The sequence below is a fragment of the Brienomyrus brachyistius genome, chromosome 11, assembly GCF_023856365.1.
Source record: "Brienomyrus brachyistius isolate T26 chromosome 11, BBRACH_0.4, whole genome shotgun sequence".
Taxonomy (NCBI): Eukaryota; Metazoa; Chordata; class Actinopteri; order Osteoglossiformes; family Mormyridae; genus Brienomyrus; species Brienomyrus brachyistius.
This window is the reverse complement of record NC_064543.1, coordinates 9,175,677-9,413,288: the sequence shown is the minus strand read 5'-3', so window position 1 is coordinate 9,413,288 and position 237,612 is coordinate 9,175,677. Positions and strand designations below refer to the sequence as shown.

Sequence of the window (237,612 nt, the reverse complement as noted above, 5' to 3'; positions counted from 1 at the left end):
GCCTGGCTGTGCTTACACAAACCACACCAAACCTTACGCCCCACTCCTCTGCAGTTCGCCAGCTAGCCAATGGGAGGCAGCATCAGCACCACATCACACTACATTTCATAAGCACTGGGGGGGTTGGGGGTTGTACAGAAAATGTTACATGCATAATGACATCATAGCTCTCAGCTGCATAAACTCAAACTGCCCTTGGCCCCAAAAGTGCAGATCTGTTCCTTTTTGACATTTTGTTCAAATTGAAGAAGAAATTTGGGGGGGGGGGGGGGGGGGCAAAAACAGGTCAAAATAAAAAGGGGCACAAAATGTGCAGGAACAAGGAGGAGGAGCCCCAAGAAAAGCGAAATGAACAAAAACCATGACAGATGCATGCATTAAGCCGGGGGAGCCCCCCCCCCCAAGCAAGGGCAGATGCACAGAGGGGGGGTGGAGAGACCGACAGACACACAACACCGAGGGAAATGCTTCATGAAGGCCTTTGTCCTGGTGACCCTCAGACCAAAGGATGCACATCTTGCTTTACTGGCCGACGGAGCTAAAAGGAGTCCGCGAGGCAAACAGTGATGGTCCCAGGGTGGGGGCACCAGTCAGCGGGTGCAGTTCATCTCCTGTGCAGCATGTCACGTTTCCTCCATGTGGGGGCCAGAGCAGCATCTGGGTGCTGCTCCGCTCAAACCCCAGCAGCCACCAGGTGAGAACAACCACTCTAAAGATGAAGGACCCTCCTTGCCTGCATATAGAATGTGTGTGAGAATATATATTATATATAAAATAGGTATGTATATATGTATATCTGTACTGTATGTATACTTAAACTTTACCATAGATGTCACTTCAAAAACTTTAAATTTATTTTTACAATAACCATTTTAAAAGCAATGAGGGGCTTTAAAAGGAAAAAAAAAAAACCTAAAAATGTCAACAGTAATGGGGATGCTGAATGTTGTAATCCGAGGAGCAGTAGAGTCTGGGTATGGAGATGTTTGGTCGTTTCCATAGTTTCCTTGGTTCAGAGCTCAGTCTGGAGGCAGCAGGTCATGCAAGCGAAACCGCTCGCGTACGTGGGGCCGCACGTCCTCATTCTGCGAGACAGGAAGAGCGGATTAATGACCAGGACCGCAGGAATTTCACCCAACGAGCTCGCATCTGAAACACTTCTGAAACGACCGTCTGCCCTGACGATTAGGCTCCGAATCGATGGATTAGGAGGAGGATTCGTGACGGCTGCACTGCAGCCATGCGCCTACATAACCGAGAGTTCACACCTACCAGTTCCACCAGATTTTCCAAGAAAGGAACCAGCTTCAGAAGTTCGTTGTCGTTCTTATCCATAAACCAGCTTTCGATGGGTATCCCGTTGGAGAGCTGTTTATGGCATGGAAGCACACGGAATAACCAAGATTATTACGCTGGACAAATACTAAACATCTTAGTTTCAGCATGAGTACTACGCATGAGACGGAACATCTAACCTGATAAGCGAAGGCTTGTGGTGAATTGTCAATTATGATGGTCTTCGACAGATCTCTCCCAAGAATATTCAGATCCTTTATGTAGTTCCCTTGTACACACACACAATGTTCACGAAATAACCTGTGCCTGAAAAAACAAGCATCAAATATTAAATCTAAATCTAGAGAAGCTGATCAATAACCCAAGGCATCAACAACATAGAAGCAGACACTCCTGAAGACTTAACACGCACTCCACCACCAATCAAAGTCTTTACTGTAACCATATCCCTCTCCACAGACACGCATGCAGGCTGAGGGATATAATTACTAATTAGGACTCTACCCCAGAACCTAATCATGCAATAAAACTGCCATCACAGTGTCCTCATACAAATGTAAAGCCTACTGATCCAAGCAGGAAAAAAAAAAATCCAAAAAATGACAACCACGTGTCACGAAATAGTAACTAGACAGAAGTGGCGGAAGCACTTGAACCTACCTGACAAGCTGTTTTTTGGGATCCAGGATATTGAGCAGTTTATCTGCATAAACTTTCTTGGAGGCAGTAAAAAGGATGATCTGTGGACACAGCGCCAAATATCCCAACACACATTAGTGCCCTTAAACACTGTTCAGATACACACTGGCCGACGTGAAGAGACATAAACCAACTTAGGCAAAAGACAGGGATCCCATACCTCATAAATCTGAGACATGCGCTCAAGGAACTCTCGAAAGAACGGCCTCAATCGAACATAGACCTGCAAGAACGAAGACACGTCGACTCTGCTGCTCCTTAGCGGGGGGGCATTCACCCCAGTTAAACAGTTTTGTGTCTATTACACATGCTGTCAACTAGCTCATCGGTGCACTGAGTTAACAAGGGTGACCGCAGAAGCATGAAAAACAGACTAAAAAGAACAGAGATGCAAGGAATGAGGACGCAAAACTGATGGCAGGTAGAACTAGGTCAACCTAACAGGAACCAAGCGTTAACCAATGAGTTACTACCGTTTAATAGTGCATGATAGTCCTGCCATTCCAGGGTTGGGTGACTAATTCCTACAAGCACTTTACAAACAGTGGTAAAAGTAGGCCCTCTAGTGGGGCTTGATGTCAGCTACACCAGGAAAGTGTGTCTTACCTGATATATGACATCTTGAAAGAGAACAGGAAATGTAAGTGCTGCATCTTCAAGCTCATTCAAACTGCAATGAACCAGTGTTTCGTCCTGGCAAAGAAGACATTGCAGATATACAAGGGAACAAAGCATTATCATTAAGAGAGTATTGTTCTTCTAAAAGAACAAGAATTAGTGAGGGGGATCAAATGACGAATTCATCAAGGCTGCTCTACATCAGCATTTAGATAGAAGAGGCAATAATAAAAACACAGATTACGTCAGTTTTTACTTGGACCCAAATCACCAACCAAGGTGGTAAAGCCACATTAGACACAGGAGTTTCAATGTGAATGTAAGCAGCAGCCCACAGCCGTGACGGTGCTGGGGGGGTGGGGGGGGGACGGCAGAAGGTGAGGCTACACATGCCAGATGAGTCAAACTTTACAGTCCGGTGTCAGTCACCGAGAGACTGAGCTACTCGATACTGCAGAACAGCGTTTAAATGATTCTCTGTCGCGCGGTTTAACGCATTTCAGTACTCTGAGCACATTTGCTTGCCAGACTAGTAGCAGCTCCGTTGAGTGCACCACTTCAATTTTCTAAAAACCACTGCAACATTACTAATTAAACCAAAGCACGTTATCTGAGGGGCATAATGCAAATTTTAAACAAAAAAAAAAAACTATTACCAAAAACAGCTCATGCGGTAAGTGAGCTTGAAATTTACAAATGATAATACTTATGAGTCAAGGGTTCCACAACAGGATCAACTCCATCCTTTCAAATCCAAAGGAGAACCTTAGTAAGGGAGCCAAGAGCTCACCAGGTCCAGGACGAGGGAGAACTCCGGCGTGCTGCGGGTTTTCAGCGGGAGTGCCGGCTTGCGGGTCATCTGCTCCTCCGTCAGCGGGGGTACGTGTTTGATAAAGAAATACCTGCGGGGCCAATAAGACCACATTAGTCAGTAGGTAACACACTGACACCACAGTTAGCAGGGCTGGAAAAAACTGGGCGCGGACGCTCCCAGTAAGTGGGGATTCGGAGAGCTGTCAATCAGACTGGTTTAACGCAATCAGAACAAAGTGACCGGGGGAAGTGGGTTAAACCAGCTGGTTTGACAGGTAATTGAGGGTGCAAAATAATCCCACCCACCGTGGGTTCTGAAGCCTCATTTCTCCTATCAATATTTGTTGGTATCTCTAGGTCATGTGCTTTGGCAGGGTCGCTTGCCCCCATGATTATCAAATCAAGTGGTACAATCCGAAGGACTGTAACACAAGACACAAAAGATGCACAAAAGGTCATAGGTCAAGACTAGCTTGCCGAGCGTTTCAGCGCTTGTTTAACTTGGGGGTGCAAGGCATACTTACGGGTCAAAAACCTCCCAGTCTTCCTCGTAGGCGCCCTCTGCTGGCATGGTGGGAAGGACCGCAGAGTAGCTGGAGTCTAGAGTAGCACCTGGGGCTGAGTGTGACAGCAGAGAGGCAGTGGGGTTGGGGCGGCTCTTAAGTGGCTAAAAACATTAAAACCCGGAGTATCCGCGGGAAGGTACCTGTGAGAGGCGGCAGATCAGCATCTGTGACGATCTGCCCGTCCGCAGTGGGGGACTCGGAGCTGGGCGGCTGGCTGCTGGGGTAGAACGGGATGCAGGCTCTCTCTGTGGATGTGGCTGTGCTGGTAGGTGTCTCCTCCACCTGCTCCATGTCCAGCTGCTTCACGATCTCCTCCGCTTCCACTGCCTGACCAGGTGAATCGGAACCCGATGTTCCTATAGGTGCAGGCAATGCACACAGGGGGGTTGGGGGGGAGTAAGAGGGCAGTCAGCTGCAATAAAACGGTTACCAACACCAAAGTAACTGGTTCAAACCCCAACAGGGTCCATGGAAAACATATACAGTTTATCAGGATGACAATCTGTTAAGTAAATAAGGTAACCAAAGCAGTAACTCTGATTAGACTTCCTTAGCCATGTTTCATAAACGTTTCTCCTAGCATGCAGCCTAGACACAATACCCTAAAAACCAGCACAGCACATGCTATTTACCATTCTTGCTTGCTGGTGAGAAGTAGTTGAAAACTGGGGAGAAGATGGTCCCCAGCAGGGTGGTGCGGGGGGGGCTACCAGCCACCTCCGCCCGCGCCTCCAGCTTCCCATTGGGCTTGCCCGCGTAATGGTCCTTGGCATCTGCTTAAAAAGGGAACATTTAAATCGTTTAAACAAGACAAAGTCAAGAATTTACCTGAAGAACTGAATTATAACCTTGGCATTCAAACAGGGAGCCCAAAAGAGAACAGGAAGGATTACAGCTCATCACTGCCCGAATCCGAAAAGGCTTCATGCAGCAGACAGGGAGAATATGCAAAAAACTAGATGAGGGATTCCTGACTAAGACTCGGAACCCAGAGACAGTGACTCACCGCCGTTGAGAGGGTTCCTCCTGCGGGCTCTGCGTACGGCTTTGCTGGAAAGGCCCTGCGATTGCGGTGTGGACGTAATCAGACCGTCATCCACACTGCAGTCGATTCGGCTCCTCTTTGGAGGGTTCTCCTGCACTACCTGAAGATCAACGCAATGTTCACCTGAACATGAGGAAATGATCTGGCAGTGCCAACATCCTGTGTGGCATGTCACTGCCTGCTTATAACCCCACAGATATCAGTAAAGTAACCACCAGGAGGAGAGCTGAGAGTGCTGGTGCCTGACAGCAGACAGCGATTCCACCCAGCATGGATTCCCAAGCTTCACTTATGTCATGACTACAGCTTTGCCCTATTAACGAACACTAACACCTAACGATGTCAAAGTAGGTTTCCCCAACCCAATGACACCTCCCGCCTCCTCTTGAAGTTCAAGTTAATTTTATTTTCTATATAGCGCCAGATCCCAGCAGAAGTCATGCAAGGTTACCTTTCCTATAGAACCGGACTAACCATTGTCCTTTTATTACACACACTAAATAGCCGTATGTTATTTATCTTATTTACACAACAGCTTGTCATTTTTGTCTCTACACCAGGGCTGCCCAACTCTAGTCCTGGGGGCCCGGAGTCCTGTGTAGCTTTAGTTCTTTCCCTGTTCCACCATAAATGATTCAGCGCAAGAGCTGTGTGGTAATTAGCACATGGAGTTGAATCAGGTGTGTTAAATGAGGGGGAAACCCAAAAATGAGCAGGGCTCTGGCCCCCCAGGACCGGAGTCCCGCCCCGATGCACGTGCACAGACACGAGGATACTCTGACCAGCGGACAGAGAGCGCGCATCGGAAGATGTCGCGTCAACCACCGGAAAAGCAGACAAAAATACCTGTTTTCTGACTGCTGTCATTAAAAGAAACACATGAGCACCAGGAATCCTGTCGGCGTCCGTCCTGAGCTAATGTACCATTAGGGCCCTAAAGCGATCGATAAAATATGCATATACTAAGTGATCAACAATAAACCACACCAAGATAAATTTTCTGCTCATACTTCTGTCCATGTTCCCTTCCTCACGATACACAACGTGTTACAGTGGTGTTAAACTAAGAAAAGGTTATTTAGACACGCACAACATGCTGTCTTCATTCACAGGAGCCCTTTTGTTTTCAAAGTTATCATTCCACTGGCTCATGGAAAACTCACAGCAATGCTGGTGTGAGTCACATGGCTCCTTGTGTCAAGAGAACTGAATTTGTGTCTGCGTCTTATTCTCTGCCAGCATGTACCCACTAACAAAAAAACTTATGCCCCTCCTTGATGCTCTCCCCGCTGTCTACCAAGAACCCCATCAATTAATTTTTTCCTACAGTACACACACACACACACACACACACACACACACACACACACACACACACACACACACACACACACACACACACACACACACACACACACACACACACACACACACACACACACACACAGCCAAATAAAATCAGACCAAAGATTATTTTTCCAGACTCGCCCCAGGAACATAGCTCTTCCGAAAATATTGACTGCTGGGGCAACCTTAGCCTTTAAACAAATTCACTCCAACTTTCAGATGGTTGCATGGACTAGAGAGACAATGGCATTGATTTGATTTTCAGGCAAAAGGCAGTATTCAAAGGAAGCAGCAGGAAAGAGCAATTTGCATATCGTCTTACAGCACTCACTGAGCAAATCCACTGTCTTTTGGGAATATGGTAATAATTTAACTGGTGAGAAAACAAAAGCTCTCTCGTTATTTCAGTTAATCTGACAGCAAGCCCACAGCAATTACACATCCCTTGTACAGCGCCGTCTTCTTATAGACTGTTATCCCTTAGCAGAAGCCTTAAAGGTGTTACAGTTCTGCTGAAACAAACATCAAGGCTCTTAAAACTCTAGATTAACATCAGACAGCTAGACAGGTGTTCCATGTTTCGCCAGTAGGCAAGCCTAGAGTCACTCTGGGGGAAGGAAATCACTGAGATACCTTGACTGCAGTGCCTCTAATGAACTTCCTGATGGAGGAGAAGAGCCCTGCGTCGTCGCTCTCTCGCCGCCCCACAGCTTCCGTGCACGCTTCCACCTCTGAGTGTCTCCGCTTGGCCCGGGGGGGCTGGGACGGCTGCGGCGCATGGGTGAGGCCCACCTGCTGAGGAGGCTTGCGTATTCTCAGCCTCATAGTCTTACATGTGACACTTAAGACAAACAAGGTGGGAAAATGACGAGAGGAAAGAAAAAAAAAAATTATAAAATCAGGAAAGGAAGGGGGTACAGGATCAGATATAAAAACCAGCACGTAAACATGCACAGTAATAAAAACAGAGGGAGAACCAGTACAATTACAAAATCAACATCTTCAGACTAGGATAAGCAGACTAGCAGAAGCCCAGCAAGACCTACAGCAAAAACTATGTGGACAAGGAGGACTATCAAAGGGCACACCAAGTCACAGCAGCTAAAACAGGTGGCTGCAGTCAAAGCCATTTCCTATGCAGAGAATCTCACTGACCAGAGCACCCAGTTCCCATCACAAACCTGGTCCAGTCGTTTTCTTCCGCTTAAACACTTGGAACCTCTGAAGGAGGGTAATGATGGCAGAATGAGCGTTGCATACTGACTCTCCAATACAAGTTACGGTCCGGGCAGCAGCAGAAAGCTAAACAACCAACCCCCAGATTTATAATTAGCAGTTCACCAAAAGCACATGCAAGAACAAAAATACTGCCCATACAGAGCCAATGAATCCTGGGGAAAACATGCAGGTTCCAAATCTCTCTCTCACACACACACACACACACCACTAATGATGTTTTTCAAATCACAGAGATTTTCCTCGTGAGTTTAAAGGACGTGTGTTCCCTGCATGTCTGCACATGGGCAGCATTTGCCAGCATGCGCGACACTGTACGCACGTTATATTTCCTGGCATTGCCCGATCCATTCATCCTTCCATTTTACAGCAAACCATATTGTCATAATTTACAGCAAACTTCAGTGGTCACTACGGTTTAGCAAGAACTGGTGTTAACGATTCTGCTGACTGGGGGGACACATTCTCTTTGCTTGTCAATTTAAACATTCACTCCAGGTGTCTACTTCCAGTTTTTGGATCAACACTATTACCTAAATATCCCATATCTGTTATATTACTTAACAATTCGACATGGTATCTGGGTACACTTCTAGTTTGGTTCACTCTGCACTGCCGGGACAAATACAGTCACACCACCTGACTAGGGTCCCTAACCAGACCCATTAAATACAGCACTCAGACAAGTGCAGGTGTTATGCTGAGCATTTATTAAACAGACAGAGAACACAAAGAATCCAGAATGGGAATATCTGGCTTAATGTCCAGTACCGAGCCGGTGCAGATTAGTCATAAGCAGTCCGTAAAGAAAAATTAATAGGATTAGCTTGGGTCATATAAATGTCAGGAAATGAAGTGGTACGAATTGAGCATTTCGCAAAATATGCCATAAAGTGTGACGCTGCACCATGCGCAGCCGTGCGAGGAACAAAATCAGGGACGCAGTTGGATATTTCACAAAAAAGTTCTGTAAACTTTTTCGGGTCATGGTCAGCACTACCACCTTAACAAAAAACACCTGATAAACTTTTTAAATATTAAACTCAGGATTTAATTGTCACATTGAAAACTGCCTCTGATGCAGAACTGAGTTTTTGATGGTGCTAACAGATACGTCCTAGCGGTGGGTGGCATGATCAAACGTGTGCTTCACAGTAAGATTGTGGTGGTTTCACAGTACATCACAATTTTCTTTCTTCAAGCTCACCCGCACCACAATGAAATATGTTTTGAGGAAAAGAAAGTGATGTCAGTACTGCTTTGTGTCTGTTGGCACAACTGACAGCAGCAACACCAGCTTTTTTTGACCGATTCTATCAATAGATAAATACAGTCAAATGGAATTTGATTTTAGGTAATTTTTCAGCCCTTTATTAGTTTCATAAATATCTGAATATTTATCCGAAAAATTTCAAATATCACAATGAATACATCCAATTTCGTTCAACCCTACTCAATACACACAAATTCACAAAAACCATATTAGGCTAGATGATGAGGCCAAGTCATGGGGTTAGCCTTCGTTTTAGCTAAAGGACACAAAGCATAGTTATCCACAGCTAACCCCAGATTATTGGACAAGTCCATCAAACCTGAATGTATTTTTTCAAGATGTAGTTTCATCACGATCACGCCATAATGTGAAGTGCTTCTACACAACGTAGGCTTCCACTACGGCCCAAATTCCTCTCGCCATATTGTTAAGTAAATGAGAAAGCAAATTTTAAATTGATGCTAAAAAAAAGTAATGAAGATTAATCATGACAGCTTTTCAGACTATTTATGAAATATACGACGCCAGTGGCCTGTAGTACGAAGCGGGGTTATTGGCATATCGGGGTAACTTGTCAGATTTAAGGTACCACGAGTTAAATGGACTTCATATTCGTTCACTTACATTTTGCGCAGACTACTTTAAATCTGACAAGTTACCCCGATAAGCCAGTAACCCCGCTTCGTAGTACAGGCCCCTGATCTTCAAGAATTTTTCTAAACAGGATTACCAAGAAATGACATTAGTCTGCAGTGGGTTTGGAGGCTCCTGCTCAGAGTAGAAGCCAGTCAATGAAGAGGAACAGAGGTTGCTGAGGTTCCATTTCAGCCTCTGGAGCCGAAGCTGGAGCCAAGAAAGCAGCACTGCCAAGCCCACTGTGCATCTTACGTAACACTGGCTGAAATATGTTCAGACATGCTCAGTGCCTGTCAGATTCACTGTCTCCTTCTAGCACTCTGGAACACTAATTCAAACATCTCTGAATTCATTTTTTAAAGCAAAAACTGAAATTCTCAAGGTGCTGGAAAAAACTCAGAAAAAGTTCCCATTCCATTCATTCTGCATTTTTTGCTGCCTACTGGACACATTTTGCCATCCTGTACATTTTATCATAATCGCATACCCTAATAATCACTCAGCTTTCATAATGGTGATCAGCAATTGAAACAAGGACAGCAGTTTCCATATAAAAACCCATGGATCACCAATCCAAACAATGCAATCAGACAGATGTACTTCTCCCACTACGAAAGGCTTTACAACTAATACTTCACATTAGATCCTGTGACCCAATGAACAACATTGGCATTTATCAAGACCAAACTATAACACACACATACAAAAGCCAATAACTCTAAAACTAGATACTTGACAAAATTGCTGCAGAAGAAAAGTAGACACCCAACAAGACACAAACAATCCTTGCTAGCAGGTTTAATAAAGGTAGAACCCTAAAAAGACAACTAAAAACACAAGACAGAACACTTTAGATAATCTACTGGAGATCTTTGGAATACCACCACAAGTACCAACCCAGGCAAGGTATAGGCCTACAGACCCATCAAAATAAAACTAATGTTTCCTGGCACAGTAAACATCACAATGTTACACTGCAGGAGCAACAACTTACACAAGGCCAGACAAGAGTGCGGTAATACCAAAGATAAGCATGCGCCACATCAGGCTGCAGTGACTGCGGCTGGCAGTGGCATGCGCCACATCAGGCTGCAGTGACTGCGGCTGGCAGCGGCATGCGCCACATCAGGCTGCAGTGACTGCGGCTGGCAGCGGCTTTGTTGTTCCAGCTTCTGCATATTTTTTACCAGCAACAAAGCATGACTCATTCAATGCTCCCCACACACACACAGCCAGCATTGCCCAAAATCTAGACCTGTCTGCTTACTTCAATTAAATCATCTTAGTTGCTTTTATAATTTGTGTATTTTTCCTATTTGTACCTATGCTTTGGTTATGCATTAACCCCCTCACAAACATTACCAGTGGATCTGTCTAAACTCACAAGCAGCTGTTATAAATGCATTACTGAAAAGGAAGGAGGGTGCACTCTCACTGTAAACAGGGATACACCAAGGCAAGCGATGCAATCCCTACATCCCAAAAAAAAAAAAAACTGCTGGCACTGCAAGTAACCAGGGCAATAACTAACCCACCACTTCACAGGACTACTTCAGAAAATGTTTTGAGAAAACCAAGAGAAAACACAAAATAAAATGGCAAACTATTGTAATAATGTGGTTAGTAAGCAGACAGAAGGTTGCAGGTTCAAAAGCTGGGTACGGTTTCCATTAAGGCACCCAGCTTTGATATGCTCAAATAATCAAAACTAATGCTTGTTAAATGTACAATCAACATAAGGTGTAAGAATGCAAAGTTTGAAAAAGAACCATAAGTATACTATATTTATGACTAAAAACAAAAATTCACATTTTAATACATAGTTCACTAGAGTTATATATGTGGTTTGCTAATTTCTGATCCTTTCAAAAACTAAGTTTATAAAACTGCAAAAAAAAAAAGATTCCAAATAGGCTATGGTGATTTTTTCAAATGCTCAGTCCATAACAAAACACAATAACCAAACAATCAATAAACAAAAAGGTGTCACTGTCACCTATGTCCAGCCCAGTAACGGTGCCTTCAGTTTGAGCACAAACATCCTGCATCACATCTCTGCTGCTGCACTGCCCTTGGCGAGACCTTCGATGTTTTTCAGCATTTCCATACACATCACTTTCAGAGAATATCAGTCAGTGCTTTTTTTTGATTGATTTCATGGGGGCAGAAGTAACACTCGGCTGCTGGGTGCAGAAAGCCCAAACCGGCTCACGTGCACAGGGGCCCGAGGAGCACATACCTTCAGAACATTTAGTCAGTGCTGCACAGATCCTGTAATCTACTGTCATCCCAGTGAATAATAGGGTTGAAGTTTAGTTTACACAGATATTTGACAGAATTCAAGTTAAGCACCTGCAACTGAAAACATATAATTCAGACCAATAATTATGTTTCTTAGAGGTGTACATTGCTTGGTATTAAACTAGCCCTGCTTATTTTATATGAAAAGTGACAGGGTGCATGGAGCCCCCACTGCCACACATAGACTCTACCCTATGCTTTTGTTTAGTTTATGTAAAATCTACACCAGGGTCAGATTAATATATCAAGGGTAATAACTTCACAAACCGATCACTTGCGGCACTGAATAGGCTCAAGACTCATCTGGAAGCAGCAGTCCTCAAAGTTGCCTTGGGAATGTGGGAGGAGAGTGTGGGTCAGCGCCAGGGCCGGGTTGCGCGAGGGGGATTACCGTATAACCATGAGAGATGCTGCCTGTCAAATCTGTCACCTACACTTTTGTCCGAACGTCAGAGCAATAGCAGAGTGAAAAGCGTCTTTTGAGCGATTGGCGGATGCTTCGATTATTTAAAATTGCTTCTGTTGCACCAGCAACTAGTGAGACGAACAACGCTGTAGCAATACTGAACGGCTGTCATTCCAGCGGTTCAGTCGGTCTACGGTCGATTTAAAGGTAGGATGCACGCAGTGTTCACCCTTATTCCTAAACGAGTATCCGTGCAGTCGCGGGCACTGTCACAAAACTGTTACACTACGGCCCTTATGTTGTTTATCACCGATGTCCATCAGACTTTTCCTTTCCTAGTAACATCTAGCATTCATTCCCAGGGCGGAGTGAGCTTCAAACCACAAAAGGACTTCTCGGTGACTAACGGTATACTGCATACAGTCACCCCACCAAACAGTAGGCTGCTGGCTGGCCCGTCCATACCTAGAGCTACAGCTACCTCCGCGATTACAACTTCACTATATATTTAGATAAAGGCCAGTTATTCCCGCAACAACAGGTTTCGGGGTCTGATTGATCGCACTTAAATTGCAAAAGCTGCTTTTTCAGACAATATGTTTTGTTTACAAGACAGAACCATTAGCACCGCTAATTTTAGCAGTAAACTCAAACGAATGGATACTAAGAAAAACCCCACGCAACACACACACGAGGGTAATAAGCTTTATTGTTGATGCATGACATAAAACTACTACTAACCGCCAATCACCACTATACATGGGGAAAGCGGTGTTAATGACCCAGCTAAAAATATTCACATTCTGAAATCAAATTTAAACGTGAAGACAATAAACGTTTAAGTACTTGAGAGCAAGTAGGCTATTTAAGTTTCCGCACGGCGGGGCAGAGGCGATCAGATACGCCCCCGGATGGGATCACGGCTGCGGACAGTCAGTTCAGCGCCGCAACAAAACCGGTGACCGCGGCACGGTCAGCTCGGCTGAGGAGGGCGGCCCGCTCCGCTAGCGCGGCTTCCCGCAGAGACACCACTGCGAACCGCAAAATCCAAAACCGGGCGGACGGCAACGGGGAAATGCTCTGCGTTTCAGACTCTAGCCCGGGCGGGGGATAAGAAAACAGGCCGTGACCTTTAAAAACAACCAACCTGAATGAATTTAACGCAATTCGAACAGGCATTTCAATAAAAACGACCCAATTATCGGATAATTTACAATGACCGGTGAACCCTTTCACCACATAAAATACTGGCGCCTCACGCTCTAAACCTTGCAGTAAACCTTCAGCTTAAAATAAAAAGCCGCCAAACATGTGATAGTTAGCTAAATTCGTGTGGGAGCACATAAACCACGGTCTACTAACTGGGCAGCTAATTCTTACTAATAAACCAGCGCCACCGCGCTACATCAGCTACCTGTAAGACGAGCCAGCTAATGTAAGACAGCTGCTTACAGTAGGTTACCCAAAGCGGGACAGGCTGACCGGCCGGGGCTATTTCGTTAGCTGACTAGTCAATCACCGAGCTAAAATGTACAGAGCGCGGCCGCATTTAAACCGCCGCGAGTGACGCGCTACCAGAGGAAGCGTCCTGGTGTAGCGCCGCGAGCTCGTCGCGAGCTCGCCGGAGTAAACATTCAGCCGCTCGCATGACACCCACAATCCCTCACACCGAAAAGCCGCGGGAACTCCTGCGCTCACCCGTTCGCCAGGAGCCGCAGTGTCTTCCCTCCGAGGTGGCTTCCCTTGCACGGCCGCTGGTGGCCGCAGTGATGGTGACGAAGCGGGGCTGGGGAGCGGCCGCTGCCTTACGCTGTCTTTGGCTAGCTCCGTTCAGAGATCGTCCGTCCGTTCTGGCGTTGCTCCTTCAGACGCCATTTCCCGCCTCCTTACCAACAGTCTCAATGGCAGATCCCCGGATGAGCGGAGCGCTGGCGCATGCGCAGCTACACTCCACACCACACCCCCTCAGTTTTTTCCATAAATGAGAGGTAGGCAAACAGTAAGACGCAACTTTAAAGAATGCATTGTTATACATTCGGTGAATTTGTACGTTTAAAATTTAAAGCCAGGCGGATGGAAACCATTGCTACACATAAAAATAACCAGTTGAAAATTTTTCCACAATTCCACAAAATCTACGAAGTGAAGAACACACTAAAACAAAGCTTTAGAATAACAGTGTGTTTGTTGCTCGTAGAATTTCGTTAGGAAAAACACAAAACCCTAATTACTGTGGCCCTGGTTGCACTGTCATTATTTTAGTTATTTACCATTTAATACTTTATTCTAAGGTTGCCCAGGGCTTAAATACATAAACGTCACTCACTGAGATTTGAAAGCCCGCTGGGCTTCCCCTTCTCTTCTAACGGCCTACAGAAAGTACGGATATGCAAATACATGAAATATACAGAAGAAACACCCTTTACCACTAATAGCCAGAAGCGCGTGTTCATCTATATTTCACTTGAACGCGCCCGGACAATACAGCCACCAGGGGAAACCCATACGGGGGGGCGGATGCAGTGGTCGCCATGGCAATGTTTTATAGAAGGTAAAGGAGACAATGTCTTCGGCGCATGCTTCGGGAACAAAAAAGGCGTATTTTTTTATCTGGAACAAACTACATACTGCTGCACCGTCTTCGGAACATGCAAGATCCTTTTAACAGAACAAAAGAAAAGATAAGAATTTGCAGTTTGCTGTTGCAGCGTCTTTTCTAGTCTACCAAATGCTATTAGTAATCATTTGTAATGTGGAAGTAAAGTTTTTATAACTACAAGCTGAAACGTCATACAGTAGTTGGTTGTCGTACGTTAAAATACCTTCGTTTGAAGAACGTTTAACTATAGAGAAATAACATTTGAAAATCTTTTTGGTTTAATTCGTTGCTCCACAAGTAGGACTAACTTGATAACCTCTCTCATGCTTAAATGCCAGATTGCACCCAACTGTGCCTAATACCTGACTGCCCCCCACTTTAGGAACCATAGAAAATGTTGAGTCTTTTCTCAGACACTTCAGGTAACAAATACATACTTTGTTTCCAAAACTTCCGAACAGTAATTTTAAAACACTGGGCTGATTGCATTACACCTGTTGATTACGTTTAGAAATTTATTTCTGTTGTCTTTTTTGTTGTTGTAAATAATTCAAAACAACCAGGCTCATGAAAATCACGACTCACAGCAAACCAAATGACCTCCTTTAATAAATTAAGATTACATTGTATTCAGGGTTATATTTTTATTATGATTCATATTATGGTGACTAACAGTCAATCGCAGGTAACTTTTCATGGGGGGGGGGGGGGGTGGTATCTGGGCACTCAATGCAAAGAACCAGAGACTACAGTTAACAGAAAAACCCTCATGCATATTACTACTGCATTTTCACTGGGCATCAAAGTGTCCTATGTTAAATCAGACAATTAAGCATGTTTCATATCCAATTCACCTTCATTTTTGTATTGTTCTTAAGTCATCCTTTAAACCAGGGTACATTAAATATGCTGATATTCGCTCATTTCATTTAAAATCTGCACAAAACCTAAAATATTCTACTCCTGTGTTTTAAGCAAATTGCTTAAATAGTGAGAACGAACAAAGCCTCCCCAAGAGATCAGTTAAAAAAAATAAAAATCCTAATCTATGTACATGAACAAAGAAATAAAAACTTTGTTAACAGCTGGAGAGTTTAAACTCCAGATGTGCAAAAGTTCAGAGCCCCTACCTGTATGTTGGAGTATGCAAATGCTGCAGCGTTATGCAATTCTGGGGGCTGCTATCAAAGTTTACAAATTTCAATGCATGCAGCAACTACCTTGCTAGAGGCAATGTGCCTCACGGACCATTACATAAGTTAAAAAAAATCATAATAAAAACAAAAATCGGGCTTGGGGGGGGGGGGGGGGCACAGTAGACATGAGAAATGTCCTTGGCTCCGCTGGTTCCGGCTCCACTTTGCAAAGCCTCCTGGGTGACCAGCCGCAATCGCAGTTTTTCCAGAGCACGGGCACTCAGTAACTCAGCCTGTTTAGTCCTTACACATCGACAAGGGGTGAAGCTGCTTTAGCTGGGAACAACTGTTCGTCGGGGAATCAGGGAGGAGTACGAGTAGATACATCCCAGGGAAAATCCGTGTCCTTGCAGAGGACGAACATGACCGAGTCGGTAGGTGGAGTCCAGCGGCGGCAGGCAGCGGCAACCCGGTGCACCGGGCATACGGGGCGAGGGAAAGTCCAGTTTCCCGTGTATGGGTGGGGCCATCGCTGACTACATAAAGGACTATGAGCAGTCTGCATTAGCTGCTGGGAACACGTTTTCATTTAGACACGACTTTCATTTCACAACAGAGTAGATTCTTCAGAATGATATTTATATACTTTATCCTTACATGTGCAAATGTGTCATTCAGTGGCACATAAGGAAATACATGATGTCAAAATGTAACAGGTGTAGGATTTAAAGGCTTCCTATGCAAACAAGTGTCCAGTTCATATAGTTTCCTTAAGTCTTCCAATGTCCTGACCTGAATGCCACTTATAAAGGGTGTGTGTGTGTGTGTGTGTGTGTGTGTGTGTGGGGAGGGGGGTTGGGGGGGCTTAAAAAGAACTATTCAGTGCTCCCCCCACCCTATTAGCAGGCTGCCAGCTTGGACACCAGCGAATCACTGAACATTCTGTCCTTCTCGGTGTGTGACCCTACTGAAGTTCCCATCTCCTGACGGTCTACAGGATGTCCGCTCCTTGGTGCCGCTTCCCGTAGCCAACGATGCGGTCTCCCTGCAGGTCGCGGTCCTCGTCATCTGGGTCGAAATGCAGCTAGCGTTAAACGAGTGACTGGTGCGGTGCTTATAGCTGTCCCCACCAACACAAGCAAAGGAAACCCTAGCAACTAAACCAGCAACTAAACCAGTATGTGTCAGAGCCATTACAAACCATGTGACATTCCTCCCCATGAGATCCTGTAACAAGCACACTGGCCGAAGTGCCCTAAGTCTCCCTAAATAACATATTGATTGTGATGCATGTATTTACATTACCACACTAGTCAACAGAAACGTCCTCAGCTAAAGTGATATCTCAAAATGAGGGCAATCTGCCTTGCTCCTGAGTCCCCAGTAAGAGAATCATTTATGCTATGTTACTCGTAGTTTGTCATGATATTTATGGACTGACGCACACAGACAGACACACACATACAGACAGGATTGAGACAGTGTCTCCATGCAGTGGGGGTTGGGGGGGGGGAATTATTTATTCGTTTATTTTAAAAAGCACAGTCGGAAACAGCAGCTCACCTTGGACATCTTCCTCTCCGCCATCGCCGTCCTCTTCCTCGTTGTAAGCCAGCTCAGCCTGCTTGTCCGCCTCATACTCGCCCACGTTGCCGTCGTCCCCGTTGTAGTCCGCCACCTTGGATCCGTGCTGCGGGTCTGCTGGCGATTCGTTCTCATCGAAGAAGCGACCTGTGGGGAGGGGAGCGCCATCAGGGGGCGTGGTGGGGACACAGGAGGGGGCGGGCAGACGCTCACTGCATGGCCTGCAACCTCCATCACCGCAACCAGGATGCAGCCCAAAGGAATGCAAGAGTAGTTGCCGCTCATGATAACGTAATGAATTGGTTACATGCACTAGCGGGCAGGCACACAAACACGCCCCCACCCAGAGAAAGGGGGAGCGGCACTCACTCTGGCGATGGCGCACGGGCTCCGCCGGGGGGGACTCCCTGCCCTGCAGCTGCGGGTCCATGGGATTGGGCATTGCCTGAACAGCATTGGGGGGCAGAGCACGCCAGGCGCCTCTCAGATCGCGGCCATCGCCCTGCACGTCGTCAGGAGCTGGGAGGAGGGCAGTGGGTGAGGCTTCATTGAGACGCAACACGCACGATACTTTTGCACGGGGCACAGGTCAGCGTCTGTAACCACTGAACTGATTAGGGTGTCGTTGGGTAGGATCAAATTAATCTAACAATGTCAGAGGCCACACAGCCTGGAAGTTTCCAGCCTTATTTTCATCTCATAAAACAATAACAACTATAATAAGCGCAAAGGGAATCTCCAGGGTAATTGTAGGGTAGGAGGGTCTTCGTCTGTAGGACGCAGCCCCTGACCTCTGCCAGATGCATTACCACTCTTTTGCACTTATTGTGCCAGTTGTGTGTGTCACAAAGAGGGTGGTGCCCATCATCAATCCGCAAGCACACCCTGGGTGTAATGATTAAGATCCGCAGCGTCCGCATACACTCAGAATAAAAACATTCATAACCAAAAGACAATCCAGGTTTAGAAGTACTACCTGAATTGAAAAGCGGCATGCAGTGCGGGTCTACAAACAGGTAAAGCACTGGATTTATTAACGACAATTTGTATCGTTACCTGCAGAGTGCAGCACGGCAAGAGCTATACGCTGCAAACACAAAGCGCCTTTGTTAGGTCTGGTTACATCTAGAAGTGATTCAGCAGGAAATGCTGCCCTCGAAGAGGAAGATTCATACATAAAAGAATGTTTAACGCATCCTGCCACAGCCCTAGGCAGGTTTCAGGCACAATCAAACATTATAGGCACACAATATATTTCTCACTAATTAATTCCACTGAAGCTAATAACTGAATGGGTTTCACTCTGCTGTGCTTCTAGTAGAGTTAATCATATATATATATGCACACATAAATTATATAAATGACCTACTAGTAATAAAATTCCAAATAAGGTGCTTTACACTGGCTTCTGTTAAATCTACAAGTGCCTCTTGTTTACCCTTTTAGTAAAAAAAGCGCAAAGTCTTGACTAGAAGAAACATTTGTCTCATAGAAACAAGAGGACTGATATATAAAAATGTGCTTCAGCAACAAAGGGTTATTCTCTATTAGCAATCCATCCACTTTCCAAACCGCTTATCCTACTGGGTCGTGGGGGGTCCGGAGCCTATCCCAAAGCAATGGGCACGAGGCAGGGAACAACCCAGGATGGGGGGCCAGCCCATCGCAGGGCTCTATTAGCAATAACAGGGTTCATTTCACAAAGTGTGAGAATTGTAATTTTACCATATTTTCATTAATATACTTTTATCAAAGGTTTGTATGGTTTATTATTAGTGACCATGTCCAAGGACCCGGGTCCTGAAGCAGAACATCCCCTAAGACTGACAGCCTGGCTGTCAGTCCGCATGGAAGGCGCGCTTCCCAGTCAGACGCTGTTCACTGCTGTGTCATTTTCAGGTACAGAAGTCTGCATATTACTTTTATCCACCCTGGATGAAGGCAGACGGGGCCCCGGCTTGCTGCCGTCTGCTCGACAAAGGATGCCTAACTGCAACAGACAGAACATCCAGAGGACATCAGAGCAGGGGGGGTGCAGTCGTACCCTTGATCTGCCCGCGATGCTCCCCCAGTTCATCTGCGTGGACGGATGCCTTGTTATCCTGGTCGAACACGACCGGCTGGTCAGCCACAGCCTGCAGAGGCTGGAGGCCAACGCCTGCGTTTCCAGGGCTGTGCTGCTCCAAGCCCGCCTGGGCGTCCAGGTCCAGTGCGTTGTCACCCGGGTGGTCGTGACGGTCCTGGGATACATCCCGGGCGGCCTCGGCTCCCTCGCCCACATCAGCCCCCACCTCACTCATGGGGATCTGCTTCTGGGTGATGGCTGGCTTCTTTGGGGCTAGGGAGAAAGCCATTAGTGCAATAGGTTGTCTATGAGGGTGCAAAGACACCGTCCAGGAGGTGGTGAAGAGCAAACTGACGTCTTACCAAAATCCAAATTGTCCGCTTTTCCAACCTCACTGTCCTCGATGCCAGGCATGCCAGCGTCGCTGCCAGGCTTACCCATGTCGCCTGAGGTATAAGCAGGTAATTAGGAGCTTAAGCTAGCCAATAACTAACCATCACCACAGGTGTTTTTTTGTATTTTCAAAAGACTTATAAGTACATTGTCAGACTGATTTGTGCCACGTAATATTAAATATTGAATTTACTTTGCAGTGGTTTAAACACCACAGGTAACAAGCCTAATAAATCCTGAGAAAATGACCCTTGTCGGACACACAGTGTGAGAATCGCATCGCCCAGGGAAGCCCCGCCCTCTGCTGTGGATTGGTCAGCCGGGCGATCGTCACGGTTACCTTTCATCTCCGCCTCCTCGTGCCGGTTCCCGGTGGCCGTCCCCTCATTCTCCCGAGTTGAAAGCTTCCCTGTTTCATGATTCTCCAGCAGGTTCTGAAAAAAAGGAGAGAAGCAAACAGATATGAGGCAATGAGGATGTCCGGCTCTCAGAGCCAAGGCATCAGTCTGATTCATGCTCTGGACTCAGGTCTCTCACCGGGAGACTGAGCTAACGCCAGCCGTGTGCCAAGAACCAGACAGCTTACCGGTAGAGATGGCACTGATCCGATACCCACTATCAGTACTGGGCCAATGCTGGCAAAAAAAAATCCTGGATCGGATATTGGGGGGGGTGATTTTTTAAACAGAGATAGCTCAACCCTGAAGGATCGTGAAGATCCTCGTAGCTTCAGCATGATATACCGTGAACAGAACTGAGGGTCAAGTGATGGCTAGCTGTTCAGCGAAGCATGTGCTATGGGGCTGTCATGTCAGCTGAAACAGAGTAACTCCGTCACATTCGTGGAAATTGACATTCGCGGTTTTGCTTATTCACAAGTTGGCTGCGAACGATGAAATGGGAATATTTTTGGGGCTCGCAGAAACGTCTCTAAATCAAAAACAATATCAAAATGGGACCACATTAAATATTACGTATACTAACATTCACGTATTTGTTAGTTAAGTGCACACTATATCTTTAATGTTAAAAGTTCAACCAGCCTCACGCGTGTTAGCCGTCAAATTGTAGTGCTGCTAATTTAGCATTTACATAACGATGTAAGGGGCAGCGTGTGGCTCAGTGGGCTAAGCCTGTGTCCTTGTAATCAGAAGGTCGCAGGTTCGAACCCAGCCTCAGCACGTCTGCCGCTCCTTGAGCAAGACCCTTAACCCCCAGCTCCCTGGGCGCCACTACGGGTGGCAGCCCTTCGCGGTCAACTTACTCTACCAAGAGCAAGTTGAGGAGGCGTAAAGATAATTTCCCTACAGGGGATCAATAAAGTATCAATTATTATTATTAATTTGATACGAGTTGAGGTTAAGGGTACCCAAGTATTTTTTGCATATTGTAGCAATGGCGGCGATCTGCCAGCCCTAAGTCTAAGCCTAACCCTAAGCCTAAACCTAAACCTAAGCCTAAGCCCTGTGAATGTAAAAGGGTGCAGAAGATAAAAAGAGCAGATCTGCAGAGTGCAGTGCAAGTCAGACCAGTGCTGATTTTTCTTAAGTCTGAACACATTAAAATGGTTAGTTGGGGCAGGCCTATACAGTGGTATTGGTATGAATTTGGCAACAGACTGCACAGTTTACACTTTAAGAACCATTTCTATTCTTTTTTCTGAAAGTTGTTACCAAATGAAAAAAGCAGACGTGCGTAAACCTCGCTGGGGGTGGATTTCGTCCTGCAGTCGAGGGGCATCGGGCTTGTTTGAGCCACATGACCATTACATTTTGCTAATCTTGGCTACTCAAACAGGGCCGCTACACCACGTAAATGTAGGCGGTTTGCCATGTTAAATGGAATGCATTTACACAAATATCTCATTTAATGCTTAGGAGTTAATAAAGCGGAAAAAATATTGGTATCAATATCGGTCCAAAGTGATATTGTGTCTTCTCTAGTTACTGGTTCACCATCATGTTTGCTGAACTTTTTCAGACAACTACCACCAAAGATCAAGAGGAATTGTAGTATCTTTTTACTATAAACAACCCACAAAAGCCTGTACAAAACATCTTGATATGACACATAACTGTGGAACCACAAGGGGGCAGCACAATCCCAAACATAAAACTAAGCCCATTCTTTGCAGCCACTGCAGCTACCGGTATGGAAAAGCATTAAGTATTAAAGGTTGGATTACACCCAGTCACATGTCACATCCATTTAGAATACAGGCAGAAGCCTGTGGAGCAGGGAGCCCCCTGCTGGTTAAAACTGTGCAATCCTGACCCGTCTCAGCTTTGCCGCCTCCTCTTCCAGGATCTTTATCCTCTCCTCGTATTCCTCTTTCAGCTGGGCGATTTGGCGGCCACACTGGAAACTGTCACACACACAAAACACAGACACAAACGAGCTGTGTAATTCGGCAGTGCAGACATGGAGACACGCTGATTGTAAAACTGCAGTAGGTCACGAACTGTGTGGAAACTTGGGCTGCCACAAACAACTATTTTTCTACCAATTAATCTAACTATTTTACCAACTGGTTAAGTAATCTAAACAATTAAATTTCTTCCTGAAAATTATTGAAGTTGATTTTATTTTGACAAGAACGAACTGTATGTTATTGCACGGCTTCAGATAATGGACGCCGGCTTTTCGGAACTATATGGACATTATTTACGCCCACAATTCGATAAGCAGATTAGTAGCATGTATAAAGTGTTAATGAGAGGCGTACTGTGATGCTGAAAAGTTATACTAATCTGTGTGAATTCGTTGTATCCTTAGGCTTATTAAACTCGGTTAGCGGTGCCCCGTGCAACTCTTTTGGTGAATCAGGGCAGCGATAAGCACTGAAGCGGCGGTGAAGGAAGGGACAGCTCAGCAAGCACAACGTCTTTTAAAAGAGGGGGTACACCTGTGTGTTTGTGCTTCAGGTGTTCGTGCAAAGTGCTGGTGTCCCAGTAGAATGCCACTGAACTTCGCACAGTGTAAAACCACCTCTTGTTTTGTGATACTCTTGTAATTATGTAGTAATATTAAAGCAAAAGTTAAATTATAAGGAACTGAAGCATTTTAGAAATCAAAAATGTAATTATAAAAATTTCAAAAAAATGATGCGTCGATTTAAAATGTTGATGTCAATGCGTCCCTGACTATGCTGACGAATGGCAGCAGCCCTAGTGGACACGCCTCCTGCTGTCCCCCCCCGGGGACTGGAGCCATGGTCTGACCGCACCATCGCAGTCACACAAGGCCTGAATGTCTCTCTGACACCCCACTTCCTCGGCATTCCGGCACACCCCACTTCCCCGGCGTTCCGGCACACCCCACTTCCCCGGCGTTCCGGCACACCCCACTTCCCCGGCGTTCCGGCACACCCCACTTCCCCGGCGTTCCAGCACACCCCACTTCCCCGGCGTTCCGGCACACCCGAGTTCCCAGGACACGCCGGCTCCCCGCCGCTCACCTCTCGTACTCCAACCTCTTCTCCAGCTGTGTGCTGTTCCTTTTCGTCTCATGCAGCTGCTCCTCTTGCTTCTGGAACTCCTGCTGCAGGTCCCTCAACTGATCTGAAAACAGGGCGACACAAAAGCTTAGTTTGCTTGCCAATCATGGGAAGTCACAACTCACCCGGCTCAGACTCACGCAGCGGTGTTTGAACAACAAACAGGAGGAGCCCTGATCTCTACTATACAGTTTTGACCTTCTTTATAAAGATGACTCAGAATCCACCCCCCCGTGTCTTTTAGAGCACATCCGGTGTCATTTAAAAACTGCTTTCGCAGCTGCTCTTACCTTGCAGCCTCTGCATCTCTGTAGCCTGGACTGCACCATCATTCTGGAGCTTCATCTGAAGGACAACGGGAGAAGACCGTCATCACTCAGACCACCTCACCAAGGTACACTTCTGCTAACCATGTGAGCCTCGGAGTACTGTGATCATGTTGTTCACAAAGGCACACAGACCAAGGTCAAAGTGGAAGTGTTTAACGTCACAGTATTTACTTCCTGGAATTGTGCATCCGTATGTAGAACTGCTGTTTCTAGTTCCCTGGAGAAATAGCACATACAGTGGAACACATATGGGTACACAACTTACGGTGAACAAAGAACTCGTAATTAAAGGAGAGAGAAAACCAGAGGGAAAGAAAGATTCGCTTGACGTGGATTGGACCTGACATCCCCAAAGTGCAGCCTGGGTACCAGAGTATAGTTCAACCACGTCATTGAACAGCAGGAGAGCCGAGCCAACAGCATAACATGACATAACGCAACGTGGCATAAATACTGGGTGGAACAACATCCGTCCCAGGAACTTGTTCGGCAGGATGCCAGCGTACAAAGAAATGGCTCACAAAGCCCTCGCCACAAATTGTAAGGCTACTGGAAAGCAAAAAACAACACTTCAAACTATTCAAAGTGAGTCATTTCAACTGCTGACTTTCCCAGTCAAGGCATTTCCAACTGGCCAAACAGCAGAATTAGAGAGGCACCGAGCGACCGGCCAGGAACCGCAATCGGCCGGTTATCAGCGTGCCGGAACCTGGACTGGAGACGGCTGGTCGGTCTCATGCATTACTGATACCGATCTGGTCCATTTTACACGTGTCACGTCAGAGGGCACGCTCACATTAGCATGGAAGGTCTTCACTGTGAGTGAAGACGACACAGAGCCTGGAATTTGTAATACATGTAAAGTAAACTGTGGGTGAACCACCACGAAAACATGGTGAAACATCGGAGGTAAAACTTTAAACTGATTATTAAACATATCCTAGATAATCCTGAAAAGGAATAATCATTAAAATTGCAAAGCTAGCTAAGGTATTTCCCTATCACAGAGTAAAAATATTTGAGCAAAACTTTAACCCCCTGCGCTATAATGACTGTATAGTATGAAGGTAAGAAAAAGCTTGATCTTAATCTAGCTCACTAGCGATGTAAGAATTGTATGTGGTTAGCATGCAATGTTGGTTTTAATAATATTACCCTGCACCAATTATTTGGAAGAGTACAGTACATTTTAGTTTCATCTCGAGGTTTGTAACCTGTGGACTTTTTTAGACGATTAAAAAAAAAAAAAAAAAAAAAAAAAACACACACTGGAAAATGATGTAAGTAACTGACATTTGTTTTGTTATTTAAATCTGTTGCACCTGCTCTTGTTTGGTAAAGCAAAATATGTCAGATTAACTTGGATGTACAGCAGCTCATTTTCACTTAACTGTCAGTTGTAGCTCTTTCTAGTCACAGACACTTAAGTGAGAGAAGATTGTGCAAATTGGTGCAGTTTGGGGGAAACTAAAGTTTAACAATTTCTTTTATTATGGCAAAAAATTGCACTGAAGAAAAGTTGACTTGTTTGTATATGCAGTTAAATAAATTTCTTAGAAATAAAATTGGAATCGGCTAAAAAAAAATCGGTATCAGTCAGTTACACTTGCAACAACATCGAAAATTGGAACTGGCCGAGAAAATTACAATCGGTGCATCTCTAACCAAAATATCAGCCTAAATCCTTCAGCCAGCTAGATCTTTCCTGATGCTCAGACAGGATTCAAAAGAGCAGCAGGATCGGATATGAATTTAAATTTTTTTTTTTTAAATGAGAGAAGAATGGAGAGAAGCGTCCAGCATGTCTGTGCGCATAGACAGCGTGTGCATCTCGGCTCAGCGGGCTGGTCGCAGTGCATGCTATCCTTTGTCTTACTGCCTTTGCCCTGCTCCTCAATGCGTGGGCGCTGCACACATTCTGCAAGCAGAATACAAATGTGGACTCTTAAGAATGACGTAATGCCCAGACCATCGTTTTCATTTTGGGTTGGGGGAGTCAGCCAGGGAATAAGGCTCTACTGCAGCCGCTACTCGCCTGAACGGCACCCTGACCAGCGCGTGCAGGAATAAGCCCGGCCACTCCGCTCTCCTTTGTCCTGTTATTCTCTACCCCTCACTTTTCTCCTCTGTGTCACCACTGGTGGCCTGCAGGGGGAGCCACACCATGTGCTGGATAAATTAGCTTTTTCGGAACCTGCTTTCTGCGGGCATTCTTCATAATTAGGGTTGGCTGATGCACATTTTTTTCAGTTCTGATCCAATTCTGAACAAGAGATATTATTTTAATATAAATATATATTTATACTACACATAATATTTGTAAACCAGTAAATACACATGAAAAAATGTATGTGAAAAAGTCTTTAATTAGGATTAATTACTACAAACACATAATGTACTGTTCCACCTCGTTTGTATATCTTGTTCTACGTATTTTTGAGGCATTTAAAGTTCAATCTGAATCTTTTCCAAGAGAGGATACGCAAGTTTTTCTCCCACTGGCATCAGCATCACTTCGCTGTAATCGCAGCCCCTCGTGTATCACAAGCTGCAGCCAGTGTGCAAAGCCGCCCAGCTCGCGACTCCCAAATCATCCTTTGCTTATTCATATAGTCTCGCAAAATTGCGCGAGCTTTATTTAATTGGGTTTCCCACTAAATGCTACTTCCTCCTCTCAAAATGTACAAAATCAAAGATTGCAAGTAGCTGTGCTACTAGTTGCTCTTAAAAGTGTAAAATACTCCCAGACCGTCACCCTCTTATCTGACGTTCTTACGCTCCTCGTACTGCCAAGGGTATGCGCGTGACGTCACAGCAGGCAGAAGTCGCTGCGCTCACACCTGATCAGCGGCAACGATAGCGTTCAGCTTAAATGCTACAAAACACACATCTAAAATGGGATAGAGCTGTCGTGCGATAGATTGTACAAATGGATTTAGCACGAAATAGGAGCTGTCTTTTTACAGACTGACAAAAATCAAACGAGTAAGTATCGGACGTGGATCGGTCACATATGGCCCATACCGATCCGTCAAAAATGTCTGGATCGGCGCCAATACCGATCCGAATATCACATTGATGCGTTATTAATAATCTAGGGTGATCTATAAAAGCTAACCCTCACAGAGTAATAAAACCTACGTTTTATTAAACTGTTCCTGAAAGCCCACAGTGAACACTGACAACTACTTGTCTGCCATATGAAACGATGTATGACAGTGGTTTCTTGTGACGAGACCATGGACCAAGCATAAAATCATTACTGAACAACAAAGGTAGCAAAACCCTTGGACCGGAACGAAACGCTGTACTGCATTCCTGGTTCTCACTCTTGTTTGGACTGTTCCCCTTCACTGTCCTTACTGCGAACCCAAACAGTATAGATGTACAAAGATTAGCCGCCGTTCTGCATTTCAAAGGCCACGCCAAGTACTGGCAGACATGTACAAAGCGGACGACCTCCTGCAAGATCCAGCAAAAAAATAACCACGGTTACTGACACATCACCGCATCATGATCGCCCCCGCAGGAGCAGGTCGTACTGAAGACAGCGATACTGGCATGAGCTGCCACCATCGCCGGCAGCCCAGCAAAGGCCACCTGTAAGGCGCACCACAGAGCATCAAACCCTCTCTGCTACTGCGCGAGTCCCACATTGGTGCAGAAAGCAGCAGGGCTGTCAAACCTGACGTCGGTCTCTTTTGGGAAGCAGGATAAAGCATGTGGGTGACAGGGAAAACACGCCGAAAAGACAGGCAATTACTCTGCGCTTGAAGAAAACAGGCCCGAATGCATGGGTGTGCATTGACAGGGCTCTGCGAACACTCGAAAGCAACTCGCTCTGCAGTCAGTAAACCACAATACTTCTCATTTACCTTTTTTTTGTTTAATGAATAACACAAACGTGTCAGGCTGAGAGCTAAAGGAACAAAGAGGTCACGCCTGTAGTCAGTGCTGTGCCTCACTTACAACAAAACACACACAAGTGGCTGGCGGGCTGGAGCAGCAAATTCCCCACATTCTGGACAAACAAGACACGTTTGCAGTTAGTCCTGTTTAACCGGCCTGTGGCTGCCGGCCACTGAGGCTGAGACTTTGCCAGTGAGTTTCCCATCCAGTGCGTTTAGAAGTTAATCTAGCAAAACTTTAAGCTGTACATTATTTTAGCAGCTTTAACAGGGGTTAAAAATCAACTACAGGTTGCTGCCGCAGGATGGCTAAGAGGGGACATGATCTTTATAACGCTGCAATGAAATTCTGTTTTCTAAGATCCCTGAGACGGAAATGGTTCAACCGAGCCTAGTGTTCTAAAAAACGGGTTTTACGGACAAGCATGGATTGCACAAGCACAGCACCCACCAAACTAGTATGAACTGAAACAGTAGATATCAAAAAAGGATAAACAGGAGAACAGATTAGTTAGGAAGGGAGTGACACTTGGCACAGCTACACTGACTGGTCCCAGGTCTTTGGACTGAGAGTGTATGGTTGAGCAGACACACAGGCCACATCTGGGCCTATCAGGAGCAAGAGGACAGGGAACCAGGAGTTGCTACACTGTGGATGACAAATCAGGCTTAAAAATGCATAAAAATCACGCTTATTGGTAATTCAGAGATGAGGACAATATGCAGCTGAAAATAAGGGGTCACTAAAAATCGATGGGATGAATTCATTAATATCAGAGAGTCAAAGAGGGTAGCTGCAGGGGCACCAGCAGAATACATTTATGTAAATGCGGTGCAAACGAGAAGCGGATATACGCGGCATCCTCCAGTTCCCTGCCGCAGCCGGTAAAGCGACTCCGGTGACATTGAGCTGCTGGGGAGCCCTGGCTGCACGCGCTGCTGCCATGGAAACAGGCGAAACTTCGGGGTGCCGCCGGAGCCGCGAAACGCGCCGCTTTGCCGCATGCTTGCGGGAATAAGCCTCGACTCCAGTGGTTTTATTCAAGGGACAGTTCAATAAAAAGAAAAGAAAAAGTGTCTGGGAAGAAAAAGCAGGCTGTCTCTAAGCGTTCACGTTCACGCCAGCTAGCGCGACACTTTATGCGCTCGGGGCCACTGGCGAACTGGGCTGCTGCGAGCAGGAAAAATACAGATTGAGCAATACAATATCCCCAAATTATGTTATTTGAAAGAACTCTGACATCTGGCACATTTTTTAAATTCTGGGTCTGCGGTTTCCCCAGAGTAAAATTTCAAAAAATGACGATTAAAAGAACCCTGTACAGGCCATTAAAACAAGGGGTGGAGATGAGGATACTGATATGCAGTAATCAGCTTGGAAACAGGAACCATGGAAATTATGCTGAAAGAAACCCCACTTCCCAACAAACACCCTCCCCGTGGTTCTAACAGGTCCAACTGCCTGTAGACAGTATAATGTAACACTACCATTCAAATCCCTAACTGATTCAACAAGTAGACAACTTCGTTATACTTTTGGTGGAAATGTACTGCTTTCATGGCAGAGCCCGTGGCAAACCAGAGTGCGTGAGGTCGTTAGCTACAGCCCCAGCGCATTGTGCATGCAATAGCAGTACAAATACATCAGACGGCTCATGGTTTGTCGTTGTTCGGCTGCAGTTGGAGGCGCAGCGGGTACCTTCTCGTCGGCGCACTTCTTGACCTGCGCGTCGCGGGTCTGCAGTTTCCCCTCCAGCGCGCTCACGTCCACCTCCTTCTGATCGATCTGCTTCCGATGCGTGTCCACCTGCGCCATTAGCTCAGTGTTGCGCTTCTCCAGGCGACTGCGCGCCGCATCCGTGCGCTTCACCTGCGTCTGCACTTCGGCCAGCTCGTCCAGCAGACGGCCGTGCTTGCTGGACACAGCCCAGTAGTTGAACGACAGGATGAGGATGACCACCATCAGCGCAATCAGGATCAAAGACGGCAGCCGGCCACCTCTCCGATTCGCACCGAAACCAACCATATTTACTTAAATAATCTGTAAGACGACGGTGAAAATGACAGCTACTTGGCTCGTACCTAACACCTATTAAATGTTAGATACCGGAAATCAGACTGTAAAATCAGTTAATTACGCTGCTTATTGTGACTCGGGGCCCTGATTGTTCATCCTTTTCCATGCAAATGATAATTTCCCCGATGTCCGTTCATGCACAGCCCCATACACGACGCTTACATCGACACGGCCTACTGTAATGGTCAGCGCCACTAACCGATTTCTACGAGACGAAAGCCCCTTTGTACGCGAGCACACATTATATGAGCTTTTTGTCACTAAGAAATCCCGATTTAATCTTTTATACCCCCATGGTGCGGAACACCGTGCACGAATGTTACCGTCAGGCGGCGTAAACCAGTCCTGTCAAAGCAGCAATCCACATCTAGTAGACTAAATATAAATACAACAAAACGGTACTGTCCATTCAATAAAAACAAGAAAAAAGATGGATAAAATGCGGCAGTCTAGTCATTGTTAACGAGTGCAAAACCTGCCATGTATGACTGGTAAAAAATGTCACACCAGCCACTGCAGTATGTCAAATCCCTTAACTTTATCAGGCAGGTGCGGCAAGCAAATAGCGGAACTAAAGCTAACGCATCCCCGCCTCGCGTTTTTGTCTGTCGGTACTCCTTTGGCACCGCACTTCGTTCAGCCCTTACGGATTTGACGCCAAGTGCACTAGCTTGCAAACTGAATCGTAGCTAGCTAAGAAGACCGGGACACTGTTACCAGCGCGTAAGGCACTCGGAACGTGCATAGAGCCAGTCTGCTAAGCCTCGGTCACATTGCATTAAAAAAAAGAACACTGCAAATGACACTTCTTAATTTGCAGCTGTATCTACTGCCACTATCTCCGATTTGCCTAATTCCTTCCTGGCGTTATCTTAAACAAGAGCGACCTATAGTAGACTGCCCGTAAGGCGGGCTATGCAGATGATTGTCGATAATAATAGCCGGTAGAAACATGGGTAGTGAGAGCACAGGCTCTGTGATTGGTCATCTCTTGGGTGCTCCATTGCAAAAATCGGATTGGAACACCCAAAAGGTGGGCTGTCCGTTCTGAGGACTCCCATAGTTCGGTTGAAGCGGTTATCGCGATGCGCATGCGCAGTGAGTCAATTTCTTTTAACGCATAGACTGTCTTGCATGGCGCAAGGAATAGTGAACTAAAAGCCGATACGGTTAAATTGTTTTGGCGTGTTTAGGAAGATTCATGGATTTACATGCATTGCGAAAAATACAGTTTAACCTTCCAAAACCTGAACTCCCGGTTAGGCATTGGCCATTTATTATATTTTTGGAAAAATTAAATATGTAAACAAAAAGAATAGTGCTTTGATCAAATAATGGCAACCATTTTAAAACATAAATTATGACAAACTAACAACTAAAACATATGAGGAAATTATTGTTTTCCTTTTATTTGTACCCGAACTCATCTCATAATTTAATAATTCCCTTCGGTTCACAAACTGGATAACCGTGTTTCCAACGTCATCATAAACTTGTGCACGTTCTGTGACATATAATAGGTGTGGTAATTCTTTAAACTCTTGAATTTTAAAATTATATTAACAAAATAATACATTTAAAAAATTATATAAACATGTATTTTTATATATATTTGATGGCATGATTTTGACGATTTAAAAAAATCGTGATAGACAATTAAGTGGGGCTTTGTACACAAACGTTTGTGCACTTGATTCCTACTTGATATGATTATTTGCTATTTGGATGCTACGATGGCGTTTAGGGAAGCTGCTAAAAATGTAAGATTTAAACAAAGTTTTTTTTTACATGGACAACATAGTCACTAGGTAGCGCTATTGGATAGTTTAACAAATGAATATTCTTCATATTTAAGTATGGTAAGACACTTTATGTCCCATTGTATTTGCCAAGCAAATTTAGTGAGATACATTCTGGTTATAAATAGACGGGCCTACGACGTTTAAATCTGAATTTTGCAAACACCGTTAGTTAATCGTATAGCTCTGTAATTCACCCATTAAGCCTCATGTTTCTCATAACGATTTCTTACTAAATCCACTGCTTTTTGGCTGTATGTGTTTGAACCTGAAGTGGACTTGAAGCTTTCAGGGATTATTTTCAGTTTTATGCCTGTTTTAAAACATTGGCACAAGTCAATTAGGGGCAATAAAACAGCAAATATCTTTCTATGGACTTACCTTGTAGCAATTATATGAAGTGTTTTTAGGTCTTAGTAAAAAAATATTGTTACGAGAATTGTTGTTATTGCGTGAGCAAAAATCTAGCGAGAAATACAATTAATTTTGTTTAACGGATCACCACATTTATTTTCCAGAAAAAGCACTGACTAGATCCCAAGGATGTAGATTTGGGTATGGACAGCGTGGACACGGCGAACCATGTGTGTTTACGGGGGAGGGGGGTTCAGGACATTTGGTCCCTTCCACGAGTTAAAATCAGAATCCTGCCAGGTACGGGAGGAGGAGTCCTGAATGAGTCTCTCCGTACATTAGTTCAGCGATTTTCAACCTTTGGGTCGCGACCCAAATTTGAGACGCGGCAAGCTCTGAAAATGTCGCTAAGCAGAGCTGGAAATGTAAGCATTTTAAAGCCAGCAAGCTCATATGCTGATCCATGATCAAATTTCCCAGCCCCAATCAGAATTAACCGATATAAACGGGTCTCGGGTCTGCAAATGCTTAGGGCACAATTAGTGAACACTCACCCAATCCAAGAAGCCATCCCAAATATGGTTAATTTAAAATTCACTGGCACATCCAATCAGATTTGTGCAATAGACATGGATTGGCATAGATTACAGAGTGCACTGTGTGCTTAATCACAGCGTTAATTTAAACCTATGCTTCATACACGGTCGCGACTTAGCTGGCACGGTAAAAAAATTGGGTCACGTGCAAAAAGTTTAGTTATCATCCTATTTATGATCATAGACTTAAAGATGCACTGTGTTCGTGTCATGGTATGCTGTGTTACCACTAAAACAATATAAAATAAACTGAAAAATGTGATCAAAAAGTTAGGCCTATTTTTATTTGATATGGGTACGGTACATATCTCGTAGTTAAACGACAGGCATACTTGACTTTTTTTGAAGCATGACATGTAAATGAAACCGAAAATACATAAAAATGGCTTTTACCTACAAGTAATATTCTGGCTTATTAATTTTTAATGTCCCCATGAAAATGCATTAAAATATCAAGCTATTCACAGACTGTTCATACATATGTCTTACCTCTATCAGTCTCCACACGAGAGATGAGTCTGGTCAAAGCTACAATAAAGCTGGAAAACACACTACAAGAAGTGTGATTTGTGCATAAGGAGGCGCTACTGAGCTCTCCCTCTAAACTCTGGTTCATACCAATGCCGTAACCAAACCGACGCCCTTTGCTGCATTCATTTGTAAGCTAGATTCTGAAAGAACGACCACAATGTATTTCATGGACTCCCTCCCCTTTCTAAGTTTTATTCCTCCAGTTACCCAAAACCTCAACATGTTCACAAGCTCAAGTATTTTCTGCAGTCACCCTGCCGTTTACTGCAATTAAGTTGCGTTCCTTCATTTTTGGTGTGATTTGTCTCAAAATTTGATCAGTTCCTATACAACGTGTTTCCAAAGTTTGAAAAAGATTCATCAAATACCTTTTGAGTTATCGTGCCAACGAGCACGCGTCTGTAGCGGCGGTGAACTGATCCCGAAACCATATTAACTCCCAGCCTGGGAATGTAATTATAACAGTATATGCTTGCAATTATAGTACAGCTTTAAAAAAATCATGTGCCTAAATTACTTCAAATGGTTACATAACATTATAATATCTCAATGAGCCCCTCTCCCAAATTAACGTGAACTAATTAATTTAAATGCTGTGTTCTCATTCGTTTTCATTAAGATCAGACTGGCTTAGCTTGTATTTTTATAAATCTCCAGTAATGCTCCTGTTAACCAGTATCTGGGTGTTACTTTACTTTTGCATTGTGTCTTGTGCAAAAGCTAAACAGAAACATAAAGCACATTAATTAATGATGAATAGAGATGGAGGGTAAATAAAGCCACCTAGAATAGAGAAAAAGTTTGTATTTTATTGTAACACTGATATGAATTGTAACACATTGAGGTAAGTTAAATAATCCATCTTCTTCTGTCCGCCATTGTAATCAGAGGTCAAGGGGTAACATTCCCAAGGCTCCTGAGAGCCACAGTCGTCCAAGTGTGCAATTCACAGTTGTGTTGAATTTTTTATTTTTGTTTTGTTTTTAAAAACAGTGTTCTTGCTCTCTTGGCTTTGTTGGTTATTCACATTGATCAACAGTTAATTTACATAATAGGAACATGGGGAAGGTCACTGAGGGAGTACCTCTGGCAGCCACAAGGAGGCAGCATTTGCCTTGTGCTGGGCTCCCTTGCCAGAAGTGGCTGGTTTGCTCCTGGCCTCACCTACAACATGCAGCCAGGGGCCATTAGAGGCTTGTCTTCCGGCTGCTCGGCGGTGGTCAGAGGATGGTCTCTCGGCACATGCTGACAGGGCTGTGCGGATGGTCAGATGGGGGTGTCCCTGCAGCCCCAGCAGCAGGGGGGGTACGGGAAGGACGCAGGGAGACAGTGGAGGAGCTCAGCGCTCCGCAGCTCTGTAGATGCAAGTCCTGAAGGGCGTGCTTCCTGGGGGGGCTTCTCCCTTGATCCTGGGATTGCATCATCATCTGGGGAGGGAAACATGGACAGGGTGGTGTCCATAGATATGGCAGGGGGGTGTCTGTACATTTGATATTTTGTGTACCGAGGGATGCAAAACAAGGCTCAGACTGTGACGACTTTAAGAAACCTGACAGTGTTACAATGCAAATGTATCCAGACAAATTTCATTAAGTCACCAGCACATAGCGAGTTCCATCAATCCATTTTTTGTATCCGCTTGTCTTATTGGGGTCACAAGGGTCCGAAGTCTATGGGTACAAGGCAAGGAACAGCCCAGGATGGGGCGCCAATCCATCGCAGGGCACACTCACACACCATTCACTGACACATGCACTCCTACGGGAAACCTCAGCATGTTTTTGGACTGTGGGGGGAAACCAGAGCACCCGGAGGAAACCAGAAGCATCGATCCAGGGTGAATGGGTGAATGCTCGAACCCGGGTCCCAGAGGGGTGAGGCAACAGTGCTAACTGCCGTGCCGCTGTGCCGCACATAGAGAGTCAAATATCAAAATGAAACCATTAAGTCAATCAAAGTAAAAAAAATAATAGTCATCTGCTTAAAATATACTGGACATTTAAATATGTCCATCCATCCATCCTCCAACCCGCTTATCCTTAAATTAGCCTCAGTGTCTTTGGACTGTGGGGGGAAACTGGAGTACCCAGAGGAAACCCCACGACGACATGGGGAGAACATGTAAACTCCACACACATGTGACCCAGGCGGAGACTCAAACCTGGGTCCCAGAGGTGTGAGGCATGAGTGCTAACCACTGCACCACCATGCCGCCCCTCACCCTAACCACTGCACCACCATGCCGCCCCTCACCCTAACCACTGCACCACCATGCCGCCCCTCACCCTAACCACTGCACCACCCCTCATTTAAATGTCTTAACCAAAAGTAAGATGAATCTTATCTGCAAATACCAAAGGCTGTTATTTTCCATCCAACACCAAGCTATGCTAACTGACAGCGATTTAGCTTATTAGACGATCCTTGGGTAGGTGCTTGGTGACAGAGTGCATTTGTGTGTCACGTGACGGATCTCCACCCAGTCACCCATGCGTTCTATTGCTCCGGTTCAGCAGCTTAGTACAACAGAAGCAATGCCGCCATAATCACAGGACCCTGTATTTCTAAGCACCCATTTGCCCTCCCATGCGCTGAGCTCGCTTACCTGATCGATGACGTTGGCACTAAATATGGCCTCTTCCATGTGTCTCTCGTCGGACTTGATGACGAACTTGATGCTGTTGACCACCTGCTGCACTTCGGGGGGCAGATTGCAGCTGGAGTGCTCGAGGAACTTGGCCACCAGGATTTTTGTGTCCTTGTAGGCCTTGAGGTCAGCTAAGGAGTGGGGCCGCTCGCCGGACGTGCTACGGGGCAGTCGCGGCTTGAGCCGCACCTCCCTGCCGTCGTCTTTACTTGTCCCGCTAGCAAAGCTGTTTCGTTTCTCTGGTCTTCTAGTGGTCTTCAGCACAGGGTCGTGTTTAGAGAGTGCATCTGAAAATAAAACACACCGCTGTTTTCTAACCCATTCTTCGTCTGGCTCCTTTAACACCGTCAGGCATTTTGGGTTGTTAAATTGCTTTTGGTTATTTAACAAATAAGGCAGAAAGCTGCTGCAGGACATTAAATCACCACCCCAAACAATGAACTTAATCAAGCAATTGATATAATTTAATAAATACCCTATAACATTTATATTATATAAATACCACCCATCCATCCATTTTCCAAACTGCTTATCCTACTGGGTTGTGGGAGGTCTGGAGCCTATCCCGGAAGCAATGGGAGCAACCCAGGATGGGGGGCCAGCCCATTGCAGGGCACACTCACACACCATTCACTCACACATGCACACCTACGGGCAACTCCAATTAGCCTCAGAATGTTTTTGGACTGTGGGGGGAAACCGGAGGACCTGGAGGAAACCCCACGATGACATGGGGAGAACATGCAAACACATGTGACCCAGGCGGAGACTCGAACCCGGGTCCCAGAGGTGTGAGGCAACAGTGCTAACCACTGCACCACCATGCCGCCCCCTATTATATAAATACTTTTAAGACATTTTTTTTAATTGAGCAGGTGGAAGATGCATGCAAATTAATATATAAAAATTCTGAAACAGAAAAAAAAAAAAATTTGGGCTGTGGAGGAAAAAATAGCAGAAAATTCCAGAGATCTACTTTTTACAGAAGCTGAAAACGGAATAACAATCGGATTCGATTTTATTCAATGTTTCAATATTCAATTGAAATTACTGCAATGAGGACGATAAAGAGATTTTAGGTATATTAATATGTCTAGTGTTAAACTAGTGTTAAACATGGAAAAATCCCTTCGCAGCACTCTAGATCTTGTGGCTCCACTTAGGAGTATAAAGCATAGCAATAACAAACCTGCCCCCTGGTACTCTGATAATACACGTGAACTCAAACAGGCATCACGCAAGCTAGAGCGAAAATGGCGCTCAACTAAACTGGAAGTTTTCAAATCTTCCTGGAAAGAGAGCCTCTCTAAATACAGACAAGCACTAGTAACTGCTCGGTCTGTGTATCTCTCCAGATTAATAGACATGAACAAAACCAATCCTAAATTCCTATTTGAATCCGTGGCTAGGATAACACAGAATTCCTCATTAAACTTGCAAATCCCATAAGCTCTTAAGAGTGATGACTTTCTTACATTTTTTAATGGTAAGATAACTACAATTAGACAGACTATACAGTGCACACCTTTACCTACTTACGGCTGCCTGCCTCCTGCTAGTCTTATGCCTACCAATAATGAGACCTTTGAATCATTCATTCCTATTACACACTCAGAACTTTTGAGCTTAATTTTCTCCTGTAAATCCTCTACTAGCCTTGTAGACCCAATTCCTACAAAATTCTTCAAGGAAATTGCACCACAGATTGGCACTACCGTGTTAAATGTGTTAAACTCTTCTCTTAGGCTTGGATATGTTCCAAAACCTTTTAAAATGGCTGTTATCAGACCCGTCCTAAAGAAACCAAATCTTGAACCCAGTGTTTTAGGAAACTATAGACCTATCTCAAATCTTCCTTTCATTTCAAAGATCATGGAAAAGGTTGTAGTTCGTCAGCTGTCCTCTTTCCTACAAAAAACTAATGCCAATGAATTATATCAGTCTGGCTTTAGACCAAACCATAGCACAGAAACTGCTCTAGTCAAAGTAATGAATGATTTACTTGTGGCTTCTGACCGTGGCTATGTATCTCTGTTGGTATTGCTAGATTTAACTGCAGCGTTCGATACTGTGGACCATAATATCCTCTTGGACCGGTTAGAAGGTGTAGTTGGCATTACAGGGACAGCACTTTCTTGGTTCCGCTCATATTTGTCTGATCGCTATCAGTATGTCCATGTGAACAATGAATCATCCAAGGCCACTAAAGTTGAATATGGTGTCCCACAGGGATCAGTCCTGGGCCCGCTACTGTTTACCCTGTACATGCTACCTCTTGGTAACATTATTAGAAATCATGGTATTGGGTTTCATTGTTATGCAGATGATACACAGTTGTACATATCTGTTAACCCTGATGATATATCACTGCTATCTCGGTTAGAAGACTGTCTATTAGATATCCAGTGCTGGATGGCAAAAAATTTCCTTATGTTAAACACAGAAAAAACAGAAGTTCTGGTAATTGGTCCCAAGGCTGCTAGAAATAAGTTCCACCACCTCAACGTTGGTAACCTTCCTACACAACCTAACATGGTAGTTAGAAATCTTGGCGTTCTTGTCGATTCAGATCTATGCTTTGATGCTCACATAAGAAGTATTACTAGAACTGCATTTTATCATCTACGGAACATAGCCAAGCTTCGTAAGATGCTCTCACTTAATGATGCAGAAAAACTAATACATGCCTTCGTAAGTTCCAGACTGGATTACTGTAATGCCCTCCTATCGGGTTGCCCGTCTGGATCCTTGCATAAACTTCAGATGGTACAGAATGCTGCAGCCAGAGTTCTAACAAACACTAAAAAATTTGATCATATTACACCGGTCTTATCCTCTCTTCATTGGCTGCCAGTTAAGTCTCGAATTGACTATAAAATACTGCTATTAACTTATAAAGCACTAAATGGCCTTGCACCAGAATACCTTAGTGAACTGCTGACCACATACAACCCTCCACGCTTGCTTCGCTCTCAAGCCATGGGATATCTGTTAGTGCCTAGGGTAGAAAGAGCTACGGCAGGCTGCAGAGCTTTCTCCTACAAAGCTCCTCAGCTGTGGAATGGTCTTCCACCGGATGTGCGGGTTTCAGGTTCACTCTCAATATTCAAGTCCAGACTAAAAACACACCTGTTTAGTTTAGCGTATAGGGACACTAGTTCTAGCCCTAGCTAACTCTTCACTCCCAGTCAGACCTGTAGTGTGAGGTGTAGAGCTGGGTGGGGATCGGTGCCATTGGCTTTGGATGAACTGGATTGTCAGTGCTGTCACTCTAGCTTTGCAATCTCTTGTGGAACTGGAGTGCTGACATTTCAGGGACTCCCCATGCCGGCATTCCCACTTGCCTCTCCCTCCTACTGATGCTGCCATAGCCATATCTGCCGGAGCTTGCAGATTGCACTTCATATTGTACTCACCTAGCTTTTAGCACTGCCAATAGCCTCCTCTACTATGCCTAATTGTACATTTTATTTCCCCTACTCCTCCTGGGGGGTGATGCCTGGAGACCTCAATCTATCAAGATATCCAGCACACCCGACCACCACCAGTGACGTCCCTGCATCCAGCTCGCCGTTCTGATCTTCCATGTATGACCCGCTGCCTTACCTCTGGTTGCCTGGCAATTGGAAGAAGACTCGGCTTCGGCATTGGCTTATCTTCCTTGCTCTCCTCTCTCTATTTGACTATCCCTGCCGGCCCCTGGAGGATGGGCTTCCCCTTTGAGTCTGGTCCCTCTCAAGGTTTCTTCCTTCTAGGGAGTTTTTCCTTGCCACTGTCGCCTATGGCTTACTCACTGGGGGCTTTGGGTGAGGATACTGTAAAGCGCTTTGAGACAATGTAATGTTGTGATAATGCGCTATATAAAAATAAATTTGTTGTTGTTGTTGTTGTAGTGTCTGGTAGTGCCCTATTCTTGCCTTTCTGTCAGCTGGCACATGTATCGAAGAAGCTTCAGTTCAGTTCCCTCATTACTGCTAAGAGGTGCCAGCCCCAGTAGGGCAGTGAGTCAGACCGTTTTGGGTCTGATGTCACCAGCAGGAGAGCTACATAGTCCAAACGCCGACCACAGGGACGCATCACACTCCCCCAGAGAGCCGGCGTTTCACTCGGCAAGGTACCCAACCCACACCGCAGTAACGCGGAGGTACGTGTGTAGAATCTCAGAATTTTCATGCACCACCCTTGGCCCCTTGCGTGTGAGCATGTGAATGCGTATGCAGACTGCAGTGTGTGAAGGTCACTGGCTTCAAATGTGGCCAGGGAGACAGAGGCCAGTGAGGCTGAGCTCTGCATTTTCACCTGCATGAAAGTTAATTTTGTTACGGCTGGGTGCCTGCCTGATACCTGGAGCAGGTGAGGTCTGTGCAGACTCTCCAGCAGGTGGAGCCACAGAGGATGCACAGCTGTTTGCTGCAAGGAGAAAATGATGGTGTGAATGAAAGGGATCCCCAATCTCAGTTCTGTGAAAGCGAACTGGACTACTGTACTGTGACACAGGGGAAGCCAACAGGGCTACTGTACTGCGAGACAGTGAAAGGTAACACGGCCACGGTACTATAAGACATGGTGAAAGCTGACACAGTCACGGTACTAAAAGACACGGTGAAAGCTGACACAGTCACGGTACTATAAGAAAGCTGACATAGTCACGGTACTATAAGACACGATGAAAGCTGACACAGTCACGGTACTATAAGACACGGTGAAAGCTGACACTGTCATGGTACTATAAGACACGGTGAAAGCTGACACAGTCACGGTACTATAAGACACGGTGAAAGCTGACACAGTCACGGTACTATAAGACATGGTGAAAGCTGACACAGTCACGGTACTAAAAGACACGGTGAAAGCTGACACAGTCACGGTACTATAAGAAAGCTGACATAGTCACGGTACTATAAGACACGATGAAAGCTGACACAGTCACGGTACTATAAGACACGGTGAAAGCTGACACTGTCACGGTACTATAAGACACGGTGAAAGCTGACACAGTCACGGTACTATAAGACACAATGAAAGCTGACGCAGTCACGGTACTATAAGACACGGTGAAAGCTGACACAGTCACGGTACTATAAGACACGGTGAAAGCTGACACAGTCACGGTACTAAAAGACACGGTGAAAGCTGACACAGTCACGGTACTATAAGACACAATGAAAGCTGACACAGTCACGGTACTATAAGACACGGTGAAAGCTGACACAGTCACGGTACTAAAAGATACAATGAAAGCTGACACAGTCACGGTACTATAAGAAAGCTGACACAGTCACGGTACTAAAAGACACAATGAAAGCTGACACAGTCACGGTACTATAAGAAAGCTGACACAGTCACGGTACTATAAGAAACGGTGAAAGCTGACACAGTCACGGTACTATAAGACACGGTGAAAGCTGACACAGTCACGGTACTATGAGACACAGTGAAAGCTGACGCAGTCACGGTACTATAAGAAACGGTGAAAGGTGACACAGTCACGGTACTATAAGACACGGTGAAAGCTGGATGGATATTACAGATATTACTGTATTCAGGACAAGCTGATAGATAAACAGGCACAAGGGAGACTCACGTACTTCTAGAGATGGACGAACAGGATATGGGGTCACTGGTAGAACGCACAATTCGGGCCAGTTGATACCTCCTGCCGGACCGTGCAGAACGGGTTTTCTCAGGGGGTGAGAAGCAGCTGGTTGTGGAACCCGAGGGGGGCTGTGATGCTGAGGAGAATGAGGAAGAGGATGAGGGGGACCACACGCTGAAGCACAGCCTGTGTCCACGCGGCCGGGGCGGTGGGGAGGGAGAGGGGCAGGCAGGCGGGACAGAGGCTGGGGCTGCACTTGACTGGACTGTGGAAGCAGAGGAGGAGGCAGGAGGAGGACGAAGAGGAGGTGGACGGGCTAGCATCCTATTGGCTTTCTCTCTGGAATGCATAGGCGTGGCCCTGGCTGGCTCCTCCCACCCCAGTGTGCTGATGTTGTCCAATGAGCAGTCGGGGGAGCGCTCCTGGGTGTGGGCGCCCTCACTGTGGGGCTGGTGCTTCAGCGAGCTGGGTACGCTGTTCTCTAGGCTGGTGATGCTGCCGTCCATCGGACCAGCATTGGGTGCGTCGCAGGGAGAGAGGTCCGAGGGGGAGCGCAGGGAGCCCTGCACTTCCAGGGAACAAAGGTCTTCGGAGGAACAGCTGTGGTCAGGCAGCTCGGCTAACTCTGACACCATCAGGGAGGCGCTGTCCACTGAGGCTGCGGGGGGGGACACACCAGAGTCCACATAAACACAGATGCATTTCTGTTGAGCCCCAGGGAGTTATGGCCACTGAAAGGTATGCGGTGGGCCGCTGGCAAACCTCCGCCACCAAGAGGCCGAACGGCACAGGGAATGCTCACCCTGCAGATTCACACTTTTTGAAATGCCTGTTTTCTTTAACGGATTAAATTCCTGCAGTGTTCTGCATTGCCATTGTTAAATAGAAGTACATAATGATCAGAGTGGGAACAACAGGAAACTCAAGTAATTAATAAAGTTGTCTTTTCGAGCAGGACAAACAGGCAGTAACTGTCTCTGAATGTGCTGCTGTTGCTCAGAGAGTTTCGTGACGGCGGACAGGCATACAGAGCACATCAGATTATACACTATGGCAACCTGTCCTGTTGGCCCCCTCACCCTGTGTGCTGAAGCCAGCTGTAGTGTTTCTCTCACAAAGGCTGGACTCGGTGGCCTGCTGCTCCATGCTGGTGGTGACCTGCAGGGGGCGACATACACTCACATATGCTTACTTGAATCGGGTAGAAAGTACAGTCTATTCAATGGAGCGCCCTAGTAGTCGCGCATTAGCCAGAGGACATACATGTGCAGGGGGCTGGAGGATGGGGGCACAGATCTGACAGGCCTCCCCAGCACCACAACTCCTGCTCAGCTGCTGGTTTCCAAATCTCCAGCGCAGCTTTCCCCAGCTCTGGCTGCATGCACACGCGCAGACCTGTCCCAGTCGCCGTAACCTGACCATCTACGTTTTTCCCTTTATCCTTCATGGCCCTTCTCTGAGCTGCCTATTACAGTTTTACAAGTGCGCCTCAGGAAGAGCGGCATGAAAACGATTCCCAGGATAACACGCAAGGACACTCACGGAGAACTGTGGCAGCATCCTGCAGCAGAAGCAGGATCTGGTAACGGACCAGCTGTTGGACTGTCAGACCCCCCCGTTGTCCCCATGGATTGAGTGTCCCCCCTCCTGTCCAGCATCCTCATTCTCAGTAGATCTGGGCCTCCCCCTCCCAGCAAGGCTATTAACCTCAGTTTACCACGGTGTTTAGCAGAACTCGTCCACCCCGTAAGGCAGCAGGAAATGCAATGAAAGTGATTAGTTTTCACTGATGACACACCACAGTGCACAGTGCACAGTGCACAGTGCACAGTGCACACCAACGAAAGGGGGCAGTGCTTGGGGGGGTGGTACCTTGCTCAGGGTACCTCAGTGATACTTTGCTGGTTGGTGATTCGAACCTGCAACAGAGCAAATTCCTGCAGATCTTACAAGATCACATTACGCGATTTACCCCTTTGCCTCTGTGCAAAGTCAGATTTCAAGTGATGTTATTTCTCTGAAGATGACAGATCTTACTCAATGTCATCCAGCCTGAAATTCCTGCTTAAATGCCTTTGCATTTAAGTTGGTCCAGAAAAGATAAACATACTTTTCCAGAGGTTTACACAGACAGACGCACTTTGTAGAATCTGTAGGTCATTAATAAACACATGCAAACAGAGAAGGATATATTTCACGTGAAAGTATAGCACAAATAATAATAATGACAATAAAGATTCTTCCAGTACTTTATAGAAAATGCTTTGGCTGCAGTATTGATTCATTATTTATCAGAGGCAATTTTCACAGAAGGCAGATTTCCAGAAGGTGGGAGGCTTTTTAAGCTCTGGCCAGGTTGGGGGCCGTGCGGTTTTCCTTCCTTTATGGAGAGCGAGCCAGATATGAAGCAGGGATTCATCTTGCCGACTCCCTGGCAGCCTCTGCCCATAGCCTGGGTCTCCTCATTCACAGAGATGCTCCACATATTGGGCAGCGGAGTCTGCGCAGCCGGCAGCAGCCCATTGAGCTGCGGGTCTTCTAGCTTCCTGGAAATGTGCCATTTCAATTTGTCCAAACTTTGCACCTCCTGAGGACCTGGATGCAAAAGCAATATTTCACCCCTCAAAATTGCCCCCTCGTCTCTACCCTGAGATCTGTCTGGCCTCATCTTTAATGGGTCACTAATACCCCACACACCGCTGCCTTCACGATGCGACCTCACACATGGCTCCACAGGCGACTGCTTTCTGGTGCACGTGGTGAGTGGCTTCCTGAATTTCGGACCGTCGCACTGGGGGCATCGAGCTTCAGGGGAGACAGGAAGGACACGTGATGGGTGGAGTTTGAGGAAAGGCAGGGCAAGGGGGCCCACCTGACTGGCTGGCGTCTGGCCCACCACGGCCTCGTAGGGCGGAGGCAGCTCCGAGGGGTACAGTGTCCCAGGGCTGTTGATGGGCATGCCGTAGATGGCGGTGAACGGAGAGTGGGGAAAGTCCAGGTGAAACCCTCTGACAGACGGAGAGATGGATGGATAAAGGAGAAGAAGCAGCAGAGTTAAAGGGAAGCACAAGAGAAATGACATGACACACTCTTCTCTGGTGTGACTGTGTGCTCAGGTCGGCTAAGAGCCAATCCATCCAAGTACATGCCAGTTCTGCCCAGGAAAATACCAAGTGCGACTCTAGCTCAATGCTCAAGTAGGGCATTGTGTAAGCAACACAAAGGTTGTGGGTTCAAGTCCCATATAGCACACGTGGATTGTAACCTCTCCCTCTACTGTAAGTGGCTTTGGACAAAAGCATCAAGTAGATTCGCCTAAATGTATGTTTTTCGATTGTGAAAGAAGAACACACCAGGGACAGGACTGGAACCTTTGGTCCTGGGGGTGTGAGGCTATATTGATCCTGACTGAGCCCTCAAACTGCTATATGTAACCAATAAATAACCAAAACAGGTACTGAGAGTGTCGTTACATGTAAAGCTCCTCCCCATAAGTCATGGGTTGACATTCTGTTCATATCTTCATTTCACGCATGTTTCCGTCGATTAGAGACAAGGCTGCTGAAATGGCTGCTCCTTCCTTTATGGCCTCCCTGACAAGCCAGCAGGGCCTGTCACTACAGCTAAATCAACATGCTTTTACGATAGAGAATATAACTGGTTTATTGCAGGAGGATCGATAGGCTTGGCAGCAAAGTTCATCTCCTATGGAGTTTCACAGGAAATGAGATAACTTTCCATTTTAATCATATTTATGTATGCATACACAGAAGCTCAGAGATTACAGGCTAAGTAATACATGACAGGGTAATGAATTTGTGCGCCATGAAATCCCGCAGCAAAAGGCGTGACATCATCACTGGTGGCGAATGACCATTGAAGTGTGGCTCTGTGGGTGGAGTCAGGCACTGCCATACCTCTGGGTCTCCATCACCGGGGTGCAGGTATACTCTGGGGGGTAGTAGGGGGGTGGGGGAATTGGAGGGATGAACTCGTCGAAGTCCAGGGTCTGGTGCAGGATGGTGCCGTGGGGGGTCATGCAGTCTGCATTCATGGAACGTGATCGGCGTGGCATGAACTGAAACAGAACAGGCCGGGTTTTCAGAATTGTCTCAGGAAACAGGTGCCAAATTTCCTTTACAGTACTCAGAAGTGCAATAGCATCGTTAAAAAAATGAGATCCATAAACCAGTTTAATAGACATGAGCCCTGACACTTACCTTGGGTCATATTCAAAATGAAGAGATGGCCATTGAACATACAAGGTTTTCTGCGGTCACGGTCACACTAAAAGCCAAAACCGTGAACACGCAAGCGTTTCTGCGGTCATGGTCACGCTAAAAGCCAAGACCGTGAACACACGAGGATTTCTGAGGTCACGCTAAAAGCCAAGACCGTGAACACACGAGGATTTCTGAGGTCACGCTAAAAGCCAAGACCGTGAACACACGAGGATTTCTGAGGTCATGGTCACACTAAAAGCCAAAACCATGAACACAAACAGATTTTTGAGGTCACAGCGACATTAAAACCCTAGACCGTGAACATGCAAGTGCTTCTGAGGTCACGGTCACATTAAAACACAACATCTGGGAACAGAGATAAGCGCAGAATGCACCAACGCTAAACAAAAGCCAAAGCGAAGACGTTGAACGGAAAAGCCCCGGGGTATCTCCACGCGCATCTCCAAAACTGATTAGCCTCTAAAGAAGCACGGTGAGGAGCCACACTCCAGCGCCCGCCTGTCTTTATGTGGAATCAGTTTCGACGGGGATTTAGTCTTTCACCTTAAAACGACCTCACTGCTAAACAGCCACGGTTAATCTGAGCTGCCCTCCAATTTAAAACCACGTCACACCTTGCATTTTCCTTCAGGACTTGGGCTTCACCTCCAGTCTGAGCAATTTACAAGCTTTCCTATATGCAGGGACCTAAGATCCAGAGGGGATGCAGGGGCATGTGATCCCAAAAATTTAATTTGACTTAAATCAACCCCAATAAAAAGACCTTCAAGTATAAATTATTAAGCTGTGCCCCTCTCCCCCCCCCCAACTGATAAACTCACTCCTACTTGCCCGTATGACTGAAACTCAGGCTGAATCAAGATTTAATGTTTAAAAACAGGTACACTTTTTGACTATGAAAAGGTTGTAACCAGGGTTTAAATATAGATGGAGCCCAGAGGAGCTCCACTTCCTTATGTGTAAATCACACCCTGCCGGGGTGCGGCTCTGCTTCCTTATGTCCAAATCGCACCTTGCTGGGGTGCAGCTCCGCTTCCTTATGTCCAAATCGCACCTTGCTGGGGTGCAGCTTCGCCACCTTATGTCCAAATCGCACCTTGCTGGGGTGCAGCTTCGCCACCTTATGTCCAAATCGCACCTTGCTGGGGTGCGGCTTCGCCACCTTATGTCCAAATCGCACCTTGCTGGGGTGCAGCTTCGCCACCTTATATCCAAATCGCACCCTGCTGGGGTGCGGCTCCGCTTCCTTATGTCCAAATCACACCTTGCTGGGGTGCAGCTTCGCCACCTTATGTCCAAATCGCACCTTGCTGGGGTGCGGCTTCGCCACCTTATGTCCAAATCGCACCTTGCTGGGGTGCAGCTTCGCCACCTTATGTCCAAATCGCACCCTGCTGGGGTGCGGCTCCGCTTCCTTATGTCCAAATCGCACCCTGCTGGGGTGCGGCTCCGCTTCCTTATGTCCAAATCGCACCCTGCTGGGGTGCGGCTCCGCTTCCTTATGTCCAAATCGCACCCTGCTGGGGTGCGGCTCCGCTTCCTTATGTCCAAATCACACCTTGCTGGGGTGCGGCTTCGCTTCCTTATGTCCAAATCGCACCTTGCTGGGGTGCAGCTTCGCCACCTTATGTCCAAATCGCACCTTGCTGGGGTGCAGCTTCGCCACCTTATGTCCAAATCGCACCTTGCTGGGCTAAGGCTCCGCTTCCTTATGTCCAAATCGCACCCTGCTGGGGTGCAGCTTCGCCACCTTATGTCCAAATCGCACCTTGCTGGGGTGCGGCTCCGCTTCCTTATGTCCAAATCGCACCCTGCTGGGGTGCAGCTTCGCCACCTTATGTCCAAATCGCACCTTGCTGGGGTGCGGCTCCGCTTCCTTATGTCCAAATCGCACCCTGCTGGGGTGCAGCTTCGCCACCTTATGTCCAAATCGCACCTTGCTGGGGTGCAGCTTCGCCACCTTATGTCCAAATCGCACCTTGCTGGGCTAAGGCTCCGCTTCCTATTGTCCAAATCGCACCCTGCTGGGGTGCAGCTTCGCCACCTTATGTCCAAATCGCACCTTGCTGGGCTAAGGCTCCGCTTCCTTTTGTCCAAATCGCACCTTGCTGGGGTGCAGCTTCGCCACCTTATGTCCAAATCGCACCTTGCTGGGGTGCAGCTTCGCCACCTTATGTCCAAATCGCACCCTGCTGGGGTGCAGCTTCGCCACCTTATGTCCAAATCGCACCTTGCTGGGGTGCAGCTTCGCCACCTTATGTCCAAATCGCACCTTGCCGGGCTAAGGCTCCGCTTCCATATGTCCAAATCGCACCTTGCCGGGCTGCAGCTCTGCTTCCATATGTCCAAATTGCACCTTGCTGGGGTGCAGCTTCGCCACCTTATGTCCAAATCGCACCTTGCTGGGGTGCGGCTCCGCTTCCTTATGTCCAAATCGCACCTTGCTGGGGTGCAGCTCCGCTTCCTTATGTCCAAATCGCACCTTGCTGGGCTAAGGCTCCACTTCCTTATGTCCAAATCGCACCTTGCTGGGGTGCGGCTCCACTTCCTTATGTCCAAATCGCACCTTGCTGGGCTAAGGCTCCGCTTCCTTATGTCCAAATCGCACCTTGCTGGGGTGCAGCTCCACTTCTTTATGTCCAAATCGCACCTTGCTGGGGTGCAGCTTCGCCACCTTATGTCCAAATCGCACCTTGCTGGGCTAAGGCTCCGCTTCCTTATGTCCAAATCGCACCCTGCTGGGGTGCAGCTTCGCCACCTTATGTCCAAATCGCACCTTGCTGGGGTGCGGCTCCGCTTCCTTATGTCCAAATCGCACCCTGCTGGGGTGCAGCTTCGCCACCTTATGTCCAAATCGCACCTTGCTGGGGTGCGGCTCCGCTTCCTTATGTCCAAATCGCACCCTGCTGGGGTGCAGCTTCGCCACCTTATGTCCAAATCGCACCTTGCTGGGGTGCAGCTTCGCCACCTTATGTCCAAATCGCACCTTGCTGGGCTAAGGCTCCGCTTCCTTTTGTCCAAATCGCACCCTGCTGGGGTGCAGCTTCGCCACCTTATGTCCAAATCGCACCTTGCTGGGCTAAGGCTCCGCTTCCTTTTGTCCAAATCGCACCTTGCTGGGGTGCAGCTTCGCCACCTTATGTCCAAATCGCACCTTGCTGGGGTGCAGCTTCGCCACCTTATGTCCAAATCGCACCCTGCTGGGGTGCAGCTTCGCCACCTTATGTCCAAATCGCACCTTGCTGGGGTGCAGCTTCGCCACCTTATGTCCAAATCGCACCTTGCCGGGCTAAGGCTCCGCTTCCATATGTCCAAATCGCACCTTGCCGGGCTGCAGCTCTGCTTCCATATGTCCAAATTGCACCTTGCTGGGGTGCAGCTTCGCCACCTTATGTCCAAATCGCACCTTGCTGGGGTGCGGCTCCGCTTCCATATGTCCAAATCGCACCTTGCCGGGCTGCAGCTCTGCTTCCATATGTCCAAATTGCACCTTGCTGGGGTGCAGCTTCGCCACCTTATGTCCAAATCGCACCTTGCTGGGGTGCGGCTCCGCTTCCTTATGTCCAAATCGCACCTTGCTGGGGTGCAGCTCCGCTTCCTTATGTCCAAATCGCACCTTGCTGGGCTAAGGCTCCACTTCCTTATGTCCAAATCGCACCTTGCTGGGGTGCGGCTCCACTTCCTTATGTCCAAATCGCACCTTGCTGGGCTAAGGCTCCGCTTCCTTATGTCCAAATCGCACCTTGCTGGGGTGCAGCTCCACTTCTTTATGTCCAAATCGCACCTTGCCGGGGTGCAGCTCCGCTTCTTTATGTTCAAATCACACCCTGCCGGGGTGCAGCTCCGCTTCCTTATGTCCAAATCGCACCTTGCTGGGGTGCAGCTCCGCTTCCTTATGTCCAAATAGCACCTTGCTGGGCTAAGGCTCCGCTTCCTTATGTCCAAATCGCACCTTGCCGGGGTGCAGCTCCGCTTCTTTATGTCCAAATCACACCCTGCCGGGGTGCAGCTCCGCTTCTTTATGTCCAAATCACACCCTGCCGGGGTGCAGCTCCGCTTCCTTATGTCCAAATCGCACCTTGCTGGGGTGCGGCTCCACTTCCTTATGTCCAAATCGCACCTTGCTGGGGTGCAGCTCCGCTTCCTTATGTCCAAATAGCACCTTGCTGGGGTGCAGCTCCGCTTCCTTATGTCCAAATCGCACCTTGCTGGGGTGCAGCTCCACTTCCTTATGTCCAAATCGCACCTTGCTGGGCTAAGGCTCCGCTTCCTTATGTCCAAATCGCACCTTGCCGGGGTGCAGCTCCGCTTCCTTATGTCGAAATCGCACCTTGCTGGGGTGCAGCTCCGCTTCCTTATGTCCAAATAGCACCTTGCTGGGCTAAGGCTCCGCTTCCTTATGTCCAAATCGCACCTTGCCGGGGTGCAGCTCCGCTTCTTTATGTCCAAATCACACCCTGCCGGGGTGCAGCTCCGCTTCTTTATGTCCAAATCACACCCTGCCGGGGTGCAGCTCCGCTTCCTTATGTCCAAATCGCACCTTGCTGGGGTGCGGCTCCACTTCCTTATGTCCAAATCGCACCTTGCTGGGGTGCAGCTCCGCTTCCTTATGTCCAAATAGCACCTTGCTGGGGTGCAGCTCCGCTTCTTTATGTCCAAATAGCACCTTGCTGGGGTGCAGCTCCGCTTCCTTATGTCCAAATAGCACCTTGCTGGGGTGCAGCTCCGCTTCTTTCTGTCCAAATAGCACCTTGCTGGGGTGCGGCTCCGCTTCCTTATGTCCAAATCGCACCTTGCTGGGGTGCGGCTCCACTTCCTTATGTCCAAATCGCACCTTGCCGGGGTGCGGCTCCGCTTCCTTATGTCCAAATAGCACCTTGCTGGGGTGCAGCTCCGCTTCTTTATGTCCAAATCACACCCTGCCGGGGTGCGGCTCCACTTCCTTATGTCCAAATCGCACCTTGCTGGGGTGCGGCTCCGCTTCCTTATGTCCAAATCGCACCTTGCCGGGGTGCGGCTCCGCTTCCTTATGTCCAAATAGCACCTTGCTGGGGTGCAGCTCCGCTTCCTTATGTCCAAATCACACCCTGCTGGGGTGCGGCTCCACTTCCTTATGTCCAAATCGCACCTTGCTGGGGTGCAGCTCCGCTTCCTTATGTCCAAATAGCACCCTGCCGGGGTGCAGCTCTACTTCCTTATGTCCAAATCGCACCTTGCTGGGGTGCAGCTCCGCTTCCTTATGTCCAAATCGCACCCTGCCGGGGTGCGGCTCCACTTCCTTATGTCCAAATCGCACCTTGCTGGGCTAAGGCTCCGCTTCCTTATGTCCAAATCGCACCTTGCCGGGGTGCAGCTCCGCTTCTTTATGTCCAAATCACACCCTGCCGGGGTGCAGCTCCGCTTCCTTATGTCCAAATAGCACCTTGCTGGGGTGCAGCTCCGCTTCCTTATGTCCAAATAGCACCCTGCTGGGGTGCGGCTCCACTTCCTTATGTCCAAATAGCACCTTGCTGGGGTGCAGCTCCGCTTCCTTATGTCCAAATAGCACCTTGCTGGGCTAAGGCTCCACTTCCTTATGTCCAAATCGCACCTTGCTGGGGTGCGGCTCCACTTCCTTATGTCCAAATCGCACCTTGCTGGGGTGCAGCTCCGCTTCCTTATGTCCAAATAGCACCCTGCAGGGGTGCAGCTCCGCTTCAATATGTCCAAATCACACCTTGCTGGGGTGCAGCTCCGCTTCCTTATGTCCAAATCGCACTTTGCCGGGGTGCAGCTCCGCTTCAATATGTCCAAATCACACCTTGCTGGGGTGCAGCTCCGCTTCCTTATGTCCAAATCGCACCCTGCCGGGCTGCGGCTCTGCTTCCTTATGTCCAAATCGCACCTTACTAAAGTGTAGCTCTGCCTTCCTGAACGTTTTGTTAATGTCTCAAAATTTGTAAAAGATTTAAAGTAAATGGTTGAATAAAAGGTCAATTTTGAGTTGTAAATCATGTTTAACGTCAGCTACTATATAATATTAGTTTTCTTTAGTAGCTCTGACAAGTCATCCCTTTTTCAAGTACATGAGATAATTTCAGTTTTTGTATTTTGACTTACTGCTGCCAAAATTTTACATACTAGCTAGACTCTGCAAGACACAATCTGTGAATAACTTGATATTTTAATGCATTTTCCCAGTTATACTACAAATGAATAGGGAAGATTATTACTTGTAGCCATAAGCCAATTTGATGCGTTTTTAAGTTTCATTTGCATGTAATATAGCGGAAACACAACATGCCGACACATGAACACACTGCATCTCTAACACAAGTACATATGATAACTATTAAAGTAATGTAAGTAATACTCCCCAAACCACACACTCTGTAGCTGACATGGCTCTCCCTCCTCTCTGATTCTGATTTAACCCCCGGTTGTAACACACTACTTAACAACATAATTTAATCAAAACCTTGTTCCATCAATAGGGAAAATCGTAAAAAAAATAAATAAATAATAAGATCTTCTTTGTCCAATAATGCAGAAAAGAAAAGTCCAGGTATAAATGTAAATAAAATTGCACCTTTGACCCTTTGAACCTGCGCTAAATGCGACGTGGAGCCTCCTGCGGAACTGGCATGCAGCCCCTCATCCGCAGCCAGCCTAATAATACTGGGCCACACAGTCACTGACATCCAAGGCATGGGCCGGCGAGCTCATTAAACGCCGGAGAGCTGCTTTCGGTGTCCTTGGGAATCTGTTACGGGTTTCAGTCGGCAAAGAATCCTCCAAAGATATCAGAGAGGCTGCCTCTGAATGGATGCTGGACAGAGGTTAACCTGTGTGATGTCACGAGTGCCGGGAGGGGCGACAGCCTTCCGTTCCCGGGCAGTGTCTCTCCGAAGGACGCGGAGCGTGAATTGTCACACTGCAGTGCTGATTTCCCCGGTGGCCGTGAAGCATTCCGGTATTTTTTTTTTTTTCCGGAAGGGACACAGAGACCATTTCGTCCCCGGTGAGGTGGAAGAGGTCATTTAAAGGATGGCACTGCACGACAAATCACCACGGCAACCCAACATGGAGGCCACATCGTGCATTCCGCCGGCTGCTGCCACCCTCACCCTTCGTGTTCCTTTGTTTTTTCCCCTTTATTTTCCTTCCTGAATGTTTGCTCCAGGTTAGTGGTTTTTGCAAATCTGAAACAAGCAGGCTGTTGGTGAAGCCGCTCGTTCCTGCCAGGGGCCCCCAGGCTGGTGTGTGCGGTCCTGTGATACACCCTCTGCCAAGCCAACAGCCATCTTATACATTATAGAACAATGTTTGGAGCGATGGCTCGTTGGCAGGGTGTAGCTACCTGCAGACATCTGGCCAGTCAGTAGGAGGTGCTAATGACTGTCTTAGATAAACAACACCGTGAGACACTACTCAAGGCTTCACCGGGGTCCAGGAGAAGCAGCTCTACTTTGCTCTCCTCCGCTGTCATGTCTGGAGAGATGAGTTCTATTACGCCACCATGCACACCTTACATCCTTTGTCTGGGGTAACTGGTGCCCTATGAACAACAGTGACGGATATTTATCCAAAAGCCCTGCAAACTGGCCGGGACGCCTCTGAGGCCCACCTGAGGAAGGTGACTGGTTGGGAGATCAACCACAGTCATGCTACTCACCATCTGCAGCACGTCAGTAGACACCATCTGCATGCAGCACATGGCGGTGGCCAGAGCGCAGACGATGGTGGAGATGACGTTCAGGGCACACACGCTGAAGAGCAGCTCCTGCAGCAGGATGCGGGAAAGGAAAACGGTCAGCACTGGGATGGGGGGGGGCCTGAAAGGGGGGGGGGGGATTGCTTCTCCAGAGCAACTGAATGGAATTTTATTCAAGAGGGACAGAGGAATTTTTCCAGAGGTTGAAAGCAATCTGAGAGAGGAATAAATTAAATAGGTAAGGGAAAGAGGGATGAAGAAAGAGAAAGTGAAAGGGAGAGCAGGGATGGAAGGAAGGCAGTTCTGCGGACGGCCGGACCCCCCCGCACAGAGGCCGCTCCGACCCCCGCCTTGCTGGGACTCTACATGAGGCACATTTTCTTTCACAGGTCGCTCTGCTCTCATTTGTGAAATAAAACGCAAAACAACTATAAAAGTGGCACGTGGGAACATTTAGCGCAGCATTTCCAGCAATAAAAAGCAATAAAAGGTAAGAACAGCTCTCTAGAGCCAGTCAGCTACAGCCCATAATAACCCCCCCCTCCCAGAGTGCCCCCCCCCACACACCAGAAAGAGCTCCTGTGTGCTTTCAATTAGGAATTCTTCCCTTTTTGTTTGCATTTCTGGTGTGTATTTTATGCATATTGGACGTGCTCATGTGACTGTCAGCAGGCGGGGGGGGATCACTGTCATATTCCGGAACGATCTGCCCAGAACCAGGACAGATACGGCGCTCTAAGGGTGACCCTTATTTAAATGACCGGATCAGACCCCAAGCCTGTAACTTTGGCCATTAAAAGAACAAATTAAAAAATAATGAATGAATAAATAATCCGTTGGCTGTTAAACTATATTTTTTCATGGCATAATAAAAATTGTTGTCTGCTGTAGGATCATTTCATTCACTATTTAGGTTATGGGTCAAAATTTATCTTACTGGCAAAGACATTAGATAATTACCTTAGATTAACCAATGTCATCCTTAAACATGATTGATGTGGCTAGTGGGGGAAGCTACTAGCAGACTTCATGAACTCCTGTGAGAACACATGTCTCCTAATACTGATACTGGCTGTGAAATGAATTTGCAGTAACCTTCTTCATGACAAACCTCAAACTGCAATTAAAAATAAATGCTCGAAACAGATCGCATTATGACCTTTTACCTGAAATGGACGACAATGTGGCTAAACAGAATTTAATATCTACATTAAATGTAGATAGAACATGCATTTAAAAATCATATTGTGACTATATGTGAAAATGATATTTTATTAAAAAAGATTTAAAATTCCCCACAAATGGGAAGGGCTGGTGTAATTGGTATTTCTGTGGGATGTCGCGTTTCCCAGGCCGAATACCTGCACACAAGAGGCTCCTCAATCACGACACCAAAACTGGGAAAAATTGTGAACCCCAAGCACTTTGGGGCAGTGACACTGCCTTTTGTTGCACTTATACATACAGAAGAGAAAAATCTCACCCGGGACAGATTTAGCATGGAAATATAAACTTATTTCGTTAACGACTTCACCATCAATGCCGATAAACACGATGGAACCGCCCAGGTGCTGCATTGCTCAGGTTACTGCTGACCCCCTTTGTCCATTTCCTTAGCTTTATTCATTAGCAGTGGGTAGCGATAACCAGAACTCACATTCTGTTCTGAGTGTTAGTTTATTTCATTGGTTCTACCCAAAACCCCCAGGATACAGCCAGTTCCTTCATCGGTACAGAGTGCAGACTGTTCTGAATACCAAACAACCCACATGCCAGTAAGGCCAAAAACCATGGGATACTCAGTACATAGCTAGACTTTTTATCCATCCATATCAACTTGCTATCACATCTCTATTATATTATTTAACTAAATAAAAAAATAATAATTTTATACTGACATTAAGCATATCTCCTATATGCATCTGACATTCACCTCTTTCCATTATTTACCGAAACCTGCTAAATCAGGCTTGTAGCTTCTAATACTGGGATGGAATTTGGGTATTTTCCCATAATGCAAATGAGTAAAACCTGCATACAACTATTTATGAATATGTGCTTTGCCAGTATGGTCCACATGAGCCAAACCAATAACTGCACACCTACATAATTAATAATGAACCGCCGTGCAGCGCAGTCTCACGTACAACAAAAACAGTCTAAACTGCAAACCTTCCCTTTACCTTTTCTTAATCTTTGGTGTGATTCTACAACGGGGAGCCCATTTAATGCCGGTACATCTGTCAAGCACATGTGCGTAGATCCATTACCACTGTGTGACTGACATTTACATATTGACCCAATAAATCACGCCAAGGTTATTCCTGCAATAATACCCTCGAAATGGAAGGGCATGGATACCCAGAGGCATAGGAGCCAGGGGGTGGCATGCACCCCCCCAATATTTAATTTATTTTCATTCGTCCACCCCACAATTAATAGACCTTTACATTTAAATGATTAAGTTTGGTCCTCCCCAATATCAAACTCTCTCTTACACTCTTGGGTATCCCAACAATTACCTCGTCATGGCCAGTCAAAGACAGTTTTGGGACTCACAGAGCACACTGTATAATAACTGGCACCTCCTTCAGTTTTCAAAAAAGCTGAATTAGAAATGTGTATCTTTCCATTCCAGTTCGGTTCAGTCGCAGTATCACTCATGACGGGTTAGAGTCACGCTCTGTAGGTGTCCTCTCAGAGGCTCTCTACGATCCTGAAGCTGCCACGTACCGTTGACCTAGCTCTCCAGACGCTCTGCGTAGATAAAGTTCAGCTAGAGGCAGGCCAAGCGAAAGCGACGCAGGAAGGCAGAAGCCGCACCTGTGCATGTGACGTCCGCAGGGCTGCACGCTCATGCCCTCCAACACACAAGCTGTGAGCGCAAAGCCGCTTATGCTAAGTTAGCTCTTGCAAATGTGCTTTTCAGTTTAGCTTTTCTGTATATAATTCTTTTTAACAGTATGACTACATTGGCGGGCTGCTAGCAGAATATGGACATGCCTCTTATAATCTACTTTTCAATTCAAACCTGTGGTTACAAATGCATTTACTTCCCAAGGTTCTGAGTGCATTACTGCTGGGTACTGCTACAGGTTCCTAGGTGGTTATAGAGGGGAACCTTCCTCAACCCATTAGAGAGTTCCATCTGGAAGACACAACTATAAATGATTTCCAGTGAATGTTCTGGTTTTAAGCCTTCAAACACCAGGAAATAAATCAGCTGATTAAACAAACGCAATCGGTATGAACAGCCTTTATTTACGATGAACATTATTTGGACCAAAACAGAGAGGCACCGTCTCCATTGCTGCGTGACAGAGACTAGAGTCTGACAACAGAGCTGCTTCCCGAGGCCCCTAACATGACGCAGCACAGCGAGGAAGGTGGCGTGTGCTGAGGCAGCGTGTCCAAAAGGGAGCGCTGCCAGGTCAGCCGGATAACCCCCCCCTCCCGCCCCCCACTCACTCAAGCCAGCTTCTTGGATTATGTCCATCTCCAGAACCTGCAGAATCAGGTGCCCCCCACCCCTATCAGCTCCTTTTAATCAGTGGCCAGGCTTACCAGAGACTCATAACTCAGTTCTCCATGAAGGGAGCAAACAGCCTTTTTACACAAGTTTATGCCTTAATGCTCCAACTCTCAATGACTCCTTCACTTCTGACTTAGCCTGGAAGCTGCCCCATTTCCCTGAGGACATCCTCGGCTCACAGGGAGAACCTGAATTAAGCGCCTGAGGGATGACGTGTAGTGAGAGAACAAGCAGCCAGCCGGTGCCGGTGGATGCTGGTTCCTGAAGGGCCTGGTCTTTACAGTAGCTGCACTGTACAGTGACACAAAGCCCAGCTGTTTCTCAAAGAGGTAACAAAGGAGTGCAGGCTCCATAGATCCTCACTATATAGTCAAAGACACATAAGCACAAAGCATGGATGAATACGCTGTTGTACACGAACAGATATGCACACAGGGGCACTTGTTGCTCCCCACATCTGCACAGGAACAAGACGGAAACACACAAAGGCGGCAGAAACACACAAAGGCGGCAGAAACACACAAAGGCGGACACACACCAGCAGAAACACAGACTGAATGAACCATTGCATACTGGCAGATACGTTTCCTTAGAAACGCCTCTCCCTCTACACACCCACAGATGACGTCGTCACACACACCCACACGGGACACACCTTGAGACGCAGGCGGATGGTGTTGCAGTCCCTCAGGGGGTTGAGCTTCAGCGTCTCGCCCAGGTTGTTGCAGCCGGAGCTCTGGTGCTGCATCTCGCAACACTCACACACTCCGTCACTGTCGAACTTGATCTGAGGTAGAGGGGAGAGCACAGGGCTGTGAGAAGCACAAGTATGCAAAGGCACAGAGAGCACAGGGCTGTGAAAAGCACAAGTATGCAAAGGCACAGAGAACACAGGCCAGGGTGAACACAGGACAGGGAGAACCACAAGTATGCAAAGGCACAGAGAGCACAGGACAGGGAGAACACAGGACAGGGAGAACCACAAGTATGCAAAGGCACAGAGAGCACAGGACAGGGAGAACACAGGACAGGGAGAACCACAAGTATGCAAAGGCACAGAGAGCACAGGACAGGGAGAACACAGGACAGGGAGAACCACAAGTATGCAAAGGCACAGAGAGCACAGGGCTGTGAGAAGCACAAGTATGCAAAAGCACAGAGAATACAGGCCAGGGAGAACACAGGACAGGGAGAACCACAAGTATGCAAAGGCACAGAGAGCACAGGACAGGGAGAACACAGGACAGGGAGAACCACAAGTATGCAAAGGCACAGAGAGCACAGGGCTGTGAGAAGCACAAGTATGCAAAGGCACAGAGAACACAGGCCAGGGAGAACACAGGACAGGGAGAACACAGGACAGGGAGAACACAGGACAGGGAGAACCACAAGTATGAACAGAAAGGTACAGTAGTGTGAATATGGAAGGAAAAGAACATATATTGAATAATTAAGACAATTCAGTTTGTATCCATTTTAGATGATTTCATTTCATTTCACATGAATGTAATGAAATTACGTTATTTGACATATTAACTATAAAAATTTGTACCAGAGCTCAGCACAAGTTACAAAACCAGTAACTGCTGATCCAGTGTAAACTGCCATTCGAAGGGGATTTATTACAAGACACGTGTGGCTTTTGTCGCTAAGCACAATGAATGCAGCTATGCTCTTACAGTCAGCTTATTTACGCATTGAATCGGTCTGCAGGAATAGCCCATAGCAAACAAAGCTGGTTCAGGTGTCTCTCTCGCACACAGCAAAACGCAGAAAAGAGTCTGACCCTTTTACCTGTAGAATAATCCACAGACATATAAATATCTATAATACAGAACAAGACTAACATAGAAATAAAATTACATCTAAGCACAGTAGATTTACAGACATCGCTTGCAGGGGGTTTCCCTGGCAGGGATGGGGTTCCATCCATCCATTTTCCCAAACCACTTGTCCTATACAAGGTTGCAGGGATCTGGAGACTAAGGGTGCAAGGTGGAGGAGACTGGAAGTACCAGAAAAAAAGGCCACGACAAAATGGGGAGACCATGCAAATGCCTTCCGCTTGAACCCTGACCCCATAAGTAAGCACTGCACCACTGTGCCACCCAGTGTGATCCTGAACACGGTAAGCAGTTAGAAGATACATGAATCAATGATTTCTGGTCCCACTCACAGAGCTGTATGCTCTCGTGTCTCATGGAGGACACTGCGGTCTCTCCTGTCAGAGTCGGCCTGGGACAGAAGGCGAGCTGTATGCTCTCGTGTCTCATGGAGGACACTGCGGTCTCTCCTGTCAGAGTGGGCCTGGGACAGAAGGCGAGCTGTATGCTCTCGTGTCTCATGGAGGACACTGCGGTCTCTACTGTCAGAGTCGGCCTGGGACAGAAGGCGAGCTGCATGCTCTCGTGTCTCATGGAGGACACTGCGGTCTCTCCTGTCAGAGTCGGCCTGGGACAGAAGGCGAGCTGTATGCTCTCGTGTCTCATGGAGGACACTGCGGTCTCTCCTGTCAGAGTCGGCCTGGGACAGAAGGCGAGCTGTATGCTCTCGTGTCTCATGGAGGACACTATGGTCTCTCCTGTCAGAGTCGGCCTGGGACAGAAGGCGAGCTGTATGCTCTCATGTTTCATGGAGGATACTGCGGTCTCTCCTGTCAGAGTCGGCCTGGGACAGAAGGCGAGCTGTATGCTCTCGTGTCTCATGGAGGACACTATGGTCTCTCCTGTCAGAGTCGGCCTGGGACAGAAGGCGAGCTGTATGCTCTCGTCTCATGTGACAGATCAGAAAAGTGCATGGGGGCATCACCTAACCTAGACTGAACAAAAGCAGGACAGGCACCTTACAAGCAGGGTTTAATTACATCAGGGAAATTACTGCATTAATATTTCAGTCATGGTGGGTATGGTCTCCAAGGAGATGCATAGCAGAGTAACAGATAATGATGGTTAATTGTATATGTTAATATTTCAGTCATACTCTGTATAGGGGATAAAAAACAAATATTTCTACCCTCCTCCTAGCCGGCCTATCGTGACAGGCTCCAAATCAGCTCTGCTGAAGACAAAGAGGCCCCCTCCCCCATTACTGTGTCTGCAGGAGTCTTCTGGGAAAAAAGCCTCTCACTCAGTGTCTGGGATTTTCAGGCCCTGCAGGTATTCCGCAGAATCGCGGTCACCTCGGCACTGGACGGCCCTTTAGGGTTACCACGGCAACAGATAATTATCTATTTAGCCAATTAGCTGACGCCTTTTCATCCAAAGTGACTTACATAATTCAGTTCTCACCGCTAATCCATTTGCACGCTCCCTAAATGGTACAGTTCAGGTTGAATACCTTGCTCGATGGGACGACAGCAGAGTCCTCTGTGACTCACGCCTCCGACCACTTGGATCAGATCCTTATCCTGTGAGCCTCCCATTTGGTGTAGGTAGGATCCCAACAGGCAGTCAGCTTACCTCAGCGGCAAGGGCTCTTCCGAGCAGCTTGTGTGGAAATTTGCAGATTAAGTCTATCTGGGTTTGCTTTGCCAAAAGTGTTGCAGCACCACCATCCTGCTAAATACTGTTGGCCGTTGTCTTTGGGGTGCTTTGGGGAAACTGGTCCTGCCCTTGGCTCAGAACTCCAAGCTCCAGTGTGACTGGAGATGCGCAGGCCCACAGATGTTATGGTGTCCCAGGCTCTCCATGATCCTCATTACATGCCATATAGCCCCTGCCCCCATGTGCAGAGGCTCCCTTCGGGGGATTCCATGCCTGAGGCCCCAGCAAGGCTTTCTGGGTTCAAACACAACCTCTCTGTGCTCTCAAACCAAATGCCAGGATAAAGAGGAGATGAGCGACGATCGGGACGGGAAAAAGTGTCAGGGAGAGCAAATGTGTAGGACACAGCATCCGGAGGGTGTGTGCCATGAGCCGTGGGAAAACAGGGGTCACAGAGGAATGCAGGACATCAGATTACAGATGTCAGAGAGCCCAGGCAATGCGGCGCGTATCCATCTGAATCGATTCACAGACCTCTGATTCCTCGACAGGCATTGCTGCTCTGCTGGCATACGCTGTCAGGAGATAAAGCAATCGCAGGCAATCATATAAATGACGGGGGGAAACAAATGCGAACCGTGAGGGGCATTGCAGAGCCTGAGAGGAGCAGAGCAGACGGGTCAGGTGGAGGAGCAGAGCAGGTGGAGCAGCCTGAGCAAGTAGAACAGGTGGAGGAGCAGGGCAGGTGGAGCAGGCTGAGCAGGTGGAGTAGGAGAAGCAGACGGAGGAGCAGGGCAGGTGGAGCAGCCTGAGCAACTAGAACAGGCGGAGGAGCAGAGCAGGTGGAGCAGCCTGAGCAACTAGAACAGGTGGAGGAGCGGGGCAGGTGGAGCAGGCTGAGCAGGTGGAGTAGGAGAAGCAGACGGAGGAGCAGGGCAGGCAGCGCAGGTAGAGCAGACTGAGCAGGTGGAGTAGATGTAGTCCACACTCAACTATTCAGGGGGCATTTTGCATGTCTATTATACAGAATACAGCTCTGTTACCACGACAATGGAGAGCTGAGTTTGATCCCCCTCCCTGTGTTGCCAGCCGCCCCCGCCCCCCCCCCCCCGGCTTTCAGCATACCCTCCCCGGACAGCGACATGGCTGCCAGCCGCGTGCTAATAGATCGCGTGCTACCAGCTGGGGGGGGGGGCAGATCCCACAAAACAAAAACAAATGAAAGAATGACTGTCCGAAATAAAGGGCTATAAATGCCATGTGTTTCCCACCCATGTGCCCCCCTTCAAAGTCACGAGGATAGGCGGCCCCCTAAGGCTCCTGTCTGCCTTCCTTAAATAGTGCAGCGGGCGGCCAGGTGCTCTGTTTCGGCGAGGGAGGGATAGCAAAGTGACCATGATAACGAGAATGATAACGGCAATAACGAGGCTTCCCGGTGGCCGAGGGGTTAAGGGTCCGGGCTGTGGGAGGCCGGGATTTCACTATTTATACATCCGGTAGAGGGCGGGTGGCAGGTAACACAGCTATTAAGGACAGACTCATAACTGGTTTGGGTCCACGGAGCAGCTGCTGCCATGGCAGCCAGGAACAAGGTGCTATACATGATTATCGAGCTGTAAAAAGAGGCAAAAAAACTGCGGTCCCTTAGGAAAGGGTGTCAGCCAAGCAGCCGGATGTAACTGACAGTAAACGATTCAGCTCATACCAGCGGGGCACACGCCTCGTACCAAACACCATCTGCCCTCCCCCACGGACATCGATCGCCCGACCGCTCGTGCAGCTGAGGGCAATTTAGTGACGCCAATTCGCTTAATGGCATGTCTATTGACTGCGGGAAGAAAGCCGAGTTCCCAGAGGGAACACACACGGGGGGGGGGGGGGGGGGGGGGGGATTCAAACCCACAACCCTGAGGTGAAACAGGGCAGCTACTCACACAGACATCGGCTTTTCCCTGAGGAGGGAAGCTCTGGCTTAGCGGTGTGTAATCAGGGCATAAGTAAAAGAAACCCTCAACAGGAGAGGAGGTCCTCATCCACAGCAACATGGCGGTGGAATAAGGAGCAGAGCGCCCCCTGGTGTCTCACCAACTGACAGGCCTCCAGAGAGTTGACCAGCTGGGCGTTCTGACAGGACAGGATGGATCCAGCCAGGTTGAGCATGACGCAGACGGCGGACAGCAGCATGAAGAAGGTGATCTGCAGGGAGAGAGGACACCCAGGGTGAGGTCAAGGGGTCAGACAGCAAGGAGCTGAATGTGTGTGGCAGTCAGAGAAGGATAAAGGGTGTCCCAGCAGCGCCCCCCGCCCAGCCCCTCAAGCCTTGCGTTTTCTCTAACCAATCAGCAAATCCAGTTTATTTCTTTTAGTTCCCATGACCTGATACGCTTCACATTCATGTAGCATGAAAAAAACACAAACAGAGCCACATGACCGTCCTCGGCCAATGGCGTGGCGTCCTTCCTGACACTCCCTCCCTTTTTCCGGTCCAGCCGCCTCATACGCCGGATGACAGATGGGCAGGTGGAGGAACAATCTTCCCCCGCACAGCCCCCACCACCTCCCATTACTGCCGCTTCCCTGGGGATGCGAACCCTGGGCAACACAATAAATCTCGCTCCAGTGTCCCTGCTCTCCCCCCGCCCACCAGCCACCACCCCCCCCCGGTGAAAAATGCTCCCTTTTATTTCACAGTTGATGACGCGGGGGACATCGATCACACTCGCAAGCAATGCGGGCGACGTTTCACTCCATCCGGACCGCGGCCGGCCAAACCCCCCGCAAAGTCTTCCTTACACAGCAAGACAGCGTAGGCAGGAACATTAACCCACACCCCGACACCGTGGCATCCGCAGGCAGCTGGGGGGGATAAGATGAGGACGGGGGGCAGGGATTTGGCGACAGATGCAGAGATCAGATAAGTCTGAGACGTCTTTATGTTTTTGCAGGCCACATAACTGACAGATGTAAAAATTAATCAGGGGACTTCGTACAGCTAAACAGCCTGTATAAATCCCAGGAATTAATGTCTGATGGGTAAAGATATGAGCTACTCAGTCACGTACAGAATCACAGAATGATACTGAAGGTGAGCCTGATATATGGGGGGTTTCGGCTTTCACCCGCTTTTAAAGTGCCATTTGTTGTTTTTAAAGCACTCGATCCTTGTTGGCGTTCATTCAGTTGTATGTTAATCAGCAGAGGAGGGTGCAGTGCAATGTACTAACAAGAGGGGGCGTTGTCATGGGGCAAAAAAGCTAACGGAGCCTCCTTTATGTGGATGCGATCAATCAGTCGAGAAAACCAGTAGTCAACCTGCCCCATGTAAACAAAATGCAAAATGGTAAAATAACAGCCACCATAAAAGACGGTAAGCTGGGGGGGACGGATTTATTACCTGGAATAAAAAAGGAATCAGAGAATCACTTTGTCTGAGGAATGGAGCAATAAAATAGGAGTGAGTACACTGGTGAGTATGCTGGCGAGTACGTGGTGAGTACACTGGCGAGTACGCTGGCGAGTACGTGGTGAGTACGCTGCCGAGTACGCTGGCGAGTACGTGGTGAGTACGCTGGCGAGTACGGTGGCGAGTACGCTGGCGAGTACGGTGGTGAGTACGCTGCCGCGTACGCTGGCGAGTACGCGGGTGAGTATGTGGTGAGTACGCTGGCGAGTACACTGGCGAGTATGTGGTGAGTACGCTGCCGAGTACGCTGCCGAGTACGGTGGCGAGTACGCTGGCGAGTACGCGGGTGAGTATGTGGTGAGTACGCTGGCGAGTACACTGGTGAGTATGTGGTGAATACGCTGGCAAGTACGCTGGCGAGTATGTGGTGAGTACGCTGGCGAGTATGTGGTGAGTACGCTGCCGAGTACGCTGGCGAGTACGGTGGTGAGTACGCTGCCGAGTACGCGGGTGAGTATGTCGTGAGTACGCGGGTGAGTATGTGGTGAGTACGCTGGTGAATACGCTGGTGAGTATGTGGCGACACTGGGCAGTGAGAGAGGCTCTAGCGGAGCTGCAAAGTTCTCCCCCACCTCAGTGATCCACAGGCCGCTCGCTCAGCTTTTAAGCTACGCCAGCCGCATGGGGGGAGCCACCTGCTTCCTCCAAGGCTTTGGAGGGCCGACCTGAAACCCTCCCCTGAGACGAGGCCAAAGCCGGCCCAGCGCCTGGCTTCAGGATGGCCCGTGGAGGGCTGGATTTCCCCGGTGGCGCTGAAAGGTTACTGCACATCTGATCAAGATGGGAAAACAATTCTAACTATACACAAACGCTATTTAAATTGACAAAAAATATATATGGAAAAAGAAATGACAAGGACAAGCTTGAGGTTAAGAAGAAAAGATCACAAATGGCGAAGTAGGATATCTAGCACAAATGAAAAGTCCTGCTTTACGTGTCTTTTAACAAGCTAATTGCTTTTCAAAGGTCTGTTTAAGCAAAAAGCTCATGTGGGGCACAGGTGATGTAGTGGTTAAGTGGACGAGCGAGTTGAGAGCTGCGGGTTTAGCCTTGAGTTGGCTGCATAAATTAACTTGCCACGCTTCAGTAAAATCTCCACTACAAAGGAGTAAAGCTGAATGATATGCAAGTGAGGTATGAATGAAAGTGTCTGTTAATTATCCATCCATCTTCCATACTGATCTGCTCATTATGGGAAAATAATTCAGTGGCAGTTTATTACGTGCTTTACGGCCCCTTCTCCTCACAGGTGTGCGTTCTGTGTACGGAATTCAGGCATATGTGCAGGTCGACACAGCGCAGCATTGAAGGAGAAGATCCCACGTTTGCCTGGTCGAGACGCACATCGCTCTCGTCGCCAGTATGTCGCCCTCACTCCCAGTATGCTGCTTCCATTCCCAGCACATGGCTTTCATTCCCAGTATGCCGTTGTCCTCGCTCCCAGAACAGCGCTTTTGTTCCCAGTACCCGACTTTCACTCTCAGTATGTCGATTTACTTCCCAGTATGTCACCCTCGCAAGCAAAGTAAACAGTAATGGCATACCGTGGTTAATACCGTGGTTAATACCATGTTAATATCATGTTAATACCGTGGTTAATATCATGTTAATACTGTGGTTAATACCGGCCTATGGCTTGGAAAACATCTTGAATTAAAGGCAGCACAGGTTAAGTCGGCTTTAAGAGCGAGAAATGATTGGTGCGTCCGCTCCTCCGCTGGCCAGTGAGGAGAGGCGCTCATTTGCGAAGCTCTTCATGCTGCCCTTGCCCCCTTACCAGCACCATGCCAACACGTTTTAATTACACCACAGAATCAGATAGCGCCGCTTGACGGCGAGCCATTAATTGTGGTCCGCATGCCAGTCTCGCATTGGGGGCATATGGCCGTGAGATGGCACGTGCCAGTCACCCGCTTCGGGTGTGTTCAGCCATATGTCACGCTCGCCGAGCACAGCCGACGTGGCGGCGGGCCGCCATTTTGTCCTTGCGCTGCGGCAGAGAGGAGGAGATGGCGGCGTCCTTTAAATGAACTCCGGGACAGCAAAGCTCCCCCAGGCAGGCAGGTAACGGGGGGAGGGGGGGGGGGTAATGTGGGTTTGTACCAAGCAGTAGCATTAATACGCGAGTGGCAATGGGGGTGTCAGGTGCCCAATGTAGATCTGTATGCGCACACACCCAAACGCACACACATGCATGCATCAACACCCACACACACACACACACACCCAAACGCACACACATGCATGCATCCACACACACACACACACACACACACACACACACACACACACACCATGAATGTTTGTACACGTATCTTTTTGGCGACTCCATTCATTTCTATGGGCAAAAACCCATACAAAAAAAAAAAATCTCAACAATGCCAACCCTAACCCCCACCCAGCCCTAACCTTAGACATAAGTAACCAAACAACCAAACAATACAAGAGTTTTGGCATTTTTAGGTTTTTGATTGCAGTCACAGGTTGACAATGCAGTAGTTGAATTTCCCCTTATGAAGAGCAAAAAAAATGAGAGGTGTTTATCATATTGTTGGGACATTTGGTCTCCAGAACGCAATATATAATGAACAAACAAACGCACACATACACACATGCTCCTCCTACACCGCCAATCCTGCTTCAGTCAGGCGACACCCAGGTGACTCCCAATATCCAGACACATATGGGACAAGCTCAGAATGTCTCACTGACCAGCTGGTGTCCATCTTTTACATGTACATGCACTAACAGTCAAATTATTACTGTGTACTGTAAGGCATATTTTGTAAAGGCCTGCTTTGAGTGTCACAGATTGTAATCTTGTTGCCTTGACAGTATTTGACTCTTTACCCAGCTGAGGATGCCTGAATGTATCCTCCTGTTTGGGATTGACTCAAACCAGCTCTAAGGCAGCGTTTCTCAGCCCAGTACTGGTGACCCCACGGGGGGCCACGTTTTCTCTCCCTCCTGCGTTGTTGCCCGGCCCACGTTTTCGCTCCCTCCTGCGCTGTTGCCCGGCCCACGTTTTCGCTTCCTCCTGTGCTGTTGCCCGGCCCACGTTTTCGCTCCCTCCTGCGCTGTTGCCCGGCCACCGTTTTCGCTCCCTCCTGCGCTGCTGCCCAGCCCACATTAGCACCCTGGCCAAGCCATGGGAGATTCCTGCTGGGATCACCGTTCTGAGAACCTCTATCAAAGCTCTTCCCTTAGGCCAAAAAGCACACAAACCATGGGGTGACGCTTTACATGAACTGCACCTTCATAATGTATTCATTAAGTATTCATAAAACATCCATAAACATCATGCATGGATACCTCAACATCATAATATCCCATAACAGCTGTAATATACATTAATAACAAATAAACATATTTGTATTGTTCTTTGTATTGTTGTATTGTTAGGATGTTAAAGTGTTGACAACGACTTGCATGCTGCTTATGAATGTTCTATGAATGTATTATGAAGGTGCACTGAATGTAAAATGTTACCAAACATGGGAACCTACGTAAAAGGCTCAAAGACGACTAACTCGCAAAACCCTTAGGATCTGAATAACATCTGGTTAAGTAATTATTCCCAATAATAGGTGCATCTTCTACCTACATTTTATATAAATTCCAGTATGATCCAGGCTTCTTACAGTTACTGCTGTGTCCCCGCTTTAGCGGCATAAAGCCCACTAATCGTATCTTCAGAGCAAGCAAACAATAAGACAGGAGTGAGGCTTGTAAAAAAAAACCCAGATGGAACAGCCTGGCTTGTTGAAAGGGAGAGATAAACTTAATTGAAATCTCTGAAACAACAAGGCATCGAGCCGCAGTCACTGCGGCAAAATCCCATTTGCGACGTAACACATGAATTCACCGGGACAAACGGGGTCCATGCGGACCCCGCGCCGCCTTCCCAGCGTGCCCGGAATGCCAGTGCAGTACAAGCAGCCTGGGGCAGATATACAGCGTGTTCGCCGCCAATAAAGGCGACAGATAAGAGAGCTGTAAGAAAACAACACCATAAAACCGGCGGCAGACAAAAAATACGACTGAAAGCAGCCTGGCAGCATCCTGTGGCTTCATCACGTCGCAATTCTTCCGCACCAATGAAACCAGCGATTTTAAAGAGCCCAATAAAGATGGACAAAAACAAACATCTGCTTTATGGACTGCTGCTCCGGTCCATAGCGTCGACCCCAAGATGCCGGCGGTAACCAGGCAGACACCTGGCTGGAGACAGGAATCCCACACCTCGCCGAATATAGCACACTAATTACAACATGACAGACCATTATGCTATCAGCTAATTACAGAGCCGGCAGCAGTGGGGGCCACGGCTTTGCATCGGCTGCTAACGCAGGACGCAAAACAGATGAATGGAATGTAAACAGTGCAAATGGCGTCTGCCTCAGGGTGGTACGAGGGCCCTGCAGACCTCGCGTGGAAGAAGAGGGGGCATCGCAATCGCGACCGGGTCAGGTTGCCGTCCTGTGAGATAGCGGCCTGGTCGAAACGTGGTTCTTCGGGCAGCTCATCGATGTTCCTGTGCTGTGCTACGCTTGACCGACAGCACAGTACGGACACAGTTAAAGAGATAAATGATGAACTAAACAGACAGAGACAGCCTGCCTTACTCACAGACCTGGCTTGTGAGTAAAGACTAAATCCCTGTTAACTTTGAGATATAAAGGCGGTTGTTCTGTGCGGTTACACACTAAGGAAAAGGAGAAAAGCACAAACCTGACTGCTGCAGCCCAGAATACAGAATTAATGAAAGTCCTCTGTGACGAGTCTTCATTCATTTCAGAGCAGCTCAGGTTTAGCGGCCTGAGTCACAGGTCCTCTGGGTTCACACACACACACACACACACACACACACACACACACACACACGTCTGGGGCTGTGAAAACGTCGCTCCGCGCAGCGAAAGCTGCTCGACTGGCCATCTCTGCCTTAAGGTGCATTTCTGTCTCCCGAATCTTTCAGGTTACACTCCCAAGTCCTAAAAACCCTGCACCTCCCTGTATGACTTGTGTACACAACCTTGCCGCTCCCTGCTCTCTGCCCCCCAACATGGGTGGGGTCCTGGTGGGGTGGTCAGGGATGTGCAGTCAGCATGGGGGGGGGCGCCACACCAACAGCAGCTGGTCTCAATATACCAACACAATAATTAACCCTTCCCCCGCCGGCACTGGCCTCGGTGCCCACTGGAAGGTGGATCGTGTTGCAGACCCAAAAGGCCAGCTCTGTGCCCCCCCCAGCACAGCAGGAATACCGGCACAGGTTCAGAGAATCTGGTCCAACGTCAAACAGCCCAAAGGAAGCAATTTGCACATCTTGTGGGGGTGAAACGACATGGGACCACACGTTCCCCCCTGAACCCCCCGAAAGCTGCTAATGACTGCTGGGGGTCCCTACAGACCTTGGGCATTTTCCAGCAGTGAAGGGTCATGACATGGGCTGAGCTGGTCGAGGGGTCGGTGAGCCGCTGGGGTCAGGTTGGGGAGCCAGAAAGGAGTCCCTGCCAGATTAACTCCGACGGGATCCTGAAGCACCAGGATGGCGTTCAATCCCGCTTCCGAGGCTCCCGCTCCTCCATGGCCGAGAGCCTCCCTTCTCAGGCGGAAGGCATCCCATGTCCCACACAGATCGTCCAGCCAGTCGTGACCCAGCACCCCTCTGCAGGTCCCTCATTCAGAGACGAGGCAGACAGTAAACATAAGAGCTGAGATTACAGGTGAGGTAATTGAAAACCTAGAGGTACACAGACTCTTATCTACCCATGTGTGAGCAGGGAGGTGTAGACGTCTCGGAGCAGAGAGAAGGCTGCTGATGGCCCTTCGCTCATGTTTGACCGGCTTACTAACAAAACGAAACCTGCTTTCACTCCCTCGTCCGAGTCAGTCCTCTCCAAACACAACGTCCGCGCTCTGTCCCTGCATTCCTACGTCCCTCCCCCCTACAAAAGGTGAAACGTTTGTCTCTGCTCCTTGTTTCAGCCCCCCCAAAAAACTCCCTAACCCATCGTCCCTCTCACATGTCACACGGATCAGTCCACTGACCCAAAAGAAGCATGTCTTACGACATCCCTAGAAATATTTATATAAGCTACACCGTCCACTCAGCTGTCGATTCTGAAATGTTCCAAACAAACAGCAGCACAGAGTTCACTCTGCTGGGTCGTACGTAGGACCGCGCCACGTTCGCAGGGCGGGCAGAGGGGAGACGGAGGAAAGACCACGGACAGCTGGATGACTGAAGACCAAAAACAGCAGAAGGCAGCTGGAATCGAGAAAAACGGGGAGAGGGAGACAGAAGCCCCCCCCCCCAACCCGGAGATGCCATTTCTGCATTAGTCTTGTCGGAGGTCCATGGAGGATCTAGAGGTTGGGCCTACTGTCAACTCTGAATGACACTGGGATGTGAGTGGCCTCATTGAGAAGACCATAATGAGTTATATAGGGTAATAATATATAACTGAGGGACGTCCTGGGGGGGGGGGGGGGGGGGGCTCAGGGAGAGGAGAGTGGGGGAGGATGAGGCAGATGGGGACAGACAGCCTGCAGCCATGGTGAAATCAGGGGGGCCGGCAGGGTTACAAACAGGATTATACAGCCAGGGGGCGCTGTTGCAACACTCCTACTCTGGGTATTGCAATAATATCCCGGAACCCTAACCCCTCCACCCCAGCGCGAGGCCGGTTCTGGAGATGGCGTCACAGTTTGCACTGGGACACTCCCCTCACCCCCCAGCACTTGCGGCATATAAGTGTCTGTATAAACAAGAGGGACGCCCAGGAACAGAGCAGATGGACTCCCCGTGGGCCAGCGTGTTGCTCGCCATCACAACCCTCGCCCATTTGCATGCAGTCAGAAACATTCGCCCACTTACAAAAATAAATGAAGCGACGCTAAGAAGAGCAGAAATATTCACATATTATACGTCTCCGTCTCCCAGCTGCTCGCCTTGGCTGGAAGCGGGGAGCCGCTCTCAGGAACAACAGGCACCCTACCGGTCTGTCGCAGGGCATGCGACAGGTGTTTTAGAGACACAACTCACCTAAGTACATGTTCCTGAACTTCAGGAGACAATACATCCAAATGTAGGGAGAACATGCCTGGAGCTGGATGAAGGATTCGAACCCCTAACCCCAGAGGCTGTGGCACTAATCCCTAAGCCATTCAGGTACTGAAAACATTTCACCAACAGGTCACCAACTCACACCTGATATATATGCATGCCTCTGAGGCCACGCCCCCACCCCCTCGGCCTAGTGAAATACTATCAGCACACACTGCATTGTGTTTTTCGCCCTAATATGAAAGCGACATGATTAAGCGCCACTGCGCTTTAACTGGAAGTCAGTATCACAGCCTGTGAGGAAGAGACCAGCCCACAGACAATCAGAAAGCCCCTAATCAGCCATCGGACGGAAATATAATTCACATTCTAATTAATACGGATACACAGGCATCAGCCTGGGGGGAAATAACGTGTAAACCTTATCTGAGCTGGGAGGATCCTCCATACTTCATCCTGCAAAAAGATCTAACTACCCCCCCCCCCCCCCCCCCACTATGTGACAGGGCTCTGGAGCATGCAGTGCTGTGGCGGGTTGTTCTCCAGCCAGCAGCTGAAAAACAGACAGGGGGATGATCCCCCGATCTATAGCAAGCTGTGAAGCACTGCCTCTAATTTCATACTCCCAATATACTCCCGTTATACTCCCGTTATACTCCCACATTAGCCCATCAACATCCAGCGCTCGATCACACCAAACCGCGCAGCCCCTCCTCAGAAACGAGCTCCTTTTTTGACAACCCCTCCCCGCACTCACACTTTTTCAGGCCTATGATGCCATATTCTGGTGTCAAAACAATCAATAACAAGTTTCGTCTCAAGGGTAAGAGCAGAATCAGGAGCTGGCAGCAACAAAAAATGGATTTCCTTTGGCCAGAAGCTCGACTCAGGTGTGGGATGTTTCACGCCATGCATAGGATTATGTCTCGTGGGGCTTTTGGCAAATCGGCCACATTTTTTTGGACAGATTTCCATATTCCTGGCTTTATACTCCAGCCTTACATCCCCATGCTTGTTTGAATGATGACCTTTAGTCATTTTATTATCCCTGTTAGGAATTCTATGCTACATAAATCTCTGAAGCAGATTTGTTTCCGCCTTCATTACATCACTTCCTGTGGAGCCCACTGTGGGGTCGGCAGAAGGTGACGGGTTCCAGGCTGGTGACCAAACAGCAGTGTCCTAATTACACAGTGACACTTCAGGACACTCTCACCCTGCTGCCCTTTAGAGGAAGTAGCTTTGCTTCAAGGCTCATAAGCATCTCATTCTGTCGGTCAGGTCTCATTCTCCAAAGGCAGGATAAGAACTCAGGGTGGGGGCGGGGGGGGGGGGGGGTCTCGCGTTCTGAGCCACACTCCCACAGCTGTGAATGTAGCCATTGCTGGTGGCGAGCTTGGCCATGGGGGGCTCGAGTCACAGCTCAAACCAAAGCCTTTCCCAGACCCGGCTGTGAGTCTCTTCTGCAGAACAAAGACTGAATTTCTTGGAGGTAAAAAGCCCAAGACTCGGGCATCATGGAGCCCATCAGACAGAGAGGAAACGCAACCGGGGAACATGAACCAAACGCGACCTAAACGCCAGTTACAGAGTCACTCTGCCACTCTGGTCAAACGCGAACTTAATGAATGAACATGCAAAGCCCCGCAGGTCAGGCAAAGGAGGACGTTCAGTGATTTTATCACCAAACACAGAGGCATCTCTGTGAAACAGCCTGGAATCCTGTCACTGTAGCCGTCTCCCAATGCCTTAATCTCACCTCTCAATGAAAAGAGCAGAATGAGATGCGTGAGTGTACGCTGCAGCCGTGCAACACGGAATATCTGCAGCGATTTGGAAACAGGCAAATTAATTACTGGTGGAGAGCTCTGAGAGCAGCATACAGAACCACAAAAACACTGCTGAGACAGTAAACTCTCTCTGTCATACGCTGGAGGAAGGACCCAAACATGTCTAGATCGTTTATCCTTCATCCTAAACACATAATTTCATTGCCCAGTTGTCTTTATAGGCAGGGAAAAGGGCTGAAAAGATGACTATGGTCTTGATTTTTTTTATAATGGCTGAAGTCGGACTATAGAACAGGCGGAGTGTACGCCCAGGCGGGGAAACCACTGACCCAGAGGGGGTAGGTTGTGGGGTCACCTACATGCAGCACCTCCTAACCTCCTAACCAAAAATATCACCACATCTTGTTTTTTTTCCAGTGAAATCCAGTGAAACGGTTAGTGCTAGAGACCAAAGACATCAGCAGAGCCAGTCTGCTGCAACTATGTCTGACCGCGAGATGAAAATGCGCCCCCCCCCCCTCTTTTTTTGAGGATTCCATCTGTAAAACAAAACACTACAAGAAAGCCCAAATGGAACCATTAGCAAACCCTCAACGGGACACACTGGAAGGCTCCCTCAGGAGGTAAGCAGTCAGCTGACACCGCAGAGGCCAAAATACACTGAAGGAGGCGGAAGTGGGATTCTGGGTAAACACGTCACGTGGGACTAACGCAAGCACACGCACGGCTGCTGGTGTCGTGACCCATTAGAAAGGAACCAGACCAGTCATCCAAACCTGTGTGGTCGGTATAAACAGCAGGACAGCGACTGTAATGTCTACGGCCAGTTCGTCCGCCTCATTTTTAAGCCTCTGTGAGGCGATTAGCATCATTTTCATTGTTCGGTTACTTATTGTGTGTTTTTATCTGAATCTGAGAAGTCGGGGGCCACACAATCAGCTCCGCCCCCCCCCCCCTTCTGGGACTCCTGTCCCCCTCCCCCCACTGCTGGGGTACCTGCAGTAATAGGGGTCCTTGTGCCCCTGTGCTCTGGCGTGTGTCAGCGAGCTGGCGGGGAGAGGAAGGGCGCGTCCTTTGGGACCGCATAGATCCTTCAAGGTCACGCCAGAGGTCAGGCTGCACTAGCGAGAGGAAACAAAGCGCTGTAAACTAACTACCTTCGGTACGGACAACGTTTACTTCCCATTGCTTGATCTCTTTTATGAACCTAATTCTGTTTTACGAGTGATAGACAAATAAAGGCAGAATAGGGGAGGGAGACAGGAAATAGGCCCCCCTTTTCTCAGGCTCGAAGGTGTCATGTGACTAAACCATCTGACCCTTTAAGGCAACAAAGCAGCGGCTGTCAGCTCTGGGCCCGGCAGGCGACGCCCTCCGCAGATCTACCAGAACGTTCTCTTTTTTACTCGTAGCTGTAAAAAGCGATTTAGCCGGATCCATTCATCTATTCAAGGCTGTTGGAGATTTAAAGCTGCACACAGCGACCTGCCCAGATCAGGCTTGGGGAGCGCAGGCACAAAGAGACCTAAATCCCGATAACTGCAGAAAAACCAGGAAATTAAATACTTCCTATAGGAAGAAGAAGGACAAACGCTCAGTATAAATGTCCAGATGGAACTTACCTCTAAATGTCGGTGTTTTCATGATTCTTTCATTGATTCTTGGTTAAATTGCCCAGACTGTTATCTGAGTTTTATTGTACTTCATTATTAAAAACCTGTTCTGTCATCTATTTCACAATATAAAAGAAATAAAAAACGTTTTCACACTGATTCCATCACAAATATAGCAACATCAAGCATTTGAGCTTTGATTTGGTTGATCTGGGAAAAGAACAGAATCTGCGATCTCTGTACTTAGGAGAATCACGTTTAGCGATGTTTCATGGGTAATAAATAGTAGCTTTAATCTGTAGTGTGTTTTTTTAAAACGAGGCCCAACGACGGCGTCTATCACTATGAAGTCTAGAGACTAAATGTGGATGATACTATAATAACATAAGAAGTTTACAAACGAGAGGAGGCCATTCGGCCCATCAAGCTCGTTTGGGGAGAATTTAGCTAATAGCTTAGAGTTGTTAAAATCTTATCTAGCTCTGATTTAAAGGAACCCAGGGTTTTAGCTTGCGCTACACTAACAGGAAGACTATTCCATACTCTAACTACACGCTGTGTAAAGAAGTGTTTTCTCAAATCCATTTTAAAATGTTCTCCCGCTAATTTACACTTATGGCCATGAGCTCTAGTATTTAAACTAATACTGAAATAGCCATTTGGCTGAACAGCATCCAGACCTGTTAGAATCTTATATACCTGGATCATGTCCCCCTTTAGTCTCCTTCGCTCAAGGCGAAACAGATTCAGCTCAGCTAACCTCTCCTCATATGACATTCCTCTAAGACCAGGAATTAGTCTTGTAGCCCTACGATGAACCCTTTCCAAGGCAGCAATGTCCTTTTTAAGAAAAGAACATAAGTACTAATGTCATAATGAATACTATTGTATCCCACGATGCCACTCAGCTTTCCAATGGCTTAACTATGACTTAAAACTGTGTCTAAACTGGACAAACAGCTAAACAGCCTTTAAACTGGAATGTTTGTTCTCCTGTTGAGGCCAAGTATGGAGCAAAAACAGACTCCGGGGAGAGACCCTTAGGGGCAGCCATCGGTGAAAACAGTCAGTAACAAGACGGCAGTTTCTGCACACAGCCTACTCCTCATTGATCCTCTGAGCCATGTCGTAGGTACAGGGGCACGTCCCACATGTCCCACATATCCCACACGTCCCACGTGTCCCGTGCATCCCACACAACGCAAGGGTCCCACATGTTCCACACATCCCACGTGTCCCACACATCCCACGTGTCCCGTGCATCCCACACAACGCACGCGTCCCACATGTCCCACACATCCCACGTGTCCCACACATCCCACGTGTCCCGTGGGCGGGGTGCAAACCCATCACAGGGCACACTATTGTATAAAATGAAACCCTGTTATGTCTGTATTATTCTGTCCTTAATTTGTATCTGATCAGTCAGTCATGTGATCAACATCCTGTAGGGAGGCCATGACGGTAAGATCTCGGGTCCAGCTGTCCGCCCACCCTTCTGGCCGTTCCTGTCAGCCTGCTCCTCTCTTCTTCCACAGTGATTTTGTCATTCTAATGGTCGGGCTGTAATCCAAAGCGTCGGCACCTCCCTGCTCTACCAGCCTGGCCCCACATCCTTCAGCTCACCTAATCAGTCGTGCTCAGGCTGGACTGCGGTGAGACTGCAGCCATAACTCTGTCACACGGGCGCAAAGGAACACCAGCATGCGACACGCTAAGCCCAGCGGAGTGTCTGAACCACAGTCATTTTCCACAAGCCATCCCGACGGAGAGGGACGGGCCCCCACCGTAATCTGAGTGCCTGTCCCGGATTATTTACTGGACGCTGACTTTTGGCGCCCGAGCCAGTCCTGCGCTCGTCCCTGAACTCAGGCTCCTGTTACATTTAATTTCTCGTCCATTCTTCTAGGATGTCTTATCGCCGGGCTGTTTGCCAAAGGGTGGGGGGAGGAAAGGGAGGAGGGGGGCAATCTCATCTTCAATAAAGAACACCCACTTAATCAAGGGAATGCTGGGAGGGGGGAGTGGGGCTCTCTCTGCCCGTGGATGCCGAGCCCCGGGGCGTGTGCCGGAGCGTCCGCCATTCTGCCTGCCGGGGAAATGAGCGGTATCCTGATATCCAGCGGAGGGGCTGCACAGCGCTGCCTTAGGGGACCAGCCCAGTTGTATGTGCTAGGTGCCATTACCACCACGAGCAGAAATGACAAGCAGCCGCCTGTAGGGGGCGCTGTTTTGCTGTCACAGCAGCGGGTGAGAGGGTTTAATGATCCTCTAACCCGGTTCACAAAGACACAATGGATGTGCATCAGGTCCCTCTGCCCTCTGCAGTGATGCTTCTGTACCTCCACCATTTCCTCCAAAGCAAAACCAGGCTTAAGTCTGACTACATCCCCATCCATCTGGGCGTGACGCTACGTCAGGTCGCCTGTCCACCACCAGAGGTTTCCCTTCCTCTCTCTGCCACAGACAGTCCCATCCTCATTTCAGTAAACACCCCCAAACACGAACGAAGACCTGCTTCCACAGAGCGTGGGCCTCAACCTCTTTTCACGTCCTTGATGAAACATGCCCCCCCCCCCCCCACCCTGCACGAGATACGCTGTCAGCGTACAGAGCGATTCGCCGAGCGCCGGAGCGCAAGGCCGCGGCAGCAAGACGCGTGCTGAGTTATGAGCCGATCGTCCCTCTTCAGACAGCAGGGGAGGTAATGAAGCTCATGGCCCTGGCAGCACTGCGTTACCCCCCCCGTGCCGGGTCTGCCGCTTAATCACCCTTCAGTGCTTTCAGAGAAGACAGGGGGCCATAGCACTCCTGGAATACGTCTTCAATGTACTGGGGGGAGCAGGGAGAGTGCGACCCGATTCCCATCTGCCTGTCCAGCGACATGGAATAAGAGTCAGGTGGAAATGTGGCCCCTCTCTGAAACTGAAGATCTTCATCACTGACGAGGCCGGGCGATTACATACAGAGGCGACGCCCTGCAGAGATGTGGCTCACGATAAGTAGGGCTCCCGGGGGGGGGGGGGGGGGGGCGGGGGGGGGCGGCAGTGAGCTGTGGGCATCGCATCAAGTTAAACTGCAAGGAGGTTCAAGTGTGTATCAGAGACAGTCGAGCACCCAGACAGCTGCAGCCGCCCCTTCCACCCTATCCCATAATAATCCCAGCGATCCTGACCAAAAGCCTGGACGGAGGGGCAGAAGGCAGGGTGGGAGTCAGGTCCATCGTGGGTCACTTACACTTACGCAGGTATTCTTCTGTGCAGGCGATTTTAAGTTACTGAGTCACTTCAAGCCCTCCCAGAAAGAGAGAGAGAGAGAGAGAGAGAGAGAGAGAGAGATGGAGAGATAGAGAGAGAGAAAAGGGGAAAGAGAGACAGGGAGAGAGACGGGGAGAGACAGATAGAGAGAGAGGGTGACAGCGAGAGAGAGAGACAGTGGGACAGAGAGAGGTAGAGTGAGATAGAGAAAGATAGACAGAGAACGAGATGGTGGGACAGAGAGAAGGACATAGAGAGAGAGAGTGACAGGACGAGATAAAGAGAGAGAGAGACGGTGGGACAGAGAGAGAGATAGGGTGAGATACAGAGAGAGATAGAGAGAGAACAAGATGGTGGGACAGAGAGAGAGAGAGAGAGAGAGAGAGATGGTAGGACAGAGAGAGATAGATAGACTTTTTTGACTTTTAACCACCTTTATTAAACAGTGTACAAACAATCCTAATCGCAGCCCGAACAGTAACTCAGCGCGAATCACCAGGCAAAAACCAAAGCGCCATCAGCAGAAAATATCACAGGTCCCTCGTCGAAAACCCATTTTTCCCGAAAAACAGCCAAATTGTCCGTCACCTGAAGTCCACACGAACACGTGACTCCACCAGGGTCTTAAACATGTCCAAAACGTTAATGGAGATAAAGAGAGAGAGACTGTGGGACAGAGAGAGAAATAGGAAGAGATAGAGAGAGAACGATATGGTGAGACAGAGAGAGATAGAGAGGGAAAGAGATGGAGAGAGAGAGTGAGAGAGAGAGAGAGAGAGAGAGAGAGAGAGAAAGAGAGAGAGAGAGAGTGAGAGTGCACGTGGCAGAGAGCTGGGAGCCAGACTGAAAAACAGGAAACAGCAGGGGTGAGAGAGCACATCCTCCATCGTGTCCTCAGACAGGCTTAGCTGCTAACGCAGGAATACCCAGCAAACAGAGGCACTGGGAAGTAAAAGGCTCCATACGGAACCCCCCTGTGACGGCGTCTGTCAAGGAAATCCGTAACATGGGAGCGTGTTGCCGGAATACACAGTGCCAGGCCGAGGGGAAGAACGGCTGTGCGGTGCCCCCCGGCCCACAGTGCCTGGGGCCCCCCACGCTGGCAGTGGCTGGGGCGACGGCTCACGTACACCTATGACATGAGCTCAGCCACATCAGAACATCAGAGCAGCCTAATTAGCCCTGTTCTTTAAAAAAAACACAAGTTTTCACCTTTTTTCAGCTAATTATCTGTTTTACTACCCGAGGGAACAAAACCAACCTGGGAGAATGTCGCCCTGCGGAGCAGCTACTGACAGAACTAACAGCTGCATCTATCAATTAGCAAACTCTGCAAGAAATCAGCTGATTAATTCTGGCACCTTGGCTTTCCTAAGGGGGTGGGGCTCTCCTGGGGGGGAGGACTGGTTAGGACCTCAGGTGAGGTGTAAGACATAATGAGGGTTTGGGAGTCTACAGGAGAGTGTGCCACTCCTGACTGGGTATGAGGACTGACTCTCCATGTTTAAGCGACAGCACCGGAGTGAGCACTGCTCCTGAGTCAGACAGAAGCCCCTCCCCCACCTCAGGCCACCCCCCGCTCACGCCTCACGCTGACACAGGAACGCCACAGCAAGCCTTGAAGCCGGAATGTCTCAGCTTGTGGTCAAGATGTTTGTTTGTCATCCTCCACATTTCCAGCAAAACCATAACATCTCCCCTGTTTATTGAGGAAAACCTGACAGATGGAGGCCAGCAGGGGGAAGCCTCTTCGCTGCCGAGGCCACTTGTGACGGTCGCCACCTGCACGGAGTAACACTGGACTCCTTCTCCTAAAAGGAGCTGCTCTGAGACCAGCATAGATGTTTGGGAATGGAGCACAGCAGAGATCGGCTTCATCCTGGAGCATCTCCCCGGAGCACCATCGCAGCTCTTCTGGCTCGGAAAGGCACCGTACATGGGCTCCAAAGAAGCACACAGTGCCGCTGTAATTGGACACAGCTGCAGGCGTCTTCGTATGATGCCAGGAATCCTTGCTCTGAATCATGGTGGCATTCCCGGGCAGGAGCGTAAGCCAAGGGGGCCCATCACTACCGTCCCGAGGTCCATGGTGTCATGGGAGCACCAAAGCCTTTCAGGAAGATTGCCAATATCACAAGTTCTCTCATAGCCGGCGGTCCAGAGCTGTTGCTCCCCCCACCCCCGTTAGCATCCTGAGCTGGGATGGGTGCAGGTTTGGGAATAGAGTTACGAGATGCTGTGCTGACTGCTGTGAAGATGCCGCGGTGCTCATCGTAACGGAAAACGCTCAGCTACCCATAAGGCACAGCGTGAGGACAGCACTCCAACGGACCCGGTACCGGCAGAGTGAATCAACATAGTCCCACCCCTCAGCTCATGTCAGCGACAGGGGTGTCGCCAGAGATTTTGGGCCCCCAACCCAAAGCAATCGAATTATATACCACATTTTTTAGGGGCCCTGTCACCTAGCCCCCCCCCCCCCATACAGCACCCCTGGCCAGTCTATGTGCCCAGACCCTGCGGAGTTCTATGTGCAGAGGTCATGGTTTCCGTTTCAATGTGATACATTTTGCTTGCAGATATGGTAATACTCTCCCAATACTGGGTACCATCCATACTTAATGGGATAAATATTAGGAAAGTGTTTACGGCTGTTGCTAGGGAGATGTGGGGAGACGGCGGGGGGGGGAATTCCTTGGGGCTTAGAGAGCACGCTGCTCCCCAGACCCCTGAGGGTGTGTGTGTGCGTGCGTGTGTGTGTGCGTGTGTGTGTGCGTGTGTGTGCGTGTGTGTGTGCGTGTGGTTTGGAGGGGGGTCTGAATCAATACGGGGGCATCTGACAGAAGCAGCAGCCTCCCCGCGAGATGCCTCTCCCTGCCAGGCCCTCCAGGGCTTGTGCTTTGTTTATGCAAAGGTTAACGCATGCCAGCAGCTGCAGATGGTAAACACAGCGCCGGCCTTCTTTAAAACCCCCCCCAGGCACAAGTCGCTCAGAAAACTTGACAATCTGAAGAGCTGGGGGCCACAGCCTTGAGAAGTGTGCCGGCGGTGAGCGGAAAACCTCAAGATCTGGGCAGAACTGATGATCGTGAGACTATGGAGAGAGGCTCCTGTGTCTGGCTGGTGTTCAGCGACCCTGATTAGCACACCCAAGCGGTGTAGTGAATGTCAGATGAGGTCAGCGTGGAAGGGGAGACCCTAAGTGGAACGTGAGACCCTAAGCGGAAGGTGAGACCCTAAGCGGAAGGGGAGACCCTAAGCGGAAGGTGAGACCCTAAGCCGAAGGGGAGATCCTAAGCGGAAGGGGAGACCCTAAGCGGAAGGTGAGACCCTAAGCAGAAGGGGAGACCCTAAGCGGAAGGTGAGACCCTAAGCGGAAGGGGAGACCCTAAGCCGAAGGGGAGATCCTAAGCGGAACGTGAGACCCTAAGCGGAAGGGGAGACCCTAAGCGGAAGGGGAGACCCTAAGCAGAAGGGGAGACCCTTAGCGGAAGGTGAGACCCTAAGCGGAAGGTGAGACCCTAAGCAGAAGGGGAGACCCTTAGCGGAAGGTGAGACCCTAAGCGGAGAGCAGTCATCGGTGACAGGTTGCCAGCAGCGACGCTAATTCATCTGCTACCGCAGTTTTGTTTTTCTTGTAACAGCAGAGAATCTGGACGAGGTACAACAACATTCAGCCCCTTGGGACCATCATCAGACACACAGCAAGGAGATGCACACCTCACAGCACCGAGGGTCTGGCTTTAATGATGCGGAGTGTCAACTGAGATCAATTGAAACTATTAGGAGCCGAGTGGGTAACTAAATATTTCATGGGAAGAATTTAAACTGGAGGGGGGGATGATTCACTGACACGGAGCGGCTCCCTGGCTCCGCAGCGCCCGGCGTAACCGGCGAGGACGTCCGGCTCCCTAATTGCTCATTAGATATTCAACATTGTAGCTTTTTACGGAAAAATGAGGCACATTACGCCAATAGCACCCTCGTCAAGCAAGAAGGAAGGGAAGCATTAGTCCGAGTCGCCTGTCTTCGTGTCTCTCCTCCCCATCATCCCTCTGAGGCCTTCATCGCTCTGATGGGAGGAGGCCGGACAGTGACCCCCCCCCAGGAAATGGTGCATGTCACCAATGCAGGAGGAACTTTTTTCCCCGATAATAATATTATTTTGTATCAGTTTTTCTCAATCTCAGAAAGCAGCAACCGACAACGCAGAGCTGAATGCCGCTGCTGTCTGCACCCTGCAGTGTAAGCAGCTCCCGACACGCCCTCCTGTCTGACTCCTCCCATGACCAGGACTAACCAATCAGCCACAGCGTTCCCTGACCATTCCCCCCATCCCAGGAACTCCAGAAGATGGAGAGTAGGAGACCAACCTGGATCGATGCCAGATCTCCCTCCTACAGTCCTGGGAGCCTGACTGACTCAATCCCCCCCATCGGTGCTGTAGTAGTGGGGAGGGGGGGGACTGATTCATTAGCTTCTGTTCTTACAGACGCAGGCCTGGCACTGTGCCAAAAACCACAGGCTCTCTCCAGGGTGGCGATGCTGATACAGGGAGGGCTGCTGTTGTGAATGATCTGGGCGGTGGTGGTGGTGGGGGGGGGGGGGGGTGCAGCATACCTTTGAAAACCCAAGATTCACAACCAAAGGGCTGGGCTTGTGGCGCACAAAGCATCACATGACTGCAAGCCTGCTGAGCGCGCTCAGTGACGAGGACCCTGACCGGCACCTGTGACTCCAGAGACCCCCCCCCGGCGGCGAGATTTCTGAGAGAAGCGACCCGACAGCGGCACGTTCCTCATTCTGGGACGGCGAGTCCTGACCTCCCGCAGCAGCCGTCCGCTCTACACGAGGCGTCAGGGACCTGCTGGCATCCTGCGAGGGCCCGGAGGCCTGAAGCTGACTCAGCGGCTCACACGCAGCCCCGCAGCACAGCGCCGCCACTGGGTCGGTTCCGGCCTGCCTGCTGTGACAGCTGCTACGGTTCTGTGTGTGTGTGTGTGTGTCTGTGTGCGTGTCTGTGTGTGCGTGTGTGTCTGTGTGTGTCTGTGTGTGCGTGTGTGTCTGTGCGTGTCTGTGTGTGTGTGTGTGTGTGCGTGTCTGTGTGTGCGTGTGTGTCTGTGTGTGCGTGTCTGTGTGTGTGTCTGTGTGTGCGTGTGTGTCTGTGTGTGTCTGTGTGTGCGTGTCTGTGTGTGTGTCTGTGTGTGCGTGTGTGTCTGTGTGTGTCTGTGTGTGCGTGTCTGTGTGTGTCTGTGCGTGTCTGTGCGTGTCTGTGTGTGCGTGTCTGTGTGTGTCTGTGTGTGCGTGTCTGTGTGTGTGTCTGTGTGTGCGTGTGTGTCTGTGTGTGTTTGTGTGTGCGTGCGTGATGCAACAGAAGATCAGTGGCCAGTATCGCCTTGATGCCCCGAGGCACCGCCGGTTAAGGTGGGGTGGTGTGAATCCACATCAGGCAGCACTGACCACCTGGTCATTAATCCCACACCGACACGACCACCCATCAGCCACCAGCAGTACAGGGATGCTGTGAGCCTGCAGTCAGACCGGCCAAGGGGCCCCTGGATAGGATCCCAGTCTGGTGCTGGGCACAGCCAGAAAGGGCCATTCAGACACCTAACCACATGCTGTCGGACTGCAGGAGATACTGGAAGTAGCCAGATGAAGCCCCTGAAAACAGAGGGGGGTGGGATGGAGCCCGCAGCTGCAGCAGCGGTGGAGCTCCAGGTAAAATGTTCAGATATTCTTGTAGATCAGCAGGATGACATCCATCTCAGAAAGGTGGATTATTCATGAACACATGCAAAGCAGACAGCTTAGACTGGCCAGCGATGGGCTGTGCTCTGCATGTGGAGGCTTTGGGGCGGGGGGGCGTAGGGAGGGTGCAGTGGCATTCCAAAGAATCCCATTTACAGTGTCAGTGGTTCTTTGAAGGACAATGGGCTCCTCTTGCTCTTTTTCCAGTGAGGGAGCCTGAACTCGGTCATGGTTCATAAATACGTGAATTAGCAGGCCGTCCAAAAACTGGCCTTGTCACTTACCACCAGGGACAGCGGCCTCTTCCAGGACACCACTCCAATCAAGCCAGAGAGAAGCACCTGTCGGGGAAAGAGGACGCAGTCAGCCATCAGCAGACGGAGAGGAGAGGGAGGGACGCTCGCGGAAATCTGCGATCTGACGAAGTTTTTGCTCAGCAGGTGAGCTGAAAATGAGCTACACACACTTGTCGTTTCATGCAGTGTCCCCCGAGCAGGATGCTTGCACAAACAGCACGCCTTGTTTATCCGTCGAGCGGGAAAGAAGTGCTCCAACCTTCCTCTGTATCCCTTTCAACATTTAAGCAGCAGGAAATACAAATATGTCGGCTGTGTGCCGCAGGTAATTCCGTATGCGGATTTAGCCATGTGCCCCTTGCATATCAGTGTTCTACAAAACCATCAATATTCTACAAGACAACAGTCTCACAAACTAAGAACACTACCATGTGAATAAATGTCTTGCATGCGTTTCACAAATACCTATATCTTTTACGCCAATATGAAGCCGGCGCTGACCAAGGTGAGCGTTTCCATTGTAGCGAGACCCTGAATAACCCCAGACAGCCTCACTTTCCATAATAGCAGCTCATTAGGACAGTAAAACAAACACGAGGTGATGCCACTGGCAGGAGAACAGAAGTAGTGACTCGCAACCACAAACACGGGCTGTATGGCGCAAAGAAACGGCACTCTTTGTTTGACGATATGCAATAAATGTACAGGAGACAAAGACATTTAATTATCCTATACAATCAATGGGAGGAAAAGTATTTCAGAATTTATGGCTGGGAAAATATGAGTCAAGGTGATCAACGGTACCCAATAAACAATGTCAGACATTGTAAAAATATGTGAAAAGTCTTACAAACTAAGGGAGGTATGTTTTGATCTGTCATTACAGACATTACTAAACCATCTCGCCTTTACGTACTGGGATTTTATATGACCAAGAGGTGAATATTTCTACAGAAAAAATGTATGAAGACAATCCACGCAGATAAACCGAAACTCAAAAAGAGTTTGATTTAAATGATGAAATTAAAATCAACTTATTTATGCAATATATATCTGTGCCTGAAAAAGTGCACATACACGCGTACACAAACACACGCACACACACACACACGCACACACATACGCACACGTGCACACACACACACACACACACACACACATACACACACACACAAACACACGCACGCACACACATGCATATATATCATGTTTCAATGTTGCAGGCAGATTATTTTCTTGCATTCATTCCATTATTTTCTGCCTTCGTTTGCACAAAGCGGAGGGGGGCAGTTGCGGGTGGGTGGGTTTTGTCCTATTTGCTCTCATGAATTATTGATCCGGCTTGCGGCGCAGAGGCTCAATCCCTCAATCACACAGCTGCTGGGGGCTGCAGCATGCCCCCCCCCCCCCCCCCCAGAGGTGTCACAGCCGCCATGACACACCGTAAATCCGGCTAAGCCGTAAGGCTGCCCTGCAAGACAAAAGAACGTGTGTTTATTTCTCTGGGGTAATGCCCCCTCTACCCCCCCCCCCCTCCTCCACTACTGGGGTCGCAGTACTGCCCACCTGATTGGTGACTTGGGAGGCAATCAGAGGATCCACCACCTCTTGGGGGGGGCATTACCCCAGAGAGATAAATGTCTGATCATTCTGTCTCTCAGATAAATAGTCAAAAAAACTTTTAAAAGTTGTTAAATCTTTCATGAGGTTTAGCTGTTAACTAAATGTTTGGCAGGGACACTATAAAAGCTGCCCTATGTCACCAATTTAACACTGCCACTGAGCATAGAAACTCCGCAAACAGTTTCAGTTGGCCGTCCTGCCTGCAGTTCTTGAGTGTTGAAACGGTCTAAGTCTCCACATGCGATGATCATGGAATCATGGGTCTTTGAGGAACCGGCCTCCGGGAGACGCTCTCGCTCCCTCGCCTTTCCACATGTCTGCACGCAGGACAAAGCCTTTAGCCCTCGGAAAGTTTCTCCTGGAACATAGAGCTTTAATGGGCAGATTCTGCTACTTTTCCCTGGAAATGTAAGAAAACACACAGATCAGGAACTGGGGAGGAGACCAGTGGGACAGAGACTTTGCTTACGGGCCCCCGGGGAGCAGCTAGAGTGCCGCCCTCTGACTGGGACGAACTCCCAGGGCACATGACGTTACAGCCCCTATGCTGTGCCCTTCGCAGCCCCCCATGGCCATATGGTAAAAAAGCCCCCGCCCCTCCCTGAAGCCACCCTGTTCCTTCTGCACCTGTCACCATAAAACGTGTCACTTAGGGTTGTGTCGGGGAAAGTGGCACTTTAAAGGTCCTTACTGAGCAGTGGGGTCCTGCCTTGACTGGGCTGCCTCTAAGGGTTAATGGCAGGAACCCAGCAGGTCCTTAGCATGTGGATCAGGCTTCAGTAAATGACAGTGACCCCTCCTCAGACAGACACAGACTCACGGGTTTGTAATTATATCTTTGTGGGGACTCTCCATTAATTCATTTCTATGAGCAAAACCCTGATCCCAACAATGACGACCCTAACCCTAACCCTAACCCTAACCCAGCCATAACATAAAGTTAAACTAAATACAAGACTTTGGCATTTTTTATTTTTTGATTACAGACACAGATTTTTATAAACCTGAATTGCTTCTTGTGGAAAAAAAATGTCATCCAGAAAAACATGAATAAGCACCTTGTGTCTGAAAATCGATCTCAGGAATTCCGAGTAAAATGCTGGAGGCTCTAACCCCTGTTCCTGGTGTTCGACTCCCCTTTTGCCCACATTCCAGGCCTGACCGGATGGTTACCGCTTCTCCTCCCAGCCGTTGGGCCCCCGAGCTCAGCTGCTAATCACACATATGCACCCCGCAGCCCCCACTCCCAGCACCCCCAGCAGGCTCGCTGAGATAACTGCTGCACGGTCGTTAATTGTGGGTCCCCCCACCACCACAGTGAAAAGGTTAGCCGCCCTTTGCTCGCTCACAGATGGGGGTAATCAGATTCTGGGGGGGGGGGGGCAGCTAACCAACATGATGTGGGGGCTGGCGGAGGGGGGCGGGCACGTGACACCTGCTTGTGATGTTTAGGAAACCTCGGAGAGACCTTAATTAAAAGAGCTCTCCTAGCAGAGCAATGAGCAGGCTGGGGGGGTGGGTGGCAGGCTGGGAGGGGTTATAATCACAGCCCCCTCCCTGTCACTCACTCCCCACAGCACCCTTGGGGGCGTGGTGAACGCCTGACCACAAATCAGCAGAGATGTGCTGCGAATCCCAAAGATGTGCTACTGTCTGTGCCCCCCCCTCAGCTAACAGCCCAGTAAGGATTTCACTACGGGGTCTCTGACCTCACCTCGCCTGGCTCATATCACAACCATAAAACGTGCACAATCAGGCAGCGTTCCACTAAATTCAAATTCCACTAAAGCATATCCAGGTAGATAAAGAGAGACCCGGGCAGGCGTGCAGCTCGCACCTCCGCATGCAGACCCGGGCAGGCGTGCAGCTCGCACCTCCGCATGCAGACCCGGGGAGGCATGCAGCTCACACCTCCGCATGCAGACCCGGGCAGGCGTGCAGCTCACACCTCCGCATGCAGACCCGGGCAGGCGTGCAGCTCGCAGCTCCGCATGCAAACCCGGGCAGGCATGCAGCTCGCACCTCCGCATGCAGACCCGGGCAGGCGTGTAGCTCGCACCTCCGCATGCAGACCCAGGCAGGTGTGCAGCTCGCAACTCCGCATGCAGACCCAGGTGAATCGTCCTTCCAGCATCCGAGGTTCACATCACTCAGAATGAAGCTCTCGCTAAAATCAGCACGTTTAGTAAACAGCAGGAGGAAGGGAACCACATACGTTTCCCTGGCAACCGTCCACCAGCCTGATACTGGGATCCATAATGATTTTGCAGCTCTCCTGGAACAGCAGGGCACATGTGGCCATGCCGAGCCCCGCCCCCCACACTCTGTGTGACCCACAACCTTTCATACCGGCTCCCAGTGCATCGCACAAACGGGTTTCCCAATACTTTTAAAACCCCAATCATACAAACAGCAGTCCCGGCGGTCCCTGTCACATGGTCTCAGCTGTCCAATGGCATGCATGCACAAACTCCGCATGCTGCATGGTTCCCTGCATGGTGCGTGAGATCCTCAGTGAGGCAGGTTTGATAAAAGGGCAGTGAGACAGTGAGATCATGTTTCCCGTCCCTATTATCATAGATAAAACGTGACATCAGTACAACAAAAAGATGAGAATCACTTCTGATTTTTCTCTAAATCACTGTGGAAAATCTCACTGGCTCAGATCTTTAAAAAAAAAAAAAAAACTAAACAAGCTCACTGCAGCTTTTCGGAAATCTCACTGTATATCCACTCCTATCTTAGCTCAAAATGAGATTATCATTAAGTCTAGCTAGCAGTCCTCCTAAGCCTTATCGCTCATCTCAATTATTTCTTATAAGATTCACTATCTCATTAAATCAATTTCATACCATTCATGGACGCCGCTGAAATTTGAGGAGAACAAGATACTTAATACAAGTATCTTATAATATATATATAATAATGGTGTTTCTCCCAGCAAATGAAAAGAAATGGAAGCAGTGAGGTTGGCTTCCCGTGGTCTGTGTGTGAGTGTGTGTGTGTGAGTGTGTGTGTGTGTCTGAGTGTGTGTGTGTGTGTGAGTGAGTGTGTGTGTGTGAGAGTGTGTGTGAGTGTGTGTGTGAGTGAGTGTGTGTGAGTGTGTGTGTGAGTGAGTGTGTGTGTGTGTGTGTGTGTGTGAGAGTGTGTGTGAGTGTGTGTGTGTGTGTGTGAGCACCTGAGTGTCCCCTGATGAATGGAGATCCTTCTGCCTGTGTGTGTGTGTGTATATTTACCCCATTGGAGGACATGTTACTTTTTAGCTTGTGGGGATATTTTTCACCACAAAATATAAATCTTAATTTTATAAAAATCTGTGAATGCAGTGAAGAGCTAAAATGACCAAGCATCCTGTATTTTTTTCTTTTCTTCGGTTGCCCACCCGCCCGCCCCCCCTGTGAAGGCAGATTAAATGGGACCTGCTATCTCCCATTAGCCCCACTGTCACACACACCCTTCCTCCCCCGGTGTCCCCATGACCTGGGGGACCCCCTGTTCCCCATACTACACGAGGCCGGTCCAAACCGGGCCCCTTTAAAAGGTATGAGCGTCCACCTGGAGCCAGACACTCTGCGCCCCCCCCCCCCCCCGTCACGGGTGTGATTTCTGTCAGGAAAGATCAAATCATTTTTCCGAGCTCCCACGGCGGCTCATTCTTGGCCGAACGCTAAACGCGCTGAGGTGCGAGAGCCTGTTTGTGGCCGAGATCGGCTCCCACCGATGTTGTTTTAAACAGCACAGCCACCCCCAAAGCCCTGAAAATCACTCTAAACCTTTTTGCATTAGGAAGAGCTACAGCGGATCAAAACATGCTTTTTAATCGTAGTAGCAGAGAAAGGTCAGAGCTCCGAGTCTCAGATGTGTTTTTTCACGCGATCAATGTCAGAATGCAGGATGAATCCCGAAGCTGGCTGGAGTTATCAGGCTGAATTCATTCATGCTGCTCCCCATTCACTGAGGAACAATGTTGCTGTGGCTCCGCACTGCCCTGTATGTCACACACACCAGTAATGAGCCGCTGGCCAAGTGCAGAGGGCCAGTTCAGCCTGAAGCTTGTCTGTGCACCACTGGTGGAATGAGAAGTAACTGAGCGGACAGTAACAGCAAGAGGGTGTATTTAGCATGGAGCCTGATACCTGGCCTCTCTCCACAGAGTGAACCCCAGTTCCTGTCCTTAGCCCTCCACCTCCTCAATCAACTCCATCCTTTCACCTCCACCTCCTCAATCAACTCCATCCTTTCACCTCCACCTCCTCAGCATACACCCTGCCATCCTCCACCTCCTCCGCATACACCCTGCCATCCTCCACCTCCTCAGCATACACCCTGCCATCCTTTCACCTCCACCTCGTCATCATACACCCTGCCATCCTCTCTCCTCCACCTCCTCATCATATACTCTGCCATCCTCTCTCCTCCACCTCCATGGCATATACCCTGCCATCCTCCACCTCCTCAGCATACACCCTGCCATCCTTTCACTTCCACCTCGTCATCATACACCCTGCCATCCTCCACCTCCTCCGCATACACCCTGCCATCCTCCACCTCCTCAGCATACACCCTGCCATCCTTTCACCTCCACCTCGTCATCATACACCCTGCCATCCTCTCTCCTCCACCTCCTCATCATATACTCTGCCATCCTCTCTCCTCCACCTCCATGGCATATACCCTGCCATCCTCCACCTCCTCAGCATACACCCTGCCATCCTTTCACCTCCACCTCGTCAGCATACACCCTGCCATCCTCTCTCCTCTACCTCCTCATCATATACCCTGCATCCATCCTCTCTCCTCCACCTCCTTGGCATACACCCTGCCATCCTTCACCTCCACTTCCTCAGCATATACCTTGCCATCCATCCTCTCTTCTCCACATCCTCGACAAATATCCTGCCATCCTTTCTCCTCCACCTCCTTGGCATATACCCTGCATCCATCTTTTCTCCTCCACCTCCAGAGTGAGACCAACGGGGAACAGCCCAGGACGCCTCCAAAATGGAGCCAGAATCTCCACACGGTGCCTGCTCCCCAGCAGCAGGGCAGATACTCCTCCGCCAGGCAGACGTCCCTTTTTCAGAAGATAAAGTATGACACTGCTGGGAGGTGTCACGATGTGTTACAGGAAAACTGTGCCATGCATCTCTCTCTGCGTTTCATACACACAACGGCACGTTCAGAAGGCACACTGTGTGGTCATCGTCATGGAAACTAGACGACAACAACACTAGACTCCCCAGCGGTGCTTGGGGGCAGGGGGATATACATTGATCTACCTGTCCACCTTTCATTTATCCCCCTCCATGGCTTCCCTGCAGAAATCCCAGACTGTTCAGAGTGCATGCCGTGACATATGCTGCAGTCGAACAAGCCATTAACGGGCCGATCTGCCTCTCATCGGGGACAGTGACGGTTTATCAATGACTAGAGGGAGGAAAACTAGAGGACAGATTCTCCCTCGCAGCCAATTGGCTCTCTGGAGGAAGCGCGGGCATCGCAGGCTAGCCGACGGCTAACACCACCCGCCGTATCCCCGCTGGGCACGTGCCTCAGCCCCACCCCAGGAAATTACTGCCGCAGCACGAGTGGACGACGCCACGGGGAAGTCTCTAGCAACATTTCGGCATCTGTCTTCCTCCATAATTGCCAGGCAGCAGAAATCCAGATTGCATTAGATAATGGAGGCCAGCCGACAGCACTTCCAATTACTTCCACGGTGTCTCCAGGATAAAAAAAAAATCAAATGTTTTACTTCGGAAAGGCTCACCGGGAAGCCGTCTGTTGCCGGGATAACAAGCAAAGACGCTGCATCGCTTGTATTTTCACGGCATCTTGTGCATCGGAGATCATGCTTCTCATGCGGTTCTATCAAAATTGATAAATATAAAATGACAGCCGATGCAGTGGGAGCAGGATAAAATGCAAGGTGGTAAAGTTACACACAACAATAAAAACGACACCAGAAAATTATGCAAAACTGTCGTCTGCAGACCCCGAACACCAGCCTTCACCTCTGCACACTGACTCCTCCTCCGACATGGATGAAACCTTCGTACCTCAGCAGGCAAGTGAGGTCATCTTAAGGTCACCGCCGCCGCCGTCCAATCAGATCATATCAAGTGTCTTAGGCAAATCGGTCCTTCCCAGAGCCCTTAACAGAATGCTATGGTCAACAATGGTTTGCTTGCCGCATTTTTCTGTGCTTACAAGAATACAAAGATTTGTTGCTTCCCCCAATTTGTGGGACTCCAGATTCTGTGTGGCTGGCAGGGACTGTGAAGAGCCGGCAGAGATGAAGTAGAGGCTTCCCTCTGCTCAGAACATCTGCTTAGCACATGCCACTGAGAGGCTACCACTGCAAAGGGGACAGTTTGGACGTCGGGTAACAGCTCACACTGCACGGGGGCTGCATCCATCTCCACGATGTGGGTGTGTGAGTGAGGGAGGGGGCTGTAGGGTGTGTGTGTGAGGGAGGGGGCTGTAGGGTGTGTGTGTGAGGGAGGGGGCTGTAGGGTGTGTGTGTGAAGGAGGGGGCTGTAGGGTGTGTGTGTGTGAAGTGGGGGCTGTAAGGTGTTTGTGTGAGGGAGGTGACTGTAGGGTGTGTGTGTGAGGGAGGGGGCTGTAGGGTGTTTGTGTGTGAAGGATGGGGCTGTAGGGTGTTTGTGTGAAGGATGGGGCTGTAGGGTGTGTGTGTGTGAGGGAGGTGACTGTAGGGTGTGTGTGTGTGAAGGATGGGGCTGTAGGGTGTGTGTGTGAAGGAGGGGGCTGTAGGGTGTGTGTGTGAAGGATGGGGCTGTAGGGTGTGTGTGTGTGAAGTGGGGGCTGTAAGGTGTGTGTGTGTGAAGTGGGGGCTGTAAGGTGTTTGTGTGAGGGAGGTGACTGTAGGGTGTGTGTGTGTGAAGGATGGGGCTGTAGGGTGTGTGTGTGAAGGAGGGGGCTGTAGGGTGTGTGTGTGTGAAGGATGGGGCTGTAGGGTGTGTGTGTGAAGGGGGGGCTGTAGGGTGTGTGTGTGAAGGAGGGGCTGTAGGGTGTGTGTGTGAAGGGGGGGCTGTAGGGTGTGTGTGTGAAGGAGGGGGCTGTAGGGTGTGTGTGTGAAGGGGGGGCTGTAGGGTGTTTGTGTGAAGGGGGGGCTGTAGGGTGTGTGTGTGTGAAGTGGGGGCTGTAAGGTGTTTGTGTGAGGGAGGTGACTGTAGGGTGTGTGTGTGTGAAGGATGGGGCTGTAGGGTGTGTGTGTGAAGGAGGGGGCTGTAGGGTGTGTGTGTGTGAAGTGGGGGCTGTAAGGTGTGTGTGTGTGAAGTGGGGGCTGTAAGGTGTTTGTGTGAGGGAGGTGACTGTAGGGTGTGTGTGTGTGAAGGATGGGGCTGTAGGGTGTGTGTGTGAAGGAGGGGGCTGTAGGGTGTGTGTGTGAAGGATGGGGCTGTAGGGTGTGTGTGTGTGAAGTGGGGGCTGTAAGGTGTGTGTGTGTGAAGTGGGGGCTGTAGGGTGTGTGTGTGAAGGATGGGGCTGTAGGGTGTGTGTGTGTGAAGTGGGGGCTGTAGGGTGTGTGTGTGAGGGAGGGGGCTGTAGGGTGTGTGTGTGAGGGAGGGGGCTGTAGGGTGTGTGTGTGAAGGAGGGGGCTGTAGGGTGTGTGTGTGAAGGATGGGGCTGTAGGGTGTGTGTGTGTGAAGTGGGGGCTGTAAGGTGTGTGTGTGTGAAGGAGGGGGCTGTAGGGTGTGTGTGTGTGAAGGATGGGGCTGTAGGGTGTGTGTGTGAAGGGGGGGCTGTAGGGTGTGTGTGTGTGAAGTGGGGGCTGTAGGGTGTTTGTGTGTGAAGGGGGGGCTGTAGGGTGTTTGTGTGAAGTGGGGGCTGTAGGGTGTTTGTGTGTGAAGGGGGGGCTGTAGGGTGTTTGTGTGAAGGAGGGGGCTGTAGGGTGTGTTTGTGTGAAGGAGGGGGCTGTAGGGTGTGTGTGTGTGAAGTGGGGGCTGTAAGGTGTGTGTGTGAGGGAGGTGACTGTAGGGTGTGTGTGTGAGGGAGGTGACTGTAGGGTGTGTGTGTGTGAAGGAGGGGGCTGTAGGGTGTGTTTGTGTGAAGGAGGGGGCTGTAGGGTGTTTGTGTGAAGGAGGGGGCTGTAGGGTGTGTGTGTGAAGGAGGGGGCTGTAGGGTGTGTTTGTGTGAAGGAGGGGGCTGTAGGGTGTGTGTGTGTGAAGTGGGGGCTGTAAGGTGTGTGTGTGAGGGAGGTGACTGTAGGGTGTGTGTGTGAGGGAGGTGACTGTAGGGTGTGTGTGTGTGAAGGAGGGGGCTGTAGGGTGTGTTTGTGTGAAGGAGGGGGCTGTAGGGTGTTTGTGTGAAGGAGGGGGCTGTAGGGTGTGTGTGTGAGGGAGGTGACTGTAGGGTGTGTGTGTGTGAAGGAGGGGGCTGTAGGGTGTGTTTGTGTGAAGGAGGGGGCTGTAGGGTGTGTGTGTGTGAAGGAGGGGGCTGTAGGGTGTGTGTGTGTGAAGTGGGGGCTGTAGGGTGTGTTTGTGTGAAGGAGGGGGCTGTAGGGTGTGTGTGTGTGAAGGAGGGGGCTGTAGGGTGTGTGTGTGTGAAGTGGGGGCTGTAAGGTGTGTGTGTGAGGGAGGTGACTGTAGGGTGTGTGTGTGAGGGAGGTGACTGTAGGGTGTGTGTGTGTGAAGGAGGGGGCTGTAGGGTGTGTTTGTGTGAAGGATGGGGCTGTAGGGTGTTTGTGTGAAGGAGGGGGCTGTAGGGTGTGTGTGTGAGGGAGGTGACTGTAGGGTGTGTGTGTGTGAAGGAGGGGGCTGTAGGGTGTGTTTGTGTGAAGGAGGGGGCTGTAGGGTGTTTGTGTGAAGGAGGGGGCTGTAGGGTGTGTGTGTGAGGGAGGTGACTGTAGGGTGTGTGTGTGTGAAGGAGGGGGCTGTAGGGTGTTTGTGTGAAGGAGGGGGCTGTAGGGTGTTTGTGTGAAGGAGGGGGCTGTAGGGTGTGTGTGTGAGGGAGGTGACTGTAGGGTGTGTGTGTGTGAAGGAGGGGGCTGTAGGGTGTGTGTGTGTGAAGGAGGGGGCTGTAGGGTGTGTTTGTGTGAAGGAGGGGGCTGTAGGGTGTTTGTGTGAAGGAGGGGGCTGTAGGGTGTGTGTGTGAGGGAGGTGACTGTAGGGTGTGTGTGTGTGAAGGAGGGGGCTGTAGGGTGTGTTTGTGTGAAGGAGGGGGCTGTAGGGTGTGTGTGTGAGGGAGGTGACTGTAGGGTGTGTGTGTGTGAAGGAGGGGGCTGTAGGGTGTGTTTGTGTGAAGGAGGGGGCTGTAGGGTGTTTGTGTGAAGGAGGGGGCTGTAGGGTGTGTGTGTGAGGGAGGTGACTGTAGGGTGTGTGTGTGTGAAGGATGGGGCTGTAGGGTGTTTGTGTGAAGGAGGGGGCTGTAGGGTGTGTGTGTGAGGGAGGTGACTGTAGGGGTGTGTGTGTGTGAAGGAGGGGGCTGTAGGGTGTTTGTGTGAAGGAGGGGGCTGTAGGGTGTGTTTGTGTGAAGGAGGGGGCTGTAGGGTGTGTGTGTGTGAGGGAGGGGGCTGTAGGGTGTTTGTGTGAAGGGGGGGGCTGTAGGGTGTTTGTGTGAAGGGGGGGCTGTAGGGTGTTTGTGTGAAGGGGGGGGCTCTGTGCCTGAGGAGGTATCAGGTTCCTGTCCTAGTGGGAGAGGACTGGGTGTGTATGTATAAAGCAGAGCATTATATAAATCATATAAACCGCACATATGCGGCCCATGCAGGGTGTCAGTGGGCTACAGATCAGTGTAAATAAGAGTGTATGACTCTGTGTGTGTGTATAGGAGGACTGTGCAGAGACATGCAGGTACATGCGCGTGAACTTCCTGTGTCGGCAAGCAGGTCAGCAGGACACAGGGGGATTGGAGGAGGGGGTTCTGCTGTTATTTTAGGGCTTCACAGCTTGGGGGGGGGGAGATGAAGGGGAAGTAGAATGGGAAGGCTGGGATCTGGGTTTGTGGGACACAAACCCCCCCTCTCCTCTCAGAGGACTGAAAAGGGGCGGATCCCCTGGCTGGGCTCTGACCCCCTGCTGTGTTAGGAAGGTGAGTCATAAACATGCACATATGAATGAGTGAATCAGAGCAGCGTGAGTCAGCAGGGGGGCGCTGTGGACACGGACATTGTATTCATGCTCCATGTGTGTGTTCATGCACCCATTTTGTGTGTGTGAGTATGTGTGTGGGGGGGGGGGGTTATTTGTAAATGATATTGTGAGGACCATACATCCCCACAATGTGATAAAAACCTGTCATTTTGACCTTGTGGGGACATTTTGTTTCAGTCCCACAAACAAAACTCTGTATTTAGTTTGGTTACTTATGGTTAAGGTTAAGGTTAGGGCTGGGTGGGGGTTAAGGGTGGCATTGTTGGGATTAGGGTTATGCCCACGGAAATGAATGGTTTCTCTAACTTTAAAAAGCATTTCGAAAAGGCAAATGAACATGGGAAAGGAACCAGAAATCACAAGGGGTTTTCCTTTGTTCCTCACCTAAACATTAACAACCTGCTACATCCTCCAGGAGATCCTCCAGTGACTCTGAGCAGATCCCGCACTGATTCTGGGCCTCCCTGCAGGACTCACATAGGCCAAATTGATCTCTTATCGACTTCATCCTCCCCGCAAGGGCCATATTATCTGAGTGGATCCCTCACTGACCCCAAGCCTGCTTGTGGGGCCCACACTGTGGGGTCCATAACGGGCAAGTGGATCCCTCACTGACTCTGATACTCCCCACGGGGTCTGTATCAGCCAAGTGGATCCCTCACTGACTCTGATCCTCCCCACGGGGTCTGTATCAGCCAAGTGGATCCCTCACTGACTCTGATTCTCCCCACAGGGTCTGTATCAGCCAAGTGGATCCCTCACTGACTCTGATCCTCCCCCACTGGATCTGTATTATCCAAGTGGATCCCTCACTGACTCTGATCCTCCCCACGGGGTCTGTATCAGCCAAGTGGATCCCTCACTGACTCTGATCCTCCCCACGGGGTCTGTATTATCCAAGTGGATCCCTCACTGACTCTGATTCTCCCCACAGGGTCTGTATCAGCCAAGTGGATCCCTCACTGACTCTGATTCTCCCCACAGGGTCTGTATCAGCCAAGTGGATCCCTCACTGACTCTGATCCTCCCCCACTGGATCTGTATTATCCAAGTGGATCCCTCACTGACTCTGATCCTCCCCACGGGGTCTGTATCAGCCAAGTGGATCCCTCACTGACTCTGATCCTCCCACACTGGATCTGTATTATCCAAGTGGATCCCTCACTGACTCTGATCCTCCCCACGGGGTCTGTATCAGCCAAGTGGATCCCTCACTGACTCTGATTCTCCCCACAGGGTCTGTATCAGCCAAGTGGATCCCTCACTGACTCTGATCCTCCCCCACTGGATCTGTATTATCCAAGTGGATCCCTCACTGACTCTGATCCTCCCCACGGGGTCTGTATCAGCCAAGTGGATCCCTCACTGACTCTGATCCTCCCCACGGGGTCTGTATTATCCAAGTGGATCCCTCACTGACTCTGATTCTCCCCACAGGGTCTGTATCAGCCAAGTGGATCCCTCACTGACTCTGATTCTCCCCACAGGGTCTGTATCAGCCAAGTGGATCCCTCACTGACTCTGATCCTCCCCCACTGGATCTGTATTATCCAAGTGGATCCCTCACTGACTCTGATCCTCCCCACGGGGTCTGTATCAGCCAAGTGGATCCCTCACTGACTCTGATCCTCCCACACTGGATCTGTATTATCCAAGTGGATCCCTCACTGACTCTGATCCTCCCCACGGGGTCTGTATCAGCCAAGTGGATCCCTCACTGACTCTGATTCTCCCCACAGGGTCTGTATCAGCCAAGTGGATCCCTCACTGACTCTGATCCTCCCCACGGGGTCTGTATCAGCCAAGTGGATCCCTCACTGACTCTGATTCTCCCCACAGGGTCTGTATCAGCCAAGTGGATCCCTCACTGACTCTGATTCTCCCCACAGGGTCTGTATCAGCCAAGTGGATCCCTCACTGACTCTGATCCTCCCCCAATGGATCTGTATTATCCAAGTGGATCCCTCACTGACTTTGATCCTCCCCACGGGGTCTGTATCAGCCAAGTGGATCCCTCACTGACTCTGATCCTCCCCCACTGGATCTGTATTATCCAAGTGGATCCCTCACTGACTCTGATCCTCCCCACGGGGTCTGTATCAGCCAAGTGGATCCCTCACTGACTCTGATCCTCCCCACGGGGTCTATATCAGCCAAGTGGATCCCTCACTGACTCTGATCCTCCCACACTGGATCTGTATTATCCAAGTGGATCCCTCACTGACTCTGATCCTCCCCACGGGGTCTGTATCAGCCAAGTGGATCCCTCCAGCACTCTGATCTTCTTGTCTTTATTTACATGCTGGAGACTTGGCGGTGGCTCTTTGCAGAACATCCGCACTGCCCCTCACACCAGGACCAGCTGCAAGGGGCAGGAGGGGTCCCGGCTGTGCTGCACTGAACACCAGATAAACTACCCCCCTAAATAAAAAAAAATCAATTGCCTTGAACAAAGTAATCACACGTCACGTGTGAGGCTGGGGACCGCTATCTTTGCACTCCAAGCGATGAAATCTCGAGCCTGTCGATTCCTCCATTACAGGGTCTGGAAGTGAAGCTTCACTGAGACAACAGCAAAGGCAGAATGAGGGAGGGAAGCTGCCCGGGATCCCAGGAAAAACAACCTGAAGTGGGGGGAGGGCAGGACAGATGAGGCGCATCACCTGGGGCAGGGGCAAAAAACTCAGCAGGATGCAGCTCCCTCTCCTGTTCAATTACTTCCCGCCTTTAAGGTCTATTAAGCCAATTGCTAACCTGGAAACTGCATCATTACTGCAGCCGTCAAGGCCCTCTCTGAAGTAAGAGCCGTCAGCTTCAAAAGCAGGGGCCTGATAATAGATGCTGCTATGAACAGTCAGTCATTTAATTTTCCATATATTCAGAAGGAGACCAGCGCTATGAGAATCTCCGTGATGAATCGGATCGACAAGGTCCAGCGGGAACTCACTATTAATCTTGACCACTGACAGGCATCTCTAAGATGGGCATGTGCTCATTAATTAACATGTGACCGGAGCAGGCAGATATGGGCGGAGCCTACAGGGAGGCCAGTAACCCACTGCCCCCTCAGGGCAGGCCAGGCTCCTCCCACCTCCAGCAGCGGTCCCAGCATGCAGCTGTGGCACAATCATGCAGAGGGCAAGCGAACTACAGCAAGACGGACCTCACCAAAGGAAAAATGGGCACCCCTGCCACAGGGGGCGGCACAGTGACGCTCTCTGTCCGCTTGAGTCTGTCTGCCCTCCAAACGCTCCTCAGCCAGCTCAGTCCATCTAATGGACGCCTGGGTAACTTCTACCCTGACAGACAATTATCATCACATTGATGTCATATCATTCATTAACAAACCCTGGATATTCATAGACAAGACCCTTTAAAACTTGTAATTACAGCTAAACCTCAGAACCAAAAAAGTCTTGAATTCCAAGCAACTCAGAGCCCAAGCTCAAGGGAAACACGGGGGGTGGGGGGGGCACTTACACTGTGGGATTAGAGTCTCTGTAAACGTCTGGGACTGCAAACGAAGACCAAACACGCTGTCATCACCACAGTCATTTCTGGAGTGAAAGTCTGTCATAAAGCGACTCAGAACCAAATAAACAAAGGACAAACAAAATGGGAGGGGGCCCCTTTAAGGCGCAAACGCAAAACATTGCGGGCTGCGTAAATAAACCACTCAGGCTCAATCAATGTAAGCAGACTTTCTCGAAAACCCTTTGGGTCTCACTGGAAGCTCGCCTCCGCATCTGCTCAGCTGACCCGTCGGTAATGATAGCAGTCAGCAGCCTGGTCACGGTCAGCTGGGTGTGATCACATCGGTTGGTTAACTTGTCCGCGATCGATCAGCTTGATGATGCAACCGATCAGTTCAAATGTGAGACTCTGTCACTCCGCATCCCGTCACCCGACACAAAGCAGACAAACGCATCCGCATATGCGGCCGAGAGGTTAGATCGTGGTGAAGTTCGACAGACGCGCAGAACAGAAGCATTTTCTGTTTTTTGAAGGGACACACGCATACGATGACCTACTGTCAATAAATGGGAAAGTGAAAAGAATCCATAATGTTCTTATTTAACTGGTGGGGAACGTCGGGTCTGCATTTCTGAGAGCAGTAATAGTTTGACAATTTGTGGGAACGTCCCCGCTAGACACGCACCTCCCTGGTGTCGCTCGGCAGAGAAGATTTTTTTGGAGACAGAAGTTTGGGGTTTTCGGCCCGGGGGAGCCCAAACCACACGGCCCAACTCCTGTTATTTACACATGGCTGCTTTCATTGTGCCTGACTGACAAAAGCCACACATCAGCACAGATAACAAGGCAGACTTAAAACCTCAACTAAACACATTTTCTTCAAAATCAAACTCAAAGCCAGAAAGAGGCTCACACAGTGATTAACATTTTAATTCTAGGGGCTGGTTTTGGGTCCACTATCATCTGTTGTTGTTCTTCCAGAATTCAAAGTTCTTTTTATTCATATAAACAGCACACATCTCAATTATGGTGGCTACTGTATAAGCAGGACATCATGAGAGGCTTTTAAGAAGAATGTCTCACTTCCATGAGACCCTGCATAGGACAAGCAGGTATGGATGTGTTTCTGTAACGTTAAACCCCTACAGACGTATTTCACAGTCATCCACCCGGTTGCCATGACAACATGTCTTACAGAGGGACACAACGACGCTCTAAACCTGCAGAAGACTCAGGGCACCAGGCCGGGTTCTGCGCCAACTCAGCACAACGGGGAACCCAGAGGCACTGGGCCGCAGAAAGCTGTGGGTCCTGGGAGAGAACCTGAGTATACTGAGCAACTTCACATGAACATGGAGAGCACACACACACACACACACACACAGATCCTGGGCTGAACTCAAACCCCCAACCCAGCAGGGGTGTCACTAAACTGGGGCAAAATGAGTCCATATTGCACCCAAAAACATAACAGCAACCTGCCTGGGACGGGACACAAGACGGCACCATTTCCCCAAAACAAAGGCTCTCGTATGACAGTCAGATGCGCTGCCTCAACGTGCTGCGGAATCCGATACGCGGAGAGAGGCACTGTGCAGACGTACAGTCTGCTGCCTTAAAGCGAGAGATCAGGCCCATCGGTCTGCAGCCAAATGTTTTCCTGAAGAGATGATAATTAGCAGCATTAGCGGGCAAATTCCACAAGACCCCCACTGAAGGTGGCATTTGTCTCAGGCTATAATTTAAGGGAGTTTTTTTGTCCGTGATTTGGAATCATTAGAATGTCCCGCTTCGCTTTAAAACGTCTGTTTTACGATGACATCTGTCCTTTCGAGGGCTTAGCTGGCGAAACGGACACCTTGCGAAATGCGTATTTGCATTCAGACGCTTCTTTACAGAGAGATGAGCCACAACACGAATGATAATGCTGCACGGGGAACTGCGGCGGCCTCAGGGAGTGAGCAGGTCTATGTCATGGAATGAATTTATCTAAATAAATCATTTTTAAAATGTTTACAAAAAAAGATTCCCCAAAAGCCCAGTGTTGCCTGGTATCCCTCCCCCCGCCCAGCCCCCCCCATGTAGAGCAACTGTTTTTTTGTAGACATCCGAGTGCAATCCTGCGGACAAGGGGGCAGTCTGGCTGCTTACGGCGATCAGTGTCTTGATTTGTCTTCTCCTCTCATCACGCCGTTTATTTTATGGTCGTCTGTGAAGCGTGTCGGTGCGCAGTGAGCAGAGGATGTAAGCGCTGGCAGTGAGCCGGAGATCTGCCCTGATTAGGGCCCTTTGAAGAATAGGGGTGGCTTCCAGTGCAATGCGTAATCTCCATCGTTAATTGAAAAGCGGGAAACTGCAGTACACAGGCACTGCCACCAAATTCTCCTCCTCTGGGTAACCCAGAGCCCTCCCTCCAACTGCCATTTCACTGAGCAGCCAGCCTCAGCCATCCTCCAGCAACGGCGCCCCCTGATAGGGACCGGATGACCTTGCGCTAGCTCCAGGCCACACTCAAGACCCCCCCCCCCCCCCAGGGCTCACCCTGGAGATGCACCGTTAGGTCCATGCGCCTTCCAGAACGTAGGCCTCCAGTCAATGGAAAGCCGCTCCATTTATAAAGTACCTAAAATCAATGCAGATTAGGTTAGAGAAAACAGTATTGGTGTTGGTTTCGTTTCCATTCGAGAGAGAATGGCCTTCTGAGGATGTCATTTTGTTTATTGATCTGAACCCCCCATGAAACAGAAAATACTAGAAAATACTCCCATTTAAGGGAGTTGCGTTTTTAAATAACATAAATGAGCTGTCAGTCCAACTACAGATCCCCATATGTAAGGGGGGGGTGAGCATGAGACACAGCAGAGGCTGCAGAAATGGGGGGGGGGGGGGAAGACCCCGCTACTTTCCTTTATCCTACAGAACGGGCCAAAGATGGAAGAGACGGAAATAAAATGCTATAAGAGTCACGCCATTAAATATTTATTTGAATAAAGAATTGAAAAGATCTTATTGAATCTTGGGTCTGATGTTTAGGACCCAGCTGTGCTGCCCATGTGCTGCCGGAGTAAAATGTGTGTCTGTAACAGAAATAACAATCCTATTTACTTTATTGCTGTATTTGCTGTGTTCGGCCTTGCTGTGTTCGGCCTTGCTGTGTTCGGCCTTGCTGTGTTCGGTTTGGCACAGAATCGACCCGCAGGCAGCTGGTCTCTGTCAGGGTGGCCAACTGTGGGCAGCTGGCTGACGTGAGATTTTCGATTCCAGACGAGTCTGCACACACATGCGCACGCGTTTACATGTATGTAACAGTTTTACTGCCTTAAATAGTCTGTAGGGTTTGCAAACTGCCCCAATGCTTTTGATGTAGCTGATATTAGGTTCGTAATGGAATCACAAAGATTGACCCTAAGATTTTGAAAGCGTGAGTGAAAGTTGTCAGTTCTGAACTGTATGTTTAAATGGCGCAGCAGTTGGGCCCCAAACGCTCTGTCCAGGCTCTGCACCTCCGCCCAAGTGAGCCGGGTCACACCGGTACCATGAAGTTAACAGGAATGAGACGAGCAGGAGTCCACACTGCAGACGGACCAGCACACTGAGCGCGTGCAGTGAACTCGCTCAAAATAAAGCAGCCAAATCACTCTCCTGAAAAATTCCAAGCAACCACCTACTAATCCAGCAGTTCCACATATCTCCATGCCCCCCAGCCCCCCCCTTCACACACACTTATATTTGTTCTATCCCACTGCCAGACAATCAGATTACAGTAATGAACTGCTCTTCAAGTGCATAATTAGTGAGCCAAGGCTGCTGATGGGCCAAAGCTCACTGCACATCTTCCCTTCTCAGTGATCATTAATATGCAATAAGCTAACAAATGTTCAGAAGTATTTAGCATGAATAGTTATTTTCTAGATACTGGGTCAGACAAAAACCATTAACTAAAACCATTTAACCATTACAAGGACAAAACGTCTACTGAGGGGATGGATTCACAACCTGAAGGGTACTGGTTCAAATCCCGATTAGTTAACCCCCTTAAAGGAGTTAGTTGGTTAGTTAACCCCTTGAATGACTTACACAACCAGAACTGCACACCCAGCTGCACAGAAAAAAAAAAAAAAACAGTCAACAGCTCCCAGATTCCGGTACTTTCTGAGCTGCTCCCTCACATCAGAGCTCAAAGCTCATGTATTCATCAGCCATAGCTGCTTATGAAGGTGCTCTGGGCCCCTCGCTGTCCTGCCCGACGGGCTGCAGGCTCTCGGCCGCCCCCGGCGCTGCGTAAGCCGTTATGGAAACAGAATGGATGGGAAACATGTGCGTCGCAGTGTTTCCCGCAGAACACGCCTCGCAGTTCACACCCATGCATAACTGTTAATTGTTCCCATATGTTTGAAGTATTTCTGTCAACAATGCTAAATCGACAGGCGCCCCGCGGGCGCGGTGCCCTCATGCACCACAAGGAGGGGAGATTTTTTCTGTGCCTGAAAAAGTGCGCGCACACACACACACACACACACACACACACACACACACACACACACACACACATACACGCGCACGCGCACACACACACACACACACACACATACACGCGCACACACACACACACACACACACACATACACGCGCACGCACACACATGCACACAAGCATGCACACACACAAACACATACACATGCGCACACACACAAACACACACACACACACACACACACATACACATGCACACACGCACGCACACACACGCAGGTTTGTAATTATATCTTTGTGGGGACTCTCCATTCATTTCTATGGGGAAACTCTAATCCCAGCATGACACCCGTAACCATAAGTAACCACACAAAGCACAAGGCATTTTTAGTCTTTTGATTGCAGTCAAATTTTTTTTTTTTAATAAAGGTTATTCTTGTGGGGACAGAAAAAATGTCACCACAAGGTAAAAAGTTACAGGTTTTTATCACATTTTGGGGAAATTTAGTCCCCACAATGTAATAAGTACAAAAATGCTGTGTTTAAGTAACAGTACACTCTGTAGCATGGTAAACAAAGCAAGACAGGTCCCCTCTGTATGACCCAGACATAACCATCCACTCTCATTGTCTTAATCCCCCCCTCAAATACTTCACGAGAAATTTCCCAATACCAAAGGATTGGGTCCCTGGTCCTGCCATCGCTTGGGGAGGCACACAAATTATATATACAGTTTTAATTATATCCATCCATTTTCCATAACCGTTTATCCAGTGCAGTTTTGCGGGGAGACAGGACTCCGTCCCACGAAGGGAGGAGTAGGGGGTACCAGTGCTTTGCAGGGCAGATACTCAAACACGATAGATTGTCTGGAGACAGAAATGTGCAGTACCTCGAGAAAACAGACGATGGTGGAGGCTGCGATTATGGAGGTGCAGTGCGGGAGGTGCAGTGCAGGAGGTGCAGTGCAGGAGGTGCAAGGCCGCCGTGCAGAGACGCCACACCACCCGCATGCCTAATTATGACATTATTTAAAAGATCATCAAAAGATCAACAGGAAACAGTTTGTGTTGATTAGGTCAGTTGATGATGCCAGTGTCCTTCCTGACCCCAGCCCTGCCTCCCCTCCCATTTTCATATTTACCCCCCCCCCCCCTTCCCGCTATTCAGTGCTGTGGGCGTCACATCGCTGCTCTGTGGCCCTGCTCACCGGGGGAGGTCATTTGTGTCTACGCCAGCAATTCCACAATTTTCCCTCTACTCTGCACTCTGAGTTCTGAAGCAAACAAAAAAAACAAAAAAGCCGGAGCAGATTGACAAAAGAAAACGTATAAATAGCGCTACGCCCAAAAAAACCCCCCAAAAATGCAGGATAGTTATTCCAGATAGACAGGAAGTTAAACACCTAGTAGCATTTTCCCCCTATGCATTATGGGAAATAACACAGAAGTGCGCCCTGTTGTGCATCACCTGCAGAGCTCAGAAGCAGGGCACCATCAGCCCTGTCAGCTTTGTGACCATTCAGGTGCCCTGGCTGATGTAACCAGTCCCTTTGCCTAGAGTGACAGGTAAAAATATCTTAAAAAGCTCCCACGAATGTGGCTCCTTCGTCACGCACCATCATTCCTGCTCCGCTGCACCAAGTCACTCTGCCTCAATCCATGTCTGTGGCCCTCAACTGTGAGGCCGCGCCTCATAATCACAAGACTAGGGCCGCTGGAGGAGTTCAGGCCACCGCAGGGCAAACCAAAAATATTCCCGCCTGGTTCCCGCGTGCGCGTCCATGTGTTTGTCATGCAGCACGGTGCAGCCGATTCCCTCGGCCGTTTATCTGCCCATCCTCTGACATCCAGAGTGGGCCAGAGTCCCATATGGACCCCCTGCTCAGACTGGAAGCGCTTAAGTTCTGGAAGAGAAGGGGCTCTTTCTCGTCAATGAACAACTGAGATAGACGAGAGAGGAAGAGGTAGGGAGACATGATGCACTCTTCTCTGGAGCGACGGAGCCCTCCACCTGCCTCTCAGACAAGCTCTTCCCTCGGGGGGGAATAGATAAGACACCAATATGCAACCTATTTCTGCAAGGAATCATGGGGGCTCTTGGTACGTCTGTCTCCTACAGGACGGGAGGCAGCTGCATGGTGCTGTGCACAGTGGCTCCTCAAAACCATACAAGAACATCAGGGAAGGGAAGCCTGTTCCAATGACAGATGAAGGAGATGCCCAGGACTCCCCCCACCCCCGTCATTACTGGCCTTGCTCACACAGGGATCTTCCACTACCTCTGTATTTTGGGAGGGGAGGGGGGTTGATGCTGGGGGGATGCATTTGAAAATAAGATAATGCAGAAATGATGAGAAAGCCCACATCTCAGAGCAGCGGGATTACCCCCCCCCCCCCCCAACAATTAAAATGACTCTGAGAGGTACATAATTGTCTCGTTTAGGTCCCTCTGCATTAACAGCTTTTAGGGACTACTTCAAAGACCCCCCCACCCCACCACCATCTTTAAACGACGCCTTATTCAGCTGCCAAACCCTCCTTCCGATCAAAAGCGGCTTCAAGGTCGTGTGACTTCAAAAGAAATGCCTCGATATTTGATCGGTGTGCTGCGATGGTCAAGTTCAGCAGAGAGCCTGACCTTCGCAACATCTGTGGATTCACCTACGCGATGAGGAAGGGGGTGTGGCATGGGGGGGGGGGGGGGGGGGGGGGGGGGCACAGCTGCTGTCACGAAAATGCGCTTCTTTGAGCCCCAGCACGGCTGGGCAGGACGCAGGCGACAGCTGAGGTCCGCCCCGATTCGCCCCCAGAGGTTATCGTACCAATCAGGTGGCTTGGCTGCACGACGTGTGTCTGTGTCAGAGTGGATAAGGCGGATGGGCCACCTAAACATTTCCGAAGATGGAAAGTCACACAGCGTCCAGCGAAAGGGAAAGGCAGGGGAATACGCTGCAGCCCAAACAGCAGTTTGATATAGAGCCGGAAACAGCACCACGATTATCACATATCCAGATCGCTTGCTGTTGTTCCACAGACCCGGGAAGTTTGTCCTGGCCTCCGGACCCGCTGCACCCGGCTGTGTTCCTGCTGGACGCCCTTTATAAGGAGAATTTACTGCTCATTGCTCCATATAGCAAACGTTCCCTAAAGAGACCCTGGGTGCGAGGAGTAAAACAGGAGGTTGCTATTTTCGAACCCGCCTAAAGCAGGTGGATAAAAGGGGAGAAGTAATGTGTGCGATTACACGTGTCCCTCGCTGCATGTTTGCAGTCCTCAGAAACCCTCGGCACAGCAAAATCCATATTGAAAGAACCTGGCACTGTTAATTTAAATTTAAAAGCATTTCTAAACATCTTTTTTTCACTTACATATTCCAAAACATCACAAATTTGTAAATAACACCTACATCACATTTGAGTGGGTGATTTGTGTTTAACAAAATTCAGATAATTAAGTTACCTCATTCCTGTAACACAGATTTTAAAATTTATTTTCATCAATCGTCCAAATTCCATCTCTCGTCCAAACCCTTTCCCAGCAGTGGCTCGAGGGGGGGACTCTTCCGTGTGTCCTAGGAAGGACTGGCCGTGAGGCAGGGGACACCTTGGATGGCATGCAACTACGAAGAATTTTCAGAAGTAGCACGATGTAACAATACCAAGTACCAAGAACTAACAATAGTTTAGGGAACCTAATATTGCTTGTTTGCTTGCTAGCTATCTATTGAAAATGGATGGATGGACGGATGGACGGATGGACGGACGGATGGATGGATGGATGGACGGATGGATGGATGGATGGATGGACGGATGGATCAGTCACAATTCAAATTTTCCGCAGCATGGAATTCCAGGCCCTGCTTCTGTGCAGAGTCGTGTGTTTCGAATCCATGCCTTAAGCCCGCATAACGGCTGCCATTCTTGGGGTTATTCGCACATCGCTGTGCGCATCTGGTCACTTTCACGGCTCCATGCTGTGACAGAGACCGGCGGCGGAAGCACGGTCGTCATCCTGTAAGCTTCCGAGGAGCATTCATGTAACCCAAGAAAATCACAGCCCAGAACCAATCTGACACAATGACTCGGTGACTGCCACGGTTCGCTGTCTACTTTGCAAAATAAAGAAGGATACAGAACGAGCAGCCGACCGCGGCTGTTGCCATCATCACTCGGGGTGACGTCCGAGCTACCAGGGCTTCGCACCGATCCGTCCCGCTGAGCCCTACAGACAGATTCCTTTAAAGTGCGTCTGGTTTTGCTAATCAGAAAGCTGAGCTGACCCTCCAAATGAAAAGCTGTGCTATTCTTACACCTTACAAATAACCCCCAGGACTGTGCGTGTTGCGTGAGAACCAAACCGTCGTGGTTTGGACACAAACAGCTTTTCGGCAAGCGTGCAAATCAGGGTCACATGATCACACAGTTAAGTACACATACTGTGTGTCCTTCAGACGGCTTAGTGAAGTGTCTGTCCCCGCAAACCCCCATCTTACAGTGAATGTGTGTCAATGGAGCAGGCGGATAGTAAGGGGTCGCCGTACACCAGCTGGACCCCCCCTCGCCCGTCGCCTTCTCCAATGGAGCTTCCACGCCTCCATCTGTGGCCGCTCCCCCGACCCCTCCCCTCTGATGTGAGGTTGCCGCCCGTCCCCATGGCAACACAGGAAGGGAAGGCAGCCATCGCTGAGCTGATCAGGTCATTTTGTACCTGCTGGGCTGTAGCGATTATCCTGCTGAAGCCTTGATGCCCACGCTGGCAGTGCCCACCTTTGGGGGGGTTGGGGGGCTGGAGAAGAGTCCGGCAAAGCACAGAAACCCCCCCCTCCTGTATGAATCAGAGCAGTGGACTTCTGTAGAGGGGAGGAGGAACCCAGTGATTGCTGAATAATAAAGCCACTGGGATTCTGATCTTAAAAATAATAAGTCAGGACTTTGAGATGCAGCATGTATTTATAAGTCACAAACATATCAAAGGAAATTTCCCTTCAAAGTCCTTGTGAGGCAAAGGCAGCCCAATCCATCATGTGGAAGAACGTTTCCCAGCAGAATGGGCTGTATTATAAATCTTTGCTCCAAACGGTAAAATGTGTTAACGGCCCTCACAGCCCGAACACCCCTGCTGTCTGCGATGCTGCGCGCGAATCTGGACTGGCAATGAGTTCCAGGTGACCTTTAAAGGTTATTTTAATTAACACACTGTCAGTCAGGTTTTGCACCTGAAAACGGGATGTTATTTTCCCGCGTAACCGAAGGCAGGCCTCCCTGCTCCTTACAGCACATGGCGATCAGGTCGTCCCAGGAAACATGGGGCAGGGGACACCCTGGACGGGTGCCGGGGAGGTGCAGCACACACTGCGTTGTTACGGCATGGCATGAATTCACCGGACTGTATGTTTTTGGCCTGTGAAAGTAAAGTAGGAGAGAGACAAAGGCTGAAGCGGGAAGGTGGCCCGGCAGTCTTCAGGCCCCCACAGCGCCCCCCTTTCTGAAAAGCAGAGACAACAAACCTGCTGCCAGCCGAAATAAAAAAATAACTCATTCAAAACAGTCTACAGTCACTGTTTTCCTTTTTCACAATTTAAAGTTGGGAAAGAAACTTCAACACATCGGTACGCAGCTGCTCTGCGACAGACAGCTCCTCACACGCAAACTGCACTTGATGGTGAACCGCGATGAACAGGAAGCCTGTTCTGCTGAGTGTTTTGTGTTTCCTCACACCTTGGCGTGCAGATGGGGCCCGTGGCGAGGAACCCGCGCCAGTGCGGGGAGGGGGGAAGCATCAATCGCGGGAATGGTCACGCCCCAGGAGGCTAGCGATTGGCTGAGGGCTTCCTTGGAATTAATGCCGGTGAAGGCGACACCTTATTTAAAGAGACAGGCCTGCTTCTCAGAGCACCATACATCTGGCAGCCACCTACGCAGTACAGGGTCTAGGAGAGGGCTTTAATTAACTCAAGTAGTGTCATAATTACAGAACTATAAGAGGAGCTCAGAGAAAGGAGGACCCCATACCTCGCGCCCACACACAGACACACACAGATGTACACACGACAGAGAGGACAACCTTGATGCAGGCCCTGCTCGCCCTTACTGCAGACACACGGTCCTGTTTACATCATAAAGGCTGCCATCTTGTCATTGCTACCAGCGGTTTGTGATTTTGACAGTTTTTGATCACATCTTCTGTGATCATAGCGACGTGCTGAACGTGTCCATCACCAGCCCGACAGCCCCCTAACCTTTAATAAAATGTATCCATTTCTCCAAATTAACCCACTCGATTCCTGGGTATGGCCACTTCTCACATCTGCACCGTGACACCCCCCTCCAGCACGCAGTTAACGCCCCCCCCCCCCCCAAGAAGCTTGTTATACTGTTTACTGCATTTTCACCCTTTCAGTTTTCCTCTCCGTTCACCCAGAAGTAACATCGGAATGACACGGTGCGGGAATGCTTCCAGACGGAATGGAGGGAATCCAAACCGCTTCAGAGACACCGGTGTCAGTCAGCTGGGGTCTGCGTGTCTCTGGGGAGATGGAGGGAGGTCCTGAGCAGTGTGACGGAGCACAGCTGGGGTGATACTGACACGGAGTTGATGCATAATGTCCACCGAGAGGATGGAAAATCCTCAGAGGCACAGGGGCAGGCAAGAACCAATAAAGGCCAAATTTATAGACGGATAATAAGCCAAAGTGCAACACAAAGACTGCAATCCGACCTTAATGGGTCCAAGACAGGATGACCGGCCAGGCGTCCTGGACATGCAAACCAAAACAAGAGGAACCCAGCATGTGGTGAGCTGGGCTGGATAAGTGGTCCAACAGTTTAATTAGGGGATTTTATGTAAGCTGCGGCAACTTGTTTCTCCACAGGCAAACCTCAAGAGCTCTCCACGCCATTCCACTCAAACGCACAGCTTATCTTCTGCCCATTTTGGGAGCGGACCTCACTAAATGCCGGCGTTCGTGTCCACATTCTCGCAAAATCCCGCTTATCTGCAATTACAACTCACCTATTCTGCCCTACAAAAGACAGTAACTCCACTGACATGGAGAAAAAGAGCTTTGAAGTGACTGTCCACCTGTATGTGTCGTAGGCAGGTATGCGATAGTGTTTTATTCAACACCAACCATATCTAAACTAAGATATTTCACCACTGAAACTCCTGAAGACATGTGAAGTTGCTGTGCTTTGCCTTCATGCCGCAGTTTGGTTTCTCGCCGTTACTCACAGCTTTGACATGTTGAGTCTTTGTCTGGAGATCGACCTCATGCCTGAATGGCTGCAGAATGAAGGCAGGAACGAGACATTATTTATGCACGCCTTACCTCAAACTTATTGCTAAGCCTGTTTATAAGCAGCTTCTGTTTGGTTACGAGGTGCTGGCTGAGCCGTGTAATTACTTACAGCCCGAACAGCGGCAGTACTGTATCCATAATAATACGCAGTGTGCATTTTCTGTTCCCGTGTGTTTGCGACGTACGCGCTGTCTCCGTCAGTGTTTTTGCATCCTATGCATATGCTAATTGCGCCCATCAGATGTCTGTTGGGAGACGGGAAGCATTTGTGAGGGGGGGGTGCCTTCCCGGTGTTTACATGCCTCCCCACCTCTCCAGAGTGCCGCCGCCTACTGTGAACGTGCCGCTGTTTTGATGTCATGTCAGCAGGCGAGGGCGGTGTACAGGGGATGGGAGCGGGGCATCTCGGGGCTGTCACCAGCTCGGGATGTGAGCCCACGGGACCCCACTGAATGTGACGGGAGACACACAGAGCAGCTGGGGGGCTTCACCCCCTCATCATGAATAAAAACACCCAAGGAGAGAATTCTGTATAGCCCCCCACCTTGTATTTTTTGGTGGTAGGTGCAAAGGTGCTATCTGGGGAATGGCCCAAGGGTGTCGCGGTTGCCAGGGAACAGTGAGCAGTGTCTCTCTCTGTTTCTCTCTCTCTCCCCCTTTCCTTCCCTCTTTCCCCACATTCAGGCTTTTCCTTCTCACCCTCCTATTCTTCCTCTCCGCCTAAACATTAACATTCATAAGCATATATGCATGGTTGTGATTCTGACGTATGCTATTTGGGTTGAGTGCAACGTCAGAGTGTTTCTCCGCATGCATTATGGGAAATCGTTCTGTTTCACCTGACCTGACCCGACCCAGTTACACACTCCGGATCTGCATGTGGATGGCTCCGGTGTCCCGGCTCCAGCGGACACTGTGGGGTCACAGGGACGGTGAGGTCAGACCCCTTCCCCAAAGCATGTGCTGGAACAGGCCCCGCCTTTCCTCCATCAGGGAAATATAATCAGAAATATGAGCTCATGTCAGCACCTTCTCGAGCCATAGTCCAAAAAACTCGTGGATGTTCCAACGAAAAGTCTTGATAAAGATACTGCTAGTTTACAAAACCAGGGGCATCATCTACCCAAAAACGTGGAACTGGAAACTGTGGAAGCAGAGGCCTGAGAGGAGGCGACCCAGAAGACAGCCGGGACCGTAACTACAGCGGACGCACGGTTTGTGGCCCCAGCAAAGCATGGACACTGGATATCCTCTAAAACAGGTGAAACCGACAAATACGAAGATGGGGGGAAGCAGAAGCGTTTGATTCTTGTGTCTTTTTTGCCTTCTGGGAAACAAATAAAGAGAATGACATCATCAGCAATGTGCCAAGAATCATAAGTTTCCCAAGAAAAACAAATATCTGTGTTACTGGAAATATTTACTGGTTTTTATTTATTTATTGAGACAGCTCATAATATCCTAGCCTAAAGTCCTAAACAAGCTTTTCAGAAACAGGAGTGAAATTCTATCAGAAGCCTTTACCAAACGCTCAGCCAAACGAACGGGTTTCATGTGCCTCCTTCAGTGTGGTTCACAATTTAGAAGCTAAAGGAAAACACTCTGACTTCAAAGCCTGAGACCGTGACATCAGAGAGAGGCAGACAGCACACCTCCCTGCATGGCGGGGGGGGGGGGGGGGGGGGATCAGGCTTAACTGCTCTGGAAGGTGTCACACCTCATGCTCGAGAAGCTCAGCCGTGACGGGCTGCCGTACAGAGCATCTCTGTGTTTTGCGGGTCGTCACGGTGATGTGCCTGGCAGAGAGGATGAGGGGGCTGTACACAGGGATGCTGAGTTGGTGCACAACCCCCCCCCCCCCCCACACACACAAAGAACCACGTCAGTCCAACCCCATGGGAGACCTCTGACAACCCCCCCAAAGACCAAGGCAAAAGAAATTGCTGAAGTATAACAGGCACGTCCACATTTCATTAGGGGGGGGGGTCATTTCCCTCTATGCTCACGAACCAGGGACAGGGGGCACAAACCTTCTCAGCATCCACAAACGCGGTGTGCACCAAATTAGCTGACGTGACTTGAAAACTGCTGCATACTGCAGTGTTAATGCACCCCCCCAGTGCCCATGGACACCATGGCATAACAGCAGAGCCCATGGGGGCACTTTGCTTTAAACGCTGTGGGTGACGATTCCCAGGAAGCTGTCGGGGGGGCCTGGATCACAGGTGCAGCTTTCGAGGATCAGAAGCACCCGGCCTGTGTGGGGAGGGTGAGCATGGGAGAAATGCATATGCAGACCTGTCTCAGGTCTGTGCATCAACTCCAAACAGCCGACTGACTGCGAGCGGGCACTGGGATCAGGGAACCACTGAGCGAGTGGGCAGACACTGGGACCAAGGAGCAGCTGGGTGAGCTGGCGGACAGTGGGACCAGGGAGCCGCCGAGTGAGCGGGCGGACAGTGGGACCAGGGCGTCACTGAGAGAGCGGACGGGTACTGGGACCAGGGAGTCACCGAGTGAGTGGGGTGGGCACTGGGACCAGGGAGTCACTGAGAGAGTGGGGTGGGCACTGGGACCAGGGAGTCACTGAGAGAGCGGGCGGACAGTGGGACCAGGGAGTCACTGAGAGAGCGGGCGGGTATTGGGACCAGGGAGTCACCGAGAGAGTGGGCGGGTACTGGGACCAGGGAGTCACCGAGAGAGCGGGCGGGTACTGGGACCAGGGAGTCACTGAGAGAGCGGGCGGACAGTGGGACCAGGGAGTCACTGAGAGAGCGGGCGGGTACTGGGACCAGGGAGTCACCGAGAGAGCGGGCGGGTACTGGGACCAGGGAGTCACTGAGAGAGCGGGCGGACAGTGGGACCAGGGAGTCACTGAGAGAGCGGGCGGACAGTGGGACCAGGGAGTCACTGAGAGAGCGGGGTGGGCACTGGGACCAGGGAGTCACAGAAAGAGCGGGCGGACAGTGGGACCAGGGAGTCACTGAGAGAGCGGGCGGACAGTGGGACCAGGGAGTCACCGAGAGAGCGGGCGGGTACTGGGACCAGGGAGTCACTGAGAGAGCGGGCGGACAGTGGGACCAGGGAGTCACCGAGAGAGCGGGCGGGTACTGGGACCAGGGAGTCACTGAGAGAGCGGGGTGGGCACTGGGACCAGGGAGTCACTGAGAGAGCGGGCGGACAGTGGGACCAGGGAGTCACTGAGAGAACGGGATGGGCACTGGGACCAGGGAGTCACTGAGAGAACGGGGTGGGCACTGGGATCAGGGAGTCACAGAAAGAGCGGGCGGACAGTGGGACCAGGGAGTCACCGAGAGAGCGGGCGGGTATTGGGACCAGGGAGTCACTGAGAGAACGGGCGGACAGTGGGACCAGGGAGTCACTGAGAGAGCGGGCGGACAGTGGGACCAGGGAGTCACTGAGAGAGCGGGCGGGTATTGGGACCAGGGAGTCACCGAGAGAGTGGGCGGGTACTGGGACCAGGGAGTCACCGAGAGAGCGGGCGGGTACTGGGACCAGGGAGTCACTGAGAGAGCGGGCGGACAGTGGGACCAGGGAGTCACTGAGAGAGCGGGCGGGTACTGGGACCAGGGAGTCACCGAGAGAGCGGGCGGGTACTGGGACCAGGGAGTCACTGAGAGAGCGGGCGGACAGTGGGACCAGGGAGTCACTGAGAGAGCGGGCGGACAGTGGGACCAGGGAGTCACTGAGAGAGCGGGGTGGGCACTGGGACCAGGGAGTCACAGAAAGAGCGGGCGGACAGTGGGACCAGGGAGTCACTGAGAGAGCGGGCGGACAGTGGGACCAGGGAGTCACCGAGAGAGCGGGCGGGTACTGGGACCAGGGAGTCACTGAGAGAGCGGGCGGACAGTGGGACCAGGGAGTCACCGAGAGAGCGGGCGGGTACTGGGACCAGGGAGTCACTGAGAGAGCGGGGTGGGCACTGGGACCAGGGAGTCACTGAGAGAGCGGGCGGACAGTGGGACCAGGGAGTCACTGAGAGAACGGGATGGGCACTGGGACCAGGGAGTCACTGAGAGAACGGGGTGGGCACTGGGATCAGGGAGTCACAGAAAGAGCGGGCGGACAGTGGGACCAGGGAGTCACTGAGAGAGCGGGCGGACAGTGGGACCAGGGAGTCACCGAGAGAGCGGGCGGGTACTGGGACCAGGGAGTCACTGAGAGAGCGGGCGGACAGTGGGACCAGGGAGTCACTGAGAGAGCGGGCGGGTATTGGGACCAGGGAGTCACCGAGAGAGTGGGCGGGTACTGGGACCAGGGAGTCACCGAGAGAGCGGGCGGGTACTGGGACCAGGGAGTCACTGAGAGAGCGGGCGGACAGTGGGACCAGGGAGTCACTGAGAGAGCGGGCGGGTACTGGGACCAGGGAGTCACCGAGAGAGCGGGCGGGTACTGGGACCAGGGAGTCACTGAGAGAGCGGGCGGACAGTGGGACCAGGGAGTCACTGAGAGAGCGGGCGGACAGTGGGACCAGGGAGTCACTGAGAGAGCGGGGTGGGCACTGGGACCAGGGAGTCACAGAAAGAGCGGGCGGACAGTGGGACCAGGGAGTCACTGAGAGAGCGGGCGGACAGTGGGACCAGGGAGTCACCGAGAGAGCGGGCGGGTACTGGGACCAGGGAGTCACTGAGAGAGCGGGCGGACAGTGGGACCAGGGAGTCACCGAGAGAGCGGGCGGGTACTGGGACCAGGGAGTCACTGAGAGAGCGGGGTGGGCACTGGGACCAGGGAGTCACTGAGAGAGCGGGCGGACAGTGGGACCAGGGAGTCACTGAGAGAACGGGATGGGCACTGGGACCAGGGAGTCACTGAGAGAACGGGGTGGGCACTGGGATCAGGGAGTCACAGAAAGAGCGGGCGGACAGTGGGACCAGGGAGTCACTGAGAGAGCGGGCGGACAGTGGGACCAGGGAGTCACCGAGAGAGCGGGCGGGTACTGGGACCAGGGAGTCACTGAGAGAGCGGGCGGACAGTGGGACCAGGGAGTCACTGAGAGAGCGGGCGGGTACTGGGACCAGGGAGTCACTGAGAGAGCGGGGTGGGCACTGGGACCAGGGAGTCACTGAGAGAGCGGGCGGACAGTGGGACCAGGGAGTCACTGAGAGAACGGGATGGGCACTGGGACCAGGGAGTCACTGAGAGAACGGGGTGGGCACTGGGATCAGGGAGTCACAGAAAGAGCGGGCGGACAGTGGGACCAGGGAGTCACTGAGAGAGCGGGCGGACAGTGGGACCAGGGAGTCACCGAGAGAGCGGGCGGGTACTGGGACCAGGGAGTCACTGAGAGAGCGGGCGGACAGTGGGACCAGGGAGTCACTGAGAGAGCGGGCGGGTACTGGGACCAGGGAGTCACCGAGAGAGCGGGCGGGTACTGGGACCAGGGAGTCACTGAGAGAGCGGGCGGACAGTGGGACCAGGGAGTCACTGAGAGAGTGGGCGGACAGTGGGACCAGGGAGTCACTGAGAGAGCGGGCGGACAGTGGGACCAGGGAGTCACTGAGAGAGCGGGGTGAGCACTGGGACCAGGGAGTCACAGAGAGCGGGCGGACAGTGGGACCAGGGAGTCACTGAGAGAACGGGATGGGCACTGGGACCAGGGAGTCACCGAGTGAGCGGGCGGACAGTTGGACCAGGGAGTCACTGAGAGAACGGGTGGACAGTGGGACCAGGGAGTCACCGAGTGAGCGGACGGATGTTTAGCTGCTCAGCCCCAAGCTTACTGCTCTCAACCCAGGAAAAAGTCCTTAGAGGATTCTTAGAGAAATAATCAACCCTGACCCATCAGCACCCATCTCGGTAAGACAAACAGAGATGTGGGTGTGTCCTAAAGACGATGTCGTGTAAGCACATGCAAGAGGTTCTTAGGATCTCAGTCACTGTTACAGGGGGCACCTGACAGGCTAAGGAACGATTGAAATTCCGATTACCACATCTCAGGAAGCCCTGTGTGATCAGAGCACCAGCTATACTGACAGACAGCCCCCTAGAGGACGGGAGGACTACCCACAACAAAGAGACCCTCGTGCATGTATAGTATAGTGCTGGCTCTTCTTCATTTGTTCCATATTGCATTTAAGTAGATGCTAAACAGATTCAAATGTCACCATTTCCAAAATATAAAATTCCACTTAGTAATCCCCCGTTCACCCATCTTAATTAGTGCTCCTAAAAAGGGGAGCTTTGCCTGAAACACTGAAAATGGGTTAGTTACTGTAGCCATTTTCAGGCATCCGATTAGTAGAAAACGTACCACATGAATGACCGGGCCCTTTCCTGACACCACACGCGAACTTCCAAATTGTCCAACTGCACTTTGTCCTGATTTACGTAAACTGCGCTGAGTTGCCAGCCTGACTGGGGGAGGGGTGTCACACATTTCAAACATGCAACTCACAGTTACAGCGTAGCTGTGTTCGAAACCAGGACTCCAAGATTAAGAACTCTGGGCACGTTCGCATGAATTACCGCGCCTGAAAGTGTCCGCTGTCCAAAAGGATAAGATGAATCGGTTTTACTTGGCAAGGGGAAGCAGGATTATTTATGACGCCGTGGCAACCTTCCAGCATGACAAACGATGGTCCTCCGTCACTCTGTCATCCCTGAGGGATGGAGAGGAAGATTGACAGGAAAAGGCAGAACAGACGAGGCCGCAGGTTTGGGGGAGAAAAAATGACTGCAACTCCATAAAAGATTCATTAACATCCTCCAGATTAAAAAATAGATCCAGCAGGATAAGAGGAAATGGCCAGACAGATTAAGAAACCCCTTTCATTGACTGGGATCAATCCAATTAATTAATCAATACAAGGTTAAAGTAGAGTGGTTTAACCCTGGGCTCAACGTGTAACGAATTCGGTGATTAATTTCCCTGAAGATGGCAATTGATCAGCGGCCGGAAGTCAGAAGCATCACCTGTTTACCTAGGGGGCGCTGGAGGGGACCGAGAGGACAGTGTGCCGGGTTTGAGGGACGAGAGCTCCGACAGTATAACCGTCTGCTCTTTTCATGGGGGGGCGTATCTGGACAACAAGCAATAAGGCAGGACTATTAAGGGGGATGACTTACAGGAGAATCGGGCTGTGCGTAAATCATGCCTTATAAATCAGCGAGACAGCAGTGTGCTTTCATGGTGCGTAGGGTCAACAGCCTCCTTATTATGTTATGTATAAACGGATTCATCGTTAATCACATGCTTTTATTTCAGAAAAGCCCTCAGTTTGTTCACCTCAGCCATGTTTTTGCTGCCTTTCTTCAGGCAAAACAGGCAGCGGCCTGCCACCCCAACAGCGGAATCTATCTGCCTGGGAGCCTCTTTCCTCACTACTGGGTGAGGATGTTGACACCAGCTGCCACGCCCTCACTTGACCTTTGACCCTCGCTTGACCCCCTTAGCCCTGTCCTCATAGTGGGGCTGTAGATGGTTTGGTGAGATTTACCAGCTGAGCCATGTGGTCATCTATTCCAATCAGACCCCCACCCCACTAAAATCAGCACAAAATTCCCCCTGGGCAGCTTTGTACTCAGCTGAAAGTACCCTTTATTGATGCATCCCCCCCCCCCCCCCCCCCCAGGGCATATGCAATCTCGTGATTAGCATATTAGCATGCAGGCGGAACTTAATTTGCAGAAATTCATTTCTGACCGAGATGCAGAGCATTTCCCAGGGAGCCTCACCTGAAGCCTATAAATCATAATGAACCGGCATCCGAGGATAACGGACGCAGGGCCTGCAGTGAACATCCGCGGGGCCTGCAGTGAACATCCGCGGGGCCTGCAGTGAACATCCGCGGGGCCTGAAGTGAACATCCGTGGGGCCTGCAGTGAACATCCGCGGGGCCTGAAGTGAACATCCGCAGGGCCTGCAGTGAACATCCGCGAGGCCTGCAGTGAACATCCGCGGGGCCTGCAGTGAACATCCGCCGCAAGTGTCCCATCGGCAGCAGTCTACGAGGCTCGCCGCTGAGCCGTCCGCTGCCATTCCTTTGCTGCTCCCCTCCCTCCGCAGTTTTCCTCTGTTCACTGCCACTGCTAATCGCCAACATATTAGGGATTCACCCTGAATCGCTAATTGTAATGTTTGCATTTATGGATAGAGATGGTACATGCGCAATAAAACATGCAAGTCAAATAGGGACATTTTACATTATATCCTGGGGGGGTAAGGGGGTTGTGGATGTATGGATGTTGGAGCTGCTCAGGACTGAACTGGGTGAAAATCTGCTCCGATCATGGGACACGCTCCGCATTTCTGTTCCTTCCCAGGTCTAACAGCAAGCAGCATCTGCTCAGCTGGGACCCTGAGGACTTGTGACGGCTCAGGGAAGCGTCCCTCATGGCGAGGGCCTCACAGTAGGGGCCCCACAGCAAGGGCCTCATGGAGGGGACCTCATGGCAGAGCCCCTCGGTGACCCACGGACAGCAGCATCGCCCAGCAGCCGCTGCCGCCGTGAATCTCGGCGATAGATCTGCCAGACCCCGCGGCGTCCCCTGCTAACCATCTGCTCATTGCCCCCCCCCCTCCCCCCCGAAATGTGCATCCTGGGGAGGTCCTTCCACCTTCCATACACCCGCGCACACACAGACACACACCCCCCCCCAGAGCAGCTCCCATCATGCTCTGCAGTAGCGACAGTGAGTGAGATCTTCATCATGCAGCAGCCAGTGTGTTTCGATGTATTCACAATGTTGCAGTCCCCTCTTCCTCACTCAACATTAGAGCTGCATGTAAAATGACTGATGAGGGGGATTAACCTTGCCATGTCACTCACCGTTAATAAGAACCAATGAAAGCCCCTGTGGGCGGGGCATCATGGGAGGGCGAATCAGCTGACCAACGTTTTTAGTGTTGATTGGCTCCACTTGTCCTTTGTTCCAGCAAGAATCATTTCACATTCTGTTTGCTGTGTTCTGCTTCAGTCCGTAACCTTCACAATGTGTTCTGCATCCGTAGCTTAAATCCTCACACCACTCCTTCCTCCTGTGCTTCTCAGTTTTGGCGTTCGCGGGGCGTCCAACCTGCTGCCATGCCACCCCCGTAATGACCAATGCCTCCCCATCAAATCCCCGTCCCACATGATTTTGCTCGCTGTTCTGGCTGAAGGGATTGTGACAGTAGCCAATAAGAGGATCGGGTCAGTGGGTCACTGACGCCACACAATAATCCTGCCCACTACCATTCCCAGCATGATAGGAGAAAGAGACAAAGAGACTGGATGCCTGGATCACATGACATCAGCTTGGTTGGGGGAACCTGGACGGACAGCAGATCCCTTCACCAGCTGACTGTCAGGGCCATGTGGGTAGGGCCTCAACAGGGGGGCTCCACACATTACACCTCACAGGGTCATGGGTCAGGGTCCTCAGGCACAGGATCAAGACGCAGGAAAATGTTTCATGGGGTCTGATTCAAAGCCACACTTTTGCTTGTTCATGACTTGGCACAAGGCATTATTTTACTTCAGATCCCATCTGCACGGATAATTAGTACAGAAGTGCTAATCCCATACAGGGACATACTTCTACCTTCTGCTCTTCCCCAAACCAGTGGAGGCCAGCCAGGTATCTTCTTCTTCCTCTTTTCTCCCAAAACTTTCACAGAACCCATGTCTTTACAGCTGTTTCTTAGCTTCTGGCTAAAAGGGTCTGAGGACACAGCAAGCGGCACGCACCCGCAGGAGCTCCCCGCTAGTCAGCCAGGAGACACCTCAGGTCTAGCAGAAGCGGCTTCATCACTGCAGAGAGCCTTAAAGCACCGTGGTCCTGCTGCTGCTGAGGAACCAGGGTAATGTGGGGAAGGCTGGAGATGAGAATGGGGCAGAATGACACAAAAATAACCACCTATTAGCAGAGAGCAGCCGCTGTCAGCCGAGCTGATGGCAGACATGCCCCAAAACACGGCTGGGGTTTGCGATGCAGGTAGACAGACGACGCTGAACCTGAGAACCATGTAAATCCAGGACGCTGCTCATAATCCCTTCTGGGAATCCCAGTCTACGCGGCTCGTGCAAATTCGGCAGGACGGCTCACTATCATTCTTGTGTGGACGCTAACTATGCCAGCCCCGCCTGGCACAAGGGCAGGACTTCCTCTGAACTTCCTGCTCTTTGGGGTGGGCTGCTTCCAGGGCTGCACGTCTGCTGTGAGGGGGGACAGAATGCTTTGGGGCTTCGCTGACGCCCCCACACACACACAGCGGATCCTCTGCCCAGGCTTAGGGGTACGCCACCTACAGCATTCTGAATGCACAGCACAGGGCAGTGGCTCAGTTACAGCTAGTGACGGGAGTAACATAACCCATGGTGAAAAGGTTACTGTTCTACAGTCATTGCATTATTTTGTTTGTTACCACTGGTAAAGCAGTAATACCAGGTCCAGGCCTGGTCTGAAATGCTTCAGAGCCACAGGACAACCCAGTGCTGCTGTAGCCACCCGGAGCCCCGCTCCATGCGCTTTTTGGAGAAATTTCTCAGACTGGTAATGGCAAAGGCCTGGATACAAACTGTCAGGAGTGTGGAGGTGAAAAGAAAAACCATTCAAGGAACCAAAGCCATTCACGGAACCAAAACCATTCACGGAACCAAAGCAATTCACGGAACCAAAGCCATTCACGGAACCAAAATCATTGACAGCTGAAAAACCATTCACGGAACCAAAGCCATTCACGGAACCAAAATCATTGACAGGTGAAAAACCATTCACGGAACCAAAGACGCTGACAGGTCCAAAGCCATTCACAGTATCAAAACCATTCACAGAACCAAACTGATTCGTGGGACCAAAATCATTCACAGAACCAAAACCATTCACGGGCCAAAGAACCATTCATGGAACCAAAGCCATTCACTGGACCAAAGCCATTTACAGAACCAAAATCATTGACAGGTGAAAAACCATTCACGGAACCAAAGTCATTTATGGAACCAAAGCCATTCACGGGACCAAACTGCAGCATCTGATTCTTCAGAGGCAATCATCCTACCCTACATTCAACAGAACGATGCTCAGCAGCCAGGGTGCCCCCCCCCCCTGCTTTATGCAGTGTATTTGTGCATCCATAAGCCTCCTTCGGAGAGCAGACAAATAAATCCCCCTCCTCTGGTGAGACTGTAGCCACACAAAGTCAAATGGACCAGCTGGTCCCAGCTGCCAGCATCAGATGTGGGGAAAATTGAATGACTAAATAAAATCTCTCATCCTCCCCTCCTCACAAACACACACACACTCAGTACAACTGTCAATACAATACATACCCTTATGTGTTTTAAATGTCAAACACATCGGTGTAGCAGGTGACGTCTTCAGCATTAGGCACTACTGCACATAGCAGTGAATAAACCACAAATACCGCCCCTCACCAAGCCATAAGGTATATGGGTTGTTCTGCATTGTGCTCATTTTCAAAAATGCCCGTTTCACTTCTACCTCGGATTTCCATTAATGCCAGATTAATTTCAGGAGCAAAAATGAGAGTCATTGTGTCGATTTTAAAGGCCCAAGTATGATTGAGCAATACTGTAATACTGTATCATTTTTGTCTGACAATACAGTGGCAGCCCTCTGATAAGGCTGTCTGCAAGTTATCACAGAGGGAAGATACAGTATAAGAGCCTAATCTGCACTATAAAGTGAGGGCAGTGCAAGACCTGACTTCTGACCTCTGACCCCCAGCTGGGATATCTCTGGTGACACACGTCTCCCACTGTGCCTGCTGTGTAGGAGCTGGAGAAGCTCACATTCAATACGCCGCACTTCCCTCGCCCCAGTCCAGGCAGAAACCAAGACGATGCTCCTTCCTGGTTCCGTCGCAATGTCGCTAGGTAATCATGTCTGAGGCTCCTGTTTAAGATTCAGACCTTAGCATTTTAGGCACCCGGAACCCACTGCAGCCCCCACTGCTACGGCTAGAGGAAGAAGTGCTTTTTAAAAACTGCCAGCTATAGGTTTTTAATCTCTTTTTGGCTTTTGTTCTTGGTTTCGTACAGCAAGTTCTAGAATCCTTTCAAAATCACAATACTCTGTTTTTGAGCTGAGATAGCCAACACATTTCACAGGGCAGAGACACCGTAAAACATACTTCCATTTGTGAAGGATTCAGGAATTAAACGATTGAACGAATCTCATGCAAAGGCTGGGGATGGTATTTAATAGGCTGAAGGTATAAAACTCACCTATTCCCATGTGCTCGCGGGTGACCGGGCAGCCGGTGCAGTCAGGGACGGATTATGGGTTGTGTGGGCCCTGGGCAAAATGTTCGGGAGGACCCCCCCACCACCACCAGCACCAGCACCACCACCACAACCACCACAATTCAAGGGCCCTTGGCAGCCAAACGCCCTCCCTATAGGGTCAGGGGCCCTTGTAGGCAGAGGATTAAAGAATGTAGGCCCTCTAAAATAGACAAACGAAAATACATTGTTGATAAGCGTTGCAAATTGTTTTGGGCTAGGGGCCCCACAGGCCCCCTGCACCCCAAGGGCCCCTGGGCAGCGGCCCCGCTGGCCCAGTCCGTAATCCGTCCCTGGGTGCAGTGGGGGGACAAAGAGAGAAAGTGTCCGGGTTGGGGGGGCTGCTCAGAATCACACTTAATGCGACGGCCCAGGCGTTTCGAAGCAAATGAAGATTCAGCTGATTAGAGAACTGACAAGGACAATGACGGAAGGAGAAGCTATTTCTGTGCACATTAAATGTGTATTTTAAGGTTGGGGAGGCGTGATGATGTAAAATAACAGCACACAGGTGAAAAGGAGCCATTTCCAAGTGGAATTCTTCCTGGAGTCTCTGCTCCTGTCCACGTCGCGGAGGATGCAGCAGCAGACGTGTAGTACCAGGGCATTGGCACGTACTGCTAACTGCTACGCTAAATATCGCAGCAGCGAGGTGACACCCCCGCCGCTCTCAGAACCCAGCGAGCGGTTCTCCTTACCAAACAAGCAGTGAGGCTGCAGACCAGAACCATCAGCGCCGCTGCATTTAACATAGATATCGAGCGAGGCGCCGCTTCTGATAAACCTGCGTGTTCGGCACAGGAAACGATTTCCACCAGGAGACTAACAGCCCCAAACCGGGCACGTTAATCACAATCTCTGACTCGGCACGACGCTAAACGAGGTTACGTGCTCATCTTGCTAATTTTCCCAGTCGAAGCAAAAATTACTTTCAGAAGGTCACACAAATATAGATTTAATATTAGACTATTCATGTCAGTAGTGTGTCAGTGCTGGGTTCAATAATTCTCTTTTCACTTGCAGTCACTTCAGACCAACTTACGAACGTACGAAATGTGGCCCAGAGTCAGGTGACCAGTCCATCCACACAACCAATCACATCATAAGACTGAGGTCAGCTGATGAGAAGCCGGGCCTCGCGGAGGACGTCGGCCGTGTGGAAACTCCAACTGACTGGGATCCTTACACGCTTACTTACACCATTGCGTTTATAACACCTGCAGGACAACATCACAGGGTAAGCAGACCATAATATTTGCCCCCTGGCTACTGCATCGCTATGACACCCTGATATTGAGCCATTACCGAGTGTAGCCCTTCGCCTGCAGAGATTCAACATTAATCCCTCTACATTCGCCCCTCCGAAACTTGTTAAAGTGACCAAAAGTTACAGTTAGATAAATCATAACTCAAGAGGAATCACCATTATTCTCAAATGCTGCTAGTGAAAACTATCTCCATAATTCAGAAACATAAGCCGGGTTCCGGATCATCACTGCTGTCGCTGTCAGCATTTTCACCTAGAATGACTGTTCTTTATGTCTGCATTGCCACAAAAATGTTCAATCTTGCACATAAAAATGGGATCTAGTGCACGGGAATAAAACACGAAAATGGACCTGGAATTTTTAAATCAAACAACCCGCTTGCTTTTACTGATTGCATGTGACAGCTGGAGACATCCGCCCCCACTCCGCCCCCCCAGATGTTCGCACAGGTGAGCGCTGTCTGATCAAACACCTGGGAGCTTTTGCCCGGGTTACAGCGCATTATACATTATATATATTAACCACGATGCAGTCCAAGTAACGGCTGGCGAAAGTCACTATTACTAAGGATGGCGAGACTCTACGAGCGCGTTTGGGAGTTTCGTCCCTAGAGTATAAGGATACTCTGATACTAAAACGCAAAGAGATTTTCGCAATTGAAAATACAACAAAGACGGTGGGGCGGTGAGCGGATGTTAAAGAGTTAATGATGACAGACTAATACAAGAAACTCTAAAGCACTTCACCGTCCGTGTCTTTCACAATGACAAAAATCACAACTGACCTATGCTGAAGTAATGACATCTTTTGAGCAATTCATTAAAGAAAACGTATTGAGAAAAGATGTTTTTAGATGTTCAAACTGAATCCATTCTCACAACGCATGGCGCAAATGTGCCGCGATTCAGTCATTTCTGCAACACACTTGTGACGGCAGCGGGGCACTTACGGAGAATCCAGCCCAGAAGGGACACGAATGCCTGACCCTCGGCGAGGTGGTGAGAGCCAAGGCGGCGAAACTGACCGCCAGGATGAGACTCCCCAAGACCATCTGGGACACTCCGAGGGACAGCATGATCCGGGTTCGCGTCCGAAAGCCCCTGAGCCTCGAAAGGCTCCGGGACAGGGACGCCGGGCTCAGCGAGCGGCCCCTGGGCATCGCGCCGACGGGCATCATCGCGGCGAAACGCGCTGCAGGAAACTCAGCTGCAAATAAAAACGACGTGAGAAGCGGGATGGAGAAACACCATCAGATCACAGTCCGAAGCAGCTCGGTGTCTTGGAAAGACTCCGAAATCCCAGGCTTTGGCATCGGCGATGCGGCAGTGACTTTTACTATCTTCAGACGTAAAAACCGGTCAACTGCACCAGTTCAAGAAAAATATATATTTGTCACAGCAGCGCGGTTGGCCGAACTGCAAAATACAAAAACGGCGCTTAAGTGTCAGCTGTTTTCTTTGGGCACGAAATGCCACTCGATCGGCAGACCAGCTGGTAATAAACAAATCCGTCAATTTCGGCAGATAGTTGAAAAAAAGACGAAGCGGAGCCCAGGGAGCCGAGCCGCACGGTACGGAGCCGTTCGCCGGTGCGCGGCGCGCTTCATCTCGCATCCCCTTTCTTTTGCCATGGAACGGCTGTTAAAGTGACTGGCATCTTCATCCCGGTGCGTAGCACCGCCTGGGAATCGCCTTGGGGAGGAAACGCTCATATAACTAAGGAACACAAAGAGCCGCAAAGGGGGACGTGCGAGCTCACGTGGAAAGCAGCCGTGGCGGTGATGCTCCTTTTTGCCGCAACTGTCAAACGGCGGTATGGGTTTGTAATCCCGTGTCCGCTCGCTCGCTGAGCGGTGGGGGTCTGTTAGGAGAAGGGAGCGGTTATGCGCGCCGCTCGGAGCCGCAGCTCCTCTCTCCCGCTCGGCCAAGCAGCGTGTGCGCCGTGCGGGGGGCGGGGGGCGCGGGCAGCACTGCTGGGGTCGCGCTGTTGTAGCCGGGTTTTCGTAGTAAATCAGAAGCATGGAGCAGAAACGAGGCACAAAACACTACTGCTTTATTGCAGCAGATCGATTTCAGGTAATAGTACTACTGAAATCACATTTAAAGAAAAAACAATAATTCATTATTTTTCTCAACCCTTAAGGTGATAAACAACTGGATTTAAGCAAAGCAGATATTCATTACGATTCAGCCCGTTCATGTAGATTTATAGGCTACTTATACTCACTGATATACTTAATTATTAATCATTAGATCACACCTGGCCTTGTTGATGTGTGCCTAACCGAGAAATTAGCAAATATGCAAAACAGCTACTAACTGTATTTAGGTTATGTCCTTTGATCGAAAAGGCACGCGAGTTTGCACGTCCCATTTAATATCGCCGCCTATACGGCTATCTTATATATACTACAGACAGCATTTATATAACCGTATGGCATCCAAGCAACGGATTATCCGGCGCTGCGGACTGCATTAATGGTGATGTATTTGCTGCAATCCGTCGTAGAGTTAGTAATATAGGATGGACGGTTATAACGTGTAACCATCATCACCGTATCATTAGTACTTTGGGCATTTCTGAAACTCCAGACATTTCCTTAATCTGCTTCTCAGGTGTCTCAACAGCTCTCCGAGAATATTCCGCTCCAATAAATACTATTGATAATTCTCCGCTCCGATAAATACTACTGAAAATACTCCGCTCCAGTAAATACTAGGCTACTGATGCGCCTTAGACAACGTTCGGTAAAAAAATATTAAATTACAATTTTAAGCAATCCACTTAGTAAAAAGTAAAATAGCATTCAATGGTAATAACAGTTTTATCTAGTTTCTGAAGGTCAAATTAAGGACAGTGAGCTACAATATCCTTCTCCCATTTGGTTTAGTGATCTGCAATGATTTCATAATACTAACGGTAACGGTGTTTTGCGTCCAGATGCCGTTAACCGCGTCCGCTGGTCTCGCACGTTTCTGTTTCTTGGAATAGAGGAAACACTGTACTCTGTAAATGGTTTTTGGACTCAGCATAAATGGGGCACACTCCGCGGACCAGTTTTCCCACAACAAACTAATAACCAAATGACCCGGATTTACTGATACATAATATTTCCTGGGCTTGACTAGAGCGGCCGGATATCTTGTTGTATTAATAAGCATGCAGGTGCAGACGCTAGTTAGTGATCGGCATGAACAGCTTGTGGAGAATTCACCTGCTCAGAAATTAAATGCGTTACGTTATTAAGTATAATTATAGCGAGAAAGAGCCAGATTTGGATTAGCACAGGGAAAAAAATCCCTGTGAAAGTTATAAAACAGACGACAACGGCTATAGGTCTCGTGCCCGAAGAGCCATGAAATCGAACGGGTCCATATAACCTGAGCTGTTAAAAACCTCCAGTAATCGCCTTAAAACACCAATTTGCTTCCCCTTTTAACTGGAACTGGGCAAAGCGGTAACATCACAAGCAGTGCCTTTGTTTTGTAACATTTCTCAGGTTATAAACATTTAAATATTAACAAAACTACCGAAGATTTCCTCCCCCCAAGCGGAGGATGGAATGACATGCTACACCTTGGTGCGTTTTCAATTAGCGGCTACCAAGATTAAAATTCCGTCCCATGCAGTCTACACAATTTACCATATTTAACTTCGGATTAACCAATTCCGAAATGGAAAACCAAATTTCATAGTTACAGCTAACGCGCAGAAATCTAAATTGTAATGGTCTGTCAAAAATCGTGCAAGACGCGTAAAGAAAGTGACAAATGTTTTAAGTAGCAATGCAGGCTATTAAGAACAAACACTTACGCAGTTTGTCACCTGTTAAAATAGCGTTATTTTTTGCATTAACGGCTGCACAAACAATTGGAAATACATGAATCAAAAGCACTTAAATGATAGCTGCACATACTTTACAGAATCCTAAACCATTTCGTTTTACAACCGATACTATCAAAGCGTGGCTTAAAAAAACCAGACATCGAAAGTTCTCATTTTACAACACAGTGGAAGCCAAGCAACATAACAAAGAACTTAAGAAACTGAATTTCGTGTAGCTTTCATCCGTTTTGATCCCCCATGGCAAGATTTTTAATGAGCCCACCCCGCAATGCAAGGTGAAGTGCGCCACCATGCGGGCCACTGACTGAAGTTCTACTTTTAGGCGATAAGGTCATTTACTATTACAGCCTTTGCGAAAGTTGCACATGAAGCCGTTAAACCGAGTCTTGCCCTTTCCGACACATTGTGTTGGCGTTTTCCAGCAGTTCATTAAATCCTTTTGAGTTTGTGGCTAATTCTGCTTACTTTTCGACAGGAAGAAGTTAAACTAAGGTTTGTATTATATGCAGTATACGAGTGAATTTCATATCGGCCCATTAGTCTGACAATCCCAAGATCAAACGAGGTTCTAACAGACACCCTAACCAAAAGCAGCAGCAAGCTATATATATAAAAATATATATATAAATATAATATTGCAGCATTGCAGTAACTGTTCGTGTGCAAAATGGCAAAAATTAACTTCCCGCCAGAGGTTTTCGAACATCGCCCCCTGTTGTAAGAACACAACTACATTTGCTTCAGATTAATGTAGTTAAGCCTTTGTGACACGCGAGGGCGCCAAAGATCTGCAGTGCATCACTCACCCCTCAGCGCGCTTGGGAACCGCGACTCGGCGTCACTCGCACAAATACGTCACAGTAACAAAAGACACCGGTGACCTGGACAGTTTTGTTACTTTAAAAATGATTTATTAATTGATACAGTGATACACGTAGAAATGCGCTGCAAAGAAAAAAACTAAAGCGAAAAAGAGAAAAATTGCCACACATGAAGAAAAGCCAACTTAAGCAGTGTTATATCTAAACAAAATAGCAGTGTGCCGTAATAAATTGTCTATTAGTACAAAAATACATTTTCAGGGCACACTATACAGCATCCAGTATCACAAAAAGGGGCGGCACACTTTCTCCAAAGCGGACCCCTTAAAGTACAGATTTTTAAATTATTTCAACCAAGCACAGTTTTATTTTGTAAATAAGCATAAAAAGATTTTGTGACCAATAAAAATGTTTATATGCAGTGTGTGTATATATATATATATATATAGATATTTGTAGAAAAGTTGGGTCCTTACTGCTAAGTTGCAAGTTCCAAGGCTCAAAGTTCAGAATACAAAGAGAACTGTTATTATATATATATATATTTTTTTAGAAACCTTTTTTTTAAGTTCAGTTTTATACAAAATAACAGACATACAAAAAGTTCATTTACAAACCAAGACCAGACGCCATATGCTAGCATTATATACAGCCACACCTTCACGCTGTTAAAGTTCTCTGTTCTCTGTTCACCACTTCATGTGCATAGCAGGAAAAAAAACGGAACCTTCTCCTTCATCCCCGACTGCAGGCGTGTGCCGAATCGAGGTTTGCTCACATGGCGGGTGGCCGGCGTGGTGAGGACGGCGTCACGTCCTGGTCTTTGAGAACTTAAACAGGAAGCTAAGGTCTGAGCGTAATAGAGATGCAGACGAGGCATCGCTGCCCGCGGTGGTGTGAGACTGACTGGGTGACAGACAGCAGGGTGGGAAGCAGACCTGGAGCCCAGCCCAGCAGAGACGGAGACAGCGGGAGAGGTCTGGTGCTCAAAAAAATGAAAATGCATCCCTGTGTGTTTACCCAAGGTAGAAGTGTCAAAAATATATGACTAAAAATGGAGCAGGAGAGAGTGGCGCTGTTACAGATACAAGCTCAGGAAATCACACCTTCAGTTCACCTCTCTATCACGGGCGGGAGCGCCGCGCGCCTCAGGCACGGTATTTGGAAAAGCCATCACAAAGCCCACAGCACACACCTGTCCATCCAACAGCCATTTACGAACACCGACTCTCTGCATCACTGTCATTTACCTCTGCTGCTACTGCAATATCCACTGTCTGTCAGTGTGCCGACGCACACACACACACACCATCACAGACATCCACACACCCGCTCATCTTTCTATATATTCTCATTTGTGGAAAATCCTCCAAAGAGTGTTTTTTCCTCCTTCTGAAGTAGAGACTAGGAAACTTGGCTTTAATTGTGTTTCATCAGTTAGTGGCACTGGGCATGCATTCCAACAACAGTTCAGGAGTTTGTGTTTTCGAAAGCCTTTAAGCACCTAATAATGGAAAAGAACACGCAAACAGAACAGCACTTAAGAGGACACTGTCCATCTTCCTTATGCTTTGCAGTTACAGTAAACGTCCAGGGCACAAGGGGTTAATACTTCTCGGGTGGGCAGCCATGTGCCCCCCCGCCCCCTCCTGTGAGGGGAGCTGCCCAGCCAGTCCCCGCTTCTCGCTTTCGCTGCAGGCCAGCTGCATGCCCCTCAGAAGTGGTCGATGAGCACAGACACGCAGTTGGCGCCCACCAGGTAGTTGGGATCTCCTGGGAGCGACTTGTTCTGCCAGCTCTTGGGGTCACCTGGTTAGAGGGGAAAGAGGACAGGGGAATGGGATCACCGGAGTGGGGAATGGGAGACAGGTAACCGGACTGTGTACCATACTATCTGCAAGGTAGTATCAAACTGGTGCTTTTATAACTGAAGCACATAGCACTCTGACTTAATGGCAGGGTTTTGCAATGATAAAACTTCTGGAATGAATATGCAATTTACAGTCAGTGGCTGGGGCAAGGTCCCAGTCCTCAGTTACTCATTACAACTGCACATAAAGCTGAGAAATGCATCTGTAACAATGTAACTTAAATGCTTGCCTAAAATGCTCTTTAGAATGACTGAATTGCATTGGAATAATGCAATGCTTAGTCTATACCTGCATGTAGCCTACAATGCTATAAATGCTAATTACATGTGATACCGACAAGCTACATGTGCACAAATCTGACTAAGCCATTGAATTTAACATTTTTTTAATGTAAATCTATTTAAAGATGTTATTCTGACCTCACAATTTTGTTTCACAAAATCAGACCTATCACAAATACATGCTTTTCAAAGTGAGAAGTACAAAAAAACTGCTAATTAGCAAAAGCAGAATGACACCCTGGATCCAGAAGGAACAGGAGTGAAGTTTCTGCGCCTAAAAGCCTCTGAGATGAAGCTGCTCTAGGCTGCACAGCGCACTGAGAAACACTCAGGACTCAAAGGATCACGTCAGAGACAGTGCAGTGCACAGCGAGGAAGGTCCTTTTCTCGTTATCTTGTCTTAAATAAGAGGGCTACTCTGCAGTCGCACAAAATGAGGCCCCAGGGCCAGTTAAACAGAGGCAAATTAGCTGGTAATCCACCTCTACTCCAAGTTTAAAGTAAGAAAACAAGAGAGCAGATGCAAGTTGAATTCTGCGATTTTCAGATGAGTGCAGGGCCAAGACAGACAGATGTACAGTTTAATGCAGCAGGAATGTCAGAGAAGTTGCACGGCACAGCCAGCTAATGAAAGGTATGAGGTTCTCAAAGCTCAACAATCTCCTGAGATGCTAATCCATCCCCTCTGCACACTGACACGCATCAGAAAACGTAAAAGGCTGGACAAGCAGCTGAAGCAGACCAGCTGTCCTGCCACAGCGAAGGAAACATCTTTGAAAGAGAAGAGGAGATTGACCTGGAAATCGAGGGAATTGAAATGATGGAATTATAGAAGGAAAGAGGTGAACCGATGATGGGAAAAGGAAAATGTGTCCACATGTCCCACAACCAAATGATTACAACAACAAGCCAGTGTTAGAACACCCCCAAGAGGAGAAAGGACAGCGTACCCGACGAGGAGTCGGAGGATTTTAGAGCAAAAGACCAACCGTCGGGGGTCATGGACGCACAGTGAGGTAAGCGGAGCTCCACGGGCTTCTGGAACTTGAGTCCATGAGGGCCGCACATCACCAGAGGGCTCAGCAGGGTCTCGCCTGCAGGGGGCGTAAGACGCAACAAGAGATTAGGGAGCACAGGACCGGGAGACTGGGCCAGTCAGTCACTGTACAGCGGGATAAAATGCAAGAAGGACAAAACAAAAACAGAACAGCCTGTGGGGAGAGAAGGCAGAAAAAGGGAGTGAGGAGGAGTCACTGGCAGAAATTCAGTGAGGAAAGAAATTCAGTGTAAATGTCAGAGTATGGCACTGAACTGTAACCGAGACCTGTAACCGAGCAAACGGTAACCATGGGGAAGGATACAGGGCTCCATTACACATGACCGGCTACCACTCATTACATCTTTGAAAAGGCACGTCACATGCAATACCAGTCCACAGCCAACAGGGCGGCGGCGCACACCTTTCTCCTTGTCGAGGGGTGGCAGGATGCTGTTGTCCCTGCACACTTTGAAATAGATCTCCTGCTCCACACCCTCAGGGATGGCACCCTGGGGTATAATGATGCTGACCCCCGTCTCGATAGAGCTCAACACTCCGCCATTGCTATTGAAGATGCCCCGTGCTGTGGCCACCACTGTGTGTCCCTCATCATCCTCCTCATCCTCCAGTGCACTGGGGCTGGGGGTGAACAGCAAGGAGTGAACGTTCATACACCAGCAGGGGGCAGTGGAACGGGCTCACCATGACAAACAAACTACAAACATCAATTTTATGCTCCAGGACTTAGTTCAGGCTTCAGATCAGGCTTAGTTGGGATAACTTCTACTAAAACACACAAACCTGATCCCATGCATTAAGTTCTTGCTATTTAAATCTACCAACTGAACCATCCACCACAATACTGAGAGCTGGAAATGAGATCCATGAAAGCCCACTGGATCCAGAGTAAGAAGAGTTCCGCTCTGGGAACCTTTCAAATGTAGCCTTCAAATTCTTCCTGGCAAAGGGGAGCCCCTGCTTCCCTACCTGACGGGGATGGCTTTGGGCACGGCGTTGATGTTATTCTGCTGGTACTTGGGCCTGTTGTCCATGGTGCGTGGGAAAGTGTCCAGGCCACTGTCCTGGTCGGCTGGCTGGGTTGAGCCCGGGGGCTTGGTGATGCTGTTGGTTGGCCCCGGACCCTTGGAGCCAAGCTCTGCCTTGGGCTGGGTTTCATTGGGCAGCAGGTTGTGATTGAACTTGGGACTCTCGAACTTGCGCTCGAAGGGCCGGGCGGAGGTCGTGTACGGCTTGGGGACATAGCGGTTGTAGTTGGTTGTTGGCTTGGGTGCCTGTTCTGTGCCATTTACTGGGGATCTCTCTGGGAAGCTCTTCTGGGGCAGGAAGGTGGCCTGGACCGTGTCTTCACGGTTAACGGGTCTCAGGCCCGTCAGCTCAGGCTTGGCTTTTGGAGATCCGGGGGGGTTCACTAAGGACAGGAGGGACGGTGTGTGATCAGCTTAGGGGAAGCTACAGAAGCGCTTACACGCGACCTTCACGCTACAACCCTGCCCACCGAGCACTTGAATTGTAAAGTGTCCTTGAGTGTGTTAATAATAAAAATAATATTACTACTACTTACGTTCAGGGGGGATTGGTTTGGGGAGTGTGGGGGGTGCGGAGGCTGGGCTGGGCGCAGCTGCAGGCTCGTATCTCTTCTCAGCAGGACTCACCTTCTCCACAGGATCCACCCTGGAGCATAAGACACTGTCAGGGAGATGAAGGGGCCACAACGTCAGCAGCTAATGAACAGGGAGTACGGCAGGGCCTGAACGCGCAAGCTAACCAGCTCCACATGGCTGCCCCGGGAAGACAATCAGGTGCTTTGGCTGTGAGACCAGAGCACATACACTTCCTCAGTGCAGTGGCTGAAACCTCATATTCACTCCAGAAATATTATTCCAGCCAGAAAAATTAACTATTAATTATCAGAATAAACAAAGAAAAAGTGGAAAGCAGAAGTCTGGAATGCTCCAGCTGAACAGCAGATGACAAACATTCATCATGGACAGCAGGGCGCGATTTGCTGACAGGCCCAGCTGAGCACCTTCTGCTGGGGCTCCTCCCCCTCCCCCGGATATGCGCACTGGCAACCCCTGCAGGGCCTTAAAGCGGTACAGCCAGGGCTAAAGCCAGCCTGCGTTTCAAGCTGCCAAAGCACAGACACTGTGGGATCTTCTGCATGTAGCAGTGCGAGACAGAGGGGCACGAGAATGGAGAAAAAGAACAAAAGAAATAACGACGATGACGGTTCTGGGCTTCATCCAGCCCGTCACATTCACACAAGTCAGCAGACCAGTGCTGACAGAACGCATCCTAAGAAGGGCTTGAGACGGGCTGAATTTTTTCCAACAGACCAGCAAATAAACAAGAAGCAAGACTGGCATCAGTAGCAGTGCAAAGGCCCCAGAGTCTGTGTGTGTGTCAGTCTGAGAGGCAGTTCCCGGGCCCAGTGGAGTGTCCTGCCTGCTCCTCTGTATTCCCTGACGTGGTGAGGGCTGTGTCACTCGTCACCGTGCAGCAGGAGTGACACACAGCACATGCTCAGGCCCATTGTGGCTCTTAGCCTATCAGAGCAGCACATGCTGCAGCCTATCAGAGCAGCACATGCTGCAGCCTATCAGAGCAGCACATGCTGCAGCCTATCAGAGCAGCACATGCTGCAGCCTATCAGAGCAGCACATGCTGCAGCCTATCAGAGCAGCACATGCTGCAGCCTATCAGAGCAGCACATGCTGCAGCCTATCAGAGCAGTCTGTACTGCAGCTGCGGACCCCTGCTTGTCCACTTTCTCTACACCACAGATCAGGACCCAGAACCTGCGGCATATGTCACCAGGGATGCCGAGGACCTTCCTAGCATCATGACATACGGCACAAACCCCCCACCCCCCTGAACGGTGCCGGGATGACGCGGGGGGGTGGGGGTGTACCTGGAGTATCCGTAAGGCTGCTGCGTGAGCAGCTGCGCAGGCTTGCCAAGTTCTGGCAGGCGATTGGTGGTGGGGGCCACTGGGGGCGGAGCCTTGCTGTCAAAGCTGCGCCGGTCGAAGAAGGACAGCTGCTTCCTGTAGTACTCCTCGTCGTCGTCGGGGTCGTAGCTGTTGGCGCGCACCAGCTCGTCGGCAGGCTTGGGCTGGGGTTTCTGTGGCTCGGGAGCTCTGAGTCGGGGAGAAGGCGACCTGCCGGTGAAGCTCGGGGTAGATTTGGGCCTTGGCTCTCACCAGCGGGCCAGAGCCAGTCAGACAGAGGAGTAGCTAGTGGTACGGCTAGCGAGGAGGTCCTGAGCCACCTGGACTCCACATGGGCTGATTAAGGCGCTGCTGAGGATGCAGCCTGTAATATCCTGTGACCTCGGGCTTCTCTCTGCTTACTGACAGCACCCAGTCAGGAAGTGGATCTAAAACTGTCAGCATTTCCACTGGTGGCTGCCATGTAAAGCATGACAAATGAGGGCAGGTTTTCCAGCTATGTGACCATGCACGACATGCCCACTAGAGGGAGCCGCGCGACTAACGACACACAGCCGAAGGAGAAAACTCTCTGACACAACACAGGACCGGGTCCCAGTGCGTAAGGAAGCTTTACATGCTGTCAACACCAAAACATTTATCACAACTGCCGAAAGCCACTTTTTAGCATCATGATTTGTAATGGGACAAGAATGCAATAATTACCTGTGGTTGGTCTTTTCCTGGTCTAGCTGGCTGAGGGAGTTGGCTTTGGGAACAGAGCCGGGGGCCATGATGGATTTGGAGGGCATGTCCCCAAGCTGAGATGGAAGAGAGCGAGGCCTCTTACTGACAGAAATGAAGCTCCCAGAACAATGAACAGCACCAGCAAGCATATAACATAAATAATTCTGACTGCTATTAGTCAATAAACCTCATGCTTTTAACAGCATGATGAAGAGGTTTGTGTGTGAGCAGCCTCCACAGACTGATAAGGCGCAGGCAGCGGCCCCTTGAGGGCCTTTCCTGCTGGACCCTTGAACAATTCATAGGACTTGAATTACTTTGTTAAAAATACCCGTAGATGGCTGCTAATGGGTCTGCAAATCAGTTGGAATAAAACTTTGAACAAAATGACGTGGAGATGACAGCAAGCCTGTCTGCTTAGCACACGCGGGCGGGGGAGGGGGGTTTGGGGGCACCCACCCTGAGACCTGCTGGGTCGCTCGCCTCTTTGGCCCGGTCCACAGACGCAGAACGCTTATTCTCAAACATCTTGACCCTGGTGAGGACAGACTGGGGTTTCATGGCAGGGTCATCCTGCAGGTTCTCTCTGGGGGGGGGCGGCAGTGGCTTGGGGGCTGTGGTGATGACTGGTTCCCCTTGGGGGGTCTGGGCCTCTGGTTTCGGAGGGGTCATGGCAGCGTCCGAGTTCAGAGTGGGTTCAAACTGGCCCGGTTTGTAGCCAGGGGTCAGGGGGCCTTGGCTGTAGGGTTGCCGTGTGGCCGGTTCTCCGTAGGACTGCTTGGGGGGCTCCGGAGAGAGTGAGGCAGGCGGGGGGAAGGCGTAAGGCTCGGCTTCAAAGTGAGGGCGCACATCGTAGGCCGCGAGGGGCCTCTGGGGGGGGTCGTCGTAGCGCGTGGGGCCCGTCTGGCCCTTGGTGAAGGGCTCATAGTGTGCCTGCCCATCATAACCCAGCGGGGGCTCCTCATACCGCTGCCGTGTGGGGCTGAAGTCCCTATCAGGCCTGTCCTCGTACGGCCGGCGCGACTCGTAGCCAGCAGGGTGCTGGTTCTCCTGGGGCCGGCGGGTCGTCGCATAACCTGGCATCTGGGGTCCAGGCTGCTGCTGTTCGTAGGGGGGCCACTGTTCACTGTAAGCCGGCGTGCGGTTCTCCAGCGAGTCGAAGCCACGCCCCTTCGGCTCCAGGTAACCTCCCCCTTCGTAGCGGTAAGAATCATAATCGCGGTATGGCTGTTTGTCCTGGTACGGTGGCTGGGACTCATAGCTGGCAGGTGGGCCCCCCGCAGGCTGCGGCTGGGACTGCTTGGGGCCCTGGTTCAGCCGCACCGGCTCCTCCAGGCCGTAGAGATCCTTCTTGTACATCTGCGAAGAAAACGTCAGAGCCAAATGAAATTACCGGGAACAGACGTCCAGAGAACACCTCATTAACTGTGCATATGACATGCAGCATTGTAGCACAGAGCAGATATTTTCAAGACCGTGTTAGTCTACACTGCTGGAAATTCAAGCCAAAAAAGGCAGGAACCTGGAATGGGAGACACTAGAAGCTTCAGTTATTTTGCTGGTTGCACAGTAAGCATTAGACTACAGATGTAAGATTATACTTAAGGAGTAAAAAGGCACGTGCACTTACCGTGTCATATCTATGTTTATATTCAGTGAAATCATAAAGCATGAAAACCATGAGCAAACACAAAATTAAGATGCGGTTGCAACGTTAAAATGCAAAACCCTCCATACAATCAAACAGAGCCTTACTGATCCCCTAAAACAAAACCAAAACACCTTAAATTTGACATGTAGCCTTCATACTGCCTCCAAAATTCACTCTACGCCCCAGTTTTGTTATAACTCATTTGTGGCACTAATACAGCCTCCTGTCCGAGCACGAAGGCTACATTTCAAACCCAAGACCACGAAATAAAGGTCCAACAAATGTTTGAAGATGCCCCCCCCCCAGAAATTTTTTAAACGTGCAGCTACCAGCAGGGGGTGGGACGGTTCATTCAATCCGCAACAAATACAACCGGTGCCAATTAAAAACGGGAACTCAATGTCACAGGAAATTAACAGGAACAAAATGCAAAAATGCTGCAGCCATGCAGAAAAGTAAATAAGCATCGCCATTAAATTCCGGGTTCTCTTAGGCCCCTCTGCCCAGCTATCCCCAGGCACAAACGGGGCAAACCCCGCCTCTCCCACTCACGCCAGCTTCCCATTGGTGCATCAAGTGACGCCTCTCTGTCTGTCAGAAGCACATGTACGGCGTAGCGTTCATGCAGCAGTGAGTGGGAAAGCATGGAGATAAACAAGCAGGCATCAGCGGGGGGGTGGGACAGGGACGAGGGGGGGGGGCAGGCCGGCCAGGTCCAGAAGGGGGACGGCAGCGGTACCTTTGGTTCTGAATTGGGCAGTCCAGATTGGTTGGGGTCGAGTGTCGGGGGCTGAGCTAGGTCAGGGGTGGGCCTCCTAAGCAGGGCAGCCTGGGGGCTGTGGCTGCCCGGGGCAGCTGGAGGGGGCTCCTCAAGGTTCAAACCAGCTACATGTACAGGCTTGTTCTCGACAGCAGGGGGCGCTGTCACAGCCATGGGCTCAGGCTGCTGGGGGAGGCAAGGCATGGCGGGAGCAGCCTCTGCTTTCTGTGAAGTGGTGTTCAGAAACGTTTAACACACGTGCTGCTGTGGCAGAGCTCACCCTCACTACAGCACTCCTGCTCACTCCTGCTCACGCCTCCACGCTCGCCTCGCACGCTGCCTCACGCGGCCCCGCCCGGCTCGCCACTTCACTAACAGCTTTGTGCACGAGGGCAACGTTTCGCAAGAATTTGCAACAGGACAACGTTCTGTTGTTTACTTGGTCTGATTTGATTTTAATGCTAGATTACAATACAGCTCTTTGCTCTTTTTTCCACACAATCGGTTAACAAATGGCAGCTATTAACCTGAATAAATACATTTACAACAACATGGTTAACACTGACAGTTCCAACATGCAAGGTAATACTTTCTGGGTTGACATCAGTCTCGATTCACAAGCAGACAGCTACAGGCCACATATCTGGGCACCATTACAGAGTTCACAGAGTTTTTTTTTTTCCCAACATCGAAATCAACATCGAGATCAAGGTCAGTCACACAAAGACAACAGGTCACAGCTACTGTATCTAACAGCCAAGCTTATATTCAAAAATAAAAAAGAACACACACACTCACAAACGAACATGGCCACAATTTGTTTTCATTTTGTTCCTGCTCGGGCGCAGGGCCTGTTCCTGCTCGGTTCAGTACCTCCTCCAGAACACCTTCCTCACACACACCACGGCTTCCAAGCAACAGGGCAGGCGTACGGCTCTGAGAAACGGTACCTGCTGAGCCGCCGGTGTCTTGAATCCGGCGGGTTCTATCCGGTCCAGAGGCTCGGGCTGCACAGTGTGCTGGTACCCAGCGTATCCGGGAGGCTCCTGGATTACGGGCAGATCTTCTCTCACAGGTTCCGACGAGCGGGTGATGGCAGGCTCGCTGGGAAGGCCCACCTCGTCATTGAGCGTTTCGTCCAGCTCCTGGTCCGTGTAGGCGCCCCCCTCTGTGTCCGTGTCCTCGTAATCGGAGGTGTGCCGGCTGTCCGTGCTGTACATGGAGTACTCACTGCCCGGCGCCGACAGGTAGGACAGCCGGTCATCATGGAGGTCCAGGTCGTCGTCGGGGGCACCGTCCGCCTTATGGGAGCGGAGAGGCAGGAGAAATGGGGGGGAGGGAACGCAAAGCAAGAGCAACATTAGAGGAATATTAGGCGGGGGGGGGGTTCATGAGAAAACCATAAATTAGGTTTGAAACAGATTTATATAAATAGTGCTGCATGTTGACAGGTATGTCCGTGATTGGAGGGTGTGCATGAGGAACACAGACACGCCAACCCAGCTGCATGAAGACAGTGAGACAGGTGATAAGCCTGCGAGTTTGGGGAAAGCGACAAGCCTTCGGACAAAAGGGAAGGTCGCTGGCGGCTGTGGGAGCCGAGCGCGGGGGGGGGCTCACCTTGCCCTCTGACACCCAGACCAGCTGGTTCTGCTGCTGCTGGACCGTGTCCTTCAGCGCGCCGTACCAGCCTTCATTCATGCTGTTCATGTTGATGGTGCCTGTTTGATCAAGGGCAGAACAGAAATCTCGACAATGAGCCCAGGCAAACAGGGGCCAGTGTAGTGTAAGATCCCCCCACTTCAACTCCGGTGACAGCCCCCTCCCCCAGCCCACCCGCCGCAGGAGTACTACGTAAAATGGGAAGTTATCTATTAGGCATCACACATGGGGATGCGGGTGAGCCAGGAGTATGAGATGGGGGGGTGGTGCCGAGGGGGCGGGACTGAGGGGGCGGTGCCGAGAGGGCGGTGCCTAGGGGGCGGTGCCTAGGGGGCGGTGCCTAGGGGGCGGTGCCGAGAGGGCGGTGCCTAGGGGGCGGTGCCTAGGGGGCGGTGCCTAGGGGGCGGTGCCTAGGGGGCGGTGCCGAAGGTCCACACGACAGGCGTCCCTAACAGGGCGAGGTCAGAGGGCGAGCCGGCACCGTACTGCTGACGGGCCCCTTCCTGTCCCACCCTCCACTCACTGGTGAAGAGGTGCTGGTTGTTCTTCCTCAGCTTGAGCGCCCGCTCATACAGCTTCCTGGCGCTCTTCCTGGACTCGGGGCACAAGCGCACCCTCATGTTCTTCACGCCCTGCTTGCTGTCGGGGTTCAGGAAGACCACGATGGGGTACCACTGCGCGTAGTTCAGGCGGTCCACCGCGTTAGGCGTGATGTCCAGCACTGCGTGTTTATCCTGTGGGGGGTTTGCAGCGATCAATATGGACACTCCTCCACCTACCCACTGCTAACACAGGGCCTGCTCTCCCGCCAGGCGAGCCACTCACCCGGTCAATGATCTGCTTGATGGTGTGCAGGCGGATGATTCCAGAGTTGCGCGAGTCCGTTCCAGCATCTCTGGGCTCGCTCTCTGCACAGGGAGGGTGCACATAGGATCGTGTATAAAGGTGCACTGAACCCCATTTAATGACGGCAGACTTAGCCCCCCATGAACCATAAATGGCTTAATTTGCATGGCATTTCTGAGTAACCAGGATGTATTAGCCAATCATGGGCTGCGGTGAAGATAATGGAAAATCCGGGTGCTGAAACCTGGCAGATGCTCAGAAATGTAAACCTGCTGAAGCTTTCAGTTCCTGTTCCTCCCTCATCTGTGCAGCTTCCCCGCTGCAGCTCTCCTGGCTCCACATCCATCTGCTCTACTGACATTTATTAAACTCAAGACAACTGAAGATGAACTGTAATGACCTTACATGGATGTAGACAATAGATATTGTTGAGATGCAGAGGATCGTTACTCATAGCCGGCATTACCAGCATAATAGCTGATGGACTTTGACCTACGGGCTATAAAGTACGTTTCTGAAAATGCTTCTCTGAATCTTTAACCTATTGCCAAATGAAGTCTTAAAATTACTATAATGCTACATTGTGATGTAGCAAGTTTCAATGATGCAGTGGATTGCAGAAAACTGTGAGCAGTCTAGTTGTCGCATATTTTACATGTGAGTGCAAGGAAATGGAATGACGCGATTTTTTAGAGTGGAGTTACTGGGAGGTGAAATTACTAACCTGCATAAAAAAAAAATAAAAAAAAATACTGAAAAAGGGAATTAGCAAAAGGAACCACATACCATCATGTTTAACAATCTGACTACACAAGGCCGGAAAACCCCAGAGTGCGTGATGCCTGAAACAAGCTCATCAGCTAGGCAAGAAAGAGCCAGTACCAGGCAGGCAGACATTAATATTAGAAACACAGTGTGATCAAACACAAGCCATCAAAAACCAAGTGAAGTGATGCTGTGTCCTGAAAAGGATATGCAAGGCGAAGGCACCGGAGCACGATCAAGAGGCGCTAAGTGTCAAATTGCGAGAGCAATTAGGTAATTGAAATTAGATAGTGGGCTGGTGTTAACAATGCGGCCATGAGTGACTGCTGGCTGCATTTGGCCGGGGGAGGGTTCTGCAGGTGGGGCCGGGGGCGGAGCAGACAGTAAGGTGTAGTGACAGGTGTTGCACTCACTCGCCAGCTCAAAGACGTCCGGCTCTTCCCTAGCCAGTCTCTCCCGAGCGACATCGGCGATGGGCCCGAAGATCACCACAGGCCGGAGGAACCCAGCTAAGGGAATGCGGAGAACATTCCGGCAGTCAGCACAGCTACGCAAAATTAATTAGTCACCGGCGGTCCAATGGGGAACTATCCCCATATGAAAAAGGCAAACAGCCACAAGCACTCACCTTCCCTCAGTACCACTCTCTCATAAGCGGGGAACTTGGTCTGGACAGGCTGGGCTGACAGGTCCTCCCGGCTCTTCCGCAGGTTGCGCTTCGAGCTGCGCAGGCCTCTGAATCTCCAGAAGTCAGCGCGGTCGCCCCCTGCGGTCTTGGGGAGAGTGTACTGCACGCTGGATAGCTGCTCTGCCCTGTGGTGAGGAGAGTGAACAGCATCCTGCATGAGAACAATGTGTCACTCGGCCAGTGGGCTGGAGTGGGCCGGGGTGCTTGATATACGGCAAACGTCATGTACGCCCTGCTCTTCTCCTGCTTCCAAGACTCCATCAGTAAAATCATGCAATGGCATCATGACAGAGCGCCTCCGAGGCCGAAGGTAGGTGCTGTTCCACAATGTGTCAAGGGAGGCCAGCCTTGGGCCATTCCATACAGCCAGGCGACCAGAGACAAGCAGACAAGGCCAAAAAGAGACGTCTGAGGAGACCCCCAGTATCAAAGCAGGAAGCACCTGTTTTTGTTGGGGATGATGCCTCTCTCCACCTCCTGGTGGTTCTTGCCGATGCGGATGGCCAGCCAGGAGCCCAGCTTGCCGTTGTAGAGGGTGTCCACCACGCGGAAGACCTCGCCCTTGTTGAAGCTCAGCCCATAGGGGGACTCCTTCTCATACTCGAAGTGGGTGCGGATGTAGAACGAGTCACCGACGTCCGACTCCACAATGCGTCTGTATACTGGGGTGTGGGGAGAGCGCGAGAGAATTAAAAACCGCAACTGAGAGGAGAGAACGCTGCAAAACAAGGGAGTCATCAGCCAGTCAACATAATTTCATAAAGAGGGTTGGTTAAAGTCCAACCATATCTAGCTACTCTCTCGCAAGCAATAATGAGAGGGTGGGGATTCTTTAATGTTTGTTCATGGCTCAGTGTTTAGCAACACATGTGCTAATGTAAGCACAGAAATATGCACACAAACATAAACTGGCGTCAGTAGGGAGGCTTGGGAAACACTTTGCAAACATGTCTGCTCCCCAGCCCTCTGCTCCCCAGCCCTCTGCTCCCCAGCCCTCTGCTCCCCAGCCCTCTGCTCCCCAGCCCTCTGCTCCACTCACCGTCCTTCTTCTTCTGGGCCAGAATAGTGATTTCTTCACCCTTTGGAAGATCAAGGAGGAAGAGCACCGCTTCCTCTCGGATGATGTTGGCGAAATCAACATTGTTTACCTACATGGGGGGGAAGCAGTGGGTCAGCGAGCTGCCATGTTTTTCTGTGGCCGGCCCACACACCCCCGGTGAGCGGGGAGGGGGCGCTGCGCACAGCTGTGGAACTTTGGCCCAGTCTCAAACGCCACACATATGGCCACGGTCAGAAAGCCAAGCAGCATTGCCCCTCCCATTCTCAAATACTAACTTTTGCTTTTATCTTAAAAAGAACAACAGAGAAATACAAGGGAACAGCAGGAGCCTCTTGGTCTGAGAACCGCCGATAAGGAGCCATGTTCTGGAAGCATGCTGGAGATGAAAGCCAGGAGAAGTATGGTGGAAGCAGCAGGCGAGCAGCTGAGCATAAACAGGCAGATATTCAATGTGCATCAGGAGGCCAGTTTCAGGGCTGCAGGACCATAAAAACCGAGAGCAGGCAGGTTCAGGCTGTGGGCTTGTAACCCCAAGGGCTTAACTGAAAAGCCAGAGGGGTTATACTGCGTTATACTGCCCCCAGCCTGAACGGTGGCTTAAATATTGAAAAACACACACACACACACACACACACACACACACACACACACACGAGTTCTAAAAATGCATGAATTTAACTGTCAGAAGCTGCTTGAGAAGCGGTTGTTAAAACAGGTGGAGCTGCGGATTAACAATGGGAGGCTGGTGTAAGATGCCGCTGGATGGAAAAGGGGCAGGCCTGTGTGTCACAATGAGCTGCATTGTCACCCAGCCACACGTAAACATGAAGACAGAGACAACGACCGCAGCTCTTCTGCCAGTGATAAAACGCCTTTCTATTTACAGCTGGGCTGCTCACGCGCCAGAAGGGCGGCGCTGTTCTTCTCAAAGGGTCACAGCCCTACGGCGAGCGTGCACAGCGACCGGGCCGTTACGCGGGACGGTCAGCAGAGGGGCGGCGGCTGCTCACAAAGCCACCTACTAACATAGTTACACTACATAAATACCACACGGAGTTAACCCTAACCCTAACCCTAACCGTCACACAACTCCAGGAATCAGGTTAATCTAGACCTTGAGGCTGCAGAAAAGGGTGGCATCTGCATGAAAGGAAACCTGGTGTCCTAGTAACCCCAGCACCTGGGTGCATGTACGTGTGTGTGTGTGTGTGTGTGTGTGTGTGTGTGTGTGTGACTCCGTACCCTGAGAATCTGATCCCCCTCCTCCAGGCCCTCCTTGGCAGCGGGGCTGTCCTCCAGCACGCCAGCGACGAAGATGCCCACATCGTTGCCCCCGGCCAGGCGCAGACCCACACTCTCTCCTTTCTTAAACTTCACCAGCTTCATGCTTGGCCTGAGAGGAAACACGGAAACGTGAACGCGGACTGCCACAGGACGAAGGCGCCGGGTTAGCGAGTGCCGGAAAGCGGGGTGCGGGGGGAGCAACCTGAGGATGCTGTCGTCGTGAGCGGCGCTGGGTACGGGGGCGTCGGAGGGGCTGACGGGCAGGTCCACATCAGGCTGTCCTGGCTGGGCGTACACTGGCTTGGGCTCTGATGACAGAACACACCCACAACCACAAGCTGAAGCGATCAGTGTTAAGAGGCACTATGCACACAGCAAACGGTAACAGAGACTCGGTAGAATTAGAGCAGTATAGTCTCAGACAGACACACCAAGATACACTGCTTCAAGCTGGGTCAGCAATTCTTGGCAGACATTGCTCATTTTCACTGTGCTTTGGGCAAGTGACCTCACCACTCTCTCAGACAGCAATTCACTCTCTTAGTGGTTACACAGTCATCAGTTCTGATCTCCAGTCTTTGGTGCAAGAGTGACACGCCCAAGCTCACCTGGAGCGTTTAACAGAAAATCCAATGTGACTAAATGGATCAAAGTATTGATGCTTGACCGCCAATGGCCACATGTGGCTTCATGACACATTCAGCGGCTGCATTACAGCAGCGGAGAACGGCTGTCGGCAGTTGGTGCCGCTTAACCACAGCTCAGGCAAACGCCGATGGCCAGGAAGAGCCTGTGCCTATCTGCTGAGCAGAAAGCGAATGCCAAGATGGGCATTTGTTGATTCAAAACGCTCTGCACCAAAGCACTACACAGCCACCAGAGGGTGAGGCACCTCTCACTGCAAGCAGTCAGACTCTCTTATGCACCTGACAGGGCAACAAAGTCTGTTACTGCAGTCAATCAGGAATCCCCAAGCATCCAACACCCCCACACCCTTAGGGGACCGGCGCCAGCACGGCCCTGCTGCTTGGGGCCATCACCCAGATGAAATCATGGCCTCAGACTGTGACATAAGCGGCCAAGCTGAGCCTACGCTAATCCCGAGGCGTCGGAACGGGGTGCGTTTGCCTGGAGTGGATGCGGCTGCTTGTCAGAGCTGAGACCAGACTGCCCAGCCACAGCAGGTATTACAGCTACAAAGGATCAAGAACGAGTTTCACAGCCGCTCGGGACAGAGGGGCACAGAGGGGGAAGGGGGAGAGAATAATGGGGTGTTTTGGAGAAGAGTGAGGGCAAGCTGGGGGGAGCAGCCCGGCTCCCTGTGGGCCCCTGACCTGGCAGCGGGGGAATCAGTTTTTCGTCAATCGGCACTGGTTGGTCAGTTACGGGAACCTCCTCGGCCAACTTGACGGGCGTCGACACGGCCCCCGGCTTGGAAATCCGCTCCTCCTCACGACTCCTGTGGCTGGAAACAAAAACAAGGCAGTTATTCCTGTTTGTCATTATTTGTGAGATTGCCGGACACTGAAGGGTGCCAACAGTCAAAGGGGGCCAGAAGAGGGACACATTTGGCAAATCTCCTACCAAATGAGAATCAGAATGAGGGGAAGGGGAAAAAAAAAACTATCCAGGAATGGATGCTGCAGGATTAAAGACAAGTGGAAAGCGTCGGTTTTCAGTACCGGTAGGGTTCTGGTGTCAGGATTTACCAGCAGATCCTCCTCAGCACCAGCAGAACATACATCCAAAGGAAACATGCACTGGGGGTAACTGCTCTGTAACAAGCCAACTGATCAACCCAACTGGTCACGATTGGGGACACCACTCCTGTATACCACGGCCACCAACTGGATCCAGCTGGACTCGTATTTTATGCGTGTTTTCCCCACTACGTTTATCCCAGAACACGGATCACTGAGATATTAATTGGTACTGAATTACTGAGTAAATGTTGGCATCTGCCAAAAGACCGATGCTTCTTTCTGGGAGACATGGTGATGATTTAAAAAGGAGGACAAAAAGTAAAATACAGATAAAAGATGGATATCAGGATGCAAACTTCCACACTGAGATTGAAACTAAACTGTGAAAAAACAGAGTTCCTCTGCATGTAAGCTACGCACACCGAAGGAGTGTAACAAGGCTGCTTACAACCAAGAAGCAACATTGTGAAATACTTTGTGATTTTCATTGCTCCTGATGGCACAATCTACTTTTGTGATGTACGTGGGTATCCAAGAAACCTTTAACCTTGGATGTGTCACTGGGTTCGTACAGCTGTGTACAAAGGCAAGGCCAGGCAGACGGAGGGCCGGGAACGCTCCCCACTCGCTCGCCCGTCTGCTCCACCCTGCTCTGAATTAGAACAAAAGCAGAATTCCTGCACGGTCACATGACAGCGGGCTGGCGCACAGTTCAGCACCCGCGCCATGGGAATGAGACGCAGAGCCAGCAGAGCCACATTCACCAGCAGCTCGCTGAAGTGCACCGGCGATGGACGTAAAGTACAGCGCCGGAATATTTCCCATCGAATCGGGCTGAAACAATGTCCAAGAAAACAAAGCCCACAAGAGCGAGGTGAAGGCCGGCAACGTCGCCTCCTCCCAGACACATTTAAAGGGATAATGAAGAGCAGCAGTCCATGAGTTTTTGTGGTCTACAGGCTAAAAATAGAGAGTGCTGACACCTGCAGTCAAACTGACACAGCCACAATCACCTGCTAGGTGCAGGCGAGCAGCGTCCTCGCAAAGGATGCCGAGCTGCATGATGCAAGCAGGACACGGCCGCCGTACGCAAACCCCACCCACTCGCTGGCCATATTCAGTCTTTAATACATTAATAATGTAAAACATAAGCGTGGAACTGATGACAATTACGTTTGCCTTTCACTAGCGCCTCCCTCACATCATTAAAGCCTGAAATATTTATCTTGGCTGCTGCCACAGCAGAACAGCACCTTGGTAATGCCAGCGCACACAGCCCTAACATTTACACAGGGCCAGCGGAGTCGTCTTAAACGGCAATGCACGGGGTCAGCGTGCGCCCCCCCTAATGGCGCTGCCATAATGAACACGAGGACAAAGGTTCTGATGTCACTCAGTACAGCTGGGAGTTTGGGGCATCAGCAAAAGGACAGAAATCTGTTCCCAGGAAAAATGCATGCATTATGCATGGCTGAATAAAACATGCGAGCGTGACTAAAATATCAAAGGACAACTAACAACAAAGTACTTTAAATACTAAAACATAATTGATGAATGTGTACAACTGGCTTAAAAAACACAATTTAATACTAATCATGGTGAGAAGTTCGGCTTTCCTTTGAAATCCTTTATGTCTATGAAGTGTCCCTGCACCTGAATGGTTAACGTACCAAGAAATATTGCCCTTGACACCTGAGATGATGCATAAAAGCTGAGAGGCGCCACTGCAGTGCCTGACAGCCACTGGAGCCGATATCTGTGACCACAGCTGCTCAGCTAACAAACACAGGAAGCCGGGCTGGGGGACCCTGACGTGCGACCGCTCACCTCAGGCTCCAAAACTCCACAGCCTTTCACTTGCGCAGCGACTGAGCAGCCACACACACACAGACAAAAGCCAAGATTATTCCAGAGAGTGTAGCGAATACGGTACCATATTCTGTTCACAGGCAAAGACAAACACACACTATAGTGGCCAAGCCAGAAACCCATCCTTTAAAGAGCCACACAGGGAAGTACAAGACCATCATATCAGGTGTGTGCTGTGTCACACAGCAAATTTATTTATTCCCCAACTTGTAGGTGGCTTTCCTTTTATTTCCCTTTTAAAGATACTGAAAGATATGCATGGATTTTGCAGCAAAGCATTCTGGGACTTGACATGGGTGCAAGACAGACAACGCTCTTCAGGACAATCTGCAACCCTAAGAACAGCACTCAGCCCTGTCAGAGGCATTGGCTTCAAAGCAGACACAGAGACACAGCTATCTAGAGGGGGGGCTGGCAGATATTACACTACACCTATAACAACAAAATTAACAACAAAATTACTGTGTCTAAGAAAACAATAATTCTCTTAAGATGGGTGACTCACAGCACCAGGAGGGCTGTGGGTTTAGTTCCCAGCCCAGCTGTGTGTAGGTTTGCATGCTCTGCTTTCCTCCCACGGGCCAAAGAGCTCAGGTAAAACCGTGATTTTAAATTGCTCCTAGCATGTATTTCTGTGCGACAGCGTATCTTCGATGGTGCCCTGGGCTTCCTGGGGTAGGCTGCAGACACGCCGTTTACCCGCTCCTGTTGGCAAAATGGCTGGGCGGCCAGTCTCGACATCTGCCATCGTGTCCAGGCAAACCAACACACTACTAGCGGCCCGGCTTGGGGATTACCAGTTCAAGGTGTTGACGCAGCACCAGTACAGAAACAAGTGTTAAGCATTCACCACCATACACCAGCAGGAATTCGCCCATACAACAGCTGACTGGGATGCCAGTCTTACAGAATGTCATCATGTGATGTGTGGCACTTACAGTGGAAGTAATCTGTGAAAAAGTGAACCTGCAATTCTGCATAAAACAAAAAAGAAAAACAAATTATTTAATAGCTGTCCGGTGAGGACTGAACGATTGAACTGGCTTTGTGACAAACAGGCAGCTGTAAATCAACGGACGCATAAACAGCCCAGGAATTAATTACAGCACTAATTCTTCTCCTCCTACACTCATAGCACATTAGCAGCTACATCTTTATGCCAGACTTATAGTGCCCCTGCTGGCAAGCCCTCAAACATCTGTTAAAGAATTCAATTAGGGGCCTGCGTGAGTGGCACATGATTGCCTGGAAGCTGAGCGCAGGTTACAGTGGATCAGCGACTGCACTTCCCTGCCTTACTGGAAAGTGGACGGACCAGCTGCCTATCTGTGTCAGAGCCGCTGTGATGTTCACGTGGCAAACAAAGGAAAAACTAAAGCACACACATTCCTACGGGCTGCTCAAAGCAAATTCTCTCCGCAAACACATGGCTCGCTCTCTGCAGGTGCCAGCGACTCAGAAGCAAAGCTAATGAAGTCGAGGAAGGTACAAGGCAGCCTACGAAAGACAAAGCACGTGTGCATTTTACCAGCTCTGCTACAAGTTGACAGGCGGCCAGTTTAACATTCTGCTGCTCTTCCGTCAAGTCTGCTTTGACCCTGAATCTAGCTCTATGCCTACCAGCTTATCTAGCCTGCATCCATCCCACACGCTTTTCAGCCCCTGGTGTGTTTAGAGGGCTGACAACAGACCCCTGGAGGGAACAGCCACTTACTTTAATCTCCAACGCAGGGAGCTAGAATTCCAATTGACAAAAATGCAGGGGAAAGCAGCAAATTAAAAACAGTAGAAAGAATGTAGCTACCGTTAGCTATTGAATTTACTCGTCATGCCATTCTCACCGAATATGAGGATCTGGCGTGTGTGTGTGTCTGTGTTCATGCATGCCACGTATGCTACCACCCTAATGCCATCTGGGGGGGCGGAGCCGGAAGGCTGCGCTACATAATTGATTTTATCTAGTTACCTAGACCCAGCCTCCAGTTTCATTACTCTGCTTTTTAATTTCCAGCTGGCAGTGGCGTGTGCCGATTTATGATGAGGTGGCAGCTATGCAGAGTGCCTTCAGGAACACTTCGGGGTCGCTGGGGTCCCTTACCTGCCGTTGCTGACCAGCTGAGGGGAGTGTCTGGACAACTCGGAGGGCTCAGAGCGCCGGTCGGGGGAGCGCGAGCGAGCGCTGCGGTTTCGATCGTGGTTGGAATGGTCTGATGTCAGGGAATGAATTTCTGAGATATCTGTCAGGGTAAAGAGGGCCTGTTAATGAGGCGTCTCAGGGGCAAGCACACACCAGAGACACGAGGAGGAACAGGAAGGGATTCATATAAAAGCTCATTCCATTTTTTCCGAGTTCATTTCTGCCATCATCTTCACTATTTTCTCACACGCCTAACAGGTTGCTTTCCGATTACTTCCTTCATGTAGGACCAGATAAAAACTTCCCAAAAGGAAGCCATACAGCACAGAACAAACATCACATGTGGAGCACTGAGACTGACACGGTCACAAGTTCCACAAACAGAAGCAGGTTCAGAACAAACACAGGCATGTAGCTGCTAAACCCTCCCATTACAAAGAATTTCCTTTCCACTCCCCATCAGTCCCAGTACACAGAGGCTGCCCCTTCCCCGTAACCCCCAGAGAAGATCCACACCGTCTCTGTCAGACGCATTGGCAGATGGAATGCTGTCGTCTACAGCAGGGATGTTAAGCAGAGTTGCCCTCTCATCCCGCTGCACCACCATTTTCAGCTTGCCCTTTGACCTCTCGATAAGCTTCTTAGCATCTATGAGGGACAGGTTTTCGGTCACTGTTCCGTTAATCTAGGAGAGAAAAGGAATGAGGATCAACACCACAGAATACAAAAAGAAAACCACAGAAAATAAAAAGGATTCTGCAGAACCTTTTTTTAGGATAAAGTTGCGGTTTTTTTTTTTTTGCTACATTAGAGAGGAAGCGTCAGTAGAATGTGCCACGGTCCCAGGTCAGTGCGTCACAGAAGCCGGCCTTGCGCCGACCCTCAGCCCAACTAAAGATTCACACACTAGATGGACTGGCCGCCTCGACCAGTGTTGAGGGTGCGTCAACATATAAATAAAGATGAATATCCTCCTCAGAGGGGAAACCAAGCAAGCAGATGCATCACAGGCAGCATACAAAGTCAGCATGGAGTTAAGAATGTATGCAGGCAGTCTGAATCGCTCCTGCAGTGCAGCCGTCCATTTACTGATGGCTACAAGTAATGGTGATACAACAGAACACTGCCTTTATTCACACTCATGAGAATTCCTTATTGAAGCAGCTCTGTGCAAAACTAATTGCGTGTGAAGTTAATATTCCTATTTCCATGGATAGTTCCTCCCAGCACCAAGGAGTCAGGCCACGTAGGGGGATTGCTGACAGGCATGGTCCTGGGTCAGTGTTACCGGACGGACCTCCCTCACCTTCAGCACCACGTCACCCTCCTGGATGTTGCCGTCCCGCGCTGCCAGGCTCTCAGGAGAGATGTCCTTCACGAAGATGTGACTGGCCAGGCGTAAACCATATTCTGTCGTTTGGGGGGGGGGGGGGGTGACAGAAATGCATATTCCATTATCAAAGCGCCCCCAAATGGGGAGGCCTGTGACCCCAGTGTGTACAGAACCCTGGTCACACTAACAAGAAGTAGGAAGCGGCTAAACGTCGGAGCCAGTGGGCACTTTTCCCCTTTTCCACTGACTTCTGGTAGAGTACCAGTACCAAAAGAACCAGTACTGAAAGTGCCAAACCAGCTGGGGTACTACTTTGGTACTTCGCTGAGACATACAAACACAAATGCCGCCTTGAACAGTTGTGAACTCAGAAAATAATAATAAAAATAATAAAGTAAAAAAAAAATGGTCAAAAAATGGTCTGGTCGAAAAAAAACATATAAACAAAAAGATCTGGACGCCATGAAACTATAAAGTTTTTCATGGAATATCCCAGGCATATAGCGGGTGGTCCTGGTGATGTGACTTTGGTATGAATATACCGATGTAATTTAGTTGTAATAAATATTGAGGTATAGATAAAACAAAAAAGGAGCTCATAAATTTTTCACAAACCCGTCTTCAAGTGATTTAAACGACAAGGATGAAAATGATCTTGATTGTCTCGGAGAAAGCACACAGCGCTGTCAACTCTAAACTGATCTTTCAACATATAAGAATCTATAAAAGGAATAATAACTGAACCTGAACAGCTTGCCAAGTTTTTTTCTTTCATATGACAGAATAAAAATATTTTAGCAAGACTTTAACCCCCTTGCCCTATAATGTCCAGACAGACTTGAAAGTAAGGAAAGGCCTTATTTTAATACAACTGACTAGGGATGTAAGAATTGTATGTGCATAACATACGATGTTTGTACTAATATTGCACATCACCAAGCCCTATAATATACTACAGCCATTTTTCAAATTCAGTACAAAACACCCAGCCTCGCGTTGTGATGTCATTCGGCAGAAACACCTTGAAGTACTGTACTTTCGGTACTTTCTTGAAGTACCAAAAGTTCAGTACCTGGTGTGGTGGAAAAGCGCCCAAAGTGGACTTTATGTAAAAACCCCCCAAAGACTCGTCAAGATGTTCAGGAGTGTGAGAGAAAAAGTCCTGTTTAAAGCGGCTCAGACTCCCCCTGCAGCCCCATGGCACCGGAACAGCCTTTTCCATTTCCACAAAGGAGCTACATCACGTGGGGGTCTGTGGGCTGCCAACCAGACCACAAATTCACAGAACCTCTCCCCCTGGAGAAGCAAATGGAGGCTTCCAGAACCCGCCTTGTGGCAAAAGACCATTCAGTGGTGCTCCAACTCTTGGGAATGACACAAACTTAGAAGCAGCCAGCGTCTGTCACACATTTCGAGCTCCATGTGCTCTGACAGGATGTGAATGTCTGGGCCTGGTGGAGGGAATGGCTTCAGCGAGGAACAGAGGCGTGTGTCTCGCTGATTCTCCAGGGACCAGCCTGCTCAGCTCTCAGCACAGCAGCTCCTGGCCTCTTCCCCGGGGTACACCAACCACCCACTCACACACACACACACACACACACACACACACACACACACACACACACACACACAGGAATGTATGTCTTTGTGGGGACTCTCCATTCATTTCTGTGGGTTAAATCCTAATCTCTACTATGACACTCTTAACCCCTACCCAGCCCTAACCTTAACCATAAGTAACCTTTAACATTTTTAGATTTTTGATTGGAGTGATAGATTTTTTTTTTAATTATTTAAAAATTGAGACACAAAAAGTGGTCCCCCCACAAGGTCAGAATAGGTTACCATCACATGTACAATGTAATACATACATAACCCCCCACACACATGCACACATATAAACTCACACTTGTGCACAAACATACATTCCCAATGGCGTTTCCACTGCTAATTCACACCCCTGAAGCTGAAGGCCTGTAATTCCACTGCAGAATTATCGGTTTCATTTATTTACACACCAGACACCAAAGCATACGAACAGGCCAGAAACATACGAGTTCCGCATTTGGGGATCCTGTCCCGTTGAGTGCGGCCAGCTGTGGCAGTACCCACCTTCATTCTTACGGGACTTGACAAGGGTCACCCTGGCGGGACGCACAGCCTGGTTTGAAGACTGGGAGCGGCGGTCTGAGCGCGGCGAGAGGCTCCTCTCTCGCGATGCACTCCGGTCCCGCCGGCTGATGCTGCGCTCGCTCCGCCGGCTGCCAGTGGTCCCCACCGTTGCCGCCGTCGCCCCTGCAGCCGCCCCAGCGTAGGCGCCGGAATCCGCACGTCTCTCGTACATCTCATCCTCGCAGCTATCCTCGTCATCCTCCTGCTCGGACATGGTCTCCCTCTCCCCGTGCCGCGCCACCGGGATCTGCACCTTCCGCTTGCGCCTGATCGTCTGCACGTTAGGGACAGGAGAGTGCAGTGAATTTCACCGCCAGCGTCACACACGCCGGCTGACACACGGACAGCATCGGTATGTGTTTGCGATTTGAAGAGTTGGGTTCCATCTAAGTTCTGGCAGCACGGACACAGGCAGCAACCCCGACGGTCATGCAGAGGACACCTCCAGAGACAGGGATGCCCAGACACCCCAGTACATCCTGACTAACTGGCACAGAATGGAGCCTCCGTGCCGATCACCGGGCCCGGGTCATGCAGCCCATGCACAGCATGTCATACTCACAATTTTGGCACTCTTTCCACTCTTTCGCAGCTGTTGCACAGCATAAGCATGATCCACATTGTCCATGGAGACAGCATTGACCATCACGACTCTGTCATTCTCCCTGTGGGGAGGAGGAGCATTGTTAGGCAGCTTGACCACCAGAGGGCAGAGTCTGAGGTGGGGTACACACATGCACGCACAGTCCACATATTCATATGTTTGTGGGGACTCTCCATTCATTTCTATGGACGTAACCCTAATCCCAACAATGACAACCCTAACCCCCACCCAGCCCTAACCTTAACCATAAGTAACCAAACAAACTACAAGACTTATAGTTCTGATTGTAGTCACAGATTTTTTTTAATAATATTGAGGTTATCCTTGTGGGGACCGATACAATGTAAAAAGTTACAGGTTTTTAATCATATTGTGGGGAAATCAGGTCCCCACAATGTAATAATTACAAAAACACATGTGCACGCGCACACACACACTTTCCCATTGAAAGCCCGCATGTGCCTTGGGGATCCTGGAGTCAACATTCAAGTGAGGATTTTCCCCCCCAAATGTCCGGAAAGACGGCACCCCCTCCCCCCTCCCATACACAAGTCTGATCCCATTTCCCGATTTCATCCAGGTAAAGACTTTACCAGAGTGTTAAACAATGCGGCATTGTCACTCTGAACGGCGCTAGCGTGTCTTAAGAGGCCAAGCAGGAAGGGTAATGGACCGGTAGAGGACAGAGCTCCATTCTTTCCTCGTCTCAAAAAACACACTGAAGTACAGCTTCTTCACTTCCCCTGGCTGCTCACACAGGGCATTTACGATAGGAGGTGATTATCTCTGCTAATTACTGCATGCCAGCACACCGTAATGCGGAACACAAACATCCATATAAACAAACAAAGAAAAAAATAAAAAATAAAATCAGGCGAAGACTTACTGCAAGAGGCCCTCGGCTGGGCCCCCTTTAAGCACGTCGGAGATGACGATGGAGGTCTCTCCACTCTGAAAGTGAGGGTTGTCCCGACCCCCGGAAATGGCGATACCAAATCCGAAGCCCGGGGCCTGAGGGGACACAGGAGACAGAGGTGAGCAGCTGCTCGGTGCCGCTCTGACATAAAGATCCCAAATCAAGAAAAACATGAGCTATCAGGCAGAGCACTGCAGCACTGAGGGCTGTCAGGAGGTCCGTCTCCCTGAGCCTCACTGAGTGCACCTGGCGGTATGACTGCTGCGCCACATTAAATCAGGGCAGGATTTGCAGATTAAGCATAGCAGGACAGCACATACATTATTCGTTTTGCAGCTTCTTAGCTATATGAAAGATCAGTTACATAGAACCACTCTAGTGATTACTAGCAGCACTTCACAGCCCAGCAGAACAAACTCTCAAAATAAGTGAACATTTAATAAACACCTTTAAGAAACACCTTCCACTCAAGTTATACCTGAGGCACAGTAACATGCCTTTTGATTCTGCCACTGAAGGAACCAGAGCTTTTGTTTTCTTTTTTTCTTAAATGCAAACACCACCCGTCAACGTTTAGTATCTCTGAATTTCAGGAGAACATGTTTTTTGTTAACAGAAACCCCTAAGATCCTCTGCACCCTTACGTTGATGTGGAGGGGAGTGACTGCATGTTTGCATGCACGTGCATGTGTCAGGCCAATTGTAACTATATGCATGACACTGCAGGTCTGCTACAGTGCAGAAAATGCAGAAGCAAATGACGCAGTCCCTCAGGCCCTGGGGTAAGCAGTGCACTCCCCTGACACGCAGGCCGCTCTCAAGCAGCAGCTGGGCAGAAGCTGACTTCAGAGCAATGGACACGCTCTCGGAGCTGCTGCCATCACGTGCCAGTGTCTCTACGCTGCCCCCAACCCCCAGGGCTGCATGGGACATGGAGTGCTCACACGAGCTTCCACGATTTTTAATAGATCAGTAGTTAACCAAGCAGGAAATAAGGGCGGGTGAGATCGTGTTTGTACTGCAGTCATGCTGCTTCAGAAAGAGGAGAAACCAATCCGCCGATCGATCACAGCGCCGTGCATCATGGGATGGGCCGCTCTACCAAACAAACAAGGCCGGATCTTCGCACCTGAAGCCGTGCCGATTAGATTAGCAATAGCATGAGCAGACTGATGTCGACTGTCACCAAGCAACCAAGTCAAGTGAGAAGTATTCCTTTGCAGATACACATATAGCATATAAACACAAGCAAAATAGGCCAGGCCTGTTTTTCCTAGAAACCCTCCAGGTAAACCAGTAATTCCAGATGCCTTTGCCAGGTTTGGTATGAGGGGCTCCTTTTGGCTGTAATCAAGGCTTTATTTCTAGGATAAAGACGTAAGGAAGCGGAACACAGTTCCTACCGATGCCAGTAACTGAGGGCAACTGTATTTATTCAACAGTTCCATTCAGTTACTGTCAAACACACAGCATTGTGGGATATCAAACAGGCAGACAATTCTTGGCAATGGGTCATTTCCCTCACCCGGATACTCTAGCACTGAGAGGGCAGGACCAGCGCGCTGTGAAAAATGCAAGGGAGGAAGAAACACGATTCCTCACTCACAGGTCCACTTCTCCCCACTAACAATGGACAGGCTTGTTACACTGATAATTGTGAATAAAACACATAAATAAAATGCTGAAATTGCCTTAGAATCAACTGCACCCCCATCATAACCAGGTTCACTCAGCCTTTCAGTCCCATCAGTCAATTTTGGGGGGGAAAAAAAAAAAAAAACAAAAAAGGTTGGAAAAACACATCACAGTATAATCTCAACTGTGACCCAGAGAGTGTTCTCGCCCAGCCCACCCCCCACGTCCTGCGGGTGCCAGAACAGCCCTTTGCACAGGCCCAGGGCAGAGCTGTGCCACTCAGCCGGAGCACGACGACAGAGCTTCGATCTCCCTTCCTCCCTATGGCTTCCTGACATCTGCTTCTCATCGCTATTGTGCGGCTCACGAGCACACATCCTGCAGCTGCCACTCTGAGGCACAAGCGACAGAGGGAGGGAAGGAGGGATGAACGAACGGAAGGAGGTGGAGAGCAAAAGAGGGGCACACTTACCCTTTGAAGCGTCACTGTGTGCTGCTCCCATATTACCGTCTCCTCCATCGCTGCACTCTGCGAAACGAGAGGATGGGTCTTATGAGACGTCATGCAAGCAGCAGGGGAATAAAACACATCGTCACAGAAGAGAAGCATTTACACATTTACATCTCTGAACGTTGGGTTTTCTTCAGCTGATGGGGTCACGGTGCATCGGACCGCATCCACTACACAAGCCACACACAAATCCGCAGTGTATTCCCGCAGGGAAAGGGATCAGCAGCGATCCAGAGGACGTCCTCAGACACCCACTGGGGTGCTGCGAATGTCACGACAGCGAAAGGTCTCCCTTACAAGTCGGTACCCTGGTGCTCCTCTAGCCCTAATAGTCTCACGCTGCCCGAAACACACTCCCTCCCGCATCACTTCTGCAATGCAGCTCCAGGGAGACGGAGCTGCAAGCAGTCGCATCCTCTTGGAGCGGTGGTGGCTGCACAGTCTGCCCCCTTACTCAAGATGCAACGCGATCGGCATGCGGCAGATCCTGCATGCTTCCCAAAGGACAGGAGGACGGACAGTTACTCACATGAAACAGGAAACGCCAGTGACACAGCTGATCAAGCAGGACAGAGACCACGCCTGCCACTGGATTACTCACAAACCCACGTATGCAAGCTTAATATGCATGCGAGGCGTTGTGTTAGAGCGGACGGCATCTCCAGGCTGTGTATCCAGATTATTTCTGGTTTTACGCCGCGGGTACGCCGTCTATAAATAGCTCTCATGGCTGAGTTGAGCTGAGGGGTTCAGCTCAGGCAGATCGAGGCCTGACCATCTCCTGGCATAGTCCCTGCCAATCACACAGGCTGCACCGAAACAGCCTGTGCACTTTAGGCCCGTCATTAAAAGGGGGGTTGTGAGATTGGCTGTCATTGGCGGGGGGAGCATGGCTGGCATGGGGAAATGCTGCAGCTATCATACCCCGCACAGAGCAGGAAAAGCAGTTATACCAGCCAGACATCAGCCGCAGGGGAAAATCGAAGGCCACACTGACAGGAGACGACACCGTCGTCAATGACAACCTTCACGGTCGCAGGGATCATGCTGGGCTCCTTGTGAAGATAAAGTTCATGTTAGGTCTGCCTAGTGGTGGCAGACACTCAGCTGCTTATAAGAAATCCCACAGAGAAGTGAAAAAGGCAAATGTCTCAGTGGGACAGAACCAGAACCCACAAGAGAGAAGATTACAGAGAAATGTGAGCAAGAATGACAAGTTCATGGACGACCCCAATCAGAGCTCTTCCAGGTGTCGCTGTGTAACCTTTCATGATTGCCACGCTGCAAGGGCCTTTAAGGGTTTGGTCTGGATGGGCAAAGCCGGCATTCTTAACTGTGGCAAAGAGATAAAGCTCTGGAACTTACCAGGGAACACGGCAAACAAGACCGTCATGGTAAGTTGGTGTTAAGTTCTTTGTGAAAAAAGGTGACAGTATGCTGTCAAAGAGCATGAGGAAGAAGAGCATGTGTGATGCAGAAAACCTGACAAGGCTGCAGAGGGGCAGAAGGTCTATTGAAGATTCTAAGATCTATTGTAGTTCTTTATGAGGGATTTCTTTCAAGGATAAACACGTGCGTTTCTGTGTATTGTACACACACACACACACATATACACAAACTGGTGATAATTTTTTTGATGATGTGACCATTTTTTTGGTCCCCACAAAGGGAAACCCAATTTTTAAAAAAAATCTGTAACTAAATATACCAAAAGTCTTTCATTTCGTTTGGTTACTTATAGTTAAGGTAGGGGTTAAGGTCGTTATGTTGTGATTAGAGTTTTCCCCATAGAAATGTAAGGATAGTCCACACAAAGATATAATTAAAAACCAGTATGTGTGTGTCTGTGTGTGTTTTAAAGAGCAGGAACAGGGCAGCGGTCTTGGGCGAAACCAAGGAAGCAGAATTCCCAGAATGCCCTGCTTTACCCCTGAGTGTGCCAAGGTGCCATGTGGCCCTGTTGGTCTATAGGGCTGATGCTGATCATGGCAGTGTGTAGGAGAGAGGCAAGTCCTTCAGGGCAAGACACCGGGCAGGGCGTCTGAAAGGCTCTTTACTAGGACACTGACACAAACAAATCAGAGGCATGAACACTGGAGTGTTTCACTGCACACATATACAGAGTATGATGAGAGAAATAAAACACTTGGGAGGAGACAACAAGCACTGCATCTGGGCCTGAGTAGCTACCCCCAGCATGTACGTACCAGACGTGTGCCGTAGGGGGAGGGAATGGGATCAAAAGGACCTGGGATACTGGGCAGAACCCACCACCACGCTGACTGCTGGGGCTTTAAACTCCAGCAAACACAACAATCTGTCAGAGAGACACACATGCACTGCTGAATCCCAGATAGGAATAATAATTGAAGAGCGGAAGTATGACTTAGAAGAGCAGATGGCGGCTACGTCAGTGACACTTCAGTAACAGGATTCGTGCTGGTTCGCTTCAGCCGAACGCCGCTGTATACCACGGACCCGATCCGCCCCACAAGTTTTATTGGACGGGCCTTTTTTTAATGAAGAAAAAAAAAATACACTGGAAAGGCCATAAAAGCTACACTTCCTGCTGACTACCGATTAGTGTATCGTTTCTCTGGTCTACCTCAGACTAGTCGCAGAGTTTACTGTGACAACAACCTGTTCCGCTTCCCAGCGGTTTTGAGTGAGAGGGCACAGCCCTAATATGCATATGCACAAGCATACACACACACACAGGCACGCACACAGACCCCTGAACAGCCGCGGCACAAGTACGTCCAGGATAAACCTGTACAAACAGGACCTTCAGGAAGAACCACATGCACAACCCCTCAGATGTTCTAGCACAATGAAGGGAGTCCCGCACACAGCCTGGCGCCTTGCCTCACCTTACCCTCCACCCCCTCCCGTTTGCTGACTACCCCTCGCACTGCTGTGCTGTTGACTCCATTAGGAGGCCAAGACAGCGACACGCTGGGTCCACACCCATAACCTTGTCGCTCAGCTGGTTTCACCCACGAAAGGCACCCAGGCAGGCTCAGCCACCTGGGTGTGGCCACAGCTCAGAGACAGAGGCAGAGGCTGCCTCCGTTCCAGCTGGGCCGGATGACTGGCGCAAACAAGCTCTCTCTTTGCGGAAGGAGGATGGGCGTCACAGTGCAGTATGGCCGAGGCTGGACACAGGAACATGCCAAGGTCAGAGACCTCGATATAGAGAGAACACAGAGTGACACATCAAGCTAGTCAGAGATTAACAGATTATACGTAGGCAGTGTAGTACAGCAAGGACCAAAACAATCTCTGACAAAGTAAAATGTTTCTTCTGCAGTCAAGGAGATAAAACTGAAAATAAAGCATAAAGAAGATAAAATGTAATCTAATATGTGACAACAAGCAGGGGCAGACAACAAGCCCTTTATTGGTCAGAATGATCCGTAGATTTATACATTAACATTTATTCTGGCCTGAACCACGGCCAAAATGAGCCCAGCACTGAGCACAAAGGACAGAAGTGGGTAACCGGACGCATGGCCAGGGCCTTGATCTGTTCTCTAAAAGGGTCTTTGTTCCGAGACACAGAGCACTGACAGCAGCCAGTGTAAAGCCTTCAAAAGGCCCAGTACAAGGGGCCCACGTACATCACGGGCCAACTCACAGGCAGGACTCTGATAAGGCACAAGCTTCAGTGAGATGGAGCAGATCAGCCAAAACACGCACTTCAGCAGAAAGTCACTCTCATTTTGCACACTTCCATAAAGCTGAATTTGCACAGGGTGCACTGAGGCTGATATACTCAGACATGTTATTCTCTCTGCCGCCGTATATCTCGCGAGGGTTTTACGAGTATAACCAATGTACCCAGAGACAGGAGGGCAGGGGAGGAGAGAGCAAGGCAGAAGGTGGCCAGGGAGAAGCCAGCAGATCGAACGAGAAGCCCCGCCCCCCCCCCCCCCCCCACCCCCAATCCTACTTCCTGATGTCTTTCACCAAGATCCGGAATGCAGGAAAACCATCTTTGGACCATGGAGCAAAGGGATTAAAAGAAAAGCTCCAGACATTAAAACAGACAGCGGAGTGCCCACCTTTCACAGTGTCTAGATGAATCAAAGCGGAAAAGGAACAGTGACTAATGCAGTGGGAAGGCTCTGTCTTGTCGACCCGGCCCATGACCTTCTGAGGTAACGCTTGCCAACAAGTCAAACCAGCCTTGCCTAAGGAGCACATCAGAGAGTCCTTTGAGGAACAGCATGTCGTTTTGATGGATCTACGCAACAATCTGCCCAGTACAGTACCACAGAAACTGTCATTCAAAATAATCTAACAAAAAAATAAAAACTAAAAAAATAGATTTGTGTTTGTATACCCACACATTCCTCACCCCATTTTAACCAAATAAAGTTAACTTTTACAAGTTCTTGCGAAGTAGTTCAAACTCTGGGACTATGAGAATCTGCCAGAAAAATTCAGAACAGAAATCTGAAAGCGATGCACTGCAGATTGCAGACTGTACTGGAAATGCTGCTTTTTCGTGAGCATCCCTTAGACACTGCCAGGTTCTCGCATCACCACAGGGGGTGTCTGAAGGGAAAAACACCGTCACGACTGACCATGTCAGACATTTACATAAGCATACCGCGGTGCTTTAGAAAATCTACAAAGGATGCATGGGTCTCAAAGCAGTAGTATGGCAGGGAGAAAACTGGAATACATCTAAAAACAAACAATCAAATAAACCCAACAGAATGACTAAATTTTGCAGAGTTAAAAAAAAAATACAGCAAACAAATACATATGTCTTTACATACCATATAAATATACTGTACACACACACACACACACACACACACACAGTAACCATGACCAGACTGAGGGTGCTACAAACAACCCAGCAGTTTTGGAGGTGCGAAAAATCACCAATCACCAAAAATCCGGAAAAACCACCTTACCCAGTCTGCCACTACTGAACCAGAAATTAGTGCACTCACACCTGCATGAAAACCACTAATAAAGAAAGCAAATCTTTGGGAGTTCTGGGAGGGATTAGCTGGGGCCTGGCTAGCCTAGGAATCTCTATGCGTGTCCAATTGCTGTCTTATTACTGAGAGACTGGGAGAAAGGATAGACCTTCTAACACACTCCGCAGCGCTAAAAATGCACCTGAACCACACATCACAGCTGTCACAGCCCAAGAGGAAAACGGCACAGTTGGCAGAACTGACAAGAAGCCAGAGTGATGGCGAAGACTTTCTCAGTTTATCCAGCCACCGTTTGCACTCCCATGGAGTCGGCGCGTCTGTGTTAGACACATTCGCCAGCAGCCGCGCAGCTGACACGAGCCGACTGACACCACTTACACTGCGCTCAGAGCGATCTGAAACACAATCTGCCGAAAACCGGCACGCGCATGTCGGCGGCGAACAAACTGCCCGCACTGCTGAAAGGGCAGGTCGAGGGTCACGGATTCTCTGAAGCTCTTCTGACAGGGGACAGTTTCAATATCTAAAATCACAGCATGCACATACTCGGGGACTGCTCACGTGCAGGAAACACCCACCCGCAGCCGGTGTGGAGAAGACATGACAAGATGGGGAAGCACGACTCGACATCTGGATCACAACAACTCCACCCTGACACTCCCAAAAAAAAAAAAAAAAAAGACTACAGCAGTGCAGACAACACACTCTTACTGATCAACCCCAGCTCTGGCAAGGCAGGAGGTGTGGGGAGTGTAACTGAAAAAGCACCAGGGGGGTGAAATGAAGGAAGGAGAGCTACAGGGGGCGACTCCACTCTCAGCAGCGGGGACGACAGAAATTCCTTTAGTGTGGGGCTGAGGAGCAGGCGCTCCACTCTCTTTTTGCAGCCAAGTGAGCAGGTGAGTGAGAGCAGGTGATCGCCATGAATGGGCCTCCACAAAAAGGACACGCCCCCCCCTCCCACTGCACCCCGATGCACGTTAAATTGAGCCCGGGCCTCTCCCGGTTCCTCTGGCTGACTTCCCACACTGGGACCGATATCAGTGCATCGCTCGCAAGGCAACAGATTCCACACACATGACCTATACGCCAGTTTCCCAAACCGACTAAATTACCTACATGCAGAGTTTAAAGGTAGCTGCAGGCGAACGCATGCTGTAAAACACAGTAGTGAGCTAATCCCAGAGCCATAGAGCGGCGGCTCACAGAATTCACCTTCACAACTTCTGCGCAGTCCTGCTTATTCCACATTCTTATTTTCAACAGAAGCTGCACCCCACTCCCACAATGGGGGGATTATAACAGAATGACCTGAAACGGCAAGCTGCTCAATATGATATTCACATCATAGAGAGTCTGATAAAAGGAGGGGGGAAAAATCCACACACTAATCCGGTTCAAGCACTTCTTTGCTATCAGACACTAAAAATATCCATCTGCTGCTCTGCAGCATCCAAAGCAGAGAGGGCTTTTGCAGCAACTGAGTTTGGAATCTGGGGCCAGGAGGAAGATGCCGACAGCCAGTCAGATGTGGATGATTTGCGCAGTACAGCTCCAAATGAGCACCACCGTGAGGCAGCCATGGCAAGATTCAATTGTCCTCTAACAGGACTCCTGAGGGAAGAAAAGAACAGAGAACAGCTGCACCCTGTTCTTCACACACACACACACACACACACACACACACACACACACACACACACACACACACCAGAAGCATCACTGTACTATGAAAGCACTATTAGTGTTTCAGGATTTACAAAGTCACTATGCAGTCCATCTGTGTACATGCACTAGTGTCCCAAACACGTATTTGCGTTTGAACGGCCAAAGTGCCCTTCTCCTTATCAGTCTCAGAACATGCAATCAGAGCAGCCAAGGAAGACTTTCACAGCTAGTGTGCGTCACCTTGGAAACAAACTCATATAGTAACTGCCGGAAGCATTCCACGAAAACTTTCAAAACTTCAACAACCCTTCGAGAATGAAAGACTTGCACAAGAGCTATTGCTGTGGGCAGCAGATGCTGAAAGACAAATGTTGAGGAGAAACACACACCAAAGCATGAAGAATTGAGTGTAACGTGTACATGCAGCGTTACATGTGTTATACACACACAGTCAATAGGCAGGTTATTGGGCACGCCTGCTTGTTAATCCAAGCAGACGGCTCCTACAAATGGTGAATCATGCGGCTGCAACCGAATACATACAGCACACACACAGGGTGTTCCCTTACTGTTCAACTACGGATTAGATCAGGTGTCATTCTAAGCAATTATGGACGTTATGATTGTTGGTGCCTTACATGCTGGTTCCAGCATCTCATCTAGAAGATCATCCAAGTATTTTCACACACTAATCCCATAGAAAAAAACTGTGTAATTAGCAAAAACCACACAGCCGATAGCTCTTCCGTGGCTGAAACACCTCGTTGATGAGATTGGGTTTTGCCATTCCCCTCTGACCGAACACAAAGGTCACAAATGCGCAGATAACAACTCGGTACGATAGTGATGTGCAAAATGGCTTCTCGGAATCCAAAGCACATATCCCAAGATGACATTCAGGAGGTAAAAATGTGGCCCACCTGGTATCGATTAGGTGTTTCTAATAAATGGCGCACACACACACACACACACACACACACACACACTTGGGAGTGCATACCCTCGCACTGACTGCCACACCATCCAGAGGGCCCCTTATCTCATGCCCTATGCTTCCTGGCTGGGCTTACCATGACCCTGAACTGGATAAGCAGTCATGAAAATGGATGGATGGATCCACAGCCAAAAGCCACAGCAAAATACGAGATGCGATTTCTGAACCACAAGAGGCGAGACAGCTTATCGTCATCCCTGAGGAGGTTCGTTTACACTTTGCCAAGGCTGAGTCTGAACACCCCTCTAAATTTGAAAAGACGCATTACTTCCTCTAGTCTGGCCGACAGCAACACTGTAATTTTATCATCATAAATAAAAACTATCCAAAACTTACTTTTGCGGATATAAAGTATGAAAATACAATATGACTGTGAATATTTCTCATTTATCAATAGTCACTGCCTGTATACACAATTTCATATATAAAAACATAATGATCACTGAATCACAAAAAAAAAAATCCATATTGATATACATTTTCCTTGTAAAGGAGAAAATATTTCTGCACATAACTGCATCACTTCGCAATCTCAGAACAGATAAGGCATGACTATATATTTTAAAAACTAAAACTGCACAATAATTTACTGTTCCAAAACATTTTATCAATGCACCAAACACAATAAATATGCCTTCTTAAGTGTCGTCCATAAACGCAGGAGGAATTTACAGCTTAACATGCTTTCTTCATTTAATCCAAACTTCTCATTGTTCCTGTAACCAGAATTTCCCCAAATGAGAAGCTGCAAATGTGATCCATCAAGCAGGAACCAGTTTCCTTTAGGTATCATATGACTGCCTCCCACTACAAAAAAATTACAAAAAATGAAATACAAAATGCAAGTACCTCAGGCCGGCCCTTAAAGAAAAAGCCATGATTTCCACACGAAGAGAGTCTGCAGTGGCCAGTGACCTGGACAGGCCATCCAGCAAGCCTACCAGCAAAGTCATCTGGATTTACCCAGAGAAACACAGGAGGCAGCCTGTCCTCAGCTACAGTGCGACTACAAGAAGTGCAGCGATGTGCCGCCCCTAGGGAAGGAGCTCAGCATGCACTGAACCTCAAACACCACAGGGGAGGACAGCAACATGGCTGGATTAGACACACTTAATGAAATATCCACCACCAGCCACAAGCTCCAGCAGAAAGTACATTGTGTTTCAGGAAGTTATCCTGCAAGTGCAATTTACCACGAGTACTGCGACGATTTTCCTCTCCTACATGCAAACACAAATATTTTAAAGTATAAAAATTTTTATATTCAGACTAAGCAGGAACATTGACCAGTTTCCAGTTCAGAATCAGAAAAATAGATTTGTAAAAAGATATGCAAGTGCCAAGAAATTATTAGTAACATATGATGAGAGGTGTACAATATAAATGGGTTATCATATCAGTATTGGCTGATTTTCATTAAAGATCAAAATGTTGGCAACGGTCTGATACATCAAATCTTGGTCGATATTGTCAGCTGATATTTAGTCAATATTCAAAGTCAGCAGCATCAGAGCTAAAGACAACCACTGAAAAAATGGAGTGCTTGGCTGATGAGCTCATTCACCACTTCGAACCTCGCTACAGTCTCATGTTTAAAGAATGTCATTGATACTACTTAAGATGCCATGAATGTGTGTACTACCAATGACATGAATTTCACAACAGATTCGTGGAACTCAGAGGTGACCCAGTTATCAGTATCAAGAATCGGTATTAGCCAAAATTTCCACATCGGTGCACCACTAATAATGACTACCTTACCATTTAAATAGCAGCAGGTTTGAATTTAAATTGGATTCATTCTGGAACTGGAAATTTCTGGCACAAAAAAAGGCAGACCAAAAACTCAAACTTTCTGGCACATTCAAAATCGTTTACATTCATATTAACTTATCTAATGGGTTAACCCAAACTTATTAATAGTCGAAAGAAGGGTTACAATTCCGTGTGTGCTCCCTGGGATTTGAACCTATGATCTTTGCATTATTGGCGCAACGCTCTACTTTTTGAGCTACAGGAGCCAAGAATCAGCCAGGTATTTATTCATTTATTTTTTACCAGGCAAAATTAAATCAAAAGGCAAAGTCAAAGCTGTTGATTTCAAGCTTTTATCTTGACAATCTGGCTGTGGTAAATAAGATCAATCGAGTTGCTCTCTGGGTTCAAAGGTTACGACGGAGGGTCACTCTCTATGCTAATGTTTGTGAAGTAATGCCAGTATTGTATTTCATGACTGGCACGCATACTTTGTCTAACCCTTTGTTCTCCTGCACCTAAAAGCTGAATGATTTAATAACTAGCCAGGGATTTTCACAGAGAACACAATTAGAACAGAACAAAATAAGAATGTTTGTCTGCACGTTACATACCTTACTGCTGTACGCACAAGAATTTCCCCCTGAGATCAATAGCTTCTCTTATTTCTTATCATACCTTTAATATTTTATCTCCACAATAAGAAAAGATAGTTTAGACACACAGCCAAAAGCTAATTACCCTGAAAAGCAAAAAACTAAACTAAAATAAACTACTTTAACTTCTGGAAATTCAAGCTTCAAAGTACACAAGAACAGGAAAGCGTGAGCAATACTGTTGCAATGAGGAAAGCTAATCCTAACAATATTGCACAGTTCAAAAAGATATCTTGGATCAGTATGTTCCAAAAAGGACTGTTCATTGGTCAGTTCTTTAGTCCAATCACAATGCAGGTAGCGTAGATTGGCAACAAGTCAATCTATTAGGAAATCATTTACTCAAAAACATGAAAACCAACCTTCAAAGGGGCTGGATAAAGACCTGGTTATTCAGCTAAACCGATTCTTGACCACAAACCTCTAGGGACACACCACAAAAAAAATTATATTCTCCAACTTAATATCCATTTCAACGTCATATTATTGAGAAGTGTGGAGCCTCCAGCAACAGGGTCATTCAAAGGTGACTGCCAGGCTGAGGGAATCTGACTGTGGGCAGATCCGTCAATCAAGAGCAAGACCAATCAGCAAGAACTACACACGGTTCCAATCTGCAGAGCCAATCAGAAGGCAGGGAGTGATCAGGCAAAGTGTAGAACTGCAAACATACCAGGAATGTTCTGATAAGCAGTCACACTTTGGCAAAGGCCAGGCTTCACTGGCACTTAGGGAGGGATAAAACGGAGCCCGGGACAGGCGGCCAGGAAAGGGTGCTACTCCACCAAGATCTGGGTGCTATTGCGGTGTCCATGGAGTATGCCAAGAATGCAGTGGAGTATGAAAAACCATATTAATCACCACATTATATTACAAACACGCACACAGGAATTGTTACGCAGAAGTGCTTCCCTCATTGGCAGTACAGCTAAGTTCTGTAATGAGAGGTATGCCTGTGTCAGTTGTAGCTTTAATGGAGGGAAGCACACCCGATGTGACCCATTTGCTATATACTGTTTGTTTCCACTTCAATTTACTCAGAGGAAAGGATCCATAAAAGAGTGTATATTAAATATAGTTACAGTGCAAAGAAAACAAAAATGGACTAAGCAGAAAATTAAGGCACTCCAAAAGTGACCCCTTTATAATGTCAACATCAGAGCTCTTTGGAGGGATTTAAAAACATGCATGAAGAAGGGCCCCACCCCTGACATTTGGAAACAAAGGGTGTATTGAGTAGTGGTCTCAGGCTGGCAATGTATGTGTGCTGCAGGCCCAATCCAAGCCCTTACCAAGGGCCCAGCAACAGCACAAACACAGCCTGCCGACTGCCTCCAACAAAGGCGGGCCTTTCACATAGCATGTCTGCCTCATAGCCTACTCAAGAGAGCCCTGCCCACTTAAAGGAATTCCCGAACGCTTCTCACTGCGTGGCCACAATGGTCACGTTGTAGGGCAGCCTGAGGTATTCACAGATTTCATGAATTACCAACTACTACCAACGTGGATGCCAGCATGTCTCAACACCCAGGCAAAAACACACATTCATGCATTAAAGCACGAGTTTCACTGCTGTCACAGAACAAACTGGAGAACCAATGAAATGTTCTGGCCTATTTACTAATTAAAGTTTGTTCCTGTAATCATGCAGTCAATACACAGCAGCAATGTAAAGAGCTGCAAAAGAGCCGCCTCAAAACATGGTAATGCTAAAGGTAAAACTCATTTTTCAAAACATGCAAATAACGCCACCGCCATGCAAAGTTCCTGCCCTGAACCTTTAACACTGCATGAAGGCAAACATGGATCCAGGGTATGAGAGAGAACCACACACATTCTCAAAGAAGCAGTAATCAGGATTATCAGGAAAAACTGGGAGTATCTAGATCTGCAGTGGTGGCTGAGCCTATGGGGGTTGTGGGTAACTGGATGCTTACAGAGGAAGCAAGATCCTTGTGTTTACACATACTTCAGCAGCGAGAGGAAGAGATAAAAACAGGCTTAACTTCATCACAAGGAAAAGTCCGCAATGAAATCCACCTTTGTTGTCATTGTTGTGGATGTTGATTCAACGGAACAGTCCGGCACCCTGGTTCCCCAGCACAAAGGCCAGGGCTGAGGTGCCATCACTGGCAGATAAACCTACAGTCAGAAGACTGCGGCCTCCACTTCAGGAGTTAACAAGAATACAACCGAGAATGAAGAGCTAAGCAGAGGGAATACAATCCCTAGAGGACGTAATGACTGAAAACGATAATTTTGCTCAAACTACTCCTTTCCAGATAAGTAGCAACATTTAACCAACATTCCTGGGAGGTGAAACAAAGCAAACTAACGACCACAGTAAGTACCAGGTCCTGCTGACTGCCAGTTAATTGTTGGTTTGTCATGTTTCAGGTCATATTGCACAGTAAAGATTATACCAGGAACAGGAGGGACTTGCAAAAGTTCTTAACAAAAGACCATTGAAGTCTTTCACGGGTCAAGAGTGGTGCCATTCTGCAATTCACAAAACATGACAATCCAGTCCCTGTTTAAGACCTATTACATGACCAGGAATGATATGCAAGACCGTGTTCATACATGGTTACATGGATGCCAGGCTTGATTCTAAGCCCAACTGTGTGTTACTATGTAGCTGGTTAACACAGGTACTATGTAGCATTTACCATTCTCTCACCAAATTACAGAAGGGTTTTCCTCCTCATTTCATAAATTAAACATATAAAATGACCAACAGGAGGAAATGCCCCCCATGGGACTATATCTGTGACTCCTTTGCATAGAGTAAAAAAAAAAACAAAGACCCCCCCCATCAAAACAGATGTGGCATGGAAGCAAACACTTTTCATAATGAGAGATTTTAATGAAAAGGGATAAGAAGGAAACATATACAAACACCTTAAAATGTTTGCTATAAATACTAACCTGAAATATGACCAGCCTCTTTATGTCCAGTTACTATTTATAGTAGCAACAGCATGGTATTCCAGTTTTTCTGCCTCTTCAATTATTCTTAAGGAATAAATGGTCACTATTCCAGGATACTCAAAAGAAGTTGTACGGTAAGCACAAATCATTTTATTTGCTTTGGCAGTCAAACCCCCCCCCCCCCCACATTCCTGAAGCCTTTACAATGATCCTCAACATTCCTACGTTTCACCACAAGTTAATAGCTGCTGCTGGACAGTATTAGTGCTGGGCAGAGAAGTGTGGGGAGGGGGCAGTGGGGTTCAGAGACAGGGGCGCCAAACGGGCTGCTCATTTCTCCACGTTTCACCTCACAGACTTTCATCATGAGGTTGGTATGCAGACTGCACTATCAGCCACTAAGCACCATGGGGTTAGGGGGCAGACCTGGCCAATCACACAAAGGCTGAAGGCCTGTCAGCCAATCAGTGTGGCCCAGCTCCTACCTTTGAAAAGCGGCAATGAGGACAGCATACTTGAACAGAACGTTACTTTCAATTTCGCTAAAGGCAGCTCGTCGAAAAATCTGTGCAAAAGGTCATCTTCACTGTTGTAGCTGGTGATGTACTGTGTGCCGTTAGGCATGTAAAAGCACACTTCTGTGTAAATTACTCTATAGTCACCCTATAATCATCAGATCACCTCAGCAATCAGCAGTGAGATTACATAATTTACTCATTCTGAACTTGAAATTATGGTCTCAGAGCTAATGTTTCAACCTACACAGATGGCCTAATAAATTTCCTTCTCTTTGGAGCAATTAAGTGAATGTGCAAGTCTTTTGGCTTGCATTCCTTCCTTGGGCTTTAAACGCCTCCCACTGCAACAATGCTGAGCCCTAGTGAAGTACCAGTCTCAATGCCCAGCTACCCCATGAGAGGCGCAGAGGGGATACGAAAGGCGAGCCGGAGTGAAGGGCGACGCAAAGGCCAGCACAGCATCTGCAGCACAGCTGCCACCCGGCTGACCCAGAGCTGCTGAACACCCCCTGCCTGCCAGCGCCAAGTAGACCACTGCTTCAGTCTCGGCACCCGGACCCTCTTTTCTGTTCCCCTTTAAATTACCCCCGCCTTGCTTGCACCCACAATGCATCAGCATGAAACCGATTTCCTGGTGGATTCAAGAAGGAAATTCAAGCAAAAACAAATGGGAAACTAAAAAAAAACTACTGACCTCCCGCAGGATCTCAGGTACTGGCCTTAAGGGCCCAAGACATGATCTACAGGCATTTAAATACTTTCCTTTTTCAGAAATACCTGAAGTAGTACTCTGTATTTTTACTCAGCTCTTTTCCGTGTGTGTGTGTGTATGTGTACAAAAAAAAAAAACAAAAAAAAAAAAAAAAAACTGTTGCACTTTCTCAACAGTGTTTGGATAGATGGTATTCATAGCTTGGGTCCTTATTGACCTAGTATCGGGAAAATTCATCGCAGCGTCTTAAAGCACTTATGTAAGTCGCTCTGGCTAAGGGCGTCTGCCAAATACTGTAAATGTAAATGTAAAACGTAAATAAACACACAGGCTCAACTGGTACCTCAGTTTGGCTCCACAAGAGATAAAATAAGCATCTAGCAAAACTGTGTGCCCCTAAACTCCTCTTCAGGGTAGGGAAATGCCATCAAAATAATTATTAAAGCAATAGGGACGCAGGAGCTATGCTGCTTGGACCCCTATGTCAGTATTTCAAAAGCCGAGGAAGGAGTTCATGACATGACATGGTTCAGCCTTCGCACCGAGAAATAAAAAGACACCCCAAAGTTTCAGCACTTCCAGCCTGAGGTGGCAGGCAAGCCCACATGGAGAAGAGGGACGTTACTCAGTTAGTTCTGTGACAGTTTCACAAAATAAAAAAGGTAAACAAAAACAAAACAAAGACTAAACCCAGCTTTTCCTTGCATTATTCTCTAAAGAAACTGGACAACCAATATAGACTGCATCGACTGATACAACCATTATAAGCTGCATAGTTTATTAATACCAGACAACCATAATTCAAGTTTGCATCCCAGAACTTGAGCTGTTACTAAAACATTACACTAAGACTACGGGGCCACCGTCTTGCAGTGTTCAAAGACTGAAATCTACTCATACCTTGGACTGGTTTTATCCAGTAAAGAGTCCTGCTTTTCAGAAGAGAGAAAGCTTGATATTGAAATAGACCCCGGCCCGAAACACTCACCCCAGCTAAAGAGTAAAAAGCATTAAATAACCAAAAAGTTGTAGTTTCACCTCCATTTCAGTAGGTGACAACACTATGATGAGGAAGATGGAGAGCAAAAGAATTACAATCTGTATCGCATTCCAAACCTTTTGCAGAGAAACAAAACTAAAACTAAAAGGATAGCACGAACTGCAGAAAACCCCAAACACACGGGTATTACATAATGATTGGCACTGAATGAGAGGTGCCCAACTTCTCAGACAGTCATGTGCTTTAAACAACAGGATAACGGGATCCTCTACGTCAATCTTTTCCCACTGTCCCATCCTGCTCATCTCTATCCACCTACCCCTACAACGGAGGTCAATTCTTACAGTTGCTTCAGTTCCACAGGGAGCTTTAAAAAAAGAAAAAGAAGATAATCCCCACAAACTAAACACACAAACACTATCAGTGCTGCTGAAGGCTTATACGACAAAAATAAAAGATAAAAACCCTACACCCCTGCATTTTCATGTTACAGTGCTGCTGGCGTGGTGCTGGAATAATGGCAATCAGGTGGGTAAATGAAAGAGACCAACAATCCTCTCTGAAACGAGTCAAAAACGATCTTTCATGCTGCCTTTCCCTCACTGTGTCCATCATTTAAGAATGACACCATGACACTACAAACTAATTACTAACTGCTGGACAAACCACTTCTTTGCAACCGGGAGAGAAATCAACATCTGCTGCAATGAAATTCTGAAATCTTAACCTAGAAAGCTTTTATTTGTAACCTCGGAACTTTTGAGCAGGATTCTGTTACCGTGAAACAGGCGTACTGCAAAGCAATAGACCAAAATTTGCATTTCATCTTCTTGACCCATTTCAGGGTGTACAATCTGTTGGCTCCGACACAGAAGCCAAGACTGAACTGCTGTTAATTTCACGCTTGTTGATTTCAGTAAACTTACACAGACATACACGTGCAACTAAAATAACACTTCAGCCCGCAGGTACTGGTTAGAATACTGCTGTTACAAATATCCTTCAAAGAACTGCTCAATCCAGGGAGATACTGATATATGCAGGGTTTCTTTTTCTAAAAAAAAGTTTGTTCCCTTCACAAAAAAAAAATAAAGAGGGTGGAGCCGGGGGTCAGGGGAAGGTCCCCCTGAGGACACTCCTCTACACAAGAGCGGAAAAAAACACTTTAGAATGTAAACAACATAAAGCAGCAGAAACTGGAAAAATTCCCCGTGCTTGTACCAATCAGTTTTTAATGCTACACATATGCAGCTGGTAGTTTTCTGTACTGGAAGGAACAATGACAGACAGCAGGGAAGTAGACCTTTTCCATTTGTTCCATGTGTAATACTTAAGAGTATAAAAGTTTGCAGACAAGGACATTCAACAAAACAGTTCTGGCTACGGCACAAACTCCTGATTAAAATATACTGCCTGAACAGAAAAGTAAAAAAAACAGTCCCCTGTATGCCTCTCTCCCATAAGTGGCCTGGGGGTGGGGGGGGCGGGTCACCACATTTCCTGTAGCTGCTTCTGATTTGCTTAGTTCATCAGTAAACTGAACTAGAGATATGGTCTCCGTCAGTCTTTGATGAGTAAACACGATACTCTAACGTTCCCAAGGGGACTGCTGATATTTAACATTGAGTAAATGGCCAGTGGAAAACACCACACGATAAGCCCTCTTTCAGCTCTCTTTCCCTCCACTTTGCTTGTAAATAAAAAGCTTGCCAGCTATTTTTAGACCCAGTGCTGAGAAACCAATTTATTTTTCCTGTGTTCCATGCAGCACAGCAAGCAGAGGGTAGAGGGGGTGACAATGGGGCTTAAATATAGCGGCTTTGAATGTCTTCATTTTTATGTAGGCTGTATCCGCAGGATTAATGGCTTTCACACATATTCTGAAATGCTCACAAAATCAGCCTCAGCATACAGCTCTCTCCCAAGATTGTGTATTTCTTACTGAATGAAGCGGGACACCCAATTCTGTTACCGCAACAAATATGAGACACACCTTTTCCCCTGGAAGAGAGAAAACAAAACTGCGACCCAGCAACACAGGGAATCGCAACTGGCTGGAATCATATAACCCTCCGGAGTATCAAACTCACATCAAGATTTTATCAAATCAATTCGCGGATTCTTCCCTTTTTATACCAATGCATGTTTTCCGAGGGTGTAACAGTGCAGTCTCTCGTGGCACCATCAGCTTATTTAAAAAAAAAAAAAAAACAGCGACCAATACAAGGATCATTTTAATATGTTTTGGAGCTGAGTGGAAAAGCTAAATAAGTCCCAAAATTCACATCACAGCAGTCTAGCCCACGACTGAAGACATTCTGATCTTTTATCAGAGACAGAGGTCAAGGGCATTAGGCTGCCCCACAGCAAGTCCCGTCAATAAGCAGACTGCAATCCCCAAACAGGTCTAAGCTCCCATTGCTATATGACAACTACTTTTCATCCTCAGAAATCCACTGTAAGTTTACTAGTTACAAACTACTGCACTTTCAGAAGAAACCATGTGGATATTCAACCAATGCTTTTGTCAAACACACAAGCAACAAGAGGGAACAAGCAGTGTAACCAGGGAACTTCCTACAGGCCAGTAAAGTCACAAAGTCCAAAAATTTATATGGCTGAATGTGTCACAGGTGGCCCGGCGTGACGACTTTGTATCGTTTCACATTATGAAGGTCCTTACCCCAAAAACTGAATTGTGTGTAGCACTGTATGGACGGAAAAGATATTAGGCCAGCTTATAGAACCACAAGGCAAAAATTACTTTAAATTGTTTTCAAGGTTAAAAAATAAAAAATAATCCATGAATGATCCATGAATAACTGCGCTGTAGTGAATGGAGAGAGTAATATGATATTTTTTGCTTTCAGGGGAATTCTTATCATATGCAATGATGAACGAAAAAAAAAGACATGGGATTACATAGTTACACACATTACAACAAGACGTGCAATTTGTTCACGGAAACACTTCACTAGAGATGTCACCCAGAAAGACAGTGGAGATACACAAGGTCAGAAAGCCAGACTTTTAGGTTTCAGGTGATGTGGTGTCTGCTTTGTATTAAATCCATTACCTATTACCGGGCAGAAAAGGCATATGCTAATAGGCAATGATATGTAAGGAATTTCTCAAGATAGAGAACGGAGGTAAGACAATATTTAAAGCCCAAGTTCTCAAAGTCAAGCGACCTTTCAAGAAATGACGGAAAACATACGACCTCCAAGTGAAAGCATTTGCGACTCACAATCGCTTTCCTCTGAGAACGGTGACTATTAAGAACTTAAATCAAACAGCACCCTCTTTAACTGTGTACACAACCGCATTAAGTTTGCCAGTCCCTATTTACTGAATACTTAATATTTAAAAGGTAACTTTTCTTAGTTTCGGAGTAACAATAGTATGACAGTAAGATAACATACCAGAGGATTACGTCACCCGAAATGGTTTCGTCTCAACTGGCGAAACTCACCCGACTTGTCCATCTTCATTCTCTGAATTTAAATTACAAATACTTCACTGTCAGAAGACCGATCCAGGAACACACTACTGCCGCATGTATGAAAGACCAGCAGATCGCTACGCCCATAAACCGCAGAGAGAGCGAGAGAAGTTTCAGGAAAACTATACAGACAAACAAACCTGTCTTTCACGCCGTTGGTGATTCATATCTTACATATCCATACAAAAAGCAAACCGATGTACCACTAAGATAAGGTTATCACTTTCCAGACCCATGGAGGCGAAAACACTGCTGACAGTATTGATGGGTATCTCACATCATATTGCAGCAACAATACAAAGGCTGAAACTTATCCGGCTAGGTTAGACTGCCTTCAATGTATCAAATAGCGACAGAAGAGACAAATCATAAATTATCTTAAGGGTCCAGGACCTAAATCTCTCAGCATGCGCCACAAAGTGAATGTTAACTAAGATGTTAAAACCACAAGATAACGCTTTCTTAGCGTTAAAACACACAGGGCAGTCCTGAAAGCCGGGCGTAGTTCACGGTATGAATAGTTAATGCGTGAAAAGCAGACACGTCCGCCTCATGCACCCACGGACAGGAACCAAAAAGCCCGAGTTTGCATCGGCCCGGCAAAGCGCCAACAGGTCCTCTGCCACCCTTCTTACTGGGAGAGTAGCTGAAGTGAACCGCTTTACTTATTATAGGCCGACAGCGAGCAGGTGCATGTTTGATCATATTATTACTAAACTGAAATTTGTCGCGATTCGGGGAGGGAGGGGGGTACCGGGGAAATCGGTTGGATAATGTGTCCGCATGTGTACCTGGCGGCACCTTTGAGTACTGAGGGGAAAGTATGACGGTGGCATTTACACCGAATAGCACGGTTAAGGAACAGCAACAGAAAGTAAGAGGGAACGAGCAGTGAGCGCAGGCAGCCGCCCCCTCCCTCCGCGGCTCCCCCGGTACCCATGCAGCTCGGCCTCACCGCACCACCAACGCGCCCCTTCGCGGCTTCTCTTCTCTCCTTTTGGGACACTTCGCTCATCCATTTGTACCCTACCTTGTTCGTAGCGCTTCTGGCAGACATTTTGAGCCCTTTCTCTCCGGGTAGAGCAAGTTTTCACGTCGGCGATGTAAATAACCACTCTAACCAAAATTACGGATATCCTCCGGCTCGCTCGGTCCCTCGCCCAGCTGCTGCCGCGCCGGGCAGTGCGCCTTTATTCCCTCAGGAGCCCGAACGACATGTCAACAAATTTATATCTGCAACAGTCCAAAGTTCATCATACAGCCAAGCGGCTACCTCCGTACGCTAACTAGCTACTTACTTTGCAATAAGGCTAACAAGTATCGATAGTAATGTGTGTGGTCTATTTTTCCTGGGAAAATTCCGGCCGGAATAGTCGACCTAGTCCTCTCACAGTTTCCGTAGGAATGTGCTTTCCTGCAATAATGATGGTTTAAAAAAAAGTATGATAAAAAAGCGATGTACCACCTCGGAAGCGACCGAATCGGACACAGCAGGTCGGGAAGGCTTCTCCCTGCTTCTCGCTTCTCCTCTCTCCAAGCAACAGCCGTGACATGTCTGACTGGGACAGTCCATTGCGTGCTGGAGGGGGGTGCACGTAACGGAGGAGGAAAGTACCAAAACCTGACTCCTAGCCTAACCTGGTCGCTGGTGATGGGAGTAGAGCTGCATGCTTCAAGGAATGGGACGCAGCGTGTTTCCCCCCTGCCCTTATTTTTGCGATATCCTTAATACGGGGCAAAAATGTTATGATTTCATGGTATGTTTTAATATTCAGTAACAATACAAGGGCTGTTAACAACTACTTAATTTCATTTAAAGGAAAGTTTAGGAATTATTCCTCAATACAATACACTGTTAATACTGTTTAGACAATCACAGTTTAGTATAGTTTATGTAAAATATAAGCATGCTTGCCTGCTTATGAACAGTTACAATTCACAAGTTACTTGTGACGTGCAGTGAAACATAAAATTAAATACGCTTCCAAATGCAAAATCAGTTCAGTAATACTTAAACCGTACTTTGCTGTAGAAAGAAAAGTCCCTTAAAGTAGATTTTTTAATGTTTAATTTCTTCATTACCGAAACTTTTCTAAACAGTGATATGCAATTATCATTTCCTGCATTATTAACAGAACGCACAATTACATTTCTTACACAGTAATGAAAAATGGATTATGTTTAATAAGGTATAAATTATCAGCTGGAGCCAACACTATGATTCTTTAACAGAAAACTAAACCACAAGCTTATCGGCATGATTTTGGTTTTGGTTAAAAAGAAACCGCACAGGAAACCGCCCGTTACCGTTATACAGACTACTTCCTATGGCTTTCCGGGACACCGCCTACAGGATGTGCAGGACTGTAGATCTCAGAATTCATTGTTTGAAGGCAGGCAGAGGGCAACACGGCTGCCCGCAAAATATAAGACCTATGGATCACCGCAATTAACTGTCTCTGATTGTATGTCTGTCTTGGACGTTTTGTTTGGAAGCAGTATTTCTTAGTTATTTTTTAACTCAAAGTATGTCTTAGTTATATTTAACTCGAAAACATTTTAAGGATTTAAAGGATTTACAACTTAAAATGTACAATTTTTACCAAGCACAGACCAGGAAATTTGTAATATTGCAAATAGATGGTGACACACACATGAAACATTTTCAAATGTCTGATTATGTGAAGCATAATTGTATTTGGCCCACAACTCTGACTAGGATAAGCAGTTAGAAGGTGAATGGGTGGATGCATGGATTAATAATTCTAAAATTCCTTATATCCCTCAATTTTAAGCAACTTTCTGCAGATTTTTATATCCGTGTCCTAAAAGGTGCTAATTCCACATATCACAAGGCCTGTGCAAAACTGGCAAGTGCCCTTTAATCTATTAAAAATGGGACGTGATTCGTTATAAGCTGCCACTCATCTGGAAAGGATTATGCTGCTCAGTGCAGAGTGCCCCAGCTGCCTGGCCATCTTATTACACCAGGCGTTTACTTTCAGTAATTCGCTGACTCCTGACTTTCGCTGCTCTCGTGACCTGAATGTTCAGCTGGCCAGATCTAGAGAAGCTCCTCTCAAAGGTGGTCTCTACAGCCCACAGACATCATTCCTCAGAGAGGAAAATAAAAACATTTTCCAGTCCCGATTCAGCATAGCTGGAAAGTTGAGTACGGGCAGAGTCTGGGAGGTGCTTAGAGAATAAGAACATATTTTAAAAGAAAGGACATTTATGAGCCCTAGAGGTGCACTGTGACGTCAGTGTCTCCTATTATATGTATTGCTGAGAAATGCCATATTGTACTTGTGGAACAGAAGAGACCACACACTAACCAGCTACTTAAGGAAAGCAGTCTTACTTCTGAAACATGCAGAATATGAATGACCCACAGCACTGGAGGTATAATTTCAGCTCCTCTATGCCAATACTACCTGATCAATGCAATTTAATTCCATGCTAAAATACAGGTTAATGAACTGCAATTGGCAATTAGTTGAATATTACCAATAGTTGCAATTGAATATTAGTTCCTGGAAAACAATGGGGCAACAACTGTTATAAAGAGAGTATTTTTAATGTTTAAAGAATAAGAATTATTTGAACAGAGTGAAGGCAATTTCATCTGATTTGGGGGATATAATTTTGTGTATATGCTGGTTTGAAATATTCAGCACAACGTCTCCCAGAGTTTGTGCTAAAGCAATACCACTGTTCGCTTCAGTGGAAAGTGGATAATATGGTATTAGCTAAAGTGTTTTACCGTTTGTCACAGATTCGTTTTTTTTTTAAATATTATACACTGTACATAAACTACATTTACAGACCATGTTTCACTATAGACAATAATGGCAGCGTATATTTCTAAGAAACAGCTGGTTGCATTCAGGTTATGTTATTTGCAGGAATAGTGGCCAGTTTAATGCCCAAAATCTGTCTATATGCAAAGGCAACTAGGATGAGACATTTACCACTGGAAAGAATGGGCCTACATGGTTACCAACCAACCACCCCAAAGTCTACCTGTGCTCATGGCCAATGCATGGCCAACAGGCCCAGGGGAACCTACCAGCAGGAGACTGAGGGCATCAGAGTCAGGATTAGAATAGCAAAAATGGGATTTATAAGGAGTATTACAGGGGCCTTCTTATCCTTTTCTGGATTTTCACTTTTCTTTTGTGTGTTATATAGCTTTATTTGCATGTAAACTAAACCTCTAATCTGCATGAAATGCCTCATTGCAATTCCAGCCCTTACATTAGACACATGGTGAGGTCACCGAGCAACGGAATCCTTATTGGTCACCTAATAGCAAGGATCTGTCTGTAAACTGCAAGACAGGGGTGGAACGTGTTGGGTCAGCTGACCAATCAGGCAAGAGATCAGACAAAGTTAAAGATATACTGTACATCTCTATTCATTCTGAGTAAAATAATGTGTTTTTGGAACACTGAAGCATGTAAATCTATTCTAGCACATTCCAAAAATAGAACTATAAACAGTGAAAATGAGTATAGGGCCCCTTTAAGAAAACTAACAAGAGTATCATAAGATTAGGCATAGTAAACAAAGTCGCACAGTGACGAAATGGGTAGCTTCACCCTTTAAGTGCTTTAAGGTCCGGAGCCTATCCTGGAAGCAATGGGCACGAGGCAGGGAATAACCCAGGATGGGGGGCCAGCCCATCGCAGGGCACACTCACACACCATTCACTCACACATGCACACCTACGGGCAATTTAGTAACTCCAATTAGCCTCAGCATGTTTTTGGACTGTGGGGGGAAACCGGAGTACCCGGAGGAAACCCCACGACGACATGGGGAGAACATGCAAACTCCACACACGTGTGACCCAGGCGGAGACTCAAACCCGGGTCCCAGAGGTGTGAGGCAACAGTGCTAACCACTGTACCCCCATGCCACCCCACATTCAGGACTCATAAAACTGAATTTGTTAAAAATATTATTCTTCATCTTATTTCCCAATTTTAGTCTCAATTGTGTGTTTCTTGCCTATGTTACTACATTGCTGTTAAACGCCTGTTGATGGGTGGCCTCACTGAAACTGCTATATGTTTGGCACTCAGCTACACCAAACAGTCCCCTGGGAGTGCAAGGACAGCTTTTAAGTGAGCCGAAGGAACCTTCAACTGCTAATTGTACTGCACGTGAGAAACACACTAAAGTTACTTTTATTGCTAAGTTAAATACTTTTGTAATTTTATGAAAACGTCAATAAGGTTAAGAACTCAATCAATAAGGTCCAGCGTACAGGGGCTTTGGTCTGGGATTACCGTCCAAACATAAACCAGGACACAATGACACACAGGGGCACGAAGAATGAGGAGCGGACGAACAAATCAATGGCAAGAATGACGGTCATCTGACTCCATCTCTTAGGGCAGAAGACCCCCGCACCTCTCCTTTCTCAAAGTCGACACAGAAAATCTGACATTAGGGGTTTAAAAAACTACATTTAGGAAAAATAATGCATTTAAAAGACAGTTTGGTATTTTGTACTTTCCACTTTAAGTTAAAAGAAATAATGTCCAAGGGTTCTAAACCCAGAAATAATAATAGTGATAATAAACATAAAACTGTAGCCACATGTTGCAACCTCGGGCAGAGGAGTGTATGTGGTCAAGTGTCAAGTTTCACCACCCATCTTTATTTGCGCTGAACTAAGAAGGCGTACGTTTGTGAGGTTTCCTCAGGCACTGTTACTGTTGACTCTAGAACTGCACACCTTTGTCTCAGCAGTCCGAAGCAGCACAGCCCCTTTTACGCTTCGACCCAGAATCTGAGGAAGGTCAAGCACGAGGCATGTGAGGGGTTCGTTTAAAGATCATCCACCGCCCATCACGGTTTCCACGCCCTCTTGACTCCCAACACCAGGATGTGAGATCGCACCCCACGACTGCGGGCACACGTCAGCCAGATTTAATTAAAATATCATTGCAAATATTTGAAACACAGTTCTCTGACTTCCCATCCATCTGCCTACCTGGCCTGGAGCTCAGTTTTAATGAAAGGGCTACAAGAACTGCGCTCCGGAAAGGGGGGCGCGATCTACAACAAACAGGAAAAGAAAGCTTTGAAGCCTGCAGCAGGTAGGATTGTCAGGGATTGTCATTCATAAACTGGTTTAACGCACTTCCCATTGGATACTTTACTGCCTACCTTTTGCTTCAACTAGGTAGTGATTAACAGAAATACAATAATGCCAACCACCATGTGCTTTGAAGCCACCTATTGCTTTAAAGCTGAGTGTTGTTAATTGGACTAATAATAGCACAGCAAGATTGTATGTATAAACTGTAATACACAATGGTGCTTCATAAAAACACATGTATGCTCTGTCTAATTGGTAATTACACCTCTTGCTGTTGACTACCAAGGATGACAGAAAATATAAATAAGACTGGCCATTACTTTTGTTACAAAAAAATCAGTGATTAATTTGTATTATTTAATGAACATTCAGTCTTTCTCTTCCTGCCATTCTCAGCAATAGTGGTAGAGCCTATATAAAAGGTAATTGCAATTTGTTTTTTATGCAGCGCTCATAAGAATATAGACCCAGTATCATAGTCGAGCAACCATTTCGTTTACCGAGTTATTAATCATGGCAAATAACCCGGAGAGGAAAATGGGATTCAGGCTGCACTTTAAAAAAAAAAACATCAATTAAAAAAGTACAATTATTGTTCTACTTCAGGCCTGCATGCATCCCATCACAGAGACAATTAAAGCAAAGAAATACACATAAAGGAGAACAATCTGGGAGAGGCCGTACGAGAGGAGCACAAACTTAGAAATGCGTCAAAAACATTTAACTTCCATCCAGCCATAAAGTGTATCGGATATGCAAATGAGTAGAAACATTAAATACGTTCCCTGTGATTGGGGAGAGCAGTTGCATGGCGTGACCCGGTGAGACCCTGATCAGCACTCTGGGTCTGCGTCTCCTACAGACCGATCCGCTGCTCTGATCCCCCTATGACCAGCCACAAATGGTCACACTCTTCCTCGGATCAATTAACACTGACTCATTTCTGTCCACACCTTGCTCCCATTTAATTGCCCACACAAACTACATTTGCTGCTTTATGTTCTATAAATTGTTGTGTTTTTTTGAAGCACTGACATCCCATCCAAGGTTCTTCCCTGCCTTGTTCTGCCTGTGTTAGGATGGATGAGTATCTATGTATTTATCTGTATGCATCTTCCGGGAAAAAATACAAACACGTCTGTACAAGCAAAAGTAAGAGAGCGATTTCTCCCACCCTCTCGCAGTGCAGCCTCCCCACCTCAGATTTAGGTGGTTTCCCCGGCTTTTTCCATTTCAATAAACCTGTCGATGTTTCTCATTACGCCGCTTAACCAATCCGTTTAACCTCAGAGGCCGGTTGCCCATCAACCCTCGGTCAGCTGTTTAATTGAGCAACACAACCATGTGCGGAGAAGAGGGATCATTTGATTAATGGGTGTTGATAATTAATTACGCAACTTATGTAGGAATAAGTCCAAAGAGACCGTTTACAGCTGCATTTTCATGGACGAGCTCCTACGCCTTCTCCGCAACACCTGCAGGCAGAGGAGCAGCTGCACATTCCGGGGCCGCTGGCAAAATGTCACCTTGGGGTCCCCCACCCCCTTACATTATATCATTTTATAATTTTATGTATTGAAGGGCCCTTGTAAAGTGCTGCCGGCCCCCCCTGAATCTCGCAGGTTATCCATGCCCCTGCAGCACCCCTGCCTGCGGGGGGGGCAACAGCACCAGTTATGCTTGCTCTGTCCAGACACTTTCTCACATTGGCACTGTAACATCTCACTCACGTTACACTCCCGAGATCAGGTGTGATATCACCTGTAACACGCTACACCAAACACAAAACTATTTATTGCTCTGAACACCTTTAACACAGGACTGTGGAGATGAATCACAAGTTAATATGACAGTGAAATATGCTCAGGGTTAGGATACTGCCTGACAGCCAAGAGATTTAAAAAATTAGCCCCTTTTGATCAGTCAAACAGTATCACTGATTTTACGATTTATGTTTCAAGGTGAGTAGTACAATAATAAGCAGTTAATAAATTTTGAAAACATTTTATTCACTTTAATTTGATCTAATTTACACATGAGAGCAAGGTGGGGGGACATGGGGTGTAGAGGTACTTAGTGAGGTGGGGGGACATGGGGTGTAGAGGTACTTAGTGAGGTGGGGGGACATGGGGTGTAGAGGTACTTAGTGAGGTGGGGGGACATGGGGTGTAGAGGTACTTAGTGAGGTGGGGGGACATGGGGTGTAGAGGTACTTAGTGAGGTGGGGGGACATGGGGTGTAGAGGTACTGAGAGCGAGGTGGGGGGGTCATGGGGGTGTAAAGGCACAGAGCTTCTGAGGAGCAGAGGTGGGGGGTTGGCTGTTACCCTCCCCCATCTCAAATAGTGGCTTATCAGCACATTTGTGATGCACTGCTGCCCCTCCCCCCCAACAAAGCCCCTGTCAACAGGGATTTCTGCATATCCACAGTGGCTTTTCCGCAGCCTGCATGCTGTTTGTACAGCAGTTCGCTGTGCGTGCCCCCCCCCCCCCCCCCGTTTCTCCCTGTTTGTTTCTCTCTCAGGAATGTGAGGAAGCTTCTGCCATTACCGCGGCCCCCTCTGTCAGATGAGCGGCCGAAAGATGGAGCGATGACTGTAAGGCCCGGGTGGAGGCTCGGAGGCCGCATATCTCCCTTCCTGCAAGGCATCTCCACAAGCAACTGCAATGGCCCAAATCAAAGGTGACAGCACACAGGGGGGCCACAGGGGGGCCACGACAGGAGCTTGTGGGTTTGCTGAATTTGGTAGAGGCTCAGAATTGACACCGCAATGCTGCTACATGCCGTGCAGATTGGCAGAGATTGGAGCTCCCCACCTTCCACTGCAGCTCTCTGCAGGTCAGGCCGCTGTCAGGACACTGGGTCTGTCCGTGCATTTCCTGGCACATCTGGCAGTGCATGCGTGCGCAGAGGGCAGTGCGGCCAAGTCACACCTCTCTCCTGTGTGTGTCTTTTTGGAGTACTGAGCTTGTATGTAATTCTATGTATTCTGTGTACACTTGGGTGCAGTGTGTGTACACTTTGTGTAGCCAGGTACATGTATGGCTAACTCTGGGCCCTCTGTAAATGCTCCACTGGCCCCTCACTGCACACACTCCACTGCTTGCGGTACCTTGGATACGGTCTGACAAACAGATAAACAGCAGCAAGGAAACCATCCCCCATCTGGACTAGACTGCAGCAAGGCCCCCACCAGGAAGAAGCAGAGGAACACCCCCGCTGCAGTCCCTCTTCCTGCCCCCACCCCCCATCCATCCAGAACAATCCCCACCAAACAACTGCAACTCTATCAGGGATTGCCATCCTTTTAACAATCTGGAAATTCAGAGTCATTTTCCAATAGCCATTCCTGTGCACTGCTCCCTTTACTCATTAATAGATTACTGTGTTTTCTCGAGGTTTTCAACAAGCCACCTGCTTTTAAGACACTGTATTACACCCGGCTGCATCTCCATCCATAGTTTTATTACACAGTTTTGCCTGGAGTCTTTCAAGAACGACGACAGACGTTCTTCAGGATTCCCACCATGCTAGTAGAACCCGTCAGTGTCTTATCTCGAGTGGGAAGCTGCACCCACGTGAGAGTCCTAGCGCTCAGTACGCGTGACACCCCTGCCCCCCGGGCCGGCGCGGCCTACGCCACAGTGTCTGCTACCCATTTCACCGGCAGCTGTGACTACACACAGGGGACCCGTCCGCCCCAGTGAAAATGAAACCCACCCTTAATCCTGTCCACACCCCACGCCCCCCAAAAAATATCTGTCCTGTTACTAAGAAAAATTTCTACATCTTTTGGGAAATAACAGCAAGTCCTTTTTCCATCGATGTAGATCATGCTTCCCAGAAACAGCCTCGAGTAACAAATAGGTATTTCCTGCTTCAGCACTCTGAGGGTGAATTCTGCTGAAAGCTGCTGGTCCTGTGACGGCGTGTGAGGCAGGGGTGGGCAGGGGGGGGTGGCCTCTGTGGGGCGAGTGAGACATACACCAGGCGCAAAGCGGCCCATCAGTCTACCCCTCCCTGCATCTTCTGACAGGGCCCAGTTCCACTGGTGACCCAACTCTGCCACCAACGACCAGCAACCCCACAGAGACTCTGTCAACTCCAAAGTTGTGACTGCAGACGTGTCCGTGCTGTGCATTTTTAATATTTATTTGGACAGCAGGGCACTGCCTGCCCATGTTTATCCTGTAAATAAACACACCATTTCCCCCCATGCTGAAACCATTACTTTAATCTCACTCTGGGTGCCTGTTCGTGACTGTATCTTAAAGTGACCCTCTATATTAAGGAGATTTCGACTCTCTTCCCCTCTAGGGACTGGATTACTTTAATGGGCCTGTGCAGCTTATAAGAGAAAATAAGATTTTGCCAAAAGAAGTGCTTGAATTATTGAAGAGCAATCGGCTGCCTGATTCTGTAGTCGGGACGGCGGATGCATGGGAGGGAACCTCCAATATATATATCAAAATGGCAAAACATAGCGTTGATGCAAAGACTCCATTCAATTCTATTAATGTCACTGTGTAATTATCTTGGTTGGAAAGGTCACGTTGGCGTGTCCGTTTGGAAACACGATAAATCTCATACCACTGACTGCCACACATTGTTTTCTACTTTCGCTTGCTAACGTTTCGCTCGTTGAGCCTTCAGCACTGCGCACAAAATCCCACTAGTTTTTAACCACATGGCTGTGGGTGAAGTCACACTATTAGTGTGATGCTTTATTTCCCAGTTAATGTAATTTTGAACTGTGAAATTTATGCCGAAAAAATGTACGCTGGCATCAGACTGCTTTATTTACTCTGGATTCATGCTAATTGGTATCGGCTCTGGAGCGAATGCATGAATGTTGTTTCTATGCTAATGTTTTTATCCAAAGCAGCCTACAATTTTTATGCATTCGATTATAGTGATTTAGATTAAGGGAGTAGCCACATAAAAGTTAAAAACCTCATCAAAAGCGTCACATAGCAAAGCCACCGTTTTCACCATCAGACTACCTGCTTCTTCAAGTCGTGAATGTATCTTATTTCATAATCTTGCTCACCTGAGGACAATGTGAGGTGGAGAGCCAATTTCCACACTTTGGGTTCTTTGGCAAAACCTGTTCTACTAAAAAAGGAGCCGGGATTCCCACAAACAGACAGTCGCAGTAATTTTCAGTGTTGCTTGGACAAAAAATGCCATGCGAGTCAATAGTAAATGAATCGATAAATGAGGTGCAGAGAAAATGAATCCCGGCCAAACAAGGCCTTTGAGACTGACCCTGCCTGACAACAACACGAAACATAGAATGGTATTCTTCAGACGCAGTGCCTTCAGATTTATGATCCTGACATGGAGGGCGGCTGATGTCCCTGGTGGGACAGAGTTAGGCTACAATGCAATTCTTTCTCTTGACCTGTACTTTATTACTTACCATATAAAAATGTTCTGTTCCTCTTAAGCCCAGAACACACCCCGATCCCAATGCCTGGTCCCACACTCTGCTGTAGCCCATCCCAAAACCTGATGCCTGTCTTGTTTTCCAGCAAAAGTCACACTGCACTGAAGCTAGAACAGTGTGGTCTGTTTCCTCCTCAGCATTTACTGAAACCGACCCCCACTGCCATACTCAAATGAAGACACCGTTCCAGGGAAACGTCTTTTTTTTTTTTGGAGGTGTTTACTGATGTCTCTTCTGCATATCTAATGTTCACTATTTATTTTATGACATGAAGTGAACAGGACCAGGCTAGAATTAGGACTCACTCCACACCTTGCATGGAAATTATTTAAGTAAATTATAATAACAGATGGTAAGCACTCCGGGGCTAAACAGGCTAGCTGACAAGTATCCAGAACAACCCACTTTAAAACATCCAATCGAATGTGCAAGCATGAGGCATTAAGACCTGTTAGCATTTGGAGAAAACACCAAAGAAGCTAACCCTATTCCCCTACTACACAATGACTGACTGAGGACATTAAAGAGCAGCCAACGCGGCTAACAGCATTTAGCCCTGTGAGCTGCTAGCTCTCAACAGAAGGGGAGCAGTGTGGTTCGTGTGGGTGTGCACTAAGGTATGTGGGTAACGCACTGCTCTGTTCGTTTCTGGGTGTGCTACTCACCAGAGCACGTTGACTCCCTTTTCACTCCCAGTCACAATAATAGAGCATTCTGGCACTCCCATTGACTTCATTTGCAACTTTTTTTTTTTTTTTTGGTTGTTTCACAACAGATGATTTACAGGACAGCACTGCTGGTGAGGGCGGATTAGCGATTGAGTTACTTTATCTTACGGTTTTGTCTTGGTCCTATCTCGAGGATGAGCGGGCCATGTCACAACACGCTTCCTTAGAAGGTCATGAATACGCCAACATGTCTCCAACTCATGGTCGCCCCAGAACACGGCAGTGATTATGGAAAACGACGCTTTAAAATTCATCAGTCGGGGCAGTTCCCATTGTGTACATCACTTGTAGAAAGGTCAAATCAGGTAATGGCCTGTAATTTTGCCCACCTAAATTCTCCAATCATTCCTACGCCAACCACATGGCTCACGTCTAACAACATGGCACAGACAGGCACTAGCTCAATCTCCTAGGCTAGTCATTCAGGTGACAAGCCCATTCATTCGCGTGACTTTATTACTGATCACAGAAAAATGTTTTTTTTTCTTTCAGGCCCAGAACACACCCAGATCCCAATGCTTGATCGCACACCCTGCCGTAGCCCTTCCCAAAACCTGATGCCTGTCTTGTTATTCGCTGAGGTTTACCCGGCTGACGTGCCGGCCGCCCTTGCCCTCGGTCGCGAGGCGCTGAGGCTACATTAATCAGGCCGCAGCCAAACAGTTAAAAACAGCCTGCGTTCGGGACACAAGAGACAAGGCGCGGAAGTGGACGCAGTCAGGTAAATGAAACAGGAAAGCGCACAGCAGTTTGCACGAGTTTACAGTAATTAAAGCCGACATTCGTGACCTTTCTCTCAGTCTGGGGAATTCTATTTCAAGATAACCTTTATTGCCACTGTGGTTACAAGGACGGCGGTCTGGTGGAGTTCGAGCAGGACTTACGGTGTAGTTAGTGCACTCAGTGCTACTCGGCGGAGAGAGCAATCAGCCAGAATGGAAAGTGTCTATATTCTGTCTTGTTTATCTGTTTGTTCCTATGCAGCTCTGTGTGCTATAAACGGCTAAACATTACACTCCCTGCAAACATATCAAGGCGGCAGCCTTTTATCTCTCTTTCAGTCTCCTTCTCTCTCACTTTTCTCCTCCTTTCTATCAGGAGTCACTATCAGCTGCACTGTGACTCCAGAGTGGCTCCTCACACCTTTATCTATGGTGCTGACCTTCTTAATTCAGAAGGTGGACTCAGCGGGGTCAGGAAGAGCAGGAGGGAGGCGAGCGGGGGAGGCAGTCTGCTCAGAGGGGTGGGGGGTGGAGGACGGAGGCGGGGGGGGCCTGCGCATGGTTTGCAAAGACGAGATAAATAAAGATACTCATAAAGCCCACTAGGGAGGACAAGAACCTCTCACTGCGTGCGATGAGCACCTGGATTAAAGCTCTGTTTTAGCTTTAGAGAACCGTCACAGGCAGGAAGGGACGGCATATACACCAATGCATTTATTTTTGATGGACTGCAGAGTAAACCACTGCACTAATACTGCAAGACGACAAGATTACCACGCGGCAGAAATTCAGCTTTTGTTAACGCTCCAGTCACTTCCCCTCACAATAAACAATGGATTACGCATCTGGACCATAAAAACCAGAAGTAGAACCTTCCAGAAGTCCCAGCATTCTAAGAATAGGCAACAATGGCGACCGTGGTAACAATGGCGCATAAACTGCAGGCTAGGGATCACAGTGACTGACGGCCAGCGCTATCCAAACAGAGCCTTGTTATCAGGGAATTCGTCTGTTTCCTCTCCACAGCTGCTCTCATTTAAGTGCTACAGGGACACCACGGCCCTGCCCAAACACAATCACGACTATCTGTTCCCTCCTCCCCAACCCCCCAACACTAGCAAAACCTGAAATAATTGTGTCTGATAATGTCTTTGTCTCACGTTTTTACTGACTTGCTGCAAGGCTGTTTCATGACAATACTGACAACACGTCAACCTCCAAAAAAATTATAAATGTTTTGCAAAATCCTTCTTCCTGCAGGCTTCTCGTGAAGTGGGGGAGGAGGGGCCACGACCCATCTTGGCAAGGAAGGCTTAGGTTACTCCGTTCATATTAACTTGTTCCACCTGTCCCTCATTCTCATCAACATCTACATGTTGCTGTGCTTGTTTGCTTTCCCACCAATCCCAGATTGTTGTTGGGCCCCAGATTTGATTCCCAGTTCAGCCCACACACATCAGTCCTGTGTGAGTTTATTCTGTGCTATTTCCTCGATTTCCTCCTTCATTTAATTGTCGCTGGCCCAACCTCCGCATGTACTCACCCACCCCTGAAAAGAGAAGGCTTGTTAAATAAGCCTATTTCTGCTGTCAGGTGATTCTGTGCAAAGTCCCAGATGAATGAGTCCTCACATTTTAGGATTATATACAAGAGGGAAGCACAGCTTTGACAGTGAAGCGTTTTGCCCTGAGACAAGCAATTACCAAAAAAAAATCTAATTAGAAATCATGTATGACTTAAAATACCTGATGAGATAAAGAAGTTAATTAAGAATGAATCTAAGCTACAGAGACACTGGTTACGCAGAGCCTCTTGCTGTGACCAAATCTACAGCAACCGGTATAAAACTTCAGGCTCAATTTGTCCATTAATGCAAAAATGTCACCCTATATACTTGTATCAATTGCCTGAAATGCTGGACTCCATGCTGCTCCATGTCAAGCCAGTGCTTTAAGACTTACCGCAGTAATCATACACATTCATATCCCACAGTGCAGCTCTACCTGAACGTAAATGCTGGAAGAGTCAAAGGAGTCAAAGACTTTGGATCTGAGTCATGGAGATCTGAGACAGACGCCCTGTGCTGCTCTGAGAGGTAATGGGCCCAGTTAGGAACTGTGCTGTTCTGAGACTGAATGAACACATCTAGAACTTAGAATTTAGTGATTGTGATTTAGTGACACTACAGCAGAATGACAAAATGTATTCTCTGCATTTAACCCATATGTGACAAGGTAACATAGCGGGGGGCAGCTAATTCAGCGCCCGGGGGGCAGCGCTTGGGCGCGGTACCTTGTTCAGGGTACCTCAGTGGTGCCTTGCTGGTCAGGGATTCGAATCTGCAATCTTTCAATTACAAGTGCGCTTCCCTAACCATCAAGCCACCACTGCCACAGCATCTAGACATTGTACTGACTGGAGGGACCGGGTCAAGCAGAAGCATCCACTCGGCACATCATCGTGTGTCTGCCAGGTGAGACGGCTGCTAGGTGACTCCTGGGTGTCTCCACAAGCCATGTGACCCCTGAAGGTCATCGCATGCTGAGAGTGATTTCTCAGCATCCACCGGCTGGACAGCACACGCGTGCATACACGCGTGCATTATAGATTCCTGTGCTGGGTCTGCTCTTTAAGATCTTTAAATACTTTCCTTAGGATTAAACCCCTGTGTAATTAAAGTCTGAGGAGGATCTGTGACTGCTGCTGCCACCACCCCCCCCAACCCCCCAACCCCCCAATTCAGAAAGAGAAGTAACAGGCAGAGCGATAGAAAGTGGACTTTCTGCCCAAAAGCAGCCAAATCATCAGCGGTTCTGGGGCTGATGGGCGGCTGCCGAATGAAGTGACCAGCTCCCTGCCAGTGTGGCCCCCCCTCCCTAACGCCAGGCTAGCCTCCGCACTGGGGCGCTCCATGCACCGCTGCTGTAGCTCATGTGCTGCCTGGACAGAGAGCCAGTGGCTGCAGGGCCTTCCGACCATCACAGGCAGCGCCTGCGCAGAGGCTGATGCAGACGCATGCAGGGGCCCAGGTCCACCTGCTAACAAGGGCTTGTGCTGTGTGGCGCTAAATCAGGGCCAATAGTTTTGTTAATTTGAAAAAAAGAATTGAAAATTTTGATGTTGAACTTTAAAAAAAACATTTTTTCATTTTAAATATAATTTTCATTCAGTTTTAGATTTGTTTTGATTTTTCACTTTCACATACATTTTGATATTTGAGGTCATTTCTTCAGCTGCAAAATTTTCATTCAGATCTCTTTTTTTTAGTTTCCAGATTTTTTTACTTTCAGATCATTTCTCACTTTCAGATCATACTTTTCCAGTTTCGTACTTTTCGTATCAATTTGGCGTAGGGGCGTGGTGTCAGCTGAGAGGGGCGTGGAATAATGAGTGACATCATAAAGTAGGCTGAGGATCTCCACCATTGCCTTCAGTATCAGTTTGCACTAGGTACCAAATACCAAAGCCACAACCATATATTGCATCTTTCGTTCATTAACACGTAGAAAACATAGTAGTGACAGGAAATGCTGTTGGCAAGGGCTCTTAGAATCGGCACTTTTAACTGATTTAGTCCCACAGTCCTGAACCGTCGACAAAAAAACTCAAGTTATGAATATGTATAATAACAAAATATACTTCCTATACCTTACTCTAGATATCTCAGGCTTTTTCTTGTTTTATTTTTAATTCCTGTCTGCGTTTTCTCAGTTAAATCGGATCCATGGAGGTGTGACGTCATCAGGGCAGGGCCCGGCTCGTGACCTCGGGGCTTGGCTGTCGCGGGAGGGTGTGACTGGAAGACAGGTTAGTGGCTGGCTCCTGCGCCGCACCACGTTCTGCGCGTCGCAGCGGCTGCATGGCCGTTCACCATGCTCTCCGGCGCATAACAAACATGCAATCTGAGACACCAGGCACCCTCTTCCCGAACCTGATCGCTTCCACTGCTGTCGAATGGCCCCGTCACTGCGGCTGAGCGAGACGCCGCTGGGCTTGCTCACTAGGCTGCTTTCGAGAAGGATCTTTTCCTGCAGTTTAGCCGATGGGTCGCGGCCCACTCCAGACTCCAGTGTGTGTTTTTCCAAGTTCCAGGAGCACAACTAGTGTGCGCCAACAATGCGTTATCCTGGAGTACATGTGTAAGGTGAGAGCCTGTTCATGTATGTATGTAGTTTTTCCCAGTTTTTGGGAGAATTCCACAAGTATTGTCCATAAGATGATTTGCTAGCTCACAGGATTCTCATGCAGTCGGCATTTACAGAGCAGCTACAGTGACTGATGTTGGAAAAGCCTCATCTGAGGTACCAGAACTGTGAAAAAGGCGGAACACAGATATGTCATATCCTCATATGTCACAAAGAGGCTTCAAAACCCTTCCCATCAGCTAGTAAACATCCTTCTCAATGGAACGAAGGAAGTCTAGCACCTAATACTAGACAATTAGCAGTAACAGATGAAATGGGCTTCATCTTCGTCATTTCCAGGAGATTCCGTGAGATTATTCACAGCAGATTTTACTCACAGGAAAACCGGACATCTGGTGAGGTCATCACTTGTACAGTAATAATCCTTCTTATATTACTCTGCTAAGAAGAAGATTTCTACCATTTCTCTGGTTGCCAGACTGAACTGTAAAAAAAACAAAAACATTTTCTTCATTTAAAATTAAATGCAGCTTCATATAAAATAAACCTCAAACAATTGTGACTCAAACTATAAGGCAGAATTCCATTCTGCTGTAGGATGACTAAAACACTTCCAAGTAATTTTGCAGAAAATAAGTAGCTTTCAACGGCCAAGAGGAAGATTACAGCAATTGACGTTTAGAAATGGAGCATGATGATACGTCCAGTTCAGTCTCTCCCATATCATTAAGCAAACACACCTGTAATCGAAGCAGCCAGGCAACATTATAAAAAAAAACTGAGTTAGATGAAAATCGTTTGAAGTAAATGAAAATAACCTGGCACTGTCATGCTGCCTATGGCTGACACAGCCCCCCCCCCGACCCTACCCTACCCTGTGTCGCCGCAGTCCGGAACAAACAGCAGTTCTGCGGATCTGTACGCGTGCATTGTTTTGGGAGGGGTGCACCAGCGTGTCGCTGAGAACAAGCCAAACTCCATATGACAGCTAAGACGGCCCCGCTGCGATTCAGATGACAACACTGCTCATCTAAAAGTTGCGGATCTAAAATTAGAGGCTCTTGCTGCAGCTGGGTCATGGCACCTCTCAGGACAGGCAAGCCCGTCAGCACCACTCCATGAACCCACCCCCCTGTGCCTTCCCCCGGCCCACCCCAGCGCCCCCAGTATGTGGGGCCTGGCCGAGGGAGCCCATTGCTGTGGCACTCGTGATAACGTGCATTCCACAGCCGCATTCCAGGCTCGTAGGCAGGGGCCCTCGGTTCCCTCAATCGGTGAGGAATGCTTTAAAGACACCCCCCACCAACCTCTAGACGGAAATGAAAAACACAAAGGCCGTTCCCCGGGGTCTGTGCACCTGCACCATATTTAAAAATGAAAAGAATAACAACTCTGAGGGACCGGCGGCCTACGGAAGCCCACGGCCAAGGAGGGCTCTCTGGAAGCATGGCGGTCACACGCCATCGGCAGGGCCTCGGTGCCGGGCCAAACAGCTGCCATCGTGCCATCTTCTGGCCATGTGGGACTCGGGACGAGTCAGAGGCTGTGATCAATGCAGCTGTTAATTTACCAAGGGCTTAGCAGGTTGACGGCAGATTAATTAACTGCATTAATTAGAAGGCCTTTCTCCTGAGATCTGGGAAACGGTCCAGCCTCCGGTCCAAATGATTTTTACACCGGTCAGATGTGACGTGCTTGCGGGCCCAAGGTTCGAAATAAAACAGTCAGGGCCCCACCAGAGCAGCTCACTCCCGTCCGACTCCTGTCTCCTATTAGACACTCCTTTAACCACCGCTCGCCCTCGCCCTGCTGCTCCCCCGATGGAAACACCCTCGCATGTTGTCCTTCATTCCTGAGGCATGAGAAACCACAATCCAATCCCACTAGGTTCCAGAAGTTCAACTTCAACAACACTCACATTAAATGGGGGGGGGGGTTCTTTTCATTTTATTTTAATGCTACGGCCAGCGGTGAGGGATCAGCTCCTCTCACCAGGCACAGGGGGAAAGTGAAGGTAGCAGATGGAGAGAGTGTGTGAAGGAGGAGAAGAGAACATGAGAGCGGGGAAAATGAGGCGGGGGCTGACAGAGAACGAGGGGGAGAAACAAATCAGGCCGGGGGTGATTTACCGCACTGCGCAAAAGCCAGCCAGTGCCATAAATCTCCACCACTTCTCAATTCTTCTGGAAATCAATTCAGTTAATTCCTGCTGGGTTTATTTATGGGTCGGCATTAAAGGGGGCAGCCATCGACTTCAGTGACTGCCGACCACAGCGAGGAACTGCAGGTCACTGCTACTCCCATCATCTGGGGGAAGTCCCCTGGCAGGGTTCCTTCAGAATCTATACCCCCCCCCCAAAGGTGATTCTTTTCAGGTGAACAGGTGATGCCTGGAAGATGGTAAACAGAAGGGGAATGAGTTACGACCTTCACATCTTTCCAACAGCTAACACCAAGCGTACGGCCATCTACTGTAAACATTATAGCGATTGTCACCAGTTACACCAAATGACATAAATGAATGTCAACAACAAATGTACAGGTAATGAACTGTGAAGCTCCTATATAGACTACAAAAGTACAATAGATGAAGAACCCAAAATCTACTTTCAAATTTAACACATGACTTTTCACCTACACCTTAGAACCCTAAATACATGCCATACTCATTGCCATGTTTTTACCAGTAGTCTGCTTTCGTTTGAAATACAAGCAGTTTTTTTTGCAAATATACTATATTAATAAGCATAATATGCATCAACATTTCATAAAGGAAAGAAAACAAAAGCAAAAAAAAAAAAAAAAATTTAAAAACCGAAAAGCTACTAGATGGCTTTGAGACATAACGAGTTTGGAATGTTGAGGTGTGTGGAGCTCATCCAGGAGGATTATGGGTAATTCTGCCAGGTTGACCACCCTACCGTCATGTTTTGAAACAAACGGAATCCCAGGAACATTCAGAGTGGAGTGGAGTGGCTGCTGAAACACACATGGGATGCAGATGTGACCAGCGCCTCTCCGGTGCACCACTCCAGCCCAGCCCGACCCGACCTGACACCTGCCTGGCCCCCAGCACAAACCCAGGCCGTGCTAGGCCAGGAGGCCCTCCCAGGCACAACACAGGGGACCTCTGCTATATTAAAAGAAAACAAGAGCACTGAGCCAGTTGGAGTGCACAGCTAATCCCTTGGCCATGAGCAAATTCTTATTGGAAAACTTTGTTGGAGCCCCAAGAGAAAAAAGGTTAGTAAAAAAATGCTTTTAATCTCCTGATAAATGATGTAAAGTATAACCTTTTGCTAGTTTGTCCCTCAACCCTTCTCCTGCCCCCATTTTTTTCTCCAACCCCTGGCCGTGCAGAGACTTTAAAGAAAGAGAGAAAAAAGGGTTTTAGGCAAGTTTCGGAACGCGGGGGTACGAGATGGAGAAGACAGCGGGAGGCGGAAGATGAGACGAAATGAAGTCGGGGGCACCCTGGCTGACAGGCCGGAGCAGCGGGGCGCAAGAGCCTCATCTCGCCGACGATCGGCGCCGCTGACGGCCGGAGGATTTCCAACGGCGTTGTAAAAGAAATAAGTGATTGTCTCATTTCTTATATCCCAGTGGGGCAATTCTTTAAGGCTTCCTAGAAAACTCCCGAACGAAACCCTGCGTGAGAGCCTTCGCTACTTATTTACATCTGAAAAGACGGCCAAGCCCTATGCAATTAATTAGACTCGCCGGCACGGAGACATATTTCGTCTGCTAAAAAGCATTTCTCCACGTTCCTTCGGTTAAGCATCAGTGAAATCAAGCGATAAATGAACTGCAACAACATGAACTTCAACGACGCACGCAATGATTTCCTAACAGCCCCGGCTCTCACACTGCACGGTCTATTTCTATTTCCTTATAATTATATAAATTCATCATCTGTAATTGACGTATCATTAGGGGGGGAAATTAAAACGTACGGTATCAGTCGCTGTCAGATTCAATACATCAAACACAGCCTGACTGTTGAATACTAAACAAGTAATGGATAACCAAAAATAGAGCACAAAAAACATAAAAGATACGTATAATTACAACGTGGGAGCTGCCGTTCTAGCGAAACTAATTAGGGAAAGCGCCGAAACGATGGTAACAAAGGCCGGGCACCTGACACACGAGGAGATCGCATACTTTCTTAATTTCCTCCCCAGGGACGGCGGCGCTCCTCGCCGTGTCCCGTCTCCACTCTTCGTCACTCCCTCATCTCTCCCTCGGTTTGACGGCACCGTGAACTCCAACCTATCAGCAGATCATTAAGCCGAAGGATTGCTTTACGTAACTTTTCTACACTTAAGGATTCGGGTTTCAGAACTATTAACCTTTTCCTCCTTTTCCCAGAAGTACAACCAGACTTCTGGTAGGCTATAATGAAAATAATCAATCAATAATCATCAATTACTGCAATGTAAGATTGAATGTATCCTAATATCCGAACTATTCAATTATTGGGTAAAATCGAGCAATTCGGGTGTCAGGAGGTGCGAGGGACGATAGAGAAAAGAGTCAAAGCCACTTATGACTCCGTTTCCCTTTCATGCCCCCTTTTCTTCGACGAAATTAGATTAATTTCAATGTACACTGAACGACGTAAAGTTTCACATGAATCCTAGTTTGCTCTGGACTGATGCCCATCCTCACCTCTCAATCAGGGTGAAGGATGTCTTCCTTGGCATAGAGTTTTCTTCTTTCTCTTTGAATCGGAGCGAGCAGGCAGTCACGCGCGGGTTGCAGCCATGCACCGCTTCCATGCACTTTCAGATTTACGTGCGGTAAAATTCTGCCCTCTGCAGGATCTCGGCTATAAATGACGGTGTGCATTCCAGCTCCGAGTGCGGAACGGCGAGGCTTTTCGGCCGCCTCCGAAGGAACAAATAGCGACAGTCCTTAAATGCTCCAAGTAAAACACAGGCGCATGAATAAACGAAACCACATATACAGATGTTCCGGGTTAAAGATTTAATGGTTCTTTATTCTCCATATTATTTTTTCATCGAACAATCGCTTGTATAAGACTGTATAATTTTTCCACCAGGTCACTAACCCATTACATGGGCGTCGTTAAGTCCGATCACTAGAGTATTTTACCCCCGAAGCCAGCTCCAGGTAAACTTGACTTAGCCCCTGAAACTTATCAGTAGCTAGAAATGCATCTGACCCCATGTAATATCTACCTAAAACCCATCTACTGGAAGTGCAGGTGTTGACAGTTTGTTTTTTAAATAAATCGCCAAAACGTGAAAGACATTAACATCACGCAATGTGGGAGATTTAATACTATGACTGAAAAAGATTACTGGCCACTGAGTTGGTGTAAAAACAATTACGTTTGAACCCTAGTATCAGCCTTTTGCGGTTCTGCAGTTTTTCACATTTTAATATGAAATTAACCCTAAGCACGTACATTTTTAATATTTCATTTTTGTATTAACATTATTTTGTCTTTTTTGGAGCAAAGAATATGTCCAAGCGGTATATAAATAAGCAAAACCTATGTATATAACACTTCAGTAATGAGACATTTAACATACACATGCGATTATTTCAACACTCATAGAGGTACCTATAATGTGTATTTTTGCTTTCTGACCCCAGTTGCCTACAGGTCATGCACCCCCCCACCACACCCCGAGTTTAATTACTGATTTGTCAGCCTGTTTGCAGATGCAGCAAAGCTGTCTGTGTGTGTGTGTGGGGGAGGGTAATTAAGATGGACTTGTCCATGTAGAGGACGTCACCGACAGGGGAGAATAAACCTGTTCGCTGTGTGTTGCTGAAAGCCATTGGCCCTATGTGATACCAGGGAGGGTTCGCAGTGAAACACATAAAGAACAGCCCACTGAGCAGGTCCTGGGGGGTTGTCATCTGTTCAGCAAGGAAGCCATGTAGATGGAAGCGGCTGCTGTAAGGCTCCAGCTGGCTTGGGGGAGAGACCTCGTCGACATGGTCAACCTTCCCCTGTGGGCCATCAGATAGATCACGGCGCCTTCTTCCGGCAGCCTGGGGATATAACCGGCATGCTATCGCGTGATGCCACCCAACCTCGCCAGCACACGCCACACACGTACTCTGGCGGTATTTAAGCCGAGCCGAGCTAAAACTCAGGCGTGTGACCTTCTCAGAATGCCAGGGAAACCCCAGGATGCAACAAGACGGCGACACATCAACACCCCGTGTCAGAGACTGACATGGAACCGTTGATCCTAATGGAAACTCAGCAGATACGGCGCCTGCAGATGAATTCATTCTGAGTGCACCGAGATTCCCCAGGCAGGGGGTCCATCTCCCTCCTCCGTACCTTCATCTCCCGCGTATCTCACCCTGTACAGGTCCCTCTGTAGCCTCCTCTCTCTCCCGGAGGATACAAATAAGCTGAGCAGAGCTGCAGCAACGCCACCGGAGACCAGGTCGCCATACACAGGTTCATGTTTCTTGTAGTCAGTTCATACAAAAGAACAAGTCAAAGGTGAAACACGAAACCCTCGGTGCTGCAGCAGATGAAACATTTTAGCTGTTCTGCAAGGTTGACAATCCATTACAGGCATGATACGGGCAATGGGGGGGGGGGGGGGGGGAGCATGGAGTACCAATGGAGTACCAATGGAGTACCAATGGAGTACCGATAACAACAAGGAAAGACAGAGCAATCATGTATGTCCAAGTGGAAAGAAATGATAAACTACACCTTCACAAGTTAGCGAAAGCCAGCGTGTCGGTGTGTATTAGACATCGTACAGATGAATCCTTCGCTGTTTACTTCTAGGTAGGAACTCGTTTCCAGGCCCATCAGTTTTGAAGGTTACCATGAGTGCTGTTTATAGACCAAAACGTACAGCTTGATGTCATGATCTCTGACCTCACCAAAGCTGAGCAAGGGAACACCTGCAGCCTTCCTGACACTCCAGCGCCACCCGTCATGCATCAGTGCAAACGCCACGCACAAGCTGCTCTGAAGACCTCCACCTACACACAGGCAGCTCGCCGAACACGTGGCCCCCGAGCGGAGACGCGGTGGGGGCACTGATGTCATCAGCTCCTTTTCTTCCTCCAAACCTGCAAACCATGTACCCTCTGGATCCGTGCGAGATGCCAGCACTGTGGTGCCGCAGGAGACCTTCCCAGCTGGCAGGGACTAGGAGAACCCCCCCCCCCCCAAGACACAGTCCAGACATACCCTTTTCCCTGCCCTGAACACCCAAAGACAGACTGATGTGTTGCCATGGAAATGGATGACCAGCATGACTCCTTTCCAGCATCCGTGTGCTTAAGCACTCCTGCTCTGGTGTGGGCGGGGCTAATGTGCTGGACATATGCCCAGAGGTGCAGAGACCTAAATTATAAATAACAAAAATGAAAGCAAACAGAGGGAAAAATGCTGACCAGGACATTACTGCGGTAACATACCTAGGCATTTTGCAATACCCATTTTAAGGGTTGTTTAATGTTCTTCTGAAATGACTGTTTCCTGTGCTTCTGGTCTGTTTTAGTGCTAAGGTCAAACGGCTGGGTGGAGTTTGTGGGCACCGCTGTCAGCTAACTGCATGAGATGCCTTGAAGATACGGCCGTTCGTATAGGGACACACATCACACCCAACAGAGGGTCTCCTGAAGCCAGGCCAATGTTGTGCCATGAGGCTAACTAACACACGTAATAGTTGGACATTTTACCCATTTACAAAACTGACTGATTTTGTTTTAAGGTCATTCAGCCTGAGAAGATCTGGGGGCCTGATGGTGCAATATGTAATGTTATCATACACCAAAAAAACACAGTGTATTAACAGAAAGCACGCATTTACAAATACACACATACACATTTACAAATACGGCCACACATAACCACACTCAAAATGAATACACATGCTGAAGTTGAACACATATACACACTCAAAAAACCATATACAAACATACACTCAAAACAATACGAATACACACATGCTCTAAAAGCATACATACGTAATGAGGTATAAATATGCCTACGAAAACAAATGCATTCACCACACATATCATATCCTAAAAACTCTGGCTGCTCAAGCAGATGCAATGAATCATATCTATCTATAGGTGCTGTGCTCTGGTTTCCAGCTCTGACCTTCCCTGTGCTCACACACCAATGCCCGGAAAAGATGGAACAAGCAACTGGCCAATGACCATGGAGCTCTCTGCGTCACATGCAGTTCTGGTTGGGGACAGGACCGTTGCAGCGTCACAGGTCAGTTAATCAACACCTCATCACACTTTCTCTAAGCCCTGTGGGACTGTCGGTGAACTCAGGGTCACCCCTGAAAAACAGGCCGAACGGAAATAAGACTGTGGGTGAATATACCCACACAAACATACACACGAACAAAAATACAAGTCTTTTGGCATTTTTATTTTTTTGACTGCAGTCACAGATTTTTATAAAATTGAATTTCCCCTTGTGGAGACCGAAAAGATGGTCCCCATAACATCAAAATAAGAGTTTTTTTTACCACATTGTGGGGATACTGGGTCACAAACGCACCTGACACACCTCTGCGATCTCCTGTCAGTCTCCAACCATCTAACATCTTCCCGTCATCAACATTAATGTAGCAAGACAACTGCAAAACTCTGTAACTGCTAACGCCTGGGTTGGGGGGCAGCTTCACTTGTGCTCCTCAATGTCCATAATTACATTGATGTTCATCTGCCTGCCACTACTGTGAGGAGGGTAAAATATATTTCATATGTCTGCATCCACATCCCTCCAATTTGAAATCCTGCAAAAAAACTGATCAAATTCTGCCTATCAACGTCTGCCTGACAAATGTTCACTGCTATACCCATCAAGGAAGACAAGCAATTAAGCCATAGATGAGGATGATAATTAAATCAGGGAGGTTGGGTTAAAAACTACAGCACAGAGATGAGCAGAGCAGTGTCTCAGTATGTGGGCTTTGGCACTGCGTCACGTTACACCAACTAACCAAAGTGGTGATGTAATGAGGGAGATATGAGGGAAGATGGTAAGGTTAATGGCGGTGACCCTGCGTGCTCAGCGTATGCAGCCACCTGCTGTTTCTCGGTCGGGGTTCCCCTGGTGTTCGATTTGCGCTCAAGCACCATTCAATTCATCCCTGTTGAGGTCAACTATTTAAAGCCCGCAGGGAAATGCACTGAACAGCCAGCGGTACAAACATGGCTGTCACATGACTGTGGAGGGGGTATTATCCCACCTCTGGAATTTGGACCGATGTCGCATTTAAATGTTGGCCCTCATCTGATGCAGGTTAAGTCCTTTGCTTACGGGTTCCACAGCTGGGTACCTGCACAAAATTTACCGTCAGCCACAACAATACTGGTCGTACTAGCAGTTATGTTGCACTGGAGACAGTGCCCATCCGTTTTCCATATAGGGTCACCGAACACAGTGGAGCGCGTTCCAGTGAGATCATGGCACTGGGTACAGTGCACCAGGAATAGGTTGCCAGTTCATCAGATGACAAAGACTGAGAGGCACACTGCAGACAATTTAGAGACACCAATTCAATTTAATAGCTATTTTATTAATCATCTTGTATTGTCCATTTTGCTGCTGTAACAATGCAGACTATGGAATTCATAGAGATCATCTTATCTTATCCTTACTTTTATCTCACCTTTATCTCATCTAGTCTTATTTTGTCTCATCTTATCTTATCTTAATTCACTTAGACGGCATGTGTTGGGACCATGTGGGGAACTCAAAGCGAAGAACACAAAGGACATGCAAATTCCAGACAAGGCCAAACTGCACTCCTCTGAGCCAACTGCGCCACCCCCAGCTGGCTTCACTGGGTCATTTTTCCCAAAGAGCAGGAACGGTGAAGGTCGCATCCTTGGTCACGTAACTGCATGGTACCAATCCCTTTGCGGAGCTCCTCATTACCCCTGAGAGCAGTGCCTGACTTTGCAGTTAAATCTGTGTGTGTGAGCAAACCCCTGACACTGGAAAGCACTCTGGCAAAGTGAACATAAATAGGAACTCTGAACTGGACTACTTTCCACCAAAGAACAGCTCAAACTGCTTCTCTCACCATTTGGTTCTTTTGAGCCTCGTGTGTAATGTACGGCCGGGATGGGCTGTCCTCCGCAAGTCAAAATCAGTGTGATCTGCACCACTGCCACTATGACCGGAAGAGCAGTAAGCCCTGCTCTGTTACATTCACTTTCAATTCACAAATCACGAATCAACCTGTTCCAGCACCTGGCCACAAGAGGGAGTAACGCCTGACTGAACCTAGTTTCTCAACCCAGACCTCAGGGACCCCCAGACGATCCATGTTCTTGTTCCCCCCCAGTTCCATTCCAGATAGTCTAGATATTTGTAAAAACGTGGACTGTCTGTCGGTCCCCAAGGATCACTTTGAGAAACACTGGACTAGAGGTCCACCATTGGGGGGGGTGGGGGGGCAGATCACAGATCAGAGTTTCTTACATGATGATGTCCAGGAGCCTCAGAAGGTCACCCTCTGCTGCCCCCCCCCCCCACACACACACCTGGAGAACGCCATCGGAGAAATCCCCCCTCCCCCCTGTGTTGCTAGTATTGCTTTTCATAATCAATAGAATTTCCTCAGGCGTCCAACAGAAAACTGGCAGATGCTTTGCATTAGAAGACAAATGAGAGCCAGAGGTTTATCTTGAATAATTAATAATTAGGGACCAGCGGTCCCAGGTGAGCCGCCCCTCCCCCCAGCCAAAGACAGCCTCCTCGACTCACTCCTATCTCCGGAAGTCCTGCGCCAAAAGATTTTTTTTGAATAGCAGTAAGAATAGCTGAGACAACAACAAAAATCTTGCAATAAAAACAACACGGTTCATCCCATTCACAGCTTAACATTGTGATTCTGTTAGGAAAGCATGTTCAATAACAACTATTTCTGCTGCCACCTGAAGCCATGTCGGGCTTTTTATTCTTTCCAGCATAAAAAGTGACATTGACTGGGTGTGTAGAGATGCAGAGTTAATGTCGTTTCATTCTGTCCCACACCTGTGACATTGTAGCCATCCTTCACTCGGTAACAAACAGAAGAAGGCAGGAAAAAGAAACAGCGAGGGGCAGCAAGTGAGCGGGAGAATGATGCAAGGGGAAATTGGGGCGAAGTGAAGGGACGAGGAGAGAGAGCAGGATGACAGAGAGCCAGGAAGGAGAAAACTGCCTTCCAACAATGGCTTGAATCTTGTGACCCATAGAAATGTCCTCTGTGCGTATGCCCTCTGTGCTCCCAAGGTCCCTGTCCTCCAATGACCTCTCTCCTCTCACTTTCCTCACTATGGAAATCTCCTCTCATACCATCCCTCCCTTGTTTTGAATATTTCTCTACTCTTGTGCACTCTTTCCCACTTTTTAATGCTGGTTGCTCTACATCCTCTTCTAATAGGATATCTCCCTTTTCCACACAGGTCTCTCCTTCCTCTTCCCATGGGGTCTCACCCTTTTCCAAACAAGGGCCTCTCTCTGGCCTTTTCCCATAGGGTCTCTCCTCATTTCCACATGGGTCTCTCGCCCTTTCCATGCAGGTCTCTCCTTCCACTTCCCATAGGATCTCTCTCCTTCCTCTTCTCATAGGGTCTCTCCCCCTTTCCATGCAGGCTCTCTCCTTTTCATGTCATTGATCTCCCTCACTGTTTGAGTCTCTCCACACCCTCGCCACCTCTCTGCAGGTCCCTCCCTTCTCTCCTCGCATCCTCTCTTCCTCCATCATTTCCTGCTGTGTCTGTCTCTCCCCTCCCTCTTCTCACACACTCTCTCTTCCGTGGGTCGCTCTGCAGCACCTGTGTGTCACAGCGCCACTTTCCTCCCTCATGACAGTGAAACTTTATTAAACTTTCCAGCAAACTGGAGTGTCAGGCTGCCCCAGAGGGCGCCAGCGAGTGTAAGGCTTGCTGCAGAAATCCTCCTCCAGCCTCTACAGGCTGTATGTGTTAATCCCCATCCCTGACTCGAGCAACAACAAAAGATTTGTTATTTGTTCACACTGTAGGTGTCCTGGCCTGGGGCTCAGTACCTTGAATCCGTTCATATCCCACAGTTAAGTGAGAACTTGAGTAAAGTCTTGTATGGTTTTCTAACTGTAAGCAAAGGCCAAGTACCAAAGACACAGTGGCAGACAATACTGGGAGGGTTCTGGAGAAAACCTCCATCTCAACCCATCCATTCATCCATTTTCTGTAAGCGCTTGTCCTATGCAGTGTCGCAGGGGGTTCAGCGCTTATCCCGGAGACTATGGGTGCAACGCAGGGAACAACCCAGGATGGGGGGCCAACCCACTGCAGGCCTCCATCTCAACATCTAATCTAATGCAATCTGTAAAGGAGCCACATGCTTTTCCTCCATCTATCCATCCATCTTCCATAAGCACTTCAGATAGCAGTGAGTCTGGCCCAGAAAGCAGAGGGTAGAAGGCGAAGGATGCTGTGGGTGGGATGCTGTTATTTTTTCGTATTACAATAATATAATAATACAACAAGGCAGTTTAATAATTGCCAGGTAATATGTTTAACACGTCACATCAATAGACAGGCAGTATAAATAAAGAGCAGGTGGATGCCTCTAGAGTCCAAAAATACACGGGGCCATTTATCCATGCAACAGCACGGTGTTCTCACCCAAGGACAAGGTGGCATAAATAAGAAGCGGCTCCCCCAAACACCTTGAGTGGCCTCCATGTTCTGACCTCATCCACCTCACCTTCCAGGTGGCTTTTCCTGTTAACTCTCTGGTGGCTGGAGACAAATGATGGCAACTGTAGTAAATGGAGCCGAGCTACGAAGGGTAAAGCTTTCCACCACTTTATTTTCAACAGCAGCAATTCAACATCCCACCATCTGTAACTGTCTATCCAGTACAGGGTGACCGTGAGCCTGGAGCAGATCCCAGGAAGCAGAGTGCATGAGGCAGAGGGGTGCAACATGCAAACTCCACACATGTTGCTGAGAGACCACAGCACTGCCTGCTCAGCCCTGGGGCACCTGACCTCCTTTCTGGTTAGAAACCAGGTGTATTCCTCAATACCAATAACGCAAAGATCGTACTTGTGGCCGTGGCAAGTTCTTGTGGTCTTCTACCGTGCCTCCAAAGAATTAACTTGGGGCACAGTGAATCACGGGATTGGTCTCGTTTGGTGAGGATGCAAACCTAATGTATCCTTGATATTTGGGATGGGGCAAGAACAACATTTGAGGATTTTTACCGTACCCTGTTCTTGAGTATTGGAACTGGTTTTCCACAATAGAAGATGCAGTAAAACGGCTACGCAAGAACACCGGTACAGTCGAGCATGCATACTGAGAGTCAGCTCTGGCTCCGTTCAACTTTTACTGTGGCTACCTCTTGACAAAGGTGCTACAGTACTGTCTAATCATCACACCCCATTTAGCATCTAGTGCACTTTCGGAGAACATCTCCCAAAGAGGCGTTAGCCTCCTGCACCCATCAGCAGCCCCTGTCCGCGAGGCCACACCTCTCCCCCAGTTCCAGCTGCAGGAATGGGTCCCCAATGTCCTTTGCTGTGAGAGGAGCCATTCTCTTTCCCATTTCTCCTTAATTGCTTTTTGCAGGATGCATAGCTGCAGAAAACAATCAGTCATATTAACCTAGCATCACGCAGTTTGTTCTTGTCACTTATTACTGGGTTGTTGTGGAGACTCGGGCAAGCGGTGAGACGTTAGCGGCTTACGGCGTTTATCTGGGTGGGAGGTTCAGGGTCATGTGATGCCACAGCACCAGAATGCTGGGTCTCTCTGGCACCAGGGCACCCACAGGGACAGCAGCCCAGTCCATCTGTCCCTACATTGCTGGTGATTTATAACGAGGCAGCTGTCAATGGGGCCTGGAGGAGGTCTTCTGGAGACGGGAGCCGTGTTGCCAGTCAGGCCATGGTCCATCCATGCTCACCCAAGTCCAGGACTGCTGACACTGGGGTCAATGAGCATGAGGAGGACTCCATCTCAGAGTTTAGATCCCTCACTGCTTCCCACTCAGCTTGCAGATCCATCCTCAGGGTGAGTGTCACGACGCCCCACTCAGGACCTCTACCATGGACGTTTCGCCTACCTGCTACATGACTCATCCTTAGCATGGGCTGCGTTACCACATCGTCTCCATGGAAAGAAATTCCCGAAGACTGGGGACCCTCCCCCTGGTACGTCTGCTGATGGAAGGTAACTGGTCCATACAGCGTGTCCCAGCACTCGGAGTAACCCACCAAGGAAAATGTGATCATCACGCAAAGAGAACGGCTGCATGTTCTCCACCATTCTCCACCATTTTCCAGAGAATGAGTGCATCCTGACTTGACGGCCAAGCAGGTCGTGTATTACAGGGTGTAAATTAACATAGCAGCATCAAGCATCTGTCATTATGAAGTGTAGTACACCCGCTACTGATTAGTGAGCAGACAGCTCCTTTATGTGTGTTTATGCATTTTTAATTGTTCCCCCCCTCCATGCTGTCCAGCTTCTGGTTAACTGCTTTGAAGAACAGAAGAGACCCAGGTGTGACACCCCCCCTTCAGGAGAGAGGACGCCATGCCGGTACTGAGAGAGGTGCATATCTGCGTGTTTTATTTCTGAGGTTAGCACACACGCTGTCTTGGATACAATGCGATCATATCATCACACAGCTGGACCTCTGGGAAAGATAAAATACCAGCTTATGATTTGTGGAAATTCACAAGGGTGATATGAGGGGGGGGGGGGGAGTTACACTGGACAAAAGGGGAAGAGGAGGGAACAAAGAGACACTAGTATAACACACAAAGTAAAACTAAATGCACAGGATTTTCCTTAACAGGCACAGGGAAATCTGCCCTTACCATACTGTAAAGCCAAGGTCATAAGGAAAAACAATATGTCCCGAGTTTATTCTAAGCAGAATGATATATGAGAAACGTCCAGCAGAGGACAACACAAAGTCTTGGGTATAAATGTCTACTGCCAAACACTGGAGCTCGTGTTGCAATAAAAAGAGTAAGATATCTTTAGAAATAACAGAGAATGTACAATTTCCAAAACAGAGAATACAAGAAACATTACGAACACCGACAAAAAATTCAAACACACCAAATTATCTGCTCTATATCTGCACATCAGTCTGTCCATTAAAGTAAAGTATGTGTAGTCTGGATTATATTGGAGGTGTGCTGAGCTCACTGGCGTAGAAGTACTGACAGTTTAAAACTGATGTGAATTACTGTAGTTCCCATAAACACTGAATGTATGTTTATAAAAATGTTTACCATGCAGTAAAATATATTTAACCACAGAAAGGCACAGATTCCCTTTCATTCTCAGTACATATCTTGAGAACATCACATACAACAGCCGAAATAATTACTCTAAAAACAGCAGGAGGGACGACACATGAATTCATATTTAAAATCCTTTGTGTGATGGAGCAAAGGAAATGGGGAATGACACAGCTTGGTATGAGGTTCCTCTCAGACGTAAGCGTGGGATGGGGGGGGGGTCAGGGACACAGTGCATATTTTCAGAAACGCCTCCCTTAATGGGAGGTGGCAGGACGGCAGGGACACCACGCTTTCCTGTGCTCTTCCTCGGGTGATGATGTAGGATGGTGTTTGGGCTGCACATACGCTGTTTGTGTCTGTTTATCAGGGACCTGCTCGCACACACACACATTTTGTAGTGATCACCGGCCCCCGACCCACCCGCTTAGATCAGAATTTACCCCCCCGGAAAGGCACAGGGCCAACAAAACATGCCTCCCCCACTCACATTGCAATCCAGCAGGTCAATGCTGTCCAGGCTCCTGCTCCGGTTAATGCGGCCCTTGATCCGACGCAGCGACGGCTTTGCCTGGGTCACAATGACTGTGGGAGGGGGCGGGTCCGTGGAGATGGCGGGGTCGGGGTCCAGCCTGCAGGAGGCACATGGGAGCAGAGGAGCCAGTCAGTGGGCGCTCAAGGGGCGTGTGCATGCCAAGGTAACACGTCAAATTGGAGGCTAAATAGGCATTCGTATTTAACTGCTGTATTCCGGTCTCTCAAAATCCTGAACTGAATCTTGACTGTCTGGTGTTACACTCCTCCTGAACAGTTACACTTAAGAAACAGCACCTGTGTGGATGAAGTTGTCAAAACCTTCTCGGTCCTATAAAGTGCATGAATCGGGACATAGAGGGTGCCAGGACGGTCTGTGGGCAGCTCCGGACCAGACATTAAGCACCTCAGATTCAGCCGGACACCCCAGGATTAGTGGGCATTTCCAGGGCACTCGTCAGCATGTCTGCTCTCGACCCACTCGGGACGCGATTCAGCCGAGCGGCACGGCGTGCTGGCTGCCTGTCTGATCTGCCTTCCTTTACCAAGGGCGCTGACATGACGGCTCCTGCAGCTGGCAAGCACCTCACAAAGACACCCTTTCAGCCTTACTTTTCAGTCGAGAACAAACATTAGACACGATGTTCTAAAAAAAGCAAAAAGCTGCTTATTTCAGGGGGCGGAGCCTGCGCTCCAAACCTCTGCGGCATCTTCAGAGGGCCGGGGCCTTTTCAGGCCAAGTCGGACCTGCCCACAGCCTGTTTCATCTCATCTTTGATACACTGATCAGAGTGCGCGGGCCCAGATTGTTCCTGAAAAAGGAGTAAGGCTGAAATTCTAGCTGTGATGTACACTTTGAGCCCAAGAACAAGAACTGGATTACCGGAACCTGTGGGCTGTCATTTTACTCTGCCAAGAAAATGTACCAGTGATAAAAACTCACAAATTCAAAATTCATTTTTACTGGCCATACGCAGCAAACACAATGCATTGTTTACCCATGCACAGCAACAATAACAATATATAAATAAATAAACACACAATAAACATGCAATAATAGGGTTGCAATTAATCCAGCAACACTATGTGAAGCTCTTCATTGGTTCAATCAGAATTAACAACCAATCAACAGCCATCAACATCTGCTGGCGTCCACTGCACGTCCACTGCAATCTGCACACAATCCCGGCAAATAAACTGCAATCAGCACACAATTCCTGCGTTTCCACTGAAATTTGCATATACTATGTGCACAGGAACAGTGGATTTCCATTGCAATCAGCACATAATTCCTGCCTTTTTTTAGCGAATATGATCCCAGTGTTTGCACTACGGTTTGAATTTGATCCTTGCATTTCCACTGCAATCTGCATATAATCCGTGTTCTACCTCAATCCACACAAGATCACTGTATAGTCATTAAGATGTGCAGACAAACCCTACCTGCCACATATGATGCTAGCATCTCTGCTGCCATTTGCACAGCATTCCTGCATTTGCCCTGCGATTTGCATCGCATCTTCGCATTTCCATTGAACCCGCAGCTCAAAAATTTTCCATTCAGGCACGCATGCCCTCTAGGCAGTATCTTTTCTAAAGGCTTCGCTGCAAAATTCAACCTCCGTGCTGACAGCAATTGCAGAAAATGGCAAATAGCAGAGACAACATGGATTACCATTGTAAAAGTCCTAAAAGTTATAAAAGTCAGCGTGGTCCTCTAGGTGAGGATGATGAATATTGCATGAAGAGTAGCTCACAGTAATAGATAGTTATGAAGAGTCATGAAGAGCAGAACACAGATATCAATGCTGAGCCTCACAGAGATTTAGTGCTCAGATACAGAGACACTGTTCACAGGCTGCCAGAGAAGGGCTTCACTTTTTATTGGGACAATGTAGCTACCATGTTAAGCTCTACGGGTAACAGAGTAATTCAGGACATGGACGTGTAACCAGAAGGCTGTTCGGTCAAGTCTCCTATTATAGACACTTTGAGCAATGTCCATCTATCTGTCTTCTAGTTAGGACTTTGGTGCCTGTAAGCAATGCACTTACACAAGTACACTACACAATGAGTGGTGCACCAATGTGGAATTTTCGGCTGATGCTGATAACCGATATGTTTGCCTAACATTACCATTACCGTTAATCAATACTGATAATTGATATAATTGCCTAACATTACCATTACCGATAATCAATACTGATAACCGATATGTTTGCCTAACATTACCATTACCGTTAATCAATACTGATAATTGATATAATTGCCTAACATTACCGTTACCGATCATCAATACTGATAACCGATATGTTTGCCTAACATTACCTTTACCGTTAATCAATACTGATAACCGATATGTTTGCCTAACATTACCATTACCGATCATCAATACTGATAATCGATATAATTGCCTAACATTACCATTACCGATCATCAATACTGATAACCAAGCTGCACAAATCTGTAGTGAAATTGATGCTGGTGACGTTAGTTTTCAAGATCCCCAGAATGAGTGCAACAACCACATCGTAAAATGCAAGAAGTGAGACATCAGCGGAGCAGCATCAAATTGGGAAACTCCAGCGAGGGTCTAATCGGTGAATGAGCCCATAAAATCCCTCCAGTACAGAAAATGGCTGATCATCCAGTGCAACCTCTCTATTATTTTACTAGCTGTGTCTATGACTCTAGTGCTGTTGACTTTGATCATTGTCTAAATATCAGCCGGCAATCCTGACCAAGACTGACACATCGGACTAAAGCCGATGTCTTGATTTGTAACAAACAAAGGGTGGTACTGATATGTTAACGGACACATCGTGCATCTCTAGTAAAAACAGATGAAAAGTCTACTATGATAAACTAGCCATGATGCTTATTTCCAATGGCATCTGAATCTTACAGTCAGAGGTGGTTAATGTGTATTTCAAAGTATAATATCAAAGTAATTTCTATAGTATTTTGACTGGCAAAATATACAGTGACCCTCCCCCCCCCCCCGCTTATCACGGAAGATACGTTCCAGACCCATCAGCGATAGGGGAAAATCTGCAATATAGAAAGGCCATATAAATAAACATTTGTTTTTATAGTTTAAGCCTTAAAATACCCCTCCTATATACTGTAAACACTCATAGACTTACTAAAACACACTTTGTAAACACATAGGATATGTGGATGTCAGGATAAGGATATGCGTAACATAATAATAATAATAATAATATGTAATGTATATATATAAATACACATACATCGCAGGGAACTGGAAAAATCTGCGATATAGCGGGGGTGCGATAGCTGAACCGCGATATAGCAGGGGATCACTGTACTACTAAATGTCTATGTCTATGTGAGGATCGTTTATCATTACATTAATACCAACAGACTAACACAAATTCAACAGCAGATAAATGCTGCTTGTACTGGAACATTTTCTAAAGTCGACAAAGGTGTCCTAAGGACGTTTGCTTTGTACAGACATCGGCACAGCGTCTGTTTGTCAAGCTTCTCTACCTCTGTGAGGCCATTTTGTCTGCATTTGCATTTCACAGGGTCAGGAAAGCAGACACACACATGCACTTAGCTAGTGAGAGAGCTCACTGTCAAGGTTTCTCACAACACAGAATGCACTCCAGTGCATTAGCGACTTTAAGCTGAGGGGCGTATGTATGTATGATTACGGAGAGATTAGCACAGTTACAGGCAAATGTGCCTCTTGACTGGGACTCTCATGCCATTGTGTGACATATTTGCCCTGGGAATCTAAGAGCGACAGCTGCCATCTTCTTCAGGTGTTTCTCTTTCGAACAAATTAATGACGTAAGTGGCTACACTCTAACCTAAGAGGCTGAGCATGAAAATGGCAGGCAGGTGGAGCTGGCGAGTACATGGGTGTGCATGCGATGAGAGTGAGACGAGAAGCAACAGGGGAACAGTAGAGGGGGCATGTGGATCAGCCTGGTGCAGCCCAGTGATGTGCAATGGGGACAGGACCGTCTGTCGCTGCTCACCGATCATGATGGACAGGATTAAGGAAAATGGAATGCAGACGGGTGAACTGGCTCCCACACATGCGTCACAGTTACTGCGCTGTGCGAAAACCGTTCAAACCTGCAGATATCACTGCGCTGTGTGAAAACTGTGCAGACCTGCAGGTCTCACTGGGCCCTGCAAAACCGTGCTAACCTGCAGGTGTCACTGCGCTGTGCGAAAACCATGCAAACCTGCAGGTGTCACTGCGCTGTGCGAAAACTGTGCAAACCTGCAGGTCTCACTGTGATTATGTCGGAAAACCAACCTGGTGTAAGCCGACCCGGCAGACTCCCCCAAGAGAGTGGGGGCCAATAGAGGAAAACGAGGCACATCAAAATAAGTGACTGTCCACAGTAAGCAGGATGCACAATGGCAGGAGCTCCAAAGAGCGGAGGCAGGAACCTTTTTGGCTGCACCAAAGGCTGCACTGGGGAGGGAAACAGAAAGGGTGAGCTGGGCACCAGCGACAGATGGACAGACGGGCTCTTAGGGACGCACAAGTGACATATGACAGAACAGCACCTGGAGCAGTGCAGTCATAAAACACGACCATAAGAACAAACCACACCCAGTGGCCCATCTGGGTGGGATGGGATCAGGGTGGCCATCAGGGGTTATATTTATGGGAGGGAGGGACGTGCCACACACTGACTCTTCTTTAATTCCACTTAGAAAACTGAATAATCCATATTTAATTTTTATTATTTTGATGTGGGGTGGCAACAGGACTGTCCACGGCCACCAGTGGCCACCCTTTAGATCCACCTCTGACCACACCAGGATCCCACCCCCAAAATCCAGCCCCTTGTCAGGCCCACACCATAGTGATGTGACTCACCCTAAAAAAATAGCTAACACAAGATGGTGTAAGTGTACTCGTCTGATGGGGGTGGGAGTGGCAGTGGTGCGCATGTGCAAACTCAGCAGGTCAGTGGTAATTTCCACCCATAAAAGGGAAAAGGAGCAAGATCCTTGGTGAGTGCTTTGGGGCGATGGACATCTGTGACATCAAAGTCAATGTCAAAGTCAAATCAAGACATCTCAGTAGCTAGAGAGCCTCATAACTGTGCTCTCTTTGCCACAAAAATAAATTAATAAACAGACACCGCATAGAACAGCTGGCCGGTCTGATCCCTCTGAGCTTCCTGCTTGGTAGAGGAACAACAAAGCCATGTTGGTACGGATGCCATGTGGGCGTTCTAACAGACATGAATCACTCTGTACTCTGTGAGACGGAGAAGAGGAGATTTAGGTGAAGTGTCACATGCCAGCACGGCAAAGGAGGAAACCCCCGCAGGGGGGCACATAGACACCTAAACAGTAACCTTGGCACTCTATGCTGCAGCTTCACGCCGTCCTCGCTCCCCCTCCCACTGCACATCACTCCTTCCTCTATCCTACTCCATGCTTCTCACATCTGGCCGATTTGCCTCCATCGATCTTGCCTAGAGAGGGTCCACCTCATCATTTGGTGCTGGTGTCCCTTGAGGTGAACGTCTCCCGGGCTACGGCGGCCAGGCACAGCGTCTAAACCAGGTTTAATCCATCTCGTTTAGTGCCATAAACTGAACTGAAAGGAGATTACATGGGAAATAGCAGTGTCAGAAAGGGTGGGGTTCAACTGGCTAAAGAGTTACGCACACAGGCGCACTTTCAGGGATGCGAACTCTGGGGCGACATGGCGACGTGTCAAAAAATGCAGCTACAACAAAAACAACAAAAACACCCAACGGTCTTCAAACAACGAATGTGGGCCAAGCCGAAAAACAACTATTGTGTGCTAATGTGACACTGGCACGGTCCTGACGTTGTGTAACTGTGTGCCCGGTTCAGAGGCTCTAACGAGCCCAGTTCCAGCTTTATTACGCGGCCAGAACGCAACATTAGCCCGCTCTGTAGCCAAATTTGGATACGAGCGGCTGTGATGAGCAATGTTGCTGCCGATGGTGACTTCATTACAGGAAAGTGCACGTCGGGGACACAAACACAACCGTGTTCTCAACCTTCGCAAAACAATTAATGAATTCATCAAAGGCAATTAGGTGATCTAATTTGATGGCCCACTGGTCTCTCAGACCCATCAAATCCCTTGCTTGAACCATTACTCCGACACTCTGAACTGTGCTCATAAAACAAGACAGCCAATATACTGGCTCCTTCCTTTTCCCCTCCGCTAACGTGACAGGCACCAAAGAGGTATGTTTTACCCCATGTCCTGTCTGCTCATGATTGAGAGTCATTTTAAAGAAATACATTATGGAGTAAAATAACGCTCCTGTATCACATTTAGCATAATGTGATATGACAGATCTTGTATCAATCTATACACTTATTATAATCTAAAGGAATTCAGAATTAATGATCGTGTTCAAGAGCATTTGATATAAACACTGACGTTAAACATGCTTATGCTGCCAGTTGTTCGCTGGTTTTCTCTCTCACTCTGTCAGTTTAACAGGAGCTTAATCTTGTTCAGGTTTCCTAGACTCACACAGCAATCTGGATGCTTCCATGCCACTGTGTACACAATACCATGAAGAACACACTATCAGACTGACACAGAGAATGGAAAAAGAAAGGAAGGATTTAAATATTAGACTCAAATAAATAAGGCAAAAAAATGAAAACAGCAGTGAAACATTTGTGGACATAGCTTTATTGGTATGCATATATTGGATACACAGAGTGATCTTCTTAAAGATAAACAACACGATCAGCCGCTTGTTTTGCCCTTACAAACCCACAGCAGGTTCATCTGGCACTGCGATTATGGACCTGGGCAGCAAAACCTAGTGTGAGAAACCAGCGTGCGTGGTGGCCACGCTGCCTTGCTCCTGCTCTTCAAATTCACAGATACACGCTACGATTGAAACGCCCAGCGATTGTATGTAAATAAGAGCGACCCGGTACCGGGCAGGGGGGACCGGCGTCCGCGAGTAGCGGCACAGACAACACAGCAGGTCCGCGATCTTTTTCGAATTTAATAAGAGAGAGAAATTACGCTAACGAAGCAATTTCGGAGATGGAAGGGGACCGGCAATGGCTGTGTGTGGCTGCCACTCTCCCGTCGTTAGGAAACGCGGACACGGCCGCCCGGTAAATCCCCCCGTTTCGCCCCCTTCCCTCCCTCCCTCCGCATCGGCACCCGCTCCGAGATCCACACTCACCACATCCGTCTCTTAGGAGGGATACAGTCGTCTTTGTTTGAGGCGGTCACTCCCATAGCCATCTGCATGACGGTAATGTATTTCTGATACCTCATTTTGGCCGGCGCTGCCGCGAATCCACACACCGGCATATGTGATTCTTGTAATTCTCATTCCCTGGCATCCGCCTGCGATGCGGCTTCCCCGCTCGGCATCAGAGCGCCATTTCCAGCGCTGGAGAACTGACAGGGAAAACGGTCCCCAAGGAGCTCAGCGAAAGGCACCGCGCCGCCGGGACTCATGTCTGCGGTGACCCGCTAATGTCATTAGCGCTCGGAATAGATCACTAATCCGTTCACTTCTGGTCGGGAACTGAGCATTGTCTCGTCCCACTCACGGCACTTTCGCTTAAAAAAACTCAGGGAAAAGCTGCAGCGTCCAAAACGTCCATACGTGAGGTAGGGTGGAGAGCGAGCGAGAGAGGGGGGAGAGAGAGAGTGAGAGAGAGAGAGAGAGAGAGAGAGAGAACGAGAGCGGGGAGTGAATGAGTTATAATGTAACTGTGAGAGGTATTTGATTCGGTTATCTTTCAGATGTTTAATACCGTAATATTTGCAACAGATAATGCAATCACATATGTACACGCGCCAAACACCGCACCGAATGTGTATGCCACATGTCAGTACTATATGAATTACGTGTAGGTTTCAGTATATGTAGGTAAGAGAAATGAAGTCGCTTTCAGATCTGCGAGTATTTCGTGATGGCTTGAAGAGAGAGCTAGAAAGACGAGAAAATTAGACCCAAAGTTTTGAGACACCAACTGTAAGCACCCAGTGAAGTCAGTGTAAACGACAATGCATGTGCATTGGTGTGATTAAAAAAAACTATAAAAATACAGCTGCATGCCAAACTAGGCTTAGATGAGTGACGGTTAATCTTCAGTGTCCTGAAGTCTCTGATTTCATCTCTGATTTCATGTTCCAAAGCTCTTCCTCGCTGCTTGCCGTGGCCATACTTTAACGTTTACCCCCAGAGTGTTAATGAGCTTTGATAATCTTACCTAGCTCTCGAGTCAACAACTTGTAGGCAAAGACACGGTTCACAGCACAGGTGGGATCAGGTGTGCGCTCTGACGACAACAATCAGGCATGTAGCCAGGCAGTAAGCTCAAGAATTTGAACCCCCCAAAGTCCCCTTCAGTCCCCCAGTCGGCAACACTTACCGAGAGGGAACTGTCACACTGACATTGGTACACGTTACGTAGATTGGTATACCATGTGGGTACCACAGGTACCAGCTGTTTGTACCCACACAATGAACCTCTGGAATGGAGTCATCCTTCAGGTCTGCACACAGACACCGGGCACATGGGCACCAATCTCAGGGGGCGTGGATGAGCTCACGGTCATGTATGAGGGACCATATGTCAGGCTTGATGAAAGATCTCCAGGTTCCTGCCCACCAGAGACCTGGGACCAGAGTACCTGAAGGAGACCCCATCAGGAGAACATGCAAACTCCACACAAGGAGTCATAGCAGAGCCTCGAACCCAGGTCCCAAAGGTGTGAGGCAACAGTGCTAACCACTGCCCCACTCCAGTATAAAAACAAATTCCTGTATATCCATACATCCTCCAGCTGCTTATCCAGCCTGGAGTCTATCCCGGGCAGTACTGGGCACCATTAGACAGGATACCATTCCATCAAAGACACAATCACACATTATGGGCCATTCAGAGATGCCACCTAACTCCAGCTTTTTGACTAAGGGAGGACACCATATACTGAGAGATAACCTGCAACTCTACACACACCGAGCAGGAGTGAGATTTGAACCCTTGATCATGTGTTCAAAATGTTTACAATTCACTGAGCATGTTGGTGAGCTGCAGCAGGCAAACACCCCAGGCAAAGGGATCCCCCGCCACACGCTGATTGTAAAAGGCAGTTTTGGGTCTCCTTTTCATGGGAAGAAGGGGGCATGTCATACAAAAACCCAGATTGTTAATCAATCACACTTGAAGATGGTAAAGCTTTCACCTGTGACTTTTTAATCACCGACTACTAGAATAATGGAATTGTAGCACTGTAGTGTTTCATTAACACAAATCAAAACATTTACTGGACTTAATTGTCTCTTCTGCCTTTTTTCAGACACACCCCACAATTCTCCATTTATACAAACATTTACATTCCAGCTGCCCGCCAATGCACTTTCACCCTGAGGACAATAAGACAGCAGGAACCCTCAGCTGGCATGCATGGGCATATCCACATGTACCTCTGTGTGACAAACAGTGAGGACCTCTCCCATGAGATCCCCCACCAGGTGTGATCCACTGGAGGCAGTAGAAGGGACAGCACAGAGAACCCAAACTCCAGCCACACTTAGGAACAGCAGCATGGAGAACCCGAGCCCCAGCCACATTCAGGTACAGCGGCAGGGAGAACCTGAGCTCCAGCCACACTTAGGAACAGCAGCAGGGAGAACCCGAGCCCCAGCCACACTCAGGTACAGCAGCAGGGAGAACCTGAGCTCCAGCCACACTCAGGAATAGCGGCAGGGAGAACTCAAGCCCCAGCCATACTCAGGAATAGAAGCAGGAAGAGCCTGATTTTCAGCTACACTCAGGAACAGTGGCAGGGAGAACCTGAGCTCCAGCCACACTTAGGAATAGCAGCAGGGATAACCCGAGCCCCAGCCACACTCAGGTACAGCAGCAGGCAGAACCTGAGCTCTAGTCACACTTAGGAACAGCAGCAGGGAGAACCTGAGCTCCAGCCACACTTAGGAATAGCAGCAGGGAGAACCCGAGCCCCAGCCATACTCAGGAACAGCAGCAGGGAGAACCCAAGCCCCGGCTATACTCAGGAATAGCAACAGGAAGAACCTGAGCTCCAGCTACACTCAGGAACAGTGGCAGGGAGAACCAGAGCTCCGGCCATACTCAGGAACAGTGGCAGGGAGAACCCGCGCTCCTTCCATACTTAGGAACAGCAAAACAAGGTCAAGGGAGTTACTAGGTGACGCGCAGCAAACCCTCCCCCTCCCTGTCAAAGCTCTGACACATTCTCACACCTTGCAACCTCACAGCAGGGCAGCAGGGACAGTCGTGATGAGGGCCACCATCTTCCACTACAGAGCGCAGGGTATTTATTGATTGTAATAAACAAACAGAAGTGTCTGGTCACACTTCCTGCTGTCCTGAGTAATGAGTCTAAGGCTAATGCTTGATTGGTTTAAGATGGAGTTCTCCCCAGGACCACACCTGTCAAACAGTTGATTATTCAAAGCCATAAAATGTGCCATCCAGCAGTCACAAAGAGCCATGAATCAGAGGGCCTCTCATGGCAAAGATTCATTCTGTATCCTTGGAGAACAGCCTAACACAAAAGCACACAGGCACAGCACACACATGCATGTACACACGCACACACGTCACATACATAAATCACCACCAAAAAACACATACAGGCAAATATCCAGCAGAAATGAAATGGAGACTCACTGGTTCACACATGCGCATATGCAGACAGACAGACAGACAGACAGACAGATGCGCACACATGCGCATTGGGGCCACTGCGTTGGTGGGATTGTGTGACAGGATATGAAGCCGCAGTTGGGACCTGCTTGCAACCCAACACTCCTCTGCAGCAATTCCACAGCCTCTGGCTGGCATTCCCCATGTTTCCATGGCAACACCCGTCGGTTGCCTGCCCTCCTCTCAGCAGGGAGGGGTGACATGCGCACACCGTCTGCACACATACATGAATGCGCTTCCACTGAACGCACTGGCGCAAACAAATGTTGCTCAGGCAGAATATAAACAGCGGCCTCCCGTCTATCGCTGATATCGATTCCTGAATCCGGGCTTCCTGTCGCCATACTGGAAAGCCACATCAATGTGGGCTGTTGGTGTGAGGCACTGTAGAGGCAGTGTAGTAGATGTCCAGCTGCAGTCTTTCACGCAGAGGAGTGAGCCTTCAGGGGAAGGCTGGCAGCACTGAATGTTAGCTTCTCTCGTTAACGTAGAATTCTCTGGAACTCGTTAAGAGCAACAGGTAGGCCCCACGCCACTCCTGTAACCATGCGCCTGTTCTCACACGGCACTCTCGCCCTACACGTGGCACTTGAGAACCCCCGAAAACAGTCCCGGGCCGTGGCTGTGTCGCAGCGCCCCGCGCGCATGCGCATGCGTGGCTGCGCGGCCCAGCTCATCTACCTGGCAAAGTCGGCACTTTTTCCCCTTCATTTTTAAAGCTGCCGTCAGGTTGAGATTTTCCACTCAGCAGTGCACAGCGTGACTGGCAGAAGTTGGGGCAGAAAGCAGAGGCCGTGGTACAGTAACCCAGCATGCTCCCTGCCTTCTCAAGACCTTTCAGAGAGGCCCCCCAGGATGAAGCTGGAAAGATGCAGCTGGAGGGCGGTGCACCTGGGCGGACACACTGCAAAGACACTCTGCCTCTTTCCCCTTTGCTTTGAAGCTGAGCCTTAATAATTGTGGATTAATTTTGCATGAATTTAACTATCCAATGAAAACCAAGGGTAGAAGAAAGAGGCGCAAAGGTGAAAAATGGTGACAATGTACACAAACTATTTTATCTTGTATTTTTTTTACGTCATTCCACATTTTTTTCCTCTGCTGACGCTATTGAGTATTTAAATCAAGAAGCACTTAAAATCTATATACAGATAAAAATATCTAGCACCTGGACTACTGATGGTGCACTAACTACTAAGTTAGCAGATTGTGCTCTGAACACAGAAATAAATTTAAAACCCACAGTCGTACAAATGACACAGGAATCGAGCAAATCTGTCTTTCCATTTCCATTCTCTCAAACGCTGTGGCCATGCCCATTTTGCACACTTGCGGTTAAGCACTGGGACGCTCCTAACGTCCACGTTGAAAGCAGGAGCCTGTAGGTGTGTGCTGGGTGGTGAGGTCACAGGGAACAGCAACAAACCAAAGCTGCTGCTATCAAGTGAAGCAGAGAGAGGCTTATCTTGTCGCTCTTACAGCTGATCATCTTTGGCTCTCGGATCCAGGTTGAGGCCACTCTCAAAAGAACCTTCAACCACCCAGAGGGGTGAGTAACATGGGGAAATAATTTCCCGCTGATCCCATCTTGCTGTCCATGAGACACACAGACATATTTACACTTGAGAGCAAGTTTGAGGGTCACAGCTCAGGGTCAGCTAGCACTCTTGGAGCAACTGAACTGCACCAATACCCCACCGCTAAGGGCAAACTTTCCGCCATTTGTCTGCGGATGTGATGGCAACAAAAGAAGCAGAATGCCTCTTAAAAACCAAACAGCAGGACAGATATTCCAACACCCGCCCCATGGGAACACTGCCCCCAAGCAGTGAATAGGTCAATTCCTCATCCCTTCCCACCAGTCCCTGAACAGGACCGGTCAATACAAATGCATACATAACAAATACACTGCGGCAGTCACATGGACCCCAGGAAACACGCACACACACGCTCAGAATGTGAGCTTCTGCCGCAATGGGCAGCAACCACTGAAGGTCAGCGCCAGAGCCAGTGGCGGATGGGAAGGAAACCCAACCCGGCCCCCGGACACCGATGCCCCCACTGCCACTCTCAGCTCTGTGTTTGTGGTGGGGGTGCAGAGCTGCCGCAGCCGAGAGAGCAAACATATACGCTTACATCCTGAGGAGACAAGTCTGCTAGTGGCGTCTGCAGGCCAGGTCGGCGTCCATTGTTAGCAATACCTGCTGCATGATTATCACGGGTCTGCCACGGAAAGCACACAGTGAGCATTTCAGCAATACGTGCCAGTGGTACCCTGCTGCTGTTCAGAGGACGCGATCAGCGAATCCTTGGCTAAAAGCTTCCCAACGCCTCCATTCACTAAAGCGTGGTCGTCTGAGCCAGGGCCGTGGCGCAGCCTTTCAAAATCACACTGTCAGCGTCTGTTTCTGCTTTCCTTCCATCTGTCCATCGAAACATGTTCCCTGAACCACTGCATTTTGCCGGGGCGTATATCTGCTGTACGGCTTAAATTCAGATCTTCTTTGCTAAAATTTTGAGTCCATTTAAGAGAAACATTTGTGGATTTTGATTTTTGTTTCAGTGACCTAATTGGAACATGCACACAGTACGCATACGATGCACTTTGCAGTGCCATTTGCGAGGAATATGGTGCACTAGTTTCATTACCATGTAAATCGCATTCGATTATGTGATTTATACTGTATATTTTCTTGTTTAGCTGCAAAGAACATCTCACTTGCACCATGTGACTCATGATGTCAGCTAAAAACCTTTGTCTTCTGGGTCAGTTATCCCAGACACGTTTAAGAAAAAACTCCAGCCAAATAGGAAAATCAATAAAACTAATTTCAGTGTCTTTTTTTAATCACAGATGGAGCCTCCGTGGGTTATAGCATTTAACACTTGGACCTGTATCACGAAGGTTGTCACACCGCACTGTTGTGAGCCTGAGCAATCACCTGGAAGCGTTAAAACCGCTCTGAGCTTAAAAGGAGAATAGCTGAAGAACGGCTACAGGAACTCAACCTGGCCAGGGCCCAGAACCCCGGAGTTCACCTTTTGCCAACATGGTCTGTGTGACATCAGAATCTACATCACAGGGTCGGCACTCTGACCTTGAGAAGGCAGCTACTCCTGGTTCCCAAAGTTTCTAAGGGCAGGAGAGCTGCTTCATGGTCATTCGCTTGCCTCCTACATCATTCCTGGTTCTGGTTTGTGTACGTAACCACTGACAACATAAAGCCACTGATGTATCAGTAAGGATCCATCTTGTTATCAGGATGCCACAGAGCAGAATCCCCTCTGGTTTCTTTCAGAGATCTTCCTTCTCACCTGAATTTCTCCTTCACTTTATACAGTGGCTCCAAATGCAATTCGGAAATCACATCACACTTCTTTTCTAGAACCTCCTGTCATTAATTTTGGTGTCCTTTCCCCCTTCTTCCCCTCGCCATAGGCCAGTTCCTCCTCGCAGGTACGTCTGGAGCATATTGTACACAGAGGCTGATCTGCTGTGTTTACCTGACAAGAAACCACAGGGTTGCCGATGACCTTCAGCTGGGCGGGCCTCCCAGGCAGAGTGGTATAAAAGGGAGCAAACTTTGACAAGGGGGTAGGAAAGCCAGGTGTACAGGAGGAAGGGGGGGTGTCACCAGGGCCAGGAGTGACAGCGCTCAGGATGTGGCAGGAGTGTTTGCTGGTTAACAGCTACATCACAGATATAACCACACATGTGAACATAGTAAATGCTGCCCACCAACTGTTCAAACTTCCCTGTTCCAAAAGTTTGTCCTTCATTATTATTCAGGACATGAATCCAGGAGCAGTTGGGCAATATGTTTCTAATGAAACAACCGGGAATTAATTAGCCCTGCAAAATCAACATGATTCCCCTTATGTTTAAATTAACACGTTTCTCAGTTAGATTGCATATCTTGGGGAGTCAAAGGTCTGCTGAAATGCAATTATTGTATAGTTTGGTGATGACTCACTCATCACCATTCTCAAATTGGGGCACTTCGGCTCCAGAAAATTCCAAAAGGAAGCTTTATCTAAACATCCTTAAACCGGCGGCACTCGTAGCGCGTCTGTAACCACGGCATGGTGGATGGCTCAACAACGTTCTGCAAGCTTGTGATGTGACGTGCGGGTGCTATCTCATCACAGCACATGCTCAGGCAGATAGGGGGAGAGATCTCATACGAGCATGTCCCAGTTCTCTGTAGATGCTGTTTTCCCCCTGAAATATACGGCGATGCTGAGCATTGCTCAGTTGCTGGTGGATCCTGCAGCTCCATGCAGACAGATGGTGTGCGGATGGTCTGGACTATACCACAGCGAGCAGACATTTTTTTTTCTTCCCAAGGTAAATCCAAGGAGAGGAAAGGCAGGCTACAGAAGTTTACGCACCTCCACAAATCTACCACTGACAAATGGACTGTTCACTGACCCTGTGATTAAGCATAACCCCACAATTATTCATTTCCCCTCATAGCCGCTAATGTTTCCATAATTTACCCTTGGCATCAGTGTGGCAGTCCTGCATGAGTTCATTGCATCGCGAAAGCGATGGCGACGAGATGCAGAGGGCGGTTGGACACAAAGCACGACCAATAAAAGTGTAAGGATCGAGAGAGACAAGCAAGATGTCTGGCAGGAACATCAATGCGATGTTCTGCTACCTGCTAGACGAGTTAAATCATTATCCATGCTCTCTGTCTCATCTTGGGTATTTTCTTAAAAAAGACAATCGATTAACGTTTAGGTTTTCATTCACTGCAAGTTTTAGACAGAAATACACAATAGATTACATGTCAGAGGTAAGCCATCAATATTTATATCTTTATGACCAAACAATAATCAAGGTAAAAAAATAAATACATTGCACAGGAAGATGATTTCAAATGCTCCGGAATGATCCAGAATCCTGTAATCCAGCTATATCAAAAATTAGCTTCCATCCATCTTCCAGCCCTGGTCAGGATCACACGCTGTACCAAAGATCTGTTATTTTACTGCATTCCTAAACTCACTGTGTTGTTTGTTCAGAATATGTCAGACTACCATTAATTTGAGTTCCTCTTTTATTTGGATTTACAGTTGCATTTGTGTTTCGGTGATGACAGGAGTTTTTCATTGTCTTATTTTTAGTGTTAAAAAATGTCTTTGTGCTTTTCAGGTCTTGCTTGATAACATCTCTTTATTAATTTTATACAATACGTGGTAAATCTTGCAATTGACCCTCAAAGTACTGTACTTTTAGTTAAGCGTGTTTTTAACCTCCTTGTTTTAATAGGATTCTTTTCTTTTAGATTCATTATATATTGCATGTATAAGGTCTAAGGTCTATAAGGTATGTTCTGTCACGGTGTACATGTTCCGCTGTGTTTATGAAGCACATCCTGCGCTGGTCTGGCAGGACGGCAGCAGACAGGGTAGAGCTCCAGATAGAGAAGAAGCAGACCAGAAACTGCTTTAAATAGCCGCTTCTCTTTTGCTGACAGTTATACGAGGTTGGGGGGAACATGACAAAGAGATGTTGTGGGAAACTTCAGCGGGAAACGCACCTCAAATCTCTCTTTACTGTATTATTTTTAGGCTCAGGCATGAAAATCAATAGGAGCTGCCTCTGGCAGTGATGGACCAATGAGCTGCCTCTGCTCTTGCATACATTTGTTTACCTATTGCTTTAAAGATTCATGTCGCCATTTTCTTTAATGTGACATACTGTACAAACTCCAGCACAAATACAGCAGAACAAAACATCCACCTGGGCGGCTCAGTGTTTAGCATCTTTGCTCCGTGTATGTGCAGTTTCCATGTTCTTCCCGTGATTCCTTCAGGATCACTTTTGTCACATGCACAGTTACACTGGTACGGCTCGCAATGAAATGAAAATGTCATGTGGGTTTTCCTCCTGCAACCCAAAGACATGCAGTTAGGCTACCTGGTGTCTCCTGAGTATGACTGTGAGAATGTGCACGTGTGTGTGCGGCCTGTGATGCACAGCATCTCTTCCAGAGAATGGGATGGGCTCCAGGAGCCACTGAGTCCCTGACCAGGATCAGCATTTAGGTGGATGGAAAAGGTACATCTAACTTTAAAAGGAAGCATTTTACCTGGGTCTTTACTAGCTCTACTTTTCGGGTTTAATATGCCACAAGGTTAGCAGCACAGTTAGCGCACAGGTGCATGCAGGAGACAAAGTCACACACCTCCAGGCATCGATTGTTCCAGTTGTACAAGGATTGTCCAGTTTTGTGCATTTGTTCCCTCTCTTCTCTAACGCTCCAAACCGCACCTCACCCCCACCCACCGCATCACAGAGGTGACTCAGTGCCGGGGTGCAGCTGGGCTCTGCGCCCCCGTAGCTCCACACGCGCAGGTAAAGCTGGCATATGCGGCTCCCGTTAGGAAGCCCGTCAGCAGGCCGGCCACGGGAGTCTCTCAGCGCCCCACAGAGTCCACCAGTGGCCTGCAGCACCAATTATAACGTGTGAAAAAAAAAAGCGGGAGAGAGCCTGGTTCTGCACTCCATACGCAGCTCTGGAGCTCTGACCCGGACCCCCCCTGCAGTGCTGGCTCCAATGCAGCGTGTGGGTATTCCCGCCTTCGCATCTGTGAGCTTATGTGCATGACTGTGTGTCCCATATATAGATATAGGTTACGCATTTCTGCATGCAAGCGTACATGATTGTGTGTGTGTAGAGAGGCCAATGCATACAATTCTGTGCAATTGAGTGTCTACAAGTCCAGAGTGTCGTGCTGCCACACAGGCCCCCGCGCCCTTCCTCAGGGCATGGCTTTCGAATCTTTAGCCCCACTGGGCTCAGCGCTGGCTATTAAGCGTGACTCCTTAATGAACGCGGGGGTGGTGGAGGGGGGGGGGGGTTGGGGTGCAGTCACCCACCCGTCCATTATTCCTCCCCAAGAGCCCGCATCCACCAGGCCAGCATCGGCTCTATTCCCATCAATCCCTAAATAACAAACCGCGGCTGCATTCCGCCGTGCTCCTGAAACAGCTGGCCTTACCCTTCTGGAAAAGCACACCACGCAGAGTTCTAAAAATGTCCGCCTGCAAATGTTAGAAGTCATCGCTCTTCTCTGCCGGAACCCTGCTGTCGCTGAGACCGTTTTCCCAACCCCACATATTTCTGCGTATTCTTAATTTATATGAAATACATTTGCACCGATACACATCTGAAGCCAGGACAGAGGCCCCCCCCTCTCAGCTGGGTCTGTAGACAAATATTCCAGGAAATGACAACAGGGGAGGAGGCAGGGGATAGAGGACAGAGAGGTGAGAGAAGCTATTTCAAAAGTGAACGGCAAAATGCAGATGCTGAAAGAAAAATTGAGATTTTGAGTTTAAATGGCCCTTCAGAGATACTGCCAAGCACATATGGTCAAACAAAGCTCAGCACTCAGCTTTGCCATCCTTCATCTTAGATCAATCAATATGCTCATTGTGAATATATAAAAAAAAAAGGACAAATGGGACAGCAGCTGAGCAGCTGTTTGCTCTGTGAAACAATATTTTTCATCTGCTTGGAGACGACTTGGTACATAGTGGATGCAAGCAGATAGCTTGATTTACATTTTCAGCAAATAATTCTCATTTCAAATGTGTACGTGGCTAAGTACATCTGCCAGTAAGACACACACCCATGCGTGCACACCAGGGCATACACTGCACGATAAAATAATGCAAGAAAGAGCGGGACAATTCACTTATAAACCTGTGTAATTCTGATTGACCCCGTCTTTTTGGGTGGAAGAAGGCAGTTAAGTAAAGTGACACAACAAACGGCACAAAGCAGGGGCAGGGCCTGGATACAAGGACATCCCGCAGTGCCCTTAATCCGCAATCCACCAAGATTAAGGATCCCTTTCCCCAAGACCTCAGTTGAATACGGTGGAAATATGTGACAGAAATAAAATATAAATGCTCCGTTTCCCTGCCGGAGCAGCTACCCAGCTGTGCTTCCACCGCCCTTGCAAACATAAGCAAACAAACGAATGGGAAACGCCAGCCGGTAATAATGGAGTATGTGAAGGGAGGCCCATCTGCCTAGACGGCACGTCACACCCAGTGCGGAACAGTCTCAGGAAAGTGCAGATCCCACAACCTCCCCCAGCAAGTGCTGTTCAAGTCAGAAGCGGAAAATGTCACCCAGGGACACGAAATATAAACAGAGAATGTTACAGACGCAAGACGGGGAAGATCACAAAACAAAGACAGGGAATGTTACGGAACCAAGACAGGAAGATCACAAGAACCAAGACGGGGAAGATCACAAAACACAGACAGGGAATGTCACAGAGCCAAGACGGGGAAGATCACAAAACACAGACAGGGAATGTCACATAGCCAAGATGAGGAAGATCACAAATATACACAGGGAATGTCACAGGACCAAGACAGGAAGATCACAAAACACAGACTGGGAATGTCACATAGCCAAGATGAGGAAGATCACAAATATACACAGGGAATGTCACAGGACCAAGACAGGAAGATCACAAAACACAGACTGGGAATGTCACATAGCCAAGATGAGGAAGATCACAAATATACACAGGGAATGTCACAGGACCAAGACAGGAAGATCACAAAACACAGACTGGGAATGTCACATAGCCAAGATGAGGAAGATCACAAATATACACAGGGAATGTCACAGGACCAAGACAGGAAGATCACAAAACACAGACTGGGAATGTCACATAGCCAAGATGAGGAAGATCGCAAATATACACAGGGAATGTCACAGGACCAAGACGGGGAAGATCACAAAACACAGACAGGGAATGTCACAGGACCAAGACAGGAAGATCACAAAACACAGACTGGGAATGTCACATAGCCAAGATGAGGAAGATCACAAATATACACAGGGAATGTCACAGGACCAAGACAGGGAAGATCACAAAACACAGATAGGGAATGTCACAGGACCAAGACGGGGAAAATCATATAAGACAGACAGGGAATGTCACAGGACCAAGACGGGGAAGATCACAAAACACAGACAGGGAATGTCACAGGACCAAGATGGGGAAAATCACAAAAGACAGATAAGGAATGTCACAGGACCAAGACAGGAAGATCACAAAACACAGACTGGGAATGTCACATAGCCAAGATGAGGAAGATCACAAAAATACACAGGGAATGTCACAGGACCAAGACGGGGAACATCATAAAACACAGATAGGGAATGTTACGGAACCAAGACAGGAAGATCACAAAACACAGACAGGGAATGTCACAGGACACACAAGGGGAAGATCACAAATATACACAGGGAATATCATGGGATTCACAAGGGCACACATCAAAGGACACTCGGAGGGAACAAGAGGGATACACATCGGAAACATCACATGGCATCCATGAAGAAGGCATTTTTTAGCACTCTTCCCAAAATAGCTGACCCAGAGTACTTAACAAAGCATGCCCACCTAATGCTGAAAGACAAAGAAGTGTCTGAATAAAACACAGAACAGACGTGGACAATATCACAAGCAGACATTGAAACTGTCACAGGACAGAGACAGAACACAGATGGAGCCCTGGGGAAAAGTGAGCATAGGCCTGCTTGGGGACATTTATCATAGGGACCAGGGCACATCGCACAGTCAGTGACTGATTTTCCCACAAACCCTTTACTCTGCATTAATTCCTCCATTAATCTTTTACAAGGCTGGTGGGACTATCCAGCGATTCCTGATCCATAGCTTACCCAGTTGAGCTGTACTTCAGCGGTTGTTGCAACAACCAGCCTAGTGTACAAACATCATGAATGAACTATTCCAACAGATCCAGCCAGTAGCACAGCCATACAGTACCTGGCTATCTAACTCTGCCTGCAAGTTGCTGTTCAAGCAACACTTATGTCAACTTGATCTATGTTACATCTTCAGGAAAGCGACTATATCTGACAATCTCAGAACCACGACCGCTTTTGTGATGCCTGTCTATCCAAGCTGGTCCATATCGATGTTGCAGATTGTCTCCATATTGCCGAAGGCTCAATTTCTTCTCCTCACTTCCCTCATCTTCATGCTGCTATGCAGGCTCCTGCCTGAAGAGATGCCATACTGGGTGATGAATGATCGTTCTAGAATTCATCCTCTGCACACAAACTTTATGGGATTTTATGTGTTCCTTCACGATTCCATCAGCTCTCCTCCCAGTTTCTCCCTTTCTCTGGCCCTCATACATATGATGTATGATTACAATTAATGAATAATTATTTTGGTTGTTAGTTTTTTTGACAAGGGATATTTGTCATATTTCATTGACAAGGTTTGTGTGGTAAATATGCTCAACTACTAAAGCTGGGATATTTGTTGTAATGAAAGACTGTATATCTTTATGCTTAAACTAATTGAAGGAAACACACATACTGTAGATGAAACATTTACGGTTATTTATCAAATATTTCGAACAACTGAAATCAAAGCACAGATCATTTGAAATGAAAACGTCTTATGAAAAAGGTCACATTTTAGTTTTAATATCAAAAGCAAGTTCCCTAAAATAGAAAACAAATAGTTTGCATTTCTTGCAAACAAAATAAACCAAACACAATATAATGTCTGTCTGGGTGAAACTGATCACTACTAGCGGATGATCATTATAACTGATTTTTTCCTTTTTTTCTTTATGTCTCAGGCACATTACCATGTAATTGACATTTTTATATTTATTACACAACTATTAGGTAATAAGCGCATTGTGTAATCAGTGCATGCTTCTTATCTTACCTAGGTAATAAAACGAAGTCACTATTTACTGAATTTTATGGACTGAATACAGTACAGCTATTTGAAACGATTTTCAAATTAAAGTTTTATACAAATTCAAATAACTTAACTGTGCGGACTACTTGATTAGTATAAGCAAATTATTGTAACATTATTTGTACAGGAATGATACTGTCCCAAGCTTTTTGATCCATATAAGCGGTTGATCACTATAACCATGATCACTATAAACGGTTTTCACTGCATTTTAAATATTGCTAGTGTTGAAAGCGATTTGGAAGCTTAAATCGTTTTCACACAGTGTTTACATTTGACCTGTTTTGTTCGGTGTCGTCTTCACTGAAACCACAATATGTCTAAACGACGGACATGACATTTTTCTTCGGTACAAGCTGCTCGCGTTGCTCAGCTGGCTCAGTGTTGGAGTTCTCCTCCATGCCGTTTCCGTGTTGCAGACTCATCGGGAGGGAGTCACATGATAGCAGATGTGGTAATATGCTTTTAAGTATGTTTTTAACAACAATAAAGGATCAATATGTTTCCAAGCCAGAAGAAAGAAAATACACCTAGAAGTAGTTACAGAAAGAAAACAGAGCCGGTCTAACACATCTGACATTTCCACCCAGTTGGAACACAGACTATAATGAAAAACATGAAATAAATTGTAATCTCCCTCATGTAAAAAAAATGGTTAAAATAACATGTTTCAATGGTTCATGCCAGCTAATTTTATTTACAAAACATCACATAACTCCATATATAATTTCGATAGGAATGCAGTGTTGTTTTGTTTTCTCTTTTTTTTAACCATGTTCTTGCGCTTTGCTACAAGCATGTTTGAAACATAATGCACACACACAGCTGTCCCTTGCCAACTGCAAAGCGTGTCACTTGGAGCACCCATATTTTTTTTTACCGTGTAGGAGAGAATATAATCATCTCGCACCGCTGGCCGTTTTAATCATTTAGGAAAATTGACTTCCCCCAGATCAATGTGCACCTAAGAGCACCTGCCCTAAAATCAGTAAATCACCGCCAACCGGGCCAAAGTTTATCGTCATCGTTGCTCGACTTCAGATCAGATCGATTTGATCCAGATTCCAGCAGTCAGCAAGTTTCTTCCGACAGGAATAACTCAAGCATCATTTTGCGATGCTGACCCAGAAGATCATGGCAGAGCAATTTCATATAAACCGCTCGGGTGTTTGCTGTAGTCTTATCTCCAGTTACCAAAAGACAGAGAGGAAACAGGCAACGCAGATGCTCTCCTGCTCCCCCTGCTGTTCCTCACTTGGGTTTTATCGCACCATGATCTATCGCCTGTGGCCCTCCGTAACACCACTGCTAGGAAGGAGAACACATGAGCCAGAGGAATCCATCACTTGCTAGATATTGGGCTGTCCCCTGCCCAGCTCTACTACCTGTTTTAATGGTGTCCTGTACGTAAAGCACAAGGCCGCAAGACAAAATATGGAATGATCCTCCAACAGCAGACCTCTTCCACAGGCTCCCGGCTTACAGAAAGGTGCGTCCATCACAACACAAAGTAATGAAACTCACGCGCCACTGACTCACCTCGCATCTCACTGAGCTGAGGAGCATTCATCAGCAGTTCCTGCTCATGTCAACAAACATTGTGCATGTTGCATAAAACAAAAACAAAAAACATAAAATATAAACCACGTCAGAGAAATTAATTAACGCAGAATTAACCATTAATCAAACCTTAGGGCTTAAAAATTTCCAGATCAAGAAAACCGATCATTTTCATCAGCTATCTGTACGATACCCAACATCGGCATCACCTCCAAATCCTCATTATCTGATAAAACTAACTGGGTAACGACCCCTACATTTACATTTACAGGATTTGGCAGACGCCCTTAGCCAGAGCGACTTACCCTACAACAGTATAATTATGGAAGAACAGCTAAGAGGCACATCACCTTATTGATGAAGGTATCACACATACCTTCTAGGAAACAGAATGTCCCAAACCAAAACGTAGCTTAGGTCACCTTTAACCTAAACACTGCTGCAATCCAAATATTGATCAAGCAAGAAAAGTTCTTGTTCAATAAGGGAATAAGAATGCTCCTTGATTTGTCGAAGGTTGTACAAGTGGTACCTAAAAATGGTCTCTGGAGATCTGCAGTTAACACATATTACATTAAATGGCCTAATTGAACCATTTCCAAGGCATTACTAATTGATAATTAAAGGCTAAACTACAAAACATACTGTCAATCCAAGGAATCTGTGCATCATAGTCAGGGGCAATTACATTTCAAGCTGCAGCACAACCTTGTGGCCAAAAGTGTGAAGCGCATGTAAAAATGCAACACTTGAAATGAGGCTTTGTGTGCCATTTGCAGAAGTAGAAGTGCAGGTGTACTGGGATGCTTCTTTTCACCTATCCCATCTTCCTGTTGTTTGAGACACACACACATGCATACAGTTGAAAATGAAGCATGGAGTCAGACTGCAAGGTCAGGCCATTGATCCAGTACCTCTGGAGATGGAGCATGAGATGTAGGCAGTGGTGGAGTAGGTGGCAATGTTGAAGGAGGGGGCAGTGGAAGAAGAGATGAAGGCAGTGGTGGAAGAGACTGACTATTCTGACCATCAGTAATGCTTATAATTTACAAAAAAAAATGGAGAGAATGATATTTTTATTTGGATCTTATGTTAAGGGCTTTATTGGCCTTCTGGGACTTTTGTGTAGTGCAATTCATGTGGCGAAAAACATTGCAATCCTGACTGTACAGAAGCAGGCTATCTGAGGATCCTGTTCAGAATGGGGTTGGGCCTGCAGGCCAGGTCAAGCCAAAACACAGAGATATTTTTAAAAAAGGAAATAAGATTTTTTTCCAACTAAAAACATAAACCCAGAGTGATCCATCTTCCAAACGCTAATCCTGGTCAGGGTCACCTGCAGCTTGTATCTTAAGCCACAAACCAGGAATGCTACCTAGATGGGATACCAACCTACTGCAGGAAACATGTAAGCACATGCACACACACACACATACACACAGGCTAATTACAGATGGCACTTAACCTTACTAAATGCTTTCTCCCACCTCCCTTAAATGTAATCAGACCCCAAAGCCCAGCCCCGTACCCATCTGTAGCTCTTTTTGTGAACCATCACCCACTGGCTGGCTCCCAGCATTGTTCCTCCATACCTCCACCATTAAACTGACATCCACTACTACTGCTAATCAAAATCCCTACCCCCATCCCCCATCCCTGCATTATACGCCCAGGCCTGAAAATGCCTTATTTGCACAGGCTTGCTATCTGGGGCAGATGTAAGTGATGGCCACCCCACATCAAAATCATAAAAACTAAATATGGATTAATTTATTTTCTAAGTGGAACCAAAGAAGAGTCAGTGTGCAGCATGCCCCCCCCCCCCACCTTCCATAAATATAACTGGCCCCTGATAGCCACACCAGAGAAAACAATCAAAATTTCCTGCAGGCGTCAGTGCATACTACACATTTGGCTCACACAGTACTGCAGGACTGGCTTTTGAGCTTAGCAACAGGTAATTTATGAATTACAGACAGTGCCTTGGGTAGTATCTAATAGTGCTGGGAACTTAAGAGACCTCCCGATTCTACATTAAAGACAGGGGCTGTGGCGGTAAGTGTATCTGCTGTGCGATGCACAATGGAATTAATGAATACATCACTTGACACGGGCGAAATCTAAATTCACAAGTAGATGTTTAACATGGAAACCATTGCACTAATGGCGGCTGAGAGTCTGTTACAGTTAGTGCTGGAGAGTTCAGAGTTGCTCCCATATCACGCAAATCAGGAGTTTTGGAACACTGCACGTTCCCTAAAATTACACCAGCATTGGAGAGAGAGTAGTCGATAAGACCAAGACTTTCTGTTGGCTCTGTTATATAAAAACTCACTGGAAACACGTTCAACATGCTAACTTATCTGAGACGACAACATCCGAGTGTGTGTACGACCAGAGCAAGACAAATGGTACTTTTGCCAGGAAATTCAGACCAGGCTAAAAAAGAAAATAAAGAAAATTAAAGCTATACGGGTGTTTACTGCTGCAGACATGTAACCATACTTGGTAGTAGAGAACCCAGCATTTAGGTCATTATGATTGTTATGATGGGGGCGGCATGGTGGTGCTGTGGTTAGCACTGTTGCCTCACATCTCTGGGACCAGGGTTCGAGTCTCCACCTGGGTCACATGTGTGTGAAGTTTGCATGTTCTCCCCATGTCGTCGTGGTGTTTCCTCCGGGTACTCCAGTTTCCCCCCACAGTCCAAAAACCTGCTGAGGCTGATTGGAGTTTCTAAATTGCCCGTAGGTGTGCATGTGGGAGTGAATGGTGTGTGTGAGTGCGCCCTGCGATGGGCTGGCCCCCACACTCAGGGTTGTTCCCTGCCTCGTGCCCATTGCTTCCAGGATAGGCTCCAGACCCCCCGCGACCCAGTAGGATAAGCGGTTTGGAAAATGGATGGATGGATGGATGGATGATTGTTATGACAGATTTTTAAATACATTTTTAAACACTTATTTTTAGTGTGATTGGCCGGGCTCCTCTCACCGCCAAGCATGGGCTTTGAAAGCAAACTCCTCGGGGGACAGGCTCTGGCTATTGTCTGTGTTTAGGTACTAAACATCAGCTCGGCTGGGGTCCTGTATGGTGGTGGGTGTTGGACTCCGCCAGGGCTGCCCTTTGTCACCAAGTCTGGTCATAACTTTTATGAATAGGGTTTCTAGGTGCAGCCAAGGGGTGGAACTCCAGTTTAGTGACCTCAGGATGTCATCTTTGTTTTTTAAAGATGATGCAGTCCAGTTAACTTCATCAAGCTATAACCTCCAGCATGCACTAGGGCGGTCTGCAACCAAGGATGAAATGGCCAGGATGAGAATCAGCACCTCCAACTTTGAGGCCATGGTTCTTAACAATAAAAGGGTAGACTGCCCCCTCCAGGTTGGGGATGAGTTACTGCCTCAAGGGGAGGAGTTTAAGTATCTCCAGTCTGTTTCATGAGTAAGGGAAATATAGAACGGGAGATTGGCAGACAGATCGGTGCAGCATCAGCAAGTTATGTACCAGTCTGTCATTGCAAAGAGAGAGCTGAGCCAAAAGGCAAAACTACTGATTTACCGGTCAGTCTACATTAGCAGCATCACCTGTGGTCACAAGCTCTGGGTAGTGACCAAAAGAATGAGTGGCAGAAATAACCTTCCTTCACAGGGTATCTGGGCACAGCCTTAGTGACAGGGTGAGGAGCTCGGACATTTAGCAGGGGGGTCAAAGTAGAGCTTCTGCTCCTCCCCAATGCAAGATGCCAGCTGAGGTGGTTCAGGCATCCGTCTAGGATACCTCCTGGATGCCTCCCTGGGGAGGTGCTCTAGGCACAGAGAACTGGGTGGAAACTCTAGGGCAGAACCAGGACAAGCTGGAGAGATCATACCTCTTTGCTAGGTTGGAAGTACCTGGAAATTCCCTCAGGGGAGCTGGAGGAGGCTGGGGCATCTCTGCTCAGACTGCTGCCCTCGTAACCAGGAGCCAAGTATGCGACAGACAATGGATGGATGTGTTTAATGATAAACAGTTTCAAAATAAGTTACGTTTCTCTGCAGTACCAAAATCGCACCAAACTGTGAACCTAAGCAGACAGCCGTATTCATGTCTAGATGTCTGTTAACTTTATATATAATTATATAAATATAAATATAATTTTATAATCTAAATTTTGCTCAGACTTTGGATTTAATTTAAGACAATGCTGGAAAAGTCTCTATACATGTTTATTGATTCATGATATCACCATATCAGACTCGCATATGTTAGTCCCTTAAAAGAAATCAGGCCACGTGCAACAGGGCAAATATTTGAACGTAATTCCAGGAAACTATGTTTAAAACAATATTTAATATTAGATTTTTTTACTCCTTCTTCTGTGCATCAGGTGGTTTTTCACCTTTGCAGCCATGCGCTTAAAAATATATAACTCACAGCTTGTCAGGCATTAACCCTTACATATTTAGCAAACAATTGAGGTATATTTATGGTCAAAGAGCAGCCTGCTTATAAACCCAACAGTAAAATAATCAACTTTAGTTGACACCCAAGATTTGAGGCAAAACAAAATAACTTCTCCAAGAGGCACAACTGAAAGAGACTCATATATCCAATAAGTCATGAATGCACACGGAAAGCAGGACTCCATGGACACAGGTCCACCACCAGTAGAGCAGTCATGTTAGCAGGGATGAAAAGGGACGCAAAAGTGGAGGTGGCGACTCACCAGGGACTGAAGACAGGGCCAGGGTAAGGGGGAAGCAGGGACCCCTTCCCATCATCCCTGGACCCGCAGGGCCCCTGTTTGTGTGGCGCCATTGCTCTGTCCTTCTTCCCAATTCGAGCTGCCGAGCTATTCGTCACGGAAATATCTGCAAAACGCAAAAGTGGCAGAAGTTAGTTTTAATATAAAAATACACCAAAGAGCTTGATCCTTCATGAATGTAGCCTTTTTGCACAATGAAAGCAGGAGGAAGATGACAGCTTGACACAAGCAAGCAATACAGGTTTTATATTCCTAGAGGGAAATTACATAATACTCAGGACGGAGTGAATAAAAAAGATAAAACATAAGATATTCTCAACAAGCATTTGGAAGTTCCTGGGATTTGGAGCAGTAGCGCAAAGAAGCTGTTTAGCAAATCGTATTTCAAATATAAGACACTGGAAAGTTAGCGGTATTCTATTAAAATCCATCCATCTGCAACCCACTTATCCTAGTCATGGCTACAAGGAGCCTATCGCAGAAAGCATGGAGCACAAAGCAGGAGTACATCCTCAGTGAGATGCAGTCCATTTAAATCTTTCAGTAAATAAGGGGTTTGAGAATGGGGGGGGGCAGTATGTGGCTCAGCAAATTAGGATGTGGTGCCTAATGAAGGTACTGGAAAACATGGGAAATATGGGGCGATACCTTACGTGGCCTAATATGTTTAAGTTGCACATGTAGTAAAATGCAAACAAAATATCAATGGAATATGAGCTCTATCCCATCCATGCTCGGGATACCTGGGACATTGCTCAGCTGACTCTGCCTTAGTCGGAGCCACAGGCCATATTGCTCACACTCCCCTGCCCAGACTAATCTCTTCAGTGCTGTGCTTCCAAGTGGATTTGTATGCTTCTTAAGTGTAGTCTTACCATGTTTACATGTGCAGGATTTAAGCAACCCAAACAAACATTTTAAACATTTACATTCAAGC

At 48.4% G+C, this 237,612-nt stretch overlaps 4 protein-coding genes and 1 long non-coding RNA gene across 18 annotated transcripts; 1 reads left to right on the top strand and 4 right to left on the bottom strand.

The window, feature by feature from the left end:
- Positions 1 to 263: 263 nt before the first annotated feature.
- Positions 264 to 14,171, bottom strand: LOC125751456 (CTD small phosphatase-like protein 2-A). 2 transcript variants are annotated; one of them, XM_049030281.1, is made up of 13 exons: positions 13,935 to 14,171; positions 7,018 to 7,225; positions 4,999 to 5,137; positions 4,625 to 4,768; positions 4,133 to 4,348; positions 3,951 to 4,044; positions 3,404 to 3,515; positions 2,602 to 2,688; positions 2,156 to 2,218; positions 1,957 to 2,036; positions 1,476 to 1,602; positions 1,273 to 1,368; positions 264 to 1,085 (listed from the first exon to the last, which is right to left on the bottom strand). In XM_049030281.1, exons 2-13 carry the CDS (start codon positions 7,207 to 7,209, stop codon positions 1,020 to 1,022), a joined length of 1,416 nt encoding a protein of 471 aa, XP_048886238.1. In that variant the 5' UTR covers positions 7,210 to 7,225; positions 13,935 to 14,171; the 3' UTR covers positions 264 to 1,019. The 2 variants fall into 2 exon arrangements, with proteins under 2 accessions (XP_048886238.1, XP_048886239.1); XM_049030282.1 differs by having other exon boundaries at positions 4,625 to 4,765; positions 13,935 to 14,169.
- A 1,255-nt stretch (positions 14,172 to 15,426) lies between these two features.
- Positions 15,427 to 30,730, bottom strand: golm2 (golgi membrane protein 2). The gene is made up of 10 exons (XM_049030280.1): positions 29,446 to 30,730; positions 23,800 to 23,854; positions 23,471 to 23,573; positions 22,288 to 22,378; positions 20,354 to 20,447; positions 19,983 to 20,066; positions 19,600 to 19,893; positions 17,925 to 18,074; positions 17,535 to 17,702; positions 15,427 to 17,039 (listed from the first exon to the last, which is right to left on the bottom strand). The coding sequence occupies exons 1-10, from the start codon at positions 29,770 to 29,772 to the stop codon at positions 16,963 to 16,965; spliced, it is 1,443 nt and encodes a 480-aa protein (XP_048886237.1). The 5' UTR covers positions 29,773 to 30,730; the 3' UTR covers positions 15,427 to 16,962.
- Positions 30,731 to 33,892: 3,162 nt separating this feature from the next.
- fam189a1 (family with sequence similarity 189 member A1) lies at positions 33,893 to 126,062 on the bottom strand. Its single transcript, XM_048969526.1, has 12 exons — positions 124,983 to 126,062; positions 83,528 to 83,584; positions 62,383 to 62,493; positions 57,471 to 57,602; positions 53,245 to 53,352; positions 45,264 to 45,424; positions 44,219 to 44,354; positions 42,426 to 42,504; positions 41,339 to 42,004; positions 40,095 to 40,160; positions 35,709 to 36,037; positions 33,893 to 34,530 (listed from the first exon to the last, which is right to left on the bottom strand). The coding sequence occupies exons 1-12, from the start codon at positions 125,208 to 125,210 to the stop codon at positions 34,324 to 34,326; spliced, it is 2,280 nt and encodes a 759-aa protein (XP_048825483.1). The 5' UTR covers positions 125,211 to 126,062; the 3' UTR covers positions 33,893 to 34,323.
- A 2,706-nt stretch (positions 126,063 to 128,768) lies between these two features.
- Positions 128,769 to 216,463, bottom strand: LOC125704289 (tight junction protein ZO-1-like). 13 transcript variants are annotated; one of them, XM_048969721.1, is made up of 29 exons: positions 216,055 to 216,463; positions 208,809 to 208,950; positions 157,146 to 157,202; positions 155,009 to 155,133; positions 154,081 to 154,183; positions 153,459 to 153,792; positions 151,320 to 151,423; positions 150,530 to 150,698; positions 149,975 to 150,113; positions 145,639 to 145,769; positions 144,507 to 144,612; positions 144,263 to 144,413; positions 143,000 to 143,108; positions 142,403 to 142,622; positions 141,901 to 142,085; positions 141,686 to 141,781; positions 140,487 to 140,569; positions 140,185 to 140,395; positions 139,620 to 139,720; positions 138,950 to 139,300; positions 137,979 to 138,224; positions 136,048 to 136,947; positions 135,568 to 135,662; positions 134,824 to 135,072; positions 133,474 to 133,583; positions 132,879 to 133,320; positions 132,313 to 132,530; positions 131,803 to 131,946; positions 128,769 to 130,509 (listed from the first exon to the last, which is right to left on the bottom strand). In XM_048969721.1, the coding sequence occupies exons 1-29, from the start codon at positions 216,183 to 216,185 to the stop codon at positions 130,415 to 130,417; spliced, it is 5,547 nt and encodes a 1,848-aa protein (XP_048825678.1). In that variant the 5' UTR covers positions 216,186 to 216,463; the 3' UTR covers positions 128,769 to 130,414. The 13 variants fall into 13 exon arrangements, with proteins under 13 accessions (XP_048825678.1, XP_048825680.1, XP_048825681.1 ...); XM_048969723.1 differs by having other exon boundaries at positions 131,842 to 131,946; XM_048969724.1 differs by having other exon boundaries at positions 131,863 to 131,946.
- On the top strand, positions 188,833 to 197,768 carry LOC125704291 (uncharacterized). The gene is made up of 6 exons (XR_007381077.1): positions 188,833 to 188,888; positions 190,150 to 190,353; positions 190,882 to 190,984; positions 192,601 to 192,696; positions 195,986 to 196,277; positions 196,395 to 197,768. It is a non-coding gene; the product is annotated as an uncharacterized LOC125704291 (long non-coding RNA).
- Positions 216,464 to 237,612: the final 21,149 nt, after the last annotated feature.

Bases quoted from the DNA above. Each gene is read 5' to 3' on its own strand.
- LOC125751456 (XM_049030281.1), bottom strand. From the start codon at position 7,209: ATGAGGCTGAGAATACGCAAGCCTCCTCAGCAGGTGGGCCTCACCCAT. The intron at 5,138-7,017 runs GTATCTCAGTGA...GTTGATCTTCAG, and splicing joins TTAGAGGCACTGCAGTCAAG to GTAGTGCAGGAGAACCCTCC. The intron at 4,349-4,624 runs GTAAATAGCATG...CTGCACCTATAG, and splicing joins CTCACCAGCAAGCAAGAATG to GAACATCGGGTTCCGATTCA.
- golm2 (XM_049030280.1), bottom strand. From the start codon at position 29,772: ATGGTTGGTTTCGGTGCGAATCGGAGAGGTGGCCGGCTGCCGTCTTTG. The intron at 20,448-22,287 runs GTCAGGATTGCA...CCTTTTTTTCAG, and splicing joins AGGCGGCAAAGCTGAGACGG to AACCTGCTGGAGAATCATGA. The intron at 17,040-17,534 runs GTGAGCTGCTGT...ATTTCGACCCAG, and splicing joins CGGAGAGGAAGATGTCCAAG to ATGACGAGGACCGCGACCTG.
- fam189a1 (XM_048969526.1), bottom strand. From the start codon at position 125,210: ATGATGCCCGTCGGCGCGATGCCCAGGGGCCGCTCGCTGAGCCCGGCG. The intron at 62,494-83,527 runs GTAAGTGACAAG...CTCTCCCTGCAG, and splicing joins AGAGGCCGCTGTCCCTGGTG to ATCACCTTCTTCATGCTGCT. The intron at 45,425-53,244 runs GTGAGTAGCATG...GTTCTGTTTCAG, and splicing joins CTACTGACGTGCTGCAGATG to TTCATGCCACGCCGATCACG.
- LOC125704289 (XM_048969721.1), bottom strand. From the start codon at position 216,185: ATGCCGGTGTGTGGATTCGCGGCAGCGCCGGCCAAAATGAGGTATCAG. The intron at 142,623-142,999 runs GTGAGTGGAGCA...CCCACACCCCAG, and splicing joins GGCCCAGAAGAAGAAGGACG to TATACAGACGCATTGTGGAG. The intron at 133,584-134,823 runs GTACACCCCCAC...CTTATGCTCCAG, and splicing joins CAGCCTTACGGATACTCCAG to GGTGGATCCTGTGGAGAAGG.